This window comes from Ambystoma mexicanum, chromosome 12 (assembly GCF_040938575.1).
Source record: "Ambystoma mexicanum isolate Mex_15411 chromosome 12, UKY_AmexF1_1, whole genome shotgun sequence".
NCBI lineage: Eukaryota > Metazoa > Chordata > Amphibia > Caudata > Ambystomatidae > Ambystoma > Ambystoma mexicanum.
The window spans coordinates 1,113,749,224-1,114,037,581 of NC_090936.1; the positions used below are offsets into that span (position 1 = coordinate 1,113,749,224).

Genomic DNA, 288,358 nt, shown 5'->3' on the forward strand with positions numbered 1-288,358 from the left:
GGTTTACCCGTGCTGTCTTGCCTCCACAATCCGTCTGAGGGGTTTAAAGAACACCCTCGACACTTCCACAGATTTTTCTCCTCCTGAGGTGCCTCCCCCTGGAGCTCCATTAACTGAAACTGCCCCATATTACTATAGGCTTCTGGTGTGGCTTGCGCCACCCTCATACATTCATGGGTACGTGCCACATCCACGTCCATGATTGTTTCAGCTTTGGATGCCATGCGCCTGGCTTCCGTGTCCGCTTCATGGTGTCCACGTGACACAAAATCTGTCCCTTTGGTATGAGCGGTGCATTTTACGACCGCCATGCGCACTGGGAGCTGTAGTGCTTTTATCAGCCTTTCCAGTAAGGCCGCGTGCTGCACTGGCATGCCGTCCGCTCTGAGGTAGCCCCTCCTTTTCCAGCATGCCAGTCCTGCGTGCACTGTTGACGTCACATAGGCGGAGTCAGTGTACACTGTTACTTCCTGGTCTGCGTGATTCTCAATGGCGAGTATCAATGCCACTAGTTCTGCAGCCTGTGCAGAATAGTGAGATGGTATTCGTGCACTGACAAGTACTTGGAACTCTCCATTCGCCATGTGTTTGATCACGGCCACGCCTGTATACCTTTGCCCATCATCTTGGTCAATTCTTGATGACCCGTCAATAAAGACAATCTCTCCACTTGGCAGGGCATTTTCCTTGACCCTGGGGATCTCATCATAGTATTCTTCATAGTTTGCACAGTCATGCACAGGCTCTCCCTCTATGACTGGCTCAGCAATAAACATAGCAGGATTCACCGTTTTGCATCTCACTATTTTGATTGAGGGATTGGAGATAATCACCTCGTAGGCTGATGCTCTCTGAGAAGTCAGCATACCAGTTGGCTTCTCTAGCATGGCGAATAATGAGTGCTCAACATATAGGGTCATGGAGCACCCCATCACAATGGATGATGACTTCTCAATGGGGAACGCGGCGGCAGCTAAATTTTGTTCACACGGGAAATGGCCTTTCATGACCGGGTCTAAACTTCCACTGTAATATGCTAGGGGTTTATATCCCAGTGAGGTTCGCTGCGTGAGTACTGCCGTCATAAAATCGCCATCAATATGTGAAAACAGATAGAATTCCTCAGCATAATTAGGAATCCTGAGGACTGGGGCCTTACAAATTGCCCCCTTGAGTTCTGTAAACCCTTTCTCCGTCGCTTCATTCCATTCAATATCTTCTCTCGTCACCTGGGCCTTTTTAAGGGCCTGCAACAAGGGCTTGGTATACGAGCTGTAGTCAAAGATCCATGCTCTGATATAGTTGCATAGGCCTAGGAAGCTTTGCATTTGCTTTACTGTGCACGGCTTGGCCGTGTTCATGATAGCCTCAGCCACATTTTTCCCCTCATGTGAGATCAGTTGCCCTATGTACAACACCTCCTGTTGGCAGTATTGCAACTTGTCCTAGTCCACTTTGTACCCCTTCTCCACCAATATAGTCAATAGCTGGACAGAGTCGTGTCGGCATTGCTCTTCAGTGATGCTGCAGATTAGGATGTCATCTACATACTGCAAAATAACACTGTCCACTGCAATATTGCCTAGGTCCATTTGCAGGACTCTGTTGAAAATAGATGGAGACTCGCAATTCCCCTGTGGCAGCCTCGTACTTTTCAGGTGCATTTGTCTGAAAGTAAATGACGTCAGGTCTTGTGAGTCATGGTGTAATGGAATAGAGAAGAATGCATTCTTCAAATTGATCACCGTGAAGTATTTGGCTTCAGTGGGTATATCGCACAAAATTGTGGATGGATTAGGGACTAGATGGAACTCGGCTTCGACTATGTCGTTCAATGCTTCTAAATCCTGGATTAAATCCCAGGACCCCCCTTTAGATTTCTTGACAGGGTAAATTACCGTGTTGCATGGTGATTCCGATATCATCAGGATGCTCTGTTCCATCATGGCAGAGATTATCTTTGCAATCCCTTCATCTGCTTCCCTGGACATGGGATACTGTCGTGCCCGTGGCAGAATTGCTCCTGGTTTCAATTTAATTTTTACTTCTCCAGCCCCCTTCAGGAGACCTACATCATAGGGCCCTGTAGTCCATACTTTGGCCGGCACTAGGGCCATGTCGTTATCAAAGTATTCTGGGCGTACCAATGCTAACATTATTCTCTGTGGTACCTCCCGCTTGATCATTTTGACCCAAAATATGAGACTCACTTCCACCTGTGTCTCTTCTAGGTCAGGGTGTTCTTCGAACAGATCATCATCGGTGACGTCAGTCACTCGATACCCTTCTTCGATGGGGACAATCGCACACCAAGGTCACATCCTTCAACTAATACTACCTTTCCTCACACCGCGGCAGGTTGTATCATTAAGGGAAATACTTGTCCCTCCTCTTCGTGCATGGGTATTCTTGGCCTGAATAGAAACTCATCTGGGGTTCTCATAGTTTTGTCTGCGAAGCCTGGCAGTTACGCCATAAGCACTTGCATGCCATATGCGAACACTTCTGGTTCCAGTGGTATAGCTCTCATGGCTGCACGTCCAGAATATGCTCTGATCATTTTGCACACTTTTGAATAATGCATTCCTGGAGTGGAGCATACTATGCCATCCTCAGTGAACGAGATGGTCATATTCAACTTTGTCATTAAGTCACGACCCATGATATTCACCAGGGACTGACGAGAATACAATAAGGATACATTCATGTCGCACTCTCCCACTGAGACTGGGAGTGCATCAGTAAAGGGAACTCTGCTATGAGCTCCAGTAAAACTCTGGGTATCTATGGCTTCACCGGACAAGGAGAACCTTCCTTCACGTATGCACGAGCGCGTTGCACCCGTGTCAACTAAAAAGGAATATTCTTTCCCCCTATGGTGACATTTACCCTAGGTTCCCTGTTAGGGTCTGGTGTCACTGATAGGATAGAACACATCAGAGTTCCCTGTGAGCCGTCCTATTTCATATATAGGTTCGTTCCACTGTATACCTGTGGGTTTCCCCCACCGGAATTAGTGCCCTGTGCCACTTGCATCAGTGTCTGCTGGGGTTGTCCCTGTGGTACATTCCCCATGTTCTGTGGCTGGACCATTTGCTGTGCACCTTGCTGCAAGCCAATCGCCTGCTGCTGCACGATATAGTTTTGTGCACTGCTCTGTTGTGGGGTAGAAGGTTGATTCACCATGCCTGTCCCCAACCCTTGGTTGATCTGCCACATGCTTTGGCTTCTGCACATGCGCGATATGTGTCCTGTTACTCCACACAACCAACACACTGGTGGCGGTCGGACCATCTGGCATAGTCGGACTGGCAATTGGTGCGTTCTGGATACCATTTTGAACATTCTGTAAACCTCCTTGGTTACCTCTAAATCCTCCCTGATTGCTCTGCCATCCTCTTCCTCCAAATCCCCTTCCTCTCGGGTAATCTCCCGCGTTATCCTGATTGTTTTGTGGCGGGTGAGAGGCACGTGGTGCACTCGATTCAGCTAGACTTGTTAGCATGGCTCCCTCGAGAGCATACTTTGAGAGCTTCCTTTGCACTAGCTTTGCCTCCTCTCGCCTCTTTCTTCCGATTCTTTTCTTGCAACAGTCTACAATAATGGGCAATTGTCAACTGGATTTCGGCCCATGGTTTAGCTTCTATTCATACCAATTTTTTTAGCTGTTTTTGCACCGGTTCTGGTAACCCTTGGCACAATATATGATAGAATACAAGGATACATTTAATCCAAGACTCTTGTGTTTCGAGCACCAACGCGTCTTGAAAATTCTGGATATAAAGCAAAGGATCCTCTGACTCCTTCATTTTTCGAGTCATTATAGCTCCCATATCAGATGTGTCTGGATATAGCGTACGCAGCACTTTCCACACTGCTGCTCTACAGTTGTTAAATGGCACTCCGTCATGAGAGGTGTTAGTTATGGTTACCCTGGGGTATCCTGCCCTTTTCCACACGTCGTCTGCTCTTTCACCACGTATAGCAATTAGAAGACCCTTGATGTCCCCTATGGCTAGAGTGACACCCCCCGTCATTTTCTCTAGCTCATGTATCCACTTTACGGCTCCCGATGTCAGCATTGGAAGCTTATTTTTAAGAGTCTCGGTCCATGTGTGGCCATGGAATATATTGCGGTCTTGCTCCCCCCTTTTCTAACAGTGGGAATTGGAATGCGCAATCCTCCTTTTCCTTCTCTATACCTCCTCGGTCTCTTGCCTGGGCGGCGTTCCCGCCTTGCCTTCTAGCTGGCAATGCCCTTAACCTATCTGTATAGGCAGGTGCCGACACCCCCCTCTGACCGTGGGGTGTCTCTTCATGTCGGCTGGACCGTCCATCGGGCTTCGGTGTCCTATTTATGGACCCGCTAGCATCTGACCATCGTATCTCTCAGTTCCCTGGGAGTCGCTTTTCACACCGCCTCCCTTCATCACACGCCACTTCCTCCGCTTCCCCATCGGAGTCTGATTCCGAGTACTCCCAATTTACACAACTTCTCGCATCATCTTCGTTCTGCCCAACTTCTAGTCTATCTAGGAAACGTCCCCTACTCCCACTACTTTGGGTGACATCCTCAGTGTCATATAGCTGAGTGCTCTCTAAGCGCTCATCTTCCCTTCCCTCTTGGGAGATTTGTTCCAGTCCCATCTCATAAAATTTTGTCAATCGCTTCCCCGATGCTTCTGGTGTCGAAGTCATCATCAATATTTGTCCCACTTGTACCTGGTACCGCATTGCTTGCAGGAAAGAACTCTTCTATGTCTACAACACGATTGTGTTTTTTCACTTCCTGTTGCAAATATTCTAAATCTCGCACCCTTTGCCTGCATTTACGTTCTGCTTCCTCGTCCATTTCTCTTCGCTTCTTTGCTTCCTTTCTAGCCTTATCAACTACCCTCATCCGTTCATCTCTACATTCCTTTGTCCTTCTACTTTCCTCATCTTCTCACTTTTTTACCTTTCTTTCGTGCACTCTCTTCTCTTCCTCTAACCTTAGCATGTTCTGCCTGTACTTTTCATAGGCTGCATTTTGAGTGCGACTGAGCGGCATACTTTGCTCTTTGCGATATAGTTGTTCTCGCCTCAACCTATCCTTCTTTCTTGCCCTCTTGTTTCTTATGTGCACTTCCTTCTCCTTTTCCTTTCTTTGCACCTCATCAGACCGCTCACTCGGCCTTGCACCATCACTTACTTTTCCATCTAGCTTCAACAGTATCTTCCCTCCCATCCATTCATCCTTTATAAATGTTAACTCATCGGTTCCTTTCCGCTTCTTTCCCTCTCTCTATCGAGAGGTGCACTCGTTTGTGCCTGGTCCTTCCTTTCCACACCTCGCCTCTCTTTTTCCCATGGGACTGTGGAGGCAGAGTCAATTTCCTGTTCCTTCTCTTTCGTCTCGTCACTGCTACACGCAGGTGACTCATATGCAGGGTTGCTATAACCTGTGGCTGCCTTAAATTCTCTTAGTGGGTAAAGATCCTTCGACTTACTTCCCTCAACAACTGGTTCCAGCGGGACAGGTGGCGCGGTAGGCGTCTCACCCCCCTCCGTACATACATTTAATATCCAGTCTGCGGGGGATTCGTCTTCTTTTACTTGTTCAAAGATTTTCCAGAGCTCGAGAACAGCAAAGCGTTTTTCGAGCTTCTTCCCGCTATATGTGTCATGTAAGAAGGTGGTCATGTGCTGTAAAACAGCCTTAGACAATGATCCATTTTGGGGCCACGGCATAAACATTTTATTTGAGGTGCCCTTAACCCACTCCTGGCTATATTTCTTCAATTATGTTGCGTGCTTTGGCAACTGCTTGCACAAATGTGCAAGTGGGGTAACTTCTTCCATTCTTAATTTTGTCATCAACAATGTTCATACAGTTTTGCAACTTTACGCTATTATGAGCAAGCACCACATACGCGAGCTCCAATCCGATTTTCCCGCAAAATTTTATACCAACAGTTTTACTCAAAACATATCAATTCAGTGGCGATTCCCTCTCATTTACAGAATTGCGTAAAGCAAAAATACATTGCCATCAATTAATAACACAATAATTCTACATTCAGCATACACAGGACATATAGGACAGGCGCTCGACAGACTAGACGGACACCAGCTGGTCATACATATAACTGCCTTCTAATTATTACCACGTCATGGGATTTGAATGAACCCCATTCTTACGTCTTTAAACATAAGCGTAGCCTAATGTCCCCCTTCTGTGGGCTCTGGGTTCACGTTCCTTCTGACTACGCTTTAAAGCGCAGGAACAAGGCAAATTTTACAGTTTTCTCTTGGGTGCCCCCCCCCCAGTATTCCTTACAGTTTTTTTTTTCTCGGGTGCCCCTCCAGTATTCCTTACAGTTTTATTTTCTTGGGTCCCCCCCCGGTATTCCTTACAGTTTTTTCTCGGGTGCCCACCCGGTATTCCTTACAGTTTTTTCCTCGGGTGCCCCCCGGTATTCCTTACGGTTTTCAATTTCAGATGTCCCCCTAGTATTTTTTCCCAATTACTTCGGGTGCCGGGTTTTTACCCTCTATATCTCTACAGTCTTTCCTACTTTTAACTGTATTCGGGCCTCATTACACGGACGGCGGTAAGGGTTAACGGTCACCGTTAATGGTACCGGTGACCGTTAACCCTTACCGTCTTACTACGAGGTCCCTTTGTGGGTTGGAGACTTTAACGCCTGCTTTTTGCAGGCGTTAAAAACCAACCTGCAAAGGGACCAGGGTGCTAATTATGGTACCGCAATTTGCGGCACCGTAATTAGCGCCTTCCCCATTCCCATAGAGCCCTATGGGGCAAAAATGGGAATGGGGAAGGGCAATGGGGGAAAGGGGAATTACCGCCCCGCCAACCTTGGAATAGGGCGGTAATACCCCTTTCCACCAAGGCGGTGCCGGTATTTTACCGGCATGGACCAAGGTGCTAATAGCACCTTGGTCCTCCGCCTACTGTGTAATGAGGCCCTTCATCTTTTCCACCACCCTCCGTTACCTTTACCCTTCTTACTCTAAGGCCTATAAGACCTTTGCCAGGATAACGAGTTTCATTGTTTTTACTCACTGATCGCCTCTTTTCCTCTCTGGAACTTCAGGATCACCGCCCCTTCCTGTCACGCTCACCTGGTCTCCACGGGGGCGTGCTCATGTGCGTAGAGTGTTGTCTGTCCTGATGCTGCTCTGCTTGGCTGGTGATGCTAGCTTGCATCTCCCCTTAGTCCTTGACTCAGGAGATGTTAGCCTGCAAGCCGAAACAAGATATTAGCTACCGAAGGGAGCTGGTCAGTGGTTTCACCTCCTTCCGGTCTATCCTTCACTTCTTCTGGCTCACCTCTGTTTTTTAATGGGCGAGCTCTCCGTCCTGCACACTCTGGCAGGGGCGCGGTTCACAGTCTTTCCTGGATCGAGTTACGTCACTGATCCGAAGGAAGTTGCTGAAGTAGAAGGCCTGGGAGTAAGCAAGGAAGCCTCTATTCCAAAAACTGCTTGGAATGACTGCCTTTAAGTCTTTCTGTTCAAGATAACTAATGTCCGTTATTGTCTTACAGGTGCGGCGTTAAGTGACCTTCGGATGATGGATGACCCTCCTGACAATGATGCTCAGGATTCCTGCCGGTAAGTATTGCGCTGTGCTGGGCGCGCAAATGTTCGCCTCTGTAGCCTCCCTTTGCTATGTGCGACTAACCTGTCTGCCTTTTTCTGTTCAGCAGGTACGGCGCGTGTCCAGGAAGAAGAATAGAAGATCCGTGTAGCGGTGTCTAGCTGCGGCGCGCTGCTGAGTGAAGAGCTGTCCTATTAAGTTCCTGGAGCGGCCGATCAGGTGAGTAGCTACCCGAGAGGGTGCTTTTCGTTCTGTTCTGCAGATGCGGCGGTCATGGGAAAGCAGGAGATGAGATCTGGATGCACTGCAGGTAAGGCCATCGATGCTTAAATAACTCCTGTTATCCTCTGTTCGCAGGTGCCGATGGATGGAAGACTCTGGACGGGCGAGGCAGAAGGAAGCAAGAACTGATCTGACACGGTGAGCGTTACGCTGCAGGAGTGCAGAATAATGCAAAGCGTGTTCAGATTGTTGGGTGCGGTTTAAATAGTCTTGCAAGTAGTTCCAAGAAAATAGTCCTCTTCTCAGTATCCCTTCTCTCAGGTAAAGTAGGTCCAGGCCACACCCTGAACTGAATGGCTCAGCCTCTCAGAGCCAAGTTAATGGACCATGTAACTAACACCTCCATGAGCCTGGCGCCAGCGCGCCAGGACTGAGTCCAGGTGAGCCTGGCTGGGGCCTGATATGCCCCCAAGGGGGCCAAAGTCCGGGATGGCCCCACCAGTTTCAGGGGTTTGGGTGCCTGCACCATGACACTTCCTCTTCCTGCTTTTATGGTTTTCGTCCGATCTGCTGCCCGTGGGAATGAGAAGGGTTATGCTTGGAAAGGCGGGTTCCTTCAGACCCACTGCAGATTTTTTGGGAATAATTACACTATCATTGTCCACGGGGAGCTTCTCAGCCTACTCAGCCGGAATAGCGAAAGGACTTGTGTTGTAACCGAAGGCCCAGAGTTACTTCGTGCCGTCGGTCTAAAGGTGTCTTATACTATATCAATCGATAATCTATAATCGATGGCCGAAACATCCTCACGCTACCAAGTGTTGATGAGGAGAGGAAATTACTGACGGGCCCATTGGTCAGTACTCACCCTCGAAAACTAGTAATGCATGATAGCTGCACCATGTGAGGACAGAGTGCAGGATTCACATACTCCGGCAAGCTTCAATAATCAGGACTCAGTAAATTGGCAAAGGGAAGTCCCTTTAATGATACATGCATCAGCAGATGGAAATCTGCAGCATCACGAACACCTGCCTCACCCCGACTTCCCTGAACTTTAGTCAAACAGCCTCTTTTATGGGCAAAATCCGTCATCATTGACGTCTAATTCTACAAAAAATCATCATGCAATATAATTGGTTGAGAAAGGCAACTTAAGTATATCTGTATATGGAAATAACGCAATTGGATTGGATAACTCTTATCGGGTGGGCGTCTACGCCCATCCCTCTACAACACACGTGATTGACGTCACTACAAGAACAACGTCTCATTGGTTACAGTGTCTATAGGACCCTAGATTACATGGTCCCTTGTGATTGGGCAAGTTACACCCCTAAACATAAATCTCCATTTTAATTAGCAGCATGCAGAATGGACACCCATGTGCCTGGTGTCCCAAGTTTCACCCTTCCTCCCTTCCATCAATCAGTGTTTTAGGGCTATGGCCCTCATTACGACCCAGGCGGTAAGTTACCGCCTGGGTCGTACCCTTACCACCATGGCGTAAACTATGTTTACGCCATGGTGGTTGGCGGATTTACCGCCCCATTCCAAGGTGAGTGGGGCGGTAAATCCCCATTTCCCATTTTACCCTTCCCCATTCCCATTTTCGCCCCATAGGGCATAATGGGAATGGGGAAAGGCGATAATTAAGGCACCGTAAATTACGGTGCTGTAATTATCCCCAAGGTCCCTTTGCGGCATGGATTTTAACGGCTGCAAAAAAGCAGCCGTTAAAAGCCATCCCGCAAAGGGAACCTTGTAATCAGGCGTTAAGGGTCGGCGCCGTTTACGGCGCCGTAAACCCCTTAACGCCTGAGTCAGAATGAGGGCCCATGTGTCAATTAGTTGGCTGGGTATGGCCTTGGACTCTGTAGTCTCTTATCAGGAGAAGTTATGGCACCCTCGGGTTCTGGATGAAATCAGGCGGTGGTATATCTTTGCGCCTGTCTGGTCATGTGCTGGTCCACCGTGAATCTGCTTCAGTTTCCAACCTTTTGTGCATTTAATTCTGTGTGCGCTTGGCCACCTGCATGGGCCTCTCTTATCGTGACCTTCACGGTCGGGCTGGTATTCTCTGTAGTTGGTGTCTCGCGAGCTCATGCTCACCTCTCCTTCTCTGGTTGACCTCGATCTCCCCGGCATAAGCCTCTCTTTGTTGAGTTTCAATTCCACTCCTTCTCTGGTCTTTGCTGGGTTTCAAAACTCGGCCTGACAGGCCTTTGGCTGCCTGGGTACATTTCTGCTTTCACAAAATGGGGTCGCACGTGTACATTGTGCAGTATTGAGTTAGATATATGGTTGGCGCTTGCCGCTCTATTCTTCTACTGAGCATTGTAGGCAGTATCGATTTCTTAGCATCTTGCGTTTCAAGCTTATTTACACATATTTAACAGGGCGGTTGCTTCCATCTTGTCTCATGGCACCATTCTTTTACGTTTTAACAGTGTCCCTCCCCTGCATCCATTATAATTATCCTTGCAGTTACTAGTACTGGCATATGTGCTTTCACTAGCCAATTCTGTTTGTTCTCAGGGCTGCTCTGGCCCTTGGGTTATTTCCATTGGCCTTCCATTAAGGCTTTAGGAGTCTCCTCGTGGACTATGTGCAGGTATTCCTCACTTTGCATCAGCGGCTGGTACGGCGGTCTGATATGGTACCGTGCTGCCCAGGGTTGTTGTGTTATGGCTGCTTCAACCGGTACTGATCTCCTTATGTACACGGGGCAGAGTCCCAGTGCGGCTCTCTGTTGGTTCATTTGCTCCACATACGTCACGTACCTTGGCGAGTACCTTACTGGCAATTCGCAATGGGGGGCAGGGGTGCAGGTCATATCTGGGACCTCCTCTACACAAGATTTTGGGGTTTACTTCAGCAAAGCACTGCCTTTCCTTCTGTACTCCATTTTCACTTGTTGTGGAGCACAGTGACATGTGTCAGGAGTGAGATCTCTGTTCCACCACTGACAACATGCATGGCAGATTGGGTAGCCATCCTTTTGTGTTTTGCAAAGCGCAATTTTCAGAGGTTTTGGCACACACATGGGCTTTGCGGCCATTTTGATTCTGCATGGCAGAGCAAAAGTGGGTTAAGACATCCCACATACTGCAGTCCAAGCGGACAGTGCACGCTCATGACATGGAATAAGGATGGATGCCTGAAGGGAGTCATAACAATATGCGTCCCTAAGAGGCACTTTTTCAGACCAAGATGTCTAGGAATAGAAGACAATGTGAGAGTGGTCGATAAATCGCCCAGAGGGGGGAGTGTAGAGGAGGAGCCAAGTACCCCCACTCCACCTGCCCCACCTACATTACCTGAGAAGAACGAACCAAAGTATGTGATGTATACTACACCAATCAGAAAGCAGGAAGAAGAGCAACGACTCTGTGCAGTACCCATAAGAATACCCATACCGAAGAGAATATGAAGTGAAGTACCCATTGCGGAAACCATACCTACATCCAAGATAATATGATGGCCATTTGAACGCGATTACTGATGAAATAAAGAAACTGAATGACCAGGATGAATGGTGAAGTCATACGAGACTGAATCGACTCCATATAGAAGATAACCAGACCAGAGAGGCAGACTATTTATGAAGAACAAAGAAGTGCCAAGGATAAGTGACATCTTGGGATCAAGATAAAGAGACATATGCAATGAGCATGATAAAGATACTTAGTTAGTTTAAACATGTACAAATGTAATGAAATGCAAGCAGCAAAGCAATCATGAAGCTGGCCAAATGCTTATAGTAAATAGACCGCGGCAATCGCCAACATATACATATATACTGCATAGATACATATGGATTAAATAAAGAATTAATTTTCCACTACGTATACAGCAGTCTTGAACAACGAGGAAGGCCTCAATTCAGTGTCGCAGTTACAAAAGCAATTGAATTTAGCAGAATATATTTCAGCTAAGGAGTTGGATGAGCCAAGAGAGCCAAAGCCTTATCAGAACTAGAATTGGCTGACATTGGATATAATTAATGTGAAAGAACAGTCAAGAACGTCAAGTGAAAACCAAAGACGTCAGAGGACTATTAGAGAATAAAATCAAATACACAAAAAGGCTCAAATCGTGGTGTACAGTCACGTAATGGAAGAAAGTTGGACGCATGAGGAGATCACACCTATGAACGAAAGCCAGACAGTACCCATACTCCTTAAAAAATCCCAGAGAACAATACAAACTCAAGGCCAACTTCAGACACTAATTGACACTGAAGCATTGAGGTGATGATGGAGTGTACTTCTAATTGGTGGGAAGCTGGTATAGAGACAAGCTCACCCACACCTGGTTGTTCAGTCTGCTTGCTGCTCACGTAGGTGGAAATTTATTGATGGGGGTTAGTAGCCAACCAATTGTAGAGGACCACGTAGTTGGGGGTCCTATAGTTGTGTAGCCAATGGGAACTCGTACATTTAGAGACGTTCATAGTAGCCATTTTGAAGGGAGGGCTTAGTTGCCCCACCTGTTGTTGACTATCCAATTATTTCTCTCTGTTACTCTATACAGATATTACACCTATACTTAGTAGTTCACTTAGAGCCAATCCTGTTTCCAGATAGGTTTTAGAAGTTTGCCATGTAGGATGACGTTGGTAATGACGCAGGTCAGCACGTCAGCCATGACCAATTTAGGGTTTAAGAACCCAGCTTTTTAATGAAATGATTGAGAGTTGAGTATGAGTGATTGCTGATGTTCGTGGTACTGCCTGTTTTACTTACTTACATTAAAACACACAAACTTTTTGCCAAGCTATTTGTGTCATCTGAATTATTGATGTTTGATTACAATCTGCATCCCCATCCATCTCCAGGGTATTGCTACTCATCTTAAAGGGCTGGAAGTCTCCAGTTCAATTGCAATTGTATAATATATGACTGTTGGATTCCAAGAGAGGATTGGCCCATTCAGCAGCAGTACCGCCAAGATAAGACAACACAAAAGTTGCTTTTGTAGTGGAATCTGGGAACGATGCTGGGTGGCACAAGAAATGCAAAGTTCACTGATTTATGAAAGTGCGATAGGCTCTGGGGTCCCCAGTGAACCTCTCCGGTGGTGCCAAGGGGAATTGGGCAGACATTGGTACTGGCGTAGGCTCTTTTCTAGGTAATTGGTAAGTGGGTCCTGAAGCTCTGGCTCTCAAAAGCTCCTCGACAGCCCGAGATGAACGGCGTGACAGATGTTGTAATGAATCAATGCGATGGCGTAAAGCATCATGGGTGGATACCATGTCACTCTGGAGATCGGACACTATCTGCATAAGGGTAGTGAGAGTGTCAGATGCATCCATGGCTTCTGATTTTGTCAGTACTCACTCAGTATCCCAGATGATGAAGCAACTGGATTCCTGCAGGCCAGGTAGTCGTCGAACCTGGGCTAGTATTAGCCCAGGTCTCCTCTCATGAAGGAGATCTTCCTTTAGATTCTTCCTTTGCTGATTCCAAAATCACCAGACAAAAGGGAAAATCAAATGAAAGAGCGGGAGCAAACACTGCTCTAACCCAGGCTGCAAAGGAAAGAAACAAAATTAGACCAAATGATATATTACCAGTATGCACAACAGCATAACAGATATCAATATAACAGGCCCAGCCTACACAATATAGTTTGATCATGGATCAATCAGTGAGCAGGAAATGCTGGAACTTCACCCGATCCACCCTCTCTAAATAAGAGACAGGGAAGAAGGGCTACTTTAGTACCATGGACTAAGGGTGGTTGACTAATACAGAGGAGCTATAATGTAAGTATGTTACCAGTATGTTACCAGTATGGGACAGTAGTAGGACCAGAATTGGGGTTGTGGTATAGAGTAGGAGTATAATCCAGGGTAAACCAATGATAATGGAAACGATAGGTTAGTACAGGAACTACACCCGAGCACAACGAGGGACGCACTCGGTACAGGTTAGTGCACTGCTGTATTGTCCTGCAAGGTGTCCTATAGTGCACAATGCTGTTTTTAATGCTGTATGGATACCTTTAAGGTAAGTCCCCAAATCCTATCCTTGTTAAATGAATCCAGCTGGAAAGGAGTAGAAGCAGAACAGGAGAAGGTTGCTAGAAAGGAACCGGTAATGCACAGTTGTGTGTTACTTAAGCAGAATGTAACTGCGCTGAAAATAACGTGGAAGCAGATTTAGAATGTTCATTCTTCCAGCGGAGCGTAACCTCACTGAAATGGATGTAGGTATTGTATTTAAAATGTTCTTATAGCAAAACACAGGGAAGACAAGTGGAAAAAGGTAACAGGTAAGGTTGGTACGTCTTGTTTACAGTCATCCGTGAAGTGAATGCAGTCAGTTTAAGCATGCAGAGGTTTCGTTGATGAGCGGTCGCCTGAAATACTGAATCGGAAGGCAAAGGGAAGTCAGGAAACAAAGGAGGTTCAAGCTTTCAATGAGTCAGAATACTCACTGTATTGACTATAATCAGAAGCAGCGTTACATGGATTTCATGGGCTTTTAAATCCTATCAATGACGTAGGCGCTGCGTGATTGGGTACGTGTGTCACATGACAGCTAGCGAGCTGCCGCGTGGAATGCATCGGATTCAGATGTGGTTACATTGCACAGACCGACTATGTTGTTATGAATGTCTCCATGGCAACCTCCATTGTTGGAGAAATGGAGCCGCAATGTAACGGGCAGACAGAAACTCCTTCTTGATTTTTTTTTGATGGCAGGCTTTCTCAGAAGACTTGCGCCCCACTGGAACTGTAACATTTCTGCTGTTTTTACAAAAAGCATTATAGTTATGCATAAGCAACTTAATGCCCACATTCCTAATTTTACCCTTCACCAGTTTGCCAACTCTCAAATTCTGAGCATGTTTAGAGCAGCCAGGATCACCTTTTAGCTGTTCATTACAATCCCCTAAGTCGCAAGTGGATGAATTTTATTTCAACAAAATCACCTGGAAATTATCTAAAAATGAAACATACATGTAATCAGTGCAAATTGTGGTTTCTGGGAAAATGCAACAATTTTGATCATCCATTTAAACAAAGGGAATCTTCATCTGTTCAAATATGAGTTTCCCTTTCTCCAGGCCATTTGCCACTCTTAGCCAGCCTGTAGCTAAAGTTTTTTTTTATTAGCCTTGTTGTTGTTTAAATTCAGTGTTCAGCCTTGATTACAGCCCCTGCTTTCACACCTCCCCTCTACATTCCGGTCATGCACTGGCTAGAATATTTAGCCTGCACAGAACTGCCTTCAGAGACAGCAGGTCTAAGGAAACTTGGTTTTAAACCCCCTTCATGCAGGCCCCATTTTATTGCAGTTGTAAATAGTTCGGATGCAAACCAGGCTTTCAGTGGGGGAGTCCTATGTGAATTTTGCCCAGAGACACATCAATATTCCTTGGGTGAGAGGAACTCACATATTGCATTTTTTGACATCAGCCTTGGTTCTTTGACATACTGTATGTTTTACTGATCAGGGTGCACTTTGCTTTTGTGCTGAGAATACTGGGCTGTTTCTTTCAGCCATTAACAAAATATATTTTTAATTATCTGCTGTTCATTTTTCTTCTGAAAAGTGGGGTCAAAATTGTCACAGTGCACCATGTTTTGATGGTTGGCAGTTTCAGTGAAAATGCTACGATTATTTCGCAGCAAGTATTGTGATGTGCTTTTCCAATCTACACGTGGATTACATTTTTGTTTTAGCCTTATCTGGATTTTAACTGCAGAAAGAAACCCACATAGTCTGCCTAAATAGGACCCTTTGCAGTGTGCAGATTTATGAATGCTGGCAGGTCATTTCCCAAGTGGGCCCTTCAGTTCCGATGCTTTGGGACCTTTGATTACACCCCACAGTAATCAAAAGGAACGTATCCAAATGTTTATGCAGACAATGTAATCAAAGATAATGTGTCATGGAACCACCAGAGATGATCAGCTGGGGCATACTACTAATGAGGTAAATATACTTCAGGTGTGCAATGTAGTCGGTGATAGTCAGTCAACAAGGCATTATAAACTGTGTAGCATCACCCCTTCTATGTAATTATGTTGCAGGTATTTGCTTGAGACTAAGCTTGAAGGATTTATCACAACAGGATGCCCATATGTTCGAACAGAATGGTAGAGCCTAACAAAGTCCACGTTTAATGCCCAAAATATGTGTACTAATCACTGCAAGTACATTCCTCAAGAACCTGGCTTAGTCCCAAGAGTAACAATGTATGGCTCCAATTGTTCAGATTGGAGAAGGTAATGTTAATAATGCCATGAGTTGGACAAACAAATCATAATGTGAGGAACATCGGAGAACCTGAGGTATACATAGTAGTACATACATGGTTCAAAGACAATTCTAGGATGTTTCCTTATAATAGGATGTTCAGTCATGTGACATGTGTAGGCCTTAGTAGGACCAAAAGAGGGTCCATGACGCAGAAACCTTCACCAATATTATATACTAGCATCTGATTCCAATTCATAGAAATGATGCAAAGTGAAATTCTTCAGTCATCCCTAAAGGACTCAGGGATTCCATTTGGTGTATCCAATACATCTGTCTTTGTGGCAGTTCCTTTAGTATATCACCAACTCTTGGGAGTGTATGGACAACTTCTAATATCAACCATCTGATCTGGGATACATTATGATGATGCTCCTGGAAGTATCTATACAGTTGGGATTTGGTGTAATGTGTAGGGGTGCTGGATGTGTGTTCCGTCCACCTTTCCTTGGTTTTGCGAGTGGTCTGACCCACATACTATTTTCCACATGGACAGCAGATACCCTAGATGACATTGCATGTGTCGCATGTTGCAAACTGACACAATTTTAACTTTTTCCCGGAATGTGGATGTCTGATCAAGTCACGCTTAATTATATTGTGGCAATGTTGACAATTTAGGCAAGGGAAAGTCAGAGGATCACACAGTGTGCTAAAGTGGTGACGCTGAGATGCCAACCTAGGCAGTCCACACTTTACCGACCATGCCCCACCTATTGCCACACAGTCCTGCTGGGGTCCTACATGTCTAAAGGGACAATGGCCACAGCCAGAGGGCATGGCAAGTGGTCCCTGCAGAAGATGCAACATAACAAAACCCTTGCACTTCAGTGAAAACCGTTCATCAATGCAGAGTTAAGATGATCTGATCTATTGCCCATGAACTTCATGGGTGTGGGAAGTGACAGAGCCTCACCTCCACATGACTCAACTCATGAACACACACGTGACATCACAACAGGGATTACCAATGAGATAAAAAAAGTAACATCTTCGGTAAATCTGTGGATGGGAGGGCTTGCAAGGGGAGGATACTGCGTTAAGATGGTTGTACTTCCTACACCCCCTGAATTTCATGGGTTTTGTTGCAATACATCTCATCATTTTAACTATGTATTAAATACAGTTTTTTCAACACATTTATTTATTTATTTATTTTATATTATCTACGGGCACACACCATGCGTTCGACATTTCAATTGCACGCAAAGTTGTACAATCATCTGATAGAAGATCACTGCAAAGCCCCCTTCTGCACTTATGATTAATGATCCTACTTTTTTTTTTATTCCATTATAAAAAGAAATGAACAAATCAGGCGGAATTAGGACCTGGCCTTTTGCAGAGTGTCTGAAGCCGAATGTTCAGGTCGATGCCGTTAATTCCAGCCTGAAATTGACACACTAATTAAAGAACCGCCTGCTTAGTGCGGCCAGATTACAGCCCGCCCCCTTATCAGATCCCACCTTATATATTTTGCCAATTAAAAAAAAAAAAAAAGATGTCGCCCCCGCCACAGCTCCTGGAAGGAAAAGAGCAAATGGGGTGGGGGTGTCGACCCACGCCCCCCGACCCCCTCCCAAACACCCACACCATCAGCCATCACTTTCCCCATCTGAGCCATTGTGATGTATTAGATGCAATAAATTACCCACCGCAACAAAACATCGGGGGCTGCGAGGCAGATAAGCTGGGAGCGCGCGATAAGGGTTCATTATTCGGAGTCATTACGGAGCGCGCGCTGCCTGCGACTCCTGCCTTAATCAGACCCTGTGATCCGGGCTATGTGAGCAGCGCAGATAAGGAGCTGCTCGTTTATAATTCGCCCCCTCTGCCTAATATTTTCAAATAAAGTCAGAGGCAGGGAAATTGCTATATAAAGCGGGGGGTGGGGGAGGGCGGCGAGGCGCGCGGTGCAGCCAGGGCCTGGCACATGAAAAATGGGCTGCACGCGAGCGCCTGCTATGCACGGAGAGATTTCATTTAAGAAAAAAAGTGTCCACACCGACAATTTAATTTTGCATTTTATGGGGCATAATTGATAACGTGTGCCACGAGAAAGGAAGGCAGGCGCCCCCTCCTCCTTCCCCTTCAACAAGCAAAATGCAAACCCGTTGCACCCGCGACTCTGAACGTGTGTACCAATGAACATTTTACAACGCTCTATTGTTATATGTCACATCAACTGCGCTGTGAGTCAGACGAAGGACCCTTTGCCGCAACATGTCACTTTTATTTATTTGAAATGTGTATAGCGCTCCTAATCAGGGGCATCTGGGCGCTGTACTTGACATTGAAAGAGACTTGAGATTTACATGATTGCATAGTTGCACAGGTAAAGGTGCTATGGTTGTATTCATGCTAAGGCGCGTAACCTGCGCTTTTAGGCGCTGGGCATGACTTATGATATAACACAACAATTATGCAAAAGATGCCGTTACAATCTTGATCAATTGGTAGGCGCGAAAATAATCGCCTAGTCTAAATTGTTAAAAATGCTATTTAATCCTTGAAAATCTAGTCTTTGTCAAATGGCCGAATATATGTTAATGTTTTTTTGTTTTGGGGGGAGTGGGGGTTACGCTTTCAACTACACATTGGCACTGGGGTCCGGGTTGGCGCTCTGTCTAGTGAGCCAAGTGGCCAGTGCATGTTTCTGGCTTGCCTTGCTCCGCTGCGTCAGTCCTAGAGATGGCCACCCCGGTGCTGGGATGCCAGGCTGGCACTGGCACAACCCGTGCCTGGTGACACTGCGCCGACATCGGGCCACAGTCGCGCAGGGATGTGCGAACAAGCTCTTACTGCCGATTGGCTGAAACAGTTTATCTTATCCTCTTGGTCACAGAATACACTTAAAAGAGTGTGAATGAAATGTCCCAAGGAGCGGCCCACTTCCGGGTTTTGTAAACAAGGAGGCGATGCTCGTTCATGTCTCTATCTATCTATCTATCTATCTATCTATCTATCTATCTATCTATCTATCTATCTATCTATCTATCTTTCCATCCATCCATCCATCTATCTATCTATCCATCTATATCTATCTATCTATCTATCTATCTATCTATCTATCTATCTATCTATCTATCTATCTATCGATCTGTCTATCTATCTATCTATCTATCTATCTATCTATCTATCTATCTATCTATCTATCTATCTATCTATCTGTCTATCTATTGATCTATCTATCTATCTATCCATCTATCTATCTATCTATCTATCTATCTTTCCATCCATCCATCCATCTATCTATCTATCTATCTATCTATCTATCTATCTATCTATCTATCTATCTATCGATCTGTCTATCTATCTATCTGTCTATCTATTGATCTATCTATCTATCTATCTATCTATCTATCTATCTATCGATCGGTCTGTCTATCTATCAATCTATCTATCAATCTATCTATCTATCTATCTATCTATCTATCTATCTATCTTTCAATCTGTCTGTCTATCTGTCTGTCTATCTATCAATCGATCTATTTATCGATCTATTTATCTACCTATCTATCTATAAATCTATCTCTATATCTATCTATCTATCTATCTATCTATCTATCTATCTATCTATCTATCTATCTATCTGTCTGTCTGTCTGTCTGTCTGTCTATCTATCTATCTATCGATTGATCTATTTATCTATCTATCTATCTATCTATCTATCTATCTATCTATCGATCTGTCTATCTATCAATCGATCTATCTATCTATCTATCTATCTATCTATCTATCTATCTATCTATCTATCTATCTATCTATCTATCTATCTATCTATCTATCTATCTATCTATCTATCCAACCAATCGATCTATCTATCTATCTATCTATCTATCTATCTATCTATCTATCTATCTACCTATCTATCTATCTATCTATCTATCTATCTATCTATCGATCTGTCTGTCTATCTGTCTGTCTATCTATCAATCGATCTATTTATCTATCTATTTATCTACCTATCTATCTATAAATCTATCTCTATATCTATCTATCTATCTATCTATCTATCTATCTATCTATCTATCTATCTATCTATCTATCTATCGATCTGTCTGTCTATCTGTCTGTCTATCTATCAATCGATCTATTTATCTATCTATTTATCTACCTATCTATCTATAAATCTATCTCTATATCTATCTATCTATCTATCTATCTATCTATCTATCTATCTATCTATCTATTTATCTATCTATCTGTCTATCTATCAATTGATCTATTTATCTGTCTATCTATCTAGCTATCTATCGATCTGCCTGTCTATCTATCAATCGATCTATTTATCTATCTATCTATCTATCTATCTATCTATCTATCTATCTATCTATCTATCTATCTATCTATCTCGATATCTGCCTATCTGTCTATTTATCTATTTATCTGCCTATCTATCTATCAATCGATCTATGTATCTATCTATTTATCTGCTTATCTATTTATCTATCTTTCTTTATATCTATCTATCTATCTATCTATCTATCTATCTATCTATCTGCATATGTATGTACCTGTCTATCTATCAATCTATTTATATGTCTATATTGTATCTATTTATCTGTTAATATGTCGTATCAGTTTGTATTTCTAGCTATCCACAAGCCTATCTCTCTGTATGTCTGTCTGTCGTATTCTATTTATCTGCGCATATCTTCTATCTTTCGATCTCTCTCTGTATGGACCTAGTTACCCGCCTATTTATCACCTATGTATCTGGTTCTATTTGTATCTGTTTATAGTTCTGTCAATGTACCTGTCTACATTTACATTCCTTTGTCTGTATATCTATCTCTCACCTGTCTATCTTATATCTATGTACCTGTTCCTATTTTTATTTTTTTTATATTTCTATCGATCTAGCTAGCGCTCGTGTATCTTTGCATCGATCGTTCTATCTTTCTACTGATTTATGCATCTATCTCCCTTTGATCTATTTATCCGTTTATATGTGTATCTGTGTTTACTTCTATCCATCTTGTATTTATCTATTTGCCGATCTTTCTTTTTATCGTTCTGTTCATCGTTCTATGTATATACCTTTTATCTGCGTAGCTGTTTATATTTTTATCTGTGTGCACTTCTACCCACCCATCTTGTATTGATCTATTCACCGATCTTTCTGTCTTTCTATTTATCTGTGTATCTATGCGTCTGCGCAGTCATCTTTCTATGTCTAGAGTGTGTATGTGTTTCTCCTCACATACTTGCAAATAGGTCTAAAAGTGCACCTAGATGTGTAGCCCGAAAAATAGCGATACACAGATGGGTCGCCAGCTAGACAGCCACGTGGATAGCTAACGAGATGAAAAGCTCATTTAAATATGTATTCATTTATACTCATGTACCTGTGTGTGTGTTTATTTACATAGTATATACGTACTATCTGTATATGGGCGTTAGCGTTAAATACAACCATTCATTTGGGAACATATACTCAGTGCACACACACACATATATATATATGCGCGTATAAACACGCGTGTGTGTATAGGTAGCTGCTTCTATACAGCCTTGTATCTCTATATACCCGTACACACGCACACTACGTGCGCCCTCTCTTGTAGTGTGGGTTTCGGTATCTTTAATTCACCCGCCTCATTGGCTGGCGACCTTTCTAAATATAGAAATGGCGGCTCGCCTTCCCGAGTTCCCGGCTCTGACATTGGAGCTCCGCATCAGCACCCGACGTCAGCTGGAATTGGGCCCGGAACGTCTCGCACCCTGGTCAGTTTACACCCCTGCTTTATTGCTCCTCATTTTAATTGGATGGGGAGGGGCGTTGCTTCCCCGCGCCAGGTAAGGCTGGCAGGGGGTATTTCGCCCATACGATGGGATGACAGGCTGGCAGGCATTAATTAGAGGCAAGTGTGTGTGTGTGGGAGGGGTGGGGGGCGACTCGGCGAGGGTATGTTGGAGCCATTTCACTCACTCCAAACTGCGTTGTGTTATGAAAAGGCTTGTAAAATGGCCTCTACGAGGGAAGGGAGTCGCCGTCACGATGGGGATTGCACTAAAAACGGGTTTCGTCGGATGTTGGCCAGAAATCCCTCTTTTTTTTCCTGGTTGCGTGAGAATAGCACTCGTGTTTTGTATCATAGTGTTGCCCCTCTTGACACACACCCATCGTTCTAATTCGGGGGGCCCCGCTCCCTCGCCTCCACCTGCCTGCACAGCGTCTCGAAGGCTCTGCTGGCGCTTTATACAGCAGGCCCCTTTAAATAGCAACACCACCTTGGACAATGGGCGCAGGCCCGTCCCCGCTGAATGACCCGCGCTGATCCCGAGCCTCTGAAAGCTTCACAAAGAGGCGCGAGTCAGAATGTAGCTGTCACTTCTGAACGCAGCTGTCATTTCTACAAGGCTCCAGCCCGGTGGCCCCCGGTGGCCCCTGGTGGCCCCTGGTGGCCCCTGGCGGCCCCTGGCTTTGTTACCAAGCCGGGCCCTTCCTTGCCTTCGTTCGTGACGGGGCCGGCTCTCCAGGGTCCTAAATAACCCCTACTCAATGCAGCAGTATTCACCCATGGAGGGGGGAGAGGGGTGTCTGCTGCAGTGGCGTGTGTCTGTGGCGGTGTGCACGGTCTGTGTGCGGGCTGATGCGGGTGTTCTGTGCACCGAGTGACAGGAACCCTGTGCGGCTGCCGGCAGTGGGGTGCCACCGGGCAGTGCTGCAGTCCCACTCCTCCACCCTCCCTGCCCTGTGCCCTTGTGTGTTGCTTGCGTGATGCTGTTGCGGCCGCCACGGCGTTGGGTTGCGCTATTCTGAGCCGTGCGTTTTCAATAAACCGTTATGTGGAGATGTTGTTGAGCACCCCCTTGTACTGGAGAAACTCCTCCACGCCTCGACAAGGCGAGAATGTTCTTGTGTGGCCCCCGTTTTGCTCTCACGCGCCTGCTGGCGCCGGTCCGGCGGCAGTGAAGCGGTTCCCGGTGGAGCCTCCCGGCCACGGCGGTGCTCTGGTAGCGGTCTCCACGCCGCTGCGATGCGGGGTGGGTGTGTGGAAGGGGGGTCATTCCAGTAGACTAGGCTTGCCCACGCACGTAATCTATCCAGCTGTGTGTCGGTCTGCACATCTATCTATCGATTTATCTATAGATTTGTCTATCTCGCAGTCTGTCTGTCCAGCTATCACTTTATTTATTTATTTATGTATTGTTCACTTGTATAGCGCCCATACACAGAGAAGTGTTTCAAAGCGCTATCTATAATATGTATATCCATCACTCTATCCATATATCTATCTACATATATTTCGCTATCGATATGTCTATTACTATCTATTTTTCTATTGATCGATATCTACCTGTACCCCCCTGCTATCTATTTCCATGTATCTATATCATCGTCTATTTATCGACCCATATTTCACATTATCTGGATTTTATCTCTATAAATGAATGTATCGAAATGTTTGTAAACATTACCTAACTATGTATTTATCTATATATATATATACACACGCATTTAATGCAAAACATTGTCGTGATTGGCACTCTTAGAATAAAATGTGTACTTTAGCAAAGCCAATATAAACTATTGCGATATTATTTGTATTATTAGTATTAAGGTTATTGCTGTTATTATTTATTTATTTATTCATGTATGTATTTAGACATGTGTAGAGCGCACTCCACCCAAAGGCCTCCAGGCGTATTGGAAGTATTTATAAAAATGTCACCAAGAACAATAATCATCGTTTTGTCGTGATCGCTTTTTTATTCTTTACGCGCGTTATTTTTCATGTCGCGTGAACTCATCGGTTGCGGCTGTGGCGCGCCCCCGAGGACCCCTGCCCCTTCCCACGGACGAGGAGTTCATTTCTCAATTCTTATTTCTAAAATGGCAGCTCCTTGCAGCAATGGCGCTATTTGCGAGGGGTGCAAACGAACACGCGACATGACCATTGTACGTGGACCAAAGGGCGCGCGTTCCTGAACGCTCCGCGATTAATGTGCAATTCCACACGAGAAGCCCCCGACCCCCTTCCCATATGACTGTTAATTCAGATGAATTTCCCTGATTTACAACTCCCGGGGATGGAGTAAAGGGGGCATACGAGTGTGCTAGATACGGCAATACGCGCGTTATAGCGCCTTGTCGCTGCCTATATCTTAACGCGCCCCATGTCCGTACTCTGTGTACCATTGTGTGGGACTGGCTTGGCCTCGGTGCCAATCACCCATCACTCTCTTCCTCTACGCCCCCACCCCCTTCTCCCCAACCCGGAAGAGCTCCGGTCCACGCACATAGGTTGAGGAGGGCGAGGCGCTAGGCTGCCAGGGAGGTGGCGAATCACCAAAGCGCCGTGGGTTTCTCTCTGGAGCTCCAGCCCGCCATCGCCAGCCTCGCCAGCCAGTGCCGCAGCGAAAGAGAGGGGGGATATAGCAGCCTGGTGCCCATTCCAGCTCCCCAGGTTAGTGCAGACATGCCCATGTAATCGTGGCTTCCTCGAGCCCTCGATGTTCCCATTCCTATAATTAGACGGGGGGGGGGGGTGGGTGGGGGAGGTGCGGGGTTTAGTGTGTGTGGGGGTCGCCCTTCAAACTCCCATTTTGGGGACAGTTTTATTTTCAGATCCCCCCGCCCCCCTTCGTGGGCAGTTCTTCTGTTGCTAGGCGCGGTGCCACTTGGCCACGCACCTCAGCATCTTCGGGTAGAGACCCCCCTTTGAGGGGCCGTGTGCGCACAGACCAGGGCAGGTCGGTGCCAGCCTGGCGGCGCCTTGGCCTCAGAACGAAACCCTGCCAGCCTAGAAGAGCACGATTCCTCCACCACAGATGGCCAGCTCGGCGCCGAGAAGCCATTTTACAGGGCGCTGTGCCTTGCCACACCCCCACTGTATTTCATGCCTCACAGGCAGGGGTGGGCGCACACCGCACGTCACCCGATCTGACCTTCAGCATGGACGTTAACCCAGGCTGGGCGCCTTTACACTTGCCCACTTTCCCTCCCCTCACCCGCACACGTCCTCGGCCGGCTGCCAGGCATCACTTAACACACTGGTCGGCTTTAGACGCCCTCGCCTTGGCTCCGTTCTCAAGGGCTGACTTTCACTGTCTTTGAAAGGGCATTGAATGGACAGACGTGTGTGTGGTCACCACTCCTACGGCAGGTGTCTAGGCGCTAGACGACGCGCTGACCCTCGCGGCTCTGACATCGCAACATACCGCTCATCATATGGAGATGGGTGCGTCGGGGTGCGCGCGGAAAACAAGTGGGAGCCCTGTCAGCACTCAGATGGGATGTAAGCCGAGCGTGTGCACACAATTCAGACAGGGGGGACGCCTGGGACGCGCGGTCCAGATGCACACCCGAGGGCTGCTTGCAAAAGCAGCCACCGCGGCGATGGCTGACCTACTAACACACGGCTCCACATGCACCGACCGTGCAAATGGCACCTGTACATGCGTGTTATAGAATGCACGGTTCATGTGTGGGTGCAGAATACATCCACCGCTGCATCTGCCAATAATACATCTATCTATCTATCTATCTATCTATCTATCTATCTATCTATCTATCCATATCTATCTATCTATCTATCTATCTATCTATCTATCTATCCATATCTATCTATCTGTCTGTCTGTCTGTCTGTCTGTCTGTCCGTCCGTCCGTCCGTCCGTCCATCCATCCATCCATCCATCCATCCATCCATCCATCTATCTATCCCTGTGTTCGGTCCATCGATCTGTTCATATCTATCTATCTATCTATCTATCTATCTATCTATCTATCTATCTATCTATCCATCCATCCACCCATCTATCTATCTATCCCTGTGTTCGGTCCATCGATCTATTCATATCTATCCATCTATCTATCTATCTATCTATCTATTTATCTATCTATTCATATTTATCTAGCCATCCATCCCCGTGGTCTGTCTATCTGTCATGGTTTATCTAAATGTGTATCTATCTGTCTTTATCGGTCTATTCATTTGTATCTATAGATTAATATAATTATATCTATTTATCAATCTGTCAAACTATCAATCTATTCATATATCTATTCATATCTATGTATCTATCGATTTATTCATATCTATTTATCTATCGATCTTTTTTGTATCTGTCTATTGATCTATTAATTTCTATTTATAGATCGATCTAATCAAATCTATTTATCAATCTACAAATTGATCAATCGATAAATTAATATCTATCTGTCTATATCGATCTATTCATATCTATCGATCTATCTATCGGTCCATCGATCTATTCATATCTATCGGTCCAATAATCTAATTTCCATCGATCTCTTCATATCTATCAGTCTATCAATCTATTCATATTTATATATCGATCTATTGGTCCATCGATCTATTCATAGATATATATCGATCTATCGGTCCATCGATCTATCTATCAGTCCATCAATCTATTCATATCTATCGATCGATCTATTGGTCCATTGATCTATTCATATCTATCTATCTATCTATCTATCTATCTATCTATCTATCTATCTATCTATCTATCGGTCCATCGATCTATTCACTATTCATATCTATCTATCGATCTATCTATTGTCCATCAATCTATTCATATATATCTATCGATCTATCTATCGGTCCATTGATCTATTCATATCTATCTATCGATCTATCTATCGGTCCATCGATCTATTCACTATTCATATCTATCTATCGATCTATCTATTGTCCATCAATCTATTCATATATATCTTTCGATCTATCTATCGGTCCATTGATCTATTCACTATTCATATCTATCTATCGGTCCATCGATCTATTGATATCTATCGATCTATCTATCGTTCCATCGATCTATTAATATCTATCCAATGATGAAGAAGTTCTAGGCAGACAATTGCACCTGGAAGGATTATTCTTTTTAGAGGAAAGACACTCGCGTTCAAGTGCATCAAAGTGTTCATTCCCAATAGACAGTTCTGTATATATCCTCCTGCTTGCTAGTTGGCAGTGCAATGAAACTGCTACGCGTGTTTCGCCACTCACTGGTGGCTCCTCAGGAGCTTTTCTGGGAAGTTACTCCCATTCACGGTGTTCCAAGGTGTCGCTCACGAGGCTTTCTTCGTAAATCTTGGAATCAATGGTCGCATTTTTAAAAAGTAACAATATAAGTTATCTGTAAGTGTATTTAAATACTATGTTATGAGTGACAAAATAGATTATTAATAAAATGCAAACACTCACTAGGGTGTAACTGAATAATAGTCAAGTAGACTTGCTCTCAGCAGTGTCTAAAAGTGTACTAAAAAACAACAACCAAAAATACCATTATAATAATAATATAGTCAGGGAGGGTTACTCGTTTCACTTATAGTTCATTCAAAGTGAAGAGTTGGTCTACAACTGCTTATTGGTACATATAGATAGATACATGTATTACCTTAATAATGGCTATCACACTATCAATATCTATCTATCTATCTATCTATCTATCTATCTATCTATCTATCTATCTATCTATCTATCTATCTATCACTTTATCGGTCTATTTATTCATATATGTGGCCTATCATCTATCTGTCTATCACACTATATATCACACTATCTATCAATCACACTATCTATCCATATATGCGGTCTATTTTTTATATTTGAATTTTTTCATGTATTTATGTGTATAGGTGGTCTATCATCTATCTGCCTTTCTATCACTCTTTAAACCACTTTATCCATGTATCTAGCATTTTATCTTATTATCCGTCTAACTATTAATCAGTCAATCAATCACTCTACAACTCTATCGCTCTATTTTATGTATTAATATGTCGGTTTTTTTTTTTTGGTAAACGAGAACCCACACGGGCGTCCCCCCTCCCTTTCCCGAATGTATATACATGCACTGCTAGTCTCCAATTCCGAACACTATAGACGAACTGTCCGGAAGGTGTCGTGTCCGCGGACGTGTCCCCCTTCTGAGTCACTCGAACAAACAAACAAATACACGCACAATGGAAAAGCGTGGGACGTTCCGCTGTAACAACGCACCTATGTAGGCTCCGCATCTCACCTCCACGCCACAAAAGGAAGCTGCAGACGCAACGCACACACGGTGCCTTCTCCCGTGCGCTGGACCACGGCGGCCACGCCATTTTCTATTTAAGCATGATTTAAAAAAATGAAATAAAAGCGCACATTAAACGATTCATGAGCGCGTACCTACCCATGTATAGCTCCACGGAACTGTACATTTCACCGAGCATTTGTGCAATGCCTAGTGCTGCAATGTGTTGCTATATTGCATCGACAAAATAAACCCCGTATCGATGGTTTACCATCTCGGTGTTTCTTTCTTTCTCTTTCTTTCTCTCTCCCGCCTCTTCTTATTCTTACCCCACCCCTCCCTGTCCATATTTCTTCCTCTCTGCTTCTCTTTGTTACTCTCTCCCTATTCCTTATCCAGCTCTTGCTCCATTTCTCTCGCGCTCTCCCTCATTCCAATGCTCCGGTTCTGTCTCCCTCTCCGCATCTCTCTCTTATTCCATCTCTCTCTCCGTGTTTTCTCTTTCCCTCAGAGCTCGCTCTCTGTCTCCCTGCCCCCCCCCCCCCAACCTCCCCTACCTCCCCCCACACTCCCTCCTTCTTAATATCAGTCTTTTTTAAGGTGAACGCTCTCGTTTTCTCTCCTGTCTTTCCCGGGAACCCCGAGTAGAACTCCTGCGCGAAGAGAGCAGGAGTGGCGACGAGACCCACGGCGAGGATGGGGCGAATCGGATTGCCCGCGGGAGAGAGACATAGCCGCCCGGGAGTGTTCCTTCGAGGCCGCGGGTACTGGGCACGGCCGTGCCACGCCTGGCAGGGCCACAGTACACCTGCAGCCAAGGACGAACGGGGCTGGAAGGCAACCATGCTAAAAGTGCGTGCCTAGGGCCCGTTAAGGGTCCGTCCTACTTTGACCTCACACCAACTTCAGTTAATACTTATTTTTTTTTTAAAGATCCCTGAACATTCTTAAGTTTGATGTCAGATTACAATTCCACAGCCTAGAAGATACTGACGTATTTTATTTTATTTTATTTATTTATTTATTTATTTATTTATTTATTTATTTATTTATTTATTTATACCTAGCAGGTTAGATGAGGAGGCAAACTCTCGCCTGACTTTTGCACCCCCCCCCCTCACCCCCCCACGCCCACATGAAGGCGCTGACAATGGAGGTCATTGATAACATCATAAATAACAGCACGGTCTAGATCGCCGATGACGTCACGCAAGTCGTTGAAGACTGGCACTGTTGCAGGGAGCAAAGACACGCACAGGCCGTGCCCTTGTTCTGGTGCCCGCGGGGAGTAACACGCCCATAGGCCGGGTACTCAGGCAGAGAGAGAGAGACGTGTGCAGAGAGGCCCCTGCTCAAGGCAGAGCACGCAAAGGTTTTGGCCGCAGGCCATACCCTGTTGGTTGCTCCGCGAGGCCTAGCGCTCACGGGAATATTGGGCGCTACACTCACAGGCTATATTTGCCGTTGGCAGGTTCCATGCAATATCCGCACATTTTCCACAGGACGTGGCACTGTGGCGGGGGAACCGGGAGTGGTCCTGGGTCATTCCCGAGTGAAATTACACGCACGCACGCAATTAAATAAATAACGTCTTCTTTGGGCCCTTGTTTCGAATGTGATAGTTGACACCCCCTTGGAAACGCCTCCGGGGTTTGCTCCTCTGGGGGGGCGAGGGGGGGTTGGAACATTTTCTCGCCACTCACTAAATGTAAGCCCCCACGGACCCACGCTGAACCCATCCTGAGTCTCGCGTGAATCCGTCTCCCCCCCCCCCTATCACTCATCGCTAGAACATCTGAGCCAAAAGGCGTCGGCTGAGCGCCTGGAAAGCGCGATAAGGAAGATACGAGGCAACCGATACGGCGCGGTGGGATGCGGCCGGCGGGCAGGCGAGAAATCGAATTACTCCGCGCCCTTTGCATGTGTTAGTATGAGGAGTGGGGCGCGGGGGAGCCCGCAAACGGCGAATATGTCTCCCTTTGATATTAGGATATTAATAAACAAAGACGTCTTCTAGCGCCTATTACTATCGCGATAGATAGGGCGTCAAATATATATACGTATCTTTTTTGTGCAGCAATACGGCGCTTTCAGAAAAGGCGCTTCATTGGAGGCGCGGTACGAGGTGCTTTCGCCTCCACGTTTTTTCCCACATATTTCTTGCGCACTTCAAGAAAACAACCCGCCAGGAAGAAGCACATCCACGTTTCCAGTTCCGGGGAGAGGGGAGGGGGCGGGCAGGGTGCTGCACGTTTATAAACCGCTCTGGCAAAGCCCACGGCTGAAAGCCTCGGGCGAGCTGTCTTGGGACAGGACGCCCAGAATATGCCTTCAATATAAATAGCATTCCCGATTAATTTAAACGGCGCTCGAGGCTTTTCATTGGGTTATTTGCCTCTGCTTTGCTGTACCCCCTGCCGGCCGAGCAGTCAGGTTGCAAGACCCTCCCCCCACGCATGGGCGACTGTCTTACTATAACGGGCGCTACTGCCCTATATGAGCACCGCGCTAACACGTGAAATCGGCGGCAGAACGGAGGGACCGAATTACAAAAATGTTTTAACAGGGGGGGGCAGTCTTTGTAAACCAGGCCCTATGTGTGCTGGTGGGCACCACCCTGGCGCCTACGTGGAAGGTTACCAGTGCCAAATACCCCGTGTGGAATGAGGGCACTGGGCGGCCAGGGTGCTTGCTCATAAACAGTAGGAATTCAGCGCATTGAAAGAGTGCACGACTATAAGGACGAACACTAGTAAAGCGAGTAGGAGGCGTTGCAGCCTAGCCTGGCCTCCCTCGAGCTCGCTCACTGTTCGTTTGCAGGCAGAGACAGACATCTGTATTTTTAAGGCCTGATTCATGGAAAAGTCTGCATTTCTCCCGCAAGTCCCGCGCACCGATAAGGACATTGCACGAGCATGCAGGCAGAACAAAAAATGCAGAACAAAAAATGCGCGCCCGTGTATTCATGGAATTAACTGGGCAAAGTAACCATATTCGCAAGTCGCGGCTGGAACGCCTCAGACACGCCCACGCGCAAAGCCAAAACAGCCACATTCACCTACACTTGCAAGCTCCCATCCAGGCCGGCACCACAGCGCCACTGCGCGGTGTCCCCCGTAACTGTAAATGGCACCCCGTAACTGTAAATGGCAAACCCGAGGACATGCATAGAGTTTCCTGGCAAGCATTTTTTTTCTCAGTCTAACTGCGTGCAAACCCTCATAAACAGTCCCTGCACCCCGTTACTCAGCGTACGCGCACCTCTAAGTACGCTCAGAACCACGATTCCTCCACACAAGTCCATACGCCTGCTTCCGGGTGGCAGAGATTTCGAGGGCACTGTTTGGGTATATCGTGGGCATATGACAGGTGAGAGGTTGCACGGTCACATACATGAATACGCTTTGGCGTGCGCATTTGAGGGTGTGCTATGGGCTGCCTGCGACCCGTCCCTCGTAACGCCCAATTTCTGGCTTGTTCTTCCCCATTTTGTGTGTACCTTCCCGTATTCTGGCCGTAACGCAGGCCACGCCCACCCCCTGCCTGGAGTCTCGCTCCAGGCACTAGTCCGCCTGCAGAGCTGGTCCCGGAAAAAAAAGTCCTGCACAGACGGTTCCATGAATCGACGAGTGGTGTCTCGCATGCAGTTTGACGCGCAAGTTCCTGATTTCACACGCAAATAATTCCATGAATCGGGCCCTTAGTCTCCAGCTCTGTAGTTGCTAGTTGAAAACTCACTCCTTTTTAATAATAAAACGGTTCTTGTGTTCGTTTACAAAGCACGCAATGTACAAATGCAGCACGGGCAGGCCTATTGGCTTTGCTAGTGCGTGCTTTTAATGGAACAGACCACACACATTGCCGGTTTCCTTAGAATTTAACGCTCTCGGTCCTGGTTATTAGCGTAGGGTGACCAGATTTTTTTTTTAAAACCCGGACGCGCCATCGAAATAGAAGTAGGACTAAGGTAAATACATACAACTTTAGTCCTACTTCTATGTCGGCAGCCTGTTGCGGGGGGAGGGGTGTGCTAACATGCACACTCCTCTCATTGGAGGAGAGCGCCGGGGAGGGGAATGGGTGGACATGGGGGCGTGAAAAGCATTTCATGCCCCCATTAGCACAAAACAATTTGCACCGGGATCCGATTTTGGGATTTCGAAAATCGGAACCTGGGAAAAAAAAGGGACCATATCTGAAACCCTGGATGGGGTTTATAAAAGAAAAAAACTCCCGGGACCCCCGGACGTGGGGTGACTGTCCCGGGGAAACCCGGACGTCTGGTCACCCTAGATTAGCGGCCACTCAGAGCTTTCCACTTTCATTGACCGGGAAGAGGGGACTTTTCTCGGAATCAGGGACAGAGTAATTGGCACTAGGATCTCTAGGCGCTAACCTGGTGTACGGTGGACACTGGGCTCACTTCAGCACCTTCGAGTGACAGCTTGCGATTCAGATGAGTGTATGCTCATTGTGCATATACACATTTATACACACAGACACACACACACACACACACACACACACACACACACACACACACACACACACACACACACACACACACACACACACACACACACACACACACACACACACACACACACACACACACACACACACACACACACACACACACACACACACACACACACACACACACACACACACACACACACACACACACACACACACACACACACACACACACACACACACACACACACACACACACACACACACACACACACACACACACACACACACACACACACACACACACCCCCACGCCCGCCGCAACACACATATAGGAGTATGTGTATGTGCACATCCAGGATTTTGAATACATTGTGCAAATACAATGTTGTGGTGTTGGCTGCTGGGTGGTGCTGTTTTATATATATATATATATATATATATATATATATATATATATATATATATATATATATATATATATATATATATATTATAATATACACACGAATGTAAATACACTCTTCTGTAGCATTGATCATTGATGCTAAACGCACATATGCAGAACAACATCCTCGTGCATCCTGGCATCTGCTCAGCCCGCCTTCTTGCAAAGGGGAATAAGCTGGGGCTACAGATTCTATAACCCCCACGCACCCCCTTTCTTCCGCCCCGCCCGGACTCATCCCCGGCCAGAAGTTTTGGACGCAGGAAAGCGCTCCGTGGTCGGGCCCGGGCCGTGTCCCCTGGGTAACCCGGCCGGCTTCGCCCCCTGGCTGTTGACACAGCTACGGCGCCATAACACAGAAACAGCACACGCCCTCCATCCAATCCTGCAGTGCAAGGTTGGGTGGGGGGCTGCTTGCAATGTGTACGCGGTGAAACGGAAGATACTTCTACCATGTGTTTTGGAAAAATAGCAAGTACAAGACATGCTAAAATTAGTAGACACGGGAGCGCGTGCGCGCACACACACATATCCTTTAATAAAATAGCGACAGGTATTGCAATAACAGAACTTCAAAACGAACACAGAGGAGACACGCTCAGAACGTAAGATCATACACCTTTATAACACGATGCAATGACATGTATTGTCAAATAACGACGCAAGTTAAGTAAATACGCAATATAACACAACTTCATAGCACCATATCAATATATCATTATAACAAAGCATAACGGAAATTAAAAATTAATCCGAATGCTGATTCAACTAGAATGCTTATTCAGCAGTTTCCAAACACAAAAACAGGATCCGGTTCCTTACTGGTAATCTTCATTACTCCGAGTCCAGGTCCTCCTCGTCACAATCCTTAAGTTATAGAGCAGGGGACTGCAACCATTGCCACTTCAGAGGTTTTGGACTACATATCGCCTATGCTCCCCCAGCCTTATTCTCTCTGTATTCTACCCCCATGTTGTGCAGTGCTTAGTTACTTTCTAGCTACGTTGGCACTACATACCCCAAAACGTACATTTATCAATCTTTTTGAGCCTGTTTCGTAGTTGCTCAATGTGATGACAAGTCCCTAAAGTTAAACGGCACAGAGCCACCCTTATGCTTTAATAGTTTGCCCCTCAAAAGTCAGGCTGCAATCAAAACGGACGATGTTCACATTTCCATGGAAAACCCCCAACATCTACATATGATTCCAAGGCAAAGCTGAGAAAACGCCATCATTCAAAGGCATCCGGGACCTGTAAACTTTGGATCGCCAGGTGTTTTGGACTACAACTTCCATCAATCCTAGCCAGCAGAGTGAATGGTGAGGGTGCATGGGTGTTGAAGTACAACAGATCTGGAGAACCGCAGGTTGCAGGCCCTTGCTATAGAAGTTGCGTTGCCGAAGAATCATTCAGCAATGGGGGGACATATTGTGAATCATAAAGATGTCTTTGCTTTGATAAGTTAAGCGACATGCATACTACCCATCACCATTGCGATGCGAGAGGCACAGAGGTGGGCTGTGTGAGGTCGTGCTTATATCCGTCCTTTCAGGGTCTCTTTGGGGTGCAGAAGGCAATATATTGTTGCAGTGTTTGCTGTTCAACATAAAACTTTCCCTCAACTTAACCTTGTTTCCCAATTGGCCAAACTGTTTGAGTCAGAGCGAATCCCATTGGGCCAACCAGTGGAGTAACTTTGCTGAAAATGTTGTGTGTCTGTGGGATGGGGGGGTTGAGGGAGGGCATGACATCTAAAGGAAAGGACCCCTGCCAAATGAGTGGGGCAAAATGGAGTGCCACAAAAGTTGGGTCGACAAACCCCATTGTCCCCCGCCTAAAAGCTTGCCCATGGGGCCAACTAACAAAGGATGGGGTTTCATGTGTATACCGCTGCATGCATAATGCCGGCCCACTACTGGTCCAAATGTTCAACTAGTTGGGGTGTGTACAAAAATGGCTAGATCTTGACAGGTGAGAGAAGGCTTGAGCACCCATTGGCTCCTTCTATCCACAACTCCGATCAGATGTCTATCTAGGGTAGACCCTGTGTAGACACATCAAAGGTTTCCCCCACTGAGATTCATAACCACCCTTCCTGATTCCTCCGCCAAGGATCGGAGGTGATCTATATGCAGTTCCAATCCTACATGACCTAAGAAGTCCAGAGCAAATAGAATTGCATGACTGTAAATGCGGGAACCCCAAAGTAACAAGTGAGGGGGGGGCTCCCAGTATCACGAAAGGCCCAACTTATTACAGCCGACAGACCTTTCCTAACGCAACAAAACTCCCTCACCATCGCCAGAGCAATCATTGGATCTGGCCTTAACTACTGCAACACACTCCTACTAGGCACGTCAGAAAAGAACATCAAGGAACTACAAACAGTGCAAAACAATGCCCTCAGAGCAGCCACATGCATCGCCAGAAGAGATCATATCTCAGCCAAGAGGAAATCTGTCCATTGGCTTCCCGTTAAGGAGTGCATCCTCTTTAAGTCTCTCGCACTTACCACAAAATGTCTCCATGATACTGCACCACGGTACCTCTCTCAGAGATACTCAGCGCCCCCTCAAACAGACTTACCAGATCCAGCCACACCAACCGTCTTGCCATTCCAAAAAAGCCTCAAAGCCCAGGCAGGCGTGTCGAGCTTCCCAGTGTTAGCAGCCACCAACTCGAACCTGCTCCCTCCCACAGTTAGAAGCATTGAATCCCACACTTCCTTCACAAAAGCAATAAAACAAGACTATTTGTATAAACGCCTACCCAGGATCTCATGCTAGGCACCTGCTACTTGTAACCCGTGCATTGCCATGTACATGTTGTAACTAAGACACTTTCTTGAAACAGCGCCTTGATGCCTCCGGGGTGCTAAGCGCTATACAAATACAAAAGTAAATAATAAAAAAATAATTGGAAATGCATTTAGATTTGAACTGAGTTGTCCACTTTTTATCGTTCCCCCTTTTCCCCGGACCACTCTACCATATTTAGAAGGACCCCGAGGAGTTTGTAATGAGGGGCTAAGGTAGACATTACACCACACCCTGACTCTCATGAGTTTTCCCAAAGAAACTTTGAAATATATCTTGTTCAAGTTTGACCGCCCTGAAGAAAGTCTGTGAGCCGCTATCAGGACTGAAACATATCACAGAGTAATGGAACATAGAAAAATATCAGTGAGGACATGTAATGGAGAACGCATACATATGGTCATGTCAAATTATACCAACTAACGAGAACAATGGAGAGGAGGAAGAGATCGGGGGAGGGGCATAGGTTTTGGTGGGTAGGTTCCCCATCCGTGGAGAGGAGATAACCTTTAAGGGCATTTTGAAAAAAGAGACAGTCATCTTATTTTTGATATCAGGGTGTGAGAATTCCAATCATGAGGAGCAAGGAGAGAAGTGGCTCAGAATTGGGTGGTGGAACAGGTGAGGCAGAGGACAATGAGGTTGAGTATGGGTCTGAAGTATGGTTGAGTATGGGTCTGAAGCTTAGATGCAAGATGGGTGCAATGAGAGATTAGGTTGGACAGGCAGGTGGGTGATGGCAGATGAGTGGGGGTCTGGGCTGCAAGGTTTCAAATTATATTAAGGGGTAAGGAGTGGTAATAGAGATGCAGGAGAAGGCTGGTGCAGTAGTCAAATCGAGTACCATCAGGTAGATCAGACCTTTACTGGAGTGGTCTGTGGTGAGTGGTTAGATTTTGCATGTGTTAAATAGGTTCAACCTAGATGCAGGTGGTGTTATGACTTGATGGATTTTTTTGGTCACTATTAAAGATAACCGTAAGGATGCAGGCATGGGGAATGTGAAAGAACATCAGGGCACAAAGAGTGAGGAAAAGAAAGGAGGGATTATGCATGATGAGTTGGAAGGTAAATTACTTCAATCTTGGAGGAGTTGAACATAATACGGCAAGAGTCCTATAGAGTGGCAGTTTACAATATGACAGAGATATGAGAGGGCAGCGCAGTGCTAAAGGTGCGTAAGGAGTATAAGATCTGGTTGTCATCATGAACGAAGTGGTGGACACGTGTAGACTTGAAACCCGCCACTGTAAAAAGGAAAGGACCAGAAAACAAGGCTTGTCTGCCTATGCCCAAGACTATGGAGGCTCCTTCAATTCAGAAAATAACTCAAGACCCATCTCTTCAAGGAATCTCTCTGCCGCAACACCTCGGCCATCACATCACCACTCGCGCCACCTTACTTGCTAGACGCAGCCCACCCCTCTCCTCTCTGTCACCTGGTAGTGCTGTACCCCTCCGCTGTGCCCCTCTGTATTCCACTCTCACTGTATATCTGTTTTGTTCTCACCTCTGAAAAGCGCTATGTTATGCATTTGTACTGTTGTATACTTCTGTAAAGTGGTTCCATTATGTATCTGTATTGTTGCATACCTCTGTAAAATGATCCATTGCTTCTCAAAGCTAGGTCTGCGCTCAGTAAATACATTAATAATAATAACAATAATAATAATAATAATAATAATAATACTAATAATAATAATAAGAAGAAGAAGAAGAAGAAGAAGAAGAAGAAGAAGAAGAAGAAAGTGGGAGAAGCCAAAAGAGTAGACAAGTTTGTCCAGAGAGGACATGTAGAAGATAAAGAGAAGTGGGCAGCAGAGAGAACCTTGGGGAACTCCTATTGGAAGGCTGGCAGGATTGGAGGTATGGGGGTTCCTGGAGATAGTGAATGAGAATTTGGAAGGATTGGAACCAACTCAAGCAAGTTCAGTGTCTAGGTTTCCCCCAGATATACAGGATGAGGAGGATCGAAGGAGACGTGGCTGCTCAACAGTATCAAAGGCTGAAGAGAATGACAATGGTGGAGATTTTGGAGTGAAGGGCTGAAGTAAGAAAGTTGGATAGTTGGATATGTGGATCAGTGCTGATGTGGGGGAGTTACAGAAACCAGATTGGAGGGTCTCACTGAGATAGTTAACTTGGAATAGTGTGAGGAGAAGGAAGACCTGGTGACCTGTTAACATCAGAGGTTCAAAAACAGTATAGACCTCTACCTGGTATTTGCCAATAAAGAGACAACACAAAGTGGATTGTGATATGCCAAATGCAAGGTAACCCAGCTTTATTGGAAGTATGCAAAGCTGGGGAGAACACAAGATCAACAGCAAAGCTCTCTCACTCTCAAATTCTCTGTTTTGAACAGAAAACACAGTTTATATAATGCAGATGAGTCACTCTGATGTCATCATAATCACTGAGCTATGAAAAACTATCTCTACTGCTCATTGGTCCTAATTGCTGAGCTACATATAGTATCTATATGTCCCACCCTACTGAATGGGCAACTCTCTATCTAAGGTCCCACCCATGAAACATCCCATAAAAAGGTACAACCTCATCATGCATGAATATAATCGGGAAGCTCAAAATTACTGCTGCAGTGAAAGGACATATGCTTATCAGTTAACATGCGGTCACACTCTCCGTGAACTGGTTGCATGATGACATGTGCATGTAGATGGGAGTAGAGGACAAGCGTATCGCATTTGTTCTTAATTAAATAAAACAGCCCAGGTTATCTGCGCCATGATGTCTCTGAGTTCAAGGATTTTGTACTTGCCCAAATCCCAGTAACTCTGGCCCGCCATGTTCTTGCAACAGTAAATATAACTATTGTGAGGCATTATACTTCTACCATGTTAAGATTTCGTTTCAGCAATTATTTGTCTTTTTAGAGGCATCTGCGTTTCTCTGTCCTGCCTTGTTGAGACATTAATCTGTCAGCCACTCTGGAAATTTCCTCCACTTCATATAGTCTGCAGTGTTGCCGTAACTTGATTTACCTTAAAAGTGGAACGCTCACAATGGTATCTTGTTCCGTTATGTAAACCTCCCCTACAGTGTCCTCAGCCTTGACATTCCTTTGAGACAGCTATGTCCAGCCACCGCAGCATTTTTCCTGAATTAAATGTATTTGTTTCAAATAGCGTGCCTAGCTGTGAGGCCTCTCTTAAAGGAATAGTACGCTCAAAAATATTATTTCCTTAAAAGATGGGATATAATCCAAAACATACATTAAGCATATTTTTAATGAAAGTTCTTATGTAAACTTTTGAGCAAACGAGGCTCAAAGCGTTTACATGGGAGCATCCATTTTGCCATTTCAGGCAGCCTCCTCAGCTCACGTTAAGCTCTGCTCTGGCGGCACTAAACAAGCAGCAAAAGCCACCTACTGGGAGCTTTTGCTTACTGCAGCCAGAGCAGAGCTCAACATGAGCTGAGGAGGCTGCCTACACTTTCATTTTACGTTTTTGGTGCTCCCCAAGCCCAGGGAAGCACATAAAATGTAAAATGAAGGCAAAAAGCAAAGGCGCAGCAATTAGAAATACAACTTTGTTGCATTTGTGATTGCCGTGGTTGGAAAACCACGGAAATCATGAATACAAGAATGTTGTATTTCTGACTGCGGTGGCTTTCACCTGGAGTCTCCTGGGCTCCCCCAACCCGAGGAGCCCAGGAGACTCCATGCGAAAGCCGCCGCAATCAGACTAACAACATTGGTGTATTTGTAAATACTGCGCCATTTACAAATACAACAATATTGTATTTCTCACTGCGGTGGCTTTCGCTTGGAGTCTCCTAGGCTCCCCCGGTTTGGGGGAGCCCAGGAGACTCAAAGTGAAAGCCGCTGCAGGCAGAAACACTGCAGCATTTAGAAACACAACCGTGTTGTGTTTCTGCCTGCAGCGGCTTTCACTTTGAGTCTCCTGGGCTCCCCCAACCCATGGGAGCCCAGGAAACTCAAAGTGAAGGCCGCTGCAGGCAGAAATACAATGCGGTTGTATTTAAAAATGCTTCAGTTTTCTTTCTAAGTTTCTCGGGCTCCTCCGGCTCGGAGGAGTGAGAGAAACTTAGAAATAAAACCGCAGTGTTTTTAAATACAACGTTGTATTTATGTTTTCGGTAGCTTCAGCTTGGAGCACAGGGGACTCAAAGCTGAAGCCACTGCAAACATAAATACAACATTTTAAAAGCTGCAGTTTTCTTTCTAAGTTTTAGAAAACCGCAGCTTTTCTATTTGCATTGCTTATTTAAAAAAAGAAATAAGCACTTACTTAGATGCAGCTTTCCTGCCTGCATTCTCTGGTCTCCGGCACAAATGAAGCAAAATCCACCCAGTGGTAGCTTTTGTTTATTACAGCTGGCTGGCTTTTGCTTAATTAGTGCCGAGAGCGCAGCACAGGAGGCTCATCCATTTCACAAAATGGATGTCTCCTAGTGCTTCAAATTTTGAATTCGAGCTTCATTTGCTCAAAACTTTACATAGGGACTTTGTTTAAAAATATTTTATATATATATTTTTGATTATGGGCCATCTTTTTAGCCAATAACATTTTTGTGCACACTATTCCTTTAAAGCTACAACACTTAATTCTCTGCTGTGTTTGTGCAGTTTAAAATGGCAACTGCTTGTCACATTTCATTTCTTCTGCAGGACACGTTTGCTTTGCTATCTACCGATTTCCTGGTGCATGCCTGTCACATTATTTCCCTCCCTATGTGTACACAGCAAACTTATCTACCTACAATTCTCTGCCCTTCTTGTGTAGTGAGTCCCTATCTTGTGTACATGCTTTCCTGTCACCTAATCTATTCTATTTTAAAACACAGTAATTGTGCAAGCCAATCCCTTATCTGTTCCCTACTTGTGTAGCGCAAAATAACGATTCTCTGTGTAAGCTGCATTTCCAGGAGAATTTAAAGTGCAGTTTCAAATGTATCCTTTCTTATCTTATAATTTTGTTTCTTCTGAGGAAGGCAGGAGGGCAGAGCCTGAAAATGCTCTTTAGTCAATAATGGCCCCACCACCCTTGACTGGGTTGTTTAGCTCAGCAAAGTGATTCATGAGTTTGGTCAGTACAATGGCTGCCCAGAACGAGTATGGGTAGGTTGAATAAGGTGGAGAGGATGGAGGAAGGGATTGGTGCAAGAGCCCTAATTGTTTGTGAAGCAGATGGATCCATGTGGACACAAAATGGATTAGGTTTCAGAGGAATGGGAAAGAGTAGTGGTGCGAGTGATGGAGAAGGTGTGAGTGAGAGGAGAAAGGTCAGAGTATTCTAGAGCTTGGAGATCTCAGATGAGAGGTAGAAGGGAAAATCAATGGCAGGTAGACAAGAGGAGACAGAGTGAATGTTGGGGGCAGCATTGACTAGAGCAGGGGGTCTCCAGATGTTTTGGACTACAATTCCCATGATCCATCACCATTGTCTATGCTGGGGCTGATGGGAGTTGTAATCCAAAACATAGGAAAGTGAAAGGTTGCAGATCCCCGGGTGTAGTAGAAAGTTAGTGGGGAGTGATAAGAGAAAAGAGGTATGGGTAGTGAAACATTTGGATTTAGCTTCATTCAGTAGACAGTAAAGGGAGACAGCTTTGTATCAGTACAAGACTGAAATGGATCAATATATCTACTACCTCTTTAGACGAAGAAGCATGTTTGTGTCGAGACAGCCAATCTCAAAGGAAATCCAGAGCTAGGGGCTAAGGCTAGCAGGGAGGGATGCCAGTCTGTTAACAGTGTTCAAAGGGAGAGCTGAGAGCAGGTGTCAGCAATGGTTTGATTGATAATGGAGGCCTGGTTGCAAAGAGGGCTAAGAGTGAGCACCTATCTTCAAATAGGTAGGCGGACAGTGTACGAGGCATGACAGACAGTGCTCAGAAAGAGTTGTCAAACAGAGGAAGGATGAGGTGAGAGAGCATGGTGGTAGGTAGAATTCCAGGGATTTGCCAGGGACGTTGGTTAGTTACGATGATAAAATGACTACTGCTCTGCAGGCATACTTGAAGCACCTACTAAGCCCTGCACTACTACAAAACCAGCAGTGATCCCAAGTGTAAAGGCAAAACAGACCAGACAGGATGGGTATACCTTCTTTTGACTTTTCTGGAAATGTGGACTGAGGGCAGGCTATACTCTGTAAAGTGATAATAGTGGCAACCCAAACAGCAATAGTGCGAAGACTCCAAAATACAAGATTGTCCAATCAAGGTTCTATAAAAATACAGACTTTTAATTAAACAATTAAAATGCAAATAATGGTCTAGAAAATTGAAGCAAAAACCTGCTCCTTTAACAGAACACAGAACATTCAGAACTGATACAGAATAGCACTCTGTGTACTTGAGCAGGGATGACCAGGCAAGTAATTGTAGCAATGTCATTGTTCAAAGGACACATCTTTCAAGAATAAATAATTGAAAAGGGGGGTTTATAACTCAATATGATCCCATAAGTGGACCCCAGGGGCAGGACATCTTGACCGAAACCTGTTCTTGGTCTTAGGTGGTTTGAAAGCATCTAACTGGGCATCTAGATACTTTCCTTGCTGTCACATCGGGTCAGAGATGCATTGAGTCATGTTGACCGAGCAGCAAGTCGGCAGTGAGTTGGCTTTGAGTGGGGCTCTGTAAGGTTTGAGTCAGCATTGGAAACAATCTGCTTTGAAAGGTCCAACAGTTTCCAATTGGAAATCCAGTTGGTTCTGGATAATGTTACTGCTGAGTCGAGTTGGCATATGACATCATGGCTTCCTGCGGTTTGAGTCGGAGCGTGGTGAAGTTGTGTTGATGATTCAATATGGCGTTTGAAGATGTGGTGAGTTGAACTCTTCCACAGTGGTGTGCTGTAGCACCTTGAAGCATCTTTTGTGCTAGATGGAATTCCAATAATGGCCACAAACCAAATAATCAGACAGACCAAAGGAATATTGTCAAGTACTACTTTATTATCTATTGAATAAAGCAGGGTCAACTGGCAGACATTCGACTGATGCTTGCACACTCACAAACAAACTTGATTGCATGGAGGTCTTATACCCTAATATGCATCATCTATGATGTCATTCTATGTGGCAAAATACAAAACCTATCAAGAGAAGGGAGTGATGAAGGGAACAAATCTACTTATAGAACATACAATGATTAGTGCATCATTGGCTACCCCTTATCTATAGGGAATGCCTTAAACTACCTCTAAATAAGTATAGCACTGATTATAGCGTACAAAACAACAGTGGATTGACTTGTGCAAAATTGTGTGCTAGGTTGCCCCCCAACCCCACTGATTGGTTGGCATACTCTCCCAACTGTGGACTTTTGGCTCTTTAGCAGCACATACGTGAAATTAAACCTAGGTGTTTGAATCCCGTCAGACTACTCCCCATTTCCCCAATTAGTCCATCATCTCTCAATAGTAGGCCATCAGCTGATGTCTTCCATTTGTAGTTGGCCTTGTTGCTGCTCACTGTCCTGGAAAATTCAAGAGAGTGTTAGCACACCACTATATTAACTAAAGGCTCTAATTAATAATCAGACAGACTCCAGAAATATGGCAAAGTACTACTTTATTATCAATTGAATAAATCAGGGTCAACTGGAAGACATCAGACTGATGCTTGCACGCTCACAAACAAACTTGATTGCATGGAGGTCTTATCAAGATTATCAAGGGAAGGAATTGGTGAAGGGAACATGTCTACTTATAGAACATATAATGATTAGTGCATAATTGGCTACCCCTTATCTGTACTATAAGGCACGCCTTGAACTACCTCTAAATATGCATAGTACTGATTATAGCGGACAAAACAACAGTGGCTTTGTTTATGCAACATTGTGGGTTAGGTCGTCCCCCAGCCCCACTGATTGGTATCCCAACCTTGGACTTTTGGCTCTTTAGCAGCATGTACATGAAACGAAATCTAGGTGTTTGAATCCTTTCAGACTACTCACCATTTTCCCAATTAGTCCATCATCTCTCATCGGTAGGCTATCAGCCAAAGTCTTCTGTTTCAAGTTGAACTTGTTGCCTCTCACTGGCCTGGAACATTCAATGGAGTGTGAGCACACCAGTACCTTAACTTAAGGGTCTACTGAATAGTCTTTGTTTTTGACTTCTGAGTCACATGCGAAGAGACCACAAATGTGTCGATTTGAGCCTTTTATTTGCTGCTATTTGATTTAATTATGCAAGGTGCTATTGCTCCTCTTGGCCTCTAGAGACTTGCTCAATCTACCTCATGTGAACTTTGTATACTTTTAATTCACCAACATTTTGGCTCTCACAGATGTTTTCTTCTTCCTTCATCTATGAAGAATGTCCAACATTCAGAGTTTATTCATGTACTCCCTTTGTGCTCTGTGCTTATGCTTTGAAAATAGCATCATCGCCCTGCACCAACCTTGATTTATCATCAGCTCTGCACACGCAGCTGTTTTCATGCATCTCTTGATTCTTACATCTTCGGCCTGTTTCTGAGGTAGCTTGGTTATATTCAACTTGAGCCAGCGTCCATTTTCCTAATTTGGCCGACCTTGACACGTTATATATTCCTTTATAGCCAGCTTGTATACGTTGTCTTTCTAGCTTGCATTACTGCGTATTTACAGTTATTGGTCAGTAAGTTACTTTATCTTCTTTAGATCCATGATTACTTTAGCTTTAGGTACAAGTTTACAAATAAATACAAATAAAACTAAACTAAGTTACTCTTGGTGCTTCAGTTACATCTTTACTTAGTATTTTCATATCATTTCAGCATAGGTTCATATATCTTCTTTCTGATATCACTTTGTCCTCATCAGATTTCACTTTAATGTACATCCATAATGTTCATCGACATTGTGGCAGGCGACATCATTCCATATAGCATTCTTCCATGCAACATCCTTACACACTTTCAGTGCAAGGGTACATTCTGTACGGATGTCTGAGTGCATAATGTCTCTCATATACTCTATGATATGATACGATAGTTTATTTATATCGCGCCTATTCACAATGTGTTTCAAGGTGCTTCAAGGCAAGGGAGGGAACAAGGGGAAATACAATTACATTCTTACAGGGCATGAACAGTAAGGATGTGAAATTAACTATTGTACTCAGCCTGACGACATTTCAGATAGTGTAAGAGCTAAGATATAGATAAGCAAGGGAGGGGGAGAGTGGGAAGGAAATGGAAACAGACAGGCGACTACCGTACTAGGCCTGATGACATTTATGGTAGAGCTGGAGAAAAACAAAAGGTGAGGAAGTGGGGTGCAGAAAGGGAGGGGAGGAACAAAACAAGCGACGATCGTACTAGGCCTGACAACATTTCAAATAGTGCTGGAGGGTGGGGGACTAGCAAGGTGAGGGGGGCGGAGACAGACGAGTTTGCTATCATACTAGGTCCAGGGACAATTCTGAGTGCATAGAAGAAAGTTAAGAAAGTAAGGGGAGGAGGGCAGGAGATAGGAAAAGGGAGAAAGGGAGAGGAGCAGAGAACAGAGTAAGCAGTCAAAAAGAGTGGAGAAACAAGAGGGGAGAGTGAATACAATTGCTGAAGTCAGTAGTAACACATAATGTTGCAATCCAAGATACAAGATGAAGATGGGAACAGCATGATTCAGGGCCACCATGAGTACAAGATGCAAAGGAAGTCCAGCATGAGAGATGAGAAAGGGTAACGCACAGTGAATCAATGAAGTCCATAAAAGTCAAATCCAGCATTGGCCACAAGACAGTGATGGTGAAACCAGAATGTAGCAGGACAGACTCCTGCAGAAGTAGGCTGGAGAATCAAGCAAAACAGGCAACACATGTTTGTGAGAAGGGGGGCAGGCAGAGGGAGTAAACACACGTTGGTGCATGCTTTCCTGCTGTCTGAGCAGGAGTGCGGGCCATGGGTCCTCTTGGTCCGAACTGGTCCAAACAGGAATTGCCTGTTTCTTCGTTTGTCCTTCGCTTCGGACGCCCGGGCGAGAGACACCCTTGATCTAAGAGTTAAGACCAGGAAGGAAGAGGCAGGGCTAATAAGGTGGGTGGTGCTTAGGCCAGGAGACCAAGATCCACTTGCACCTGCTTCCCATCTGCAAAGGAAAAAAAGGCTGTAGGGCTCCTTAATTAGGGAAAAAGAGCGGCAACCAGGAAGACACCAGGTTGGTGTGGCTTGCTAAGTGGGGAAAAAGAGCAGCAACCATGAAGGCACCAGGTGGATGGGGCTTAGGCCAGGTGACCTAGGTCCACTTGCACCTGTCCCCAATCTGCAAAGGAAAAGAGGCTGGAGGGCTCCTTAAGTAGGGAAAACGTGCAGCAACCAGGAAGGCACCAGGTGGGTGGGCTTCGCTAAATCAGGAAAAAGAGTGGCAACCAGGAAGGCACCAGGTAGGAGGGGCTTAGGCCGGAGACCTAAATCCACTTGTACCTGCTCCCCATCTTCAGCATGGAAATAATGCAAGGGGTCCCCTTTATGGCTTATCTCTGACTGTTTCAATATGACGGCAGTGAGGGGGTGGCAAGTGACAAGATGTCGTCTAGCTGCTCCTCTACATTCCTCCCTCTGGTCGATTTATCAACCAAATTCTCTTCTTCCGTCATCTTTATCTCCTCTTCAACATTTTTCAGCTTCTTCTCTTAATCCTGCTTCTTTTTTGGGATCCAAATCTTTGTCTCCCCCTCAGGTGACCTGCATTATTTATATATTCATCCACACTCTAGGTCATACGACAGCACTCTCCATATGGTGAACAGTTTTTTCAACATCGTACATATTTTTTCCGATCCTTAGGGTAATGGAACTTGGTTCCTGGAGGTGCAAGGGTACTTTACTTTATGTTCCCATGGGTAATGGCTTCATTTTGCATCTGCTCACCAGAAACAGCATCAATGTCAATCATTATCCTTATCCCAGCAGCTTTTCTGGCTGTCTTTTGGCCCTGTCCCAAGATGATCCTTATAATACAAAGTCCTAGCAATATCAACACAAGTTTTGCTCTAAGTATTTTGAAAGCATTAGCCAGCCAAGGTGGAATCCATGCCAGTAGGAATGAAAACCAGTCATCTCCTGCTGTCTCTTCAGCTTCTTCTTCCATCTTTGTATGCAAAATCTTTAACATAGTTATTGCTTCTGTCAGGGTTCCATTCTCTTCACTATGGGATAGTATAAATGTACAGCAAGAAGGCCTGATCTTGGCACACATGCCTCCTTCCATTGCTTTAATTAAGTCCAGGACATACCTGTTCTTTATTTTCTCCAACTAGAACCAAGCCTCCATTCCCAAACATGTTGTTGCATTCTTCAACTGTCCACTGGTTGTACATGCTGCTAGATTACTGAGACATATTGCATCATGTGCATCCATCCCTTTGGCAATAAATGTTCTTGCTGCCTTCATGGCATACAGTATTAAGGAACATAAATATCAGCTTTAATCAGATGTTCTCTCTTCCACTTCCTTCATATACTGATACCATAGGTTACTTTTTAAATGAGACAAATTATCAAGATATTAATTTATGTCTTCTTGTTCTTCCTCAACATCCCTTTTAAGTTGACATAATCTCCTAGTTATATATTATATATATTATAGTTATTTACTTTAATATTCACATTTGTTATCTTTTTGCTTTTTAATCACTTCTATATCAAAAAGTGGAGTATTACTGGAACTATCACTGTCCAGACTATACAATTATTCTTTGGATCTTCCAAAAATTTGATAATATGTTTTCCTCTTCATATTAGGGCTGGATAAGTCTGCAACATGTAGAAAAAAAGAACAAATAGAAATGTGTACACTGGTATAATGATGGGTACTATAAATGATGGTTGATATTCTTCTTCTTTAAAGTCTGGACTCTTCTCAAATGGTCTCTTTAAGCCTGTATAAAAACAGTGTTTTAAGGTAGCTGCAAGTATTTTTCTCCTTATCAAACTTGCAAAACATGATCTTTAATTGGCTTTAAAAAATGTTTAATCCTAATCTATATTGCTTGTGTGCACTTCATCCTCCTTGTTCTCGTGTCTAGGCATCTGGCGAGTCTGCATGTGTGGAACTACTTCTGTTGCTTTGTTTCGATGGGCCAGCACATGCAAAACTACTTCTCTTGCTTCGCTGTAGGTAGTTGCAGGAGAGGTTGATGTTTCACCTTTATAAGGTTTGAAATCCTGTAGATGTAGCCACGCTCTTCACCCCTTCAGTTTGACCGTAGTAGGGCTAGCTTCCTCTAACTCAGGTGGCCCTTCAAAGTGGGGCATACACCAGGTGTGTATAAATGTGCACACTAGCACCTGGTCTCCTGTATACAATCTTGGAGGTTTCAGCAAATCTTCTGTTTCACGAGATTGATTGTTTTGCCACTTCTTTTCGACTCCTCCCTTCTGTTCTTGATTTGTTGAGACATGACAGAAACACTTGCAATCATTGTTGTTAGGTAATCGTGCATCTCGTCACCTGATGCCCTCGCTACACTGTGGGCATCAGCTCTTACCCCAGTTGGAGGAGTGAATGGGGTTCTCATACAGTGTGCAGTCATCAACGTATGAGGAGTAAGATGGTGATCTGAACTAGGCTGATTTTTCAGAGCATATAAAGCAAGGAGCAGGCAATGAAGCCATCCCTTTTCCAGAGTGATTTTAAAACTGGGTATGCGCTCCTATAACAATCTGTTTAAACTCTCACAGATGCCATTCAACTGTGGGAGATAAGTGGAGGAGAACTTGTGTTTTATACCTAACAGAAGTACCATCTGCTCAAAATGTTCATATACAAACTGCGGCCTATTGTCAGACAGCAAAACCTTGCACACCCCCCACCTGGGGAACACCTCACATACAAGGAACTTGGCAGTGCATGGGGCATCAGGGTATGTACATAGGCTTGCGTCTAGCCATCTAGAAAACGGACAAACTACAACAAGCATATATCTGTAACCATTGCAAATCTGTAGCATATCTACATAATATACATCCAGATGGTGAAATGGGCCATTGGGTCTAGGAATTGTTCCTCTTACTGTTCGCAAAGTGTGCCACGCAGTACATTTCTGGCACACTATGCAATTAACAATGAACTGTGCAACATGCTCCAGAAGATTGTGTGTGAACCACTTTTCAGCTCTTGAATCGTGTGTGCTGGGTAGTGAAGGTGCTCCAGCACCACTCTCAATAATGCTAAAGGCATAACTGGCTTTCCAGTGCTATCCTGCCTCCAAATTGCCTCAGTGGGGGATATGATATGATATGATGTGGCATTTATAATGCGCCCGTACACCCGTGTTTCTAGGCATGACAAGACAAGTGGGGGGAAACAAATGGAGGACAAAATAACGATCTTACTACATCTTGTGTCATTCGGATCACGCAAGAGCAGGGAAGGGGAGAAGTGCCAGGTGGTAGGTGAAGGGGAAAGTGCAGTTAACTCACAAGTGCAGCGAGCAGGTGGCTCATAAGTGCAGAGAGAAGGGACTGTACGGTTGCAGATACAGACCCTTAAGTGCTGGGGAGCCCGGAGGCAGTGAGAAGGCAACTGGTCATGCAGGAGCCTAAGCCCAAGTTCAGAGGGTGACCAAGTGACCAGTGTGCGGAGCAGTCAGTTGCACTAGCAGGGGAGAGGAAGAGAGATAGCAGAAGCAAAAGGAAGGTCTTGAGTTGCTTCTGGAACCAGATGTAGTTCTGCTCAAGTTTGAGAGAGTCAGGGAGGCTGTTCCAGAGGGAGGCCCCAGCCGAGGAGATAGATTTGCCCCCAACTCTCTGCTTGGAGAAGTGTCTGACCCTCAGAGAGTTGGAGGTGGATGAGCAGAAAGTTTGAGAAGAAAGATGTTTTGGAAGGGAAAGTTGGAGGTAGAGTGGTCCCAGGCTCCAGAAAGCCTTGTGGATGATGCAGAGGTCTTGAAGTTGATCCTTGCAACCATGGGGAGCCAGTGAAGAGATTTCAGAGCTGAAGAGATACAATCCCTGGGCTTGAGACCAAGGACAAGTCTCACAGTCCTGTTCTGGATACGTTGTGAAAGTCAAAGAGCAGAGACAGGAAGATTTAGAAAGAGGCTGTTGCAATAGTCCAGCCTATAGAGGACCAGAGCTCTGGATACAGTGAGCTTCTGGGGGGAAGGAGAGGAAAGGAAGAATACCTCTAAGAAGATGCAGCTGATAGTTTGACCTCTTAGAGACATCAGAGATGTGATGAGAGAAGGAGAGGGTGGTGTCGAAGATAACACCGAGGTCATAGCCTCACAGAAAGGAGCAGGAAGAGAGCCCAGAGTGGGTGGCCAGAGAGAGTGAGAGCAGAAAGGAGGGAGAGGGTATCCCAATGAGGAGGATATAAGTCTTACTGGCAATAAGGCAGAGACCCTTGGCAGCGCACCATTCCTGAATTGCGGCCAGGCAGTCTGGTATGAGAGAAGAAGCAGAGTTGGCAGAGGGGAGCATGAAAGAGCGCTGAGAGTCATCCACATAACATTGAAATTTGGAGCAGAAAGTAGAGATGCAATGAGCAAGAGGTGCCAGGTAGTGGTTGAAGAGACAAGGTGAGAGGTTATACCCCAGGGGAACACCACAAGTAGAGAAAGAGAAAGAAGAGAGGAAGGACTCCAGTTGGACCTGAGAGGGTCGGTGGGTGAGAAAGGAGGTCAACCAGGCCAGGGCCTGATCAGTAATACCGAGGTTGTTGCAGAGATGATTGAGCAGGATGGCATGGTTGACCATGTTAAAAGCAGAGGATATATCGAGGTGAATGAGGACAGACGGGAGACTAGAGTCAGAATTGGAGAGCAAGTCTTCACAGGTGTTCAGGAGAGCAGTTTCCGTGCTTCTGGCAGCTGTGAAGCCAGACTGGTGGTCATGGAGGCAACCACCAGATTCAGTATGTATATTAAGATGGGAGATGGCCAGCTTTTCAAAGTGTTTGCTCAGTGAAGGAGTGTTGGAGATCAGGCGATAGTTAGCCTGAGAGGAAGGATCACCCGAGGGCTTCTCTAGAAGGGGGTGCAGAAGAGAGTGCTTAAGGGGGAGGGGAAAGTTCCAGTGGCAAAGGAGTGATTACAGAAATTGGCCAAGGCTGGAGCATGGGTGTCGATGTGGTCCTTGATTGGATAAAGAATACCCCCGCCTTCTCCATAAATCCTGTTCTTCTTTTGGAGCTAGGCCTTGTAGTTCAATTAACCAGACAATAGACAGAATGTTAAAGCCCTCCTTTGCTAAAATGCATCATCCTGCCATGTGTTTAACATCTTCTTTCTCTAAACTCGATGTGGGTGGATAATTGGTAGCTTTTTTGGACTCTGCATCTGTGGCTTTGTTTCCGTAGGAAATTAAATCTGCTTGTTTGGAACATGCTAAGCATTTTACGACTACTACGGTTAATGGAAGACTCAATGCTTCTATAAGCCTATTTAATAGGGCTGCATGTTGCACTGGAGTGCTGTCTGCGTGGAGGAAGCCCCTCCTTTTCCAGCAAGACAACCCTGTGTGTACAGTAGATGTCACAGAGGCAGAGTCAGAGTACACCGCCACTTCCTCGTCCTGACAGCTGTGCAGCGCTTCAATGAGCACCATTAATTCTGCAGCCTGTGCTGAATAATTCAAAGACAACCTCACGATTGTTACAACCTTGGATTCACCTTCTCTATTCAGTTTCACTACTGCTGCTCCTGTATGCCTTTCCCAAATTGTTTGTTCAGTTGTCGAAGAACCATCAATAAAAACAACTTCCATCCTCCCGATGGCATTTTCTCTAGCTTGTGGATTTCTTTATAATTCTCAATATATGCTGTACATTCATGTACATAGTCATCCTCTCCTACTGGTTCTGCTATAAACGTTGCTGGATTCACAGTCAATGTACTGGTTTGTATCTATGTCCTAATGGCGTCTTCTGTGTAGGAACTGTTGTCATGACTTCTCCAATTGAATGGGAGAATAAATAAAACTCTTCATTGCAATCTGGGATCCCCAACACTGGGGCTGTACTGATTGCTTTTTTCAATTCTTCAAACCCTTCAGTCATCTCATCTGTCCATGTTATTATGCTTTCATCTACCTGCGCTTCTTTGAGTCCTTTAAAAGTGATCAAATGTATCTACTGTAATCAAAAACCCAAGCCCTGCAATAATTGCATACACCCAGAAAATGTTGCATTTCCCTCACTGTTTCAGGTGCTACTGTTTTCATGATTGCTTCTGCTCTCTAAGGTGTCACTTTTCTCCCTTTGTGAGAGATCAACTGTCCTATGTACATGACTTCTTCCTGCAATATTGTAATTTCTCCTTGTCTACCTTATATTCTTTCTCTGAGAGTATGGTCATAAGTTTAGCTGAGTCTTCTCTACACCTTTCCTCCATCTCGTTACACACCAAAATGTCACCCACATACTGAATTATTGCACTTTCGAGTTGGACATTACCCAAGTCCATCTGGAGGACTCTATTGAAGATCGAGGGGGACTCACAGGGCGCCTGGGGCAAATAAGTATGTTTCAGGCGTGTATTTCTATACGAAAATGATTTCAAATCTTGTGAGTCTTCATGAAGGAGAATCTAAAAGAATGCATTTTTGAAATTGACAACTGTGAAATATTTAGCCGTGGATGGGATATTACACAATATCATTCGCAGAATTTGGAACTAAAGGAAACTCAGCTTCAACTATATTGTTTAGGGGATGAAGGTCCTGAATAAATCTCCATGACCCCTCCTTTGACTTTTTCACAGGGTACACAGCCGTGTTACATGATTAGTCTGATGGCACCAATATGCCTTGCTTCATTAAAGCAGAAATGGTCTCATATATACCTTCATCCACCTCTCTGGACATGGGTTATTGTATTGCTGTCACGATGCCCGCTCCCGGGGAGCCGGCTCAGGCCCTGCGTCCCCGAAAGCGGACATCAAGTCCCCGGGGAAGGTCCCAGCAACCCCTTATAGGGGCCCTTTGGACAGCGTCCTGGCGCCTATGGCGCCAGGCTCATAGAAAACGTCAGTCCTGGCGCCATAGGCGCCAGGCTCATTATGAAAGTGTTTGGGTGCACTTACCTGATGCAGACCATGCTGCAGAACCCCGGCCTCCTTGAGGCCTGAAAGGAACTACTTTACCTGTGGGACTCATTTACCACCCGGACGTGGTCAGGGAAGGATACATACCTGATTGGAGGAAGGACACATTCTAGGAACTTCTTCCAAGGCTATTTAAGCCACACCCGATCAGCCACACGTGCTTCGCGTTGTTCTGCATCTAGCAGCTGGACGCTCACCGTGTCTGCTCCTGCATCTTGACTTCTGCCACACCTGCCAGCATCCTGAATCACCTGCAAAGGAAGGGAACAAGAGAACAGAAGAAGGAAAAGGCCTCACTTGCTAAATCTGCATCCCAGAGACATTTCGCCGACAATCCTGAAAAGGAAGACATTTATTTTTAAAAGCACATCGCATCGATCGCTGCAGCGTCGCATTCTACTCACCTTTACAGGGCGCCTCCATGTTCAGCAGCGACCATCTGGATTCGCAGTCGCGCCCCCCCGCCTAGGGAGAAAAAGACAAGAACAAAGGTGAGAGAAAGAAGGGAAAAGGGAAGCTAAAACTCCATGTCAAGACTTACCTGTTGGGTCATTCCCTTTTCATTTCGGGTCTGTGCCGCATCCAGGCATTTTCGGACCCCGGCTCCTAAGGGGAAAAAGACATCAGCGTTAATGAGTGAATGAAAAGACATTACCAAAACACTCATTAAAGACTTACCTGATTTCCACAAGGATTTCACCGCTCACCTCGGGTCGGTGCCTGTTCCCCGGCATTCTGTACCCCGGCCCCTATGGGGAAAAAGACACTAGCATTAGAACATTAATGCATGGACACAAGGGGAACCACTTATAGAAAAACTTACCTGGAAGCCAAGCAAGTTTGGTTCTCACCTATCCGAAAATCCAGTGACGTAACTGGATACCAACGCGCCCCTGCATCAGAAGCAGGATGGAGAGCTCGTCCTTCCAGACCCTAAGGTGAGACGCTACGGGGAAGCACAGAAGGGTTTTGAGGAGGATGAGAGGGGTAAGTGGGAGGCCGATTGCATTACCCCGCAGACAGTTAACCCCCTATTCTCACCTACAGAAGGATACTTCTGCGAGTCAGACAAGCCAGATCTGGGGCCCGGTCCAGTCCGTCTTCCGAACCCTGCGCATCACCTTAGACGAGGTCACAGCAGCGCGAACCAGGCCAGCGCCCCCATGTGAGTCAGGTGAGCATTAAAGAACGCGAAGCCTTCCTACAAATTCCCACCCAGGCGCTATGGAAACTTCTGAGACTGATCAGTTGGCCCAATTACTGGGGGAATTATGGGCCGAAGTACATGCCGCTCGTCAAGAGACTAATGCCCTCAAGAGGGAATTAATAATATCAAAGGAAAGAACTGATGACCTGGCCAGACAGCTTTTGCAAGGTCAAGCTGGACAAACTCCTCTACCCTGTTCCGGAGAGAACCCCGCTCCTGTGGTTCCCAGTAACCCTGTGCAGATTAATCTACCTGGAAACATGCCGCTGGCCCCACCTGAACGCTTTGCTGGGGACCCCAAACGATTCGCCGTATTCATGAATCAGTGTCGTTTTCACTTCCTATGCAGACCTGGGGCCTTCCCTAATGATCAGACCAAAGTAGCCTTTGTATTGTCATATCTCAGCGGCTGCGCTGCCGATTGGTCAGTTCCACTGGTTACTCAAGATGACCCGATCCTCCGTGATTTTCAAGGATATCAAGCAAGCATGGAAAGGTTATTTGCTCAACACTCTCAGGGGCAGGCTCTGGATGACGAACTTCTATCCCTGCGACAGGGCAATCAGGACCTTCTATCCTGTATTGCAACCTTTATAGACTAATTGTGGAAACGGGATGGCTAGAGGATAAAAGAGTCACGTTATTTTATCGAGGTCTACGCGGAGAACTTAAAGATGTCTTGGCCCAAGTTGTAAATCTGCCCCAAGAATGCACAGAATATATAGACTTAGTGGTCCAATTGGATCACAGACTTCAAAACAGAAAAACAGATCGGTCCAGGTTTGAGACCCGGGTGTTGGTCAAGACCCACGCTAACCCCAAGGGAGTTGATGTCTCTGAGCCTATGCAAATTGGAGGGGTTAAAGAACCCTTAACTCAAAAGGAACGTGAAAGGAGGCGGCAGTTAAAATTATGTCTTTATAGTGGGAACTCTGGACACTTTCTACGAGATTGCCCGGCAAAACCGCCCCGAAAAGCGGTAGGAGCCACTGATAAAAACCATGAAGACTCTGTTTTCGGGAAACGACTCAGCCCGACAAGCGTAGGGGTCTGCTTGCCGAGCTTGAAAACTAACTCTCAGACCTCGCATTTCATTATGCCAATGGTTCTCGTAGATCCAGAAAAGCCTAAGCGGTTGCATGCAATAAAGGCATACATCGATAGTGGGGCTATTGGAAACTATGTGGATCGTGAATTGGCCTCTAGGATTAACCTCCCTCTCCGTCCTAAAACCAGCAAAGATGTCATCACCACAGTTGATGGAACTGAAATTGCCTCTGGACCGGTAACACATTTCACTACTGGGGTGACTCTTATTGGTCCTGACGGCCATCGGGAGGCAGTTGTGTTTGATGTAATCAAGGCTCCACAGTTTCAGGTTATTCTTGGAATTCCTTGGGTAGAGACACATAATCCTCGAATTGATTGGCGAGCTAAGAGAATAACCTTCCCGGATTGTGCACAAACATGCTACCCAGAAAACCTGAAGATTAATCTAGCATCTGTAACCTCTGCCTCCATGCAATTACCTCCGGAATACCAGGACTTTCAGGACGTCTTCCAAAAGGAACAGGCCAACACGTTACCTCCTCACCGATCGTATGATTGCCAAATTGATCTGGTGCCCGGTGCACAACCCCCTTGTAGCAGGATTTATGCCCTTACCGAACCTGAGAACCTGCATTTGAGACAATATTTGGATCAATACCTCGCCAATGGTTTTATTCGCCCGTCAAAGTCCCCGGCATCCTCGGCTTTGTTCTTCGTGCCTAAAAAAGAAGGCGACCTTAGAACTTGTATCGATTGCCGCGCATTGAACCAGATAACGGTTAAAAACCGTTATCCTCTGCCTCTGATTCCTGAACTCCTTGACCAGGTGAAGGACGCTTGCATATACACCAAGTTAGATCTCCTGGGGGCATATCATCTGGTGCGAGTAAAAGAAGGCGACGAATGGAAAAGAAGCCTTCCGTACAAAATATGGATTATTCGAATACCAGGTAATGCCTTTCGGGTTGTGCAATGCGCCTGCTGCCTTCCAATTCTTCATGAATGATGTCCTTCGGGAACTCATCGATGTTTGTGTTGTCGTCTATATCGATGACATTCTAGTGTACTCCTCTTCGGAATCTGATCACAGAAAACACGTTAGGGCAGTTCTGGAAAAACTGCGCCAACACAAATTATTTGCTAAACTGGAGAAATGTGTTTTCCATACCACAGAAGTTGAGTTTCTCGGTTTCATCCTGACACCCAAAGGAGTCCGAATGGACTCAAGAAAAGTGGATGCCCTCCTCAAATGGCCATCACCTAGCTCTGTAAAAGGGGTTCAAAGCATGCTCGGCTTTGCCAATTTCTATCGCAGGTTTATCCTGGAATTTTCACGCATAGTACAACCCATTACTGCACTCTTGAGGAAAAATAAACGTTTTGAATGGTCTGAAGAAGCCGAGCAGGCCTTCCAGGATTTAAAAGCTAAGTTTACCTCCGCACCTATATTGAAACACCCACGTCCAGATCTCCCGTATGTCGTCGAAACTGACGCATCCAGCCTAGCCATGGGAGCAGTTCTGTCTCGAAGAGATCCTGAAACCAACCAACTGCATCCCGTAGCATTTTGGTCCAGAAAATTCCCGGCACCAGAGATTAATTACGCAATCACTGACAAAGAACTGTTAGCCATAAAGTCTGCTTTTAAAGCCTGGTGGCATTACCTACTTGGCGCTCGACATGCCATCACGGTGATCACTGATCACCGGAATTTACAGTATTTGAAAACCGCCAAGGCTCAGTCATCACGGCAGCTCCGATGGGCTTTGTTTTTCGCTGAATTTGATTTCGTGATTACCTATCGACCTGGCTGCAAGAACGGCAAAGCAGACGCCTTATCCCGAATTGGAATGGGAGAATCTGATACAAACTCAGAACCAGTACCAATAATTCCCGAACAGAGAATTCTAGGCATGACTTCGTTACAGACGCTTGAAGACATTCAAGTCAGAGTGAAACAACTCCTGGACCCTACAGTCCTACAGGATTGGATACAAAAGGGATCAGACTTTACCATAGATAATGGTTTACCTTATTACCAAGGACGCTTATTCCTGCCGCACAAGGATTTACACAAACTAGTTATTTCAGGTTATCATGATACATTAATAGAGGGATACCCCGGTATTGCCAAGACAATGGAAAAGGTGAAACGACAATTCTGGTGGCCCTCTTGGCGAAAAGATGTTAAATCTTTTGTGATGTCCTGTGGTGTTTGCGCCCAAAATAAAGGTCAAAAGAAAAGACCAGCCGGTCTCCTTCAACCTCTAGACATACCGCCAGCACCCTGGCACACCCTATCAATGGATTTTATTACGGACTTGCCTCCTTGTTCGGGATACAATACCATTCTGGTAATTGTGGATTTGTTTTCCAAAATGGCCCACTTCATTCCTTTGAAAGGTTTACCTTCAGCTTCTGTCCTAGCCAAAGAATTCCTCGAAAATATTGTTCGGCTACATGGATTCCCATCTATACTAATCTCTGGCCGGGGAAGCCAATTCATTTCCCACTTCTGGCGCAAATGTTGTCAAATGGCACAAATCAACGTAAGATTATCGACCAGTCACCACCCTCAGACCGATGGTCAGACCGAGAGGACAAATCAGACCCTTGAGCAGTACTTACGGTGTATGTTACAGCAATCTGAAAGCAACTGGAAAGACATTCTTTGGATAGCCGAATACGCATATAATAATTCGGTACACTCTGGAACTGGCCATAGTCCTTTTTATACCTTGTTTGGACATCACCCTCGAACCTCAAACCTCGACTCACCTCAGAACCTCGGAGTGCCCGCAGTAGAACATCTGCATTCTACCATTACCCGAGCCTTCAAAGAGGCAACCACGCATTTACAACAAGCCAAGAGAAAATACAAGGAGAATGCTGACCTACATCGGAGTGAAGCACCTCCGTATCAGATTGGGGATCAAGTGTGGTTAGCTACCAGACATTTACCGCTCAAAGGGCCTCGAACTTTTAACCCAAAATATCTGGGACCTTATTCTATTACGGCAATAATTAACCCAGTAGCGGTTAAACTTGATTTGCCAGCTAATATGCGAATTCACCGTGTTTTTCATGTGTCACTTCTGAAACCAGTGGTCCCCGGAACCCGACTACTCAAACCTCCAGAACCTATTTAAATAGATGGGGAACCCGAATTCGAAGTGAAGAACATTTTAGATTCAAAAATGTTTAGGTCAAAGCTTTTCTACCTAATTGATTGGAAGGGGTACGGACCTCAGGAGAGGTCGTGGGAACCCAGTGACCATGTGCATGCACCTCGATTAGTCAGGAAATTCCACCGACTCTTCCCAAACAAACCAAAACCCCCGGAGGGAACAACCTTGGGAAGGGCCTTGGGGGGGAGTGCTGTCACAATGCCCGCTCCCGGGGAGCCGGCTCAGGCCCTGCGTCCCCGAAAGCGGACATCAAGTCCCCGGGGAAGGTCCCAGCAACCCCTTATAGGGGCCTTTTGGACAGCGTCCTGGCGCCTATGGCGCCAGGCTCATAGAAAACGACAGTCCTGGCGCCATAGGCGCCAGGCTCGTTATGAAAGTGTTTGGGTGCACTTACCTGATGCAGACCATGCTGCAGAACCCCGGCCTCCTTGAGGCCTGAAAGGAACTACTTTACCTGTGGGACTCATTTACCACCCGGGCGTGGTCGGGGAAGGATACATACCTGATTGGAGGAAGGACACATTCTAGGAACTTCTTCCAAGGCTATTTAAACTGCACCCGATCAGCCACACGTGCTTCGCGTTGTTCTGCATCTAGCAGCTGGACGCTCACCGTGTCTGCTCCTGCATCTTGACTTCTGCCACACCTGCCAGCATCCTGAATCACCTGCAAAGGAAGGGAACAAGAGAACAGAAGAAGGAAAAGGCCTCACCTGCTAAATCTGCATCCCAGAGACATTTCGCCGACAATCCTGAAAAGGAAGACATTTATTTTTAAAAGCACATTGCATCGATCGCTGCAGCGCTGCATTCTACTCACCTTTACAGGGCGCCTCCATGTTCAGCAGCGACCATCCGGATTCGCAGTCGCGCCCCCCCACCTAGGGAGAAAAGGACAAGAACAAAGGTGAGAGAAAGAAGGGAAAAGGGAAGCTAAAACTCCATGTCAAGACTTACCTGTTGGGTCATTCCCTTTTCATTTCGGGTCCGTGCCGCATCTAGGCATTTTCGGGCCCCGGCCCCTAAGGGAAAAAGACATCAGCGTTAATGAGTGAATGAAAAGACATTACCAAAACACTCATTAAAGACTTACCTGATTTCCACAAGGATTTCACCGCTGACCTCGGATCGGTGCCTGTTCCCCGGCATTCTGTACCCCGGCCCCTATGGGGAAAAAGACACTAGCATTAGAACATTAATGCATGGACACAAGGGGAACCACTTATAGAAAAACTTACCTGGAAGCCAAGCAAGTTTGGTTCTCACCCATCCGAAAATCCAGTGACGTAACTGGATACCAACGCGCCCCTGCATCAGAAGCAGGATGGAGAGCTCGTCCTTCCAGACCCTAAGGTGAGATGCTACGGGGAAGCACAGAAGGGTTTTGAGGAGGTTGAGAGGGGTAAGTGGGAGGCCGATTGCACTACCCCGCAGACAGTTAACCCCCTATTCTCACCTACAGAAGGATACTTCTGCGAGTCAGACAAGCCAGATCTGGGGCCCGGTTCAGTCCGTCTTCTGAACCCTGCGCATCACCTTAGACGAGGTCACAGCAGCGCGAACCAGGCCAGCGCCCCCGTGGGAGTCAGGTGAGCGTTACAATTGCTTGTGGTAAAAGAGCTCCCGGTTTTAATTAAATTTTAACTGCACCTATACCTTTTAATAAACCCACATCATATGGGCTTGTGGTCCGTAAAATCTCTGGCACTTTCTCTAAGTCTTTCTGAAAAAATGGCTGTCTTCTTTTTACCAATGCCATTCTCTGTGGTATTTCTCTAATCTTCACTTTAATTCAATAAATGATACTTATAAAAAAATACTAGTTCATCATCAGGCTAGTCATCTCTAAACAATTCTTTGTCTGTCAAATCTGTCAATCTGTATGCTTCACCGAGGGCTATCACTGTCCGCCATCCCCTTTCTTCATCATCTGTCCAATGCAGCATCACCTTTTCTTTTCAGACCACTGCTGCTTCTAGTTCTAAGGGAATGATCTGCCCTTCCTCATCGTCCATGCGGATTTCTGGTCTAAACACAAAATCATTACGTATTATCAATATTTTACCTTCCAACCTGGGTAACCAGGATAATAAAATAGTCACTCTATACAAAAAAACTTCTGGATCTAAAGGTACTCCTTGTAATGCCTTCTGGCCTGTAAAGGCTAAATACTCTCCCACATTCACATAGTGTATCCCTGGAGTAGAGCACACTATTTCTTCATCAGTACAAGATATCATCATCTTAAGCTTCGTCAATAAGTCACGTCCCAATATGCTGAATGACGTCTTCCTAGAGTATAATAATGGCATTGACATGTCATGTTCGCCTATAGAAATTGGTAAATGTGTCACCCCAGAGAACCCTTGGACATTCATGACAGTACCTCACATTGGGTATTTTCCCTCACAGACACAGGAACAACTGGCTTCAGTGTCTACGAGAAACGAAAATGTCTTGCCCCCTGTTGTCACCTTGACCCTTGGTTCCTCTTGGGGGTCTGGTGTCACTGATAGTACTAAACACATCAAGTCACTCTGTGGGCTGTCCTATTTTGGATTCAAATTCATCCCCGTACCTCTGAAAGGATTTCCTCCTATCACAGTCACACTCCGCATTTTGGGTGCGAGTGCCTGTTATGTTCCTGGGGCCATGTTCCATTGTGGTACCATAGCCTGCTGTATGTGTGCTTGATGTGGTTCTGTTGCATGCCTCCTCTGATTCTGTATGTCCTAGCTATATGTCAAATTCTCCCACAATAACAACATTGTTGTGGCTGTCCACCATTAAATCCTCCTCTTCCTTGAGAGTTTTGAAATCCTCCTCATCCTACTACTCTAAGCCAATTCCCTCTTCCTCTTGACCTAAAATTGTACCCACTCTGACCTGTGGGATATTCTGTGTTATTCTGCTGCCCTGACTGTGTCTGCTGTGTTACCCCTCCTTCATTACCTGTCAATACCGCTCCCTCAATGGCTATTTTTGGACAACTTCTTCTGAACTAACTTTGCTTCCTCCTGCTTTCTGTTCTCAGCTTTCTTCTTATTTTGCTGCATTAATCAGCAGTGATGCATGTTTGTCAATTATATCTCTGGCCATGGCTTCGCTTCCATTCCCACCTGTTTTTCAATTGCTGTTTCACTGGCTCGGGCAGCCCCTGACACAAAATGTGGTAAAATATTGTTACTGTTTTATCCCAAGGTTCACAAGTCTCCTGCCACCATTTGTTCTGAATATCTTGAATAAAGGCACCAGGATCTTCATCCTCTCTGATCTTCCTATTCATAATCACACTCGTATCTGATGTATCGGGATATTGCATTCTGAGTGCTCGCCATACATCTGCTCTGCAATTATTAAATGGCTCTCCATCATGTGTCGTATTTTGTGCAGTCACACATGTGTATCTTGCTCATTTCCAAATATAATCAGCTCTCTCCACTAGGATAGCTGCTAGCAGCCATTTTATGTCACCTATAGCTAACATCATTCCTGATGTCATCCTCTCTAATGCATAAATCAATTTTCCCACACCAGAAGTTAAACTCAGCAATTTACACCTTACATTATCTTTATCCATCTGTGGCCACAGTATATATTGTGGTCGTCCTCCCCCCTTCTATAATAATGGGAATTGTGAAAATCCTGATTCATAATCATATTTACCTATTCTCCTAGTCTTCAAGAGAGAGCTAGCCTTGCCCAAGTTTTTCCTTCCTGGTATTGGTCTTAACCTGCTTAAATATGGCAGTATAAGTCCCCTGTACTATATGATCGTACTTGTGGTCGCTCAGTATATTGTGTTGGTTCTGGTGTCCTCTATTTAGGGCCTCTAAATCTGACCATTTTACCCCTTTTTCTGAACTCAATTCTTTTGAAAACCAACATTCGTCCTCTCCTTGCACCCTTTCATTCTCCTTACTCTCTTCGTCCAACATCATTATGCCCAAGCTCGTGTGACTATTGTCTCCATCAGCTTCGTCAAGAACTAATCTATTTAAAGACAATGTTCCATACTGGTCTGTTATGATGTCACCTGATCTTCCTTCAGTTCCCTTTAATAGGGATCCTTCTATATTCTCTTGGGTTTTGTACCTTCCTCTGTCCTTCATTTGCCTGTATAGATTTCCAAGCCTTTGCTCTATGTCTTCTGTATCCTGCCCACCAGCCCATGCTGATCGCGGCATTCCTTGCAGCTCCCTACGGGGCTGTTGTGACTCTCTCTCATCCTCCAGTCTTTCTCGTGCATTAATAGGCACTATGCTCCTATGGTATAAATATTGTACTTTGTCGACTTTTACTCCCCTATTCTCCTTCATTTCTTCTTCCCTTCTCCTCTTCTACCTCAATTCATCTTCCTCTCACCTTCGTTGTAACCTACATACTTTCATTCTTTGGATTTCTATCTCTTCTCATTTCTTCTCTCTTGTCTCTCCTTTTATTTCTTTCCTCATATCTTCTTTGTTCTGCCCTTCGCTTCCATTTTTTATCCCTCTCATCCTTGTATGCTCTTTCTTCTTCCTTCTCTTTCTTTTCCTGCTCTTCTCTCTCCTCTCTTTCTTGAACCCCATCAATGGCCTTATCATCTAACTTAAGCAATATTTGTCCTCTCATCCATTCATTCTGTACTATTGTCATTCCCTTAGCTTTATCTTGTATTTCTTTCTGTTTCCTTGCTTCTTCCTCTATCTCCATGTGTCTGTCTTGTCTCTCATCAAGCTGTCTACTTTCATCACAAGCTAATATATCTTTGCGTTCTCTGCTCTTGCGCTCTTATCCATTATACTCATTGCTGTGAGCGGAGGTGCATATGCTGGAGTAACATACGCAATCACTGGTTTTAATTCCTTTAAGGGATGAAGTCCATTCTCCTCTGTGTCTCCATTCTTCTCTTCAGGAGGGGAAAGGGGAGCCAAAGGCGCTTTATTCTCCCCTTTACACTGTCTGAGAATCCACTTCCTATAAGCTGGATCTTCTTTCTCACTTTGGCACATTTTCCAAAGCTCTAAAATGGCTAGTCTTTTCTGCAACTTTTCCCCCTATATGTTGCATGCACATATGTTGTCATATGCCCCAATACATCTTTTGACAGCAAACCCTCCTGAGGCCATGGCATGAGTGTCTTATTGGTTGTGCCTCTAACCCTTTCCGAATGATGTTTCCTTATCTTCGTTGTGTATCTCGGTAATGTCCTACATACATGTAAAAGAGGTATATCCCCCATTATGACAGATCGGTTTTGATTGTCAATATTTACCCATTGTTTTATTTGATTCTTTAGTTTATGAAATGTACCACACTGATCAATTGGTTCAGGCACCATCAATCACTGCTTATAGGCCCATTCAAGATATATTTTAACTGCTCACTTTTGTATTTTAAAAAGCTATGCAATGGTATTCTGTCTCCTACTTCATTTATACTTTCTACCAATTTGTATTATATCATTCTTGTATTATTAGAATGTTAAGAATCTCTTCTTTACTTATATATTACTTTACTTTGATTTTCCCTTCCTAATTAACATCAGTCTCTTGGTCAAAATGTTTCACCAATCTCTTTAATGTGTTACTATCGTTTTATATTCATTAGTCTAAACACAACAAAAGATTTATATGAACAGTTCTATAAACCCATATATCTGCACTTAAAATCTTTTTACTGAGTATCCATTCTCCATTTGATTCCATTTTGGAGTTTGATAGGCACTCATCTGTGGGTCTTGCCTCAGGGATCCTTACTATTCTTTACTTTAGTGCGTACCCTTCTGTCCCGTTGGAACCAGGAATCGAGGTATCTACTTCCCTTTATAATATCCCACCAAAAAATCCTGTTACTCACTTTTCTTTTTTACATGCATTATTTAAAACACAATCCCTCCCCTATTTTTGCTACGTTCATTGTTTTACTTACATCTGTGACTCAGTTTGAGTCCTCCGGCATCGACTTTCCCTCAACGGACCAAGTTGCCTTCCATCCAGAGGGCACCTGCGGGAGCCGGACAGGAATTTCATCAAAGAGGGACCAAATCTTCTTCACACGTGAATCTTCACACTGATCTCCACAGGAAACTCTGTGGTGTTCTAGCTAATGGCGGGAGTAGCCGAGCGTCAGCGGGTCTGGTTCTGGCCTAGGTCGACTACACCATAACCATCCACACTGCTACCAAAATGTGCTGTAGCAACTTGAAGCATCTTTTGTGCTAGATGGAATTACAATAATGATCTCAGACAAAATAATCAGACAGACTCCAGAAATATGGCAAAGTACTACTTTATTATCAATTGAATAAATCAGGGTCAACTGGAAGACATCAGACTGATGCTTGCACGCTCACAAACAAACTTGATTGCATGGAGGTCTTATCAAGATTATCAAGGGAAGGAATTGGTGAAGGGAACATGTCTACTTATAGAACATATAATGATTAGTGCATAATTGGCTACCCCTTATCTGTACTATAAGGCACGCCTTGAACTACCTCTAAATATGCATAGTACTGATTATAGCGGACAAAACAACAGTGGCTTTGTTTATGCAACATTGTGGGTTAGGTCGTCCCCCAGCCCCACTGATTGGTATCCCAACCTTGGACTTTTGGCTCTTTAGCAGCATGTACATGAAACGAAATCTAGGTGTTTGAATCCTTTCAGACTACTCACCATTTTCCCAATTAGTCCATCATCTCTCATCGGTAGGCTATCAGCCAAAGTCTTCTGTTTCAAGTTGAACTTGTTGCCTCTCACTGGCCTGGAACATTCAATGGAGTGTGAGCACACCAGTACCTTAACTTAAGGGTCTACTGAATAGTCTTTGTTTTTGACTTCTGAGTCACATGTGAAGAGACCATGAATGTGCCCATTTCAGTCTTTCATTTGCTGCTATTTGATTTAATTCTGCAAGGTGCTGTTGCTCCTCTTGACCTCTAGAGACTTGCTCGCTCTATCGCATATGAAATTAGTATGGTATTAAGTCACCAACAGTTTGGCTCTCACAGATGTTTTCATCTTCCTTCATCTATGAAGAATGTCCCACATTCAGAGCTTATCCATGTACTCCCTTTGTGCTCTGTGCTTATCCTTTGAAAATAGCACCTTCTCCCTGCGCCAACCTTGATTTATCGTCAGCTCTGCACATGCAGCTGTTTTCATGCGTCTCTTGATTCTTACAGCTTCGGCCTGTCTCTGAGGTAGCTCGGTTATATTCAACTTGAGCCAGTGCCCATTTTCCTAATATGACCATCCTTGCCACGTTATACATTCCTCTAAAGCAAGTTTCTATACATTGGCTTTCTACCTTGCGTTACTGCATTTACAGTTATTGGTGCAAAGTGGTGTCAAGGCAGTTCGAAGATGCAGGCGAGCAGTATGTGCAGTTCAGAGTGGCACAGGATTCCAGCTGCTCTTTAGATTTCGCGTTGCTAGGTGTCCCACGCCAGACAGCTTGGATGGCACCTACAGGGGATCATTCACCTCCAGTTTAGAGCCTGGTTCCAGTGTAGTTGGCAGAGGGGATGGGCCTTGGTCCAAGAACTGTCCCCTCCACTGTGCCCTGTGTATGGGGAGTGGACAGACCTCTCCTCTGCCTTGGATCTTTTCAATCTTCACCTCATTGTTGGAGGGCTGTGGAATGGACTGCATTCCCAATACAGGTCCAGGGAATACATCTTGTCTTCTTAAAAATCCACAGATGAATAAAGGAAGGAATGGGATATGCCTTCCTTATAAAGGCAAAAGGTCACTGGGTATTGGACAAAATCAAGCCTGGTGTAAGAGGTTAAATCCTTACTGCTTTGACAAATGACCCTTGCCTTTATTACATCATACCCAAAGAGCTTTGACCTGCAGGTAATGGAGGGGACAGGAAGAAAAAGAGCCAAACCAATAAAGCAAGATAGTGGAACCCCTTGTCAAGTTCACCTTTCACACTCTCGCTACTCTAAATCTGCCCCTTTTTTATGTTTGCTGACCTCAGAGGCCCTCTGTAGTGCAGCATGCTTGTGTGTGAGGCAGGCCTTATCCTACATGAGTGCCCAGTTGAAGCAGATTTCCCAGTAGATCTCCTGGTGATAGCAGAGGTGACCTGGCCTAGCAGATTGGGCTGAGCTGCTCCCATTGGTGGCAGTACCTGAATGATTTTCACATGGCTGGACCCCTTTTGCAATGGCACAGACGGGCTTAAATTTAGTGCTGTGAAAGGTGTCCCAGAGCGGTGCTAGTGGTTCAGATTTATTGAAAACCTCCACCCATTGTTTTTTTGGTTGTAGTTTTTATCTCCCTATGTGAGCGAGGGTATGCCAAGACGTGGGGTCCTTGTTCGCTGCATCATAGGGAACCAAGCTGCACCTCACTGAGGATGCCCAGCAGGGCTGAAACATGTCTGGGGTTGCTTGTGTTTCCGTGCAGAGGGGACCTAGACTAGTTGTTCGGGCTGGGCTGCTACCATTGGTGGCAGTACCTGGCTGATTTGCATATGGCTGGACACCGTTTGCAATAGTGCAGATGGGCTAAAAAATGGTGGTGTGAAAGGTTGCCCAGAGCAGTGCCAGTGTTTCAAATTTTATTCAAACCCCTCCACCCATCACTTTTTTGGTTGCTGAGGGACTAGGTTACATAGTAGCAGCCAGGCTAGCCATGATCACCTTTAACACTGATCTGGGCTCAAAGGATTGACACTGATAAGGTATCAAATTGGTTTGGCTTTAATCATTCTGTGCTCTTATTAATAACACAATAACCAGGTCTGGCTTATTCTTAGAAATGTGAATGAAAACAACAGGCACACCTGCTAGTTAGTGGAACCCACTATCACTCTTAGGAACCACCCCTATGGTTTGTTCAAAAATAATAAGAATCAAACGTCCACTTTATATTTATTTGTGATATCCCCAGTCGAATTTTGAATCTCCAGTTTATTCAAAACCCACATTGTTTTGCTTGTGGCTGATGAGCCATACATGTTTAGTTTCTAAGTGTAGACCACATTACTGCCACTAAATGTACATGTTTCGATCCAACATGGATCCTCTTCAGGTGGCTGTAAACCAATCGAAAAAAAGCACCAATCAACACAAAAACAGATTTAATGAATCATTATTACAATCTTACTCTCTAGATGCCAACATGGGCCGAATGTGCATGCAAAAACTTTGTCTATGTTTTCCAGCTGACAACCATCATTTGGAACTACCAACATGCTCGAACTAAACATGCATTTGTGACATCACTCCAACAGTGCATCTATGTTGTGACAGGAAAATGCACAGACAAATCAGCGTGCGTCTTGCTGCCCATGCCTGGGCATGTGAATCACACCTCCTGATGAAATGAACCTTCTGTGCACACCAATGCACCCCAAAAATGTAAATAAAATAAAAACACTGCTGCATGTCCTTAACCGCATGCGTCCCGTGCAACAGAAATATACTTCTCACTACATCTCAAATCGTTTAACAACCCATTGTGCCACTATATATTGCATAATAACTTGTGCAGCGTGTGACAGGGTTGTGCGCACGATAAACGTGCAAACCAAAATACGCCATGAAACACCACTTCTTCCATGTGCTTGCGTAACCCAGTTGCAAGCTGGAAATCTAAATCCCTGATCGTATAACCGTAGCGGTTTGTCCACGTGTCTACTCGTCACCTTGTGTGTCGTATACCAAGTCTGTGTCACATTTCCCGGCTTAACGCTGAGTCTTATTAGAAGTTTAAAGGCCAGTGACAACATTCACATGTCCCTTAACTGTGATACCTGGAATATGGCGGCCATTTTAGTGTGTAGTGCTACCCCATAACTTCCTATGGTGTTCAAAATGAAAACCAGGGTTTGACACAGCATTTAAATGAGTCCAACCTGCACATAATGCACTTGTGACAGATTCGTGCACTCGATACGATTGTAAAAAAGCGAAATGGATGAGATAGTGAACATGAATGATGGTGAAAAATCGCTGTGAATTAAGTGAACATAAAAAATAACCCTGTGTGCGTGTGATCTATTCATCCAGAATTCAAACCAAATAACTTGAACGCATGGTGTATTTCCCACTATGGCCTCCATAACTTCCTTCTAGACAATAAACTAAATAAGCAAATAAAATATGTATACAGAAATATGATTAACCAGACAATTATCAAGTGCTTAGCCCAAAACAAAACCTGTAATCTGAACAGAAAAGCAAAAAAAAGGAAGTCTGAACAACAAAAATGTGTAATGTTAATGACATACCCCATGTATAGATCTGATGAAGACTGTATGCAATGGGACAACACTTTTCCTTCAAAGAATATTGATTATTTTTGTTTGTTTTCATCTCTATCTGTTTTTGCAACATTTTGGGTCCCTGAGAAATGTCTGCAGTCAAAGCACCAGATAGAAACATGTTGGACATATAATATGATAACGTTAGGGTCATATTTAGAAATATTGCTATTTTTTTATTCGTTTTGCTTTTATTGTTGTTTATTGTTGATGCCATTAAGGGTTGTTGCAATGTGGTGAAGGTGTTTTAATTATTTCCTTTTATATATTATATGTTGCGCCATTGTCACTGTTATATACTGATTATGTGATTTATAAACTGTAACTCTGTTTTTGAGGGAGATGGTTAGAAACATTATATATGCAATTTAATTCTAATCTTAAAGCAATGTTAGTTTGTTTTCTAATTGGAAATAATGAAATTACATCTATATTTTTTGTTAAACAACTATTTTCTACTCTGAAGCAGTTTTCTGGACCTTACTTGTGTAGAGGTTGTTTGGGATTTCCAGTAAAAATAAGGTCTGTGTTCTCTTGGACTGGTGGTCTTGCAGTATATATGTTCATACTCATACACACCCTTCCCAATGCCAGCACCAACCCCTCCCCCAGCCCCCAGCTCCCGCAGGTCAAGTGGCCGCCTAGCGTCTTTCTGAGAAGTTTCACCTTTCCGCTATCCTTCCAAAGCCCTCTACACCGCAAAATCAGTAGACGGGACAACCAGTCTATGCAGCCCCGCAATGAAATGCACTGCTGCTACCTTCCCTGTGCGGTGCCACTGGACACCCCCTGCCTGTGTTAAGTGTCCCAGAAACCCCATCAAGGACCCCCTGTGGAATAAGTCTCCTAGCCCATGTTCCTTGCAAGAAACCTTGAATACGCCAAAGGATCTTGCATAAGAGGCCTTTATTCTGCTGGCCATAGAATCCATGATCAGCGGTGATAGGACGGGGCACCAAGTCTCCAGAGTGTCTCTGGAAATGGGGCCATCTTGTCCTCTGCCTGTGGTAGCCAGCGCCGGAATTCCTGCATCTTAAAACGAGACAAAGCATCAGCAGCGTTATTTTACACACTCGTGACATGCCTCGCCTAAAATGTTGTACCCCCGTAAACTCTGCAACACCAAATGCTTCAGCCACCACAGTACAATCAGGCATGTTGCCATTTGGTTCTTAATTGCTAATACCACTGACATGCTATCATACTAAAACACCACATGCTTTCCTCGCATGCCGTTCCACCAATCTGTCAGAGCCACAATTATTGGGAACAATTCCAAGAATGTCACAGTCCACGTTAGACCCCTGTCAAACCAGTCGGGGGTCAGCCTTGGCCACACCATTCTTTCCTGAGCATTGCCCCATAACCCCCGCTACCCGCTGCATCAGTGTACAGTCCAACCTGGGCGTTTGTATTCGCCTCTTCGGGCCAAAACTGAAACCCATTAAAATCGTACAGTAATGCATCCCAGGGGTCCTGAGATCCTCTTTGATTGACTTAGACAACCTACTGTGATGGTGTTTTTCAGTCAGTCCAGACATTGCCCCAGCAAGTGCCTGTGAGAAAGCCCTTCCGATGGGAATGATGCACAGTGCAAAGTTCAGTTGACCCACCACCCTCTGCAGCTGACCCAAAGTGACCTTCTTTCCCCGCGAGCACACGTACACCGAGTCCCTGAATTCCTGCACCTTTTCCTTTGGTAGGTGGCACACGCCCCATATCGAGTCACTTTGAATAGCCAAGAATGTAAGAGCGGTCACTAGTCCCTCTGTCTTGTCTACAGCCAGCAGCACCCCCAACTTCTCGGTTACTGCTTGGAATGCCCGCAGAGCGTCCAAGCATTGGCTTGTGTCAGCTTACCAATGAAAAAACAATCATTCAAGTAGTAGCCTCCCTGCACTGTTGCCTAGTGGGCCATTCCAGAAAGGTGCTGAAAGCCTCGAAGTACCTGCATGAGATCGAGCATCCCAGAGGCATGCATTTATTAAAGTAAAAAGAACCCCTTGTCTGGAACCCTAATAGACGTTTGCCGTCAGGGTGAAGTGGCAGCAGCCTGAACGCTGACTCAATATCAGATTAAGCTAGTAGCGGTGCATTCCCTAACGCATGCAGCTGTTTTAGTGACTCCGGGTGGTGGCATGACAATCCTACAAATGCAACAGAGATCATAACACGTGCATGCATGGTAAGCTACTTGAAGTCTGTTGCCTCTTTCTATGATTGTGAGCACTAATGAATAAAGGAAAGATTCAGAGTCCCCAATAGTGTTCAGAAGGCAGAAGCAGTATAAAAAGAAAGAAATCAGAAAATAAAAGTCTTCCTAAATGTCTGTGATTTGAACATACAATCCCATGCACCACTATTCGTATTGCAATACTTTACCGTCTATTGTAAAAAAAGGCCTCACTGGAAGCCAGAACTTAAACCAGAACTGTGCTGTGAAGTTGACCCAGCACATAGCCAAAACCTGCAACCTCTACCCTCACTCACCCTTGCATTTCCTCTTATGCACCACACCCAATTTGAACTACCAAGGAATATAGCACAATCTTGGCATAGCAACAGGGCCTATTCTGAACACATACCCAACCTTCTTATCCCACTACCTGCAGCAACCCAGAAAAATGCATACTCCACATATTATTAATCTCGATACCTTGACCAATAGCCTCCAGCTACACCCTCCAATCGCCGGGATCTGGATTTGGGCACTGCCCCCAGCTGAGCCTTGAGACATCACTGGGTTTAATTGATACTGTAACCATGTGACATACATTTATGGAAGCATTGTGATTGTATATATGCTACTCTTGGGGAACATATCATTTTGCTGTGTGTTTGATTAAGGGTATTGAGTCATTCTGCATTCCTCTGCACAGTGTCTTGCTCACAATGTCTACGCACATATTGAGTCAATTGTAGCCTTTTATTTGTCATGCCCAGCAGTGCTCCTCAGGATGGATTCTGATATGATATATTTTAATTGTATCGCGCTCATACACACGTGTTTCAAAGCGCGACAAGGCAAGGGAGGGGAAACATTCAAAATTCTATGGGGATAGGGAGTTTTGCCACAGCAGTATTCGTCGAAGTAGATTTCTCCAATTTTTTTTCAATTGATTTTGCCACAAATATATGCGGGGGTAGGTTTAGGAGTATAATTCATGTAGGACGGTTAAATCTTCCTGTAAAAAAGATCAATTCAACGAAATCTACTATGATGAAAAAGATGCAACCAGATTACATAGAGCTGATTCTATGCAAACACTCCCTCCCACCGCAGAGGCACGGCTTTCTGTTGGTGCCCAGAGGGTCTGCTGTGGGGCACGGGCTAGTTATTAGAGAGAGAACAACCCCATCAAGTTTCTGTGCACTTTATTTTAATAGGACCAAAACTGCACTCTCAAGCGGCTGCGCATGTGACACTTGATAAAACTACAGTAAATATAGCACGTGATATAATCTATATATATAAAAGTCAAAATGTGTTTGTTTGTGGCAGGATTTGTGGTGAAGCGTTGTTCCTTATACAATTCCACACCGTTTCACCAGTCTTCGCCAAATGTTGCATAGTTGTCCATTAGGACCCTCCGGGCATTACTGGATATTTATTTATTTATTTATTTTATTTATAAAGCACGGCCAGGCCCAGGGGCATACGGACAACCGACCCCGTTCCCTGGATTTCAGCAAAAGTCAAAATGGGTTTGTTTGTTTGTGGGTTTGTGGCAAAACGTTGGTCCTTATACAACTCCACACAGTTTCACCAATCTGCACCAAATTTTGCATAGTTACCTGTTAGGACCCGGCAGACATTACTGGCAAAGAATTTGGACACCCCATTCTGTTCCCTGGATTTCAGCAAAAGTCTTCTTAGGAATAGGAGTTCTATATCTGTGCAAAACAGTGCACCAAATTCTGATAACACTGCTCAGCCATAATGCTCCCACTCCAGAGCTCCCAGCTCCCCCTATACTCCCTATCCATGGCAGCCTCTCTACTACCCCCAATACACACATACAAGACAGGTGCCCACTTAGAAGATCTTCGGACCCAGAAGGGCTCAGATTGATTAGTGTTTACCTCTCACCTCACCTGCATTGGGAGGATCTCACCTGTTTGGATTCATCGCTGTCCCCTAGCCCAAATGACTCCCATAGACCTCAATGGGAGCAGGCTCTCGGCAGACCATCTTCACCCTCCAAAAGAATGATCTCCTCTGCTGACTTCAGTGGAATCACCCTCCGAAAACATCTTACCTGTCAGTGCCAGGCACCTTCAGAGAAGAGTACTAGCCTTCTAACCCTGGTGCCATGTGGGTACTGACCACCAGCCCACTGCCCGCATCTGTATTTGTCCTAATGTGTGTTTCCTGTGCCTTGCTTTGTCTTTGTCCATCCCTGCAGCCTCGCAGTGTGCTACTTCTTTGCCATCTTCTAGCTGTGTGCCACATGTGTGGCCTGCCCTGTCTTCTTCCATCCCTGTGCCCTCATTGTATACAGCTCCTTTGCCATCCTCTTCCAGCTGTGTGCAACACACTCTGCTATGCCATGTGCCCTGGTAATGCAGATAGAAGCCACAAGTGTGTGGCAGTGGAGAAGCAGGTCACTGGGGTCGGCCTCTTTGATCAAGCCACCTCAACAGGAAAATGGAACGTGGTCCTAGCGCGATTTTGCCCCATAAGTACAGAGGATAGTGGCATAAGGTCAGCCACACCGGTGAAGCTCTGAACCGAGCACAACCCAAAATAGAAAAATTACGTATACCACCCAACTCGCTCTACAAGACAAATATGACAAGCATACCGGCAACCGCACGGACGTGGTTTGAGAAGGCATGGGCTTATGATTGGCGGCACAGGTCAGGGAGGAGGATGCCCTCAACACAAAAAGAGAAGGCGCCAGTCAGAATGGTCACAGGCCCCACTTAAACGGACCTGGGCCTTTGGACTGTAATCAGTAACGCCGGACCAAAAGGGCATATCTCCTCCTGACCTCATGGTGCCTAAAAGCAGGCATCTGATTGTCGGTTCCATGTGTTAATATCCCGCAAAAATATTGCGATACAAAAATATCGCCATGTTTTTGTGGAGATATTGAGGCATGGACTCTGCGGGGGACACCCCCGCAACCACCGCATTATTTTTAAATGTGCAGAGGAAACCCTCGCAACCCTCGCTCCCACAAATTATCCCCCCCAAAAAATATTGCCTATGGCATCACAGACGACCATAAGGATAGTCCCAGGAAGATAGCTCAGCGGCAGCGTGCTCGACTTGGAAACAAAATGACACGGAGCAACACAAGTTCGATCCCTGGGTCCGCGCTTAGAAACCTCTGGGTATTAAGCGCGTTATAAATAACCTATCATATAATATCAGCGATATCTTTGGTGGGGATAATATGTAGGGATACCCTATTGTCTCAGTGTGATAATTGCAGCTGGTTACCAGTTGCCTTGTGCCTACTCAGCCTATGACTTCATCCAGCTCTTTGCCCTACCTTGGCCACAATATGCGAAACTTGTGAGCCTTCTTCTGATACCTCCCAGGTCCCGCCCTTCCTCTGTGCCATTTCCGTGCCGTGTTCCCGCTTCATCTTAGGTCTTAGCGTGGGCACTCAGCGCCTTGCCTTCCCCCCCCTTTATCCGTCCTTCCTTACCCCCCCCCCCTCTATTCCTAATCAGTCATACCATGCAAGCAGTAGAAAATTGACACGACACCAGTTTGTGTGGAAAGTTAACATGCCTCAGCAGCTTTATTTGCATAAAGTCTTGGAGTTATCTTACAGGCAATCCGTAATTCACCGTCACCGATACACTATTTCGAGTGCGGCTACCTAGGGCTTCCCCCTCCCCCTCCCCCCCCCCCTGATCGTCCTCGTCCGGTGGACGCCTCGGATCGAGCCCGGCCCTGACTATCCACCTCTCTCTACCCCGGCCGTTGTTTGCAGTGAATTTTTTGGTGTGCCCACCATTTCCCCCCGTGCCCATGTCTAGGTCTTGTTGCGGGTGCCCGACCCCCCGCACACTTGCCCCGTTTCCTGCTCGGGCTCTAGCTAAAACCGGCAGCCACGCGGTGCCTCGCTAACATCAGGTTCCTATACCGGCACCGTACTAGTGCCCTTACAATTTCCTATACCGGCACCGTACTAGTGCCCTTACAATTTCCTATACCGGCACCATACTAGTGCCCTTACAATTTCCTATACCGGCACCACCACAAGTGCCCTTACATTTTTCTATACCGGCACCACCACAAGTGCCCTTACAATTTATGTACGTATCCGTATTTGGGCCGGCACCGCCCTCCGATGCCGGCCCCCACTTTCTGCCTGCCTAGTTGGCCGTCGCTTGCGACGTCCATCTAACCTTTTCTTGCCTAACTCTGCTCAGCCCCCCCTACGCCTTCGCGTTGTTCCGGTTATTGGCATCCTAGTCTTACCCCCGTTATGCCAAACCCCCCCCCCCCCCCAGGTCTCCCTGCTGTGTCCCCGAGCCCCCCAGAAACATCGCAATTCCCTCTCACTCAAGGGACCCCCCCCTCCAACTGCAGCCTTAGCAGGTGTCCTCCCCCCCTTGGCTGGTGTCATATCTCTTCCAGATTCCCTGTCCCTCGTACTGTCTTCCTTTCCCAACTGTCTCCCCCATTCCCCTGGTCCCCTATGCTGCGCCCCCCCAGGCCCCCTCTTTCCTGTCCTTGCTGGCCCTCCTTGTCCGGACTCCCCCCGCCCCCGATGCTCCTACCTTTCTTCCTCCCTCCTCGAGCTCCTCCCTCTTGCCCCTCCCCCTCCGTGACGACTTACCCCTGCTGTAAATTTTTGTCCCGGTAGCATACCCCCCCGTATTCTCCTCTTGTTCCCCTCCAACCAGCTTCACTTGCTGCCCTCTTTTTAGTTTGTTGTTCGTTCCCTCCCCCCCCCCGCAATTTGGGTCTTGGAATTGCCTCCCAAGTCCCCTACATCCCTCCCCTTTTTTCCCAGGGCCTCCCCCAAGCCTATTGCTCTTGGGGCGCCGTGCATCTAAACTCTTGGCTGCTCGTTCCCCTGTGGGTCGGCTAGCAGTGCTTTGTAAAGGGATTGCAATGTAACTCCGCTGGGCGACCTGTAAAACAAAATTGAAAAATTATTCACATACTTTTTTGTCGGGAGGGTGGGTGGGAAAAAAGAACGCAGCTCCGGCAAGACGGGAAACCGAGGGAGGATGTGTGAATGCTCACACCAGCACGGGCTTTTATGCCCGGCTTCTCCCCGGTTTCCCGCCCTGCCCCGAAGCTTTCGCGCCCTGCCAGGGGGGGGCGGGCCCCTTTCCGTCATCATCCGCCCCCCCCGGCGCATTTCCCTTACGTGTGTGGGGGGAGGGGAAGGGCGGCCTGTACCGCCCCCACTAAGGGGCGGCGCTCGCCATGCTTGCTTCGCCGGCGCGTTCGCCCGCCGTAGCGTGGGCACTCAGCGCCTTGCCTTCCCCCCCCTTTATCCGTCCTTCCTTACCCCCCCCCCTCTATTCCTAATCAGTCATACCATGCAAGCAGTAGAAAATTGACACGACACCAGTTTGTGTGGAAAGTTAACATGCCTCAGCAGCTTTATTTGCATAAAGTCTTGGAGTTATCTTACAGGCAATCCGTAATTCACCGTCACCGATACACTATTTCGAGTGCGGCTACCTAGGGCTTCCCCCTCCCCCCCCCCCCCCCCCTGATCGTCCTCGTCCGGTGGACGCCTCGGATCGAGCCCGGCCCTGACTATCCACCTCTCTCTACCCCGGCCGTTGTTTGCAGTGAATTTTTTGGTGTGCCCACCATTTCCCCCCGTGCCCATGTCTAGGTCTTGTTGCGGGTGCCCGACCCCCCGCACACTTGCCCCGTTTCCTGCTCGGGCTCTAGCTAAAACCGGCAGCCACGCGGTGCCTCGCTAACATCAGGTTCCTATACCGGCACCGTACTAGTGCCCTTACAATTTCCTATACCGGCACCGTACTAGTGCCCTTACAATTTCCTATACCGGCACCATACTAGTGCCCTTACAATTTCCTATACCGGCACCACCACAAGTGCCCTTACATTTTTCTATACCGGCACCACCACAAGTGCCCTTACAATTTATGTACGTATCCGTATTTGGGCCGGCACCGCCCTCCGATGCCGGCCCCCACTTTCTGCCTGCCTAGTTGGCCGTCGCTTGCGACGTCCATCTAACCTTTTCTTGCCTAACTCTGCTCAGCCCCCCCTACGCCTTCGCGTTGTTCCGGTTATTGGCATCCTAGTCTTACCCCCGTTATGCCAAACCCCCCCCCCCCCCCCCCAGGTCTCCCTGCTGTGTCCCCGAGCCCCCCAGAAACATCGCAATTCCCTCTCACTCAAGGGACCCCCCCCTCCAACTGCAGCCTTAGCAGGTGTCCTCCCCCCCTTGGCTGGTGTCATATCTCTTCCAGATTCCCTGTCCCTCGTACTGTCTTCCTTTCCCAACTGTCTCCCCCATTCCCCTGGTCCCCTATGCTGCGCCCCCCCAGGCCCCCTCTTTCCTGTCCTTGCTGGCCCTCCTTGTCCGGACTCCCCCCGCCCCCGATGCTCCTACCTTTCTTCCTCCCTCCTCGAGCTCCTCCCTCTTGCCCCTCCCCCTCCGTGACGACTTACCCCTGCTGTAAATTTTTGTCCCGGTAGCATACCCCCCCGTATTCTCCTCTTGTTCCCCTCCAACCAGCTTCACTTGCTGCCCTCTTTTTAGTTTGTTGTTCGTTCCCTCCCCCCCCCGCAATTTGGGTCTTGGAATTGCCTCCCAAGTCCCCTACATCCCTCCCCTTTTTTCCCAGGGCCTCCCCCAAGCCTATTGCTCTTGGGGCGCCGTGCATCTAAACTCTTGGCTGCTCGTTCCCCTGTGGGTCGGCTAGCAGTGCTTTGTTTCAGGGATTGGCCTGTGATTCCTCCAAGACTCTCTGCTGGCTGCCGGCGGCAGAGAGTTCCCCCACACCCAGCTTGCTTCCACAGGGCACTCCCTGAATAATTTTTTTTTTTTTTTTTTTTTTTTTTTTTATATATAATTATTCCTCGTGGCCGTTGGTAACACGTAGTCCTGAACGGCGCATTTGGCTTCTGCACGGGGGGGTATTCTCAGCTGACCACCCTCCTTTACTCCCCTCGCACATTGATACGCCCCCCCCATCCCTGTTGCATGGCACCCCTCTAGTATCCCGTCATGTTTCGTTTTAGTAACCTCGTGGCCGGTGTTGGCGTATCTGAGGGCTGTGTGGCGAGTGGGAGTAATTGAGTCATTGGTTGTTCTGAGCGGTTGGGGGGCTGTTTTAGAATGGACCATTCTATGTGGAAGGGGGTGTGTTACCAGCTGGGCCTGGCGGAGACTCTGCAGCCTCCTGGGAGGCAGAGGGGCTGCCGGGGGTTGTAGTCTTGAAAGGCGAACTCTGGGAATTGTAGGTCCGTCTTCACCACGCGTTCGACGGGAGGGGACAGGTACTGTGTGAACCCACCCCTCTCGTCCCCACCTCTATCTAGGACCCCATGCAGAGTGAGAAGTGCGCCGAATTACCTGCCTCGAGCATCGATGAGGCCATGGCGCTCCCTGACGCACAGAAAGCCTTCGCGATGGCTCCAATGTAAACAGACAAGCCGTACAGCGGGCATAAAACAAAACATTACTTTGTGGCACCCGAGGCACAGTGGCCATCATATAAACCAAAAATTTCGACGGGCCATACGAAAAGGCGCATGGCCACGAGACTCCGCACCTTGCAATCGAACCCCGGTCTCCCGCATTACCAGTCCAAGCCCTTAACGCTTGCGCCACTGGCGGCTGCGCTAAACAAACGTAAAATTCACTCTAGATAAAGCAGCTTTCGTTAAAGCTGCTTTATTTAGTTTTTCCATGCTGTAAACATATCACGCCATAACAATGCCGTCGTGTAACAGCCCATTTCTTGAACAAACGCACTCGGCGGCCCCAAAGCACACAAGTAACCCGGCAGACAGCCCCAGTTCTGCTCCTCCCCACCACACAATCCACAAGGTGGTCGGGAGCAGAAGATTCAGCACTTGTTGTAGTGCAGGCTGCTTCCACTGCACAACCCCTTTTTGAAGCCTGCATACAGCCACTGCTGATGCTGACGTACAATTAAAAGAAAAGGAGATTGATCCCGTAAAATATTGTATTCCTCGGGTCCGCTCCAGCTGGCGCGGCGGCCAGCGAGCAGACCCTTCTCCCTTCCCCCCCCATACTTACCAAATCCACCGTCTTATAATCCTCCCTGGGCGGGATTCGGACGGTGCCCTCGCTCACTACCCAACAGTACCTGCGCACTAGCGTCGAGGCCACCGCACAATCCCCACCCAAACTTCTGCGTTATGAGGGCCTGCGCCACACCACCCCGAGAACTCTTACCCCCCACTATCGCCCCCCATGAACCCGTCCACACGAGACCCGCACAACCGGCCCGACGTTCGAGCGCTTACCTGCAATCCACCATGTGGCGACAAACGATCTCCGGGCAGCAACTTTCGCCAGCGACTCCCGAACTCCTCACTCTTCCACTGGAACCGCGAACTCCTCGCTCCTCCACCCGAACCGCGGGAAACCCAGACACCAAACAGCCGCTCGAACACAGAGAATAGAGCGAGCTAACGAAGAACGCAGCTCCGGCAAGACGGCCTGAAAGATCCAGTTGACACCACTTCCCTACCAGCAGTCCTAACAATGTCTATATATGCCCGCAATTTATGAACATATGCCCCAAGACGTTTGGACCCACTACCCTCCTAGCAGTCCTGTACATGTCTTCACCTATCCACGTGTGCCCATGCTAAGGCGAGGCGTTGGGCACAAGTCAATTTAACCAACACAATCCATAGTCTGGCCGCCCACTTCCAGGCAGGAATTGGCCCCAATCGAGGACGCATCTGTGTGTTTGCGAACATCAAGCCCCAGCGCCTTTCCGGGTGAATTCAACGCACAAACCAGAGTTGCGGGATACTCTGCACCGAAGAACTTCAAATCTCCCTAATGGTGTGCCCCCTTGCAAACTGGGGACTCCTTCCTAACCCATGTTGAGGATGGATACCCTCAGTGACTAGCCCCAACCTGAAACCCAGCGGAATACCACCAACGCCAACTTGAACCCGCTCTCTCACTGACCTCCCTTCAAAAACTTGTACTAACCCACCACTGCCCCCCCACACAGAATTTTTTTTTTTTTTTTTTTTTTTTTTCTTTTCCCTTATCTTCCTCCCCTTTATTTCTCATGCTCTCCACCCTCCTTCCCACGCGTTGACCCTCTTCCCTGCAATCCCCCCTCCTTCCCCCGCCGCCCTTCCTGCGCACGCTGCCGCTGGGACTGGGCTCCACAAGGCACCCACCCCTCCCAGGGAGGCCTGCGAAAAACCCACGACATGCACAACAGCACAATGCAGAGCGTCGTCCCTCGCCACCACAATGGCTCTCCCCCCCCGACAAGGCCGTGTCCGAGCGCGAGGGAGAAGTCCCCGCGGGCCCAGAAGTTAAGATTCAGTCTAAACCTTCCAGCCATCACCTTTGTTTTTGCTTCTAGACCCAGTTTCACTGGAAATTGGGCCTTCCGTCATAATAAACCAAAATGGCTGCGTAATTGATTGGAATAATGGCTTAACATAATTTTCTTCTGCAGAAGTTGGTGCTTTTCCGTAGTGCGGGGGGTAGCACTATTTAATAACAAGGAGTCTGGTTCCCCCGGTGACTTCTCGTTTAATGAAATCCATAACGCACAGGAATGCTGTCATCGTTTCAGGAGGGTACGAATACGGTACGGTACATAAGGTACATACGAATCAGACCGGGGCAACCCAAACCGCGCACACCCCCAAGCGCCGACATCGCCAAAACAACCTCTCCACCCTCCGAACCACCGCGCGCCACCCCCGCGAGGCACACGGAGGACGGCGGCCCCAGACACATCCCGCGGCAGCCACCCCCAAACACACTGCATCCCGCTCGCTGCCAGAAACACGGACCAAGGTAGAGACCGTGAAAAAACACTGAGAAGGCGGCTTAAACAGGAAGGCAATATGGCCGTCTTCCATAGGGGCATGGGGTAGTGAGTGAAAGCCAGTAGAGGCAATGAGGGAAGGGACTGGGATACGGCACACACCGTGAACCGGTTGGATCGGGGTAGAAGCAAAGTCGGTTTTTTAAAAGGCTGAAAAGCACAACTAAATGTTAGCAGATCCAGGAGGTGCTGCGGCTGCAGAGGGGATGGGGTAGCGAGGCTGGCGAACCCAGCGGATAAGAGGTCGCACCAGACCTAGTCACCGCGGGCTGCCATGAACAATAAGGAGTGAGGTTAGAGAGAGGGGGTTAGTAGATGGAGTAACTCTCTAAGCAGTAGTCGCACAACCTGCGTCAGCGCGTAACTCATCGCTCCGAGGTGATAATGTGTTCGCGCCCCAGCAAACGAGGAGCCCCCATGCCCCCCACTCGCAGACTTGCGTGATCTCGCCTGTCCCCGGGAATATTCAGGCGCGAACGAAAGCTGCAGACGCTTAAAACAACGGTATTGATTCTCCAAACAAAACTGCGCGAGTCACCCCTATGGGGCACACGGAGGACGGCGGCCCTATGGCAAATCAAACACATACTGCGGCCGCGGAGACTCCTTGAAATATGCATTCCCAAACATACTTGAAATTACGGGGCGCACCGTGAGTCCATAGATCCCCATAGTCATTATTGATATTAATTATCCGTTAGAAGAACGTGTTCTTTCTGGCACGGGGCGGGCTAGGAAGGGGGCACACGGGCACTTGCCAACCACACTGGCTGGACTCTGATACATATTACATCTTAGCATTTTCCCAATCCTATCACGTTATGTAGCATGCCCAAAGCACATATTTCGCAGCGATCGCGTAAACATAGTTCTGATATTTACAAAACTAGCCACCCCTGTGGTGCACACGGACGACGTTCAGAGGCCCACGCCCCGCGATATCATCGGCTCCCTAAGCGGAGCTGTACCCCTTCGAATGGATGCTCCTACCCCCCCCCCATCCGCCCGCGGCCCCCGTCGACCTCGACTCCCCCGTTTCCCCCCGACCCAACGAACATGTATCCCCCCTTCTGGGTGCCCGCGAATGCAAAAGGTGGAGTTTGTCCCGCCGCCGGGATCCGAACCTGCGTTAGACCAACGGAGCTGCTCCAAACAACCGAAAAGGAAGGAAGCCATCCCCCCTTCGTAAACAAAGAAACACCTAAGAGCCTCTGTTAAGAAGGGATAGTGCTCAGCAACTTGCTCAAAACCTGAACCTTTTGGAGAATTCCTGAAATATTAGATAAAACCACTTTCCCACCAGCAATCTTATGAACTGCCAATGCCTTCAAATGCCAAACTCACACACACCAAACCATCCACCCACACACACGATCACGGTGTGTGGGCTTGGAATACACGCGGCACGGCGGCTCCGCCATTTTTTCGTTCCCAAATGCATCGCCCTCGCCGCGGTGTGCCCCCCCCCACCTGTATGCCTTCCTCCTTGCAAACCCCCCCCCCCGCCCTACCCCAGCTCCTCATGGCCCCCACCGTGTGCATGATGTTATTGGGACTATAGTGGGGCTGTGAGCCTTCTGGGTGCCCACGGATGCAAAAGTTAGAATTAGTCCCGCCGCCGGGATTCGAACCTGCGTTAGCAGGCTCTAAACGGATGTCAACGCGAGCGCTCTGCTCGCTGTGCCACTCGACCAGCTCCTGCACATTCTGGCTCGCAGACCAGACCAAGGGAGCTATACCAACCAGAAATACTATGGGCTTTAAAATTGGACGCGGCGCGGCTCCTTCATAAAAGCGAGCCACCCATGAGAGGCACACGGACGGCCGGCGGCCCTGATGACCTCCCAGCAGTTCGGAGGCCATCGTATAAGAATTAAACGCGGCAAGACATAACAGGCACTATAATGCGGAACGGCATACCCTAACTATAGAAAATGCCCCCCTTCCCCCCCAGACCCGGGGCCGACATCGACCCCACTCGCTCCCCCCCACCTCCACAACGCCGCGAACCTATATCCCCAGTGCCTACCTCCAACGTTTGCTCCTGGAACCGACCGCTGCAGCACCGGGAACTTCCTCGAACTCGTACACTACCTCCTGTACCGACGCGATACCCGTACTCCTTCTGCCGACGCTAGAACGCCACCGTCACCACCTTCGACCCTGTCCCCGACCTCGCGACCACTGCAACGATGCGGATGGCTGCCTGATGCGGAACGAGCGCTGCTCCGACTGGCTGCCCACGACAAAAAAAGAACGCAGCTCCGGCAAGACGGGAAACCGAGGGAGGATGTGTGAATGCTCACACCAGCACGGGCTTTTATGCCCGGCTTCTCCCCGGTTTCCCGCCCTGCCCCGAAGCTTTCGCGCCCTGCCAGGGGGGGGCGGGCCCCTTTCCGTCATCATCCGCCCCCCCCGGCGCATTTCCCTTACGTGTGTGGGGGGAGGGGAAGGGCGGCCTGTACCGCCCCCACTAAGGGGCGGCGCTCGCCATGCCTGCTTCGCCGGCGCGTTCGCCCGCCGTTGCCGCCACTCTGTCTTGGTGGGACTTCTCACAGTGTGAATTCCTCCTGCCCAGTGTCTCTGCTCTCTGCAGTGAGGTTTTCCTGCCATGTGCCTCCCCACTGCCCTCCTCTGCCGCATTGCAGCCCAGGCCCACGCACATGCTGTGCTCCCTTCCTCGACACCTGCCCATGCCTTCTCACTTCCCTGTGCCGCTCTAAGCTTCCTCTTGCCTACCACCCTGTCATTAAGATATGGCGGGCCCACCTCCACCTTCCTTCGCATTGCTGCCCGTACCACTCCCTGCACCCCCGCGCCGGAACCTCATCCGTCCATGGCCGAGTATACAGGGCATCGGCTGGAAAAGGTGCACAACCTGCTGCGCTCAGTCTAAACTTCTAATCGAATGATATGGCTTCTCCTCAACTGCTTTCTACTCATTGCTCCAACAATGGCGCCTATTAGGCCAGGAGCTGTAAATCAAGGGCTTGTCGGGGGCTGGCGGGAGACTACAGCATGGTGCGGCAGGGAGGCCGACACTGAAGGCACGGGCAGCACAAATACGATTGTGGGGGGATGTGATAGACGGGCGGAGGGCAAGGGTGAAAGCAGAAGGCTTGCAGTCAGATAGCAATAGGATAAGAGGCTATATTGCAATTTACAGCGTTCCTCTCCTTGCTATTTATTTGATTGCCTCTCGAATTCTTTCTTTCTTTCTTTCTTTCTTTCTTTCTTTCTTTCTTTCTTTCTTTCTTTCTTTCTTTCTTTCTTTCTTTCTTTCTTTCTTTCTTTCTTTCTTTCTTCCTTCCCCTCCCACTTGCATCGCATCGTCAATATCTGCGTTTACCTGTTTTCTCTTTGTAGTTGTCTTCTTCTTTCTTTCTTTCTTTCTTTCTTTCTTTCTTTCTTTCTTTCTTTCTTTCTTTCTTTCTTTCTTTCTTTCTTTCTTTCTTTCTTTCTTTCTTTCTTTCTTTCTTTCTTTCCCTCCCACTGGCATCACCTCTTCAATCTCCGCCTTTACCTCTGTTTTCATTTTATACCTGCTTTCTTTAATGTTCATCATATTTTCTCCTCCATGGCCAAACATTGTGAATTCGCTTCCTTTCATACTCCCCGCTTTGCCGGATACTTTCTCCAAAGTTGCGACACTTTACTTAACGGCCCCTGTTAAATGGCTGCCCGCTGTGGCTTCTTCACGGGCACGGTTTACTTTTTAGGCAGAAGTGTGGCCATCGATCAAGCTCTTTCGGGACAGTAGAACGCGTTCGGTTTACTCTAATGCAAATATTTACTGCTTTACATAACGCCCAGGACCCCTCCCACCTTTCCTGCGTGCAGGACTCGTGTAAACATGGTTAAGAATAGCCCCCGGCTGCAGAGAGACAAGCTCGCAGCAGAGTGAGCTCCTGGCTGTCTCTCGTTTTCCCCACGCGGTCTCTCCTCTCGGGGCATCCCAGGTCCCAGGACCCTGTTTGCTTAACTAAGAAAATACCCCTCTGCTGCCTGCAGCCCCCTCCCTTCTCAGCCCCACACACTCGTCACCACGGACTCCTGGGCACAGTTCACATGCTCCCTTCCCGCCAAAAGCAGCGCCACTGCAAACAGTAGCACGCTGTCATGTTGACGTTCCCATAGTAACGCAGGGGCGGGAGGGAACGAGGAAGGGGAAGTGAGGTAACAGGGGGCGGGATCGGAGAGTTCGGGAAGGAATAAGAATAAAGAGGACGTGCGTTTGAAGCGCTCCGTGTCCTGCGTCTTTCTTTATAATTTGCAGGCCCGCTATGACAAGCAAGACCACCACAATGGCGATGAGGATGGGATCGGGGGCAGGGCAACGCTCCTAGGTGCCCGCAGCAGCCCACCCCCTCCGAACGCAGCAAAGAAGCTCGCAGTAGTGGGCCCGCCAGCTGGCGTAATCTACGCGCGGCCCGGGCCGCGGCGGTGAGAACACGCCCTCAGCGACGCGTCAGTGCCTCGGGCGAGGCCCAACATCCGCGCCCAACATCCACGCCCGGAGTAACCCTACGCGGCGATCAGCCGGGACACAACGCTCACGTGTCCCGCGCTCACGATGAGAAACGCAAGCTCAGGAAGCCCGCGAAAGGCCCCAGGCACGTGAATAGAGGAGGTAAGCCCTGCAGGCCATCTCGGAGCTCACAGGGCGCCGCGTGGAGTGCCAAAGGCCCCCCCCCCACTGGAGGAACTTGAGCTGGGTGCCCCCCCCTCTCTGCAGACGGTGCTCGTGCCCTGTGAGGCGGCCGTCCTACACCGACAGAAGGCGGGGCCACACCCTAGAAGAAAGGTCAGAACCAGCCCTCCCAAAGGCACGCCACACAGTTGAGGGCCGGAGGCGGCAACAGAAACCCCACCACCATGTCAGGACAAGACGATGGACAAGGGGGGCAGGCACAGGCGATCGCGCCCCCAGCACAGGGAACACCCGCACCAGACCATGTGCCCTACCAACTACCGGATACTTTGGCTGCCCAAATGCTGGGAGCATTTGATGTAACGGACACAAGTAACATGGGCCCTCGGTGGACCAAATGGATCCGACACTTCGACCTGTACATGGGAGCTACAGGCCCAGTCGCAGATGCACGACAGGTATGTCTGCTTAAACTAGCTGTAGGCCCTGCAACCCGAGACATAATCGATGAAATGTCACAAGACTCCATAGACTCGATCCAAGGCCTCAAAGAAGCATTAGCGTCATATTTTGCAACCCATACCAATGTAGATTACGAAAGACATCTATTTCATAGCATCAAGCAGATCAAGGGGAGTCCATGGATGCCTATGTGATGCGACTACGCACCAAGCTAAAGCACTGTGATTTTGCCAACTAATCAAATACCGAAGCACTAAGATGGCAAATCATCTCGGGGTGCGAATCACAGACTTTTCGACGGAAGCTGCTGCAGAAATCTCGCACGCTGGAGGAAATTCTAGCACTGGCGAGAGTAGAGAGAGCCATCGACTCCCAGGTCGAAAGTTTCGGCAACACCACCATAGGGGAGAACGTCAACAAACTGCAAATGGAAAGGAAACCCGAAGAACTCTTCTGTTATAAGTGTGGCTTCGAATATCCACATGAGGGTTCATGTCCAGCCATAGGCCAAAGGTGCACCTCGTGCGGCGAAGAGGGTCACTTCAAGGCGGTGTGCAGACTGTTCTGCGACAGAGGTAGAGACAGGCCCAGGGAAAACACCTCTCGCCCTAGAAGCAGACACGGAGGGTCCACAAGCAACAATCCAGTCCCCGCCACAGGGTCCAATCCAAATCAACTGGCAGGTGATCAGCGAGACAGAGAGTCCGGAGAAGACCGGTAAAGAAGAAGGGAAAGGAGAAGGCAAGCCATGCGCCCAAGAACGGACCGCCGGTCCTGCTGACACGTGCGATACCTGGTGGAACAGTCCCCCACAGATTCTGACCTCAGCTCATCAGGGAGCAATCAGAAGAGGAAAGCATATGTATACGCACTAGGGAACCCCACAGCAATCGCCCACAGCCCAACGCTCATCATCAAACTTCAAGAAAAGCCCACCGAATTTCTCATAGACACTGGGGCTACCGTCAATGTGGTAAGCGAAAAGATTTACAACGATCTCCCTCAAAAACTCAAATTACACCCGGCAACTGTGAACATATATGCATACGGGGCCAAGACACCCATGAAATGTTTGGGACAATTCAATGGCCTCTGCAGGTACAAAGGCCATGAAATGAAGGTACCCATACACGTACTAGCCACCGAGACAGACAGTGGTTGCGTCCTTAGCTTTAAGGCAGCCGCGGACATGGGCCTCATTCACATTTTGTACAACATCATGGTGCACAAATACATAGACCCTGTTGAAATGGTGAACAACCTATACCCCAAAATCTTCAAAGGGATAGGGAAGCTTCGCAACAGAAAAATACGGCTCCATGTGGACGATTCAATCCGCCCCGTAGCACAGCCATATCGAGGGATTCCAGTCAACATTAAAAAAAAAGTGGAGGATGAGCTCAAAAAGCTACTCGAAAAAGACATAATCGAGAGGGCCACTGGTCCCACAACATGGGTCTCACCGATTGTCCCAGTTCCCAAGAAAGGCTCGGATGCCATAAGACTATGTGTAGACATGCGATGCCCTAATTAGGCCATCAAAAGGGAAAGACACCCGGCACCAAGGATCACAGACATGATACATTTACTGAATGGAGCGAAAGAATTCTCCAAACTAGACCTCCAAAAGGGATACCATCAACTAGTCCTACACCCAGACAGCAGAAACATCACAACGTTCGTTACACATGTTGGTCTCTTCAGATACAAGAGACTAAGCTTTGGGGTGTTGTCGGCCGCAGAAACATTCCAGGCTGAGGTCCACAACGTTATAAAGCACATTCCGAACCGTCTAAATTATTCAGATGACATCCTGGTGTTCGGAACAGATGCTAACAAGCACAATGAGACCCTGATGCTGGTGTGCAAAGCGCTACATGATGCCAATCTCACGCTTAACAGAGAAAAATGCGAATTTCGGAAGAACACACTGAAATTCTTTGGACACATCTTCTCTGAAGCAGGCATGACCCCGGACCCGGACAAAGTGGCAGCACTTAACGACACGGCAGCCCCCGCCAATGTGTCAGAGCTTCGGTCATTCTTGGGTCTTGCCAGTTAGTGTAACCGATACATTCGAGATTTCGCGTCGGTCAGCGAGCCGCTCAGACAACTGACACATCAGGACACCAGGTTTGAGTGGACACAAGAGTGCCAAAAGGCGTTCGAACTAATAAGGGAAAGAGTAGCCAAAGCAGAAAACATGTCCTACTACGACCCAAGCAGACAGACGGAACTCACGGGCTGACGCCAGCCCTGTTGGACTGGGTGCTATATTGGCACAAAAGGACCCGAAAGACCCGTCGAGGAAACACGTAGTAGCCTACACCAGCCGCAGCCTATCCTCCACGGAAACAGCGTATTCTCAAGCGGAAAAGGAGGGACTTGCTGTCGTATGGGCGTGTGAACATTTCCATCTATTCCTTTATGGCAAACCCTTCCAAGTTGTCACCGACCATCAGGCACTCCTGTTCCTATATGGCAACCCGCAGGCCAAGATGCCCCCGCGAATCGCCCGATGGGGTCTGAGGCTTCAAGACTATGCATTCGAGATCGTTCACAGACCTTGGAAAGGTGAAAACCCGGCTGATTTTCTATCCAGGAGACGAAGAGGAGAAATTGTCCCAGAACCATCCGTGGCTGACAGATACTTACGATATCTTGTTCACCAGGCTGCCCCGGAGGGAATCAACATGGAAACACTAGCCAGGGAAACGGAAAATGATCCAGCTTGCCGCATCATTTGTGAAGGTCTGGAGTCAGGGCAGTGGCGAAGAGCAAAGGAAAAGGGGAGAGCTGCCGGCGGTAAGGTGCAGGAGGACGTGGAACGACTATTACAAGTAAAGGACGTACTCGCAGTATCAGAGGATCACATGATCCTAAAGGATTGCAAGTTATTCATTCCAGAAGCAATGAGTGCCAGAGTCGTGGAACTGGCACACGAGACACACAGAGGCATGGTTTCCACCAAACGCATGCTCCAGCAGAAGGTATGGTTTCCCCACATGGATGCGCTAGTAGAGGCTGCCCTGAGAACATGCCCCATTTGTTGCCTCATTACGCCAAACCGACACCCCGAACCACTAGTCATGTCGGAACTTCCCCAGAGAGTATGGGAAGCAGTGGCGGCGGACTTTTTCGGGCCTATTGAAGGAGGGAAGTACGTCCTGGCAGTAATGGATGAGTACTCATGGTATCCCGACGTAAGGATCATATCATCCACTGCAGCGCATCATGTCATCCCAGTTCTGGACCACATGTTCTCAGCCTACGGGGTACCACGAGTACTCAAGACGGACAACGGGGCCCCATTCTGTGGACATCAGTTTACTCAATTTGCAAACTACATGGGTTTCCACCACAAAAAGTTCACGCCACTATGGCCTCAGGCGAATGGAATGATAGAGCGATTCATGGCCAACTTGAAGACAGCCCTTCAAATCGCCCGTCTCACAGGCCAGCCATATGAGCAGGTGCTAAATCAATTGATGAGAGACTATAGAGGAACCCCTCACAGCACCACAGGAAGGACACCGGCCGAATTGATGTTTGGACGCAATACCCAGACACGCATCCCACAGGCAGAAGGCATGACACTATCACCCGCACTGGATCAAGAGGTGCGAGAAAGAGACGAAGCAGCGAAAGCTCGCATGAAAGAATACACTGATGCTCGCAGGCGAGCTCAGCCCTCCACGATTGGAGTCGGAGATGTAGTAGCGGTGCGACAACCGGCGACACACAAGCACACGGCCCCCTTTCGAGAAGAACCTTTACTTGTCACCCAGAAAAAGGGGTCTATGATCACAGCCCAGGGGTCCGAGGGATCCGTCACGAGAAACTCATCTCACTTCAAAGAACTTCCGCCCAGTGGAGCCAGGAGGCTAAGCGGCAGGGTGCAGATGCATCTAGACTATGAGTCGGACGACTCCTACCAGGTGGATCAGTGGGACTCGGAGGACGCCGAGCCGGAAAGAGAAAGCTCCAGTGCGGGGAGCAGACCTTCGCCCGGGCCGAGTCAGGCCCGTCCACAGAGGGTTGGGAACAGACCTCGTCGATGGATAGAGGAAATGGACTAAAATCCCACCGGACTCTCGCCCGTTGCGAGAAGACTGGTAACCGTTTAAAAAGGGGGGAGATGTCATGTTGACGTTCCCATAGTAACGCAGGGGCGGGAGGGAACGAGGAAGGGGAAGTGAGGTAACGGGGGGCGGGATCGGGGAGTTCGGGAAGGAATTACAATAAAGAGGACGTGTGTTTGAAGCGCTCCGTGTCCTGCGTCTTTCTTTATACTTTGCAGGCCCGCTATGACAAGCGAGACCACCACACACGCCCAGGTGCAGCTTGGTGTTATGCTAATTTCACTCATGTGTAGGGGTTGCGTCGCTGCAGCACCGTTTCTCATAAAGCATGACACACGCATGCCAACGGACGAACTCCAGGGGGGGTGTCACGTGTCTGTTGTTGTATATCGTCTTTGAGAAAGGTTGGCTTTGACAGCGATCAGGGGTCAAGTCCTAAAAATTAAAGTGGGGATCTCATCAACAAACGCAATGGGATGTGACGTCACCGGAAATAAGCATATCAAGGTGAAGCATGCACATTTCATTTGCATAACCACCCAAATTGCAAAGGCCGAAAGGCATTTGCCTTTCATAAAATCAACACACACAAAACCAAAAGAGGATATTTTATTCTAATAGTGTTTTTGAAAATGTTAAAAAGTCTCCATGTTTCAAACCCCAAGAGCCAATACAAGTGATTTCCCTGAAACTTGCAGCACCGAAATGGGACATTTCACCTTTTATTGCTTGTTATTTTTCATCAGGTTATATAGTGCAGTGTTGAAGTGTCCCGCCTGCAAACCAGACTGCTGCTCGATCCCCGAGGTCGTCTTTAATTCATGAAGTCAAAGAAAACATTCATGTTTCATTTCAGCTGGTGAGGGAGTGGGTCCACTCGCTGAAAAAAGTGGGTGGACTCCGTCCACCCGTGTGTACCTTCGACTTGAGCTCTGGCAGCGATGTAAAAGCATTTGTAGATTGTCCCACAGAAAAGGTTACTTGGTTTTCCTTTCTCTCAGCCGAGGGGGTTTCAACTAAAGTTATTCATTTAAATCCGTTCATGTACCACTTACTCTTCATGCCTGCGGACACACTGCCCAACATGGCAGAAACATTTGTTTGAGGTCACTGTTGGTACTCTTGTTCAGAAGAGAATTGCTTGGCATTTTGGCACTGGGCAGCCCTTCCAGATCTTCCCTAATGGGCACCATTCCATGGCTCTCAGTTGAGGGGCTTTCACACTTTTGGCAAATGTTGAAATGCTTGAGGTGTGAGCATACATTTGTAAGGGAATCCAGACATCAACTCTTTCTCTTTGTTCCTGCAGAGGGGCTACGCCTCATCGATTATGCTGAACATGGCAGGAACACGTGCCTCAGGTCGCTGTTGGTATTCTTGTTCAGAGGAGAATTGCCTGGCATTACAGTAATAATTGTCCTTGTACATCTGCCAGAGTGGGCATCACCCAATCGAAAGAGGCTATTTGGGCATGATCATTCTCTGTAGAGGGGCTTTCACAACTTTGGCAAATGTTGAAATGCCGGGGTTTCACCATAAGTTAGGAAGGGACATCTAGATGTGGACCCTTCACTCTTTGTGCCTGGAGAGACACTACGGCCCTCATTACGACCCTGGCGGAAAGCGACTGACCGGACCGCCACAGCGTAAATAGCGTTTCCGCCATTGCACGATGGAGCAAAGTGCGGCCCATTCCGACCCATCGGGCACGAGCACCACGCCATGGCGGAAGTGCAAAGTCCGCGATGGCGGAAATGACCCCAAAACGGCCCACACCGCCGCCGTACGGCGCCCTAGGTGCAATACCGCCACCCATCATAGCGGACACCGCAGTGAGCGCCAACCGGAAAGTACGGCGACCGTAAATATACGGAAACGGAAGTAAAAACATGGGCCCGGAACGGGAAACAACACCCCGTACACCTATAAAACCACTAAATACACACAACCACTAAAAACACCACCCTGAGACACATCCCAACCCGTCATCCACCCTAGTGAAACCAAGAAAAATGGGAAAAGTAGCGAAGAAAGCGTGCGACCGCAAGCGGCAGGTCCACTTCTCCCGTGAGGAACTCACCGTGCTAACAGAGACCCTCCAGGAGAATGCCGCCGCCGTCTTCTCCACGCAAATGACCAGGACGGCACTTGCGAACAAGAAGGCCATATGGGCCCTGGTGGCACAGCGGGTAAGTGCGGTGGGGACCGCACCCCGCAACCCACAGCAATGCAGGAAGCGGTGGGACGACCTGCGGATACGTGTCCGTAGCATACTTTCTGCCAACCGCAACATTGCCACAGCCACCGGGGGAGGGTCGGAATCACCCATCAAGCTGACCCCCTGGGAAGAAATCTGTGCCTCCACCATTGGAATGGAGAGCATAGAGGGAGTCGGAGGGATGGAGAAAGGAGTGCAGACATCCGGAGAATCAGGTAGGTGGCCCAAATAAAACAATGCCAAAACCACAATGTACAATCATGTGAAGTACCACGTGCCCACATAGTGCAACAGAAACACATGGCCAGGAGAACGTCCACACACATTGGCCTGATAGCGCACTTTAAAACCACAATAAATACATAAATAATTAAAAACCCAAAAAACACCCACTACACGTGCAGCAGGCACACCCTAACTGCAGGCTGCCAAACAACTGCACCCTCACTCCACACACAAATGAAAGCACCTCCAAGGCCCCGACCCAAATCACCCTCAGGTACCACCCCAATGCATGTGATACATTGCCATTCCAATTCCCACAGACCCATCAATAACGCTCGCCCTCCTTTACTCCACCACAGGGTCCGATCCAAACGACGAGCTCCAGGACACCCCTACCAGCACACCTGCAAAGAGGGCCAAGACCGACGGCCAAAGACCCTCCACCTCAGCTGCACGCATCAAGACACGGCAGCAGCACATATCAAGTGGCAGCACACAGGAGGGAACATCAACAGGCACCCCAGCAGCCAGCATGCCCACAACAGCACCACCACAGGTCCCCCCAATGGATGCCACAGAAGGTACTGCCTCTGGTGGCAGCAGCACCATAGGTGACACCCCATTAATGGCAGCATGCTCCGACACAGAAGACGGGGATGTCGAAGTCAGATCCATCTATGACCTGTCCCAATCCCCCTGTCTGTTCCATCCCGTACACCATGAGGATACCACGCAGGGGCACCCACAAGACGACGACTGGCCATCCCCCACAAGCCCTGTGGCAGGGCAACATGAGGCGAACAGCCCCTCTGTGACACCACCGCAAATGGCCATGGCCCAGCAGAGGCAACAGTCCCTCGACCAGTTAATCGTGCAACAGCAGCAACTGGCCACGCTCCTCAAGGACCATGCCGATGGATGTGGGGGCACTAAGGCAGACATAGAAACATCAACTGAGACACTTAGGGCACAAATCGAGAGTAGCACCGAGAGCCTGAGAGTCCAAATGGAGAGTAGCACCGAGAGCCTGAGAGTCCAAATGGAGAGTAGCACCGAGAGCCTGAGAGTCCAAATGGAGAGAAGCACCGAGAGCCTGAGGGGGGAACTGCATGCGACGTCCAAAGACGTATGTGCCGAACTTGCCGCAGTGCGCCGTGTGCTCACTGAGCTCTCACAAACCCTTAGGGACATGCATGGACGTGAGCAGGCAGAGACATCATCCGTTGCAAGTTCCGTCCAGGGCAGCCCCCAACGTAGATCTGGGAGGAACCTGCGCTCCACAGGCAGGGGTGCCCCTGATACCCGCAGAGGGGGCTTGCAATAGCGACTGCCCACTGACAATGAGCATCTTTGGACACTGGTGTTCGGGGGGGAGGTAGGAGGGTGGAGTGGGTGTGTTGGGCTCACTTGGGTGGCGGGTCGATAGGGTGTTCAACATGATATCACATATGCCATAAACAATGCACGATCAAACAATGAGATGTGTGGACAATGATCTTTGTGTACTAGGCCATCATAGGCGTACAGTCCTTTTTGTGCATGTACCAGACACACACAGTGCCACGAGTCCCGTGTCCATGTATCAGCCACCAGGCGTGAGTGCTAGAAGCATGCATCTATGAGATGCTGACGAATTTCACGGCCCTCCTGTGCCTCGCAGACTCCTTGAGGTGCTGCCACATCCCCACCCTCATCATGACCATCTTCAGGTGCTTGCAGTTCTGCGTCAGGGGGCATGGTTGTAGTCCTCCTCATGCTGGTCCCGTGGGTTCCGGACTGGTGTGAGGAGCCATCTCTTCAGTGGATATCCGGCATCACCTGTATGTGGACGATAAACGAATTATGTGGAATGCCATTGCTACGTACGCACCCCCCCCCCCTTCCTGCCAGGTCATTGCCGCATCACATACCCCACATCATCATGCATGAAATGAGACTCACCGAGTAGCCAGGATCTGTTCCCTGCGTGTCGCTCCATGTAGCGTGGTATTGTAGAGTTCCTCAAGACCATAGAATCATGGGTTGATCCAGGGAATCGGGCACAACAATGTGTAATGATCCTGTTGGAGTCACACACCATTTGTACATTCAGAGAATGAAATTGTTTACGGTTGCGGTACTGGGCCTCCATGGCATGTGGGACGACCAATTCCACATGGGTGCAGTCGATGGCACCAATGCAACCCGGTATGCCGGCAAGTGCATGGAATCCCACTTTTGTGTTGGTAATTTCCTGCTCCGAGCGTGGTAGAGAGATGTAGTCGTCTGCGTGCTGCAGGAGGGCATCGAGCACTTGCAATAGTGTCCGTGAGAACAGTGGCTGAGAAATGCCATGCAACTGTCCGACTGTGTGCTGGTAGGTGCCTGTGGCCAGGAAGTGGAGTACAGACACCACCTTCAGTAGGGGTGGGATGGCGGTTGGGCTATCTATCATGCTGACAAGGTCAGCCTGTGTCATGTCCACAATGGCGGCTATGGTGTCCCGGTCCAAACGGTAGAGGGTGTGGATCTGCTCAGCAGTGAGGTTGAACGGATGTGCTCGGAGGCGTGGGATTGCGGGCTGCCTGCGTGGTGGTAGTGGCTGTGCTGGCAGCCCTTGCTGGCCCTGCCTTGCCCTCCTCCTCCTCCTGCGTCTCCTCCGTGCGGCCGGTTGTAGTTGGTGTTCGTCTTCTTCTTGGAGTTGGAGTACTTGCAGTGCTATCAGGTCCCCCAGGGCCAACATCGCGAGTCCTGCCGGTAGCATTTCGGAGTGGTTGTGGGAGGAGACTGGGCGTGCAATTTATGTGTTTTCAGGCTGTATGGCCTCCACCTGTGGTGATTCATTCCACCTGTGCAAGCTGCTCTCCCCTTTGGGCGAGCACGTCCCGCACACAACGCTGCAATTCGAGGAATGGCATCTTGCTATTACAATCATGTATTAGTACCCGATGGCCGTGTAACATTGGTTGATATGTTCATTCGGCTATGGTCCCATTGTTTCACATGCATTCTTTGCAGTCGCGAACAGACTTGTGAAGGGTCAGTGGAACGTAGTACTCGAGTAACGGTGGGCCCTCATGCATCACTGTACCGAGTTGCACCGACGGGCGGGGCGTCCCATTTGTGGGTGAAGGCAGTTGCCATTTTCACACACAGCCGCACTAGATGGTTTAATTTGTGATTTCAAGCGGCCACAGATGCCTTTTCGACGTGATGTTGCAAATGAGAAATTCGAAGGGCGGCGCTTTCGGTCTTCAGCTAGCGGCGAGGAGATGCCCACAGGTCTGACTGCAAATATAACGTTCTATTGTTCAGTGTCCTTGGGACAGGGGCCATGGCGAGGATGCAATGATTGATATGAATAGTTTGGGATGCGCAATAGCGATGTGGACGATGAGGCCGGACGTTCCCAAATACATGTTACTTCACAACACTGGAATTACGGGCTGGGGCACAGTGGATTTTGCAGGCTGCATAACGCACAGACTCAATGGAATTCTCACATGTTATGTGAGTATGGTAACAGGCGTTCTCATTACGGGATGAGGGAATGATGAATGGATGCATGGGCAGATGATTTGATACGGTGTTTGCCATGTACAGGGCTTCTTAGAATCTGTCCGCCTCCCCTGCGCTATGTGATGCAGGGCTGCCATAGTGGGACCATCGTCTATCTGGCCTTGTTGAGCCCTCCCTGTCTCGACGCGCCTTCAGACACTTGTGTCCATGCACGTTACCAATCCCATCTGATGGATTCTGTTTTCACAGACGCATGCACAGGTACACTCGTTTGTGATGGTGTTTTCACCTCGATATGGATAGTTATGAGTCGCAAGTGGTTTTGGGGTGGTGATGATCCTTTGGAGTGGGCTTGCATGCATATGGCTGTGGATTTAGTGTGATCATTGAGGTGAGTTGTTCGGATGTAGTTCTGATGGCCATTCTATTCTTTTTCTTTTCTTTTGGTTGACAGGTATCTCCTCCCCTTTTGCCACTGCCATCTGTATGCCACTCCTGCAGATGGCTTTTACTCCCGACACCTGCTGCTTCGTGTTAATCAGTGGAGCAGCATTACGATCTTATGGGACGATCGCCAATGGGCCACATGCCCTTACGCAGTACTAGTGGCTCGGAGCAACATTTCGGCCTTTCAGCTGGACTAGTGCCTCCCTATTGGGACGGCCCTGCGGTTCTAGGCGCTTCCATGTTGCCTTTTCGTACGGAATGTAGCCCCTGTGTACCATGAGGGAACAGGGCGTCACACAGGAAGTAGCTGGTCATTTCTTGCGGATGCAGCCCACAATGGTGAAATGTGTTTTGGAGTTCATGGCCTAATGGCTGTATGGGCTTGGTGAATCTGTTGTGCATTAAATTTCTATTCTGATATGGGCCGTGTAGCGTTCTTCTTTGCAAGTGATGTGGCATATTCCTATTTGGGGAGCGATGTATTGTGAGGAGATCTGCATTGGGTTCCAGCTTCGGAGTATAGTTGCGTGGTACTGTGCTGGGCGCGTTTGCCTACGAAGCCCAGTGAGGTCAGGGGTGAGGGCTGCCAATATGACTGTTTGGATGATGTCATGCTCAGGGGCGGGGGATTAGGTTTTGTGTAACAGATGCCGGTCAGCCAGGTGGATTGTTGGAATGATGTGATTATCGGAATTATGCTGCCTGTGTTTGCGTGCGTTTCTTGGTGGGAGACTGAGGTCATGTCCATTGGTATAGCTTCTGTATTCGTGCCATCTGTGCCCTGCAGCTCCCATTGGCCCCTCTTGTGATTCTTTTGTTCGTTGGCATGCATGGGTGACTTGTACATTTCACTGGTTGCATTGTGACTTCGTTGCACCTACGGGGAGTTGTACTATGTGGCCAGGGAGCGGTGTACAGGCACTCAGTGGGGCCGTTTACGGTTGATTCGCGATGCCGTACTTCTCACCATGGCGGAATGGTACTTTCCGCCGTGCTTGTTGGCGTTAGGTACATGTCCGCTAGGGTCGGAATTCGCGTACCCTTGCGCCATGGTGCTAATTACGGTTTGGCATGGCGCGCGCGCGCGTACTTGGTGCAGTTAGCGTTGGCGTTCACTACGGTGTCGCTAATGGCATCGTACTTTACGGTGACGGGTCATAGTCGCACCGAGCGCTATTCGATGGCGGTGTTGCATTTCCGCCATCGTTTTTCGCTTTCCGCCAGGGTCGTAATGAGGGCCTACCTCTCAAGGATGATGCCCAACATGGCAGGAACACGTGTCTCAGGTCGCTGTTGCTGATCTTGTACAGAGGAGCATTGCCTGGCATTTCGGTGCAAATTGCCCTTGTACTTTTGATCCTTCTCAGTAGAGGGGCTTTCACACTTTTGGTAACTTTTGGGCAACAGAGTCACTCCCTGAAGGCCATGACAGTAGCCGGAGATTTTGATTGGAATCTTTGAGAAAAGGCAGTATTACTCTTGTGGATGGATGTGCAGGCCTTCTGTTTGTTCTTCATTTCTGGGTAAAAAACCCTTGTTTTTTAAAACAGAACCTTATCTTTTCTATGACACAAAGCAAGGTGTCTATTTCGAGGTTGGCTTCATGCCGAATTTCTTTCTTTTACTAAACCATTTCTGTGGCCTGTCTCTTTTTCTGGTGAATAAAAAGAGAGTACCTTTATTTACAGCTTCACCGAACTTAATATTGCATCCCATTGGGGCAGGTATATTTCTGAGGTCCTGGCTGTATTTCATTACTCAGGACATGTTGGCTAGTACCAAGCATCCGTTAACCTCCCCAACAAGATTGTGACTCCTTTTTCTTTCTTTTACGCCAGGCACATTTTTGTAGGTGGTTTTTTATACATATGTATTTGTACACCTTTACAGAATATTTAAACTCTCTCATTTGTCTCCTTTTCAGTTCTCTTCTGCATCTATAAACTCTCCTCCAGGTACAACTCTGTAATAATCTCTCTTCTATACTTCTTATTCTCTTCCCTTATGTATTTAAATGTTTACTCCGTATACCCTACATCATTCCAAGCCCTGTTTTTCTTCAAAATAGGTAATCAATATTTATTTATTTATTTATTTCATTTTGTTTTTCATTTTGCTCGAACTAAGTTTCTGGAAGAAATGGTGTGCTGTACATTGGTAGCGGGTACATGCACACATTACATGGCTATAGATGGGGAAAGGCCATACTGACATACCATGGCATCAGGCGTTATTTAACATTACAGTTAGTTGGGAGCAGATAACAGCGTGCGTGTGGGCTGCAGGAGTGGAACCAGCGGTGTACTAAGGACAACATTCTGAGGACTTGTATTTTTAAAATCGGTATTTAAAACCTGTCTTTTGCATTCACCAGAAGCCTAGACCTTGCCTCTTAAAAGCTCTGTTCTGTAGCTGCACTACTCCCATGTATCTTCTTTAAGAAATGTCTCTTTGGCAGCCCTTACACTCCCATTAGACACTGCTGTGCGTTCGTTTCCTTGCAATTCTTCAGCCACCCTCTCAAGACCTTAAGTTTTTTTTATATCCCTCAGCAATTAAGTCCACATTAGACCGTGTTTTGGACTAGCACTCTCATCAGCCATAGCCAGCATAGTCAATGGTAATGGATCATGGGATTCAAAGTCCAACATATCTGAGGATCTGCAGGTTGCAGACTCATGCTTATAACCTCGCAGGCAGTGCCTTTGCAAAGTCTTTCTTGTGCAGCCACTATGCAGCCCTCAGTGTTGATCACAAAGCCAACAGGTGCCACCTAAAACCACAGCCCAGAATACGATTAAATGACACCACAGACCCAACACAGGAGGAATCCACTGCCAGCAGCTCAGAACATGATTCAATGTCACCACAGACCCAACAGATGGAATCTGCAGGCACCAGTACATGATTCAATGACACCGCAGACCCAACAGATGGAATCTGCAGGCACCAGTACATGATTCAATGACACCGCAGACCCAATAGATGGAATCTGCAGCCGCCAGACCAGTACATGACTCAATGACACCACAGACCCAACAGATGGAATATGCAGCCACCAGACCAGTACATGACTCAATGACACCACAGACCCAACAGATGGAATCTGCAGCCACCAGACCAGTGCATGACTCAATGACACCACAGACCCGACATATGGAATCTGCAGCCACCAGACCAGTACAGGACTCAATGACACCACAGACCCGACAGATGGAATCTGCAGCCACCAGGCCAGTACATGACTCAATGACACCACAGACCCGACAGATGGAATCTGCAGCCACCAGACCAGTACATGACTCAATGACACCATACACCCAACAGATGGAATCTGCAGCCACCACACCAGTACACGACTCAATGACACCAGAGACCCATGAGAAGGAATCTGCAGCCACCAGACCAGTACATGACTCAATGACACCACAGACCCAACAGGAGGAATCTGCAGCCAGCCGCTCAGTACATGATTCATTGTCAACACTGACCCAACAGATGGAATCAGCAGCCACCAGACCAGTACACGACTCAATGACACCACAAACCCAACAGGAGGAATCCGCTGCGAGCAGCTCAGAACATGTCTCAATGACACCACAGACCCAACAGATGTAATCTGCAGCTGCCAGACCAGTACATGACTCAGTGACACCAAAGACCCAACAGATGTAATCTGCAGCCGCCAGACCAGTACCTAACTCAATGACACCACAGACCAAACAGATGGAATCTGCAGTCACCAGACCAGTACATGACTCAATGATACCACAGATCCAACAGATTGAATCTGCAGCTACCAGACCAATACATGACTCAATGACACCACAGACCCAACAGATGGAATCTGCAGCTAGCAGACCAGTACATGACTCAATGAAACCACAGACTCAACAGATGGAATCTGCAGCCACCAGACCAGTACAGGACTCAATGACACCACAGAGCCAACAGATGGAATCTGCAGCCACCAGACCAGTACATGACTCAATGACACCACAGACCCAACATATGGAATCTGCAGCCACCAGACCAGTACATAACTAAATGACAACACAGGTGGAATCCAACGTCATCAGTCTAGAACATAACTAAATCACACCAGACTCCAAACAGGGAAATCTACAGTTGTAAGCCCAGAAAACAACTCAATGACGCCACAGGCCATTAGATAGAATCTGCAGCCACCAGACTAGATCCCAAACCTAAAAGGTGAAATCCAAAGCCATCAGTCTAAATCATGACACGTGGAGACCACTCACTCAACAGGTGAAATCTGCAGTCAGAAGCCCAGAACGGGACTCAGTAACACCACAGACCCAAAAGGTGGCTGCCAAAACCATCCATGCAGAACATGACTCATTGGCACCACAGGAACTACAAGTGGTATCTGCAGCTATCAGTCCAGATCATGACTTAATGTCACCACAAACCTAACAGATGGAATCTTCAGCCACCAGACCAGAAGAAGACTCAATGTCCCTGCAGGCGCAACAGGTGGTGTCTAAGCCAGCAGGCAAGAATATAACTTAATACCACCACAGAATCCAAAGGTGGAATCTGCAGGCTTCAGCCCAGAACATGAATGAATGACACCACAAACCCAACAGCCAGCAGCTCAGAACAAGACTCCACAACATCCCAAACCCAACAAGTGAAATATGCATCCAACAGCCCAGATGAAGACTCAGTGACACCACAGACCCAACTGGTGGGATCTGCAAAGAGCAGCTCAGAACATCACGCAATCAGGCCACTGGCCCAATAATTGAAATCTGTAGCCACCACCCCAGAACATTAATCCATGACATCACATATCCAACAGGAGGAATCTGCAGCAATCAACACAGAACAGGACTCAATGACACCAAATACCCAACAGTTGGAATCTGCAGTCACCATCCAAGACCATGACTCAATGGCACCACAGACCCAACTGGGGGACTCTGCAGCCCCCAGCCCAGAACATGACTCAATGAGATGACATACCCAGTAGGAGGAACCTGCAGATATCGTCCAAGAACATTACTCAATGAGACGATAGGCTCAAATGGAAAAATCTGCAGCCAGCAGCCCAAAACATTACTCAATAAAAATACACACCCAATATGGGGCATGCAAAGTTATAACATCTGGAATATACACCGAAACACAAAGCATGTGGCACACAAGGCTATTAGCCCAGAATTGGCTACGGCAGAAGAGTTGAATAGCAAACATATCAAGTATCTACTTAGCTATATCCTTCCCCATCCAGTGCATGGGATTGAGAACTACCAGCCCAGAACAGGACATTATAGAGCCAGTGCTGGGTACTTAGAGTTATGGTTACCAATGGCACCCTACAGACCGAATTCAGGCAATCTGGAACCATCAGTGCTGATCACGATTCAACAGATACAAATCATATAATCTAGAACCCCATCGCAGAATATGATCGTGCAGGCCCAATGCATGTTCCTGGAGGTCCAGCACCCAATATGAATATACAGGCCCAGCGCATGCGATCTTGAGCACCCGGTGCAAAGTATGACTCTATAGGCCCACAAGGTGTCATCTGTACCCACAGCACATGTCTCCATAAGCCCACAGCATGTCATCTGGAACTCCCAGCACTGAATGTGGCTTTATAGGCGCCATACATGTGCAACATATGAAGGGTATAGCACTCGTATAGGCATTGCACATGCTACCTGACAAAATGAGTTAAGCTTCTTATTAGTACATAAAGGTGCTGTCATACATGTATCCATCACAGCACACTGTTACTTCAAGCAATTTTACAAAACAGGCAAATCTAGAACACATGTAATAAAACACTTAGGGCCTGATTCACAGAGGGTTTTATAATGGCACAATCCCATTGGAAAAACGCTCTGTGAATCAGGCCCTTAGTATTGGTGTGTGATTACTGATTCGAATCTGTCACAAATGAATCACACACCAATACTCCCTCCATTGTCTGCTTTCATTTGTTCACCTAACTTTGATCAGGAATGTCTGTTCCCATGCTTTAAACTGTATGTGTTGCACATACTTTTCTTCTCTGTTGAACACAGTAACAAAATAGAATTACTTTTGTCAGACTATGTACACACCTATAATATTGCCTCTAATCGAGCAATTTATAAGAGGGAGCTCCCTTGCTATATCACTGTCCCTCCTTATTCCCCAAAATCTTGAAAGATGTTTTGCCCTGCGTTGTGCTTTGTCATTGATGCACGGTAAAAAAAAATGCCATGTCACCGTAAGAAAGTAAATGCAGACTGGCACTCCTTATGTACATCAGTATAGCCTAGTAATACCACGTATATTGGCTTTTCTCTTGATGCCAAGTAAAAAAATGCCATGCCACATTAGGAAAGTATATGCAGACTGACACTAGAATTGCCAGTCTGCACATTTGTTCTTAATGTGGTATGGCATCAAGGGTAAAGCAAACACACGTGGTACTGCATGGCTAGACTGTCCTACATTAATTGTAGGCTAGTCTAGCCACGTAATAACACTTATCATGTGTGTGCTTTACCCATGATAAACAGTACCGTGCATCAAGGGTAAAGCAATCGTGATAAGTGAAGCGTTATCATGTGGCTATACTGGCCTACATCATATACAAACGAGAAAAAAATGGGACAAGTTCCCTAGTCAGGGGCATGCAGCACAGTCCCCCGTGCAAATAAAACACATTCGTGTACTGTGCGTCCTGCCACTCAGGAGAGGGGGGAGGTATTCCAATCGTGGCATCCACCACTGGATTTAACAAACCAAATATTTCGTGTCAAGGGTTTGCAGAACAGGGTATGATCCTACCAGATCTAATGGATGTCATCTATATCCAAAATCATGGGATATGATCCACCAGACATGTAGCACAGAACAATTTGATACAAACACCCCAAAAGCATGGACTTCAGCTCCGCCTGCACATAATACAATCTTGCAGTCCAAAAACATGGCTACACACGCTATTGGCACAGGATGTGATGCCACATATCAAAAGCATGGAGCTCAGAACAACCGGCAGAGTACCGATCCCACAGACATCCTGCATGCCGAAGCATGGCCACATGATGTGACAGAAGTGCCCCCAATTTGTGGATTAAAACTCAGCCAACACAGGATATCAGAGGGCAGGCCCAAAGCTCAGCATATAGAATAACCATCACAGTACAAGAACCCATAGATGCAGTGCACACCACCAAGAGTCACTGACATAAGAGATGATCATATGCACGTGCCATGCACAGGACCAAGATCAAACAGCACAGAACATATCATCCTGAACTTCTCTTCCGTATCTCTCCCCCTCCTTATATTCTGAGTTCTTTATTTTGGATCTGTTTGCACACAAGAGTTTGTCTATCAATCAACCCAGCCCCTTGCTTACGGCAAGTCTCCTGGGTAAGAGCGGGAGGCCTGGGGTGAACTGGCTTGGCAGCGAAAAATAGAGACTGCCAGTGTCCTGGGTAGCCCTGGCCCACGTAAAGCCCTGGATCCAATGCATGCCATTCAGTGCTCCTAGCATTAAATTATATATGAAGGACTCAATGCAAAGCATCCAAATAAAGTAGCTTCAGACATGTCCAGATTCCATAAACATGGAGCTCAGAGTTCACAGCACAGGAAGTGATCCCAAAGACCAGAAGATGGGAACCCAAAACTAACAGCACAGGATATTATGCTACAGACCTAATCACACAGGACATGGTTCCACAGCTCCAAAGCATGGAGTCAGTAGGTATGAGCACAGATATGATAACACAGACCAGAAGCATGGAGTCCAGAACTAATGGCACAATATATGATCCCACAGGCCAGAAGCACGGGACTCAGAACTAACAGAACAGGATACGATCCCACAGACCAGAAGCATGGAACTCAGAACTAACAGCATAGGAAATCATCCCACAGACCAGAAACATGAAACTCAGAACTAACAGCACAGGATATGATCCCACAGACCAGAAGCATGGAACTCGGAACTAACAGCACAGGAAATCATCCCACAGACCAGAAACATGAAACTCAGAACTAACAGCTCAGGATATGATCCCACAGACCAGAAGCGTGGAACTCAGAACTAACAGCACAGGATACGATCCCACAGACCAGAAGCATGGAACTCAGAACTAACAGCACAGGAAATCATCCCACAGACCAGAAACATGAAACTCAGAACTAACAGCTCAGGATATGATCCCACAGACCAGAAGCGTGGAACTCAGAACTAACAGTACAGGAAATCATCCCACAGACCAGAAACATGAAACTCAGAACTAACAGCTCAGGATATGATCCCACAGACCAGAAGCGTGGAACTCAGAACTAACAGCACAGGAAATCATCCCACAGACCAGAAACATGAAACTCAGAACTAACAGCACAGTATATGATCCCCAGAACGAAAGCATGGAGTACAGAACTAACTACACAGGATATGATCACAGAGACCCGAAGGATGGAACTCAGAACTAATGGAACCGGGTATGATGATCCCTCAGACCAGAGGCATGGAACTCAGACCAACCAGCACAGAATATGATCTGACAGATCTGACACATGGAACTCAGAATTAATAGCACAGGAAGTTATCCACAGACCAGAAGCATATATTCCAGCACTAACAGCACAGGATGTGATCGCAAAGACCAGAAGCATGGAGTCCAGAACGAATGGCACAGGATATGATACCGCAGGCCAGAAGGACGGAACTCGGAACCAACAGCACAGGATATGATCCTATAGACCAGAAACATGTAACTCAGATCTAACAGCACCGGACATGATCCCACAGACCAGAAGCATGTAACTTAGACCAACTAGCACAGGATATGATCCACAGAACGGAAGCATGGAGTCCAGAACTAACTACACAGGATATAATCACAGAGACCCGAAGGATGCAACTCAGAACTAATGGAACCGGGTATGATCCTGCAGACCAGAGGCATGGAACTCCAACCAATCAGCACAGAATATGATCTGACAGATCTGACACATGGAACTCAGAATTAACAACACAGGAAGTGATCCACAGACCAGAGGCATGTATCCCAGCACTAACAGCACAGGATGGGATTGCACAGACCTGAAGAATGAAGCTGCGAACTAACAGCACAGGCCATCATCCACAGACCAGAAACATGGAACTCAGATCTAACAGCACAGGGTAAGATCCTATAGACCAGAAGCATGGAACTCAGAACTAACATCACAGGATATGATCCCACAGACCAGAAGCATGTAACTTAGACCAACCAGCACAGGATATGATCTGACTGATCTGAAACATGGAACTCAAACATACAAGCACAGAATCCATTCCCACACACCAGAACCATGGAATTCATATCCACCCCATGAGATATGTATGACCCTACAGACCAGAAGCAATGTACTTGTTATTGATGTTGTTTTTCATAAGTGAGTCCTTTCAGCGTGAGTAGTTGTTGTGTGTGACAAATGGCCAGGAAGGCACACACAGAGATGTTGATGTGCATATTCAAGAGGTATTTTTAACAGAATGCAGGCAAATGCATGTCTGTATGGGGAGTCAAAGCAGCTTTAAAGTGTGGGTGAGCTACCTCAGTGCATACTTGACAACATGACACATTCCAATCTATAGGTGCTATCAAGTCCAGGTTTTTTCATTGCATTCTGGGGCATGTAGTTGGATTTTTCCCATTGTAAACCGCGTACTACAAGTCCCAGAATATAAAAGAAAAAACCAGGACTGGATAAGCACCTTGTTGGTGTGGTCTGGTATGCCGGAGGTTGGGGGTTTACTCAGAGCTTACCTTTTCAGTTCCCAGGGCCCAACAACCCTTTCCCCAGAACAAACAGAGAACTCAGCCAAGGGCAAGTTAGACTGTTGTTTATTAAAAAAACAGACAGGGATCATACAGGACATTAAAAAAAATCCAGAGTCACCACTCCCAAACCAGTGTCAAGCCTTTTTGTTGTAGAGTATCGTCACAACATGGGCCCTTCCCCGAAAAATCTATCCCACTTTCTGGTTGGGTGATCAAAGTGGTATGTCCTATAGATTGCCCCTGTGGATCTTAGTTGGCCCTCTTATGTCAGGTGGCTGGCCTTACATTGTTGCAGAGTTGAAGGCTTGCTCTCTGCCATCCACCCCTGGATTTCTGTCCCCTGATTGGCTGGAACTGGTCTCTCCATGCCTAGGACCCAACTCTGTTCTCAGCACTCTGTGCACCACATCAAGGTGATGAGAATGACTATGTGTTCCCAATGTATCTGTTAGCAGTACCACTTTGCCTGTGAGAGTGCGCTCCAAGTTGCAGTGTTGCTGACAAGTTCATGTTTCACATCATGTCTGTGGTGCTGAGAACTATTTGTCTTCCCACCGTGGGTCAACAGCCATTGTCTAGCTCGGCCACATTACGTGGTTGAGGACCATGAAATTGAGCTCTTTTGGGGATTTATTCCGTTATTCTGCAGATGGCCCCTTGTTGTTTTAAGTTTGGAATGTGCTGCTTGTCTCTGACTTTGGCTGTGAGCCCTGGCCTTCTTGTTCTGTGCAGCCTGGCTCTGCTTTCCCTCGTCTCTCATCTGGCGGCTTGTGGATGGAAGGCAGTGGCAAGGAGTAGGGAAAGAGAGAGAAAATCGGATTTAGAGTACAGCCCACCACCCCAGATGGGAAGTCAGCAAAGAAAGTGAAAACCTGTTTTTGGAGCAAAATAGCAGAATGGGATTTTGATTATTTCTCACAACTGCTATGGGACAGAATGAAAGGAAATTCATGTTGCTACACTTGAGGAGATAGGGAAGCTTAGAGACTACTAATCAGCACACCAGGGCAACATAGAAATAAAGTAGGAAAATCGGTTTTGGGGAGAAAGCAAATGCAAAATGAAAAATACAATGGCAAATGGAAATTCATTTTACACTGGATTTACAATAACAGGCAGCTCAGGGAAGGGGTATAGCTCAGAATAGGAAAATCGGTTTTCATTGGTATGGACAGAGACACATAACAGATGGACTTGTAGGCAAAGGTAATTGCTCTCATTGGGACTACGGCTTGGAGTTTTAATGGAACAGATGCAAATAGGAATTTGTGGGGTAATGCACACAATACATGGGCAAATTCGGTTTTCAGTTACAAGGAGACTAACAGGCCGATTCATGGAATAAATGTGCGCCGAAAATTCCGGCGCAGAGGGGCCTATACGTGCGCTGCGCCGAAAAATAGCGAAAAGCGCAGGGAAACCAGCGCACGTCGATTCATGGAAGTCCGTGCGTAAGAAAAGCATAGGACGTGCGCTGAAAAAGTGCGCGGCGCACGCCGGCGCACAGGTCAACCAACGGCGTGCGCCACGGCCACTGCGCTATCACTCCGAGCGCAGCGCACAGCTCTAAAGTAGGCGGAACACAGGGCGGGACACTCGGAATGGGGAATAAAATGGGGCACAACACTCGGAATGGGGAAGAATGTGGGTGGCACGGGGAAGTACAGGAGGCAAGTGCGCGGAACGCCCACACGCTCTCCGGCAACACGTATTCATGGATTCGAACAGGGCAAAACAGCGCTCGATCAAACCAGCGCACAAGCCCAAAAACGTACGCCACAAGTAAGCAGGCGGTAGCGTCCCGACGCACTCAACGAAAGTGCGCCAAAACCTGCGCCAACAAATACCACCCACATACAGCAATGGGCCATACCGTGACCCCAAAGGACTAATGATGTGCAAAGGTGTACGCCATTTACACGGACACCCACTGTTCAAAAATTCGCGCGTGTGTGTACAACGGGTTGCGCGAGAAGTCACTCGCGCGATTGCCCTGGGTACGTGTATCCCGGGGTGCGGGGAAGTCCCACACGCGATTGCCCTGGCCACGTCGATACCAGGGGTGCGTGTGAAGTTCCACACGCGAAAAAGCCAGGGTACGTCATTTACAGGGGTGCGCGGGAAGTTTCACACGCGAAAAGCTAGGCTACGGGAATTCCAGGGGTGCGCGTGAAATCCTACACGCGAAAAACTAGGGTACGTCATTTACAGGGGTGCGCGGGAAGTTTCACACGCGAAAAGCTAGGCTACGGGAATTCCAGGGGTGCGCGTGAAATCCTACACGCGAAAAACTAGGGTACGTCATTTACAGGGGTGCGCGGGAAGTCCCACACGCGATTACAGCAGGGTACGTGTATTTCAGGGGTGCGCGGGAAGTTCCACACGCGATTACAGCAGGGTACGTGTATTTCAGGGGTGCGCGGGAAGTTCCACACGCGAATAGCCTGGCCGCGTGTATTTCAGGGGTGCGCGGGAAGTTCCACACGCGAATAGGCTGGGCGCGTGTATTTCAGGGGTGCGCGGGAAGTTCCACACGCGAATAGCCTGGGCGCGTGTATTTCAGGGGTGCGCGGGAAGTTCCACACGCGAATAGCCTGGGCGCGTGTATTTCAGGGGTGCGCGGGAATTTCCACACGCGAATAGGCTGGGCGCGTGTATTTCAGGGGTGCGCGGGAATTTCCACACGCGAATAGGCTGGGCGCGTGTATTTCAGGGGTGCGCGGGAAGTTCCACACGCGAATAGCCTGGGCGCGTGTATTTCAGGGGTGCGCGGGAAGTTCCACACGCGAATAGCCTGGGCGCGTGTATTTCAGGGGTGCGCGGCAATTTCCACACGCGAATAGGCTGGGCGCGTGTATTTCAGGGGTGCGTGGGAATTTCCACACGCGAATAGGCTGGGCGCGTGTATTTCAGGGGTGCGCGGGAAGTTCCACACGCGAATAGCCTGGGCGCGTGTATTTCAGGGGTGCGCGGGAAGTTCCACACGCGAATAGCCTGGGCGCGTGTATTTCAGGGGTGCGCGGGAATTTCCACACGCGAATAGGCTGGGCGCGTGTATTTCAGGGGTGCGCGGGAATTATCACACGTGATTTGGCTTGGTACGTGTATTACAGGGGTGCGTGCGAAGTTACACACGCGATTAGGCTGGGTGGGTCCTGTCACCCTCGACGGCCCCTGCAGGCAGCCCACAAAACAGGGGACTACCCTGCACACCTGCTCATGTCTCCCACCACCTCCACCCCCCCAGTCACCAGGGGTACCCTCCACCAGGCCCCCACTCATGTCTCCCACCACCCCCACCCCCCCAGTCACCAGGGGCACCCTCCACCAGGCCCCCAACCATGTCTCCCACCACCCCCACCCCCCCAGTCACCAGGGGCACCCTCCACCAGGCCCCCAACCATGTCTCCCACCACCCCCACCCCCCACCATCCAGGGGCACCCTCCACCAGGCCCCCACTCATGTCTCCCACCACCCCCACCCCCCAGCAGTGCAGGGGCAGGCTCCACCAGGCCCCCACCCATGCCTCCCACCACCCCCACCCCCCCGCCACCAGGGGCACCCTCCACCAGGCCCCCACTCATGTCTCCCACCACCCCCACCCCCCACCATCCAGGGGCACCCTCCACCAGGCCCCCACTCATGTCACCCACCACCCCCACCCCCCCAGTCACCAGGGGCACCCTCCACCAGGCCCCCACTCATGTCTCCCACCACCCCCACCCCCCCAGTCACCAGGGGCACCCTCCACCAGGCCCCCACTCATGTCACCCACCACCCCCACCCCCCCAGTCACCAGGGGCAGCCTCCACCAGGCCCCCAACCATGTCTCCCACCACCCCCACCCCCCCAGTCACCAGGGGCACCCTCCACCAGGCCCCCAACCATGTCTCCCACCACCCCCACCCCCCCAGTCACCAGGGGCACCCTCCACCAGGCCCCCAACCATGTCTCCCACCACCCCCACCCCCCCAGTCACCAGGGGCACCCTCCACCAGGCCCCCACTCATGTCTCCCACCACCCCCACCCCCCAGCACTGTGGGGAACCTGCCAGCAGGCCCCCACACATGTCCCCCTGGCCCCAGGTCCTGACGATACACAATCATGGCAGTAATGGCCAGCATACCCAGCACAAACACCCAGGCAAGGATTGCATCCACCCACATAGTGAATGCAATCACATGACACAACCCCAATGCCAAGTATGCAAAAGAACACATGTCCGTCACACACACATACACAATGGGTGCAAGTGAATGTCAAAACCCATATCATGACATGTAACAAACCAATGAGAAAATAACACAAGTGTAAGAAAATATAAAAAATGTATTAAATACCAAAAATAAGTGAAATTTTCAAACATACAACGATGTGGCTAAGTAAATAAATGGTCCATGTCCGAGAACAAAAGTGATAAACAAAAAAACAAAGGAAAAAAAAATTAAAATGAATTTGTCCAAAGCAATATCATGTAATAGGAAATTAATGAAAAACCATTACGTCATGGTGAAAACAATAAGAAATTAAAAAAATGTATCTCCCAAAAAAACAAACTATATACAGGAATGTTCCAGGGTCCATGAGCCCAACACCAAAAATGAAACCTACCACTAACTAATGAAAAATATATGTACAAAAAAGTGGCCATTTTCCGAGCGGTCCAAAATAATAAAAATAAATAAAGGAAACCTAGCACTAACTAACTAAATAACTATATACAAAGGCAGCGGGCAAGTCCTGCGGCTCACTTGGTGATGTTGCTGGCCAGGGCATCATCGAACTCCATGTCGATGTCCTGGAGGCGGGACTCTGTCCTGGCCCCGAGGTCTCGCTGGGACAACCCCATGTCCACCTCAAACTCCCTGCGAGCTTCCTCGAGGCACTCAGCCCGCCTCAATGCCCGACGCATGGAGAACTCCGCCCTGACCATGGTGAGCCGCTCCTCTTCCGCCCGCTGCCGCTCCGCACCTATCCGCTGGCCAAACTCCTCCCACACGGAACACACCACCATCCCAGGGTTGCCCTGCCCTCCGGCCGATGCCTGCCCCTCGGATCTTGATGGCCCCGAGCCATGATGCCTCCCACGTCGAGCCCGCTGCTGCCTCCGACGCCACTGCCTCTGCCAGCACGACGGCATCCAGGCTGATGGAAACCACCGACGCCGTCGTGCACGTGCCCTGCCCGATGATGCAGGTGACATGGACATCCCCTCTACCTGCGGACGGGCCTGGGACGGGGCATCCCTGCTGGTGCATGGTGGTGCACTCACAGGGTCAGGGACAGTGACATGCACAGGCCCCTCCACGGTGACCTGTGCTGCCTCCTGCCCCTGGCCCTGGACTGCACCACTTGCACCAGCAGGGATGCTCCCACCAGGCCCCATGTGTGCACCAGTGTCGGCCTCCTCCTCCTCTGTGCAAACCACCAACCTGGATGGCTCCTCACCGTCTCCCGCCGTAGCAGGCCCCTGTGGGGGCTCACCCACCCCTTCCGCTGCAGCCGTGGGGGCATCCCCGCCGCCTTGCTCCACAGCGCCGTCTCCGCCCTCTTCTTCACTAGCCGCTGCGTAGAGGGAGACAAAGGACACAAGCATCAGGCTACTGTACAATGGTCCCCTAGACAGGAAGCAATAGCAGATGCGCACCACTGTCAAAGTACACTTCCATCATGTCCATCCACAACACATGGGTCAGTCCAGGCAAAACACACACAGTAACAGGCATGGTGCATGCCATGGACATTTCCATGCATGTCCAATGGACTCTAGAAACATTCAATGATATGTAACTCACATGCATCATGGCTCATGCATATCACATGCACACACTTCACCTCAGTCACATCCATCTGGCCCCAAACACACCGAACACAGGCGAAACAAGGGTAAGTTGGGTGCGTCACTGAATCTGTGCATTGTCACACACATGTGTCATGCATCCATGGCATGCACAAGTCACAGACACGCAGGTCAGGCACACAGACATGGCTACCATATATGTACCTGGCATCAGCACCCATCCTTCACCCCCATCCATGTCCACGTACAGAGACTGGCATGCTCTCATGTCCAAAATCTGCATAGGGCTCCCCATGCCGCATTTCAACACATGCAACAACCATGTGGGTCACACATCACTGGTCGCACATGCATTACCATGATGTCCCTGCACACATACATGCATACATGGCCCATGGCACACATACAGGCAAGTATCATAGAACCAGCACACCGCAACATGCCCTGTCTCACACAGTAATACTTGGACACATACCGCTCAACTCCAGACGGGCCTCCCTCTCAAGGACCTGGGCATGGAGCGCTGGGCGTACGCGTTCCAGGACCCTCTTCTGGATGGAACTCATGCGGCCCCGGCCCCCCTCCACGAGGCGCCGGGCCTTCACAAGGGTCCTGGACCTCAAGTCCTCCCAGCGCTTCTTGATCTTCTGGACGTTGCGGGTTGCCACCCCCTCCGCGTTGATGGCAACCACACAGTCGGCCCAGATCCTCTCCCGTCCTTCCTTGCTGGCGCGGGACGATCCAAAGAGGGCATCATACTGCCCCAGGACATGCTCCACCAGGACACCAACTTCGGTGGCAGTGAAGCTGGTGCCCCTCTGCCCATCTGGCCTGGGGTTGCCACTGGTGCCAGATGTGGAAGTGCCCGACATGGCAACCCCAGAGGCAGGTGTGGGTGGGCAACTGGGTCCTGGGGCTGGGCTGTGGAGCGATGTAATCCCAGTTGGGAGTCTTCAGTTCCAGCAGGGGTGGACACAGCAACTGGACCCCTGCAGATGGCTGATGTGCAGGCACCAAATGGCAGGGCACGGTGGCAGCAGGCAGGCAGGCAGGCAGGCAGCAGCAGATAGCACGTGGGAGGCTGCTCGGGGCACTGGGGGGCAGTAACTCGGCCTTCTGGGCAGGAGCGTGGTGTTCCGTGTGTTTTCGGGTGGCCAGCTTGATACGGAGTGATTTGGCACGTGAAAATCCTGCACGTCAGCGTGAAATCCGAGGAAAGGCCCTTAGCGCGTAAGCGCGTCAGCACGCATACGCGATTCTATTGGACCAGAGTCCCTCAGCGCGTAAGCGCGTCTGACGTGACCCGCACGGGTGTTCCCCACTCAGCACGTGATGACGGAACACACGTGGAAATACTGCACGTCAGAGTGTCATCGCGTGATTGGCCTATGTACGTGTATTTCATTGCGTGTAATTGGACAAAAGTGCGCGTACACGCGATTGGCCTATGTACGTGTATTTAATGGGTGCGCGGCCACTTACACACGCAAGTACGTCAGCGAACCTGTATCCCGTGGTGCGTGTGAATTTCCACACGCTATTGGACTGGGAACTGGATTCCAGGGGTGCGCGGGTCACACGCTCGCCTAGAACACGCGCAAAGCATAAAATTGCGGACTTTAACAATAACAAGCTCAGACGCCAGGATGAACATACCGTTCCTAGCAGCAGTGGCAGTGGGCTACCAAAGGAGGAGGAGGAGGATAGTCAGGGCCAGAATATTCACACCCAGAACCAGCCTTTTCGGGATGCCTGATGACCAGGTGCATGGGAGGTACAGGTTTCCACCACACATCATACTGGACCTGGTGAGTGAGTGGGAGGATGACCTCACATCACCCACCCTGTGCTCCCAAGCACTCAGCCCCCTGGAGAAGGTCCTCAATGTACTGCACTTCTTAGCCACTGGATCATTTCAGCGGACAAGTGCCATAGTGGGTGGGGTGTCACAGGCCACCCAGTCACGCTGCCTACACCAGGTCTTGAACATCATGACTGCACGCCCATCAGTCCGCAGGCACATATACCTGCCCAGAACACCTGCAGAAGGGCATGCTGCCGCCCTGGATTTTTACGGAGTGGCACGATTCCCCAAAGTGCTAGGTGCCATTGACTGCACCCATGTGGCTCTACGTCCCCCCAGGGCATCAGAGCACATCTATAGGAACCGCAAGCACTGGCATTCCATCAACGTGCAGGTAGTATGTAATGCCAAGGGAATCATCACCTCAGTATATGCCAACTATCCCGGGTCCACCCACGACAGCTTCATTTACCGAATGTCCACCCTATGCCGGGACATAGATGCTGGGCGGCATGGCGATACATGGCTGCTTGGTGAGTATGTATTCCACTGCACATGCATGCATGTTGGATACTGAGCAAGGTCACAACCCCACCAATGATACCAATCACCACCTCCACAGGGGACAGTGCCTACCCTCTCAGCCCCCACATGATGACGCCAATTCGGAACCCCACCACGCCACCCCAGGTAAGATATAACACAGCCCACATTACAACCAGGGGCATAGTGGAGCGCACATTCGGAGTGCTAAAGTCACGCTTTCGCTCCCTTGACCGTTCTGGCGGGCAGCTGTTATACGCTCCCCCAGTAGTGTGCAGGATCATAGTGGCAGCATGTGTCCTGCACAACGTTGCAACACGCCGGGGCCTGGCCGTGGACATGGTGGTGGCCCCACATCCCCAACCACATGCACAGCCGCTGCGCATGGGAGGGGAAAGGGCACGGGGGGAGGCAGCCCGTACACAGCTAGTGGCTAATTACTTCACATAGAAATCACACCCCTGTGGAGTGCACACTGCCCTGGCACATTCCATCTGACAATCAATGATGACTCAACCTGACACTGATCCTGAATGTCTGGAGAATGAACCGGGAATACCATGTCAGCCTGAGATTGTTCACCTGGAAGTGTCACAATGTGTGCATCCCTACCCACACAGACACCACCAATGCAGTTTTGTGAAGTTACACATTGAAGCAGCTAAAATGAATACCCACTTGCAAAATGCAACAAGAGGACAGTGCCATGTCAGCCAACCCAACCCCAGCACCGCCACACGGCACACCGTGCCATGTCATGCTAATTGCAGGTAAACAAAGTAATCCCCACAACATGACATCAGTCTCACTATGTACAGTGGCACTATTAGAAACCTGCAACACCTGAAATGCTCACAGCAATGCCGGACCAACAACATACTTGAGCACGTAGTACCATTAACATGACATCACAAATGTTACATATTAGTAGTCTCACCACCTGGAAATGCCTGCACTCCCACCACTACCAACTGTGCAGTGTTGTCGCCATGTAGAGTTGTAGGTGCACTGCTGCCAACATGGTCCCCATCTCCAGACTAGAGGTCCTTGTGTGGACATGAGGAAGGGACCTGCAAATTGGGAGGTAGACACAGAAGAAGAGTTACACATCAATGCAACATGCAGTGTACAACACAACAGCAATATGCACTATGAATGTATACACAGTATTGACTACAGACTGGCCACACAGCTCATGGGAGTCCAACGTCACTGTGTAATTCACTGTCACTTGGGCACACCCTTTGCAAGCCCATGGAAACGGGAAGCAGGAGGGGTGTGTGTGACTCAAACCCAAGCATCTGAACCAAATACATTACAAGCCTGCATGTGCCCAGCCACAATGCAGCGTATGCCCACAGGAACCACGGAAGCCAACAGATCGAAGCCAACAGATCGAAGCCAACAGATCGAAGCCAACAGATCGAAGCCAACAGATTGTCCCAAAAGAATTGGGAATAAAAGAAATCAAAATGAAAATAAAAATAAGAAACAATCAAAAATGGCCATTGATGGGCCCGGGGGGGTTGGGGAGGCCACCCAGGAGGTCCGAGGACAGGATGCACACCAGAACCCACCTGCGTGGATCCTGGGAAGATAAAACACCTCCATGGGCTCATGGCCCACACGGCTACCCTATTGTGGGAGTATCACTGCTGTCGCTATTATCACCCTGTGCAGCTGCATCCGGAGGTGGTTGCACTATGGGAGGCAGCCCACGCAAGGCCCTAGTCTGCTCCTCCATGGCTGCAAGCATGCGGGTGTGGTAGGTCTGGTTCTGGAGGATGAGTGTGCGGAGGTCCCCATGCAACAACTCACGGGATGCCCGGACCTCCGCCCTCGTTGCCTGCATCTCAGCTGAGAGCGTACGGGTGAGACGCTCCAGCTGCTGTTCTGTCCTTTGGTGTGTTGAAGCCTCAAGCTCAACAAGAGTCGTCCTGAGGTGAAGGAGCTCCTGCCTCAGGGCTTCCCTGTGGCCCTGGGACTCAATGGAGATGGCCTCCTGCAGAGTCGCCAGTGCCGCCCGCCTGTCCCTGTCGGACCCCAACATGTCCTCCCTGTGTGACTGGCAGATGGAGTCGGTTGCCTGCTCTAGTCGCTCCATCAGCCTTTCTGGGGGGACAATGGAAGTGGCCACCCTATCCATGGCCTGAGCCATCATCTCGGATGATGCAGCCTGTTGGGTAGCCATACCGTAAATGGATTACTCCCATGCGGTATTGCCGGGTGGCGTACGGCCACCACGTCGGCGGGCACCACACCTGTCTGGGGCAAGGCGAACTGCGCCTTGCTGTGCCGGCACTGCCTGAGGCTGCAGGACTGCATTCCCCCTCTGATCTGCTGGCCCAGGAACAGGATCAGATGTCGCGGAGTGTGACCCTGCATCCGTAACCACCGAAGGCGTAGCTGCCAACACTGACATCCCCATGGAGGGTACTGACCCTGGTGCAGGTGGGTGAGACAGAACAGAATCCCTCCCTGGAACACTCACCTGCGACGGCACGTAGGTCTCATCCGAATCAACACCTGAGTACAGCTCGGGGGAGGTGCAGCCAGAGACACCCCTTGAGAGCACGACCTGCAGCACTTGTGGGTTCTCCCCCACCACCACACCACGTCCCTCACTGGTGGTTGGTCGGCCCTGGGACACCTCCTGGGTCTGCACCATCTCCACAACCCCAGCAGTATCAGGTGTGTCTTCCCCTGCAAAGACATGAAAACAAAGAAATGGAAACAGGCATTAGCACCATGGCACACATTGAGGGCTGAGAAGCAAGAGAACCAGTACTTGATTGACACATGTCCCACATGACTAAAACCCTCCCATGCATGCACCCTCACTGCGTATGAAGTGCAGGCAAATGGCACACACTGATGACACCAAGATGGAAGATGAACAAATTTTCTGCATGCTGCCTGGCAGTGGCATCACACATTGGCCTGTGATTGGCAGGTGAAACACACATGCCATCACACAGATGGCATGTACCATTGCTATTGAGTGAAGATGGAGAGGAGGGCAGCACCTATTCATTCAGTCCAGTTCCCGTATGTAATAGCTTTTCTAATTCTAACAGGTCAGATTTTTCACCTGGAGCTGCCAGTCTGAAATGGTCAAATTGCACAGGGACATGTGTGTACAAATGATATCCAGGTAACAAAGTCACTCCACTTTACCATACCCATGTCAGACATGTGACTAGTGGACAGCGACATGCCTAGTGAAAATGGTGGAATGCAAACAAACTGACTGAATGAACAGTGAAAAAGAAGCAAATATGTTGTGTCAAGGTGACACTTCAAGGGCAACTGGCGTGCAGTTGTGCTAGATGTCTACTGTTGGCAGAAGGGATACTGCTATGGCCAAATGCAGCTGCGCAGGAAGGATTGCATGAAGCACATGGCTGACCCATACGACTCAGGCGCACACACTCTCACCTGGCACCCGAACAGAAGCCCTCACACACACACCATGCACATGGATGACACACACATGCATGTGCACTCACCGGACAATGCCTCGTAATCAGCCAGATCTCCCACGCCTTGGATCTGTTCCTCCGTGACGTAGGTCCCAGCGACTGACTCATGTGGAGTGAGTTCCATGTCTACTACTGGAGACCCACCTCCAGTCACTAGAGTTGCGGCATGACTTGAGGCCAGCTTACTCTTTGCCCTGCGCTTTAGGTCATTCCAGCGCTTATAGCAATCATTGGCTGTGCGCCTCACGATTCCAAGGGCACTTACGATGTCCGCAACGGTCTGCCAGTGTGCCTGGCGTTGTGCAGGTGTGGTCTTGGATCCTGCAACAATGACCATCTCGTTGTCATGTGCGGACACATACTCGACAAGTGCATTCAGTTCGTCATCCGTGAAGCTGGGCTTCCTGGACGGGCCGGACTGTGTAGCCGTGTCTGGGGCATCAGCCAGTGCGGGACGAGCACTCTTCCTCTTCCGCTTGGAAGGTGGTGGTGATCCTGAGTGTCCTGCGCCGCTCTGGACACTAGGGGCAGGGGCCCTGGTGGACTCTGTATCAGGAGTGTGGGATTGCACACTCAGCATGGGAGTTGGTGCAGGCATTGGCTCTAGTGTGATGGTGTCAGGGGGAATGTCAGCAGCATGGACTAGGACCGACACTGTCCTGGCTGGGTGTGTGAGGGCTGGGGTGGATGGAGCCGCAGCTGCCCCTGCAGCCTCTCCGCCCTGCCTCCTTGGTGCAGCAGATGACCTTGCTGCCCCAGATCCACGTGGCATGATGGCATCAACGTGCACCAGCGCACGTGTCGTAGCCCTGCTGACCTGGAAGTCAGCCATGGAGTCAGCCAGGTCTGGTGCCACAATGGGCTGGTCCAACAAGGGCTGAGCATGGATGGTGTCAGCCACTTCAGCCTCAACGGGGGGGGGGGATTATGGGTGCCCTTGACTGGTCCTCCACACATGGGGGGACAGGCTCACCCTGCAAGTAACGACCACGTCCCCTACCGGATCCACCACGGCCACCACTTGTGGCTCTTCCACCTTTGCCACCCTTACGGAATCCTCGCCTCCCAGCCATGGCACTGATATTAATGTGCGTATGGGAGTGGCTGTAGACAATTGTCCTGGGCAATTGGGGGTCAAAGGGGTTGGGTACCAGATGGTAATTGTACCCTAGTGCTCTAGCACGGCTGATTGTAACCCCTGGGGAAAGATGACGGGTCACGCACAGGAGGCCCAAAAAAGGGAGATGACGTGCACGCAACCCCTCCTAGACCACGTGTGCAGAAAGAAAAACCTGCACTACGCTGTGGCACCCAGTAACACAAGAATGAACGTATGCGTGTCACACGCAGCCTAGAATGACCTCTGAAGGGGTAGGCTACACACGGGGCAAGCACAGAAGTTGGATACGTGCGTGACTCACCGTCTGCCAGGTAAAAGAGCGTGAAAAATGAGCGCGTTTGGCTGGCTAAACCCCCGCCAAAAGAAGATGTGTACGCTGTCTGAGAAGACAGGACAACAGTAGAAGGGGACACTGTTTGAGGGAACAGGCCCAGGTAAACCAGTAAAAGAGAAAAAAGAGAAAAAGCTGTCAGAGGTAACAGGGAATACGAACTGGAAACGCCGTGAAGTAAATCGCGTGTGAAAGGACAAGAAGTACAGAATTCACCCACTCGCTCTCCACGAAAAGCACGTACAAGGAAATGGTGTTCTACATGTACCTTATATACAGGCCCACACGTACAGCGTCACTTACGCGGCGTGTACGTTCACCAATCACACGCTTTGTCACTCCTGCGTGTAGATCCATTTTCACCAATCACACGCTTTGTCACTTCTGCGTGTAGATCCATTTTCACCAATCACACGCTTTGTCACTTCTACGTGTAGATCCATTTTCACCAATCACACGCTTTGACACTGGGACGTGTCACGCAACAATTTCCTGCACGTGCAGGTGACTATAGGCGCGCATATGCTGTTGACGGGTTTACGCGCTAAGGGCCTTTGCTGACGTGTGGGATTTCACTCCCTATCAGGCTGTCCACGCGTTCACACACGAGAGACCACGCTCCTGGCCAGTAGGCCAAATTACTGCCCCCCAGAGCCCTGAGCACGCTCCCACCTGCCATCTGCTGCTGCCTGACTGCCTGCTGGCCACGTGCCCCACAGTGCTGGTGGGTGGGGGTGTTGGGAGACATGGGTGGGGGCCTGGTGGAGGGTGCCCCTGCACTGGTGGGGGTGTTGGGAGACATGGGTGGGGGCCTGGTGGAGGGTGCCCCTGCACTGGTGGGGGTGGTGGGAGACATGGGTGGGGGCGTGGTGGAGGCTGCCCCTGCACTGCTGGGGGTTGGGGGTGGTGGGAGGCATGGGTGGGGGCCTGGTGGAGGCTGCCCCTGCACTGCTGGGGGTTGGGGGTGGTGGGAGACATGGGTGGGGGCCTGGTGGAGGCTGCCCCTGGTGGCGGGGGGGTGGGGGTGGTTGTAGACATGGGTGGGGGCGTGGTGGAGGCTGCCCCTGCACTGCTGGGGGTTGGGGGTGGTAGGAGGCATGGGTGGGGGCCTGGTGGAGGCTGCCCCTGCACTGCTGGGGGTTAGGGGTGGTGGGAGGCATGGGTGGGGGCCGGGTGGAGGCTGCCCATGCACTGCTGGGGGGTGGGGGTGCAGGGGGACATGAGCAGGTGTGCAGGGTAGTCCCCTGTTTTGTAGGCTGCCTGCAGGGGCCGTGGAGGGTGTACAGGGAACACCTGTGAGGACCCACCCAGCCTAATCGCGTGTGACTTCCCACGCACCCCTGTAATACACGTACCCAGCCAAATCGCGTGTGATGATTCCCACGCACCCCTGTAATACACGTACCCAGCCAATTCGCGTGTGATAATTCCTGCGCACCCCTGTAATACACGTACCCTGGCTAATCTCGTGTTGAACTTCCCGCATACCCCTGTAATACACGTACCCTGGCCAATCGCATGTTAAACTTCCCGCGTACCCCTGTAATACACGTACCCTGGCTAATCGCGTGTTAAACTTCCCGCGTACCCCTGTAATACACGTACCCTGGCTAATCGCATGTTAAACTTCCCGCATACCCCTGTAATACACGTACCCTGGCTAATCGCGTGTTAAACTTCCCGCGTACCCCTGTAATACACGTACCCTGGCTAATCGCATGTTAAACTTACCGCATACCCCTGTAATACACGTACCCTGGCTAATCGCGTGTTAAACTTCCCGCGTACCCCTGTAATACACGTACCCTGGCTAATCGCATGTTAAACTTCCCGCATACCCCTGTAATACACGTACCCTGGCTAATCGCGTGTTAAACTTCCCGCGTACCCCTGTAATACACGTACCCTGGCTAATCGCATGTTAAACTTACCGCATACCCCTGTAATACACGTACCCTGGCTAATCGCGTGTTATACTTCCCGCGTACCCCTGTAATACACGTACCCTGGCTAATCGCGTGTATAACTTCACGCGTACCCCTGATATGCACGTTACCCGCTTTGCGTTCCTTGTTTGGCAGCCCTGTAAACTGGTCCATGGTTAGCGCAGCCCTTAGCGATGATTTAGCGATTTTGATGGCTTTTCCTTGCGCGAGGGCGTTCTTGGGGGCGTTACTGGCGCTGCTGCAGGGTCGCTGCGATACTCTGCGCCACGGCTGGTTTGGGAGCCTAAAATCCATGAATACGCTGTGCGCCGGATTCGGTTTTGGCGCACGCGGCTGGCGCAGACTATCGCACGCGCACGCTGTGCGCCAGCCGCGTGCGCTACTTGTGCGCTGAATTCTATGAATTACCCTGATAGTTTCTCCTATGGGAAGGTGACTGAATTACACTAGCAATGCGGGGCTTTCAATTGGGTTTTCAATAGCTGTTCAATGGGTGAAATTCTACAAAAAGGAAGGGCTTATGCAATTTAGAGCTGGGGTTATTTGCTACTTACAAAGTAAGCCTTGGTTTGGGATTCTGGAAAGCCAGCTGGATCTCAGGACACTCTGGACAGCTAGGCAAGGGGTCTGATCACTGCACTCTGCCTTGTTTGGGATTCTGGACAGCCAACTGGACCTCAGGACACTCTGGACAGCTAGGCAAGGGGTCTGGTCACTTCGCTCTCAAAGATGGTATGGTTCAGCTGCCTCCTCTCCGTCCTCCTTATCCTGTCTCCCCAGATTTCTTTGTGTGTCCCCTGATTTAGTACAGTCCTCCTTATATAGCGCAAATGATATCACTCAATTTACAATCTAGGGGCAGTACTCTATAATTACCCCTACCACTCGGATAGGACAGTTTACCATTCTTCTCTCCTCCCCCTGGCATGATTGGTTCAAGGGAAGAGTGTATCATCTGTCTGTTTGCATGTATTACTCTTCTTTGTTCTCTTGACCACTTTTTGACAAAACCCAGTTATGTCTCATAACTTCATATTTCTACTAGCCCCTGACATATGCATTAGATATGCGGTTTGAGTGGGTCATTGCGAATTAGGTAAGCCAATCACCAACTCCGTACGAGGTAGCATGGCCCTTTGGCACATTTTGTCATTTTCATAAAATGTATAACAGTTATGACTCTGCAAATGATCAGGCATGTTCCTAATTTCACTTTCCATCAAATCTCATAATTGTCACATCTTCCGAGCAGCCAGAAAATAGTCTCAACTGGCCATGTCAGTCCCAAAAGTCCTAGGAAAATGCACTTCAGCCCTTAAAAACAGGTTGGAAACTTTATAAAAACATAGCATAAAAAGAAATTATTTCTCATTCTAATTGCTACAAAAATGCCTAAAAATTGAATCAGTCCTTTAATGTCAACTGGGAACATCTGTCCCCCTCTGTCGGAGGGGCTCTTTATCCCCCACAGCCAGTGACCAGAGATTTTTATCACCCCCTTTGAAGTTGTCGGTTGGTTCTTGGTAGTGGGCGCAGGAGGAACTCACACCTCCCAGTCAAGTTTTTAGCCACACTTGCTTTCCTTGAAATCCCTAAGCCCCTGCCTTTAAGTCTGGCAGAGCAAGGAATTATAACGCATTCAGTACATCACATATCATTGCAGGCTGATTCACTGTTAGGTGTGACTTTCAGTGGAAAGCAGGCCTTTCAATTGAGATGTTTCCTGCCTGAGCCCAAAAACTGGTTATTTCCGGTGTTATGAGCCTCTTCCAAGTTGATTGAAGTCTTGTGGGTGGAAACATAATGTACATTGCTTAGTCAACCCCCCCCCCCACTCACAACATATTTCCCTGCCATTTCTGTGCGAGCTGAGCTATCCTTTCATAGTGGATTTTTAAAGTCATTTTTCTTTTTCACACTTGTGCAAGCCTTTTTTTTGTTTGCAGTGTTTCAAGGGCTGCTGTTCAAATGAAATGGAAAGCAAAAGCCATGTCGGGTTGTAATGTTGAAATCCTTGCCCCTCATGTGAATTAACAGTAAAACAATGGCAGTTTTTGGATGTAGTGCATAACTTTTTGTCATTCAGATGAAACACAAGCAACACAGGGCCGTTTTTGGATGCAGTGGATAACTTTTTGTCATTCAGGTGAAATAAAAGCAACACAGGGCCGTTTTAGGGATACAGAGCCTAACTTTATATCATTCAGGTGAAACAAAAGCAACGCAGGGCCGTTTTTGGGATGCAGTGCATAACTTTATGCCATTCAGGTGAAACAAAAGCAACGCTGGGCCGTTTTTGAATGCAGTGCATAACTTCATGTCATTCACGTGAAATAAAACAACACAGCGCTGTTTTTGAACGCAGTGCATAACTTCTTGTCATTCAGGTGAAATAAAACAATTCATGGCCTTTTTTGGGTTGCAGTATCCAATGCTTGCCACACATGTGATAGGGATAACAAAGCACAGCCGTTTTTGGTGACAGGGTTTAAATGCGATATTTCAGGTGGAGGGGATTTCTGTTTAGGGCCTCAAATGCACCCCACACTGCAATCCCAACTAACCCAACCAAGCCACCAATAAGGAGCCCTCTTCCCCTTATAAAGGGTGTGGCTTACCTGCTTACCTCCAGTTTTATTTCTGCTACTTCACAGTATGGATCCAGGGAGCCTGCTGGGCTGGTCACTACATGGTAAGGAGGTTGCCAGGAGATCTGACCCCACTGCTGGGCTTACAGGGATACTTTCTGAAGGAGCGCTGGTTCCTCTGGGTAAGATGACCCCCCACTCGGTATCCAAGCAGAGCCAATGACAGAGGGGGCAGGGAGGGGCACCACCTACTAAGGGGGCTAAGGCTTACTGGGTCATTTCTGTTCTCCTGGGGAGTGGCATCAAGAGAAGGTTCTGGACCCCGCCGACCACAGGTTGGTGCAGGTAGTCGAGGCTGTCAAATGGGGAAGGAGGAGAACACTGGTGCAGTCAAGGATGACACTCAGGGAAATTCCAGAACAGGTGATGGTCCCTGGGCCATATGATCTGGGACTAATGGGGGCCACCATGACAGAGGAACTGGAACATCCCAAAGATTGGGTTCAATATGGAGAACATCTGGTTGCTGGAATTCCAGCGGGATGATCATATTGCTTTTAAAGTGTAAAAATATTTGGCCAATTGTAAGGTGGTGAATGAAGCTCTTCTCAACTCTTGGTCAGAAGCGATGAGTGTGAGTAGGTGGGATGCATTATGTAGGAATGTAAATTTAACATCATTGAACCGTGCAGAAACGGGGGGGGCAGGTCAAAATCCGAAATAGTGTGTACTGGACTCCTGTCAAGCGCCATAGAAGGGGAATGTTCCAATCAGAGGCCCGTGGGAGATGCAGACACAGAGTGGGTTCATTTCACTTGAACATATGATTTGGGAATGCAGCCGATTGAGCTTGTTCTGGAATGAAGTGACTGTGACAATGAACGAAGTCCTGATGCTTGACGTAGATTTAGATTTTTTGATTATTTTCATGGGTGAAGATGAACTAATTGTGGATCTGTCATACCCACACAGGTCTTGGTTCTCCAGGGCATCATTATCGGCAAAGGAAATAGCACTGCAGAACTGGAAGAGTGAGAGAGTCCCCTCAAGTTCTGTTTGATTGGAGGGTCTATGTAAAATGCCTTTAACAGAAAGGGAGATTATATTTAAAAATAAGAAATGTAACCTTCATGAAGAGATTTGGGGATGATTTCTGGAAATGTAAATAGTTGAATTGTTCTCCTTGTTGTTTCAGACCTGTGTGGGAGGGGGATTGTGTATGTATGTGAAATTGCCTGTGATTGCTGTTTGCATTTTCTGTTTTTAATAAAAATGTGAATATAACAACAAAACAAAACAAACATGGAGACCATTGGGTGGATCATTCCCCTGATCACCCCGGGGGATTGGCTGGCATCTCTAGAACTCTTGGATGCATACCTTCATGTTTGCATCCACACACTTGACTTCAAGTATTTGAGGTTTGCCGTGTGCCAGAGCCACTATCAGTTCTCAGGTCCTATCATTCAAGTTTTTCTCCACACCGAGAGTATTCACAAAGATCTTGGCCTCGCTGGTTGATCTCTTACACCTGAAGGGACTACATCTGTACCCTCACCTCGATGTCTAGGTCGTCCAGTGGCATCCTGCCTGGAGGTCAAAGGGGCAGTACACAGGACTTGTGAGATACCAACAGACTTTGGCTTCCTTATCAACACAAAGAAGTCGCAGCCTGTCGCAACCCAGTGATTGCAGTTCATATGTGCCTTATTCCTAACAGAAAGAGGAAGGGTGGGCCTCCCGGAGGATCAGGCTCAGCAGTTCCAGATCGCTCTATGACTCCTCTACCAGAGACCTCTGACCTTGGCTTGGCAGTTGATGCAACTATAGAGCATGATGGCATCGACAGTTTTTGTGACTCCACAGGCTTCTGGAATCTCAACACTCCCATTGTGGTCAAAATTGATACATATCTAAACAAGCTCCAGGGAAAATTTTGGAAATCCATGCTTGGGCTGCCTCACTATTTGCCTAATGCGATTATGAGGCATGAACTTGGGCTCAATTCGTTGGCCTCGCGAATTAATTGGAGAATGCTATCCAACTTTACGAAAATGCTTTTTCCTCCCTCAAATTCTCTCTATGAGGATTTTTCAACTATGCTTGCTAATACTCAGCCCGTATCTATTCGTCAATTTAAACATCGCATGCTTAAATTACTTGACAAGATTAATATGCAGCCTGAGGACTTCAAATGGCAGGTGGGAAATGGAAAGCAAAAGCCATGTCGGGTTGTAATGTTGAAATCCTTGCCCCTCATGTGAATTAACAGTAAAACAATGGCAGTTTTTGGATGTAGTGCATAACTTTTTGTCATTCAGATGAAACACAAGCAACACAGGGCCGTTTTTGGATGCAGTGCATAACTTTTTGTCATTCAGGTGAAATAAAAGCAACACAGGGCCGTTTTAGGGATACAGAGCCTAACTTTATATCATTCAGGTGAAACAAAAGCAACGCAGGGCCGTTTTTGGGATGCAGTGCATAACTTTATGCCATTCAGGTGAAACAAAAGCAACGCTGGGCCGTTTTTGAATGCAGTGCATAACTTCATGTCATTCACGTGAAATAAAACAACACAGCGCTGTTTTTGAACGCAGTGCATAACTTCTTGTCATTCAGGTGAAATAAAACAATTCATGGCCTTTTTTGGGTTGCAGTATCCAATGCTTGCCACACATGTGACAGGGATAACAAAGCACAGCCGTTTTTGGTGACAGGGTTTAAATGCGATATTTCAGGTGGAGGGGATTTCTGTTTAGGACCTCAAATGCACCCCACACTGCAATCCCAACTAACCCAACCAAGCCACCAATAAGGAGCCCTCTTCCCCTTATAAAGGGTGTGGCTTACCTGCTTACCTCCAGTTTTATTTCTGCTACTTCACAGTATGGATCCAGGGAGCCTGCTGGGCTGGTCACTACATGGTAAGGAGGTTGCCAGGAGATCTGACCCCACTGCTGGGCTTACAGGGATACTTTCTGAAGGAGCGCTGGTTCCTCTGGGTAAGATGACCCCCCACTCGGTATCCAAGCAGAGCCAATGACCGAGGGGGCAGGGAGGGGCACCACCTACTAAGGGGGCTAAGGCTTACTGGGTCATTTCTGTTCTCCTGGGGAGTGGCATGAAGAGAAGGTTCTGGACCCCGCCGACCACAGGTTGGTGCAGGTAGTCGAGGCTGTCAAATGGGGAAGGAGGAGAACACTGGTGCAGTCAAGGATGACACTCAGGGAAATTCCAGAACAGGTGATGGTCCCTGGGCCATATGATCTGGGACTAATGGGGGCCACCATGACAGAGGAACTGGAACATCCCAAAGATTGGGTTCAATATGGAGAACATCTGGTTGATGGAATTCCAGCGGGATGATCATATTGCTTTTAAAGTGTAAAAACATTTGGCCAATTGTAAGGTGGTGAATGAAGCTCTTCTCAACTCTTGGTCAGAAGCGATGAGTGTGAGTAGGTGGGATGCATTATGTAGGAATGTAAATTTAACATCATTGAACCGTGCAGAAACGGGGGGGGGCAGGTCAAAATCCGAAATAGTGTGTACTGGACTCCTGTCAAGCGCCATAGAAGGGGAATGTTCCAATCAGAGGCCCGTGGGAGATGCAGACACAGAGTGGGTTCATTTCACTTGAACATATGATTTGGGAATGCAGCCGATTGAGCTTGTTCTGGAATGAAGTGACTGTGACAATGAACGAAGTCCTGATGCTTGACGTAGATTTAGATTGTTTGATTATTTTCATGGGTGAAGATGAACTAATTGTGGATCTGTCATACCCACACAGGTCTTGGTTCTCCAGGGCATCATTATCGGCAAAGTAAATAGCACTGCAGAACTGGAAGAGTGAGAGAGTCCCCTCAAGTTCTGTTTGATTGGAGGGTCTATGTAAAATGCCTTTAACAGAAAGGGAGATTCTATTTAAAAATAAGAAATGTAACCTTCATGAAGAGATTTGGGGATGATTTCTGGAAATGTAAATAGTTGAATTGTTCTCCTTGTTGTTTCAGACCTGTGTGGGAGGGGGATTGTGTATGTATGTGAAATTGCCTGTGATTGCTGTTTGCATTTTCTTTTTTTAATAAAAATGTGAATATAACAACAAAACAAAAAAAATATGGAGACCATTGGGTGGATCATTCCCCTGATCACCCCGGGGGATTGGCTGGCATCTCTAGAACTCTTGGATGCATACCTTCATGTTTGCATCCACACACTTGACTTCAAGTATTTGAGGTTTGCCGTGTGCCAGAGACATTATCAGTTCTCAGGTCCTATCATTCAAGTTTTTCTCCACACCGAGAGTATTCACAAAGATCTTGGCCTCGCTGGTTGATCTCTTACACCTGAAGGGACTACATCTGTACCCTCACCTCGATGTCTAGGTCGTCCAGTGGCATCCTGCCTGGAGGTCAAAGGGGCAGTACACAGGACTTGTGAGATACCAACAGACTTTGGCTTCCTTATCAACACAAAGAAGTCGCAGCCTGTCGCAACCCAGTGATTGCAGTTCATATGTGCCTTATTCCTAACAGAAAGAGGAAGGGTGGGCCTCCCGGAGGATCAGGCTCAGCAGTTCCAGATCGCTCTATGACTCCTCTACCAGAGACCTCTGACCTTGGCTTGGCAGTTGATGCAACTATAGAGCATGATGGCATCGACAGTTTTTGTGACTCCACAGGCTTCTGGAATCTCAACACTCCCATTGTGGTCAAAATTGATACATATCTAAAAAAGCTCCAGGGAAAATTTTGGAAATCCATGCTTGGGCTGCCTCACTATTTGCCTAATGCGATTATGAGGCATGAACTTGGGCTCAATTCGTTGGCCTCGCGAATTAATTGGAGAATGCTATCCAACTTTACGAAAATGCTTTTTCCTCCCTCAAATTCTCTCTATGAGGATTTTTCAACTATGCTTGCTAATACTCAGCCCGTATCTATTCGTCAATTTAAACATCGCATGCTTAAATTACTTGACAAGATTAATATGCAGCCTGAGGACTTCAAATGGCAGGTGGGACTTGCTAAAAAAAAGACATTTCTCAAATGATTGGGCTGCTAATGCGGACCTAATTTCTTCTTATGGTTCTGTTTAAGAATATTCGAAATTTAGGCACACTCAAAATCCCCGTCTCTCATATTTGACTTTATTTCCGTGCAATAAATCTCGTAACATCTATATGAGATTCTGTTTGGATTTACTTCATACTAAGACAAAACATTGGTTTAACAATGAAAATCTGAGTTGTGAGATGACATGTCGATTTTGTAGTGATGCTAATGAAACTACAAAACATCTCTTCCTCTTCTGTCCATATTTTGAGGTAATCAGTCTGCTTACGTTGAAAGATTTTGAGAATGCAAACACTGTTTTAGCCAGAAATTTCATATGGATGGGATGCATGTGGGGCAGGAGTAATGCTATTATTTTGGCATCTGTGCATTTTGTACGTCATATCAAAGCAGAACTAGAAGTTCAGAGGGAACTCACTGAATCCCGAATTATTATTACCTGAACATCGTTTCGAACACTTTTGTCACATATGGATTGCATCCTTTGAGTTGAAGATGGTACATTGAGGCACGCCAGCTGTTTGTCATTTTCAGATATTTACTCTAATATTCTGTTAGGAATGTTGATCATTTTATTTGTTTCAATGCTGATTGACAATGTGTATTAGTTATCATTTTTTCACACATCAGTGAAGGACAAAAGGTGTCTAGATTTTCATTTAGGAAATATTGTTTTAGCTTTTTGTTTTTTTATATATGAGAACAGAATTGTTATGATTTAAATAGGTATTACGTCAATTGTTTGGTTAGTTTAATCTGATTTTGTAACAATTTGTAAAGGTGTGTATGCATCAAAAACTAATTTTAATTTACACAAAAGAAAAACACACTCCCATTGTGGTCCCGGGACAACTGTTGGACAATCCCAGGAGGTGGCTGATCCCATCAAACCTTCAAGACGCATCACCTTGGACACCCGACCTCCCCCCACCGCCACTCATCCTGAAGTATGCTGGGAGCAATGTTGGGCCAGAATGCTGCCTAGGGTGGCTGGTCCAAATTAATTTGGCCCATGTCCTCCAAATACATAGAGCAAAGAGCAACATTGCAGGCGCTGCAGTGCTTCTCCCCTCTGGTCCAGGGATCCCTGGTCCTCATCAGGACAAGACAACACATCAGCACTGGCCTACCAAGCCTCTGGTGGCACTGGACCAGGTGATAGGTCTCTGGGCAGAGAACAACTTGCTGGATCTGAGGGCAACCTACGTCTGGGGTATAGACAACTGCCAGGTCAGATCTCTTGAGCTGTTCAGAATGGTGACTCTCCAGAACTCCCAGCTTCCCTGTTTCTGTTCCCAATTTTCGGCTCAGGGAGCATGGGGGATGGATGCCCTATCAGTGACATGGTCCCATGTGCTAGCGTGTGCCGGACCTACGTGATCGATGTGCACCCCGTAATTTCACATCCAAAAATGTCGAATACGAAAATGGAGGCGCGCAGTGATCACTTTGATCAAACTTTCCTGCATCCCCTCTACCAGCTACTCGTTTACCCCTAGATACGCGCGCGCGGTGCACTTGCCTTCTTTCCCTTCCCTTGTCTCTGCCCTCTCTTTACAATGTCAGTTCCCACTCCCAATAGTGGGTGGGAACTGCTGCCGCAGGGTCCTCTTTTTTCCGTTTTAGCTCTGTTTTAACTTTATTGTTCTCTGCTTCCATCTAATGGAAGCGGGGTACACTCCCGCAAATCCCGAACCCATTATGCCATTCATGGGTTCGGTATAATGGGTTTTCAGAATTCAGAAGTAAAAGCACATTCGGCGTATCAACACCACATGTGCCTTCCCTCGACCCTACTTCTGTCCAGAGCAGTCGGCAAGATGAGGAAGGAAAAGAAATGGGCGATGCTGGCAGCCCCTCTCTGGCCCAGGCATTCCTTGGTCCCCATCCGATCCAATTGGCCCCGGCTCTCCGGTTGTTGCTACCCTGTGTCCCTCCACCAATGAAGGGTCCTGGGGTTCTCCCCAGAAGAACAGCTGAGATTGGGGATGCTGACTCTTGAAAGAGAGGGACGAAGATGCCAGGGTCTACGGGACATAGTGGCCGCCTCGTTGCAGGCATCTAGGAACCAGCCACTCTGCAGTCTTACGCCCACCGCTGGGCATCCTTCTGCAGGTGGTGCAAGAAGCTGGATCTTCTCCCGCTGGAGCATGGGGTGGCAGAAATGTCTTTCTCCGGGATGGTTTTGACATGAGAATGTCACCCTCTTCCCTGAGGGTGCAGTGGCCAGCCATTCGGGCCTCTGGGGCCCCATGGGGGCGTTGTCCTCTGCGAAACCAGTAGTGGCTCGAGTACTGAAAAGCTTTTCTCTGTCCTGTCCCAGAGTGAGGCCCATGACACTAACCTGGGACTTGCCCTTTGTCCTAAAGGCCCTCCAGGGGTCTCCCTTTGAGCCCCTGAATCAGGCAGACCTGCAGTCCCTATTCTATAAGACTTCATTTCTGGTAGCCAAGACTCTGGGTAAGGCTCTCGTAACAAGGACTAATGTCTGGCAGAGGGACTCCCAGGACCCCCCTTGTTATTTGCAAATTTTAGCCATGACCACAGCCAGATGCTTAGGAAAACTGAGTGCAGTCCTGTGATCAGTCCCCTATCTAGTCATCTTCCCCTCGGCTATTCTGTTGTGCTGTGAACCGGTCTTCTGCCCACAAAGTAGTCTTGGCGTTCAATTTATCACAGGAGATTATCATCCCGTCCCTACCTGAAGGTCTCTCATGCGATGATAGGCGGGGACGTGGAGGTCTAAACGTGTGCCAGGTCCTCCTTGCATACCTGGTGAGAACAGCAGAAGTGTGAATGTTTGCTGATCACCTATGGGGCCTCTGGTAGATGCTTGCGGATATATCCTGAGACTACCAGAAGATGGCTCAGGTACACCATCGCCTGTGCTGTGCTCATAGTTGATGCAGGACACAGTGCCCTGCCATGCTCAACAAGAGGAATGGCAGACTCCTGGGCAGAGGCTAAGGGGTCCTCCATCATTGATATACCTGGGCATCCCGCCTCCCTTTGTTAAACACTACAGGCTTTTCCTTCCAGGTCAGAAGGATCAATGTTTGGGGCACGCGGTCCACTGCCCAGCATCTGGATGATTTTGTGACTGTCATTAAAATCACATTGTTGCGGGCATGATTTGAAGTGTCTTTGTTTGTTCAGTGCCTGCGCTTTACAGTTGATTTTTGTATACTTGAGTAAGTACTGGGATGAGGAAGAGGGATGTTGAGGTAATGGTTGGATTACTTACTGGTAATCTTCTTTACTCCTAGTCCTATTCTTCTTTGACCCTGTAATGGCTCATGCCCCCTCTACCAGGGCTGGGCAGTGTTGAGCTTGTAGGTATATATTAGGAAGGGTGGTAAACCAGGCCCTTTGAAGGGCACGGGAGGGCTCCCTATTGGTGGCTTTGTTAGGATTGCTACTGAGAAGGGCAAGCTCTTCAAGGCTGAGTACTGGGACGAGGAAGAGTAGGACTAGAAGTAAGGAAGATTACCGGTAAGTAATCCGAGCATTACAATCTGCCATAGTCCATAAATAATGAATGAACACACATTCATACTAATACAAGCATTAGCCCTGCCTATCTCCCAACCTGCTTCTGCAAACGTTGTCCCGCTTTCCTGCCCTCTTACTTCATCCTGGCTCATGCTGTACTTCCCAGCAGAATATGGTGGGATAACCCAGGGACGGGACACAATGTGCATTGGACAAATATTTGCTGCTTTGAAAGTACTACAGTGGTGTTTTGATGCAGTACAAAAGCATAGTAACATAACAAAAGTGTTGACGTAGCTTTACAGGCCCCAGTGCATGGCATCTAGAGGCACAGGTGCAGAGATAACTACATGCTCCAGTGCATGAAATCTAAACTCATAAGTGCAGCTATAACACACCCAATACCAATGCATTGCAACTAACTGCACAACTGCAGGTAGAACTGCCAGTTGCAGTGCATGGCATCTACAGCCACAAGCAATGCTATAACTCTCACAGCACATTGTACTTACACCCACACGTGCAGATATTACTCCCAGCCCCAATGCATTTTACTTAAGACCACAAGTGCAGATATAACAATACCAGTCCCGGTGCATGGTACTTAAACCCACAAGTGCAGATACAACACTAGCAGTCCCGGTGCATTGTACGTAAACCCACAAGTGCAGATACAACACTACGAGACCCAATGCATTATACTTTAATACACAAGTGCAGATATAACACTACCAGCCCCAGCGCATTATACTTAAATCCACCAGTAAAGATATAAGACTACACTCCCCAGTGCATTATGCTTAAATACACAAGTTCTGATATAACACTACTTACCCCAGTACATTATACTTAAATGCACAAGTGCAGATATAAGACTACCAGCCAGTGCATTATACTTAAATTCACAAGTGCAGATATAACCCTGCAGGCCCCAATGCATTATACTTTAATATGCAAGTGCAGATATAACACTGCAAGCCCCCATACATTATTCTTTAATATGCAAGTGCAGATGCATCACTGCAATCCCCAGTGTATTATACTTAAATATTCATGTGCAAATATAACACTGCATGCCCCGTTGCATTATACTTAAATATGCACGTGCAGATATAACACTGCAAGCCTCAGAGCACTACATTTAAATACTCATGTGCAGATATAACACTGCAAGTCCCATTGCATTATACTTAAATATCCAAGTGCAGATATAACAGTGCAGGTCTTGGTGCATTATACTTAAATGTGCAAGTGCAGATATAACACTGCAAGCCCCAGACCACTAAACTGAAATACTCATGTACAGATATAACACTGCAAATCCCATTGCACTATACTTCAATACCCATGTGCAGATATAACACTGCATGCCCCATTGCATTCTACTTAAATATTCAAGTGCAGATATAACACTGCAAGCCCTAATGCATTATCCTTTAATATGCAAGTACAGATATAACACTGTAAGCCCCAGTGCATTATACTTAAATATGCAAGTGCAGATATAACACTGTAAATCCAGGTGCATTATACTTAAATATGCACGTGAAGATATAACATTGCAAGCCCCCGAGCACTACATTTTAATACTCATGTGCAGATATAACACTGCAAGCTCCAGTGTATTTTACTTAAATACTCAAGTGCAGATATAACCCTGCAAGCCCCAATGCATTATACTTGAATATGCAAGTGCAGATATAACACTGCAATCCCAAGTGCATTATACTTAAATATGCGCGGATATAACACTGCAAATCCCATTGCACTATGCTTCAATACCCATGTACAGATAGAACACTGCAAGCCCCAATGCATTATACTTTAATATGCAAGTGCAGATACAAACTGCAATCCCCTGTGTACTATACTTAAATAGTCATGTGCAAATATAACACTGCATGTCCCGTTGCATTATACTTAAATATGCACGTGCAGATATAACACTGCAAGCCTCAGAGCACTACATTTAAATACTCATGTGCAGACATAACACTGCAAGTCCCATTGCACTATACTTCAATATGCAAGTGCAGATATGACACTGCAAGCCCTAGTGTATTATACTTAAATATGCAAGTGCAGATATAACACTGCAAGCCCCAGAGAACTACATTTGAATACTCAAGTGCAGATATAACAATGCAGGTCCCATTGCACTATACTTCAATACCCAATTGCAGATATAACACTGCAAGCCCCAATGCATTATACTTCAATATGCAAGTGCAGATATGACACTGCAAACCCTAGTGTATTATACTTAAATATGCAAGTGCAGATATAACACTGCAAGCCCCAGAGAACTACATTTGAATACTCAAGTGCAGATATAACAATGCAGGTCCCATTGCACTATACTTCAATACCCAAGTGCAGATATAACACTGCAAACCCCAGGGCGTTCTACTTTAATATGCAAGTGCAGATATAACACTGCAAGCCCCGGTGCATTATACTTTAATATGCAAGTGCAGATATAACACTGCAAGCCTCGGTGCATTTTACTTAAAAACTCAAGTGCAGATATAACACTGCAAGCCCCGGTGCATTATGCTTAAATACGCAAGTGCCGATACATAAACTCGCAGCCCTAGTGCATTCCATCTGCAGGGCAAGTGCTGATATACTGTAGCTCCGCCGTCGTCTCCAGTGGCAAGTCCACAATATCCCACTTCTGCCCGGACCCACGTACACGACCAAGGCCACGCTAGGTGACGCCCAGGAGAGCGATGTCGTAATGTGTGGGTAAGGCGCAAACTGCAGAGCGTTCATTTGACGTTAAAAAGTGCCCGCCTCCTCTCCACCTGTGCCCCGTCTCTGCCATCGTGTAGCTACTTCACCGTGGAATTTCCTCCCCCGAGAAGCTGGGATCCTGGGCAAAGCACCGCCCGTTCGCTTGTCTCGTGTCTCCGCCTGCAGTAGAAGCTTTGGGGTTCGTGTACGAGAACGTGTGCGGCCCCTCTTTAAGAATTTCATGGGTGGGGTCTCTGTGCGTTGTCTGCCTAGAACATTCGTGTATAAGCCTAGAACATTCGTGTATAAGCCTTCAGTCTGAGCCACTGGCGACCCCACGTTCATTCTGCCGGGTCGTTTTTTTCCCCTTTTTATTCTTATTTTATTTATTTATTTACCAATTATAGAGCGCGCTACAGCCCACAGGCATCGAGCCGCTAAATGTTAGGTACATAATTTGGTCTAAAAACTAAAAAAGGCAGCGAATTAAATTGTGCACGTGAAGACCTTGCAAATATAAAAATAACGGAGTCCGCAAACATACCGTAACTTCTTGCCTCCAAGCGCAGGTGAGAGGGGACTCGATGGCAGACGACTGCTTTATTTCAATGCATGCAACTTTAGAAGACGCGCGTTGTGAATGGGTGGGGGTGGGGAGACCAGGGGAAACACTGTGGGCAAGTGGGCTATCAAGTTAAACATTGTGAGGCGCTCGGTGTACTCGCCACACTATTTTTCTCTCAGTATTTCGACACTTCTCTGTGCACATTAACAAAGGCGTGACGAGTAGCAGAGCACTGGCCGGAGGTTTAGTCCAACGGCTGAATTATATGTTCCCAATTGCGCAGTAATTCCGGCTTCCCCGCTTGGCTGAAACGCGTGACCCTGGACACACCAGGGCCTGGTTGGCAAAGCGCATTGGAATGGGGTTTCCGCCAAGGATAAATCAGGCCCACCGCGTCGTCTCCGGGTTCCCCCCTTCTCCTTTCAGCCCTAAATTCCCGCAAGCATCCGGAAGCGGCCCTAAGTGCCGACACAATGCCCGCTGTTACCCCCAGCCCGTGTTGAGCTCTTTTTATTAAAGTACGGAAGTTATACATACCAGAGTGTTTTCATTCGCAACTTCAAAATGAGAGGGACGCAAACCCACATATAGTATCAATTTAATGCCAATGCGCTGAGAACGAGAGAGAGTGTGTGAGAGATAACGCCAAGGAGTGTGATGGTCAGACTGCACAAAATAGCGTATGAATCGGAAAGCAAAGAGATGACACATACACCCGGGGGTCGGGGTGGGGGGTGGGAATAGTGTTTAGTAGATTTCAAGAAACACCACTGCTTCACATGTTGCCTAGGAAACAGCAAGGGAAATAACCCGTATAGGGATATACACCTACATTAACCACGGATAAAGTAAAGGATTATGCAGAAAGCAACGCAGAACAGGGAAGAAAAAGAAAGAAAGAAAGAAAGAAAGAAAGAAAGAAAGAAAGAAAGAAAGAAAGAAAGAAAGAATTACGAGAGTAAGAGAAATAAAGAAAGAAGGAAACAATGAAAGAAAGATACCTAATGAAAGAAAGAAAAAAGAAAGAAAGAGAGAAAGAAAGCAAGAAAGAAATTAAGAGAGTAACAGAAATAAAGAAAGAAGGAAACAATGAAAGAAAGATACCTAATGAAAGAACGATACATAATGAAAGAAAGAAAAAAGAAAGAAAGAAAGAAAGAAAGAAAGAAAGAAAGAAAGAAAGAAAAAAGAAAGAAAGAAAGAAAGAAAGAAAGAAAGAAGAGAGAAAGAAAGGAAAGTATATTTAATGCACGCGGTTTATTATTTCTAAATATTCCATTTTACCTGTGTTCCTTGGCTACATTGCTGTTAGGTTTATGTAACTGAGGGTCTAACTGGTTTGCATGTTGTTTCTACCATACACGCCCCCCACCCCCATCTATTTTTTAAGCGAAAGCGAACCTCTCTTAAAAAGACAGCCCTTGTTCTTCAACTTTTCGCCACCAGGGGCTGCAGCAGAGTCAGTAAACTCATTAGGGGGCGTGGCCGACTGTCCGAGCCAGTTCAGCCGAACCAAGTGACTCCCACAGCCCGGGGGGGCGGGCGCATGATTCCTGCTACCTGATTGGCTCAACTGGGCCAATCAGACTCCGTGATCCCTCTGGGCTGTGGGTGGGTTCTGAGGGCTGCTCATCCATCACTGTCAAAGACAAGCAGCAAAGGCAAGAAAGTTGAGCGTTCTGTGAATGGACGGGATTTTTACTTACGCCTTATCCGGTGGGGTCAGCCCCTCGCACAGTCTGAGCAACAGGGAGGCGGGCATGCGTCTGATGGAGAACAGGGCCCCCCCAACCGAAAACGCGCCCATAGCAGAGCTTGCTCCGTGCAGTGCAGGAGGCTGATGACATTTGCAGCTTCAGGGCACCCGCGTGCAGCCAGGCTCCGGCCCTGCGTGGGGTCGGGGGCTTCTGCCGAACCCCGCCACAGGAAGGGGGTTCAGATAATTGGGAACGCAGGGCGCTCTGCTTCAAACCAAACACACACTTCCGCCCTCCGTGTCTCGAAACCTTATGAAATCGTGTCTCAAAATACAAAAAAAAGCTAGCTCCTCCTTCCAACGTTTCCCACTACAGTGTTCTAAAGGCTGTGATTGATGGGTGCGAGAGGGGGCTGTGCTGGCAGTTCCAATGTAATGCTTTCTCTAGCAAGGGTTGCACAAATCGAATAGGGGTGGCAGTAGGCTGTGATGGGCGGGGTCCAGCTGGTTGACTGGGTTCGTTTAGTTTTAAAGCCAGGTGTATTTGTCATTTCCAATCCTGGCTTCCCTTGCAGCTGCGCCTTGTGATATTAGCCAAAGAAACCTGTGCCCCAGGTACACAGTGCATGCTCAAAGTTGTGACTTCTTCGAGAAGGGTGGGATTTGTCTTTGCTTGATCGGCCTGTCTGGAGTAGACGGGAGTTAGACCTGGTTTACAAAGTGTTTTTCAACAGGATGCGTTTCCTTGTACAAACGGCCATGTCAGGTACACATGCAGGGTCGACCTTATGGGAGCGTGGGACGGTCGACTGCCCGTGGCGCCACGCCCCCCCAGGGCCCCATTAGCCCCTGCCATGCCAGCTCGGGGAGTCTTTCAAGGGCTCCCCAGAGCTGGCGTAGGTGGAGAAGGCACGCTATTGCTATTAAATGCGCCTGCCACAGCAGGCGCATTTAATGACAATAGGGTGCTCAGCACCCTATTGTTATTAAATGCGCCCCTCTGCCGTGGGCGCTTTTAATAACAAAAGGCGCCATTAGCCCTACACCACTCCAGCTCAGGGGAGTCTTTCAAGAGCTCCACCGAGCTGGCATAGTGGCAGAAGGCGTGGCAGGCGCATCATTGTTATTAAATGCGCCCACAGCGGCAGAGCGCATTTAACAACAATAGGGTTCTAATGAACCCTATTCATATCATTACCTCCTCAACGGAGCGAGGAGGGTAAAAGAAAAAAAGCGGCACATCCTGCCCCGCCCCCTGCGCCCTGCCCCCTGTTGACCAGAGGTGCACGGGGGAAGGAGGGACGCCAATTCGGCCAGGGTGTTGCTGCCCCAAAGGCCGGCCCTAGGCACATGCCCTGGCTTTTAAACCTGCACAGGCTGGAATGTGTGTACAGAGCACCCTTCCCATGTCCCCATATTTGCCATGTGAAATTTTCCTTTACAAGTAGGGTGGCATTCATCCGGAGGGATTCACTCCAGATTGCCATGAAATGGACTCACCAAGAAATGACATTGATAACATTACCACGTTAATGTCAATATCAAAATCGTCTTCTCTAGTAAACAGTACTGTTATAAATATGGCAATATCATCGAAAATAATAACGCCTCATGGCGGGACGTCATATCTCTATGATGCAGCGGTGCGCGGCTTCCGCTAACACACAGTGTCAATCTGGGCGAACAAATCACACGTAAGCCCTTGCTCTGCTCATTTTGGGGGTCTTGGACACTATTGTTTGTCTGTTGACGATTGAATGTTCAATTTTTTTGTTGTGTTAATATCATTTTTGACAGTAAACACGCTTAGGCTCTGCGCTGACTTTGCACAGTCCTTCTTCCTTACCTGGCTGCCCCCTCTGTTCCTCCTCTCATCTCTACCTCACCTGCACCTCCTGTTCCCTGACTTCCCTTCCTTTCAAATTCCTTTGAATCTATGTGATCACTGTGCATCTTTTACTGCAAATCGCAAAATGTTGATTCTATTTCTTGTACCTCATTTTACCACATATAAATGCGGGGGGGAGACCCCCATACTCCCCATGCCACCCATTTATTATCAACTTAACCCATCCCCCACATATATATGCAATCTAAATTTTTCAGATTCGCAGTGATGGTCTGCAAAATTTTGTACTAATACCCTTCCTTCAGCCGGTAAGATAGCTCAGTGTGTTGAACACTCCCTGGTGAGATCTGTGCATGAGGTACAGGTTGCAGGTTCAAAACGGACAAGACCATGCCAGCCCTTCATCCTTCTGAGGTTGATAAATCAGTACTTCTGAGGTCGATAAATGAGTACAAACTTTGGTTGAGTAATATTAGTTGTGTTTAAACATGGTCTGTGTGCTGTGCTTTGGTGAAAGTGCTATATACATTAACACATATGATTCCTCATCTTCACATCTGGCTACCCTCTAAGTCAGTTCCCTCTGCCTAACTTCTCGCTACCTCTTTTCCCTCACCACCATACCTAGTTCACATGAACTCTTTTCTCCCCCTGTCTCCTGATTCCAGCTCGCACTGAAACCCTAATGATCTTCCACCACCCACCCCCCTCGCACCCAGTCTCCTCTCTGCATCACCCAGCCTCTGAGCCACCTCCACTGTAAATTTCATCCCATGTGTCTCCAGGCCTTGCTTCCCCCTCCAACCCGTCCTGCCTCCCCGAACCACCCTTTCACTTCCTTATACTTCCTTATACCCCAATGTATACCCATCCATCTACCTCCACTAGCTGCCCATTAACCCCCTTAGCCTCGCTCCTACCCTTTCTCTCCCACGCCTGCTCTCTGATGCTCAAAGACTCTCCTCTACCCCATCACCGACTCACCAGCCTCCCCTGTATCTCCTCTTTAAACACATCCCTACATGCCATCTACTGACTCACCAGCCTCCCCTGTACCTCCTCTCTACCTCCCATCACGACTCACCCAGTCTGCCTTCTACCTCCTCTCTAAACACCTCTCTACATGCATCTACTGACTATTAGCCTCCCCTGTACCTCCTCTCTACCTCCCATTACGACTCACCCAGTCTGTCTTCTACCTCCTCTCTAAACACCTCTCTGCCGCTGCCCATCCTGACTCAAACAGCCTGCCCTCTACCTCCTCTTTAAACACCTACCTCCCACCCCCTGATTCAACTAGCCTTTCCTCAACCCTCTCTCTAAGCGCAACTCTACCTCCCATCCCCCGACTCACCCAGTCTCCCCTCTAAATACCTATCTCCCGTCCCCGACTCACCCAGCCTCCCCTCTACCTCCTCTTTAAATACCTCTCTACCTCCCATCCCCTGGCTCACCCAGGCTTGCTTCTACGTCTTCTTAAAATACCTCTCTGCTCCCATCCCCGTCTCATCCAGCCTCCCCTCTACCTCCTCTCTAAACACATCTCTACCTCCCAACCTCGACTCCCCCAGCCTCTCCGACCTACTCTCTCAACACCTCCCTTCCTCCTATCCCCCGGCTCACCCAACCTATCTATGCCTCACCTAGCCTTACAGCCCCTGCCTCTGCGCCTTCCATCCTTACACCCTTCCTGCTCTCTGCATATTCTCCCAAACACTCTACAGTCCTGAACCCCCTCGTTCCCTCCACCTCGCCTCTCCCCCTGTATTTGCCTCCAGTCCGTCTACCTCTACCTGCCTCTCCCGCTCCCTCCCTCTTTACCTAGTTCCTTCCCCTTGCCCATCTCCGCCCTCCCTCTGGCCCCTCCCCCACTAGCCCCGCCCCCCCATCTCCGGGCCCGCCCCCTCCCGGCCCGATGACAGCCGACCCTCTTTAAGTTGCGTCGCGCCACAGCTGTCTGCGAGCACTGAGCCTGCTGGCGCCATCCCGCTGCCTGCAGAAAGAATGCCTTCAGTGTAACAAAAAAAAAAAAACAAAAAAAAAAAAACAGCGAGAGAGAGAAAAGGAGGGGAACTCAAAACACACAGTCCCCTGCGCCCAGAGCCACTGCTGTCACACGAGCCCAGCAGCAGAGCCCAGGGACAGAGCCTAGCAGGTCAGTGCACCCCCAGCTCCGGCTCCTGCTGCGGCCCCAGGTGCGGGCGCCCGGGCAAGCGCTCGCACGCACACGGCACGCCGCCCCCTTCTTTCGCTTTTCCTCATTCTGCGGCTTTAATTTAAAGGCAACTTTTTGTTCTGCAATCTGCAAAAAGCACGCTTGCACACCCCGATTCATCCATCATTTCTGTGCGCCATTTCTTTTAATGTACTTTTATTTCAACTTTAAAGAAAGTTGCTTCCCTGCGGTGCTGTGACCGTCACTAAAAGTTGTGTTTCCGTTTCTTCTAGAGAGCGCCCCGAGGAAGAGGACTCTTTGGATTTTGTTTCGCTTTCTTTGGACAAGTGTGTTTTTCTTTTTTGGGGGGGCGGTGTGCCAGCATTTTGCCGAAGCTTTCTGCACCACAGCCGTTGTGTCCAAATGATGGAGGTGACGACGGACCAGCCCCGGTGGATGAGCCACCACCATCACCCCGGGGTGCAGCACCCGGACTCGCACCACCCCGGTCTGGGGCATTCTTACATGGACCCATCTCAGTACGGGCTGCCCGAGGAGGTGGACGTCCTCTTCAACATCGACGGGCAGGGGAACCACGTCCCGTCCTACTACGGGAACTCGGTGCGGGCCGCCGTGCAGAGGTACCCGCCGGCCCATCACGGTAAGTGCCGGGGAGCAGGGGTGCGCACGGGTAAATGGGCGCTGCACATGCTCTGTCGTTACGATAGACACATTACACCCAGTCATAGGTATGGTATAGTATTGTTTATTCATATAGCGCCTATACACAGGCAAGTGTTTCAAAGCGCTCATATAGAAGTTTGCCATCACATTTTAAATTAAGCGCTCTGGCAGCTAGCTCCATTTTGGCGACCTCTTGGCGCTATAATGCTGTCAACAAATTAGCCGGGAAAATTACACATTTTAGAGGGTATGCATATGCAAACTGGGGTGGGTATCGGGTGGGGGGATCCTTTGCCAGCACCGGCGCATATGTATGGGGCGGTCGGTGCATATCCCACTAAAATGTGGGAAGAGTGATTGGCCCTGCATCTTACACCGCGCAGCTTTGACTCTGAAATCCCGGACAGGTTTTGCCGGTTCTGGCTCTAAGGACGCTGAACACAATGACTCGGCTTAAGCGGGGGTACGGTCCCTGCAAATCGTGCGTGGTGGCCCGTTAAAGCCCTGGCTGATATTACGGGGCGCGAGGGGGGGGGGGGCAGGCGACGTGGAAATTATGCCATATTTTAGCGGGACTCCCACTGCATCAAAACCCTACCGCTTCCTTATGCATCGCACCTTCTGGGGGGGCGGGGGGGGCTGAAAGTATAGGACGGACGGTGCTAGCACAGCCCCGCGCGCCTCACTCCCTCTTAGCTACTAGTGTGCTTTCTGCCATATCTTACAATACGAAGCGGGGCGGCGTGCTACGCTCCTGCCAAACACGGCACTACTCTGACACTAAGGTGTGTGGACGGGTACCATTGGCAAAACTGCCTGGCAGCTGTCGAGGGACCATTGTGCCTGCCCCCTCAGCAAGATTTCACAACCAGTTCAGGGGCGCCCGCATGCCAGCCTCGCAGCGCTTCAGAGGACGGTCCGTGGACTTGATGGGAATGGGGTTGGGGGGGGGGGGGTTACGGCTGATATTTCGCTGGAAAGCTTGTCGAGCGTCGCCCCCCGCTTAACATGCACACCATGGCATTGCAAACACCAGCTTGTATAACGCCCTTGCAAAACCTGGCGCACACATTGGCCTGATTTACAACGCGTCTTCCAATAGCAAATCCCGATTCAAAAACGCTTTGTAAATCAGGCCCAATTGTCTGCACACGCCACTTCAAAATCTGATGGTGGGAGGGGGGGTCGGAAGCAATCTGGGGCTATTTGTGGACTCGGCCTGCGCACGCTGCGGGTGTTGGGGATGCCCCCGGAGAGCCGCGGGTCTTCTGTGTGGGCTCTGGAGGTTTCAGGCGGATATTGGCGTGGGTTGTGGGCCCGGCTCCCGCTTAGCTCTAAAATAAACCCGCAACGCTTAGCAGCTATTGGTGGTGGGGTGTCTATGTGGGGGCGCAGGATGGCCCTGCAGACATCACCAGCACGATAGCCAGGGAGACATACACACTCTTCCTTCCACACGTGTGTGCTTATGTGTGCTGGCGTTTCAAATCTCGAGTTGGAAAACGATCTTCGCAAGTCGATTGTTACAGCGCTAAGAAGTTTAAAGAGCGCGACATGAAGCGCTGCATATAAACATTAGGTTACTTGGACAATATCTTTGGCAAAACTGTAACATTATGTGAAACCTTTCCCCTAACTGTGTGAAGAGTAGGGGGTGCCTGGGATAAAAGGAATCTGACATTAAGCTGCCCGGTGGGACTGGCAAATGGGGCAACACAGGAGAGCCCTTTGGAACCAGGTCTCAACAAAATGATGCCCTCAGTTTTCACCTGAGGGCCTGCAGAAGGCGTACGATATTTGAACCCATGTCCCACTGAATGATTTCAGATAAGAATGGCCCCATGTCTGATATTATAATCGCGTTTTGTACCCCTCGGCCCCATGTCTGATACTGTAATGGCGTGTTGTACCCTTCGTTGCAAACGCTGCGTTTCCATGCTCTTTACAGTCGTGTTGCCTCGGTCATTAACAGACATCGTTAATCCCTCTGGCCCAGAAATATAGACAGACAGATCTCGACCACAGAAGAACAGGCAGACACAACTCTACCTGAGTGTTCAGCATTGAAGGACAGGCAGACAGAGCTCTGCCTGGGCCTTTACACTAACGGGCAGACAGACAGAGCTCTGCTCGGGTCTTTAACACTGTCGTGCAGACAGACAGAGCTCTACCCGGGTTTTTAGCACTGAAGGACAGGCAGACAGAGCTCTGCCTGGGTCTTTACACTAACGGGCAGACAGACAGAGCTCTGCCCGGGTCTTTAACACTATCATACAGACAGCGCCCTACCCGGGTTTTTTTTTAGCAGTGAAGGGCAGACAGGGGGCGCAAGATGGCCCTGCAGACATCACCAGCACGAAAGCCAGGGGACATAATCTCGAATTGGAAAACGATCTTCGCAAGTCGATTGTTACAGCGCCAAGAAGTTTAAGGAGCGCGACATGAAGCGCTGTATATAAATATTAGGTTACTTGGACAATATCTTTGGCAAAACTGTAAGATTATGTGAAACCTTTCCCTTAACTGTGTCAAGAGTGGGGGGGGGGGGGGTGCCTGGGATAAAATGAATCTTATCTGGCTCTATCTGGCTCTTTAACATCGACGGACAGACAGACAGAGTCCTACCCGGGTCTTTAGCATCGAAGGAAATACAGACAGAAATGTCGGCCGCCGTTTAACATTGGAGGGTACACAGGGCTCTGTCCGTGTCTTTAAAGGCGAAGGACAGACACACCTGAGCCATCAACGCGGACAAACAGGCATCTGATGGGTCTTTAACACTGGAGGGCCGGCAGACTGAGCTTAACCTCGGCCTTTAGCAGAAAGGGACAGACCGACAGACCTAGGTCTTTCCACTGAAGGCCAGAGCTGCCTCTCCCTCTGCCTTGAACGTTGAAGGACAGTCAGTGCAATCTCTCTGCCTCTGCCAAAGAGAGAGTTCCGCTTTGCAATATAACCTCATTCCCCCTCAAGACATCAGTGAGCATTCACAAAGTTCTTCCAGTGGCATAACAGGAGAGTAAAGACTTTGTAACAGAGAAAGGCAGACCGTGCTCGTCCAAAGGGGGGAGGGTGCGGACGGCTTGTCAAATTAAACCCACGCAGCTCAAGCGTCTGGCGCAGGCCCCAGCATTGCTGGGATTCGAGGGGGGCTCGGGTTAATGTTCAGAAACACCCTGGCCTAGTGGAAGGGTTTAAAAGGCAGCCGTGTATTGCAGGACCCAGCCTGTAGCAGCCACATGTCGGTTTGCAAAGGCTTTTGAAATCGGCACATACATGTTTCGATTGTCGCGAGAGTACAGGGCTGGGGACTTTTCAAAAAGACGCGGTGGGCGATCTGCTTGCGTGGGCTCCAAACGGGATTTAGAGGAACGTGTGAGAACAGCACGTTTATTATGTACGATTTCACGGTAAATCGACACAGTGGGCAGTCGACCTAAACATGAAGGCATGCGCGCGCATTTCTCCTTCACCTTACTAAGCAGATATGTATGTACACACACATTCGCGCGCGTGCACCTATAGGCGTACGGGGTCTGGTATTGTTTAGCGAAGCCCCTCTAGGCGCACTGAAAAAAACGACTGTTTCTTATATCATTATTTGGTTATGTTGCAAATGCCCCGCTTTACTGCGTTCCCACATGTCCTATTTCTTCACCATCAATAAAAAGGGGGGGCGGGGGGGGGGGCGCTATAATTTCCATGCGTACATATGATTTCCATGGGTCTCACCCCCCTCCCCGCCCCCCAGCCTCTGCCCACATGGCACCATTTGGCATCCGCTTGGCAGGCAATGCACGCCTTTTCTCCCGATGTATGAACGCATCGCATTTATTGGCGAGGAGGGGAGTTTAGTGGTTTGAGGAGATGCGCGCACACACACACGCCGCTCCTCTTTTCATTTCCAGCTCGGCCTCACTGATGCGGAGCGCCTTATCTTATCTCCGGGTCAGAGGTCGCCTTGCATTTCCCCGATGCGCTGCCTTTGAAGGCCGCTTAGAACCGTGGCACAGAAGGTTTCCCTTTACAGCGCGTGGGCTCCAGGAAACAGTAATACCAATAAATACAGGGGGGCGGGGGGCTATGTGACAGCTTTCGCTGATGACTCTTGGGGGGCGGGCGGGCGAGCCCCCTCCCCGCCGCAACAGGGTGTATTTGCGACCTACCTGCAAACCCGCCACGCGCTAACGTGCAAACACAGGCACTTCTCGAGTCCGCCGTCATCAGCTGAGAGTGGAAATGCCGCGGATATCTGCGCCCCCCCCCCCAGCCCGTCCCGATGCCCCCCACCACTTCCTGAAGAGGGTTGTTACACCGCGGTGCCGCCGTCCTGTTTATAACCCACCGCTCTCTTGCTGCGCATTGCAGGACATGGCGCTTTCCGTGCTCTGCGGGGAGGCCGCGCACGTGCGCTGGTGCACAGGACCTGGTTCACACGCGATGCATTGGAAAACGGTCTGTGAATCAGGCCCACGCTGGCGGGAATTTTTCACCTCGCTTAGATAATTTAGATTTTATTTTGGGAGTGTTGTTTACACCCCCCCGCCCCCTTTACTCCAATATCTGTTTCGCAATCCCGTTCGGTAGCCCTTTTGCAAAAGCACCACATTTTCCTCTTAAAACGGCCAGCGCTTTTGCCATCTATGACTGCATTAACATGACAACACACACATTGCGCCAAATCGAGGTTTTTAACTACAGGCCCTTTCATGGCGATGAACATCAAAACCTGGCATATCATTTGTGGCGTCTATTTTTTTAAATAAAAATATAAATTGCAACGCCAGATAGTTTCTGCCAGCAAATCAACGCGGCGATACTAAAATAATCGCATATCGCCAAAGGCGCATGATATGTCCAGCCACGCAGCCCGTCTTCAGTGTTTGACATCTCCCTTTCTTTCCCCTGTGGCATCGTTTTTCATCACACACGTTGGCACTTTATGCATGTGCACGTCGGCGTTTGCACACTTTTCCCCCCCGTTTCCTTTTGGTATTTATGAGGAATTTACGAGGCGGCCGAGGTCACGCACGAGCCAATCGCCCAAGAGACGCTTCTTGTGGACGTAAAGTGAATTCAACGAGACGAGGAAATTGGACAACAAAAAAAAATAACACGTACATTGGTGCGCAAGCGTGCACGCGTCTGTTTTCATTCAACGCTTTCTTTTGTGAAGGGTGGTGTCAAAATAAACACTTTTATTGGCCCTCGCAAATATTATATGCTAGACGCATTATTGAAATATACATGCATCTTTCGGCTCCCTTGCAGAACCCCCCCCCCCATGTTATGAGAAGTTGACTTGCACAGCGCACTATTACGATTTGATGGGTCTCCAGGCGCTCACGTGGCTCCGTAAGACAGAGGGCGGGGTGGGTTAGTAAGGGAAGAGGGATACGGTAATTAGACACTAATCTGAATTGGCTAAACACTGAAGTTTATGTCACCTATCCTGGCAGGTATACGATTGAACCCATAGTTGCTGGGGGTGGGTGAGGGGTTTGGGGGCAGCGGGGAAATAGCTCAGTAACTTGCTGCATCTGCTGCCACAGTATGCGTTAAAAGTGTCCTGTCACCGGCTCGTGGGGCGGCTCACGTTTCGCCCTGCCGAGGAGAACACATTGAATGCAGTTGGCCTGTCGTTATCGCAAAAAGAAAGCCCAAACACCATTAAAAAACAGAAGTTCCCTTTGAAATCGTTCTAGTTCATGCATTTGGTGTTTTGAATAATCTGCAATGCAAGCATGTTTGTTTACAAAGCTAATGTCTGTCTGTTGCCTCTTCCAGGGAGTCAGGTTTGCCGCCCTCCTCTGCTTCATGGATCCATCCCCTGGCTTGATGGGGGTAAGAGCCTTGGGGGCCATCACAACGCATCCCCTTGGAACCTGAGCCCTTTCTCCAAGACTTCCATCCACCACGGCTCCCCGGGATCGCTCTCCGTCTACCCACCTACCTCGTCTTCATCGCTGTCAGGAGGCCACTCCAGTCCTCACTTGTTCACCTTCCCCCCCACGCCGCCCAAAGATGTGTCCCCTGACCCCTCGCTCTCTGTCCCAGGCTCGGGCCTCTCCCGGGGCCAGGAGGAGAAGGACTGCATTAAGTACCAGGTGTCGCTGGCGGAGAGCATGAAGCTGGAGTCTTCGCACCCGAGAAGCAGCATGGCGCAGCTCGGGGGTGCCTCGTCGCACCACTCCATCGGCAGCTACCCCTCAATGTCCTACGTCCCAGAGTACGGCTCAGGCCTCTTCCCACCCAGCAGCCTCCTGGGTGGCTCTCCAAATGGATTCGGCTGCAAGTCAAGACCCAAGACACGCTCAAGTACAGGTAGGAATCTTGGCATTTTTATGAGGGCTGGAGGGGGACCGGAAAGGGCTGGTGGCTATATGTGACTCAGTTGATAACGCAGTAAGGTGCCCACTAACATAAGATGATTGGTGATAGGAACTCAAGAAAGTAAATTCTGGAACTCAAGTGACTAAGTCATAGGAATCCAAGATGATCCTGGGTGGTAGGAATACATAACACAGGGCAGTACCACCCAAGATCCTGGGTGGCAGGAAGCCAAGACACTGCAGAGTACCACTCAAGATCCTGGGTCGGAGGAATCCAAGACACTGTGGAGTACCACTCAAGATCCTGGATGGCAGGAAGCCAAGACACTGCAGAGTACCACCCAAGATCCTGGGTGGTAGGAATAACACTGGGGATTGCAACCAAGATCATGGGTGATCCAAATTCAAAATACTAGTCAGTACCACCCAAGATCCTGTATGATAGGAATCCAAGACAGTGCTTGATTGAAACCTAAAGTGTTGCGCAATAGGAATCCATGCAGCTGGGAGACTAAAACTCAAGATCCTGGGGGATATGAATACATTACATTGGGGGGGGACTACCACCCAAGATCCTGGGTGATATGAATCCATGACACTGGGCACTACCACCCAAGATCCTGGGCGATATGAATCCATCACACTGGGGACAACCACCCAAGATCCTGGGGTATATGAATCCATGACACTGGGGACTACCACCCACAATCCACGTCGATATGAATCCATGACACTGGAGACTACCACCCAAGAACCTGGGCGATATGAATACATGACATTGGGGACTACCACCCAAGATCCTGGGTGAAATTAATCATTAACACTGGGGACTACCACCCAAGATCCTGGGAGATATAAATCCATCACACTGGGGACAACCACCCAAGATCCTGGGGTATATGAATCCATGACACTGGGGACTACCAATAAGAACACAAAAGGCTAGGAAATGGCGTCCGAATACTCTAGGTCATAACATTGAATAATAAGTTTGCAACAATCAGGGTTACCGGACGCTGAAGGGCTTGCCAATGAGTGCCCATAAGACTGGGGAATCGAAACCTCTGACCATTTTTTGCATAGTATAAACCCAGTGTACCAAGCAATGCAAACCCAATAGGCTGGCTTGTGAGAACCAACAGACTGGGCCCAAGGTACCCAAAAATGGAGTAAAACGATTCCAAGATAGTGTCCAGGCCAATGCAGGTCTCCGATATGTATAGCGGGCATGTGATAAATGGAGATAGCTTACTATTATTGCAGGCAGTCTCATAATTAAAGGTACCCTCCTATTAATGTAAAGATCCTCTTATAAATGCACAGACCCCTGTGTGTGCAGAGGTCCTATTATAAATGGTGAGGCCCCGTGATCATTTTGGAGGGCCCTTCATAAATGTGGGCACCCTAATATACATTTCTGGCCCCCCAGTCAATTTATGGACCCTCCTGTAAATCTAGAGGCCTTCAAATGGATGTCCGAGCACCTCTTGTAAATGCAAATGCCCTCCTTTAAATGTAGAGGCCCTTTTATAAATGCACAGGCCATCCTATACATTTAGAGGGTCCCTTATTAATACAGAAATGACAGGTCCAGCAATAAATTCAGAGAGCCTCCTATAAATGCCGGGGCCCTCCTTTTAATGTAGAGGCCCCCTACACATTTAGAGGCCAACACATAACATTACAGAAGCCCTTTCATACATATAGAGAGGCCCTCCACAAATGTAGACACCTTGTCGTAAATGCAGAGGCCCACCTATGCATTTTCAGGCCATCTTATTAATATAGGGGTCTGATTATAAATGAGCTGCCCGTCAATACAAGGCACAGTCCTATCCATCTAAATGCCTGTCTATTAATGTGGAGGCCGAAAACGTAAATGCAGAAGCCCTCCAATGAGCATAGGAACGTTCACTTAAATGGAGAGGTTCCTCTATACATTTAACCCCTTAAGTGCCAAGGACGAGTATGCTCGTCCTTTTTGCATAGACTTGCATAATAGCTTGGCACTTAATTAAGGGCCCTCTTATAAAGGTTGAGGCCCTCCTATATATGTAGGTGCCCGTCTATGAAAACTGAGGCCTTCATGCAAATGGTAGGCCTCCATATTCATTTAAAGGTTCTCATACAAATCTAGACCACCTCATACAAATATAGAGGTCAACCTAGAAGCAGGGGACGTTTATATTGATGGAAAGTGGCGATCGCCTAACACCGGCCCGCACATGCTTAATCCACTCCATGTTTTGAAGATGCCCGCACGAAACATGCTTGAACCAGGTGAATCTAAATGCAAGAAATTTAAATGTTCATTGTTAGTCTTGGGAACCTGCTGTGGTTGGGGCTCCATTGACCGGATCTGGAAATCCCTAATTTGGAGCACTTTTTGTATATCCGGGCGAACATTGCATTTTGCCGTATACTTTCTGGATCCCCAACGAAGGCCTGGATCTAAAAAAATAGAATTAGGTGTACCCAAAAATGCAAAGACCCTAAACTCTATACATGTGTTGGATAATGTTTGGAGTGCCCTTTTGTACAGGAAGAGGAGTTCCTGTTAGTTCCCTTATGTCTTTTCCCTACTAGCATGTTTTGGTCAAATGGGAGGAGACTGTATTTATGGGTCATTTCTGAGGGAACGCGCCACATACTTTCATACCTGCAGGGATCGAAATTAAGAGTGGATAAGCGGGAGCAAAAAGCAGCTCCTGGGCATCCGGCATTAAACCGTGACCAGGAGCTACCTCTGGAGACCGAGGAGCATGGGTGTCATTTTAGGGGGGACAGGGGTGTTTGTCCCCCCCAACTTTCATGGCACACCATTTTGTCCCCCTTCATTTGGCTAAGGCACCTTTTCTTCAGATGTCATGTCCCCCCCAACATTTTCAGTAAAGTTACTCCACAGCCGAGGAGCTGGTACATAGTGTTCCAAAAATCTACCTTCTATATAAGATGCAAACATATCATTTTGTCCATTATTTATGAACCCTGATGCTTTTGTCGTCGTAGAGTTGTGTCCTAATGTTTATAGATTTACATAGGTGTGCTTGTTCAGCATCAGTTGGCCTGGGGAGCTGAAAGTAGCTCCTGGTAGATGTTGGTGTAGAGCTAACCAGGCTCTTCTAGGCTACACGCAAGGAGCTCAATAGCTCCCAGCTCCCCTCAATTTCGACCCCTGTGTTCCTGGAGGTGTGGAATCCTAAATGCTTTAGCTCAGTGGAAGAGAGATCTGGTGGCTTACGGGGCCTGTCCCTTGAGTGGGAAGGGGTCAATCCTGCCTTCTAAGCGTGCTTAGCCTGCCCTGGTCCTTCCAGCGGGCAGTACCCGAGTGCGCCCGTCCCCAGCTCGGGAGACTGCGGGTCACCCAGGGTGAAAGGCAAGCACTGGCCGCGACCTTGAGCACCTGGCCGAATTCAAACTCTTTTCACAGTTTAAACCTAGAGCTTTCATGTATTAACGTAAATGCTGGCTGTTTTGGCGGCCCAGTGCATGCAATCAAGTTAGGCAGCAATATCCATGCGGCCAGTGTCGGCCTTGGTAGACGGTGGATTCAATCCCAGAACATTCCCTAGTTGGAAACTTTAAAATAATGATAAGTAGGCAGGTTTACACATAATTATCTACCGATCCTTCAGTCGTTGGATGAATTTAGCTATGATCAATGAATCTATATGCATATATTTCTCTAATGACCCATGACACTATAATTTGGTCTATAGAGTCTATAGTACTGAAATCACTACACTTGCTCCCAGTGACTGCGAGGATCAAGTTCAAAACCCCTCTGCATTGTCCACAAGGCGTTCTGGGGCCTTGGGCCAAAATAACTTCAACTCTCTCTTCCTAAATATCTCCCTTCTCGAGCTCTTCGCTCATCCGCCTCCAACTCCCTCAGGGTCAGCCGCTTCTCCAAACAATGAGTTGGGGGCAGATCTCTCTCCGCTGCAGGGGCCTCCCTCTGGAACAGCCTTCCTGCCTCCCTGAAACTTGAGGAGAACCATCTCTGGTTCCGGAAGCACCTCAAAACCTTCATCTTCGCACCCGCTTTCTCTCCCCCTCTCCCCTTCTAAAGTTACTGAAACTGCACTGAATCTGCAACTGGGACACTCACCGTTCTTGGTCCTTGGCCCAGCCACTCTCCCCTGCACTGCCTCCCTGGCACCCCCTGCACTGCGGGACTGTGTCTGTATCCCTACAGCCCCCCTTCCCAGCACTTGTCTGCACTTACCTCGCACTTGCCACTAGCTGGCCCTTGTTATTTATCCTGTATGCTATTAACCCTGTACTGCACTTTCCCCTCTCCCTTCCCCCCCTGCACTTTTCCCTTCCCTTCTACCCTTGCACTTGCGCGATCTGAATGACACCTGGCCTAGTAGGATCGTTGTCTGTTCTCCCCGTGTTCCCCCCCTGCCTCGTCGCGCCTCGAAACACTTGTGTATAGCCGCGTAACAAATGCCATATCCTGTCTGTCTGTCTGTCTGTCTGTCTGTCTATGTAGTCTATCTAGCTATCAATCGATCAATTCATCTATTTTGCTATATATCTGCTGATTGGTCAATCTATAGTATCTATTGATCGATGAATCTATCTATCTTTACTGCATCTGTGCATTTTGCACACATGGGCAGGAGAGCTAACTTTTGATATTCCTGTGGTGGGGGTGAGGCGATGGCGGGGGGTGGGGGTTGCTGGGGTCCAGATTGGGAGGAAGCGCCATTGAAGGTACAGGGACTTTCAGCACAGATGGCTTTTCCCGGGGGTGGCCAGGCCCAGTCTACGGGAGGTCCACGTTCCTTTGAATCCGAGTGGTGGCCCTCCATGCTGCCCCGTTGCCGCAGTGCGCGGTGCTGGGAGGCTGCAGGACAGCAGCAGGCTGCCCGGACTAGGTCGGGGTCCCTGGGCCGGGGGCTGCTGCAGGGTGACTGTCTGTCTGAGCCGGGACGGCCTCGATTAAGTTGATATGTTCGAGTTAATCCAATTATGTTCAGACTGCTGCACGCCACAGTGGCTTTGCTTACCCAGCGCCAGGGAGTTTAATAGAGTCCGGATGCGGTGAGAGAGAGAGAGAGAGAGAGAGAGAGTGAGAGAGTGAGAGAGAGAGACAGGCAGAGACAGCGACTGGGAGTGAGAGAGGCAGAGAGAGGCACGATTAGAGATGGGGAAAGAGGGAGAGTTGGAGATGGAGAGAGTTTGAGAGAGAGTAAACGTGAGACAGCGATTGGTTTCAGAGAGAGAGACAGGGAACGACAGCGATGGAGAGAGAGAGAGGCGAGATTAGAGATGGGGGAGAGAGAGACACACAGGCAGAGACAGCGACTGGGAGTGAGAGAGGCACAGAGAGAGGCACCATTGGAGATGGGGTGAGATGGAGAGTTGGAGATGGAGAGAGAGTTTGGGAGAGAGTGAAAGAGAGATCACGATTGGTTTCAGAGAGAGAGACAGGGAACGACAGCGATGGAGAGTGAGACAGATAGAAGCAGAGTTACAGACGAGGAGAGGGGGAAAGAGATAGCTTGAGAGAGAGGAAAGAGACCGCTATATGTCAAACATATATATAGAGAGAGAGAGAGAGAGAGAGAGAGAGGGTGAGAGGCCGAGCCCCTGACCTGTACGGTATCCATTGCTTAGAGGTGAGGGGAGAGTTGTGGGGGGGTGATACAGAGAGGTGACGCAGTGAAACACAGGCGTGATAAGAGGCGCCGATGAGAAGCGGGCGGAATGGGGTGTATGAGAGGGCTGGAGAGTGGAGACAGCAGTATTTCCGGGTGCCCTTGGGGGCGAGAGGAAGCCTGGCATAGAAGCAGAGAGTTGGGGAGATGGGCAAGTGAGGTCCGGAGAAGAGGCGAGAAAGAGAGGCATGGGGTGTGGGGCGAGGCAGCAGCGAAGTGGCGAGGACGGGAAACGGTGTGTGGTGCAGAGGAAGAAAAGCAGGCAAGCGAGGTGAGGGTGACCCTAACAGGCAGAGCCGGTAACGCAATGAGATATGGGGGCTGCTAGCTAGATGCGCCCGGTGTGGGCTGGGGGGAGTAGGCGTCGAGGGCCGGAGCTGGCCAGGCCGTCCCGCGCTCAGCGTGACACTTCCACGCGTCTTCTAGAGCGCCCCTTGTGAATGAGCAGGCCCGATCTACACACCAACCCCATGATCAGAGCCCCCAGGGGACAGCGACTTGAAGCACTGCCCCTCCGAGCGTCCCAGGACTCCGAGCGTCCCAGGACTCGAGCCTGCACGCCCCCCCCCCCCATCCCCTCACACACCTCCTGCAGAGGTGGCGGGCCCTGCTTCCGGGCTAGTGTGCGCGGTCTGTGCGGGCGCAGAGTGCTGCTGACTGGGCAGTGTATGCTCTGTGATGCCAAGGTCAGGCAGACCCGTCCTTTGGGGAAACTGCCTGTACTAACACCAGGAGCTGCTAGACACCATGGCAAGAGAAGCGTTCCTATATACGGGCGCTGGGATTTAGGAAAACCGCCTTTCCTGCAGCGGTCTCTGGGCCCACGAGCTTGGCTACATCTGATCATTTAAACCGGGCTACTTGGAAAAAATCCATTTTCCAATTAATTAGAACATATGCAGATGAAACCCACAGGCATTGGCGCACATTGAACATGCTATCATGTCAGACACATGCAAGCCTTTAGACCACAGGGGGGAATTGATTGAGATTAATAAAAGGCGCGCTTCTGTAAATCTCACGCCTATGCATGCTTTCCAAGCAGAACAGCGTGTACAGTGTATGGTGAACCGCGTGCCCCCAGGGTTTGGACATTGTGTGGCGAGTAACTTCTGGAAAGGGGAAGAAATCGTTTATTTTAATACCATGCCCCTTTTTCATTGTGTTTCATATGATATGATATTTATAACACGCTTAATACCCAGAGGTTTCCATGGCGAGCACGTTGCCCCTGAGCTATCCTGCCGAAATCTTAAGAAAGCGGATATTTTGTCACAAAAATAGATAAAATAAATGTTGTCATTAAGACACGTCCTAAGCTCTACCCTTAACAAAATTAGCATAATATTACGATAATAATAATCAGAATATTAAAATATTAGTACTAATAATTCTGTATTATTATTTTCGCTTTCTTCGTTATCGCGGCTTAGCTTTGCTCTAAGGAGAGCAGTGACATACATTCATAGTAAAACAGCCCAGTCAAGCTTTCGGAGACACGTGCATGATTGAAGTCGTGGCCTCGTGGCTGCGCCAGGCTGGGTTCGGGGTCCTGCAGTGGGTAGAGGGGGTAGGCGGCTGCGTACTTTTAGTTCTGCATTTCTTTTCTGTCTTTTGAGCGGCGGAAAATAGGTCATTTTTTTAGAGAAGCCTTTACTGATCTGTCTGCGAGGAGCTGCGGTCTATAGAAAAAAAAGAGGGTCTGCTGTCAGCAGCTCCAAGCAGCCAGGCCTGCTGCCCCTCCCCTGCACGTGTCCTGCTCGGAAGGGGCACCCCCTCAGCCCAGGGGCGCCGCTCTGCTCGAGGAATATGAAAGCCCGGGGACGCCCCCACGCGCGTTCCCCCCGCCAGAGCTGCACGCGGGACGCAAGACAATATTACCCATTCAATATCGTCCATCAGCCCCGTGTGGCTGATCGACGATATTTAATCATTTATTTTATTAATAATATTAGTGATAATAATAATTTTAGAGAGGCATTACTGGCACTCATTTTGTTAAAGCCGATGTAAAAAATAAATATTCCCAACGACACAAGGAGATGGCATATGGTGTGTGGTAGCACGCTGGAGACTATTTCGCCTCAACCCCACCCAGCCCCCCTTCTGGGATAGTTCCAGTGACGCAATGGGTAGGCCTCTTGAGGTAAGCCCCCAAGTCTCTGGTCAGCACTCAGCTGGCCTCAAGTGGGTGTTTAACGATTGGGGAGGCCCCTGCAGTTCACACAGCGGCGCAGAAGGCCCGTGTGTGCAGACGGCCACCTTTCCACTCCTGGCTGCGGGTGCTCAGGGGTTCAAACACTCCTGTTTTTCTTTCTTTCTTTCTTTCTTTCTTTCTTTCTTTCTTTCTTTCTTTCTTTCTTTCTTTCTTTCTTTCTTTCTTTCTTTCTTTCTTTCTTTCTTTCTTTCTTTCTTTCTTTCTTTCTTCTCTCTTCCTCTTTCTTTCTTTTTCTTTCTTTTATCCCTTTTCTCCATCGTTCTTACTTTTTCTTTCTTTCATTGTTTCGTTTTTCTTTCTCTCGCTCTCTCTCACTTTTTCCTCTCACCCTCTCTTTTTTACTCGCTCTCCGAGAGGCGCCTGGTGTTCACGGCTACGAAAGTCACAGGTCTGCGGTCACTGCCACCAACACTCGGAGTGAAGCGCGAGGATGCCAACAGCTCAGCCACGCCTCGCTGATGCCAACATATTCGATTAAAAAAACACACACACTTGAATTTCAAATGTCAACACATTTCTAAATTGTGACTCCTCGTCTCCCCGGAGAACGCATATAATTCCCTCTAATAAAACGCGTGGTTTGCGAGACGTACCCCTGTTTTCTGCTATTCGGATAACACGCTGCTCACGCCTTGCATAGTTTTATTTTTTTTGTAGGGAGTGGGGCGCGGAAGGGTGGAAACAGGAGTGTGCTTATACCCCCTCTGGCTTTCAGGTGGGGGAGGGGTGCAGGTTCCCTTAAGGGTTATACTGTCTTTCGGCTTAGGCCACACTGATCCCCTGATTTGCCGCACTGCAGTCATCGTGCAAAGAAACCACAGGGGAAGAAACACTGAGGCCAAATTAACCTAGTAACCGTGGCACGCTATTGACTGTTTTTCTCACCTAACGCCCAGGGCCGGGTTAGGCCCGGGCGACCTGGGCGTTTGCCACATGAGCCACCGCCACGCCAGCTTGGGGTAGTCATTCAAGGACTCCCTGAGTTGACGTGGTGGTAAAGGTCCCCCTTTTCAAAGATGCTAGCACGGGAGCGGGACGCATTTCCTTTCAATAGGTCGCTGGTGCTAAACCAGCATCAGCGCCCTATCGAAGGTATGAACTCCTCCCTTCAGCACGGGAGCGGGGAGTTAATCACTTAGGATGGGCGCCGCTGCTAGGCCTCCCTTTTATGTCACACGTCTCTGCATTCCTGTAAGACACTTGCACTGCTACTTTCCAGTTATACATTTCGAAATACATACAAGTGCCAGAACGCAAAGAGGGAACACCGGTATTAGCATATTCAACAGCCTATATAGTTCACAGGGGGCAATGGGAGAGCGGTGTACATTCTCCTACTACACTCCAAAAGAGCATGTGCTAAAGTCACCTGCGTGTAGTCATTGTTCGACACTTGCCTGCGTCTTGCAGAAATGCGAGATGAGATAAACTCTGAACTGCTATTACTACTACTAATAATAGTAAGGATAATCCTCTTAATGTCTCTACAGTTACACTTCACATTTGAGTCTGTGGGGGGCACTGACACCACTCGCCATTTGACACTTCCGGTCGCCGAGTCTGTGGGGGACAGCGACACAACTCTCAATTTGACACTTCCGGTCCGTGAGTCTGTGGGGGGGCAGCGACACAACTCGCCATTTGACACTTCCGGTCGTCGAGTCTGTGGGAGGCAGCGACACAACTCGCTATAGCGACACAACTCGCCATTTGACACTTCCAGTCGGTGAGTCTATGAGGGGCAGCGACACAACTCGCGATTTTACACTTCTGGTCGTCGAGTCTGTGTGGGGCAGGGGCACAACTCGCCATTTGACACATCCGGTCGTCGAGTCTGTGTGGGGCAGGTGCACAACTCGCCATAGCGATACAGCTCGTCATTTGACACTTCCGGTCGGTGAGTCTATGGGGGCAGGGACACAACTCTCTATTTGACACTTCCGGTCGTCGAGTGTGTGCGGGGCAGCGACACAACTCGCCTTAGCGACACAACTCGCCATTTGACACTTCCGGTCGTCGAGTCTGTAGGGGACAGCGACACATCTCGCCATTTGACACTTCCGGTCGGCCTGCCCACTTCGCCAGTGACTTACCGCCCGCTGCCAGTGAAGGGTTGTGGTAGTGTCTCTACTGGAAACCCTAATGGTGACTGACGTTTGTCAAAGCAATTCCAAACTCATCGTCCTAGCAGCGAGCGAGGTGCCAAGCAAGGGCTGAGCTCGCTGGCCTCACTGGAAACTTAAGATGGGACTGTGCCAGCTACCCGAAGACCTGAGGGCATTTCTTGGAAGTGTCACTTACAAAGGCCCGGTACTAATTAAAAACAAAAAAAATAGTAATTGAACTGCGCTGCTCTCTGCAATCGAATTAAACCATTAATTGCCCTGCCTTAATTGGCTTCCAATGTGCAAAGGAAACACTGCCTGGCCGAAGAAGTGATGCCAACAAAGCACCCATGCATAGTGATGGTAGGAACTTACCCCCACAGTCAAGTGCAGTTACTAAAAAATGTGCCACCTACTTTTTGATTAATTAACCTAGTAGTATTCGGGGGCACTGCCCGGTTAAGTTCTCAGAATGGAACCCTTTGCCATCTTGCTGCAGAATGAGCAGGAGGGCATCAGTTTTGCGACCACATACCTCACTTAATCTGTCAGCAGAGGCCACAGGCAAGTGCCCTGAAAAAGAATAATAATACTTTGTTTATTATATAGCGCTTTAATCTAAAGCGCTTTACATAGGACATATTTGTATACATTACTAGGTATGAAAGGCTGAGGTAGCCTTTCCAAAGAAATATTTAAAGTGCACAATTTGGTGCCAGAGTAACCGTGCCAGTAACCTCGTTCCAGGAAATGAACCTGGCGCCCGGATGTACGCGAGGATGCTGGGTAGCATATCAGGGCGGTGTGCTCATGCGCGGGCCACTGGCTCCCAGCATGCCATCTTTAGGAACCCAAGGATCTGCCTGCCTGCCAGATAGTAACTCTCTGTGACACTTAACACTTCTCAAGCCAGGCGGGTACCATGCCAGCCAATTTTGCCATTTGGTGCCACTCCCAAAACAACAACCCTAAATAATAGGGCACAATTACATTCGACGCAGGAGTCCTTCCAAAAAACCACCTCCCAGCAAAAGATCCTGGTGCCAGTTCAGATGTAAAGGTGCCAGCCTGTTGGGAACTCTGCTAGCTAGGCAGGTATGTAGATGCCAAGACTGGCAGCTTGCTCATGAGCGGTTTCTAGGGAAACATCATGCCACCTGGTTTTCAGAATCTCAGGCCCTGCCTTCATGCCAGCAGGCAACCCTCTGTGGCATTTATACCTTGCCCGCTTGGCGGATGGCTCATAAGGCGTCACTCTTGAAACAACACGCCTACAATAGCAGAATACAATTCCCTCCTAGCGAGATTTTCCCCAAGAACTATACCCGCGCGAAAAGATCCCGTTGCCAGCTCATGGGAAGTAGGTGCTATGGTTTCTTAGTGAGCAGGGCATTCACTTTTCCATTGGGTTTCCCACACACAGCGATGCGAAACACGAACCCTTTGACACACTCTCTGTCACACCTTCAGAGTACAAAGGCACTCTACTGGGCAACCTGAACACCCTGGCACTTTAAACGCACCCGACAGCCTGCAATAGCACTCGCAGCTAAATCGATGTCTCTCTTGCGCCCATCTCCAATGGAAGGAGTCTGGTGGCAGGCTAAATTATTGGGGCGGTATTACAGAAACTTTGCACTGGTGCAAATCCAATGAGCAGCGGGACCCATATTTTACACTAGTGCAAATAACATTCTTTCAATGCATTTTGTTCACCAGTGTAAACTAGAACTAGGGCAAACATTGCTGTCGTGTAAAAATGCACTGCAATAGGACAGCGTTTGCACTAGTGCGTCTCCAGATGTTTTGGACTCCAACTCCCATGATCTCCCACCATTGTCAGTGTTGGCTGGGGCTGATGGGAGTTGTAGTCCAAAACATCTGGAGAGCCAAAAGGTTGCAGACCCCCGCCCTAGTGCTAATTGCACTTGCACTGCTGTAACAATTCTGTAACACCACCTTTGGGCCTGATTTACTAAAGCATTGTCCCATGGGGAAAAAAAAAAACATTGGAAAAGGCTTTGCAAATCAGGCCCCGGGTGTCGAACTGGCCCAAGGAGACACTGCACTGTTGTTAAAGAGTCGTGAGTATGGGGATCTTGTTTGAGCTGCGGGTGCAGCCACGAGACTTCATTGGCTTTTGTCCCACCTCTGCACCCAAAGGAGGGGGGCGTCCTGCTGGCATCATACACAAAACACCTCTTTCTTACCTAAGGTGCGCTCACAGCACTATGCCAGAATATTAGATAATGCAATATAGATGGTGCCATGACATAGTTCACCCAACATCGCAAGAATTCTCTAAAATACACTTGGTCACACTCTTGCCAAGATCTCCCTCTCTCTCTCTTTGTGTATATATAAGTAGGAAAGTCCATTTGAGCCAAGAGAAACCTTCCACAACGCCCCCTGGTAGCCATCGCTGCAAGTTCATCTCCAGTTCTGAGCAACAATGGACTTTCTTACTGACACGCTTCAGGTGAAAGGTTTTAAACCCTCCATAACTTTCTTGATATATATATATAACAATCAGCTGATTGAAAGAATTGTGTATTTATGAATTGATTTGTAAAAGTTCATTTTAGAAATGAAATTAAAAAAAATACATATATTATATAAAAACACACCAAAAAGAAAGTGACAAAAACGACAAAAGAAGACAAGTGTAGCTCGACCGGAAGCAGATAGAGGTGCAGTGGGAAACACTGCTTACACAGCAAGCATAGTAAATAAAAAGACCCTGGTTCGTTTTTTCCTTTATGAAATCATTTTTAGATAATACAGATCGCATTATCTAACTAGCAAAATTTGAGGCCAATTCACTTGCTCAATTTTTTGCACAAGAGCAAACTTTGAATAATCTGGCCCCTGATTTCCAACGGAATGCACTGTGATCTCTGGCAGATTTGCACCTTTTCCCCTCTACTCTTTGGGCCTGATTTAAAAAGAATTTCTCAATGGGATTGCACCATTAGCTCCCGTTTCTGTGAATCAGGCTCTTTGTCGCCCCTCACAGATGCCAGGCACAAGGGAAACCCCAATGCTGCAGGACCCGTAGCAGCACTCCGGTTCTCTGAATAGAAATGCCCATGCTTGGCATGAAAGCCTATACATTTGTTTTGTTTTCCACCTGAAAGGTAGGCATTTTAAAACGCAAATGCAATTACTGATAGCACACTGACCCAGCCTCAAACTATGTTAATCAGTCAGCCAACGCATAGCGAGGTGTTGGGAAGGTGCATTACACTTTGGTATAACTGAAGGGACAGGACCCGATTCATAAGTGTTTATTTAATACGGTTTTCCCATAGGAAAATGCTTTTGCAAATCAGGCCCACGGTCTGCAGGTCTTTTTCTCATGCAACCCGCCCCTTCCGGGAAACATTGGAAACACCTTTTGAGAATCGGGTACTTAAATGATGAGGAGGGCACAGATTGAGGGTATATGTAGGTGGAATAGATCTGCCCACTTTTTCAGAGAATGGAGGCAGCCGCTCTTGACGTTTTTGGGTCCGGCAGTCAAATGATGGTGGTGTGTTCCCTTTATTTGAATTAATGGTTTAGTGCGTAGTCAGACGCTTTGTACTGAAGCGTCATCCAAACCCAGCTTGTCAGGGTCCCTTTCTTTAAACGTACCCGCTAGACCTCATGAACGTGTGACTGAAACACCTGTGAAATCTCTCAAGTAGGGATTTGACTTCGTTGGGAATATTTGAATAAAGATCCTGGGTTTCAAACAGTGTGCACCTTTTATTACTTTGCCTGCCACCTTGTCGGAAAACCTCCTCTCGGTTTATTTTTTCGGTGGTTGATGATTAATTTCTCGAAAGTCAAACGAGCACTTGCCCAGTTCACTTTCTTCGATTAGAAAGGCCAATTGTATGACCTTTGCGTCTTTCACTGTAAGGCATGATTCACATCCTGTGACGTCACTTCCCATGACATATGTTATTGTTAGGGTATATATTGAGCACAGGCTAAGCTTCCGGAAGCAACAGAGCTTTTAACAAGTAATAGGGGGGAATACACGAGGATGGAAAGAGATTGAGAAGGGAGCCAGGACCAAACAACGGGGGAGGGGAAGGATGATTCATTTGGCAGCAAGGGATCTACAAGCAGCCAGACGAAGAAACGGGAGGAAATGTTATGCGATGTTAATGAGTTCCCCCATATTCTTTTTTTTTTTTATAGGAATTGCGTCCTGATAATGAGAACTACAAGGCCAAATTGTGAGGGTCAATGTGACCCTCACAATCGGCACTTCAGTGCATTGTCACACCCTGCCCCCTTGAGTACCAAAATATAGAGCTGCGCTTGGGCCAAGTCGTCTGCAATGTGATCTTGGGAGGATAGCTCAGGGGCAACGTGCTCGGTTTTGGAAGCAAGATGACACGGAGCAACACAGGTTTGATCCCCGGGTTCGCGCTTAGAAAACTCTGGCTATTAAGCGCGTTATAAATAACCTATCATATCTCATATCGTATCATGTAAAGGCGTACCATCCTCATTGCAGCGGCCCTCACCCAATATGGCTGCCCGACGGGAGCATGACTTAATGTAACAATACCGTCCAGGAAGCATTTGGCTTGAAAAATAGCTCTGTTGAAAAAACATCTTCCTCCGAAACACATCGCATCACTAAACCATTAGTGAATGTTGAACCCCAGAGGCAATGCAGGGGGGTTCACTACCTCTGCCCCAAGCCCGGGAAAACAGGAACACATCATGATCCAACATCCCAAAAGCAAACCCAACATTACTTTAATAATAAACGGGGCAGACATCAAAAGGGAGCAAACGATGACATTAAAGATAAGAGAAAGTATTACAAAAATACAGCAAAAGCAATGTAAAAAAAAGAAAATGTTCATAGGGAAGACATTGAGAAGTAACAATAAGGAAAGGTCCATGTATTTCACAAACGATCATATAAAACCAGAGGCTGGTCAATTTCAACACACGCCATCTTTATTGGATAAGGAAAATCGGAGAAAGAGCCATAGCTGGCCTATTGCGCCTCGAAACACACTGAGTATAGGCGCATTATAAATACCCAATACATTTGATTAGTTACTATTGTTATGGTATTGAGCGCTGACCTAGCTCTGAGAAGCGACAGAGCGCTTTACAGAGGTATGCACCACTAGAGATACACACCAGTGCGCTTTTCAGAGGTTACAACAGAACAGATATACGGCCCGGGGAGGGGTACAGCTGTACCGGGTGGTGGAGATGAGAGGGGCGGGGGACGGACAGCGTCTAGCGGGTCAGGTGGTGCAGGGGGCCACGTGATGACCCAGGTAGGCATGTAACATATGCATAAAGCAGAAGATGTCCTTAATTGTGTGGACCTGGTCCCCATGCACGTTCCTTGTGAACATCCTGATCATAGGAGCCTGTGGGAAAAAGCCAGGAGGAAAACATTTCCAAGAAAAATATCGATGTGGCAATAATTCTGTAACCCCCAGAGCAAAGTATCCCCAGCCCAGATGGTGTTAAAGACAAGCACTCAGCACTTAGCCCAACTTTGTTAAGGCTGGGGCTATGATGGTGCATTTACTCAGTGGGCATACCGCTTGATTGCAATTACGCTGACAGATATTCCATCTGCTATGCGGAATCGCCCAGATTAAAAAAATAAAATAAACGTATTGTAGCTCTCGTAAGTGGATTCTGCCATGAAAGCCAAATCTGCCTAACAGTCCCACTTGCAGACCGTGCTCTGTGCTTTACACACGGGTGTGGGTGGCTTTGCACCCAGCTGGGCGGCCATTGGGTACATCATTGAACTTACCAACATTCACATAGCAGACCCCCCTGTGTATCTGCTGCTGAGAATGAGTCATTGGAAGGCCAGCAGCATGCGATTATGATTGGTCATTTATAACGCGCTTAATACCTGGAGGTCGAACCTGTGTTACTCCGCATCGTCTCGCTTCCAAGGCGAGCGCGTTGCCCCTGAGCTATCCTCCCGAGACGGTGTGTGGCTGCGATGGTGCCAAACCGGTTTGTTCATTAAAAAGTTTAAATAATTTGGATGTCGATATTATTGCTGGAAATATTGCTGCTGGCAATGAATGTATAGGAGATTTTTTCAAGGAAGAAATGGAACACCTGTCTTGTTTTATTCACTGAATTATGAGCCACGCCCCTGCTTTCTGGTTTGAATTTTGTGACAAAATGATGGGCCTGATTTGCAAAGCCTTTTTCAATGTGGTTTCCCCATTCAAAAGTGCTTTTGTAAATCAGGCCCTATATGTCCTTATTAGAACTATGTTATGATATGTAAAACGGTGTCTTTTTTTGTACTAATGAACATTATTGGAGGCAAGCAGAGGAGAAATAATGAAACCAAATGGGTCTGCTGGATTATAAAATAATTAATTTTGAACATTGTAAAGTGCCTTGGTAAGACGTAAAAAAAATCTTCTGTAACCACCAGCGCCAGGGTGAGGCGGTGCTGCTTGGTCGGTGGTGTCTGGGGTGAGCTATGTGTTGTTTTCAGAGGGCTCTGAGCGTGTGGACAGTGGGGTGACATCCAGACCCCTATTGCGGAAGGCAGTAGAAGAATCAAAAGACCACAACTGAATTAGTCATTTTTTTGTAGCTTTTAAAATGTCCTAATGAGGTTGGGAACTTTATGTAAAGGGGAAAATGCCTATGCGTACGTGCCTTCCAATTCTGTATCCTGTGTTAAAATATCGTCTGCAAAAATATAGGCTACCTATGACCTTAAATGACCTATCAAAAAATGTATATCAAATATGCCAACTGTCCATTTGTCCAAATCCCATATGTACACCTCCTGGCAATGCTGGCATCCACTCCACACTCCTTTGAAAGTGGGTTGCAGCACCCCCCCCCCCAACCTCTCTACCAAATAATAGAGGTCGTTCCCAACTTTGTAAGTTCCATTTTGATTCTATTTCCTGTATGTCAGTAGGTTTTAGTATTTAATATTTTTGCAGTTGATATTTTCACCAGCAGCCCTACCGGGCATTGTAGCAAATACAAAAAAACTGGAACATACCACCAGGCCAAGGGAGAGGTGGTTGGTGTCCAGTCTGTGGTCCCTAAAGTGAACTATGTGCCCTCTTGTTTTCAGAAGGCAGGGAGTGTGTAAACTGCGGGGCCACGTCCACGCCCCTGTGGAGGAGAGACGGCACGGGGCACTACCTGTGTAACGCCTGTGGCCTCTACCACAAAATGAACGGCCAGAACCGGCCCCTCATCAAGCCCAAGCGGAGGCTGGTAAGTAGCGCATCTCTGACCCAACACACCAACGCTTTTTTCTTTCTTTCTTTAATTTCCTCAGCTCAGGAAGGGAAGCCTTCTCCCGGGATTTGGCAGCCCAGTCAAAAGACTTGTTATAGCCAACCGAGGAAGTGTTTACAAGTAAGATCCCCATAGACACTGTCGGTTCCATAATGCACGTTTCTATCAATGTGCCTGCCTGATACGGTTACAGAAGCATCACACTTTTAATTTTCCATTTTCATATGAAGGGAAGACGGGGGGAGGGGAATAGCTTAAAATTGTTTGGTGGAAATATGGGAGGAGGGCGTGGGGGACCTAAGAAAACCCCAGTGATTATTAATGTGTTAGCAAACTTAACCAGAGGTGGCTTATTGAAAGAAAACCATCCCCCCTTTAGCTATACTCCCTGTTGCAAACAGGATTTCATACCATCTTTGTGGGTTCCAAGTTCCATAGGTGCCCTCTGAGTACCCATAGTTTTGAACAAGGACATCCCCAGTTCCTGAAATATGAATTCTAGGACTTCGTGCAAAACTGCAACTTGTGGCTTATTTCATTTCTGTAGTAACAAAGTCAATGTTTACACGAGGCCGGATTTGTTTCCTTTACAGTTGCAAATATGTTTAAATATGCAGGGAGAAAGGGGGGCTTTCATTGGTCTTTCAGGATGTGTTGCTGTTTATCTTGTTAAAGTTTAAAAATAAATAAATATACATGCGTTGTAGAATGAATGCTACCGTGGTCCTTTCATGTCACCGAAAGGTACTCGTGTCAAAATATAGCTCCAATGCCGTAAATCGAAGCATTTGGGAAGGTTCCTGCAACCTTTCCGTAGTACTGGAGGGCCAAAAAAAGCAATGTCGACCTCTAGCTGCTGCTTTTAATACTCAAATGTTTGAAAAAAAAAGAGCTACCCTGTCTGTAGAAATCCGTAATTTACAGGATTGACATTATTCCAGTGAATTCGGGGTATTGAAAAGACTGGGGTTTGTGCAATGACAATAGTCATGTGGTTCTGTCATTTCAACGAAAAAAGTGCGTCGTTGTAATTTACTTTTTTGTACATTACTTCAAATTTTACTTCGATTTTTGTGTGTGGGGGATACCCCCCTCTCCCTTTTTAACCTACAAAAATTCGAAGTACTTTACAGTGAAGTAATTTACTTTGTGTAAACAACGGGAGACCTCGTCAAGCATGAAGAGCAAGAGATACATCGACACATCAATAGATTTAAAGATTCATCGATCAGTCCTTACATAGGTGTATTCATTGATCCGTTGATTAATAGATAAAAAGATGAATCCATCAATAAATAGCTAAATAAATTTACAGTAGATAGATAAATTCATCGATCAGCAGATAGATTGACTTACGATCATTGACTTTGATAGATAAGTCTTCTGGAAGGAACATCGTTAGAAGAATTGACGCTTTCAACAGCCAGCATGTAGGAAAAATTCAAAAAGTGCATTTGCGAGTCACGATTCACTAAAGAGTATATTTCACAGAGGGAACCACCTCAGTTTGCTCTTATGTGCAAAAGGTCCCCCCTGTGCTATATATATATGTATATATATATATAATTGGTTATTTATAATGTGTTTAATACCCAGAGGTTTCTAAGCGTAGACCCAGGGCTCGAACTTGGGATGCTCCGCATCGTCTTGCTTCTAAGGTGGGCACGTTGCCCCTGAGCTATCCTCCCGACATAACATATCCAACTAATATATCACGTAGTGAAAAAGTGAAGAGAAAAACATAGGCAAAATCGCACTTACTATCTGCAAGGAAAAGTGGAAAAGCCTAAAGCGGTTAATGAGGGTGGAAGGCATTCAAAAGGACACCCTATGAAATCCACTGGCTTTTATTAGGTGCTAATTTCAGGAAAGTTCCATAGGAGTCCACTTCATTAAATCCACACTGGTGGCAGGGCGGCCATATTGGTCAAGCGTAGAAAGAAACAGAGGCGTTCCTCACCACCGCCCGACAAACAGAGGACATGAGGAGGATTGTAAAAAGTGGCCGAAACAGGGTCTAATTCAAGGAACGTTTAGCGCGGTGCGAAGTGACCTTGCACTGCCAGCAAACACCCCGATTCAAAGAGCAGTGCAAAGTGTATTTTTGCAGTGCAAAGTGACTTTGCACCACGTTTCAGCCAACGCAAAGTCTCTCTGCACTGCAGAAATACACTTTGCACCGCTCTGTGAATCAGCGCGTTCGTGTCGGCAGTACAAAGTCCGCGCTAAAAATTCCCTGAATCGGGCCCACAGTGTTTTCTGCCGCTTTTCACACACCGCTTCCCTTTAAAAAGGACGTCCTTTCAGTCTTTCTAGCACTCCCAGTGAGGGCAGAACTGGGCAGTGCCCTCACTCACCACCATCTCCGAGGCAGGACTCGCCCCGGTGCCTTCATCGCTAATGAGTTCACTGTCTTTCGCGCCCTCGTTAGCGAAAGGAAAGGTCTTGCCAGGAGGGAAGTTCTTTCATGGCTCCGCCGTTGGCTTCTCTATCCTGCTTTCCCCTCTTAATGGGAAAGGCCAACTTCCTAGGAAATATCTGCCGGAAATCGGAGCAGTGCAGATAAGGAAGAGGGAGAAACCCTGCCCCTCACCAGCCCTAACATTAAGCGCCCTGGCATGCCAGGCTGACGGTAGTTGGTCGGGGGAAACCATTCACTGGCAGGGGCGCACAGACTGAAACCAATCAGCGTTAAAACGTATCCTGAGCTACTGTAAACACCCGAGCCTTTTATCACTCCATGGAGCTCCAGGGAAACTTAAACGCGACCTCCAGCACTTACTGCCAACGTGGATATGCACTACCAGTCTAGCCAGTGGGACTTTCAAAATCACATATTGTTTGCACGCTTCACTTGCTTCTCCCCGACCCCCCCATAGCATGTATGAAAGCCGGGGAAGATAGCTCAGTTGGCTAATGCATCAGCAACATGGTGCTGTCCAATCCCCAGGTCACAGGCTAGCTCACCAGCACGTACACCCCAACAATGTTACTAAAGTATGCAAGCAATTGAGCTGAGCAATGATATTTACAGCGCATGGAAGCTGCAGGGCTGGCAGTAAGCACTGTGGTGTGGGGTGGTTTCCCGCATATAGCACATCATAGGTAGGGCGACCAGATTTTTAAAAAAAGAAACCCGGATGGGCCACCGAAATAAAGGTAGGACTAAGGTAAATACACATACAACTTTAGTCCTACTTCTATGTCGCTGGCCTGTTGCGGGGGGCGTGAAAGGGGTGTGCTAACATGCACACTCGTCACATTGGAGGAGAGCGCCGGGGAGGGCAAGAGGTAGGAAATGGCGGCGTGAAAAACATTTCACGCCCCCATTCGCACAAAATGATTTGCGCCGGATCCCAATTTTGGGATTTCGAAATCGGGTCCTGGCAAAAAAAAGGGACCATGAACAAAACCCCGGACAGGGTTTATAAAAGAAAAACACTCCCGGGACCCCCGGACGTCGGGTGATTTCCCCGGACTGTCCCGGGAAACCCAGATGTCTGGTCACCCTAATCATAGGGAATTGGCCACCTCTCAGCGCTGTATGATGAAAAGGGGCCATCTTGAAGGCAAACCAGGGACCACTTGGAGAAACCTTTCATTATTTAGGCCCGGCTGGACCCCTATCAGGGCCGTCTCCCATAGCTTGGCGTTGTATTTTCTGCGGTTTCCAAGCTTCTCAAATCCTTGCACACCCTTCATGGTTTCAGCTCGACAACAGATTGTACTCCAGGACTTTTGGCAAAAAGCCTGGAAGATATAGCTGTAGATATGTGCTGGCGCAGGTATCAATTACCTGTGAGCGCCCTGACGCCTCCGGGCTGAGCGCGCTATACAAATGACTAAATAAATAAATAAATAAATGAACATATCCGCGTATTTAGGATGCGTGGGAAATGAGCAGTGCTTTCAAATACGCCACATGAATGGCTTGCCTTTAAACGCTATCTGCATATTTTACGCCACTGGTTCATTGCCCTTTCAAGCAATTAATACCCAGGTGGATAGCCAATAACGTGGCGCCTTGGCCTTCTAGCCATCTCTTTGCTTTATGTAAGACCCTCCCCCATCCCCCGTATCGTAGGAGAGGGTGATGAAGCAGAGACATGAGGATAGGGTGACCAGATTAAAAAAGTAATAAACCAGGGCAGGGCAACTAACATAAAAGTAGGACTAACTCTTGAAAGTGGCTGCCAAGGCACTATAATAATTGCTTATTTATAACACGCTTAATACCCAGAGGTTTCTAAGCACGTACCTGGGGATCGAAATGGTGTTGCTCTGTATCGTCGTATTTCCAAGGCGAGTGCGCGGCCCCTGAGCTATCCTCCCGAGATGACACTTCAGTAGCGGTTGGAGGAGAGGGGGGGTTTAAGTGTTATTGTTCAAATAAAGACATATTCTAAAGAATGTATCACTAATTTATTACAAAGTAACACTATCTTAAGTTGTAACATGCAGCATTTTTTCTATGCGAGCTGCGCCTGCCGGCTATGAAGACCTACCACCAAAAACCGGACCACTGCAGTTTCCAAAGGGAACGTAAACTTGCAAAGGGGGGCTGAGCTCCAGATTCCAGGACAGTACCGGCAAAACCGGGACGTCTGGCCACCCTACATGAGGCTAAGAAAAGGGGACTGAAAGTTAAGACCCGGAAAGGCAGGCAACATACTAGTGAATTATACAGAATAAAGTACTCCCAGTGGGCACCAAGCAAAGAATGTAAAAACGTGACAGAGCTGTTTTGCTGCATGCAGACTTATGCATCGTGTGTTGAAGGGCAGCCCCTGCTATATTTGACAGACTCTGCAAGCATAAAAGCAATAGCATGCCTAATATTGAAGATACTATAGCAGATACAATCAGGAACAGTTATAGCTATAACAATGCCAAAAACAACATTAAGAATGATGATACCAGCATACTAAAAATGCAATAATTAGAAAGTAATTATCTAATTGGGATGATGCTAAAATAATGATAGCAACATAAATAGCACACATGTTAATAATAACATTAGTGATCATAATTATAACAATGAGAGTTCTTTGTTTCATCTTCTAGTCCCAGTTTTGTTTTGTATACGTGACTGTTCTTTTCCTTTTCCCAGTCTGCAGCTAGAAGGGCGGGCACATCGTGCGCCAACTGCCAGACGACGACTACAACCTTGTGGAGGAGGAATGCCAACGGGGACCCTGTCTGCAACGCCTGTGGGCTCTACTACAAACTGCACAATGTAAGTGTAATTCCACCCCTCGGCCAGCAGGGGCAGCAGAGAGGAGTGCCAGGAGATTGGTGGATTGAGCAATGGTCAAAGTGTACAAAAAGAAGTAGTGGAACTATGTTCCGCGCTGCTCTGTCCCCGCTCCCCACAAATCCCATCACCACGCCCCCTTGCACGCGCAATGCAAAGCCCCAAACAAATGCACCTGCTGTTTATGGGAACGTTCAGTGTAGTGCACTGCAGTGCAAGTGCCAACTTCTTCCTAGATTTTAAAAAAAGAAAAAACTATTCCGGAACAGTTTCTTTTTAAAATAAAAGTATAGGAGCAGTAAAACGTAATTTAAAGACGTAGAGGAGGACCGCTCCCGCCCACTTCAAATGGGCTTGAGCCTATTTGGTGGCCTGAGTCCAGTTCTATGTAAAAGCAGTTTGGTAGCCTGTATCAATTTCTTTAGCAAACGGAGGTTGGTGGCCTGACTCCATCTGTATGACAAAAAAAGATCTGTGAATTCAGTACAGCTTTAGTTCAAAGGAGGGCGGTAGACTCAGTTCAGTTGCTATTGGCTTGAATTGCCCCCCATGAAACCCTTCTGCTCACTTTGTCACTCAATAGCATACTGTTTGAGAGCCCTCTGTACAATGACACTTAGGACCTCTTTACAAGTTTGGCGGCAAAATGCTCAAACTTAAATACTGTTACCCCGTGCAGGGAGCCTGCAGTATTGGCAAGGGTCTCCATGATTAAGGGCCTGATTCACAGAACGATGTCCTATGTGGTTGCGTCATTATAAAACGCTTGACTTAATCAGGCCCTTAGAGTTGCGCGCAACCCTCAGTTATTCCCCATTTGGCATCCCATTGGGCTCTATTGGAGAAATGTGGTATTATCACACTGGAGTAATACCGTATGCGGTAATGCTTTTGTCTTGAGGTAGTTACCGCTGCACCAAATCTGGCAGCTTGCAGGAGTTCTGGTTACAAAACTTGTAATTTGGTGGAGTGGTAACCATCCTTTTTCCAGGCATACCGGACCACCACACGCATAAAGATGCGGTACGCATGCGCGGCCCACCCACGCCACAAGCTCAGGGGATGTTGATAGAGCTCCACTGGGGAAGTGGTGTGTGAGAGTGCAGGCTGCATGTGCACCCACACATTCATGCGTGCTATCACACGCAGAACACTGCTACCTGAAATGACAGTGCTTCGGTGCCTGGAAGCGCTGCTAAAGAGCTTGCAGCACTTTATAAATCCCCATTAAATAAAAAGAAATCTGCAAAATAGGCCCCTCACTTACAATATACTCAGAAAATGTTAAGAAACTAATGGCACTTAGGATCAATATTTGGCGGGTAGGCATGCAACTTTTCCCATCACTAAATAACACCTGCGTTCCATCATGTCCTTTTTGTGTGGCTATCTAAGCACTTTTATTAAATGACAAAGTCAAGGCGACTTAGAATTAATTTAAATGCACATATTTTATTTAGAAAACAGTCTCTTATTAATAAACGAGGTGCCCCACCTCTCCAGGGTCAACATTATACAATCTATTGATGGAACCTGTTTGATTACTTGTGGGGGGCGGAATCACAATCGAACATCCATGAACTGGAAAGATCCCGACTCGTTTCGGGAGGATAGGTCAGGGGAACCGCGCTCGTCTTGGAAGCAAGACGACGTGGAGCAACACAGGTTCGATTCCTGGTCCGTGCTTAGAAATCTCTGGGTAACGAGCGTGTTATAAATAACCAATTACAATAAACTTGATGTTTAACTCACTCTCTACAAAGGGTCAGACTGGGTATAGGGAAGATGCACTGGGTAAAAGGGTAAACGATTGAAGCACGCACCCACGCTTGTTTTGTGGGTCACTGCTGGCAAGGATGATAGCTTGGTGCACTCGTCAGCTAATGGTTTCGACCAATATGGCACACATTAACCCAAAAAGTCCTCTTCGGGCTCGACCCGCCAGACTTTTCCATGAATTGGAAATCGCAAACGTGAGCCACTTTTCTTTCGTTCCCTGTCCTATTTCTTTGCCCCAGTCTGACCCTACATATGTATGCACTTAACGGGGGAGTCTTAAGGCGAAAGGTAGGGTATCTTTATGATATCAAAAGTGAATGGTGATGGCTGGAAGGTTTTCAATTAATCTTTCAATTCTTGTCTGTTCAGACTACGGTCTGCCAAAGGGCCCTTCACCCCACTGTGCTTCGAAGCCATAACATTGGCAGCAAGGTGCTATACAAATATCAAGTAACATAACATATAACCCAGTATATCTGCCCCTTGGCTACCCTTTACATTGAAGCACTTCAGGGATTTCCCTACACGGGGCCTCTATTACTGCCCCAGAATCTATCTGCAAGGAGTGCACCCAAATTATCTAGGAAGGAAATAAAGAATACAAAAATAAAGAAACTAAACAATTGACTAAAAAATAAAGACGTAAAAATAAAGTCAACAAATATGTACTGGCCATTCTTTTATCCCAGGCAGCCATTTTGCCTCCCAACCCTATAATGGTTCTGAAGCAGGCTAGTTTGATTTTGGCACCTGCATGTTACGCTGGAAGTCTGCCCCAGTGGGCAGCGCAGACATTTCAAAGATGTTGTTGCTCTTGAATAGAATGATTTTCTTGTGCACATATCCAGCGATCTTACAAAAAAGAATGGACCCATACATTTTCCACAGGAGATGTCTAAACTAATATAATTGGAATAGGGCGAGAAAAGCACAGGACTTAAATGCGTAGCTCATAGTACGTTTTAAGTTTTTGTAAAAGGATTTGTCAAACTTTGGCTTACAAGATGCACAACATATTCTTTAAAATATTGCGCCTAAATCTCACAATGGTAGAGGAATTTACCATAAGAGATTACATTATGTGTGTTCCTGAGCTGCCATTTTGCTGCTTTCCAATGAGTCTGTAACCTTCCATTGGCTTTTAATTTATGTAGGAGTGCACACACACACAAACACACTACACTGGTAATGACTGAAGTCAGTTTCCCATGTCAGTTTCCCATGTATGTTGCTTTCATCAACAAAAAGTTGTAGACATAATTCCTGTCACCTCTTCCAATGTTTGCCAGGCTTCCATTCTGTAAAGTACCATGCCATTGGATAGATTAATCGTGCTGCTTTATAATAAATAATGGGTGGGCACGGGCAATGAATAAACAGTGGGCATAATGCTGGGTGGGCACTTGCACTTTGTAATCTGCAGTGCGAGAAGCAAAAAAAAATAATGGATTTTTGTTTAGATTAACAGACCCTTGACTATGAAGAAAGAAGGCATCCAGACGAGAAACCGAAAAATGTCTAGCAAGTCGAAGAAATGCAAAAAGATCCACGATGGACTCGACGACTACCCCAAGAACAGCTCCTTTAGCCCGGCTGCCCTCTCGAGACACATGTCGTCGCTGAGCCACATCTCACCCTTCAGCCACTCCGGTCACATGCTCAGCACACCTACGCCCATGCACCCCTCCTCCAGTCTCTCTTTTGGACCTCACCATCCTTCCAGTATGGTCACCGCCATGGGATAGGACCTCGGGCGCATGCCAGTGGTTCATGGCGTTGGATTGACATGATCAGAAACGTCTCCCAAGACCTTCAGTTATACTTGCATTTTCGCAGGAGCGGCATCATACTAACTTTCCCCATGGACCACTCATTCTAAGACTGATGCAAAGGTGGCCATTTTCTCGTCTACGAAAGGAACTCACTATGATGTCTGTGTATCGTCATCTGCCGGAGCCAGATCCCATTGTGTGAATAAGCAATTCAGACTCCTATTCCCTTTTTCCCAGGGTCTCTAGTGCTGTGAAAAGAATGCTGAACTTTGCATATAACTATTACATTGTAAGAAATACTGTACATCACATCAAGACTTTATTGCCTGTTGGGCAGCTGTTCAGGGCGGCTTCTTGGACTACCAGGAGAGGTTACAAGCAACGGAGCGTGTCAAGTATAGGCGGGACTGGAGAAGAGAAAGGTTCTACCCAAGTGGCGGGCTAGCCCCGGAGTTCTGTCGTCCATCGTGAGAGGAAGTTGTTTAATGCATTAAAAGTTGTAAACTTTGTCATTCATCCAGGTTACAGGCCTCTCCGGAGGAAGTACTATCGGTCCCAGGCAAGCAGTGTTACGCTGCCGATATTGCTGCGCGGAGCCGCGCCAGGCCTTGACAGCATTGTGAACAAGTTCCTGTAATTGTCGTTCGTATGTATAATTCAATGCACCAAATTAACGAAGCTGTAGATTTATTTCATCCTATATTATACAGACTGAATGGTTGTACAAATTTATTTACTGCTAGTGTAAAGAACTGCTTTTTTTGTTTTCATAATATTTTCCCCACCTCTTTGAGAATAAACGAGATTAAATTCTGTTGAGCTCATGTGTGGTTTTGGTTTCAAAGGGCTTCTTCTTTCACATGTCCTATAACGACATTCCCTGCCAGATGATCAGCTTCCACTATTTAATTCAGTCACAGTAAGTCTTATTAACAGCAGCTATATCCATCTTGAAGAAAGAGAGAGGTTAACATATTTCTTAGTACTTATTGTTTTCAAATTCACCTTCATGATTTCAATGTTCTGGAATAGTTGTGACAGAAGATTTTAACATCATCGATTAAATGCTATTTCCTTAAAAGCCAAGTGCGCTTTGAGGGATATTGTGGTAGGGTGATGCTCAGTTACCCACTGAATGATAACATCGTGGGATTTTAGCAGGATAGCTATAATGAATAGGTGGGGGAAAAATGTACATTTAAAAATTTCAATGGCCATTCATTTTGAATTTATTTGCCATTCCCAATACCTTACTGGATTCTTGTATTCGTTGGGCCGATGTTCACATCTGTAATTAAAAGACGACGCACCCAAGCTGCGGCCTTGGCTGGTTGGACCCATGCACGAGGGAGCAGTGACTGAAAATATTTTAATCCTATCCAAGCACTGTCAGCGCCCTGTAGCACTCCTCCCAGTTGGCTTAGCAGTAGCTGCTACTCGCCACATTATATACATACGGAGAGTGGCTCACGTGGGGCATTCCTCCAGGAATGCTCTGTACTTCCAGACATTTCACAGCGCACTCAGCATCACTGCAGTGCCCTGGTATCGCAAATGATAACCGCCCAATCTTTAGGAATGTTTGTGCCTTATGAATCTGACATCCCTCCAAATTTGAGACAGAGTTTGGTCACTAACTAGCAAGAAGAGTACATATCTACACAGCAGGAATTAATTACACAATCAAGCTTTTATAAATTCTGCCCTTGTAACTATCCACAGTGATACAGGTTTTCAATAAAATGGCACTAAACATCTTTTCTTTCTCAATAACTATTTCAATTTTTCTTAAGTGGGTATGGATGGTTGCACACAATCTGTAGAATAAGCCCAAAACCTTTTATGATGTTATTTAAACATAGCTGTGGATTAGCAAAAGCATAATAGAGGGTCCAAAGTATGTTACATTAGCAATCTACATCTAGAGGTGCCAAGATATGTCATATTAGCAAGACCAGACTAGAAGATCCAAGATTTGCTATATTAGAAAGACCCGTCTAGAGCAGTAGTGGAAAATCTGCACCGTCCAGATGTTTTGACCCACAAGACCCATCATCCCTAGCCAGTACTGTCAATGCTGAGGTATCCTGTGAGTTGTAGGACAAAACATCTGGATGGCTGCATGTTGGCCACCACTGGTCCAGAGGATCCAATATATTTCATCTTGGCAAGATCAAACTAGACCACACAAGATAAGTCAAATTATCAAGACAAGGCTTAGTGCATAGGTGGGAAACCTGCGGCCATCCAGATGTTTTCGCTCATGACTCCCATGGGCTCCGGCCAGCATAATCAATAGTGAGGGATCATGGGATTCAAAGACCAAAGCGTCTGGTGCCAGATTATCAAAGCGTTGCACTTGCACAAATTAATTTACCACCAATTTTGCTGCTTAGATAATACAAAATGGAGCAAACAGGTTTACGCCAATCAGTATTATCTAAAAATGTTTTCACCTGGGTACAATTGGAGTAGGCTGTTTTATCTAATATGTTTGCTGCTTAGCATGAAATGTATTGTAGTGAACAACTTTTGTTGTATGAACTGGAGCAAACATAGTGCAAAAACAGTCACATTCTTTTTTTCCCTAGTGCAAAAGCTTTTAGATAATATGGATTATGACAAAATCTTTTTGCTCCATTTTGTATTATCAAAGAATGAACACACTTTCTAGCACCAGTGCAAATGTTAGATAATCTGGTCCCTGGATGGCTGCAGGTTGCCAACCACTGGTTTAAAGGACTCAAGACATGTCGCATTAGCAAGATCAGTGGAGAGGCCCAACGATGACATCATTTTATGAAGACTGGACTAGATATACGAAGATATCTCATATTAGCAAAACCTATTTAGGGTATGCAAGATATATTATATTAGCAAGATCAGTCTTGCACTCCGAGCATATGTCATTACCAAAAACAGCTTATAGGATACCAGAAACAGCATATTAGCAAGACAAGTCCAGATGATCCAAGATATGTCGTATCAGCAAGACCAGTCCTGAGCACCCAAGATACATTATATTAGGAAGACCAGACTAGAGCTCCAGCCAGTATAATCAATAGGGAGGGAGCATGGGTGTCAAATACCAAAACATCTGGATGGCCATACACTTCTTGCCATTGGTTTAGAGGACATTGGGTGCTCAAGATTGGTCTTGTTAATATGGCATGTCTTGGGTCCCATAGATCCAACATATGTCCTAGTAGAAAGACCAGTGTAGACAACCCAATGTATATCATATTAAAAAGACTAGACTAGAAGACCCAAGATTTGTTTGATTTTCAAGACCAATCTAGAAGACTCAAGGTATATTGTGTCACCTGAACAAAATTAATTGGAAAAGCACGGAATTTCTTTAATCACATTTTTTGATGCCCATTATTTTGAAATAAATAGATAGCGAGTTGGGTTATGGAATACATTAAAGTGGGGGTATGAGCAGCTGAGGGGGTCACCCCCCTGCATTAAACTTCGAAAAACCTCAAAAAAGAGCGTTATTTTCAGAAATTCGATAAAAAAAATCTGTGTTTTCAGCCTTGTTTTCTTTTACGTTATTTTAATGTAGATGCAGATATATCATATTGGAAAGACAAGTCTAAGGGAACCAAGATATGTGATATTTGCAAGACCTGCCCAGAGGACCTAATTAAGCTATGTGAAATGACCAAGCTGCGAGATGTTAAAGTTGCCACACCTGGTTCTCTTGGGTTTTTAAGTGTGTGTCTAAAATAGACCCCTCCACCACTTGTCAGGAGAGAAGTTCTTTTTTAGTTGAACACACAGTTTAGGCCTAGAAGCTTTAGCATATACTTGATGTTTGCTCACTTTTGAGTTTCGTTTACACGATGCCTATGCTATTATTGGTTGGATGTTGGAGGCGTTTTCGCTGTTGTTTAGTGAACAGTTAGAAGTGGAACCTTTAATCAGCTTGGATAATTTCTTTCACCCTTACAAGGAAGAACTTTTTAGCATGAACGGAGCTCCTACTCCCTCCTTTCCTCAAACACCTCCCAGCACGTACCTCCTGCCTCCCACAGACTCACAGCATGGTTTACGTGCTGATTTCATCACATGGTCTGCCATCCCTAAGCACATAGAAGTGGTGGGCAAAGGATTAAAAGAAACGGAATGGTTGCTATGTACATCTCAAGAGGACCTGGCAGAGAGCACAGACCGCTTAGGAAGGCTGCAAAGGGTTCCATTATTGCACATTTACTATTGTACCTTACCAAGGAAATGTTTTCCACAGAAACTGCAAATGCAAGGAAAGGTCTACGCCTCGATGCAAGGAATGTGTCGGCCATCTTGGAACTGTTTATGAAATGTTTTGTGTCTGACAAGGAATCAGGTAGACCACTTGAAATGGAGAGTGTAATCATTTGTAATGCCTGCTCTAAGATATTTGACTCATTAACATTATGAAAATACTAATTGGAAAGGATATCAATGTGAAAGATTGTGAAGTCTTTACTAATTTTTCAGATTATTTTTGTTTCATGAAAACAAGATAGTTTAGTCGCGACCATCTGCTGTGGCTTCAATTGTACTGATTGAGACATTTTGTACATAAGTCTGGAAATCTTTGTTCAACATGGTGGGCAGCAAAGGTGGACACACTTTTTGCATATATGCAGCCATGTGTATGGACCTCATGTGTTCACCCAGGCATGGTAAGACAATGGGCTTCATTATAAGTAATAATAATAATTTGGCACTTATATAGCGCTACAAACCCTCAGGTATCTGTGTGCTGCTTATTATTACCCACGGTGTGTGTGGTGCTCATTTATCGATCTTGGAAGGATGAAAGGCTGAGTTCAGCCCTGGCCGGGATTCGAACCTGCGTTAGCAGGCTCTGCACGGATGTCAAAGCGAGCGCTCTACTCGTTGTGTCACTTGACCGGCTAGTGCTACTGGTAGTGCTACCGGTGCTGTTGTTACCTCGCCGCAACATTACTGGTCAGACCAGACGTGCAGAGCGGCACCCGCTAGCAGAACAGGATGGTAGCAACGGTCCCGTTATTAACGGGACCGTTGTTGCCATCCTCCCCATTCCCATTGAGCCCCGTTGGGGCTCGAATGGGAATGGGGACGAACCGGGTCCGGCTCCCGCGAATGGGAATTACCGGGCCCGCAAAGATCAGAATGGCCTGATAATTCATGGCTACCTCCAAACCCGTAATGAGGCCCAATGTTCTGCTAATGTTAATCTTCTTATGTCCATTCTGTCTTCAGGATCTGCAGCTTTTGTGACTCAAGCCCTGTTTGTGCTTTTGTTTGTTTGTATAGAAAACATATGTGGCCTTGCAACCATTTTGAGTATTTGTGGAGGGATTTATATTTCTTTCTTTATTTAATTTATTTACATTTATAAAGTGCACAGAATGGCCCTTGGGCATCATGGCGCTGTTACAGAATGCTTACTTGGTTCCGAGAGGAGTACAGAGTAGTGAACAAAAGGAGATAAAAAGTGGTTTATAGGTTACAGAGAGAGTTACAGGTTACATGGTGGGGGTGTTCCATGGTTACAGTGGAACTCGCTCTTGGTGTTTTAAGCAGTGGGGCAGACTTCAATACGGGGGGAACAGAGACAATACATTACACTTATAATGACAGTAGAATTGTGTATGGCATGATGGGTCCGTGGTTACATGCCTCAACAAGCCCTTCTAACAATGCACTAGCTACAGTTGCCAAAGAATGCAGTGTTCTAGTGCAAATGTATTAGTTGAAGAGTCTAGTCTTCAGCGCTTTGCAGAAGTTGGTGTTTGAGGCTTCGTTTCTGAATGATGTGGGCAAGGCATTCCAATTTTTGGGTGCTAGATGTTGGAAGCTGGCGCCTCCTGCTTTAGCTCTTTTGAAAGTGGGGACGTAGATCTGGTTGGAGTGGTGCTGTCGAATGGGCCTGGAGGACGTGACAGGAATAATTCTGTCGGCTAAGTAGGGGGGCAGTGCGATAGAGGCACTTGCGTGTGATGGCCATTGTTTTGAATAGAATGCGCTCTTTTATTGGTAGCCACTGGACGTCTCTTCTCGCCTTTGAGAGATGTATGCACAAGTATCATGAGCAGTAGAACATTTTTTGTGTTATCTTAACTCCTGTCACATTAAGGAAATAGCTGTCTAAAAAGATCTGGTTTAATTGCAATTATTCAGCTGCTCCTTGTATGAATTCTTGTCAAATGAATATGATTTAGAACAACCTATCCTACCTGCAAATGCATGTGTCTGAGACACAGTGGGCAAATAGCAGCAACCAGGTAGCGTGTGGTGTAAAAGAAGTGCGCTTTCAGTCACTTGATTTCTAAATCCAATGGAGTTTCCTTTGCTTCTTGGTGCTATTTGTGTGGGTGAACAGGAGAAAGGTTGTAGAGTTAAAGCCCTCCTAGGTTCCTATGCCTCACCACTGTCCTCTCTGATCTCCAGTCCATTCCCAGTGGGTGATTTCTTGATGAGCTATAGTGTCGCCACCTGGCCTGATGAGCAGGCAGTGGTCCTTCATTGTAAGTGCATGGCACAATTAGCAACAATAAACCTACATACACATCAATTATACACTTTAATAATTTACACACTGCCTTTTACATATAGGAGACCTACACAATAACTTCATTGAACATCTTTGATTCAAGCTGCAGGTATCATTGTCTCAGTCTTGAGTAACCATTACGTCTAAGGATGTTCTCGAGGTCTGACCTCCATCGCACCTTCGCCAGCATTGTCATCACAAATCATGTGCTTAGTGTCACTCACTGATGGTGGTCTACTCACTGTGTCCTTTTATGCTTCTGAGTTCCAAACTCATTAACCTGGGAAGCTCTGAGGGAGCTTGGTTTTACCCAGGATGCTTACCCACTGAAGGAGTTTGTCATGGGTTCAGCTCACTTCCAACCTTGTTCTAAGCAATCCTGACTTTTTGTAAAGAATACACGAGCTATGATTCAGTGCTCTACCAGAGAAACAATGCTAGCCTGCCTTATAAGCCAGTGCAGGGTCTGTCACACTCAGTTCCCAGTTGTGGAATTTAGTGGGATGACCTACAGAAAATATTCAGAAGAGATCCGCATCAATTGCAGAAAGCTTTGGGATAAATTAACCAAATAACCATAATATAACCATAATATAAATATACTGTGTTCAAAGACTGAACTAGCCTGAAGTCAAATACAATGGAAAAACGCAGTACACTCAGTCCATATAGTATATAACATGCATTACATTAATCATGTCAGTTAAACAGGCTTAGAAATCGCTGAGACATAAAGTGCAAAGGATGCAATAATGTGCATCATATCATTAACAAAAACATAATAATAACAAATTAATGTTGATAAATCAGCCAAGTGAGAAAAAGACACAATTTCCAACATGGTTTAATATGGACCCTGCATTTGTATGCCTGAACTGCATTATTAATATAACATGGCCTGTTACAGGTCCCAAAGAAATCTTCACACAATCTCTATAATGTAAAATATGTCTACTAGCTGATACGGGAATTGTTAAGTCTTCCGAATGAGTCTACCGGCCAATTATACTATTAAGACTCTATCCAGCTGCAAGTATGGGCACATAGTCTTCCTCAGGACAAATAGGCTGAAACCAATTGCAAAAAGATGAAGAAAAAGTACATTTTATATGAGTGTTGGATTTTCCACTGTACTGTAATGATTTCTCTAATTAATGTACCCATCTGTGCATTAACCCCAGAGGTCTTTAGAGGTGTATGCTTCTGACGTTAAAAGGAAGTAAGGGTAGTGTTATACACAAGAGTTAAACCATGGCAATAATTGTCAAAACCAATGAGATCAATAGAAAGATAATCTAAATAATTTATTAAAAATCTTGTCTTGTACAAATGTAATTATATCTTCCTAGCTTGTAAATGCATGCAAAGGATATCCACAATAGACTGTCAAGGGAATAGACCTCAACAACAATTGTACGTAGAGAAAGATATATACGTGGACACACCTTCTGCATTTCATCACCTGGACCAGGGTTATATGACTTCTTTGTAAAATTTGCAGAAAGTTCTTTAAAAAACAAAAAAAACAAAAGAATGATGCAATCTTATTGATGTCTCCTATTGCGGTCCTGAAAGAAAAAAGCAAGGAATAAGTATGCAAGAAAGAATTCTCTAATGAGAAACAAGCATTCATCTAATTTTAAAAGGTAACTATTTAATTACCTCCTATGACTGCAGGGTCTCTAGGGACGAGCACGGAGGACGTAGACCGCATCGCTGTCCATAGTTGCCGTTCTGCAGAGATGAAAAAACAAAGCAGTCAAAAGCTCTGTGTGTGACTGAACGGTTACGACAACAACACTGTTTCAAATGCGGCGCGCAGAAGGTTACCTGCTGCTGAGGATCAACACACCACCCAACGTGATTGCGTCCTGGAGACCGTTAATGTTGGAGGACTGAAGAAACGTTCATCGCTTGTGGAGCAGGCCATCATGCATACATAAGGCCAATTGCAGCCGTAAAAACCACTAGACCATTAGTGTTCAATAAGTCCCAATGCTTATTATCTTAAACTGGACAACATCCTAGAGGAGTCACTGGTGTGAAAACTGCCTTGTAACAGTTTAAACACAAAAAAAAGAGGATGACCCAAGTTTCAATTTGTGCAGGGGTACAACGGGTCAGCATAAACATGCAATTTGTCGAAAACAAGGAACCCAACTTAATAAAGGGGCAACAAACATATTTCTTAAAAACAAACAACAGCGACAAGTCAAACACATTCAAAACACAATATCTGGAATAAGATAATAATTTATTCTCATAAATACAAAGAGTCATCAATTCATACAAGGAACAGCAGACAACATTGCCATCTGACAAAAGAATCTAGAAGACTCAATTGTCCTCAACCAAAAAGTACATAATAAATGTTCAGAAACCACGCCTAGTGAACCAGTCATCAAACAATATGCCAAGAACGAAGCATATCTCTTATCAATATAGAAAAATATTAATTCTTCCATGTGCACTACTCTAAAGATAGAGTAAGTGCATACAGTATACATCAATTAACCCATATTACACATTGTAATACAAAAAGACACCTAGTGACCCATCAAAACAATTTGGTCACATTATGTGCAAAATCCTCACTGTTGAAGTAATTTTGTTTCAGAGGAAAGACAACTTAATTTTCGACTACAGATGCCAAAGCAAACCGGTTCAGCCTTCATCAGGGCTTATAGTTCATGTCTTCTGGTGTTTCATACGTACCAGGCGGATTGATATAAATAAAGAATTTGAAAGATTAGCCATGCTAGTCCATCTGTTATAAATATTTGTACTTAGTTATAACATTAAATAAAAATATGGATCCATCATTAATGAAGACTTCAAAGGTATTTAGATAAATACCTTTGTAAGCCATGCACTGAATTTACAACACGCTCAGAACAGACCTAACCGTATAGTGGTGCAGCTGGTATTTCTTGCTTAAAGCAGCTAGCACAGAGTGTATTCATAAGCATATTCTAAAGAGAGATGGAACTATAGTCACAACCCAATAACCAGATTTTATTTAAACAAAAAAGTTTTTAGGGCCTTCCGAAATCTAAGCAGAGAGTCTAAATTACACATTTCCCTAGGTAGGCTATTCCATAATCTGGGACCATACACCGAGAATCTTCTATCCCCTCTAGATACAAATGTAGATGAGGGGATGGTTAACAGTGCTTGGTCACTTGAGCGTAAACATCTGTATGGTTGGTAGTACCGAAACATGTCCTTAAGATAATCCGTTGCCATATTATTCAAACATTTGAAAATCAGACAGGCTGTTTTGAACTTTATGCGGTCTTCAACTGATAACCAATGGAGTTGACGACGGAAGAAGGAGACATGAGCAGTCTTCTTTAGCCCGTAAATCAACCTGACTGCTGCATTCTGCGCTCTTTGCAGTCTGCTCATTTGTTTTTTTGCAATGCCCACCAATTGACTATTGCAGTAGTCTAAGTGGGCATTCGTAAGCGCTCCCACTACCTGTGCATAATCTTCCTGTGGAGTATAGGGAAGTGTTTGCCGTAGGAGCCGCAAAGAATAGAAAATAGCTTTCACCTTGGCTCCAACCTGGCTTTCGCTACCCAAATTATCTTGCCAGATGCAGCCAAGGTTTTTAACTTTCGTAGAGAATGTAAGTTCCACTCCTAATAGCTTAGGAAGAGGTTGAGTTTTTATTGTGGTCATGAGATGCTCAGGACCAAACAGAATAAATTCTGTCTTGGAAGAATTCAGTTGCAGTTGATTGGAAGCCACCCATTCACTGATTTCCTGAAGGCATTCACCAATCTTGATAATAGTTTCTCTAACCTTATCGAATGTAATGAAAATCCGAGTGTCTTCAGCATAAGACTGGAAACTAATTCCATGACGTCTCAGAATTTCCATAACCAATAGAAGGTACAAGTTGAAAAGGAGTGGCGACGGTGAAGAGCCCTGTTGGACCCCACAGTCCACCATACTAGGGACTGAGGTAAAGGCACCCAGTTTAACACACTTTTGACGCCCCTCCATGAATGACCTGAACCCTCGAATGGCGTGCTCTGAGACTTTTCCAATCGTCCTCAATCTTTCCAGGAGGATCTCATGGTTGACCATTTCAAAGGCAGCTGACAAGTCAAGCATCACTAAAAGTGAGAGCTTGCCCTGATGAGCCACCTTCAACAACTCATCATAGGCTAACGATAACGCTGTCTCCGTGGAACCCCGACTGTAAGGGATCCAAAAGTGATTCCTCCTCAAGAAATGTAGTTGAATAGTCACCACCTTCTACAGTATTTTCCCTGGCCAGGGGATGCCCGCAATGGGGCGATAATTTTGGAGAACCAGAGGGTCCAAACTCGATTTCTTTCAAAAGAGGTGTCAATGTAGTGTGTTCAAGCATTGAAGGCACTGCTCCGTGATCTAATGATTTATTAATAAATAGAGTAACAAAAGGCGCTATTTCCATCGCCATGCGTTTGGCTACTACCGCTGGCAAGGGGAACACGCAGTCATTAGTTGGCTTCAAATTCATCATCAGTACACAAACCTCTTCAACTGTGACATGGTGAAAAATAAACTGATTTCGTGGAGAAAAAACCTGATCATATTCCTTCATGTCATCATCAAGATTTAATTGTTCTGAAGAAAAAGGGATAGGATCCAGGGCTGCAATATTATTCTTAATTGCAGCAATTGTCTCCACAAACAAATGAATAAAAGCATTAGCCTGTGCCAATGATAAGGAAATGGAAAGGTCACTACTACTTGGGTTTTGGAATTTAGAGATAATTGAAAGAATTTCTCTTGAGTGATAACCTGCATCATTCGTTTCGCTTCAAAAATAGCTTTATTTTATAAAGCAAAAGTGCCCCTTTGGCTTTAATACTATTTTCTTCAGAAGAATGCCTTTGCCAAGTTCGGCCGGTCAGGCTAACTTGCTTGCCTAGAGGAATCAAATTGTGAGTGAACCAAGGTTTAGAAATCCTCTTTCGCATGGGTTTTTTAGGTGCCTCTCTAGAACAAATTGCTTCCATTACTTTAGTTCCAATAACGAAGAATTCTTCACTAGGCAATGTATTATCGATCTCTGAAAGTGCATTCATCACTTCCTGTGCCAATAAATTATCTAAATCTTTATGACGTCAAGAGAGTATCCCAGTAGCCTCTGTATGACGTGGAGTATTCATTGATTTGGCCATTAATGCGTATAGTTGCAGCGAATGGTCTGACCAATAAATTGGTATATTATTCAGAAGCACAATACAGCTACCCCTTACTATTATCAAATCAAGACATTGACCCTTATTATGAGTAGGTGATATGCCTAAAGGGCTGAGGCCATGGTTATCGATGATGTCCCAAAGTTCTGTAGAGCCTGGGTGACTTCCATCATCCAGCCATAAATAACAATCCCCCAGTAATACAACCTCTGCCTGTTTGCTTTCGACTGTAGCTAAAAAATGGTCCAGACTTTCCAGAAATTCCTTAAAGGCACCCAGAGGTCTGTAACCTAAAATTACGTCAACAGCTGATTGAGGAGATAGCTCAAACATAAATTGCCCCACTTCGGTAAACAGCGAAAGACAAGAAATCCAGTTGTATTCCAGTTAGTCATACACAAATCCCAGTACTTTGGACCATTGTGCCATTAGTGTGAGCTGTGCTGCATCTCAGGTTTCTGTTGGGCCTGTAGAGTGTGAGTTTGTGTTGCAGATATTGTGGTCTTGTGTTGTACAGTGCTCAGTGGGTGATGCCCATTGCCTTGAAGGTTGATCGTTGCCCTATCGGCAGCCAGTGAAGGACATGGAGGGTGGGTGTGATTGGTTCTCTGGGGCGTAGGGCAAGAAGGAGGCATGCTGCAGTTTTTTGTACCCATTGAAGCTTTCTAAGGTGTAATGCATGGGCCCCCACGCATACAGAGTTATCATATTCTAAGCGTGAGAATAGGGTATCTATGATTGGAACAACTCTGTGTGGGAAGGCCAGATAGGGGAAGATACATCAGAGAATGCTGAGTGTAGGTAGCATGATTTTGCCACTGAGTTGATGTGGTGTGACAATGTCAGGTCTGAGGCCATAGTGCATCCAAGGTTTTTAACTTTGTTGGCCGTGGTTGGCCGATGAGCCTAGTGAGTGCGGGATTGGGGTGGGTTAGGGGAAGAGGGTGGTTGGCAGTCATCCAGTGGTCTATTTCCGGGAGGCATGATTTCAAGTTCGGGGAGGTGACGTAAGGGCCCTTTGGGATATTGAAGACAATTTGGGTGTCATCTGCATAGTCGTAGTAAGATAGACTGTGAGAGTGGATGAGAGTGGGCAGGGGACTCAGGTAGAGGTTAAAGAGCAGGGCGGGGGAAGAGGCGCACTGTGGCACTCCGTGTGTAATATGGTGTGGAGTCAAGGAGAGGGGAGGCATGTGCATTATTTGGGATCTGTTGGAGAGGAAGGAGGAAATCCACTTTAACGCTGCATCCCTGATGCTGAGAGTGTGGAGTCTGTCCATGAGGGTGAGGTGGTCAATGGTGTCAGAGGCTGCTGAGAGGCCAAGAGTCTGAGGCTCTTTTGAGATCATCCCAGATGGAGACTAGGCATGTTTCAGTTCCTTTTAGGGGTCTGAAGCCGGATTGGGCGGGGTTGAGGAGGTGGTCAGTTTCTGTAAAAAGGCATATCTGGGTGTAGGCTGTTCGGTCAATTAGTTTAACTATGAATCGTTGTTTTAGATAGGTCTGTAGTTCATCATCAGAAAGGGGTTGAGGGGGGAATTCTTGAGTAGGGTTTGATGTACAAGGTCTTGAATTCTGCTGGGAAAGTCCCTGGGGCAAGAGATGAGTTAATAATGGATCTTGCGATGTTGCCAGCACAGGTTGAAGATAGTATTTATTTAAGAAGAGAATGAGGACAGGGGTCTCCAGGGGATCCTGAGGGGCACCTGCTGGATAGTAGCATTAAAAATTCAGCGTGGGAGATAGGAGAGAAGGAAGAGAAAAGTGAGTGGGTGGAGGGCAGTTCTGAAAACCCGGTCGTGGATGCTGTGGGGTGGTTTGTGAGCTATGCTATTTTAGTGACAATGGCAGGGTTTCTTTCAAGGGCTATGTTGTGGGAAGCGGTCTGAGAGGGAGTCACAGGTTCTGGAGCAAAAAGCATTAAGCCACAAAAAAGTCACATGCGTCCTCTGACCCTCATTTCTGTTACCAAGCTTTGCAAGCAAGCAGGATGTTACGTCTCATTACAACTCTGCACACATACATTTTAGTGATTGCTGAGGGGCATTACCGAAGCAACACAGAATCACACACACCTCTAAATTTAAGTACTGAACTAGTCTCATTTTTTTCCTTTTGATGGAAAAGGTAAAGACCAATACTACACTCTCCTAGTGATGGGGTGTGCACTTCTTTTCTTCAAACATCCTTCCACACAACTCTCCTAGGCATGGGGTGGGCACTTCATTTCTTCAAACATCCTTCCACACAACTCTCCTAGGGATGGGGTGTGCACCTCTTTTCTTCCTACATCCTTCTACACAACTCTCCTAGGCATGGGGTGGGCACTTCTTTTCTTCTTACACCCTTCTATACAACTCTCCTAGTGATGGGATGTGTTATGTTTTATTATGTTAGCTAGTTTTGTAAAGCGCTCGTTCACCCAGGGGCATCTTGGCACTCGAGACATCTGGCACAGCTAGTTCATGTGCAGTTTGGAAGAGTAATGTCTTCCGGAGATGTATACATTCCAGATGATTGGAAGTGCATCTAAGATCGATGGATCTTAGATGCACTTCCACAGAGCTTCCACAGAGAATGCATGGCCTCCCACTCTGGAAAGGCGGAACCTAGGGACTAAGCACCCTCTACCAGAGTAAAGAGCTCGACATGGAAGGTAGGGGGGAATTTATAGTGGAGATAGTCCTCCCCCTGAATATAGTAGGCCTGATGGACTAAGCAGAGAGCTTTAAATTCCACACATCTGTCCACTGGGAGCCAGTGGAGAGAACGCAGAACAGGAGGGATATGGGCACCATATGGTGTGTTGGTGGCCACATGGGCTGCTAGATTCTGCAACACCTGCAACTGATGGATAAGCCTCACTGGTTGAGCCCGAAACAGGGTGTTAAAATAATCTATTCGGCTCAAAACCAGTGAGGCCATTGCCAGGGGTTGCAAGTGTCAAGGTAAGAATGGTAAGACCTTGCGCAGAATCCTAAGGTGGAAGTAGACAGCCTTGAAGACTGCACCAACCTGAGGGGCCATAGAAAGTGTTAAAGAAAGAATCACTTCTTTATTCCTAACATTCGCCACTGGAAGAAGAAAGTTAAGAAGTGCAGCAGGCCAGAAAGATGGAGTCCAGAGAGCGGGATAAGTAGGAGAGCCCACCACCAGGACCTCCGTCTTGTCCCCATTCAACCTCAGCCAATAGTTGCCCATCCGTCCACCGCGGCTGTCATGCACTGACTCAGGTATGATGACACCTCGGCCTGGTTAAGATCTAAGCAGAGCAGGATCTGCGTGTCATCGGCGTATGAGTATCACAGGAGGAGTGGATGAGGCAAACAAGAGGCTGAATGTAGATGTTAAAAAGCATAAGGGAAAAGGCAGAGCCCTGAGGAACCCCACAAGACAGAGGGCATAATTACGACACTGGCGCTAAGTGTTTAACGGCGCCGTAAAAGTCTGCGGCGCCGTTAAACACTTAGCGCCTTACTACGAGGTCCATTTGCGGGACCCGACCTTAACGGCTGGTCTACACCAGCCGTTAAAGTAGGGACCCGCAAAGGGACATTGGTGCTAAGTACGGTACCGCAATTTGCGGTACCGTACTTAGCGCCGTCCCCATTCCCATAGAGCCATATGGGGCAAAAATGGGAATGGGGAAGGGCCATGGTTCAATGCGGAATTACCGCCCCGCCAACCTTGGAATGGGCTGGTAATTCCCCATTGAACCATGGCGGACCCGTTACAACACCGGCACCAACCATGGTGCTAATAGCGCCATGGTTTAGCGCTGGTGTTGTAATGAGGCCCAGAGAGTGGGGCAGAGAAGAAAAGGGAGGAGGAGAAAGTGATTGGCCCCTAACAGCCAGGAAAGAGGAAAACCAGGCCAGAAAAGACCTAGAGAGACGCACCAAGGCCAGGTGGGACAGCAGGAGCGGGTGGTCGAAAGGGTCAAATGCCACTCAAAGATCTAATAGTATCAGTACACCCACTCCTCCGCCGTCCATCATAGCTCAAGGTTTTAGTTTACATTTTTAGGGTTAGAAGGTTTGAGTCACGCAAAAAAGGGAATGACGAGAGTCTCGTTTTTCTCCCCCTTTTTATGATTTTTGTGTAGGACTTTGGTCTGTTTAAGGAACGATACATATGAGAATTGTGACCGTTTGGTGCATTAATGACTGCATCAGATGACAAGTGTATCACTCCCTTTTTAAAGTTTTGATAGGGCTCTTTAGTTGTTGGGGCTTTCTCTCTACAATTTTCTTTCAGGCAGGTGTTGTGCCAGCAGCTACAGGGTATAATTCCTCCTACAGGGCTGGCATAGTTCTTCATGATCCCTGTCAGTCCAACATTGAAAACATGTTTGTGATAAGCCTCATCACTATTAAAAGTATATTCTCAAGGTAAGGAGGACGTCTCTTGACGAGGCCCCTCAAGGGCACATGTATGTGACCCCAATACAGTTCTCCCAGCATCTCAGTGACCTGTGCATGCTGTGCTGTCTACACATTGTCCAAATACCTTTTCCATAGACCTATGAAACGTACATACATACTGCACGTGAACATGCAAGGCTCGGGCCTCATTATAAGTATGGTGGTAAGGTAACAACGGTGCCGGTAGCGTTACCGGCACCGTTGCTACCGTACCACCATACTACGAGCTGTGCTCGCGGACGCCTGTCAGCCCGTCAGGTCTGCCCTGGTGGGCAGAGCGGCACCTATGGGGCTCAAAAGGGAATGGGGATGTACCGGTTCCAACACCCATGAAAGGGCAATTACCGGGTCCGGCTGGGCTGGAATAACCCGGTAATTGCCCATTCACGGGTGCCGGACCCAGTTGACTCCCACTGCTTCAGCTGTTTTACTTGAGAATCATGGGCACTGGTGATTATCTGGCAAATTGAAGGTCTACAATATTTCAGCTGCTCCTTAATCAATTAAACAATCAGTCTTTTAATTTAAAGCTTTTTTATTGGGGAATAGTGAGATAACACGCACAAATCATTATAATGCAACAACATCCATCGATCAGCAGCCTTTGGTCCAGTATATCAAAGCGTTGTGATGCAGCGTAACACACACTTGGAGAAACAATGGGTGCAATTCATCATCACAATCCGTTAGGCTCAAAATTGGCACAATTGTGACGTGCATACCAGCAATTGGACTGGAAAGCTACAAATCCTCGCACATGCAATTCATAAGAATTCCTGAATTTATAGAGCCATACGAATATATAAAATATATAGAATTCAACACATGGCCGTAATTCAGGCATAATCTCTAATTAACTTGATCATAAATTAAGATATTAATCCTGCGGCCCATCGCCATGCCTGAAGCTGAACACTGGAGTAAATGAACCCAATCCTTACCACGCAGAGTATTAATTACTTGGGTAACATATAGTTCTATTAAACTGTGACAGAGTCAACACAATATAAACTCTTATGAGAGATACTCCGGGCTTTAAGTTAGCCAGGGCTAGCAGGAGCTCAGCCTAGCAGCGTTCCAGGTCATTTCAACGAAATACATTACTTTTGTGGTCATTTACTTTGTGGAAATCACTTCGAACTTTTTTGTATGGGGGGTTTCCCTCTGATCCCCTTTCCCCATCACTACCACCCCTACGCCAAACGCCTCCCCATCCCCTTTTACCTCTTAACCCACAAGTACATATATAAATTCGTAAGTAATTTCCACAAAGTAAATTATCACGAAGTAATTTACTTTGTGAAAACAACAGGAGACCCCTAGCAGATCCCAGAAATTGCTTTCTGCTAGGGTTCCACGACACGACTTTGCCAGCCCGATTTCTTTGGCCATAAAAGTCAATGGCCCTCATTACGACCCTGGCGGAAAGCGACTGACCGGAGCGCCACAGCGTAAATAGCGTTTCCGCCATTGCACGAAGGAGCAAAGTGCGGCCCATTCCGACCCATCGGGCACGAGCACCACGGCATGGCGGAAGTGCAAAGTACGCGATGGCGGAAATGACCCCAAAACGGCCCACACCGCCGCCGTACGGCGCCCCAGGTGCAATACCGCCACCCCTCTTAGCGGTCACCGCAGTGTGCGCCTACCGGAAAGTACGGTGGCCGGAAATATACGGAAACGGAAGTTAAAACATGGGCCCGGAACGGGAAACATCCCGGCGTACACCTATAAATACACCAAAACCACACAACCACTAAAATCACTACCCTGAAACACACCCCAACCCGTCAACCACCCTAGCGAAACCAAGAATAATGGGAAAAGCAGCGAAGAAAGCGTGCGACCGCAAGCGGCAGGTCCACTTCTCCCGTGAGGAACTCACCGTGCTAACAGAGACCCTCCAGGAGAATGCTGCCGTCGTCTTCTGCACGCAAATGACCAGGACGGCACTTGCAAACAAGAAGGCCATATGGGCTCTGGTGGCACAGCGGGTAAGTGCGGTGGGGACCGCACCCCGCACCCCACAGCAATGCCGCAAGCGATGGGACGACCTGCGGATACGCGTCCGTAGCATACTCTCTGCCAACCGCAACATTGCCACAGCCACCGGGGGAGGTCCTGAATCACCCATCAAGTTGACCCCCTGGGAAGAAATCTGTGCCTCCACCATCGGAATGGAGAGCATAGAGGGAGTCGGAGGGATGGAGAAAGGAGTGCAGACATCCGAAGATTCAGGTAGGTGGGCCAGATAAAACAATGCCAAATCCACACAGTCCATCCATGTGAAGTACCATGCGTCCACATAGTGCAACAGAAACACATGTCCAGGAGAACGTCCACACACATCGGCCTGATAGCGCACGTTAAAACCCACAATAAATACATAAATAATTAAAAACCCCTAATACACGCACTACACGTGCAGCAGGCACACCCTAACTGCAGGCTGCCAAACAACTGCACCCTCACTCCACACACAAATCAAAGCACCTCCAAGGGCCCGGCCCAAATCACCCTCAGGTACCACCCCAATGCTTGTGACACAATGCAATTCCAAATCCCACAGACCCACCAATAACCCTCGCCCTCCTCTACTCCACCACAGGGTCCGATCCAAACGACGAGCTACAGGACACCCCTACCAGCACACCTGCAAAGAGGGCCAAGACCAACGGCCAGAGACCCTCCACCTCAGCTGCACGCATCAAGACACGGCAGCAGCACAAATCAGGTGGCAGCACAGAGGAGGGAACATCAACAGGCACCCCAGCAGCCAGCATGCCCACAACACCACCACCACAGGTCCCCCCAATGGATGCCACAGAAGGCACTGCCTCCGGTGGCAGCAGCACCATAGGTGACACCCCATTGATGGCAGCATGCTCCGACACAGAAAACGGGGATGCCGAAGTCAGATCCATCCATGACCTGTCCCAATCCCCCTGTCTGTCCCATCCCGTACAACATGAGGATACCACGCAGGGGCACCCACAAGACGACGACTGGACATCCCCCACAAGCCCTGTGGCAATGCAACATGAGGACAACAGCCCCTCTGTGACACCCCCGCAAATGGCCTTGGCCCAGCAGAGGCAACAGTCCCTCGACCAGTTGATCGAACAACAGCAGCAACTGGCCACGCTCCTCAAGGACCATGCTGATGAATGTGGGGGCACTAAGGCAGACATAGAAACATCAACTGAGACACTTAGGGCACAAATCGAGAGTAGCACCGAGAGCCTGAGAGTCCAAATGGAGAGAAGCACCGAGAGCCTCAGGGGGGAACTGCATGCGACGGCCAAGGACGTATGTGCCGAACTTGCCGCAGTGCGCCGTGTGCTCACTGAGCTCTCGCAAACCCTTAGGGACATGCATGGACGTGAGCAGGCAGACACATCATCCGTTGCAAGCTCCGTCCAGGGCAGCCCCCAACGTAGATCTGGAAGGAACCTGCGCTCCACAGGCAGGGGTGCCCCTGATACCCGCAGAGGGGGCTTGCAATAGCGACAGCCCACTGACAATGAGCATCTTTGGACACTGGTGTTCGGGGGGTAGGTAGGGGGGTGGAGGGGGTGTGTTGGGCTCACTTGGGTGGCGGGTCGATAGGGTGTTCAACATGACATCACATATGCCATAAAAAGTGCATGATCAACCAATGAGAGGTGTGGACATTGATCTTTGTGTACTAGGCCATCATAGGCGTACAGTCCATATTGCGCTTGTCCCAGACACACGCAGTGCCACGAGTCCCGTGTCCATGTATCAGCCACCAGGCGTGAGTGCTAGAAGCATACATCAATGAGATGCTGACGAATGTCACGGGCCTCCGGTGCCTCGCAGACTCCATGAGGTGCTGCCACATCCCCACCCTCATCATGACCATCATCAGGTGCTTGCAGTTCTGCGTCAGGGGGCATGGGCACATTTCTACGTACGCACATGTTGTGGAGCATGACACATGCCATCACCATCTTTGCAACCTTCTCATGGCGGTACAGGAGTGCCCCGCCAGACCTGCTGAGGCAGCGGAAACGGCCCTTCAGTAGGCCGAATGCCTGTTCTATGACTACACGGGTACGTGAGTGGGCATGGTTGTAGTCCTCCTCATGCTGGTCCCGTGGGTTCCGGACTGGTGTGAGGAGCCATCTCTTCAGTGGATATCCAGCATCACCTGTATGTGGACGAGAAACGTATGATGTGGAATGCCATTGATACGTACGCACACCCCCCCCCCCTTCCTGCCAGGTCATTGCCAATTCACATACCCCACATCATCATGCATGTAATGAGACTCACCGAGTAGCCAGGATCTGTTCCCTGCGTGTCGCTCCATGTAGCGTGGTATTGTAGAGTTCCTCAAGACCATAGAATCATGGGTTGATCCAGGGAATCGGGCACAACAATGTGTAATGATCCTGTTGGAGTCACACACCATTTGTACATTCAGGGAATGAAATTGTTTTCGGTTGCGGTACTGGGCCTCCATGGCATGTGGGACGACCAATTCCACATGGGTGCAGTCGATGGCACCAATGCAACCCGGTATGCCGGCAAGTGCATGGAATCCCACTTTCGTGTTTGTAATTTCCTGCTCCGAGCGTGGTAGGGAGATGTAGTCGTCTGCGTGCTGCAGGAGGGCATCGAGCACTTGCAATAGTGTCCGTGAGAACAGTGGCTGAGAAATGCCATGCAACTGTCCGACTGTGTGCTGGTAGGTGCCTGTGGCCAGGAAGTGTAGTACAGACACCACCTTCAGTAGGGGTGGGATGGCGGTTGGGCTATCTATCATGCTGACAAGGTCAGCCTGTGTCATGTCCACAATGGCGGCTATGGTGTCACGGTCCAAACGGTAGAGGGTGTGGATCTGCTCATAAGTGAGGTTGAACGGATGTGCTCGGAGGCGTGGGATTGCGGGCTGCCTGCGTGGTGGTAGTGGCTGTGCTGGTGGGCCTTGCTGGCCCTGCCTTGCCCTCCTCCTCCTCCTGCGTCTCCTCCGTGCGGCCGGTTGTAGTTGGTGTTCGTCTTCCTCTTGGAGTTGGAGCACTTGCAGTGCTATCAGGTCCCCCAGGGCCAACATCGCGAGTCCTGCCGGTAGCATTTCGGTGTGGTTGTGGGAGGAGACTGGCTGTGCAATTCATGTGTTTTCAGGCTGTATGGCCTCCACCTGTGGTGATTCATTCCACCTGTGCAAACTGCCCTCCCCTTTGGCCGGCACGTCACGCGCACAACGCTGCAAATCGGGGAATGGTATCTTGCTATTGCTATCATGTATTTGTACCCGATGGGCGTGTTGGATTGGTTGTTATGTTCATTCGGCTATGGTCCCATTGTTTCCCATTCTATCTGTGCAGTCGCGAACAGACTTGTGAAGGGTCAGTGGAACGTAGTACTCGAGTTACGGTGGGCCCTCATGCATCACTGTACCGAGTTGCAACGACGGGCGGGGCGTCCCATTCGTGGGTGAAGGCAGTTGCCATTTTCACACACAGCCGCACTCGATGGAATAATTTGTGATTTCAAACGGCCACAGATGCCTTTTCGACGTGATGTTGCAAATGAGGAATTCGAAGGGCGGCGCTTTCGGTTATCAGCTGGCGGCGAGGAGATGCCCACAGGTCTGACTGCAAATATAACGTTCTATTGTTCAATGTCCTTGAGACAGGGCCCATGGCGAGGGAGCAATGATTGATATGAATAGTTTGGGATGCGCATTAGCTACGTGGGCGATGAGGCCGGCCGTTCCCAAATACATGTTACTTCACAACACTGGAATTACGGGCTGGGGCACTGTGGATTTTGCAGGCTGCATAACGCACAGACTCAATGGATGTTTCTAATGTCATGTGAGTAATTATTCAGGCGTTTTGATCCCGGGATGAGGGAATGATGAATGGATGCATGGGCAGGTGATTTGATACAGAGTTTGCCATGTACAGGGCTTCTTGGGATCTATCCGCCTCCCCTACGCTATGTGATGCAGGCCTGCCATAGTGGGACCATCGTCTATCTGGCCTTGTTGAGCCCTCCCTGTCTCGAGGCGCCCTCAGACACTTGTGTCCATGCACGTTGACATTCCCATCTGATGGATTCTGTTTTGACAGACGCATGCACAGGTACACTCGTTTGTGATGGTGTTTGCACCTCGATATAGATGGTTATGAGTCGCAAGTGGTTTTGGGGTGGTGATGATCCTTTTGAGTGGGCTAGCATGCATGTGGCTGTGGATTTCGTGTGATCATTGAAGTGAGTTGTTCGAATGTAGTTCTGATGGCCATTCTGTTCTTTTTCTTTTCTTTTGGTTGACAGGTATCTCCTCCCCTTTTGCCACTGCCATCTGTATGCCACGCCTGCAGATGGATTTTACTCCCGACACCTGCTGCTTCGTGTTAATCGGTGGAGCAGCATTACGATCTTATGGGACGATCGCCAATGGCCCACATGCCCTTACGCAGTACTGGTGTCTCGGAGCAACATTTCGGCCTTTCAGCTGGACTAGTGCCTCCCCATTGGGACAGCCCTGCGGTTCTGTGCGCTTCCATGTTGCCTTTTCGTACGTGAATGTGGCTCTGTGTACCATGGGGGTACAGGGCGACACACAAGTAGTGGCTGGTCATTTCTTGCGGATGCAGCCCACAATGGTGATTAGTGTTCTGGAGTTCATGGCCTGATGGCTGTATGGGCTTGGTGTCTTTGATGTGCATAAATTGCTATTCTGATTTGGACCGTGTAGCGTTTTTCTTTGCAAGTGATGTGGCATATGCCTATTTGGGGGGCGATGTATTGTGAGGAGATCTGCATTGGGTTCCAGCTTCGGGGTTTAGTTGCGTGGTACTGTACTGGGCGCGTTTGCCTACTGAGCCCGTGAGGTCAGGGATGGGGGATGCCTATATGACAGTTTGAATGTTGTCATGCTCAGGGGCGGGGGATTGGGTTTTGTGTAACAGATGCCGGTCAGCCAGGTGGACTGGTGGAATGATGTGATTTTCGGAATGTTGCTGGGCACAGGTGCCTGTGTTTGCGTGCGTTTCTTGGTGGGGGACTGCGGTCATGTCCATTGGGATGGCTTCTGTATTCGTGCCATCTGTGCCCTGCAGCTCCCATTGGCCCCTCTTGTGTTTCTTTTGTTCGTTGGCATGCATGGGTGCTTTGTGCATTTCAATGGTTGCATTGTGACTTCATTGCACCTACCGGGAGTTGTACTTTGTGGGCAGGGAGCGGTGTACAGGCACTCAGTGGGGCCGTTTACGGTTGATTCGCGATGCCGTACTTCTCGCCATGGCGGAATGGTACATTCCGCCATGCCTGATGGCGTTAGGTACATGTCCGCTAGGGTCGGAATTGGCGTACCGTTGCACCATGGTGGTGTTTGCGGTTTGGCATGGCGCGCGCGCGCGTGCTTGGTGCAGTTAGCGTTGGCGTTCACTACGCTGTCGCTAATGGCTTCGTACTTTGCGGTGACGGGTCATAGTCGCACCGAGCGCTATTCGATGGCGGTATTGCATTTCCGCCATTGTTTTTCGATTTCCGCCAGGGTCGTAATGAGGGCCAATGCAATTATCATGAGTGACAATACTGAGCTTCCTCCAGTAGTTGTCACTATGAGCCATATTAAGAATCACATGATCAGTTAAAGACATTTGGAATTAGCCTGTATGTATTCTAGCAGGGAAGGGATATACTAATACAGAGACTACATTGCTTGATGTTTGCAACATATATCAAAGTTTTGTCAAGGGAATGTTTTAATACAATGAATACACATAAAGGATTTAGAAAATGCAAAGTGCATTGACCTATTTTGGTTTGAAATCAATTTTATATTAGAACATCTTAATTGTAATCATTTTTTTAATTGAATGTTTCTAATATTTGAACTAGATTCTTCTCTCTTTCGTGCCTGGTACGAAAACTTGAATACGTCTGTTAGTCCACTCCTCCAGAGCTTCTTTAGCTACTTGGGATTCTGAGGCTGCTCCAGACACTTCCTAGGGCCTAACCCCAATTATTGCTTGGCAACGTGTTAGAACACACCCTCAACTTCTTATTCCACTTACCACACTGACAACACTGATGCATTATGCTTCCTGATTCATGCGGATGTCTGCAGGAGCAACCAAATTGACCCAGCAGCAAGTTGGCTGGCTGACTCGGATGCCACAATGATCCCCAGAAATAAATCGAACAAAGGTCATCGCCAGCAATTAAGGCTGGCAACAAGATGCAGCTGCATAATGCCTCCGAAGCAGGGGTCAAGTCCTAAAAATTAAAGTGGGGGGACTCATTAACAAACGTGATGGGATGTGACGTTGCCAGAAATTAGCATATCAAGATGAAATATGCACATTTCATTAAATTGGCTTTACACAACCACCCAAATTGCACAGGACGAATGGCATTTGTCTTTCATAAAATCAACACACACACAAAACTGAGAGAATATTTTCTTTTAATAGTGTTTTTTGAAAACATTAAAAGGTGTGCATGTTTTATACTTTCTCTGGAACATGCAGAACCGAAATGGGTCATTTCACCTTTAGTTGTTTGTTATTTCTCATCAGGTTATATAGTGCAGTGGTGAAGTGTCTTGGGAGGATAGCTCAGCAGCATCGTGCTCGCCTTAACAGCAAGACGACATGCTAGTCACATATGCTATTCCACTGACACATGTATGATACTATTGGAAGGTCTCTGCACTTTGTGTATGAAGATTGTAGCTCAGCCGCTGTTAGAACATCAGTCTTTCTTGCTAAGGTACTCTTACCTAGGGATTCTGCACATAATCGCCCTTGGAAAACATTGATCTGCAAATATAGTATGTGTGTTTTACCTGGTGATGATATGCATTGTGTACCATCTATATGTCTAAGAATGGAGGAGACATGCTTCCATTCAAATAACAAGTCATAAAGCGAGCCCAGAGAACTCAAGACAAGACCAGCAGCCGTCATCTACTGCTAGGCCTACCTTATAGGTTCAGAATAGAGTGTAAAAGGCTCTATGATAAAGGAACTATATGGATTGGGTGATTGAGCAGACCCTGAGGTCGTGTAGATCCTAGACAAAATGGCATGCCAGCTAGATGCATCTAGCATGATCACCAGTCCCTGCTCTCAAGCCTTTTGATTGCTGAGAGAAGCTCTGTCGGTTCTAATGGATTTGTGGATATCTGATGCTTTGCAGCCTAAGCATGCAAGTCTAGTCTCTGCCTCCTGTTGGTGTAATAAACTTGTAGGATATGGATTTTGGTGTATCGAGCCAACACCTTACCACTGTTACATGCAATGAGCAAATGGCCCTCCTGGTAGGCCATATGTGCCCACTAGTCCCATAACAATGTTGACACATTCGCCCAAGAACACCCAGCTAAAATACACTAAAATGCCCCTATTATGCCATGTCTTCCAAAGTATTGGTCTACCAGCCACTTTACCTTTCCTGATGAATCATATGACATCTAAGGCAGGGAATATTGGGAACCCACTTATTTGTCATCTTTTCCTGTAGACAATGATCAATCTGTGTCGCAATGGGCGAGGATTCCGATTTGTTTCTGGTGTGTATAGAGACTTGTAATATTGAGCAAAAGCATGCGCAATCTCTTGGTTCAACCTAACCATGGTGCTGGCCTGCATCTTAATAGCTAAATCAAGTTCCTTTTTTGCATAACCTTTAAGCATTTTGTAAAAAGCCTACTTGTTTCATTAGCTTCTCTTTAATGTTCATATTTCACCCGCATTACCCTGATGTCTGCCTGCCTAGTGGCAAGTGTATTATCCTACATTTTCTACTTATCATTTTAAGGTAATCTTCTTCCAAACCTTTAGCCACCTTCAATTTATCATCACCTTCCTGGACCTTTAATGTATTCCTGTGTGCAACGTTATAAATGATTTCTCCTCCCAGGGATGCCTTGAGAGCATCCCACGATCCAGCGTAAGTGGTGTCAGCGTCATCATTGAAAGTGAAACACTGCACTGTGACTGAGCGAACCATTGTAAGAAACTCTGCAGTCCATCAGCAAATTATTAAACCTCCATAGTATCCAGTCAATGCCTTGAATACAAAGCATTGAATGACAAAAGCATTGAAAAAAATGCATTGAAAAAAATGCATCGAGAAAAAAGCATCAAATGCATTTTTTTCAAAGTTAAAGGTTTTATTTTAATTGTAATGGGTTTAAGGGGTAAAAAAAACAGGGGTTAGGAGACCCTCTGAAAAAAATAAATACATTCGATGCTTTTTTTTCGTTGCTTTTTCTTAGATGCTAAGGCATTCGATGCTATCACTATAAACCATCCTCCATATACGTGATCTGAGATTACTACAGGTTATACCTTAGAACGAATGATTTTGAGAAGGAGCTCTTTGGACATACACATGTAATTAGTGAGCAAATGAGTGTGATGCAGGTGTCTGAAGAATGTATATTTACTTACACTGAGTAGCATAAACTGCCTGGTGTCACAGGGTTCAATTTACAACCCTCGCTAAGACTCTGCATGCAATGGTGTAGTGAGGGCCCCCCACATCACCTGCGGTGGGGCCAGGGAAATGATTTATTTCTGAAGTTCATGTCCATGCATAATTATTTTGTTTGTGTGCTTACGAACGTCCGGTTGCCTGTCTGCTCGGTGGAGCGTGGAGCCGGAGGCCAGCAGGAAAGGAGTCCCTTGATAGCCGGGCGACTGTAAACAGGTACGAAAATAAATAAGTGGGTGTGTGTCTGTGTGCTGCTGCATAAAGCAGGCGGACCCCAGATCTTCAGCATTTGCGCCAGCATGAAAATCTGTGCCGGCACAAATACTGGCGGATTTGTATAGCAGAGAGGAAGGGAGGTGGTGAAAATGGAAGTTGCGTTCTGCCCCTCTTCTCCGCCATACAAACGATTGAAAATGAGCCGGAGCATGAATGAATGGCATGAAATCCTTATGCAAGGCTTTTATGCCTTTCATTTACGTTACGTGCTCATTGAACATGAGCTTCATCGTGTCAGAAGATAATTTCTTGTATGAAATGCAGCTTCACCTGAATTTTAGGTTTCCTCTTCAAAACCCTCATTTCAAAAATTTCAAAAATGAATATTGCATACATGAAGATGGCAAACTACAAAGGGAAGCAAGGGCGTGGGTGTTTGCGCCTACTTGGGTGCTCCAACAGTCTTTCCTCACTGGATCTGCTGAAGAGCTGTAAACCCCACCCACTCCTGGATATCACCGGTGATCCTGCCCATGAGGGAATAAGCCTGCTGGGTAGCAAGGGCGTGGGTGTTTGCACCTGCTTGGGTGCTCCAACAGTATTTCCTCACTGGATCTGCTGCAGAGCTGTAAGCCCGCCCACTCCTGGATATCACCCGTGGTCCTGATTGCGAGGGAGTAAGCACGCGGGGAAGCAAGGTCGTGGGTGTTTGCACCCGCTTGGGTGCCCCAATAGTCTTTCCTCACTGGATCTGCTGCTGTGCTGTAAGCCCCGCTCACTCCTGGATATCACCGGTGGTCCTGCCACGAGGGAGTAAGCCTACAGGGAAGCAAGGGCGTGGGTGTTTGCACCTGTTTGGGTGTTCGCAACCTGCTCCGTGGAGCCTTGGGCTGGAAGGACCTATCTAACAGTACAGAGGTGAGAGAGCATTTGTGACTGGGCATTCGTCAGGGGGGGGAGCTTTCGCACCTCGAAGGACTAGTTTGGAACAGTCATGAAATTGTTGGGGTAGCGGCAATAATCACAGTGTCAGCGATAGTGTCTGCCAATGCTACCATTGAGTTGAAAGGGACAACAACTGCCTGCAATAAAGGACACAGCGGAGCATCTATCCCCTTTTAGCACCCTCTTTCTCTGCAAGTCCGCTCTCTTGTCCAACTGGTAAGTCTATCCAGAGCCTAAAACAAAACGCAAGTTTAAGGTGGTAAGAAGAAATGGGGCAGGTTGGCAAGTGCCCGGGGACAGAGGTTGAGGCAGAGGAGGCGGTGGTGGAGGCCAGTCAATGGATCTCGACTCCGCGGGCTCTGGTTTCAGCTGTCGATGTTGACGTTTGGACTTTTGCCCTTTGGGGGGAGTAATCAGGTAGACTATCTGCGAGATTTCTAGCAATACCCTCATTTACAAGAGGGAGGTTCATCCCAAAACAAATGAGCCTATCCAATACAAATGAGCCTCTCTTTAATGGCCGCTCGGCATCCTGCAGCAACTCCAGATGCCTGATTGCCTGACTTCCTGACTCCGGACCACTTTCTGCAATCCGATTGGCCAGCAGAATGTATTTCTGCACCAATCAACAACCGGCAGGCGAAGCCGGCCCACATTCAGGAAGGCCCACGAAAGAAGGCCGACTTCCTGTCCCTAGCCTTGGCACAGCATCACACGGCTTGGGTGGAGCAGGAGCTCCCCAATACTGCTGCTCGGGTGGAGCAGGAGCTCCCCAATACTGCGGATACAGTGCCCTCACGGCCACGAATGCTTTCACATTTACAAGGTACGAGCTCTGTTCGTATGATGTGCTCAGTTGCAGCGCGCACGCTGAGAGGAGCCCGCATGCATGATCCCTCCAATTAAGCTGCAGCCACCATATGATCCAGGCTGTGGCAGTTAATGCCCTGTTGTCCCGCGCCGCCATTGCCCCACACGAGGAGCACCCTCTCTTTAATGGCCGCTCGGCATCCTGCAGCAACTCCAGATGCCTGATTGCCTGACTTCCTGACTCCAGACCACTTTCTGCAATCCGATTGGCCAGCAGAACTTATTTCTGCACCAATCAACAACCGGCAGGCAAAGCCGGCCCACATTCAGGAAGGCCCACGAAAGAAGGCCGACTTCCTGTCCCTAGCCTTGGCACAGCATCACACGGCTTGGGTGGAGCAGGAGCTCCCCAATACTGCTGCTTGGGTGGAGCAGGAGCTCCCCAATACTGTGGATACAGTGCCCTCACAGCCACGAATGCTTTCACATTTACAAGGTACGAGCTCTGTTCGTATGATGTGCTCAGTTGCAGCGCGCACGCTGAGAGGAGCCCGCGTGCATGATCCCTCCAATTAAGCTGCAGCCACCATATGATCCAGGCTGTGGCAGTTAATGCCCTGTTGCCCCGCGCCGCCATTGCCCCACACGAGGAGCACCCTCTCTTTAATGGCCGCTCGGCATCCTGCAGCAACTCCAGATGCCTGATTGCCTGACTTCCTGACTCCGGACCACTTTCTGCAATCCGATTGGCCAGCAGAACTTATTTCTGCACCAATCAACAACCGGCAGGCAAAGCCGGGCCACATTCAGGAAGGCCCACAAAAGAAGGCTGACTTCCTGTCCCTAGCCTTGGCACCGCATCACACGGCGTGGGTGGAGCAGGAGCTCCCCAATACTGCTGCTTGGGTGGAGCAGGAGCTCCCCAATACTGCGGATGCGGTGCCCTCACGGCCACGAATGCTTTCACATTTACAAGGTACGAGCTCTGTTGGTATGATGTGCCCAGTTGCAGCACTCACGCTGAGAGGAGCCCGCGTACATGATCCCTCCAATTAAGCTGTAGCCACCATATGATCCAGGCTGTGGCAGTTAATGCCCCGGTGCCCCGCGCCGCCATTGCCCCACATGAGGAGCCCCCTCTCTTTAATGGCCGCTCAGCATCCTGCAGCAACTCCAGAGGCCTGATTGCCTGACTTCCTGACTCCGGACCACTTTCTGCAATCCGATTGGCCAGCAGAACGTATTTCTGCACCAATCAACAACCGCCAGGCAAAGCCGGTCCACATTCAGGAAGGCCCACGAAAGAAGGCTGAATTCCTGTCTCTAGCCTCGGCACAGCATCACACGGCTTGGGTGAAGCAGGAGCTCCCCAATACTGCTGCTTGGGTTGAGCAGGAGCTCCCCAATACTACTGATGCAGTGCCCTCATGGCCACGAATGCTTTCACATTTACAAGGTACGAGCTCTGTTCGTATGATGTGCCCAGTTGCAGCGCGCACGCTGAGAGGAGCCTGCATGCATGATCCCTCCAATTAAGCTGTAGCCACCATATGATCCAGGCTGGGACAGTTAATGCCCCGGTGCCCCGTGCCGCCATTGCCCCACACGAGGAGCCCCCTCTTTTCAATGGCCGCTCGGCATCCTGCAGCAACTCCAGATGCCTGATTGCCTGACTTCCTGACTCCGGACCAGTTTCTGCAATCCGATTGGTAAGCAGAACGTATTTCTGCACCAATCAACAACCGGCAGACGAAGCCGGCCCACATTCAGGTAGGCCCACTAAAGAAGGCTGACTTCCTGTCCCTAGCCTGTCCATGCCTGACCAGCCGTCAGCCAGAAACCCTGCAAGTCGCCCATGAACATCTTGTGCTCACCCGGTGTGGCGCACACAAGGTATATTATTCCCCGACAGTCGAGCGCTTTCACCCCCACAGCCCCCACGACCGCGCCTAAGTACATTGCACCCTTCCCTGATTCAATGTGTATCCGGCTGTTAGCAGCTACTGCAGACTCGTAGTTGACGGCCCCCATTGTTTAATGTTTCTATGTGCATCACATTGTATCATGTTTCACCCTGCTAGTACAAATTCAGATTTAAATATCTCATAGCTTACCTATGTACTGTTAGCACAGGTGCATAGCCTACCTATGTTCATCCCGCTATTGCTTAATTATCTTTGCCTGTATGCGCAAACTCACTTTTACTATGCTCTCTCTCTTTAGTAGTGATCGGTTACTATCCCTACTTGCACGGCGACCTTAAGAACTGAGCTGACTCTATGTAACTATATCTGCCACCTCTCTCCCCTAGCCCAATGTGATTCTGAAAACATAGGTGAACCCTCTACCAACGGCACCCTTATACATAGGTATATTCATACCCAGTACTAACTTTATATCTAGGTGAATCCTGCCTGCACATGCATTTTAGCCATATTTTTGAATTTTGAATCTAGGTGTACCTTGTTTGCACATGCACTTTAGCCATATTTTTTAATTTTGAATCTATGCGCACCCTGTTTGCACATGCATTTCAGCTCTACTGTTGAATTCTGAACCTAGGTGTACCCTGGTTGCACATGCATTTTAGCCATATTTTCGAATTTTGAATCTATGCGCACCCTGTTTGCACATGCATTTCAGCCCTACTGTTGAATTCTGAACCTAGGTGTACCCTGCTTGCACATGCATTTTAGCCCTAATGTTGAATTTGAACCTAGGTGTAACTTGTTGCACATGCATTTTTTCCCTAAGCTGAATCCTAAATCTTGGTGAACTTGCTTGCTCATGCATTCTTAGCACAGACTTTAACCTGCTTCCAGCGTGCCTGCTTTAGCAATGAGTGCTTAAGTTGCCCACACTAGCCCACCACTATGTATCTACCACTACTTTACACAGTTCTACCTAGAACCATCCTCCACCTGATTATCTCTTATAACATGAACCTAGGTCAACCGCAAAATCAGCCACCTCTTGGTAACGTACCCCCGGATCTAGCTAACATGCCCATTAAATCATGCAGCCTCCAACAGCGGAACTTTAGACTCTGCGCTAGACTCCCAAGAATTTATGACCCACTAGCAAATAGCCAACCTGCCACTATTCACAATACGCACACTCTGCTTACCACCAACACCCCTTTACATACCTTCAACACTGGCCAACACCGACTACAACTCAACAGTCGACTCTTTAGAGACGCCCCTTCTAAATGCCAACACAAAGCCCAACCGCCCTCTGACCCACCCGCCCTTTCTGGAATAAAAGGCGTCCTATTAAACGCCCGCTCTATGGTAGCCCATGCCACCGAAATAGCAGACACAATCCAAAATGAGAAATTGGACTTCCTGGCCATCACGGAATCCTGGCTCCATCCTGCAGCAGGACCAGCCATTATGCTAGCCACCCCTGACAACTACACTCTTATACGCACGGATCATACTACGTCTAGAGGTGGCGGCCTGGCTATAATTGTCAAAAACAACCTAACCATTAGACTCTCCTCATCCCACAAAACCAACTCATGTGAATCCCTCACAGCTAAACTCACTATTGCTAATAATCAAACCATCATCATCCACCTGATATATCGCCCACCAGGCCCCTTACGCTCCTTCGAGGAAGATCTCACAAACCTTTTATCTGATAATCTAAAGAATTCCACTCAAAGCCTCATTCTAGATGACTTCAGCCTTGGTTTTAATGACCCAGGTGACCCCAATGCCCTACAAATCAGCAACACCCTGGAGGAACTAGGATTCACCCAAAAGATCACAGCTCCCACACACATCAAAGGAAGAACCCTCGATTGGATTGCCGAACACAACTGCCCAATCACTATCACATCTATAATGCCTCAGCTATGGTCCGACCACCACATGGTATCCTTTACCTTAGAAGCTACCACACCTATGAACAACAGTACCCTAGCCCCCACTGCACCCACTAGAAACAAAAAAAATATCACCCCTGAAAATCTCATCCCCCTCATTCTCCTCACCTTAAATTCCCTCTCAGATCAGTCTGACCCAGCCTCTATGGTAGAAATGTACAATGAAGTGATGCTTGCCTCTCTGAACACTATCGCACCACTAAAAATCAGGAAGAGCAAACCCCACCAACACCTAAATACCTGGTTCACACCCCTATTGAAAGACATCAGACAAAAGAAACGACTAAAAAAACCTAAAAACCTGGAGATTAGACCCCTCGGATACCAACAAAAACAACCTTAAGAAAATAGCCTCGCTCTACAAAAAAGAAATCATCTTAGCGAAACAAACTTCCTACAACACTCGTATCACTCAAGCCAAATCCAACATAAAAGAACTGTTCGCCACCCTGAAGGAGTAGAATCCCCCACCCAAGTTCCCGATTCCTGCCTTAAGGACAAGAACTGGTGCACAGGCATCCAAAACGCCCTTGCCAACAAGATATCCATGCTTCAAGCGAAGATCAATAACAAAAAAGCGTCCGTAACTGCCCAAATACTGTTAACAGAGGCCCCCCATCCAAGGCCACCACAAACCCACTACCGACTCAGAAACCGCTGGACACCCCCTCCTTCCACTTTCACAAAGTCTCCACCAAAGAAGTCGAGAAAGTCATCCTCACCCTCAAACCTTCTAATTACCAGGGTGACAGATGTTCAGCCCAAATTATAAAAGACGCCGCCCGCGAACCTTCACCTTCCATTACTAAACTTACAAACGCTTCTTTCACTTCAGACACCATACCCAGTAACCTGAAACATTCCTGGGTCCTCCCCCTCCTCAAAAAGCAAACTTTGGACCCTTCCACTCCAACTAACTACCGCCCTATAACTACTGTGCCGTTCCTATTGAAAATCCTAGACAAAGTGGCCTACCAACAAATTCAACACCACCTGGAACTAAACCACCTCCGAGGAGTCCGACAGTCCGGCTTCAGACCACAGCACGGCACTGAGACTGCACTCCTAGACCTTAAGGCATAAATAGACACACTAAGAGATAATGGCACAACCTCACTCTTACTACTACTTGACCTGTCTGCCGCATTCGATCTGGTAGACCATGCAATACTATGCAATCATCTGGTCACGGCAGCCTGCTTCTCCCAGGAAGCAGTCGCATGGATCCAGCCTTTCCTAGATAACAGGACAATATGAGTCTTCTCTCCCCTAGCAGCCGCTTACCCCGCACCCATTACTTGCGGTGTACCCCAAGGATCTTGTGTATCGGCCACCCTTCATAAAATTTTCACAAAGCCCCTTTTCGATGATCTAGATGGTCTTGGTATCACCTAAACCAACTATGCAGACGATACTCAGATCCTCATCCCGTTGACGGGAGATTATGACAAGGATTTGGCCTTTGTGAACAGAGACTACCTCATCATCCAGGCATGGATGGCCGCTCACGGTCTATGCCTGAATGATGACAAAACCAAACTCCTCATTGTAGGCACCTCTTCCAACATCAAAAAACTGGGCACCAAATACGACTCCTTCATAATCGATAACAACACCATCACTGTAGCAAAAGTAGTTAAAACCCTCGGTTTTTATATAGACTCCACGCTTACCTTTGGCAAACAAGTGAATTCCATGGCCTCAGCCACCTCTTACACCTGCAAGCTAATTAGAGCAGCCAAGCCCTTCCTTTCACCTAATAACTGCGTCACTATTGCAAGAGCACTAATCCTGTCGAAACTAGATTACTGCAACGCCCTCTACATAGGCAGTAATCAATACATCACCTCCAAAATTCAAACATTGCAAAATAACGCCCTGAGAGCCGCCCTAAACTTCCCGAAAAATGCCCACATATCAGACCTTAGGAGATCCACCAACTGGCTCTCTACTAAAGAGAAAATCCGCCTCAAAACAGCCTCCCTCACACATAATTGCCTTAACCAGGCAGCCCCACAATACCTGATAGATAGATTCACCAGACAGACAGCCTCGCGCCCCTTACGAAAAGCCAATTCTAACCTATTGCTAGTACCCAGATTTAAACGTACTAAATCTGGCGGGAGCAGCTTCGCTGTCAAAGCGGCACAACTGTGGAAATCCCTTCTAATTGATCTAAGGGAAGATCTCCCATACCAGTAATTCAGATCCAAACTTGTCCAATGGCTAAAAGACCATGATGTTTAACCTCACGCTCATGGCACTTGGGATCTCATGTATATTCTGTATATTTGCTCTGTTCCATTTATCTGTCCCATCTGCATTTTTGTAAATTTACTGTACATACTTCTATGATTCTTTGACATTACATGTCTGCAGCACTGTAACCATAAGCTGTATTTCATGATTATCTGCAACATGTAACCAAGTTGAACAACCCTCTTTCTGCCCTTGCGCCCGAATACCCTCGGGTCTGGTTGCAAAATATAAATAAATAAATAAACAAACAAACAAACAAATACCCAGGATCTAACCCTTCCACCATCATGACCACCGGGGGAACCTTCCCAGGCACGTATCAAGACGAACTTGTGTCCAATATTAGCCTGCCCACTACTGCAAGGATACCAGTCTGTATGGACACCGATGTTACCTTGGAAACACTGGGCGTTCGATCTGAGAAGTTGGCCCTAAGCATAGTCAAACCCCTTGGAGATAGCGACCCACTGGATGCCCCTCTGGCTCCCTCTGTGCTCTCTGGCATGCCCTCCCGGAACTACATGCCTGGCCCATGGTCTCTGGCTGGCATAGGGCCCCAAAGTTGCTCACTACTCGCCTACTTTTGTACCCCCCGCTTTAAACCTAATGGACTTGGCTATCGATAGAACCAGTGAGGAAAAGTCCTCTCTTAGTTCCACCAGCAGCACGTGGAGCGAGACTATGGCAGCTGCGCACTCGGGAGCCAGCTCCTTTCTCCGCCTAACCCCCCCTGTGGGCTCCTAAGCTTTCCATCCAAGGGAACCCGCCTACTTTACATCCACCACATATAGAGCACAATATTTGCCAAGGCTGTTCCTGTGAACGTGTCCTTTCTGAACTGGCATTCCTAAAAAAGCTGCTATTACACTTGATTGAGGCTCAGGGGAAAGGAGGAGGGTTCGATAGTGTACTCTGGGGGACCCCTTGGGTATTTCCATCATTGCTGAGGGTCCACATTCTTCGTGCCCCTTCCCGAGCTCCGCCCAGGGTGTCCCCAATGATTGTATACTGTCAAGGCAGCCTCAGCCTCAGGCTGACCAGTTCTTAAAATCAAACCCACCCAGAGAGCTCCCCAATGCCTCTACCTTGGGCCCAAGACCCTCATTCTGGTGGATCCTGCCTCTGGCAATCTGAGTACCAAGAGCACGAGTGAGAGGGCAATCAGTGTACGCAGCCATCGCTATAGGGGGCATTCGCCTAAACATCATGTTCACGGGGCCTTCACAGGGTACCCAAATTGCCCCCCGACAGGGGAGAACCGAGGGATGCCCTTTTGAATAAATTCCTGCATTGACTTCATTCTGTTGGGGAGTGCACCTTTGTGACCAAGGATGCCATGGTGGGGTGCCTTGACTACCGATAAATCCGTAGATTCCGTTAAATTGGTCTTTAGGGATGAACGAATGGCCAGGTATGTTTTGGGAAAAGATGTGAGCAGTATGGTCAGCCCCCCAGAAGTGGGATTGTAGCCAGTCCGTTCCCCATTCCTGGAACAGTGGGACCTGCTGGACACCACCTTAGTAATAATCTTCTAACTGGGGCAAATCTTACCCCTCTGGGCCTTCGGCGATCTGGGAGTTAAAGTGGTACTGGGCTGGTGGCACTGAGATTAGAGAACTGCCCAATGTTCCCAACTAAGGTTTTGTCCCTTTTTCTTTATTTTATCTCTCTGTATTGATGCAACAGTGCATTTAGAAATGTGTTTTGCTAGGTTGTACTTTGATGGCCTAAAGGCTGAACAAAGTTATTTTGCCAATGTAATGTTTAAAAATATAATAATTACTGAGGGAACCATTTCATTTTCAAATACGATATCAATAATTTCGGGAAATGTGATATTTGTGTTATTTTGTGTTATCTGTACTCCATGAAAGATTTTTTTTAATTTATAATTCCTTTTTGTAATACAGATTTCCAGTTTGGGTCCAATCCATTGTTTTTTCAAGTTCATGCCTACCAATAACACTGACATGTTTTGCTCTAACATCCTAAACCCACCAGTCCAGTGACTAAGTTCTCACACCATTGTGATCTTTCAGTTCTTGGGCTCTCCTGCCCAGATAAACCACATACCCAAGTCACACTGCCAAACCACATAGAATCATTCTGCCACTTAGGACTCAGGTATTTTCAGCCTGCGCTTTACAACAATCAAAGGTTTTGCCCTGTAGTTTTCTACTAAGAACCCACACCTCTTCCTTTTCCTTCCAGAGCCGCACACACAGCAAAGAAGTCAGGACGGCAGAGGTTCTCCATACAAGACAACTTTGTATTACATTGCATTGCATGACACAAGAATAGGCAAAAACAAAAGAAAGTAGAACTGCTACCATCAAGGCTACTACCCAATTCTTGTCAGTGAGTGAAGCAAAAAATGGAGATCGGGGAGCCTGATTGGATTTTGCTAAGGGAATGAATCCCTAGATTCGTAACCCAAGAGTTTGTCCAGAAAGAAGAAAGATCGAATAAGGAGACTCACACGTGTCAAAAGTTGTGAACGTAAAAAGTTTGTATTGAAACAAAACTCAAAGGAACACATTTGGAAACAATATATATGAGACAAATTTGTAAGGGTTGTAAACATAGAAGGTTTAAGTCAAAGAAAAAAACAACATCAAGGAAATACATTTAAAGAAACAAAGTGTCAGAGACAAATTTCAGTAATCTAGACAATGAGTAACTAAGTATACATTTAAAGAAACAATGTGTCAGAGACAAATTTCAATAATCTAAACAATGAATAACTAAGTAACAATATGCGAAAATAAATTTCAATAATCTAGACAACTAATGGTTCTAGATTTAGGCCATGCTCCATGTGTGGTGCATGTAAGAGTCAAAAAAGGTTGGTGGGACCTGTAAGTATCTAGGTCCTGGAGTTGCTTCTATTCATGGAAGCATCTCATCTTGCAGGTGCCAACGTGACAGGGGGAACTTGGTCAGTTTATAAAGTCCAATTGCTGGCCTGTGAATGTCTGTTCAGTAGATATTGGTCTAACATGTAATTCAATACAGCCCCCTTGCACATGGTACACGTTTCGGCGGGAGAGTTGTCCCATTAGGAAAAACTTCTGAGGGACACATTCTGTTCTACATGAACCGCCTTCATCAGGGCAAATAGAAGGCCCCTGTAGCAAGAGAATAAAGATAAAAAACAAAAGAAGAAAAGAAAAAATCAATATAAATATCCTTGTGTGTCAAGACCCTAATTCTTTCTGGACATAACTGGGTCATAATCGTAGCAAACAATGTTAATTATGTACTAAATCGAGTGTTCGATTACATGACACAAGAATAGGGGCTGGGGCGGTTGTTAATGATATGATATGGCATTTATAACACGCCTATACACAAGTGTTTGAAGGCACGACGAGGCAAGGGCGGGGAACAGAGGGAGGACAGAGACACCGATCTTACTAGGCCAGGTGATTTTGAGATTACGCACTTACAGGAGAATGACCCATAGATAAAGCCACTCCCGCAGTAGATGGTGGAATGGTCATAGAGTAATAGAGATTTCCATTTTGGGTCCTTTCTTTTCCATCAACATTTGCCAAAGGCTGCAATCTGCAACAGATTTCAACCAGTGTTTCCCCTTATTCCCTTCACAGCATTTGCAGAGTTCTCCCACAACTCTTCCTACCACGCACATGGGATTTGATCATGAGAAATTATGACAAATAGTTTCTTGAAGTCCTACAGCCTATAACAAGATCTGCCTTCCAATATCCCCCAAAGTATTAGGAGTTAATCCCCCCAGGTGTGCCAGGCACATTATTATTGATTCATTTGTTAAATTATAGGCTTTAATGGGGGTTATCGTTTATAACATTACACGAATATTTTTACATTTAGGATAGTCTTCTATGCCTTCCTCAAGAATTGATGTGTTCATTGACAATGGCCAGCTTGCCAATTTGACTAAATATTTACTTTCATCTGCTTGCTCCAGCTTCATACATTTAAGAAACCAGACTCCCTTTTCCCCAAAGACCAAACAACGAAAGCTACATTTTTGTAGATGCTTCACAAAGCTGTATTGACAATCGAAAGATCAATTACATCTGTATATTCGTTAATTAGGTTCAGCAAGCACCACTGGTTAATGCCTGTTTATGTTGGCATATTTGTTTTATGGGAGCCATCAAAATAATTTTGCATGCATAAACAGGCATGTCAGTATTCAATGCAATTAATAAAGAACACGAATCTTGACAAATAGCCATTTCATGCAATTTCCACACTATGGGCCTCATTACCAGGTTGCTGCCAACCCGGTAACACAGTTTCCACCGTCTGACTTCTTGGTACCACCGGGACATACAAGTCCTGGTGGCCCGGGAAGTCAGGCGGCGGAAAATGTTAGTCCCCATTCCCGTGGAATCTCATAGGACTCCACGGGAATGGGGACTCGGAAGCACTGGCACCGTTGGTAACGGTGCCAGTGCTTAGGTGAAAACTTTGCTTTCAGAAACTCTGCGAAACTCAGTTCAGACCTGCCGGGCGCAGAGCCCCCGGAAAGCAGAGTTGTAGTCTGCTGATCTGGAAAGGGTGTCGGGACGTTGCTACCGGCACCCTTATTTCCGGACCGGCAGGCTTGTAATGAGGCCCTATGTATCCTGTTCAAAGCGACCTGGAAATCCACAAAGTATCAATCTACAGTCTGGCAGAAATCAGCATGGTTATCTGGAAGAAGCTGCTTCATTTTGTGCCAAACCTTCTATTGAGACGACAGCCATTTTGCAAGCTGTTTCACTTTTTCCATTCTTAACATGGGTTTAGGTTTTCTCCCTATCCAAGATGGTGGCCTCAGACACTTTTTAATATGAAGGTAGGAGCAAAGGAACCTGTAAAAGAGTTGCACGTTTAGTACACATTATATACGCCATCAGGGCCAGAGGTGTTGGAATACATGATTAAAATACCTTATTAAAAGTAGTATGAATAGCATGTTATTTCAGAGAAATATTTATTGTAACTATTATTTCTTCGTGATTACAGACTTATAGGGACTTGACGGACATGAGGCTTATGTTTAACTGTATATGAGAAACTCTTTTTTGTAATTTAACAGAATAACATATTCTTCAGTATATATATGTATATGTATTTCTGACGGCCATTTCACGATCTATAATTTGCCTCGTTACACATGTGAACTGTTTTCATAGCGTTCGTAGCACCAAGTCCGGATCCATATTATGTAGTGTTTTAGATAAAGCTGTAACACGCTATCTCAGAAGGGAAATAATGTCTGCAGAGGAATGCAGACATTTCATGACACGTTGGATTAACTCCCTTATCTTCCCATCGTGTATATTTTACTTAAAAGGTGTTTTGAATAATGTTCCCCTTCAAATAAACTTTGAAACAATACAAAATGTAGGAGCATGCCTTGATAATGGGGGCTAATAATGGTATATTCACTAAGAGAAGGATCCTTTTGGAATTGTACTGCTAAAGGAGGCCAAATAAACACGTGTAAACGGTTTATGGACGTGTTAATGCCTCCTTTGCCACACTAGACAATATACATGTTCTTATCGGGTAGATCAGAGGCAGGGATGGAAATGTATGATCCTGCCATCCCCATCCACTCACCTTGATTAATATGGCAGCATCGCCACCTGCGTGACATATATGAAGCTGATTACTATGGAATCGACCAGCTTTATGCAACTGCTTGAGCTGGCGGATGCTAAGGTAGTAAATATTATTTGTTTAGTTTAGAGCCATTACAAACAATAGGTGTTCAAGCACTGGCGCGGTGTACCATGGTGTTATCAAAGGAAATTACTCCATGCTAATTTACTTCGACTAAATCAGTTTGTAAAACAATCTATGTTTTTAAGAGTTTGGGCTGTAGGGGTGGGTTGAGGAATTGGTGTGAAGGTGAGGTAAAGGGGTAAGGTAACGCCGTTTAAAAAAAAATGAAAATAAATGTATGTGATTTTGTCAAAGTAAATTACCACTGAGTAATTTGCTTCGATAAAACCACTTAGATCCAATTAACCAATGGAACAGCACTGAATACACTACATATTAAAATTGAAACCTTCATGAATCCATCATGTCTAGAATGTTGGCCTTCCTAAATCTCGTACCTTCATTTTCTTTGAAATTCATCTTGCACTGGTGGGATGTGTTCTCCCTTAGTGAGTCTGAAGAGTAGTATCGCTGGGAATTAGACCATTACTGTGCTACCATCACTGCGACTTACGGAATGTTTGACATTTCTTTTTTATTTTGACCACCTTTACACCACATATATATATGTGCGGGTTGTAATGGTATATAATGCAAGTAGGGGTGCTGCAGGGGTCTCCCCCCGCATATATATGTGGAGTAAAAGTGGTCAAAATAATAAAATAAAGCCATCAATTTCGGGGTTGCAGTGATGGGGTTTCACAGTAATCGTATAGATTCGTATTGCTGCTGTGTTCTGTATCCGCAGTAGTTTTTTGATAAGGTATTCCGGCATTCCGAGATAGATGCTGTTGGTGTAGTCTACCCTTGACATGACAAGAGAAATTACGGCAAGTGTTCTCTCTCAGAAGGTGAAGAAGGGAAGTATCTGCTTGATTTTGTGTAGGTGGAAATGAGCATTTATTTACTACTGCGCTGACTTGCGGTTCGAGTGTTAAGTCATTGTCCATTAATATTCCGAGATTGTTGACCACTTGGGGGTTTTCCAATTCAGTACGTGTAGGATAGACCCAACATTTTTTCGATAAACAAAAACTACAAGAAAATCAGTAAAAAGTGCACCGTTTGCAAGAGAAACAACGTTTTCTTACATGCAAATACGGACAGGAGTGTCAGTCAGTCCCTTAAAACTGAGAACTGACACCACGCTCGACACACCGATTTTGAGTTACATCTTTTATAGTGGAAAACCATAAATTAACATAAACAAAACATGTCAGATACAACATAATCCAACGTTCCCCATTGGCTACCACCTATATATAAATCGAAACATCCCCTATAGTTCATTACCCTGCATTAAAGATGCTATTTCAGCACCAGATAGGGGGTGCACCTACCACCTTCAAAAGTAAGCACAGGGGGACAGGGTACTCTCTAGAGGGAAAACACGGGAACACAAACAAACTGTAGTCACACCATGAAAGAAGACCATGTGGGGAAACACGGGGTAGGAATTAATTGTGTGCACTATTGGCCCAAGGGACCTCTCTATGAATAGCTCGCACCTGCACAATCTGAATGAGACAAGGTCTCGTAAGATTGTTTTTCTTCCCTCCCTTGTCTTGTTGCGCCTTGAAACACTTGTGTACAGGCGCGTTATAAATGACTTATCATATCAAGTCATATGATAGCACCAGACGGGGAAAAAATAATCCAGGAAAACACATTCAACAGGGATGCCCCTAGGATGGGCCCTGTCCCGTAAGCCCTGCTCTAAACACATGACCACCACCCCGCGGGCCAGGGAGGAGGAAGATAGAGCTCAAGCTGCACATCAAAAGCAAGACTGATGCAGCTAAAATAACACTGGGTGATGTAATGACAGGACAGCAAGCCAATCATGCGGGCACTCAAGGGTAGAGGGAAAGTAGTTTAAGCAAGAGAACCGTTCACATGGCCACAAGTGCCAATCGGCAGGTGGATATGGGAAGGGGAAACTGGACAGAGCGGGGTTCCTGGGAGGTCCAATCAAAAGATATGTTTCTATGTCTTTGGGAGGTGGCCAGCCTCCAGCCTATCCACTACAAAGTTTGTGAAGGCCGATATCTAGCCAAGTATCGTGTGAATGTCTCCCTTCCCACCAGAAGCAAGGTGTTTCGTGTTCTTTCCTCAATGGTGCTGTCCAGTGGGCGAATAATAAAGTTCTTGCGGTCAGCTCAACTGTTATTTTACTAATTGGAAACTGTTCCTAGGAGGGCTGAGAATCGATGTGGCTCTACATGGGAAGGCGACGAGTTGGGATATTTTTGATCTGTTAGCTCTAAGGATATGTTGTAGCTTAGCCAATGAGTTTCTTGGGAACGGTAGAAAATATGAAGATTCAAGCTGTAACTGTGTCTAATGTTTGACCATTGTATTCGTAGTATAAAACTAATGTTCACCGTATGCTCAGCTCTCATCAATTCGTTTCAGTACACTGTTCTGTGCTCATCCAGCTGTAATAAACTGTGTTGTTTTTTGCCCTGTTTGTGCTCCCTTTTTGATTACAATTTTTAAATGGTGGGATCGGTGGACCCCTGAATACAACCCCATTGGTCGTGCATATCTAAATACAACCCCTTACAAGATGACCTAATCGTACAGTCAGCAGAAAACACTGTGATGTGACTGGTCCACTATTTTCGGGTACTTTGTTGCAACAATGGACTCTCCTTATTAGTCAAGGTAACTTTGGCCAACTCGTGATGTACATACCCTCGACAGGACCCAAGCAGGCAGCGAATGCGAACAACAAGGTCACCCTGCCTGGTGGTAATAACATGGTATCATACTCTACAAAATGTACTGAAATAATCTATAGGCAAACCTAACATGGCAAATTTGCAAGCACATTTAGGGCTTGATTCATGGAGAGGTGCGCAGAAATCCTGCAAGGGCCACATGCCGAGAAGTACACTACGCGAAACAGCACTGCAGAATAAAATATGCGTGCCCTGCATATTCATGGAATTCACTGCGCAAAGAAACCGTGTTCGTAAGTCGTGTGTGGAACACCCCCAACACGCCCACACACAAAGCAAAACAGCCAGAACAGCTACCTTTTTGTGTTCCCCTGAGTGCGAATGCACGCATCCTTCAAACAGTGTTTGGGGTCCCCCACAAGCAGGCCTGCACAGGGTCCCATGTAACTGTTGCCGGCACCCCAACAACATGCGTATGAAAAATCGCAACTCAGTCTAAATTCGAAAAATCGGCATGGGAATCCTCTACACTGCTTATGCGCACTCCTAAGTTAGAGCGGAACCCTAGTTGCATACACACACAGCCCTAAATCAGACATGCAAACACACCTCAGCGCTGCGAATCCTATGCACAAGTGTACTTACGTTGGCCCTAGGGTGGCGTAGTCATCGTGGGATTTGCGTGGCCATTCCTATGCCGAGAAGCTGCATGGGTGTTTCCATGAATACGTATCGTTTGGCACAAATGTGGGCGTGCGAGGGACTGCTTGCGGGCCGTCCCTCGTAACGCCCACTTTTTCACATCTTTTTCCACATTTTCTGAGTTCCGCCCCCCTCCCAGCCCTCGCCGGCTCGCACGGAAGTTCCGGGCCTGCGCAAGCTCCAAGCAAGTCTCAAGAAAGTCCTGCACAGCCAGTTCCATTAATCAATGAACGCAGATTTGCGTGCAATTTGGTAAAAGTTCCCTATTTCCAGCACACATTATTCCACGAATCTGGCCCTCAGGGAAAGCACTATGGCCACTGGAAAAATACACTTTGCAACGCTCTGTGAATCAGGGTGTTTGTTGGTACTGCAAAGTCACTTTCCACCAGTGCAAAGTGCCTTTGCTCCGTGCTGAATGTGCCATGAATCAGGCCCATTGTGTTTCCCACTTATTTTGATGATAATAAAACAATCTGCAGAAAAACATTTTGCTTGTGAAAACTCTGCAATCGAGTTTTCCACACATTCCGCTGGCAAAAAAATACTGCAAATTAATTTGGTGTTGGAAGTCTTACCAAACGTAGTGAAAATAAATCACTTACAGCGTCCATCTGTTTTACTCTGAAATATTCTAAGAAATTAACTTTTGGCATGGTATTTGTTCTGCTTTTTCCCTAGGGACATAATTGAAAACTACATTAGTAATGGCACAAATTCATGGTATGAAGCAAGATAAACTTCACTCAAATTTATCACTGAAATGTAAACCTCACTCACCACTAATTTGGATTTCCAAATAGACGTTGTGGTAATGTTGCAGTGTTGAAACCTTTCTTTTCCATATCTCGCACAGTCAAAGGACGTTGCTAATAAATCCAAAATTACAAGACATGGTTACTCCCCATTCTGAAATCCCACAGGACTTCAAAGAGAAGTGGACACCTTCTGCAGGTTAAAATACTGCTACCACTATTACCACTTATTTTGTGGTGGCAATACTTCCACTCACAACACGAGTTATTCTTATCTATGGGCCTCATTACAATTGTGCCAGTCTGGAAACAACGGGTCTGGTGTGCCTACCGGCACCGTTGTTTCTGAACCAGCACACTACAATTCTGCGGGTGGGAGTTGTCTCACTTGCCAGGGTCAGACCTGCCGGGCGGGACGGCACCCGCTTGCAGAGTTCTCACGGGAGCACTGGCACCGTTGTTACCCGTGCCGGTGCTCCTGTGTCCGATTCCCATGGAGTCTGGGAATGGGGACTAACAAAATTACTGGCGCCGGACTTCCTGGCCACTGGACTCGGAATAACCCGGTGGCACCGGGAAGTCAGGAACTGGTATTTTTTTACGGGTCCATCGGCAACCCGCCGGTAGCACCGGCAGGGTTACCGCCGTACCCGTAATGATTGTCCATATGTGTTTTCAAACCCATAACCAGGCAAAGTGGGAAAACAGGCGGTAACGGTATTACCTTTTTTTTCACCACTACCGCAGACAGTGTACTGCATTCCTAGGAGTTAGTATATAGTCATGTTCACAACAAATAATACAATCCCAGAACTCAGTCCCATACAGTTGGTGCAATCTGCAAAAGGCTTTGCATTAGCTTGAATAGACTAGCCTTGATTACAGCTAAACTATACTTTAAAATTACATTTACGTTTCTACCACCAAGCATTTCAGCTTGTGCTACTACTAAACATTCCTCTCCGCTAATCGACATTTTCTACTTGCTCGGTACATTCCGTTCTATTGCTTTTCTTCCTGGTGACTTCCATGTGCATAGAATTATCATTTTGGTTGTAATTGCATGTATGTTTAGAAATCTTTCTGTGCACAGTGCAATACATCTTGGGCCAGATTACATAAGCTTTGCACTGATGCAAGTGTAATGTTTGCACGGTATTAGCACTAGGGCGAAGTTTGCCCTATTTTTAAAAACACTGGGACAAATTAGAAAACGATTGCACCATGACAAGTGCAGTTTGGCATGTTATAAGCCCTTGGGCACAATTTGCCCATGGGCAAAAAAGATACATTTTCACTGCATTCTTGCAACTGGGCAAAGTTTGCCCTAATGCTAATCTGGAATGGCATAGGGCAAACTTTGCCCTAGTGAAAAAAACGCATGGAAAATGTTTCTTTTTTACACTATGGCAATTTTTGCCCTAGTGCTTATAACATGCCACCTACACTTGTCATGGTGCAATAGTTTTCTAATATGTCCTAGTGTTTTGAAAAATAAGGCAAACTTTGGCCTAGTGCTAATACTATGCAGCCTTGAACTTGCACCGGTGCATTGTTTCTGTAATCTGGCCCCGGAGTCCTCTTATTAAGATGAAGTCAACGCAGAAAGTATAGAGCTCATACCTCACATTCTGACTTGCGCATCAGCCTAAACTCATTCACTTTTCTTATTATTTGCACAACCCCATGGGCTAATAGCCTTATAGACCCCATGAGGGGTCATGATTGAATGCAGCGATAATAACCCTTCTCAAACTTATAGCCCTCGGTTCCGACTTGTGCAATAACTCGGAGGAAGGTCACAATCGCACAATCACGATCCCTCCCTTGGTCTTTGCATAGACTTGCATAATAGCCTGGCAGTTAAGGGGTTAAGGCTTAAACAGAAATCACTCCATAGATATTGATCTTCTTTTAATAACCAAAGACACTTTGGCATTTGGCATTTGGCCCACACAGCTTATTCTTTTGTTTGATCTACAAAGTGTAACACCCTGTTCTAGCAAATAAGGGGATCTCAATTCACTGAGTTGCCTTTGCCAATCAGGAATAACTCAGGAACTAGTTGGAGAAGGTATTAGACTCTTCACAGGTAATTGAGAGTGTGGTTTTAACACCACCATACTCCCGCCAATGATGGCCTCTGTTTGTCTCCCATCCAAGTATGGCAGGGAACTTGTAGGTTACGACCATTGCGCTGCAAGAGCAGAACATCTGCGTATGTTACGATGATGGCGGCGTGTCCTATGGCAGACTTTCTAACATCAAGGATGGTCCGCCTGTCTTCACCAGTGGAAATTATGTCAAACACCTTTTAGCATTGGTCTGACTGCTGGCGGAAGTGGCATCAAACACATTCTGGCATTGGTCTGACCCAGGGGCGCCGAGTATGCGGGTGCTCTCTGGCCTGGGTGAAAGCCGCAAACATTTGTAACTAAGCCCTCCCCTCTACGCCTTCATATTGGTGGATGGTCCTGGAGGGGAGGGTCTAGGGGCTACTAGAAGCTTCTGTTGTTTTGCTTCCGGTTCGGAATAGAACGTTCAGGAAGCAGCATCAGGTAAGCGTTTTTGTTTTCCTTTTTCTTCAGCAGTTTTGTCCTCTTTTTCCTTATCCCCGATCATCGTTATTTAATTTCCCGAACACCCTCTTTCCCTTCTTCTACGTCTGTGCCTCTGTTTCTAAAAATAGTTTTGGGTTGGGTATACTTCTACATCTGTGCACCCGTCGGGTGCACAGATGTAGAAGTACACTCGACCCAAAACGATGTTTAGAACTGAAGGCACAGATGCAAAGAAAGAGGCTCTTGCTTTGCACCTGTCCCTCAATTTCTGAAAATCGTTTTGGGTTGGATGTATTTGTACATCTGTGCACCCCTCTTGCATTGCATCTGTGCCTCCATCAGTTTTGGGTTGGGTGTACTTCTACATCTGTGCACCCCTCTTGGCAAGAGGTACATTCAACACAAAACAATTTTAAAAATGGAGGCACAGATGCAAAGCCAGAGGGGTGCACAGAAATGTAGGTAACATTGTTTTGAGTTGGCTGTACTTCTACATATGTGCACCCCTCTTGGCAATAGGTGTGCACAGATTTAGAAGTACACCCAACCCAAAATGGATGGAGAGAGGGGCATGGACTAGGAGGAGCACTGTGCAACACTCCCACTTCCAGGTACTGGATGGCCCGGGCACGGGGCCCTCGGAAGCCAGATCTTCTGTATCGTAGAGTGAGTGGTCAGACACCTGAATGCATCTACACCCATTAAGCCTTAAATATCTTCCAGATGGAATCCAATAGCGCTTTATTCACTTTACCAGGCATGCACGGAATAGGTCTTTGAAAAAGGGTCAAGGGTATAGCGGCATAATCTAGAGCTTCAGAGTCTAGATCACTGGACACAGAGAGGGCATGGACTGCGAAAGGCTCTCCGACCTCCCAGGATATGCTCCTCCACGTAGGACATGGCTCTGGCATTTAGACCCTATAAGAATGGCTTTTCTGTGTGGCAGAGTGCCCACCTTTCCTTGAGAAGGGGTCAGGTTACACACATTTTATGGCTTAAATATCCTCCAAATGGATCATAATAGTGATTTCCAAACACACAGAGTTAGCATTCCCTAGGTTTGTTTGGATGGCCCTAGTTGGCCAAGAGGTGAAATGTAGCTCCTGGAAGCTGTTGGTGCAAAGCCCACCAGGCTCTATTTGGCTACAGGAATGACCTGAATAGCTCCCTGCATTTTCTATCCTATACCAGTGCACAGGATGGGGTACATTGCCCCTGTGAGGGGTACATTTGGCATCCGTTTATGTGTCTGCGTGAGTGGCCCCGTATGACGGTTGCTTACTCAACATTTGTCCGATTTAGGGGGAGCTATCTCAAGCAGAAGAGTAAGCCTTCAGTTTATAGGCCAGCGTTTCCTTGGTACTGAATGCCCTATTTAATCCTGATCTGGACACCAAGGTTCTGTCGAGGATAGCCATTGGCAAGCAGCCATCTAGGGACAGGGCTTCCGTTGATCTGGTGCCTCCATGATTTGGTGCCTCCATGTATGAAATCTTCCAACCCATACACTCCACTCTAGCACATTCAGAATGCCCCGAGCCTTAAAGTTCCCAGTGGAACATGAGCTAGCTGGCTGACAGCCACCAATTCATATTGTCCCTAGGATAGCCTTGGCTAACAAAGGTTCCTGCTCCAGTGCCAGCATTCAACAAACAGTAAACATCCCCAAAACCAAGACCAGCTCCATGAAAGAGTCTACCTAGATGTTTGGCAGGGTCTGTGTTGCTCTGGGTCATCTTGCTCCCAAGGTGAGCACGTTGCCCCTGAACTATCCACAGGATTTGCATCCACATTACAAGGTAATGACGTTTTAAACTATACAGGCCTGCTGTTGGAAGTGTGCAAGGGGCCACCATATCTGCTTAGAAGATATGCATGGTGGAGCCACAGGCTGCCAACACTTCAACTCCACCTTTCTTTATGTTCAAAACTTTGGTCAGCAATCACTATTTTGTAGCGTATCACAATTTAAAAATCTCAGTGCGCAGCCTGAAGGTCCTGGAAAGTGTGAAAATGGCAGATGGTGTGCAATGAAAAACTCAATATTATAGCATAACAGGAGATTGCAGAGTGGGGGGCAGTACTCTGGATGGCCCAAGCAACTTCAGTAGCTGGGAGCAACAGGGGAGAAAATGTAATGTTGGTGCTACCACAGTTAGTCCACTACACTAGAATCTCTGGTGCACTGAGTGGCTGGTGAGACTGTCTGCCTGTCAAATCAAGTGATACAAGACTAGGGGAGGGTAGGTGTAGCAATAATGCAATTTTATGTGACAGTATTGGAGCCACTAGCAGAGGAGCACCAGGGTACACCAATTTGTCCCTACACTTATTAAAACTGTCCTATTGTAAGGGTGTACACGTAATCACTTCTAAGCACTCCAATTTTTGCAGTTGAAGTCAGGATGAGATTACATTATTTTCCCAGGATCACACACTAAACAGCAAAGCAGGGATTTTAACCCACTCTGCAATTTGGGCATAGCCACCTTCTTCCACGCTTTACTTGGAACAAATATTTAAGATTTGGGTATCAAGACCTACAATAATACCGTCCTAAAGTCTTTTTACTTCTTGTTTTCCCTTGCACTGGGAACTTTTTTTGGTGTTGGTACTCCTCCTTGCAGCTGTACCTTCTGTTTAACGATCATTTAGTTCTCCCATCCTAGTCGTGTTGCTCTGTCTTTTGACGACTGCTCCAACCTGGATGATTATAGAGGGGTGGAGTAGAGGCAGTGTTGGCACACTGGAATGCAGGAGGCTTGCATCTCCTTCTTACCTGACATGCTAGCCAATGTTTCCACTATTCTGCACCCCCCTTGCACCAAGTTGGCGACTACGTGCAAATGCGGTCATATAACTGCCGGTGATGTCACTTCCTATATTTGGGCACCCCCCAGGAAATTCATAAGTCGGCTCCCTTGGTCTGACCGCCAGCAAAAGTGACGTCAAACACCTGCTGGTCTCAGTCCGACTGGGGTTGGAAGTCATGCAACCAATAACCACCGCAAGAGTTCTACAACAACATCTAAGAGGCCATCCAAAAGGCTCAAGTGACTATTGATCAACTTCTGTAACCCATTCAAGAAGCAAGTCTCGTGCAAGAGCCCCATGTCACAGACACAGAACTGCAGTATTTCATTTAAAGCATGATACCAGTGGAGGCATGACTCCTAGGTGCTTAGATGTCAGTATCCAGTGGCAGCGAACTGTGGAAATGTGGACAACACTGTTGAATGCTGTAAAGTTGAGTTCACTGTGCCATGTGAGAAAGAGGACCTACGTAAGAGGGTCGACAGTCTAAAGCACACCATGTGAATGAAAATATTGAAAGGACAAGACACAAAGGACAGCATGTTTGAGCAGGGAACAAGGCCCATAGCATGGTCCACCTGGGAGTAAATTGTACTCCCACTGATAAAGCTGCAAAGTATCAATGACCTAGAGGAGGGACATGACACATGTGAGACACCAACAAATCCAGATAAAATGCTACACTGTACAAAAATCATTTAATCAAGTACATATTTATTTATTTATTTATTTATTTATTATTATTTATTATTTATATGGTGCTTATACAACAAGACAGTGGGCCTCATTATAACGTTGGCGGACACGGTATGAACAGTGGCGGTAAGGCACCGGCACCGTTCATACCGTGTCGCTGAATTACAAGTTATGCACGCGGGTGCCTGATAGCTCGCCACGTCTTACCTGGTGGGTTTTGCGGCACCCGCGAGCATAACTTGTAATTGCGCTGGCACCGTTATTAACGTTGCCGGCGCATCCATGCTCCCCATCCCCATTCTGCCCTACGGGGCAGAATGGGGATCGGGAGTCCGGCATTACCGCCACCCGCAAATGGGCAATTACCGGCCCAATCAACTCGTAATGGGCCGGTTGTTGCCCAATCGCGGGTGGCGGTGCCTGTAGCGAGCATGGCGGTAGCAGTGCCCGCCATGCTTGTAATTAGGCCCAGTGGTTCAAAGTACGACAAGGCAAAGGGCAGGGGACAAGGGAGAAAAATAAAAAATGAAAACAACAATGAAAAAATAAGAATAAAACAGACAACAGCGATCCTACTAGGCCTTGTGACATTCAGAACGTGCAAGTGCAGAGAGAAGAAGGGGTGGGAGGTGGGGAAGTAAGTACTAAAGGACCCCCAACGGGGCAGAGGAGTAAGTGCTATAGCGCCCCCTGAGGGGGGTGTCAGATGTGTCTATTGGGGAGGTAAGTGGTAAGACCATGGGCAGAGGCATCCCAGGCATCGCAAGCCAAGGGGGAGTCAACACCCATCAAGTGAATGCAGGGCTGAGACATCCACCCAGCAAGTGCAGGACAGAGGGTAGTGCAGGGGGCATGGGAGTGGAAGCTGGTGGCAAATGGGCAATGGTCAGGTCCCTATTGGGCTCTTGAGGGACCGGGACACAAATCTCAGTGGCTGTGGGGATGGTTAGGACGGGAGTGAGAGAGAGAAGGAGGAGGACAAGAGAAAGGTCTTGAGTTGTTTGCAGACCTTGAGGTGATCCGGTTCAATACACAGATGGAGAGGGAGACTGTTCCAGAGGAGGGAGCCATCCGAAGAGAGATATGCCCCCTTTTGACCAGCAGAGAATTATAGCAAGAAGATTGAAGGGGTCTGGAGGGAGAGTATTTAGTGAGAGAGAGCTGCAGGTAGTGTGGTCCGGATGATGCATAGGATCTTGAGTTTGATCCTTGCAGCAACCAGGAGCCAGTGGAGAGATTTTAGGGCTGGATAGATACAGTCCCTAGGCTTGAGGCCAAGGATAAGTCTTGCAGCCCTATTCTGGATTAGTTGAAGAGGGTGGAGGGAAGAAAGAGGTAGGTTGAAAAAGAGGCTGTTGCAATAATCCAGCCCGGAGAGGACCAGAGCTCTAGTGAAATTGAGCTTCTGGGGGCAGGTGAGGAAATTCACATGCGCAGGTTTGATGCCTTAACACCTGATACACAGGCACATACCAACCAATGAATTCCCCACACTGACCACAAAGTCACCTGCAAATGAGTCCACAATGGACAGAATACCACTCCTGCAACTCATCACATGGGTACACAGATGTCCACAGTACACATCAGGACATTGCGACTCATGACATATCAGTGTTGACATTAAATACTTGCAGTGCAGGAACTATGGCATTGTTGCACAAGTCACACTGTCCAGCTTTCTGCAACACCCAAAAGATGTGTGATATTAACATCACACATTCTCAAAAACGCTGATCACCTCTGGTGTCCTCCAAGCAGGCAACACTTCACAGAAATCTGCTGGCCGATGCTACGCATACACTTGACAAACAGCATATAAAGAGTACAAAGAAGAAGCAAACTGCAACATGAAGCCACACTGCCACATAGCATGGTCACAGACAGCGGTAGATTGCCAGACACATAGGGGTATTTGCCCACAAAGCAGAAAACACTGGAGGTACCACATGGGCAACATAAATAGCTCCCAGACAGATGTCAGATGCCACCCCATAGATGAGGGCAGTGGTGCAGGATGAAGAGGTGCCAAGAGCAGACCTTGAGGCAGAGGACCCTGTAGAGGCAGGAGAATCTAATCAGGACAGTAAGGTGTCCATCATTAATTTGATGAGTAGACCGACAATTGCCCCAACACACCACACCATATATGCCAACTCCTAAGCACAACCACCTTCAGAGGACAGTGCTGATAGACCAGATCAAACACACATGTTGCTTGTGGGACAAGGTGAGCTCATCCAAGAGGCCGCACAGCAGACTGAGACAGCGGAACAAGAGCTGCACGTACCAAAGAGGCTCTTCCAACAGCTCCAGCAGCACATTCAGATCCTCACACATCAGACAGTCATCAGTGAAGGAATCACTGGACCGACATACAGCAGCTCTCATGGCCCTCCATGAACAGTCAAGGAAGGACCCCATGCAGGCCACCAAAATTGGGAAGAGGCTCTGTCGGTTGTTGGCCTCTCGTAGCCGAGCATGCACCAAGGCATGGTCTGCTTATGAAGGCCACCGTGGAGGCCACCAATAGGGTGCAGGAGCATCTGATATCTGTGCTGGACTGCCAGGACAAAGCATGCCAATGGGCACTTATGCAGCTTCTGCAAGCACATTCATCCACATCTCACATGTCCAGCAGAACAGCTCAGGAGACATCCCTGCCCTTGACCGAAAACGGCTCCTCTTTCACAACACCAGAGAGTGCTTCTGGAAGGCATGGAACCACCAGCAAGGAGAAGACACAATAAGTGAGTTCATCAATGGAATTGCCATGAGCTTGTGCAATTGTGCATTTCACACAGACATTGAGGCTTGGCACGTGTGATGCCCAGAGTTTGCTACTAGCCCTATGAGCCCCTGTCGGAAAACTGTGAAGGCACGCCGGGATGCTGCACGTGATGCAACACTTTTGCTACCGAGGTGCTGATCCCCTGTTAGACAGTTGTGTAGGCATCCCACAATGCTACAACTGATGCAACGTGTATGGGGGATTGCCACCATCAAAGTTTTTTGATGTGGATAGAGAACATCACTGGAGGACCCCATGCTCCTTCAATAGGTACACACCCTTTCATTGGAACATTGATTTGGATTTTTCTGATGTCCACATATATTGCTACTAATGGCCACATGACATGAAGTATTACACACTTGTCCACATACTGGGCATGAAAAAGTAGGGATGGGCACCACTTGTAGTGATTGCCCACTTAACATTTTTTGATGAGGGATAATGGTTGTGTGCGATGCTGGTGTCCCATATTAAGCACATGTAGAAGTAGTCATGAATGAATGCCTGTTCCATGGCTGTGTGTGGGGGGATTCCTCCTCTGCTGTGTCCTCTGTGTTGTCATCTTTATTCTTAGTATTTGTGTCTTCATCCTGTGGTCATGACACATGTCAATTTTGTGTAAGGTGCAGCCCAGCAGATTGATGATGCACACCCTAGCTGGTGCATACAAGAGTGGGCCTTCTTTTGCAGTGCAGATGGCACCATGGGTTCTTCTTCATTGCAAAGACATGTTCTATGACGTGTGCTTGGATGTAGTGGTGGTGTCCTGCAGTTTGTGGACTGTGCACAGTGGTATGAAGCCATAGTCTGCCCGAATAGGTGGCATCAGCTGTGGGAACAGGGAGGCAAACATTGCATTTGTTAGTACGCCTGTGGCCTCATTAATTTGTGCAGACAGTTACCAATCATCCACCTTCTCCTATGGCTCATACTTTGCATCAGCCATGTCACACAATTGTTCTGCATTGCATTGATGCCATGTGTCTATCCTGGGAACTTGGCACAGAAATGTGCTCAAACCATGTGTGTATTACGCGGCCTGCAAGTTGATCCTGTTCTGTGGAACCCTTTTTGATTCTGAAACATGCATGTTCATGCCTTGGAGGGTATGAAGGCAGCATGTTCCATCAATCACACCTACGGCATTGGGTAGGCCTACCTGTAGTAATATATATATGGCGCTTTATAATATTTATAGCACTTTAGAGTATATAGCGCTTCAATAAATGTGATGGCATTTTGTTACCAGCAATAATGTGGCACAAACTGTGAATATATATTTTGAGAATATTGTATGTGTATATAATTCTTATTGATCATTGGATATTGATTAATTTGTTTGACTGATTATATGATCTAGTGTTTAAATATTGCAAATGTATGTTTTTAAAAAAATAAAAAAAATAGTATCTTATATTTTATACTATTCTGATGAAATGTATAACTGAATGTCTTTAATATTCATGTAATGTGAAAAGTTTACTTGTAAACTGAAACACATTAAATAAATAATAACATATAGCCATTTTTATGTTGCCAGTATAACATGTGAATAGGTTGCTGGTGGCATGCAAGGTACAGGATTCATAATGCAGCAAAAGCTCAATGTGAAACTGCAAAGAGTAAAAGTGCACCATTTTATTTCTTCTCTGGAATACCTCATGCATAGAAGACTACATTATTGAACATTATTTATATAACTGACTGACTTAATTAACAATTACTAATCACTAATGCTAACTCCTTAACATTATAATGTAGTCCCATGTACAAAATGAGGTGAAAATACATATTCTGAAATTTGTTTTTCAAATGTGCACTGGTATTTTTTTTCTTCTTTCTCTTTCTGTATTTGCAGAAAGCAGAAAGTATGCGCGAAAGGAAATAGTAATTGAAACAGTTGCTCAGTGAGCAAAGATCCCATTGTGTAAAAGTGAAGGATGATGCTGCCTTTTAACCTGATTGAAGGAAAGTGTCTGCAGATATATCACGTAGGCAAAGTGGGTAGGTGCAGAGCTCTGCTGAGGGGAAAACTGACAGAGAGAAGTTAGTTCATGTTGGCTGGGCTCCGAAGACAGAAGTTCTTGGTGTCATTAAGCACTGGCTTGGAAGTTTCGCCATGCATTCCAGACACCAAGATTACAGAGACAGCTCATGCTGACTGGGCCTGTTCTTCTGAGGGGAGCAAGGACAAGGTTGTGTGGGAGAGAGCCACAAATACTTTCGGTAAGCAGACATAGTTTAAGTGAGGTCACTGTGTGCTGTTGTACGAATGAGTGATCTAAAAATGTCATTAAAAATGTCATGTAGGCAGAGTAGCAAATGAAAGCATTTTAATTCGTCATTTTCATAATGCTAAAAGTAATGCCTATTTTTAAAAAAGGCCTATTTGCTCTGTATCTGTTTTTTCTCTTCTTCTTCTTTTATACAGATAATGGTGAAATGCACATGGTGAGATTTTTATTGTGAAGTGTATTTGTTTGCAATACAAACAATATATAAAAGCAGATTGTTTGGAGTTTTTTATTGTATTGGGAATTGCGTATGTAGACACGGGGGAGATTCAGTTTCTTTGGTAATACGTGTGTCAATTTGCCCATGTAGATAGAATAACAAACAGAATAAGCAGTAATAAAATAAGTGTGTGTGTGTCCTCCTTGCATGTTGTTTGGGGGATTCTGATATAATATATAGATTACTGGGGGTCTATGGACCAGTAATGATGCCTACGGGTGCATAGATCACTGGTGTGGATAAACCCGTGATACCGGCCACAGGCTGTAGGTGGCACTCTATATAAAAGTGTTGGGTCCCCTTGTGTGTATAGATCCAAGACCCTCTATAGGTCACTTGGAGGTATTCTAATAAAAAGGAAGGTTGTGTTTATGATGGGGTTATAATGTAGGGAAGGAAACTATACTCACCACTAAATAACCTATTACTACAAAATACCACCAGTAGTATACATTCCTAGATTTTCCAATATAATATAATAAGGTATGGTCACTAGAATGATATGAGGCCCAACCCAATCTAAGTGCAAGGGTAAGTATTACCAAACTAACGCTCCTCTTTTAGCGGTAAGAAAATACCACCAAACCCCAAATTTACACAAAATATCCTACATGCATGGTGCGCTGGCCGGGAAAGTGGCTATAGAGCTCCTACTGGGCATGACAAGTGTGTCTCACACTACCATACATGCATTAGAGGGAACCTATTTAATGATAGCAGTGTGACACTAAAAGGGAATTTTAGAATGTCTCAAATGGAGGCCACATTCCCAGAGCTAGGGCAATATCTGGAGGCAAAGCTATATGCACATGGGACATGGTCATCAAATAACGCCACAGAATGGCATGACCGCATCTATGGTGAAGTACAGAGAGAATCATTAGACAACATTTTTGCAGAAGACAGTATAATTCAGGTCTGCCTTTTGAGACTACTAAATGCAGCTGATAAACATTCAGAGAAAGATTGTCTGATACGGCTATGTGCCAAGACATGGTTTATCCTAAATAGATCGCTGCGAATGCAAGAAAATGATGCCAAGCTGATTGGCAGGTTAAAAGCTGATCTGGATGGAGCAAGTGAAAAAGAGAAATGTTAAGAGCAGAATTGGAGGTATGTCAAAAAGACATGCAGTCAACATATAGGGATCGTGACACTCAATTGTCTCAAAGCAAGAAGCAGTTTGAGGATAGTGAACAAGAATTGAAACACTTGAAAGCGTTGGTAGACCATATTAGACAAGGCAAAGATGAGGTTGTTTTGGAAATGCAGGTTTTGCAAAAAGAACATTTTGAGAAAGAAAGTGATCTCCAAAATATTGAACAGGAAATGGTTAAAATGTTTCAAGAAAGAGACAGGAGAAACAAAGAATTCAGTGAATGCCAAATGCAAATGGGCGATATGCAAGAGATAATTAATAAGATGGGTGATGTAAACAATTATTTGCAAAAGGAGGCAGATAGGCTCCTTAGAAAGTGTAGGGATTTGGAACAGCAAATATGATAAACGGCAGAGCACCACATTCAATGGAGTTGAGGTGAATCCCATTTCTATCCAGAGAACTAGTGCCCCTGTGATTGGGCCAGTGACTGAACTTGGTTGTAGCGCTCTTGGGGGATTTGATACACCCATTGGGGGCCGCCACCAATCCCATACACCTGAACCCAGGGTTGAATCACAAAGTAGTGCAATTCCATGCATAACAACGAGTAGCCCCATAAAAATAATGAAATCAATCAAAGCTCTGATTAAACCATTTAAAAAAGGAGGGGAGTGCTGTATAGAGGACCACTTAGAAGCGTTACATGATCTATTCAAAGCCCTCCAGATACCTAAGGAGCAATACAGGCAATATTTTCACTTACCTCTGGATGCCCCAACGGTCTGTATTATTAGAGGGTTAAATGAACAGCAAAACATGACATGGGCAGAGTTTGAAAAAGAGATTAGACGTCATTTTTCTCCTTTCCAATCATTGCAAGAGGCAGAAAAGGTTGCACACACAATTACGGCTGGGCCTAACACGTCACCACGTCAGTTTTTGCAAGACTTAAAAAGAGCTTTTTCTTGCTTTGATGTATCTTTTGACCCCAATTCCAATGAGTTTAAAACTGCCTACTTCTATGTGCTACAGAAAGACATCATAACACAGTCCGTGAATTTGACTGTGACAAGTCCCTTGAATGGATTGTACACCAAAGTACAAAACTATATGAAGTACTCTATTGTCCGGGTAGAGAAAATGATAAAGTGAAAGACACTAGATCTAAAGAACCCTCAGCAACAGTGATGGAGATCAGGTCAGCCAAAATGTCCCTTGAGTCTGCTCAAAGTCCAGATAAAAAAATAATTTGGCACCTAAACAAAGGGGTAATCAACAGAGATTGTCACTCTCTACACCACTGTTTCAAACACATGATCCTAGTAATAGGGAGAACTACATTAGTCCTAGATACCTAGGTGACAGACCCCAGGCAGGATATTGACCTGATATGCCAGGTATGAACAACAATCAGAGACAAAGTCAGGATCAACGAAATAATGGTCCCTACCAGACATTGGGGACATAGAGTAGATTTGACCCTAACACCATGATATATGGTAATCAGGATAGACCCCGATATGTGGATCGATTTACTGAAAATGGGAATCAACATAGGGGCCAGTACTCACAAAATGAGGGACAGGACATGAGGCAGAATATGAATTATGCTCCACGTCAATACAATGAATCACAACCAACAGGGGACTACAACCAAAGGATGGGTGCACACCGCTCCCCTCCACACATGAATCAAGAGTTCAGAAGCAATCCCAACAGAAATCATTCTCCTGAGAGACATCAGAATATATTCAATCGGGGAAAATAACCAATATCGACCTAGGCCACAGAGAGAGGATTCTAGAGAAATTGAAAAATTCCAGTGTCTCGAGGCCCAAGTGAAAATGTTGGCTGAGCAAATAGGAAAGCTGTATACAGCACACACATAGTCATCAAAGGAGGGGACAAAAGGTCATAGCATTGACTGGGTAGTTTCTGACAAGTGACTAAGTATTAATGATACCTGCAATGCTAAGAAAACAGATTGCCCTGATGAAATTTTGCATAATGATTCAGAGATGCCTAATGATTTAAAAATGAAAGTATCGGTAAATGAACATGTGACTGAAAGTGCAAATACATCTAAAAAAGAAGTTTGGTTTAATCTGGAACTAAATCAAACAGAAGAAATTTGCATAAGTGAAAAAGAAAAATGTGAATCTCCAAAAGAACAAAGGGACATATTTAAGAAAGACAACTCATGCATGGGGAATACAAGTGAGCAGGGAGTAAGTGGGGATGCTAGAACCCTTTCCCTGGACCATGAAAACACTAACAAACACAGGCAGAAAGAATAGATATTCAAAAGGAGGGTGCAGATCAATCACCTGAAAAGTTCTTTGAGCCACAGATTTTTGAAGAAGTTAAAAAGACTGGTACCATACCAAATAACCACAAATGCACAGAATTAGAAAATGGCAAATTACCAAGTGATGTTTTTACACATGTTCAGTTGGAGAACCGTAGTGTGACCTCTGATTACCCCCGGATGGATGGGCTAGCAGTGGCCACACTCCAAAAGACCTCTGAATGTGGCTAAATGAATAAAGTCTCTCACGCAGAAATGGACAGAAAGGAGAGAAAAATGTCTTTCAATTTAACAATGTGCTTAGCCAAAAGTGAAAAAGGCCTGAGAAAGGTGAGTCCTGAAATTAGTAAGAATTCACACTTTTTATGTGTATTAGAGGAAGTTGAAGACAGGTATTATGCTCCCATCAGTGTGGAAGAGAAATGCAATACATTTGCGATGATTGACACCGGTGCACAGGCCACAATTATGTCCAAAGAATTGGTAAAAAGTATCAATGAAGGGAGATCCCCACAGAATCAGATCACAGTGAGGAAAAGTGAAGGTCCAGTGCATAATTTTAACGGTGAGGAGGTGTCTATTATAGGTGTTACCAAAGTTAACATAAAAATAGGAAAACACAGAATGAAACAGGAGGTATTGATCACATCTATTTGTGATATTCCATTTCTAATGGGGACAGATTGCTTGAAAAGATTGTCTCCTCTCAGAGATGGGGTGAATGGAGTACTGTGGTCCTTAACCAAAAAACCATTGAGACCTAAGAAAATTAAATCACAAAACAGCAGTGTAAATGAATGCCATACTGTTGCCAAAACGAATTATGCAGTGGAGGTATACCTCCAGAATAGCTGTATACCTAGCGTTACTGTCATTTTGATGCATCAAGATAAAATGTAAAGTGGAAAGGAAAAACAATCTGTGCAGATTTATTTAGACCCTAGGAAAAAATGGCAAACTGAAATAGATGAACACACATTGTGCTTCTATTTAAAAGAGAAGAAATGCAAACAGAAAACTACTCTTAAAACAGACACAGAAAAACACATTACCACTCTTGCTGAAATACACATGGAATATGAGCAACCATGGGTTCACATTGGTATAAATGAGCATTCTAAAGTGATAAAAGCCACTTTAACGCCTGAAAAGGAAAGGAGCTTTATTAATGAGAAATTACTACAGAAAATAATGGAGAGGGAGGCGATCCCAAATTTTAAAAACCAATATGTCCCTGGTTTGGACAGTCCAGACTTTGAAAACCGAATTGCAGGCAGATGCATGCTAAAGCTTAATATTGGGGAGAAAACAACTTACCATAATGTGTGGATAGTGAGTGGAACACAAAATGACTTTTACATGGGCAATGATCTCATGCACAGAATGTGTATGGTGTTAGATTTCCTTTACCAAAAAATATGGTCACGGTTAGGTGGGCCTGCACCTGAATTTGAAGACAAAAGAAAGGCTTATCATTGCACACAACTGGTCCCATATGCAATTGAATTACAGTTGAGGAAAGATACTACTATTCCTGCATTCAGCAAGCAGGTTGCAATAACGCTACAGTGCAAGAATGGACAGCAAATGAAAGATGCTGATGCATTTGTGTGATTAAATTATTACATGAAGCAACAAGGCCTGGATTATGAATACACTCCATTGATAGATGTTGGAGAAGGATCTGTCAAGATTATGGTGAATAATAAAGGACATCAGGATATTCATTTCGAGGAAAATTCTTCTTTAGGAATGGCCATACAAAAATCCCATTATACTGCAGATTTCAATAACATGGTAATTGGAAATATCCCTGAAAGGTTTGTAGATGCAGGGGGTGTATTGCCAGAATATCTGAATTCTCAGCCCAAAGGGATCTTTAAAATTCAATCTGTGTACCCTTATGATTCAAATGAGACATTGTGCAGTCACCAAGAGGATTATATAGTATTTGACTTAAATGAAATTAGCACATTGAAGTGGAAGCTGATAAGCCAAAATATTTAAAAGTTGCAACTTTACAGAGAGACACAGCCACACAGTTGGAAGAAAACACAGAGATCCCTCCACCGGAGGGTTTCCCAGAATTTTCAAAAATGGTAGAGGAGTAGATTCTGTTGGCAGATGCATGTGATAACGATGAAGATAAAAATGAATTGAGAAAAATATTTATGGAATGTAAAGATGTCTTTGCTAAAGATGCATATGATTGCAGCCAAACTAATTTACATGTTGCCACATTACCGGAAGGGTGTAGTAGAAATCCAGTGTTGTTTTGCCAATATAGAGTCACTGGCAGAAATAATTAAAAACTTGGAGTCTCGGGGAATTATCAGGCCCATTCATAGCACATCCAACATTCCTATTTTGGGTGTGTTAAAGCCAAATGTTCAATGGCGTCTGTGTGCAGATTTGAGAGAATTAAATAAAAGAATGCCAGTGTCCAGATGGCCACTGCCATTCATTGATCATGGCCTTGCTCAGGTGCATAGCTCAAAGGTGTTTACTACATTAGATCTCACATCTGGATATTGGTGTGTTCCAATGGCAGAGGATATTCAGAGTTTGTTTTCATTTTCATTTGATAAGACCCAATACGCTTGGGTTAGAACACCATTCGGGTACGTCAATAGTGGGAATGAATTTGCCATATTTTTGAGAAAGGCTATGCCTGATGCAGCGGAAAGAGGAACTATAGTTTATGTGGATGATTTCCTGATAAAAAATGAAAGCTTAAAAAGCCATTTTGATGAAATTAGACATGTTCTTGGCCAATTGCAAAAGGCGGGTGCCAAAGTATCTTTACAGAAAGCACAATGTTGCAAGAAAAAGGTGAATTTTCTAGGCCATGAAGTGACTGAACATGGACTGAACACACAAAAGAAAAAGGTAGAGGCCATACAGAAATTAAAAGACCCTAGAAGTGTGAAAGGTTTAAAAAGTTTATTAGGAATGACTGGATATAACAGGAAGTTTATTGAAAATGATGCTGTAATTACTCATTGACTAAACTACTGAAGCTGAATACACCGTGGAAATGGGAAAAAGAGCAATCTGAGTCAGTGGCTGAATTAAAGGAATGTCTTATAAAGGCACCATGTTTAGCATACCCCATAAAGAACAGGGATTTCTTTATAGAAATAGGTTTCTCTGAACATTGTATGTCAGCAGTGTTATCTCAAAACATGATTTGAATCAAAGAACCATTGCTCATGCAAGTAAGGCATTTTCTCAAGTTGAAATTAAATTCAGTGAATGTGAAAAGGGCCTTTTGACCACTGTGTGGGCGTTACAGCATTTCCGCCCCATTGTTCAGGGAGAAAACGTAATCATTGAGACAAATCATCAACCATTGCAGTTTTTAGAAAGTAAAAGGATTAGGTCAGACAACCTAGCACAGTCCTGAATTACTTCATGGACATTGGCATTGCAAGGCTTTCCTGTAGAAGTGAGGTATGGCCAAAATAAAAAGAGCCCAGTTGCTCAAGGATTGGCAGATTTACATGACTGTGCAGCTGAATATGTACCAAATGAAGTAGAAGTGGAATCTAGTTTACAGGAGTTTGAACAATCACCACACAAAGCTTTTGATGAAAAGATATGCAAGTGTACTGGAGGACAGAGCAGCTTCTGAATGGGCCCATGAGATTCAGAGCATGCCCTCCGGCACCTTAAAACGAGATAGATGCACCTGAGGCCGATGAGGTGCAGGATACTCTTGCTTGTTCTAATGCCTACACAACTTTTGCCAAAGTGCTGAGTCTTTTCCTTCACTCACCGCTCGGATGGTTCCTTTCTGGATCTTTGGGATCACCTGCCCCTCCGTTGCTGCCTCTCCGGTCTTTTCGTACGATCGGCTGCCCGTAGGAATGAGAAAGGTTATTCTCTGTAAGGCAGGTTCCTTCAGACCCACTGCAGATTTTATGGACTTACACTATCATTGTCCATGGGAAGCTTCTCAGTCTACTCAGTCAAATGTCGACGGACTTGTGATATTGCTGAAAACCTAGAGTTACTTCGTGCCGTCGGTCAATAGGTGTCTTATCACTAGTTAATCAATACTCGATTGTCAGTAAACCATCCTCGTCGCTACCAAGTGTACTGGAGGACGGAGCGGCCTCTGAACGGGCCCATGAGATTCAGAGCATGCCCTCCGGCACCTTAAAACAAGATAGCTGCACCTGAGGAGGATGAGGTGCAAGATACTCTTACTCTGACACCAATCAATAAGGACAAGTCAACGGTTTGGCAAAGGGAAGTCCGTTTAATCACAAGTACAAAAAACCGGGAAACCAGTGGTAATCATCAGTGATGCGATCACCTGTCTCGCTTCAACTCCCAACTTTTTCATGCAATCAGTAACTTTTATAGCAAATTCTCGTCATCATTGAGGTGTAAAACTCCGAAGTTTGACATGCAATTCTATTGGTTGGAAAAGGTAACTTAAGTATAGGTGCTATTTCTGTATATGGTAACAATGCGTGAGGATTGGATAACTCTTATCGGGTGGGCGTCTATGCCCATCCCTCTACATCACTCATGATAGACGTCACTATAACTAAGACGTCTAATTGACTCTACAAGCTATAGGACCCTAGATTATTTGGTCCATTGTGATTGGGTGGGTTACACCCCTAAGCATAAATCTCCACTTTAATTAGCAGCATGCAGAATGGACACCCAGGTGCCTTGTGCCACAAGATTCACCCTGCCTCCCTTCCATCAATCAGTACTTTAGGGCTATGTGTCAATTAGTTGGCTAAGGATGGCCTCGAAACTGTAGCTTCTTATCAAGAAAAGTTATGGCTTCCTGGGGTTCTGGGTGACATCATACGTTGGTGCCTCTTTGTGCTTGGCTGGTCACGTGTCTATTCAGCGTGAATCTACTTCATTTTCCTTCTTTTCGTGTATTTGATTCTTTGTTCAGCCTCTCCACCTGCCAGGGGCCTCCTTATCTCGACCTTCACTGGCTGGCTTCAATGCTCTTAAGTTTTGATTCTTCGGAGTTGCAGCTCTCATCCCTTCCTTGGAGTTGACCTCCAATTCCCAAGCATGAGCTACATCTTGCTGAGTTTCAATTCTGCTCTTCCCTTCTGGCTTTAGCTGGAATATAATTCTCAGCCTTGTTGGCTCCTTGCAGCCTGGGCTTAGTTCTGCTTTTCCAAAATGGAGTCGCACTTGTATAGTGTGCTTTGTTGAGGTAGACATATAGTTGGTGCTTGCCACTCTATTCTTCTACTAAGCATTGCAAGCAGTACCGTTTCCTTGGCTTGCGTTCCAAACCTATTTACATGCATTTAGTTAGTTGCATATTTTCATCTCACTTCATGGCTACGTTTCTTTATATCGACATTGTTTCTTCTTACACATCCATTACATTTCTCTCGGGTGTCCTCCGGGTAACCACTGTTTTCTCTCGGGTGTCCTCCCGGTAACCACCTTTTCTCTAATATACTCGAGTCATTATTCCCCTATATATACAGTCGTCTCTACTTCTGACTATTTTATTTTCCACCACCCCCGTAACCTTTTCCCTTACTTGTTCTAATGCCTATGCAACTTTTGTCAAAGTGCTGAGTCTTTTCGTTCACTCACCGCTCGCATGGTTCCTCTCTGGATCTTTGGGATCACCTGTCAATAGGTTTCTTATCAATAGTTAATCAATACTCGATGGTCAGTAAACCATCCTCTGCTACCAAGTGTACTGGAGGACGGAGCAGCCTCTGAACGGGCCTATGAGATTCAGAGCATGCCCTCCGGCACCTTAAAATGAGATAGCTGCACCTGAGGAGGATGAGGTGCAGGATAATCTTACTTGTTCTAATGCCTACACAACTTTTGCCAAAGTGCTGAGTCTTTTCGTTCACTCACCGCTCGCATGGTTCCTCTCTGGATCTTCCGCATTACCTGCCCCTCCGTTGCTGCCTCTCTGGTCTTTTCGTCCGATCGGCTGCCCGTAGGAATGAGAAGGGTTATGCTCTTTAAGGCAGGTTCCTTCAGACCCACTGCAGATTTTATGGACTTACACTATCATTGTCCACGGGAAGCTTCTCAGTCTACTCAGCCGAATGGCGACGGACTTGTGATATTGCCGAAAACCTAGAGTTACTTCGTGCTGTCGGTCAATAGGTGTCTTATCAATAGTTAATGAATATTCAATGGTCAGTAAACCATCCTCTGCTACCAAGTGTACTGGTGGACGGAGCGGCCACTGAACGGGCCCATGAGATTCACAGCACGCCCTCCGGCACCTTAAAACGAGATAGCTGCACCTGAGGAGGATGAGGTGCAGGATACTCTTAGTCTGGCACCATTCAATAAGGACAAGTCAACGGTTTGGCAAAGGGAAGTCTGTTTAATGACAAGTACAAAAAAACAGGGAAACAAATGGTAATCATCAGTGATGCGATCGCCTGTCTCGCTTCAACTCCCAACTTCTTCATGCAATCAGTAACTTTTATAGCGAATTCTCGTCATCATTGACGTGTAATACTCCTAAATTTGACATGCATTTCTATTGGTTGGAAAAGGTAACTTAAGTATAGGTACTATATCTGTATATGGTAACAATGCGTGAGGATTGGATAACTGTTATCGGGTGGGCGTCTATGCCAATCCCTCTACATCACTCATGATAGTTGTCAATATAACTATGACGTCTAATTGGCTCTTCAAGCTATAGGACCCTAGATTATTTGGTCCATTGTGAATGGGTGAGTTACACCCCTAAGCATACATCTCCACTTTAATTAGCAGCATGTAGAATGGACACCCAGGTGCCTTGTGCCCCAAGATTCACCCTGCCTCCCTTCCATCAATCAGTAATTTAGGGCTATGTGTCAATTAGTTGGCTAAGGATGGCCTCGAAACTGTAGCTTCTTATCAAGAAAAGTTATGGCATCCTCGGGTTCTCTGTGACATCAGACGTTGGTGCCGCTTTGTGCTTGGCTGGTCACGTGTCTGTTCACCGTGAATTTACTTCATTCTCCTTCTTTTCGTGTATTCAGCCTCGCCACCTGCCAGGGGCCTCCTTATCTCGACCTTCACTGGCTGGCTTCAATGCTCTTAAGTTTTGATTCTTCGGAGTTGCAGCTCTCCTCCCTTCCTTGGAGTTGACCTCCAATTCCCAAGCATGAGCTACATCTTGCTGAGTTTCAATTCTGCTCTTCCCTTCTGGCTTTAGCTGGAATATAATTCTCAGCCTTGTTGGCTCCTTGCAGCCTGGGCTTAGTTCTGCTTTTCCAAAATGGAGTCGCACTTGTATAGTGTGCTTTGTTGAGGTAGACATATAGTTGGTGCTTGCCACTCTATTCTTCTACTAAGCATTGCAAGCAGTACCGTTTCCTTGGCTTGCGTTCCAAACCTATTTACATGCATTTAGTTAGTTGCATATTTTCATCTCACTTCATGGCTACGTTTCTTTATATCGACATTGTTTCTTCTTACACATCCATTACATTTCTCTCGGGTGTCCTCCGGGTAACCACTGTTTTCTCTCGGGTGTCCTCCCGGTAACCACCTTTTCTCTAATATACTCGAGTCATTATTCCCCTATATATACAGTCGTCTCTACTTCTGACTATTTTATTTTCCACCACCCCCGTAACCTTTTCCCTTACTTGTTCTAATGCCTATGCAACTTTTGTCAAAGTGCTGAGTCTTTTCGTTCACTCACCGCTCGCATGGTTCCTCTCTGGATCTTTGGGATCACCTGTCAATAGGTTTCTTATCAATAGTTAATCAATACTCGATGGTCAGTAAACCATCCTCTGCTACCAAGTGTACTGGAGGACGGAGCAGCCTCTGAACGGGCCTATGAGATTCAGAGCATGCCCTCCGGCACCTTAAAATGAGATAGCTGCACCTGAGGAGGATGAGGTGCAGGATAATCTTACTTGTTCTAATGCCTACACAACTTTTGCCAAAGTGCTGAGTCTTTTCGTTCACTCACCGCTCGCATGGTTCCTCTCTGGATCTTCCACATTACCTGCCCCTCCGTTGCTGCCTCTCTGGTCTTTTCGTCCGATCGGCTGCCCGTAGGAATGAGAAGGGTTATGCTCTTTAAGGCAGGTTCCTTCAGACCCACTGCAGATTTTATGGACTTACACTATCATTGTCCACGGGAAGCTTCTCAGTCTACTCAGCCGAATGGCGACGGACTTGTGATATTGCTGAAAACCTAGAGTTACTTCGTGCTGTCGGTCAATAGGTGTCTTATCAATAGTTAATGAATATTCAATGGTCAGTAAACCATCCTCTGCTACCAAGTGTACTGGTGGACGGAGCGGCCACTGAACGGGCCCATGAGATTCACAGCACGCCCTCCGGCACCTTAAAACGAGATAGCTGCACCTGAGGAGGATGAGGTGCAGGATACTCTTAGTCTGGCACCATTCAATAAGGACAAGTCAACGGTTTGGCAAAGGGAAGTCTGTTTAATGACAAGTACAAAAAAACAGGGAAACAAATGGTAATCATCAGTGATGCGATCACCTGTCTCGCTTCAACTCCCAACTTCTTCATGCAATCAGTAACTTTTATAGCGAATTCTCGTCATCATTGACGTGTAATACTCCTAAATTTGACATGCATTTCTATTGGTTGGAAAAGGTAACTTAAGTATAGGTACTATATCTGTATATGGTAACAATGCGTGAGGATTGGATAACTGTTATCGGGTGGGCGTCTATGCCAATCCCTCTACATCACTCATGATAGTTGTCAATATAACTATGACGTCTAATTGGCTCTTCAAGCTATAGGACCCTAGATTATTTGGTCCATTGTGAATGGGTGAGTTACACCCCTAAGCATACATCTCCACTTTAATTAGCAGCATGTAGAATGGACACCCAGGTGCCTTGTGCCCCAAGATTCACCCTGCCTCCCTTCCATCAATCAGTAATTTAGGGCTATGTGTCAATTAGTTGGCTAAGGATGGCCTCGAAACTGTAGCTTCTTATCAAGAAAAGTTATGGCATCCTCGGGTTCTCTGTGACATCAGACGTTGGTGCCGCTTTGTGCTTGGCTGGTCACGTGTCTGTTCACCGTGAATTTACTTCATTCTCCTTCTTTTCGTGTATTCAGCCTCGCCACCTGCCAGGGGCCTCCTTATCTCGACCTTCACTGGCTGGCTTCAATGCTCTTAAGTTTTGATTCTTCGGAGTTGCAGCTCTCCTCCCTTCCTTGGAGTTGACCTCCAATTCCCAAGCATGAGCTACATCTTGCTGAGTTTCAATTCTGCTCTTCCCTTCTGGCTTTAGCTGGAATATAATTCTCAGCCTTGTTGGCTCCTTGCAGCCTGGGCTTAGTTCTGCTTTTCCAAAATGGAGTCGCACTTGTATAGTGTGCTTTGTTGAGGTAGACATATAGTTGGTGCTTGCCACTCTATTCTTCTACTAAGCATTGCAAGCAGTACCGTTTCCTTGGCTTGCGTTCCAAACCTATTTACATGCATTTAGTTAGTTGCATATTTTCATCTCACTTCATGGCTACGTTTCTTTATATCGACATTGTTTCTTCTTACACATCCATTACATTTTTATTCTTTACATTTCGCCCTTGTGTGTCAGTTTCATTCGTCGTTTATGTTCATTTGTACGTCTGTCTGGGTTCTCTTGTTGTCACCATTTGCCCTCCATTAAGGCTCTTTGGGTCTCTTCAGGGACAGTTTGTAAGTAGTCTTCATTTCGTGTCAGCTGCTGGTACGGTTGTCTCAGTGGGTACCAAGCTGTTCATGGCTGTTTGGTTATAGGCACTTCAACAGGTATTGCATTTCTGATGGGCACTCGGTATAAAGTTGGGCACTGAGCCTAAAATTGCTCTCTGTTGGTTCATATGTTCTTCTTACGTCACATATCTTGGCGCGTATGTTCCTGGTACCTCAAAATAGGGGCTGGGGTGCAGGCCATGTCTGGGACCTCCTCTACACTCCCCCTCTAGTCTTTTCATCAACCACTTCTGCATTCTCCTTTGGGTTTGTCTTATCTGACTCTTCTGCTTCTTGTTCATCATCTTCTAGGTTTGTGCACGATGGTGTGAATTGCATCTTTGGAGTCCATATTTTTATCACTCCTTTCAAACTTCCTGCTGTCTTTACATGTTTGTCTTTATTCCAGGTTATGAGCTGACATTGTCCATTTGGGCTGCAAGAGCTCCACTTTCCTTTGTACCTTTGTCATTTTCCGGGATACACCAACTTTGTTCCTTCTGCTGCAAATTCGCTAGCCCTCACACACTCTCTAATTTCTTCATCAGTTAGGTCTCTGGGCTTCCATACTGGTTTGACATTGACCATGATCTTCATTCCAATGGCTTTGTTCGCAGTCTCTGGCATTGTGTGGCAATTATCTTGAAAAACACAAAATCCTAGCAGTATCATCATTAGCAGGGCTCCCAAAATTTTGAATATGTCTGCCATCCATTGTGGGAGCCATAGAAATAGTGTTCCAAACCAGCTGTCATCATCAACTTTGTTGGTTTCATTGATCATCTGGTTCTGCAGGTTTGTCAGCATACTTATGGCTTCTGTTAGGGTTCCATTTTCTTCATCATGCGAAGGTATAAACATGCAACACGATTCTCCAATTTTTGCGCAAACACCTCCATCCATCGCAGTGATCATGTCGAGTACATATCTGTTCTGGAGGGTCATCAATCGGATTGCTCTTAATTCTTCTTTGATTGCGTTGAATCCTTTTATGGTGGTGTTGATGGTCTGCAATAACTCACATCTGGTTATCTGCAACCATTTCGCATTTACTCCAACTTGGATGTGTGGCAAGAGTATTGTTCGGAATACTGATGAGGTGAGGTGAAACAGCCTGTGTTCATATGGTATTGCATAGAATTATTCTTCTGATTTGCCAGAAAAGTAATTCTCTCTCTTTGTTCAGGATACCAGTTTCACAGACCTCCTCTTCCTCATGTGAGAGTCTGCCTTTGGGAAGCTGTCAATACTCAGGTCACTTTTTGGGATCACTAGTGCAGGAACGTGGACGTTCACTATCATGCATATGCCTCCCCAGTTTTTCGGCAACCTTATGTATGCTTTGGTTCCACACGCCCAGTAATGATCCATAATTACTGCGGTTCCGTGAGTCATACCTGGAGCTTCAAAGACGCGGCCGCAGTTCTGATTTTCTCCCATCTTCCTCATGCCATTGTTTCTAAAGCACAATTTTGGGCTTTCCAGTGCACTATCTGCAGGGGTCCACCTCTGTCTTCAACCCATGTTAGTAACTTCACCAACTTTGGCCATAGCGGTTTGCACAGTTTTTGTGAGTTTTCTATTGCTTCCTTGCAGGCTCCAAGGACCATCCATGCTCGGCATATCACTACTCCTTCTTCCCATCTGTTTGGAGAAAGCACTGTTCCCCAAATCTGCATCAGGCCTCTATTTTTCCAAATTTGAGCTTCTCTTGGGGTTTTCCCTTGGACGTTCAGTCTTGGGTTTATCTCCCATCTTGTTCCTGCTCCTTGCGCTTCTGGCTTTGCATACCTGATCATGTGATTCCTGGTATGGGCTCTGTTGATTGTCTTAATGTCCTGGACATAGTCATCTTCATCTGAGTATGCTGTTTCTGTTGCCCATATCAGTGAAGCATCTCTTCCCATGAACTGTCCTCTAGTGTTGCACAAGGCTACTTGTGACAAACAGTGCACTGTCGGGACGTCGATTTCTACAGCCACAAAGATCTTGGATTTTCCCATGTTGTATGGTAGAAGTGCACACACGTAGCATTCCCCTTCCGATTTTCTTCTTCCGACCTCTTTCATGTGGTGGTACCAAATGTTATTTCCTATATGTGCTGTGCTGTCCAGGTAATAGTGTAGCTCATTGCTATCTTCGTGTGACCTTCTCTTGATTCTTAGTATCTTTTTGTAGTTGGTTATAACTATGTCTCTAAATGCGTCTGTGTGACTTTTCCCTGCCGGAGGATTCTCGGACATGCTTGTCGGTGAAGCAGGTTTCCTTGTTTGAGGTTCTGCAGCCATTGACACTTGCCCTTGTTTGTGTTCATTCAGTGTGTGTATGAGCGTTTCGTGGTCAGTACTGTATTTTCATTCATTCCGTGCTGACTCTGTCTCCAGCTTTTTTCTTCATTCGTTACCTCATGTGTGTGTGAATTACTGCCAATTATCTTCAATTTTAATTCGTTTGCCTTACCATCAGATTTTCTTGGAACCAGAATGACTATATAGGGTATGGGTGCTTTCGTGGGATTCATGTGTAAATTATCTGGTGAGTGCACTGAGATTGGAACGCTTCGTGTACAGATAAAAAAATGCAGTTCTGATTGTCAATGACAGAAAGGCAATGAAAATCACTATACAAATGCACATAACCGTGCAGTATGACAATTTGCAGCATTTTCTTCCAGGAAAGAGGGGGCACCCCTCTGTTTGAGGGAAGATCAAGTTACTGTTTTGGGCCCCCATTTCAATCATAGTAGCTTGATAAAGGTTCGTACATTTCACTTACTCCATTATTGTCTCTCAGAAAGGTTGTAACATAAAGTGTCTTGTGCTTCATAAGTTTCCCCCTCTTGCGCGTGACAATTGTCTGGGATTACAGGATGCAGTTCCCTTGCTAGACTATGGGAAAAGATTAGACTAACATCTTTGGTGAGATACGTTCATTATGCATATTTAAAATAGGTCAATTCCCAGTCCACCCCCCGGATTTGCTTCAGTCCTGAAGACATGTTGGATACTGTTCAATGCGAAGAATGGAAAGATGGCAGTCAATCAAAATCAAAGTAAAAAATAAAATAAAAAATAAAAAATAAAAATAAGACAATAAGGCGGTGAAGTTCTCATCTCGACTCTCTCGATCTGTCCCTTGGCGGAAAGATGAAGAACTCTGTCTTTGCCTCCTGGATCTGTCCCTCAGTGGAAAGATGAAGAACTGTGTCTTTGCCTCCTGGATCTGTCCCACGGCGGAAAGTTTCACTGGAATCTCTGTAGGTACTCTCGTTGAAAGTTGTACAGTTCCACTTGGAGCATGATTCCATGGAGGAGTGTCCCCATATGTGCTGTATTAGCTGGATCTCTGAGGAAGGTGATGACGTCAATCTTGGCAGGTCTCCCTAACATTTCTGGATAGTCAGTGACTAGACGGAATAGGACATTGTGAGACAGTCGGCTGTCCTCGGGTGACAGGGATATTTTTCCTGTTTTGCTGGGTTCAGGATCACAGGTCTTTCTTTTGACGTGAACAGTCTTTACACTTTCCTGCTACGTGGATTGCGACCACGTAGTTGAGCCTGGTCCACAGTTGGTTCAAATGTTCAGTGTTTCGTGGGTCTCTAATGTAGGTGATTGTGTCTGTGGTTCTCCCGACGACTCCTGGGCATTCCTCTATGATACGAAAGAAAAGCGTGTACATGAGTTCATCAAGGATCACTTGTGGTGGAAGCATTTGTGTCCTTATCACCGTACTCGGGCAGTACAATGAAGGCTTCCGCAATGACAGTCAGTAGTTGCAGGATGACTTTCTTGTTGGCAGGATCTTGAATAAAGTCTGTGACGCTGGATACTCTCCCTACAAGTGATGGATATGTCTCTGGTACCAACTGGAAACAGGACAGCACATCCCGTGTGGTATTTCTGCTGGGGGATACCGTAGGTTCTGTAAACAAAATCTTGGTGCTGGTTGCTTCTGGTTATTGTGTTAAGTTCTAAATGAACAGTCTTTGTTTATAGTCTATCAGAGTATTGTCTTCCAATAATGCTTAAGTATGGTTTGATTCAGAGTTCGTATTATCAGTATGTTGTGGCTTAGATTCACAATTCTCTTCTTCACCCGGCAACTGTAATGCACAGAGTGTTTGTTATGTCCTTATGCCCCTTTCCTTGGAGGAACTGTCCAGTTTTAAGCCACAACTTGCTAAGGGGTTCCTTTTGTCTTGGCTTTTGCTGCTCATGCGTCCTTCTTCCTTGTCATGGATCTTGTCTGCACATGCTGAGGTTCTTCCCCGTTGTCTGTGATTTCTTCGTGGTGGGGTGCAGCTAGAGGGATCTCACCAATATAGGATTTGATGTCATTAAGGAAGATCCATGCTTGCCTGCCGTGCAGTTTGACGGCTGACCGAGTGCAGTCCTCTACGATTAAAGGGCCGTTGAATCTTGGCTCGTCCCACTTTTTTCTTGTGTGGTTCTTTACCAACACGACTTCACCAGGGAAGATGATTGGTGCACATAGACCTTGAACTGTGTCTGTTTCAGCACCTCCTGATGTACCTTGTGCTGTGCTGCACCCTTTTGGTTGTTGCTGTACTTGGTCTGAAACGATAAGAAGGCTCGATGTCATGCAGTTCAGGTGCTCCGACAATTCGGTTCCCAGGACCTCTCGGGTTAACTGGGCATCACATCTAGCTCTATTTTAGGGGGTAAGAGTGTTACTCATGCTTCTTCCTGTGACTATCTCGTGTGACGTAAGATGATGGTAGGAGTCTGGTTGGTTCCGAAGAGCGTACAATGCCATTGGAAGGCAGTGCAACCATCCCCTTTTTAGAGTAAGCTTCAACTTGGCTATCCTTTCCTTTAACAAGCCGTTGAGCCTCTCACATATACTATTTCCCTCCGGATGATACGCCAACGAGAACTTGTGCTTTATACCAAGCAGCAAGCTGATCTGTTCAAAGAGTGCGTTAACAAAATGAGCCCCGTTATCTGATCTCATCACCTCACACACCCCCCATCTAGGGGACACTTCCCTCACCAGGAATTTGGCATCACATGCTGAGTCTGGGTGTGTACAGGGACCTGCTTCTATCCATCTAGATAATGGACACACCACTACAATTAAGTACCTGTACCCGTTACACACTTGAATCATGTCGACATAATCGATATGTAAATACTGAAAAGGCCCATTTGGCGCCAGGATGACTCCTCTCACTACTTTTAATGTGTGCCCAGTGGTGAATTTCTGGCAGATTATGCAGTTCACCATAAAGAATGCAACATGCTCCGCTAAATTCGGTATAAACCAGTCTCCTGCGAGTGTTGCAGCAAGATTTTCTTTTGACATGTGGATTGGGTAATGCAATTGCTCCAATGCTATTTTTAGTAGGGCTACAGGCATTACTGGTTTACCAGTGCTGCCTTGCTGCCACAACCCATCTGAGGGGTTTAAATAACACCCTCAACGCTTCCACAGGTTCTTTTCGTCCTGTGGTGCCTCCCCTTGAAGCTCTATCAGTTGCGTCTGCCCCATATTACTATAGGCTTCTCGTGTGGCTCGAGCTACCATCATTCGTTCATGGGTGCGTGCCACTTCTACTTCCATGATCGTTTCACTCTTGGTTGCCATACATTTGGCTTCTGCGTCTGCCGCATGATTTCTGCGTGACACAACATCTGACCCGTGGGTATGGGCTGCGCATTTCACGACCGCTATGCCCACTGGGAGCTGTAGTGACTTTATCAGCCTGTCCAATAAGGCTGCGTGCTGCACTGGTGTGCCGTCTGCTCGGAGGTAGCCCCTCCTTTTCCAGTGCGCAAGGCCTGCGTGCACTGTGGACGTCACATAGGTGGAGTCACTGTACACCGTTACTTCCTGGTCCTCATGATTCTCAATGGCGAGCATCAACGCCAGTAGTTCTCCACCCTGTCCTGAATAATGAGATGGTATTCGTGCACCGACGATTACTCAAAATTCTCTGTTTGCTATGTGTTTCATTACAGCAACGCCTGTGTATCTTTGTCCATCTTCTTGGTCAATTCCTTAAGAACCGTCAATGAAAACGATCTCACCATCTGCCAGGGCATTTTCTTTCACCCTGGGGATTTCGTCATAGAATTCTTCATAGTTTGCACAGTCATGTATCGGCTCTCCTTCAGTGACTGGCTCAGCTATGAATGTGGCTGGGTTTACGGTTTTGCATCGAAATATTTTGATCGATGGATTAGATATAATCACTTCATAGGCGGAAGCCCTCTGTGATGTCAATGTGCCCTTTGGTTTCTCTAGAATGGCGAATAAGGAGTGCTCGACGTATAACGTCATGGAACAGCCCATTACAATGGTTGTTGCCTTCTCTATGACGAACGGTGTGGCAGCTAAACTTTGTTCACATGGGAACTGGCCTCTCATGACTGGGTCCAGATTTACACTGTAATACACCAGGGGCTTGTACCCCAATGAGGTTTTTTGGGCGAGCAATGCCGTCATAAAGGTGCCATCTGTGTGCGAGAACAGAGTAGAATTCCTCTGCATAATTAGGAATTCCGAGAACTGGAGCCGTACAAATCGCTTTCCTAAGTTCTGTAAACCCTTTGTCCATTGCCTCGGCGGTCCATTCAATTTTTTCCTTTGTTGCCTGGGCCTTCTTTAGGGCCTAGAGTAAGGGCTTGGTATACAAGCTGTAGTCGAAAACCCATGCTCTAACATAATTGCACAGGCCTAGGAAGCTCTGCATTTGCTTTATCGTGAGTGGCTTAGCCGTATTCATGATAGCTTCTGGGGTCACCTTTTTTCCTTCACGCGAAATTAACTGGCCTATGTACAGCATCTCTTGTTGACAGTATTGTAGCTTTTCCTTGTCAACTTTATATCCTTTCTCGGCCAGTGTAGTCAAAAGCTGGATAGAGTCATGCCTGCGTTGCTCTTCAGTGGTGCTGTAGATCAGAATGCCATCCACATACTGCAAAACAACACTGTCTACTGCAATATTGCTTAGGTCCATTTGCAGGACTCTATTGAAGATAGACGGGGATTCGGAATACCCCTGTGGCAACCTCATGCTTTTCAGTCGCATTTGTCTGACAGTAAATGACGTCAGATCTTGTGAATCACGGTGCAACAGGATTGAGAAAAAGGCCTTTTTCAAGTCAATCACCGTGAAATATTTTGCTTCGATCGGTATGTTACACAGGATCGTAGATGGATTAGAGACTAGAGGGAACTCGGCTTCGACAATATTGTTTAGTGCTCTTAAATCTTGGACCAAATGCCAAGACCCACCTTTTGATTTCATGACAGGGTAAATCACTGTATTGCAAGGTGATTCTGACGTCACTAGGATGCTCTGATCCATCATGGTGGAAATTGTCTTTGCGATCCCTTCCTCTGCTTCTCTGGACATGGGATATTGTCGCCCTCTTGGTAAAATTGCTCCTGGTTTCAGTTGAATCTTCACTTCTCCCGCCCCTTTCAGGAGGCCTACGTCATAGGGTCCTGTAGTCCATACAAGGAGACAGGCACCTGGGACATGTCTTCATCAAAGTATGTGGGACGGATCAGCGCTAACATCATTCTCTGTGGCACTTTTTGTTTGATCATATTGACCCAAAATATGAGACTTACTTCCACCCTTGTCCCCTCTAAGTCAGGGTGTTCTTTGAACAAATCATCATCAGTGACATCAGTCACTCGCACACCATTGTCTGCCTTCGTCGTGGAACCCTTCGACCCATGCTACTTTCCCTCGTACTGCTGGAATATGTATCGTTAAGGGTAATACTCGTCCCTCTTCCTCATGAATGGGTATTCTCGGTCTGAATAGAAACTCATCAGGGGTTCTCATGGTCCTATCTTCGAGACCTGGCAAACCTGCCATAAGCATGCGCATGCCATATGCAAAGATTTCTGGTTCTACCGGTATAGCTCTCATAGCTATGCGTCCGGAGTATGCTCTGATCATTTCGCACACGTTAGAATAATGCATTCCTGGAGTGGAGCATACTATGCCCTCCTCCGTGAAGGATATTGTCATATTCAATTTTGTCATTAAGTCTCAACCCAAAATGTTCACTGGGGTCTGACGTGAATATAATAATGGCACATTCATCTCGCACTCTCATACAGAGACTGGGAGTGCGTCTGTAAAGGGTACTCTACTGTTGAGCTCCTGTAAAACTCTGAGTATGTATGGCCTGGCCAGACAAGGAAAACTTGCCTTCTCGTATGCATGAGCGTGTTGCACCCATGTCGACTAAGTAGGAATATTCTTTTCCCCCTGTGATGACATTCACCCTAGGTTCCCTGTTAGGGTCTGGTGTCACTAATAGGATAGAACACATCAGAGTTCCCAGTGAGCTGTCCTAGTTCATATATAAGTTTGGTCCACTGTATATATGTGGATTTTCTTCATTTCCAGGGTTGCCTCCCCTTCCGGAGTCTGTGCCCTGTGACACATGCAGTGGTGCCTGTTCGGGTTGCCCTTGTGGCAGATTCCCCATGTTTGAGGTTTGAACCCCTTGTTTCGCACCTTGCTGCAATCCTGGTGCTTGCTGCTGTACTGTGTGATTTTGTGCACCGCCCTGTTGTGGGATTGCAGGCGGATTCACTGTGCTTGCTCCCATTCCTTGACCATTTTGCCACGTGCCTTGGCTTCTGCACGCACGTGCCACATGTCCTGTTATTCCACACAGCAAACTCACTGGCGGTGGTCGGGCTATCTGTCCATTTGACATATCTGGACTGCCCATCTGTACGTTTTGAAAGTCTCCTTTATTATTCTGGAAACCTCCCTGATGACTTTGAAACACTCCCTGATTACTCTGCCATCCTCTTCCTCTAAATCCGCTTCCCCTCAGGTAAAATCCTGCGTTAACCTCGTTGTTCTGCGGCGGGTTAGTCGCCTGTTGTACGTTCGATTCAGCTTGGCTCATCAGCATGGCTCCTTCAAGAGCATATTTTGATAATTTCTTTTGCACCAGCTTCGCTTCCTCGCCCTTACGAGTTGCCTCCTTTTTCCAATTCTTTTCTTGCAACAGTCTACAGTAATGTGCAAAGGTCAACTGTATTTCTGCCCACAGTTTAGCTTCTACTCCTACCAATTTCTTGAGCTGTTTCTGCACCGGTTCTGGCAACCCATGGCACAGTATACGGTAGAATACAGGGATAGATTTTCTCCAAGATTCATGCACTTTGAGCACCCACGTGTCTTGAAAAATCTGGATATAAATCAACGGGTCTTCTGACTCGTTCATTTTCCGAGTCATTATAGCTCCCATATCAGAAGTGTCTTGGTACAGCACTCGTAACGCTTTCCACACTGCGGTTCTACAGTTATTAAATGGTGCTCCATCATGGGTAGTGTTAATTATGGTTACACCAGGGTATCCTGCTCGTTTCCACACATCGTCTGCTCTCTCACCAAGTATGGCAATCAGAGACCCTTAATATCCCCTATAGCTAACGTGACGCCCCCTGTAATTTTTTCTAACTCGTGTATCCACTTCTCGGCTCCCGATATCAACATTGTAAGCTTGTTTTTAAGGTTCTCTCGATCCATGTGTGGCCATAGAATATATTGTGGTCTTGCACCCCCTTTTTCTAGTAGCGGAAATTGGAATGCACTGTCTTCCTTCTCTTTCCCCATGGCTCTCCTGTCTACCGCTGGGGTAACATTCCCGCATTGCCGTCTACCTGGCAATGTCCTCAATCTGTCTACATAGGTGGGTGCTGACACCCCCCCTGACCGTGGGATGTTCTCACAATTCAGTCAGGCTGCGTGGCAGACTCTGATGTCCTGGGTGTGGACTCGCTAGCGTCTGACCATCATACCCCTTTATCCCTTGAGGGCTGCTTTTCGCGCCGTCTCCCATCTTCATTAGTTTCGTCCTCCATTTCCCCTCCGGAGTCGGACATTGATAGTTCCGAATTTACACAACTTCTTGCATCTTCGTCGTTCCTACTAATTTCTAGCTTGTCCAGGGACAATCACCCGCTCCCACTACTTCGGATGACATCCTCTGTATCATATAACTGAGTGCTCTCCAAGCACTCGTCTTCCCTTTCCCCGTGGGATATTAGTTCCAACCCCATTTCATCATATTTTTTATCGATTGTTTCCCCGATGCTTCTGTTGTTGAAGTCCTCTTCGATATCCACCCTACTCGAGCCTGGTACTGAGTCGTACGCAGGAAAGAATTCTTCGATATCTTCCCATTCTACAACAGGATTAGGATTTTTAACTTCCCGCTTCAAATATTCGAGATCACGTGCCCTCTGTCTATGCTTACGTTCCGTATCATCAGCAACTTCCTTGCGCTTCCTCGCCTCTTCTCTGCCCTTATCTTCTTCCCTTCTGCTTTCTTTTCTGTGTTCATTTGCCCTTCTAGCTTCCTCATCTTCTCGCCTCTTTATTCTTCTTTCATGTACTCTTTGCTCTTCTTCCAACCTTTGCAGGTGCTGCCTGTATTTGTCATAGGCTGCGCACTGCTTGCGACTGAGCAGCTTTCCTTGCTCTTCGCGATATAGCTGTTCTCGCCTCAGCCTATCTTTCCTCTTCATTCTTTACTCCCTTACTTCCCTTTCCTTCTGTTTCTCCCTTCTCTGTGCCTCATCAGACTTCCCTCTCGATCTCACATCAACACTTCCTTTACCATCGAGTTTCAACAATATCTGTCCTCCCATCCATTCGTCTTTTGCGAATGCTATGTCATCAGTTCTGTCTTCACTTCCTTTCCACTTATTCCCGTCTCCCTCTTTATCGAGAGGTGCACTACTCTGTGCCTGATCCTTCCTTTCCTCATTGTGTCGCTCCTTGTCCCTCGGCACTGTGGAGATAATAATTTTATCCTGACCCTTTCTTTCTTCACTACTGTATGTAGGTGACTCATATTCGGGGTTACTATACCCCATAGCTGCCTTGAGCTCTCTTAGCGGGTAGAGTCCCTCTGACTTGCTCCCCTCAATCTCTGGCTCAGGCGGGGCTGGTGGCGCGGTAGGCGTCTCACCCCCTTCCGTGCATACATATAATATCCAGTCTGCGGGAGGTTTTTGGCTATTCGAACATATTCCAAAGTTCCAGAACAGCAAGGCGTTTCTCTAGTTTCTTGCCTGTATATCTGGCACGTAGATAAGTCGTCATATGCTGTAAGACTGCTTTAGATAAGGACCCATTCTGTAGCCACGGCATAAACATCTTGTGGGCGGTACCCTTAACCCACTCAGTGCTGTATTTTCTGAGCTTGGGTGCATGTTTAGGCAACTGCTCACATAAGTGGGCGAGTGGTGTAATATCCTCCATGCTTGAATTCTATTTCCAACAATATTTTCATGCGATTTCAAACTTCCAACAGTATGAGCAAGCACCAAATGCGCAAGCTCCAATCCAATCTTTTCCGCCAGAATTCTATATCATCAATTTACTTAAGAACATCAATCTACGTGCGGTTCCCTCTTATTTACAGAATCGCGTAAAATCCAAACTTCATTTCAAACAATCAATGATACAGTTCTTTACATTTGACATATAACAGAACACGCATGACAGACACTTGCAAGACCGGACAGACACCAGCTGGACACATGTATCTCTGCCTTGTAATCAATTCCACGACATGGAGTTTAAATTAACCCCTTTTGCGATGTCTTTGATCGTCTCAGTAGCCTATTGTCCCCTATTATGTGGGCTCTGAGTTCACGTTTCTTCTGACCGCTATATTAAAGCGCAGAAACAAGGTGAATCCTCTTACTTTTTTATCTCAGGTGTCCTTCCTGGTATTCTCTGCTTTTTCTCTCGGGTGCCCTCCCGGTAACCACTGTTTTTCTCTCGGGTGTCCTTCAGGTAACCCCTTTTTCTCTCGGGTGTCCTCCGGGTAACCACTGTTTTCTCTCGGGTGTCCTCCCGGTAACCACCTTTTCTCTAATATACTCGAGTCATTATTCCCCTATATATATACAGTCTTCTCTACTTCTGACTATTTTATTTTCCACCACCCCCCGTAACCTTTTCCCTTACTTGTTCTAATGCCTATGCAACTTTTGTCAAAGTGCTGAGTCTTTTCGTTCACTCACCGCTCGCATGGTTCCTCTCTGGATCTTTGGGATCACCTGTCAATAGGTGTCTTATCAATAGTTAATCAATACTCGATGGTCAGTAAACCATCCTCTGCTACCAAGTGTACTGGTGGACGGAGCGGCCACTGAACGGGCCCATGAGATTCACAGCACGCCCTCCGGCACCTTAAAACGAGATAGCTGCACCTGAGGAGGATGAGGTGCAGGATACTCTTAGTCTGGCACCATTCAATAAGGACAAGTCAACGGTTTGGCAAAGGGAAGTCTGTTTAATGACAAGTACAAAAAAACAGGGAAACAAATGGTAATCATCAGTGATGCGATCGCCTGTCTCGCTTCAACTCCCAACTTCTTCATGCAATCAGTAACTTTTATAGCGAATTCTCGTCATCATTGACGTGTAATACTCCCAAATTTGACATGCATTTCTATTGGTTGGAAAAGGTAACTTAAGTATAGGTGCTATATCTGTATATGGTAACAATGCGTGAGGATTGGATAACTGTTATCGGGTGGGCGTCTATGCCAATCCCTCTCCATCACTCATGATAGTTGTCAATATAACTATGACGTCTAATTGGCTCTTCAAGCTATAGGACCCTAGATTATTTGGTCCATTGTGAATGGGTGAGTTACACCCCTAAGCATACATCGCCACTTTAATTAGCAGCATGTAGAATGGACACCCAGGTGCCTTGTGCCCCAAGATTCACCCTGCCTCCCTTCCATCAATCAGTAATTTAGGGCTATGTGTCAATTAGTTGGCTAAGGATGGCCTCGAAACTGTAGCTTCTTATCAAGAAAAGTTATGGCATCCTCGGGTTCTCTGTGACATCAGACGTTGGTGCCGCTTTGTGCATGGCTGGTCACGTGTCTGTTCACCGTGAATCTACTTCATTCTCCTTCTTTTCGTGTATTCAGCCTCGCCACCTGCCAGGGGCCTCCTTATCTCGACCTTCACTGGCTGGCTTCAATGCTCTTAAGTTTTGATTCTTCGGAGTTGCCGCTCTCCTCCCTTCCTTGGAGTTGACCTCGAATTCCCAAGCATGAGCTACTTCTTACTGAGTTTCGATTCCGCTCTTCCCTTCTGGCTTTAGCTGGAATATATTTCTCGGCCTTGTTGGCCCCTTGCAGCCTGGGCTTAGATCTGCTTTTACAAAATGGAGTCACGCTTGTATAGTGTGCTTGGTAGACATATAGTTGGCGCTTGCCGCTCTATTCTTCTACGAAGCATTGCAAGAAGTACTGTTTCCTTGGCTTCTTGCATTCCAAGCCTATTTACATGCATTTAGTTAGTTGCATATTTTCATCTCACTTCATGGCTACGTTTCTTTACATCGACATTGTTTCTTCTTACATGTCCATTACATCGTTATTCTTTACATTTCGCCCTTGTGTGTCAGTTTTCATTCGTCGTTTATGTTCATTTGTACGTCTGTCTGGGTTCTCTTGCTGTCACCATTTGCCCTCCATTATGGCTCTTTGGGTCTCTTCAGGGACAGTTTGGAAGTAGTCTTCATTTCGTGTCACCTGCTGGTACGGTTGTCTTAGTGGGTACAGAGCTGCCCATGGCTGTCTGGTTATAGGCATTTCGACAGATATTGCATTTCTGATGGGCACTGGGTATAGGCCTAAAATTGCTCTCTGTTGGTTCATCTATTTTTTGTATGTCACATGCCTTGGCGAGTATGTTCCTGGTACCTCGAAATGGGGGGCTGGGGTTCAGGCCATGTCTGGGACCTCCTCTACACAAGGATTTGCCAACTGTATATGTTGACGGTTGTGCTTTTCACATTGAAAATGACAGCAATAAACAATTGGTATCAGGAATAGGAAATGTCTGGTTGAAATGTGAAGGCATTCCCAATATAGGGATGAGAATTGGGTCGAGGAGTAGTCAGGTAGCGGAATTGGCAGCCATTTATAAAGCAATCACTACTGCAGTTCATAATAAATTTAGTGAAATTGTTCTGGTAACTGATTCTGATTATGTACGAAATAGCTTTGTGGAATATTTGCCTGGCTGGAACGCAAGAGGCATGATTACCTACAATAAAAAGCCCCTCAAACATGGAAAAATGATACAGGCTATAGACAAATTAGTGTCAGAGAATGATTTAACAATATACTGGAGGAAAATTCGTGGGCATTTAAAAACTCCAGGAGAAGATAAGGAGGGAAATGAAAAAGTAGATCATTTGGCCAAAATTGGGGCTGTGATGGGAGAGTTGCTACCTATTGAACACTTACTTGGTGAAATACAGATTGATGCAGTTACACACTCTAAGGCTCCAAAAGAGGTAGAACAACCAGTAGTGCAATGGAGTTATGATACACCAGATCAACACCTGATTAAGGCACACAAAGATGATCCAATTTTGGGAATCTATTATAATCATTTGATAGACCCTGAACAAAATCCTTTAACTGAAAATGATTGTGTGGGGAAAAGAAGAGTTGAGGGTGCTATTGAAGAATAAAAAACGAATCAGACGACAGGATGGACTCATGATTAGGGAATCCATAACAGGACAAATACAGTGGGTGGTACCCCTTTCATTCAGAGGGCTAATGCTACACTATGTACATGATGCAATAACTGCAGGCCACAGAGGTTCACAAAAAACATTGGAGATACTGAAAGATTATGCTTACTGGCCACATATGTCCCAAGATGTAGAATTATATACTAGGGGGTGTCCAGTATGTGCCCAATTTAAACCCGCTTCACCAATGCATAGGGCCCCACTGATGAAAAGGGGCTTGACCCTTCCATGGTTAGATTTGCAAATAGACTATGTAGGGCCTGTAAAAAGTTCGAGCAGGGGGGACAATTATTTTTTTTATTTTTTTTTAATTTGATTTAGTTGAAAGAACAACTTTACAAATATTTTTATACAAAAACAAGAAAACATAAGAGTGGAAAGAAAGAAAAAACAAAATTCACTTTTTGACAATTAAAACAATTGTTAACAATATTATTAAAAAAAGATAGAAGCTCCTACCTAGTTGTCATCACACTATTTAAGAGAGTGATTTTTAAGAGAGCAATATTTAAGAGAGCAATAAGTCATATCATTTATCTGCGATATGCATCATAATAGTTATCTATATATTTCTTACATACATATATGAGAGATGTTGAAGAACTTATAACACATTTCCACAGATAGATTAAACCTTATTTTTGTCACTAGTTTGTTTTCACTTTGTGAATAATAAGACCTTTTTGCTCATCTGGAAAAGCTACATCAAGGATATAAATTGTTGCAATTCTCACAGACAACTTGACAGAGTTAAAAATTACCGCCCAAATTTCAGCATGTGAGCGATCACAATAATTTAAATTCACAAATTTAGCAGGTTTGACACGGTGGGAATCGAATGCTTTACATTTCATAATTATATGTTGTAAAGTTTCTATAGTAGATGTGTCACTACAAAACCGGCAATAGCCTAATTCTTTTTTGATCAGGCCTCGTCTTAACAAAATTTCATTAACCGGCCATAGGTTAAAATGTAGTCTTAGAATTTTCATTCTTAGTCCCGGAGATGGACATTTAACCAAATAATCAGCCATTATACGTAGATGTTTGTGACCAAAAAGGGGCCTAATAAAATCCTTAAGTTTAAGGCATTTCTCTTGAGTCATTAGCCAATCCATTTGATGGAATTTAACCTTAGCTCGATTAGGATTTGTTATCAGAAGATCAATTGAGATATCTGCCTCTGCTAAAGCATTTATAGTATGTGTTCTCCATTGCAGCGGAAAAGTGTGATTTGAGGATATCAGATAGTCAGCCAAAACAGTGAGGCTATTTCTCATAGATACTCCCATAATGCATTTTCTGAACAGAGTACACATTTTCCAAGTTACTTCGGCCTGGATTGAAATCAGTCCAAGTTCAAATCTAAGCAGCATGTTAGGTGTGCTTTTAGGCAAGTTTAGCACTGTTTTCCAAAATTTTGCTTCTACTCGATCCCAAATAATTCAGATTTAGGTAAGAGAGATTCCAACCCATATGTAATAACAGGTATGATTTTTTGCTGGTAAAATGACATTAGAGGGGCACACGTGAATTTCCCAAATTTTGCGTGAACAATTCTTGCCTGCGAAGTAAGCATCAATAATTTGGATCGCAATGTTGTTTCAAGCGGTTTATCAGATGTTACATCATTAAAATTCATCCCCAGGTATTTATAATCTGAGACCACTTCAAATTTATGGTTGGAAATGGTCCAAAGAAATTTATTTTGCAAAGTTGTTTTGGGTTTGCCCAGAATGATGATTTGCGTTTTATTTTGATTCACAATAAGATTATTTCGTGAAGCATATTGATCAAGTACATCCAACAAAGTTCGTAGACCAGAAGGAGTCTGAGAGATTAAAACTAAATCGTCAGCATAGAGGAGCCATGCTATTACCTGTCTCCCTAATTTTGATGAGTCAGAATGAACTGAGGCAAAAGAGTCCGCTATATCCAATAGGAACATATTAAACAGTGTTGATGCCAAAATACACCCGTGCTTTAAACCTCTCGCTGTGGGTATTATTTTAGATAATAAACCTTCCACATTAAACTTAATCTGTACAGAGGTATCTGAGTGGAGGAGACCCACAATTTTTATCAAGGATTTAGGACAATCATATTTTACCAATTTTCTGATGAGTAGATCTCAGTCTACTGAGTCAAAAGCCATGCGAAAATCAATAAAAGCAACATATAAGGGTTGTTTTCGCATTGCATATGACATCTCTAATGGATTCAAAATAGTGAGGTTTATTGAGGTCCCTAGTCCTGAGACAAAACCTGATTGGAAAGGATCTCTATGCTGATTTGTGAGTGACCAGGCATTCAAATCACATAGGACCAGTCTGTAGAAAATGTTCCCAAGTACATCCAACCGGGCAATTGGACGATAACTCATAGGGTTTTGTCTGTTTCCTTTTTTATGAATCGGTACACTGATCGAATGTGTCCATGATTTTGGAAATTTTTGATAGCGAATGATTAGGCGAAATAGTGTGTATAGAATGGAAGTCCACACATCGACATTTTCCTTTAATACCTGGGGCTCGGGACATGCTAATTTTGTTGATGAGATCTCGAATATCATCTTCATCGAACTCAAGATCAAACTCAGAGTATAGCATGTCCAGGGTTTCAGGAGTAGAAGGCGCAGCATATAAGTTTGTGAAATGAGATACCCAATCGTTCTCTGATACACCATTTACTTGAGAGGCGAGTTGAGGTGCCGCCGTAACTGAGTTAAGTAATTACCAAATTTGGGCCGTGTTCTTTCTTAGTACTTGATTTAGCATTGATTCACTGTTCTTTTGATAATTAGTGATCTTATGCTCCCGCATCCAATTTCTGTACGCAGTTTTGATGGGTCCCAATGCTAAAACCTTAGCTGCCACAGGTAGATATTGGGTTTGTCTCTTCTGTTTGCGAAACATTGCTTTTCTTAAGCGAACTGAATTATCACATGATTGAATTGTTTCCCATGAGACTTCTGTTTTGTGGCATATAGTTGCATTAAATGGTACGGTCCCAAATCGTGTGTGTTATCAGATTTGGAGTCAGCATTCTCATACATTTTTAGATGATCATGATAATGTATTAATGATTGTTCAGACCATTTCAGCCGATTTAGGGAATTATTGATATTAACTAACCCCTTACAAGTTTGTCTTGGCAAAACTGGGGCAAGATTTAGCATAACTTTGCATGTGAGTGGATGATGGTCACTGAGCTCAGAGGTTTTGACTGCAAAATCGATTATATGATCAAAAAGACTCCTAGAGACAAATATATAATCAATAATAGCAGTGTGAAATCAAAAATCAAAGTGTGAAAGTATGAAGCCCAAATCAAATAGAATCTCCCGCGCAGCCCATATGACGTTATGTATAATCAAAGAGCCAGTCCACACAAGGGCCACACTAAGATCATTTTTGTTTTGGAATTCAATTTGGTCAATATCTTGCAACTTAATATCTCTGAGCATTACTGTGTCAGTAAATAAGATGAGAATACTCTGTCGATTCATGATGTATTGACGGTCCTGACGACACGATAAAAGCAAGGCATATCTTGTCTCAATTTTAGATTGTGCCTTTTTTGGTATCATTTTCATCTGCTTTTCAGGCACAACATTAGATGGTACAAATGCATTATCTGACCAACCTGTGTTTTTGTACATTTTTTATTATAATCATTTTTTGTTTGAGGCGATGTAATCTTTGATTTCGAATTTAACAACCGCAGGTGAGCAATAGACTCCTTTATTTCCTCCAGATCGTTTTGTCTGACGTTGCTATTATTTAAGGGGTATTGTGCCGAGTTGTGAACAAACGAGAGCTCAGATTCAGCAAAGGATACTCGTTTAAGAGCAGGCTTCTTAATTTCTATACTCAGCGTCACTGCTAACGACGTCGAAGTGTTAGCAAAAGTACTTTTAGCAGGTCCATTAGCTGTAATAGGGAATTTAGGAGGTTCAAATCTTCGACTATCCAGATAGCGGTCAATCTCTCGTCTTAAGTTTTGCCTTGATAAAAGTATGTCGTCAGGAACTTCAATCTTACTGTTTGCCATTGAATGTGATAGAATTGGGATACTAGTTTCACTGATATCCTGAGATATTGAGTGTTGAGGAGAATGATGGCCTTCAGCAAGTTTTATCAGCTCATCAAGGGGAGGGTGATCTGTGATCACTCGAGGGGACTGGCAAGACTCTAGGTGTTTATTTTTTCTCAGCTTACTTAAGGCATCATACTTCTTTGCTATGATACCCGACGCCACCTGAGTTCTGCTGTTTGCGCATGTTAAATTATTGATAAATTGTTTTGTTGATGAAGATAGTACCATCTTTGCAGTTTTGACATTTTTTGGTTTTTTTTGGGGTGTCAGTTTTTTTGATTTTGGTTTTAGTCCCGCTGTATTATTAGCAGCTCTAACGTCAAAGACAGAGTACGTAGATTTGTCAGTTAGGGTCAACCTCGTTGGTTTTTGTACCGGAATCGTTTGAGAAGGATACTGCACAGAGACATTTGTCTTCGCCGGTATGGAGCTATCTGTGATAATTCCATCTACAAATGGAACATATTTATAAGCTTTAGAGGGTTGCGTAACAGTTGGGTCTAAGTGATTATCTTTGGACTCTGATCTGATTTCCACAGTCTGGTACATTGTATCTTTATTTGTTTGTGTGTATGCATCTATGCAGCCCAAAGTTTTTCTCACCGTTTCAGGTTGCTTTTTTATCAATAAAAAACATTATTCTTTTTTGGAGCTCAAGACCATGACTGCATTTTTTATTAGAGTCATCTCGAAAACATGCAAGTTCAGTACTGAGTTTTACTACCTCAGACTTAAGCAAATCAACATTTTCTGTTAATCCTCTAAGTGTGCCATCAGTAGATTCAAATAATTTGGCAAGTGACATAAGTGCTATATTCATAACCTCAAGAGTCAAATTCGAGGATTTGGAGGTATCAGTCAGTTTTGGGGATGGGACATGTAGAACATCATGAGTCCTGCGGGGAGTCAGAGGGATAAATGATATATCTACTGCTGATGTACTACAATTGGATCGCTGAAACATGTTGGGAGATTGCGAGAGATTAGACCCTTCTAAGCTAGCTGAAAAGCAGGAGTTAATTGAATCCAAATCAATTATAGCCTCTTCCGCATTTTCATCCACTGGGATGGCTAAATGCGGTACTCCAGACAGGGCATTTTTCAAAAGCATGCTATCAGACATAGAAGCCGACATTTTTTCATTATCAGTCATTTGAGAGAGATTAGTCACAACATGGGCTACAGAAACTTCTGTTTGTACATTACGGTGAGTGACACATGCATCATTTATAGGAGTTACTAAGGGTTCTTTGAACGGAAGCATACCTGCTGAATCAGCATTTCTCATAGTTCCAAAGCCATATTTCCGAATGTCCGCATTGTTCACATTTATAGCTTTTTGTTATTCAGCACTTTGGATTTATGCCAAAATTTCACTGAATTGGCGTTGAGCACATGGTAGACGCTGCCACATCTGTGGGGATATCTTCGTGGAAAGGCTGGGACTCGGACATTATTCATTGTCTTATATTGTCCGGCATAGCCATTGTCAGCCGGAAATGACCGTTAGAGAGTGTGGACATAACCTCAGATAAGCCCTTATGATCGGCCACGTTGATCAGCAAATCACTCAACACTTAAGTTGTTTACAATAAACACCAATGACAAGGATCCATGACTGACTATATGCCGCGGTCCCGCGGAGCCCCGGAAGCCGCGGCGAAGCGGCAAAGCGGGACTCCACGGGACTCGCTTCGGTGCGCGCACGCGATGTGCGCGGCTCCTTCCTTTTATGGGCCCGTCTCCAGTGACAAGCCACAGAGCCTAAACAGATACAATATTGAACATATATAAGTGGCAAGCTAGATTAGAAACAACAAAGTCCGGTCATCTTGATGGTAAAATCACCTAATGGTAAATGCAGTCCAGAGGAGTGAAATGTTGTGCAATCTGCAACAGTCTCTAGTACCAGAGGTAGAGTAACGCGGCAAAGCGGGACTCCACGGGACTCGCTTCGGTGCACGCACAGGGTGCGCGCAGCTCCTTCCTTTTATGGGCCCGCCTCCAGTGACAAGCCACAGAGCCTTATGGTAAATGCAGTCCAGAGGAGTAAGATGTTGTGCAATGTGCAACAGTCTCTAGTAGCAGAGGCAGAGTAATGCGGCAAAGCGGGACTCCACAGGAAAATTATATTTTGAGTGTGGTTTGTCTGATGTCAAAATGGGACAGGAGCTACATTACTGGTAAATCATATATTTTCAAGGTTTGGGTTACCACAAAGAATAGAATCAGATAGAGGAAGTCATTTTACAAGCACGTTAATGAGTAAGGTGTGGCAGATACTGGGGGTGAAAAGAAAACTGCATATTGCATACAGACCCGCCTCTTCAGGGGGTGTTGAACGTTGCAACAGGTCTGTTGTGGATATATTAAAGAAGTTTGTAGCAGAAGCAGGTTCCAGTTGGGATTTACGTTTACCTCTGGTTTCGATGGCAATCAGATCAACTCCTGCCAAAGCAAAAGGTATCAGTCTTCATGAGGTATTGACAGGTAGGAAAATGGTGTTGCCACAACATTTGTTATGCAGGACACATGAACAGACAATTGTAAGCGCATCTACAGTTCATGAATATATGGAAGAACTGAGGAAGCATTTACAACATGCATTTGCTTTTGTGCAGCAGAATTTGGAAAGGGCTGCTGACAGTGCAAAATCATATCATGATAAAAAGACATCTGTGAAAGAGTATAGTGTAGGGGATCAGGTATATAAATTTCATTTTGGAAAGGGTAAACAGAAAAATTCTAAATTTCTGGCGGCCTGGCAGGGGCCATTTCAAATTATACATAAGGTGTCTCCAGTGGTATATAAAATATTAAGAACAGAGGGTGAAACGGTAACAGAGCAATTTGTTCATGTTAACCAAATTAAGCCCTGTCATCCTAAACATGAAGTCAGGAGGCTTGAGCAAGTAGAAACAGCTCAAGTGCCCTGAATACATGAAAGAAAAACACATAGTACCCTTCATAATATCCAATACCAGAGAAATAAAAATGGATGTAATTCTTGTTGTGAAATAGATGTAAATAAAATACCATAGGTGGTAAATATTGACAAAGGGGGCTGAAGCAGATGGTATTATTTTATTACAAGGTTGAAATATGTTTAATGTATAATGATGTTTTGTGTATATGTTTGTTTTCTCTTTAACATGTGCTTAATTTCAGAAACTAGAAGAAAAAGGGCGAAATGTTTTGGACTATATATTTTATTTTGGTAAAAAGGGTGAAATTGGTATTGTGCTACATACTTAATCTACCTCTTTTCTATTTGATTTAGAACAATTAATGTATGTTTTGAGGTAGGAGGTCACAGGACCGGAGGACATGGGAGATGATGGAGTCATGGAGTCCACGGGATGAAGATCAAGTAATTCCTCCGGATGGAGGTGAAGACAAAGTAACCGGGACGCCAAAAGAGATGATTCCTATGGAAAGCATCCAAGAGTTCCAGGATGAAATAATGCACCAGATTAACCAGATAATGCAAAGTTGATGGTCGGGACGTCTCAGAGGTGGACATCATTAATGGAACAATGTTGAACTGAACCTTCAGCGTTGTGGGTGCATTATTTCTGATGCACCCTGGAAGTATGGGGGATAGAGTCCCACAACTTTATTGTTTTATTTAATTATTTTAATTAGTTATGTTAATTCTTTTTTAAATTATTTTATTTTATTATTTTGTTATTGAACTTAAAATGTTTGTTTCACAATTAAACAAAGACATTGGACATTGGACTATGGACACTTCAGTTGGAAAGAAAAGTGTACAATATTTTATAAGAACCTATGGACCCACTTGAGATGGATTTTGCTTTTATGGTTATTAAGCAGTGATTTATTATGAAAATTTGAATATTCATTTTATTGAGCTGCTATGATGGAAAGAAAAAGAGAAGCACAAGTTGAGTTCTCTCCAATTGTGGATTTGAGTATTGCCAAATTGTCGGAAAAAGGAGGGATATGTAGTTATATATGTAGTGCTTTATAATATTTATAGCGCTTTAGAGTATATAGCGCTTCAATAAATGTGATGGCATTTTGTTGCCAGCAATAATGTGGCACACACAAATAGCCATTTTTATGTTGCCAGTATAACATGTGAATAGGTTGCTGGTGGCACGCAAGGTACAGGATTCATAATGCAGCAAAAGCTCAATGTGAAACTGCAAAGAGTAAAAGTGCACCCTTTTTTTCTTCTCTGGAATACCTCATGCATAGATGACTACATTATTGAACATTATTTATATAACTGACTGACTTACTTAACAATTACTAATCACTAATGCTAACTCCTTAACATTATAATGTAGTCCCATGTACAACATGAGGTGAAAATACATATTCTGAAATTCGTTTTTCAAATGTGCACTGGCATTTTTTTCTTCTTCTTTCTCTTTCTGTGTTTGCAGAAAGCAGAAAGTATGCAGAAAGGAAATAATAATTGAAACAGTTGCTCAGTGAGCAAAGATACCATTATGTAAAAGTGAAGGGTGATGCTGCCTTTTAACCTGATTGGAGGAAAGTGTCTGCAGATATATCACTTAGGCAAAGTGGGTAGGTGCAGAGCTCTGCTGAGGGGAAAACTGACAGAGAGAAGATAGTTTGTGTTGGCTGGGCTCCCAAGACAGAAGTTCTTGGTGTCATTAAGCACTGGCTTGGAAGTTTTGCCGTGCATTCCAGACACCAAGATTACAGAGACAGTTCATGCTGACTGGGCCTGTTCTTCTGAGGGGAGCAAGGACAAGGTCATGTGGGAGAGAGCCACAAATACTTTTGGTAAGTAGACATAGTTTAAGTGAGGTCACCGTGTGCTGTTGTACGAATGAGCGATCTAAAAATGTCATGTAGGCAGAGTAGCAAATGAAATCCCCTGCATTTTAATTCGTCATGTTCATAATGCTAAAAAGTAATTCCTATTTTAAAAAAGGCCTATTTGCTCTGTATCTGTTGTTTTTCTTCTCTTCTTTTTTTATACAGATAATGGTGAAATGCACATGGTAAGATTTTTGTTGTGAATTCTATTTGTTTGCAATACAAACAATATATAAAATCAGATTGTGTGGAGCTTTTTTTTATTGCATTGGGGATTGCGTATATGGACACGGGGGAGATTCAGTTTCTTTGGTAATATATTTGTCAATTTGCCCATGTAGATAGAATAACAAACATAATAAGCAGTAATAAAATAAGTGGGTGTGTGTATGTGTGTGTCCTCCTTGCATGTTGTTTGGGGGATTCTGATATAATATATAGATTACTGGGGGTCTATGAACCAGTAATGATGCTTACGGGCGCCTAGATCACTGGTGTAGATAAGCCTGTGATACCGGCCACAGGCTGTAGGTGGCACTCTATATAAGTGTTGGATCCCCTTGTGTGTATAGGTTGAAGGCCCTCTATAGGTCACTAGGAGGTATTCTAATAAAAAGGAAGGTTGTGTTTATGATGGGGTATATTGTAAGGAAGGAAACTATGCTCACCACTAAATAACCTATTACCACAAAATACCACCAGTAATATATATTACTAGATTCTCCAATATAATATAATAAGGTATGGTCACTAGAATGATATGAGGCCAAACCCAATCTAAATGCAAGGATAAGTATTACCAAACTACCACTCATCTTTTAGCGGTAAGAAAATACCACCAAACCCCAAATTTACACAAAATATCCTACATACCACACTATACAATTCAGACTTGATATTACTGATGGTGGTGGCATCTGTTGGGAATTTGAAGTGATCAAAGACATGTCAGATGATGACATCCAGCACCTGTGCAAGAATGCTACTGAATGCTGGTTTGGAGATGCCAGCAACAAGCCCCACAAGTCTGGAAACACCCACTAGCACAACAGTAAAAAACACTCATCACTTTCAGTATTGGTTGAATGGCTGTTACAATGTTGGTCTGTACCTCAAGGTCTGCAGCTAGGCATCTGTCAGGTCCATAATGGTCCATTGGTCGAGTCAATGGATGGGAAGCATGTGTTCTGGTGACCCCACCTGGAGATATGCCCCCGGATGATAAGCATAGGGTCTTAGCACGTCTATGATTTGGCCAGTTGAGGGGAATTTTATTTATTTATTGGATATTTGTAAGGTGCCTACACAAAAAATGTTGTTTCAAGGTGCCCAAGACAAAACAGGGGGAAGGGGAGTGGGACAAGGGAGAAAGAAAGATAAAATAACAGTTCTACTTAACTTGTGACATTTGGATCCTGCAAGTGTAGAACAAGAAGTGTGAGGGGTGGAGAGGGTTGTAGGCCGGGAGCAAAAATGAGTGCTAAGGTGGGAAGGGAAAAAGGTGATGAGGCAAAGTGCAAGTGCAAAGGGGAGGCCAGAGGGAAAGTGCCAGGGAATGTAGGTAAGTGCAGGGAAGGGGGCCTGGAACCCTGTAGTACTCAGAGGGACCCAGGCAGCCAGTCAATGAGGCAGAAGAAGGTGTTAGCAGGGTAGAGGGAGAATGAAGTAGGAGGAGAAAAGGAGGGTCTTGAGGTGCTTCCAGAACTTAAGGAGATCCGGTTCAAGCTGGAGAGGGTCAGGGAGACCATTGCAGAGGGAGGCTCCAGTGGAGTAGAGACATCTACCCCTCACTCTTTGCTTAGAGAAGCGTCTGATTCGCAGAGAGTTGGACCTTGCAGATGGGTAGGGCTCTAACAGGGAGGTATTTAGGGAGAGAGAGCTGGTTGTAGCAGGGTCCCAGGCCCCAGAAAGCCTTGTGGATTATTCAGAGGGTCTTGAATTTGATCCTAGCAGCAACTGGGAGCCAATGGAGAGAAATTAGAACTGGAAAGATGCGGTCCCTGGGCTTGAAGCCAAGAATAAGTCTTGCAGTCCTAGTCTGGATTATTTGAAGGCAGACAAAAGGAGAGAGAAGGAAGATTGAGAAAGAGAATGTTACAGTAGTCAAGCTTAGAGAGGACCAGAGCTCTGGAGACATTGAGTTTCTGGGGGAATGTGAGGAAAGGGAGAATACCTTTGAGGAGGTGCAGCAGATAGTGGGCCTTCTTGGCAGGGTCCGCAATGTGAGGAGAGAGAGGAATCAAAGATGACACCAAGGTTTTTTGCCTCAGTTGAGGGGAGGGCACCCTTAGAGCGTGGCCAGAGGGAGGAACGGAAGATGGGAGCTGGGGTCCCAATGAAAAGGATCTTTAGTCTTACTGGCATTAAGGCAGAGATAATTGGCAGCACACTATGACTGAATAGTAGTCAGACAGTCAGGCATGTGAGAGGAGGAAGAGGAGGAAGAGGAGGGACGCTTGAAGGAGACCTGTGTGTTATCTGCATACCACTGGAAGTGAGTAGAGAAGGAAGAGATCAAGTGGGCCATAGGAGCAAGGTAGATGTTGAAAAGCCACGGCGAGAGGATAGAGCCTTGAGGGACGCCAAGGTGGAGACTGTGATAGGGGAGAGAAAAGGGTTAGGTTGAATCTGGGATGGCCGGTTAGAGAGGAAGGAGGTCAACCAGTCCAGCGCCAGGCACGTCATGCCCACGGTGTCACAAAGCCGATTTATCAGGATGGTATAATCGCCCGTGTCTAAGGCAGAGGAAAGATCTAGGAGGATAAGACCGGATGGAGAGTTAGAGTCAAGATTAGAGAGCAAGTCATTGTGTTCAGTAGAGAAGTTTCTGTGCCTCTGGAAGCTCTGAAGCCAGACTGGTGGTCGTGGAGACAACCAACAGATTCAGTGTGTTGGGTCAGTTGGGAGATGGCAAGCCTCTCCAGGAGATTGCCCAGTAAGGGTGTGGTGGAGATAGGGTGATAGTTGGCAGGGCAGGAGTGATGAGAAGAGGGCTTTCTAGGGAGAGGATGCACATGGGAGTGCTTGAGGGGAAGACGGAAGGAGCCGATGGAAAAGGAGTGGTTACAGAAATCAGCCAGGGAAGGTGCAAGGGAGGCAATGTTGTCCTTGATAGTTCTGGAGGAGCAGGGGAGCACCTGTTTTGAATGAGACTTTCATAGACAGGACTAGTCTCAAGACCTCTTCCGGTGCTATAGGATGAGAAGGAGGAGGGAAGGGCCAGAGGAGTCAAGGTAGGAATGACAGATGGGGAGGGTTGAAGGAGGAAGGAAGACAAGAGTGAGGACAGAATGTCCCGAGTTTTGGAAAGAAAGTGGGAGGCCAGAGAGTACAGTTTGCCAGAGTTGTTAGTGGCACTGGAGATGCAGGCTTAGATGTGATCCTTCTTCTTTGAGAGAATGGAGAGTCTTTTTTGCCTTTGGAGCAGGCGACAGGCTAGTGTGTAAGAGGATCTGTTTGATACCTCCCACCTCCGTTCAGCAGCTCTGCACATGAGTTTCAGAGTGGCTAGGTCAGAGTCATACCAGGTGTTGGACTTGGAGGCAGGCTTCATGCGGATCCTCATGACAGAGGCTAGGATCTCCAGGGTGTTGGTGATAGAAAGGGGAAGATTAGCAAGGGCAGAGTCAGTGTGGGGGTCCGTGGTAGGAGTGGAAAGGGGAATGAAGGTGGCAGCAACTGACACCCGCTTCATCGGTCAAATGACGGAGAAGGAGACAGGCAGTGCAGGCAGAGGCTTAGCAGGAGTATCAAAGAGATTGAGATGAGAAGACAGGAGGCAATGCATGTCAATATCCTGTGCTATGTGCGCACATGCATGTACTTTGAATACTCCTATAGCATACCCATTTGTCGCATGTTACAAGTATCTTGGCCGTGTAGCACAGCAATGCCATGGTGTACGGCACACGCATTGGTGAATTGTTGATGATGCTACCCCATTGGGGTACTGTACACATTTCTTGACCATGCATGGTGTAAAGAACATACATGTATGAATTGTTGGTGATGTGTGATGGCTTTCTTGTTATTCTTCATGAGGCATACCCAGTTTCCAGTCCTACCAGGTCACTCCATGGGCAGATGGGACCCCACACATATAATATCCTATGCAAGACTCACATAACATGAGGTTCACTGTCGTCAGCGTGTGTGTGGGTGTGGCTGTGCAATCGCCATCTTGCTCTGGTGAATGGGCAGGCACGCTATCCTGATTGTCTTTACTGGTGCAGCACCAGTGTTCCATTACTCTGGTAGTTCGATTGGCTGGTTGGAGTTGTTTCTGTCGGCGTATGAAGCACCACATTCCCCAAACTCATTAACGGCAGAACCACAGCGTTCTCTGTTCCTGGCGTTTTCTGATGGTTTTTCTGCTGGAATATATGTTATTATTGGCGCACTCTGAATCAGTTCCTTAAATAAATGATGTCTCCATGCTTGCACACCCGTATGTCCCTGCTGTGTGATGGACCTCGTTCATGACATGTGGATCGTTATGGGAGCCTGATTGATTAGCTCTATCCAACAAACCATTACACTGTTCAATGGTTAAAGGCTGAAAAGCATTACGCTCACTTGGGTAAATTATATTATCCCAGTAACATAGAAGAGCATCACTGTTAAGGGAAGGATATTTTAGAATTACGTGTAGCTAATATTTTCGATTTTATTGAAAAAGCAATTGGCCATCTCATTATATAGCTGTTAAGAAGGGTTCATTTCAGAATCAGTGACATTGGAGGACTCAGGTTCTTTGAGTAGTTTAAATATTTTCTTGGAGGAATTGTTAAATGAGAACATCCTTTTGGTGGAGATTTTATTTGAGCTTTTGACATATTTCTTTTGTATTGACACATTTTTTGTATTAGGCTAGCAAAACGAGAGGATGCTTTTGAAGTGAGTTATTTGCATTCCACTTGGCATACTGTTAGTTTAAGGTAGTTAAGTAAAGGAAAGGGGCCAGGCAAGACTTCAGGTATGTAGAAAAGGAGTACTTAAGCAGACATCTGGTAAGAGGCACTGCATTTCACACCCACCAGATCATTCAACACCTAGTTATTGGTTCCAGTCAGCTGCAGAGCTCACACTCAATCACCACACACACACACACACACACACAAGCACCAATGCATGCATGCATGCACACACACACACGCATGCATGTATGCACGCACACAGACACACTCACACATGCACACATGCATTCACGCATGCGTACACACACACATGCATACACACGCACACACACACACACATGTTCACATAAACATACACATGCGCATACACACCCACACACACACATTTACACACACACACACATGTATACACACACACAGACACACACACAGGCACGCATACATTCACACATGCACACACACACACATACACACACCCACACACCCACACACACACTCACATAAACATACAGATGGGCATACACACCCACATTTACACACACACACACACACACACACACACACACGCACGCGCACGCGCACACACACACACACACACACACACACACACACACACACACTCACACACACTCACACACTCACATAAACATACAGATGGGCATACACACCCACATTTACAAACACACACACACACACACACACACACACACACACACACACACTCACACACACACACACTCACATAAACATACAGATTTGTACTTTGCATTCTTATAGTCCGTTTTCCTTCACAAATTGTATGTTTGCTTGATGCAAAGAGGGATTCTTATTCAATTCCGGCGGAAGTGGCCATTTGGTGTGCTTGCTTTACTTCTGCTGTGTGTGCTTTCCTTCTGCTGCGCACACCACAGTGCGGCTTGTCGGCTCTGGTACACTGTGTTATGCTTACCTTGTCCCTTTTGCTCTTTTCCTCACTCTGTGTTGATCCAGTTGCTGTAGCCATGGTGTTTTGAGTTTTCTGGTTCTGGTGGACGCTGCTGGTGTGAATTCTGGTGTTCACTGGTGATGTCTCTCCCAGCAACGTCCATGTGCGCGGAAGCACGTAGACACAAGGATCTGTGAGCCCACTTAAAATGAAGGTACCTACTGGTGTAGGCAGGAGACATGTTGCATTTGTCTTGCAGTAGATTATAGGTTTTGGCCATATTAGGCAGAGGGAACGTTGAATTTGGTATGCACTTCTTTTGATCTTAACTTGTGTTTGCTGTCCGAGCCTAACAAGTGGTACGTCTTGTTGAAGCAGGTATGGCTACTGTGAGTCTTCACGATGTAATATGCTCTGCTGTTTGTACATGGGTGAATAAATCTGCCCTGTTGAAGCCTGTAAACCCATCTATGCCCTCATCACCTAGAGGGAACCAGCTCCTGGAGGTGATAGCACAAAGTTCCAGGAGAAAGCAGTGTCCGAATGACTGGAAAGGAGGTGATAAAGAGACAACCTGGAGGTGTGCTGCAGGAGAGCCAGTCTCGCCAAACCTTAGTGCTGATCAGCCTATTGGTAATTGTGATAGCCCTAACAAATCGGATTTGGTGCCACCTGTGTATCAACGTTGCTGGAAGAGGATTCAGATACTGTGGGAGAAGCTTATCGGCCAATAGGTAACCTTTCATGAGTGTGTCAGCAGGTTCTACAGTGGGGTCGGTGTTTACTGAGGTTTGTTCACCTTCAATTCAGGAAATGCCAGAAGGCGATCCAAATGATTCTGTCAATTGGCTGTGCCTCAAGGAACACATTGCTGCCAAGCTTAATCAGTCCAAGAACACCAAAACCTGCGGTCTCTCCTTTCTATTTAACCACTCTAGAAGGGCATGGAATGGGGTCAATCAACAATCAACAAAAGCGAGGACCCTTGAAAAACATTTCTGTATTGAATCAGTAAAGGAATGTATTCATTTCAGGATAGTACAGTAATGCACTAAACAAGACAACTTGTGCAAAGTCTTCTAATGGCCACCAATTTTAACACTGAATATAATAATGAAAAAAGATGATAAATCAACCCATTAACACATATATGTCCACGGTTGCACACTTCCAATACCCCAAAAGAGGTCAGGGCGCCCCTCTGCAAGAAAGAACACTGCATGATAACCTGTTCTGTGGGAATGTACCCAGTCAGAGTCCGCAGCCACATGTTTTAGCTCACTGTACCTTTCACAAAGGAGGAATATCCATTTGCATATCAGTCTTTGCCCGCCCACTTGAGCAGTCCAGCACAGAAATGCTTGGCAATCCTCCTTTGAACAAGAGTACCAACACCAACCCCAGACACGTGTTTCGGCTTAGTTGGGCCTCATCAGGGAGGTTGAGCTGTGCCTCTCTGAGCCAAGTGAGGAAGGGGTCCACATCTGGATAATCCTAGGTAACTTAGGGTGACCAACCCTAACTTCATTTTACATTCAAAAAGAGGTCAGGTTGCCCCTCTTCGAGAAAGAGCACTCACTGGAAGCCACACTTCCAATACCCAATTCACTCTCCAACACCAACCACATACACACCTCATTCTCTCATCAGTCACATACTTACATATTCAGCTTCAAAATATTTTTTTTGCTAATCATAGAACTATTCAAAAACCATTCGTTTTTGCAAATAAATAAATTAGTTATCAAAAATATATATATTGCACAGTGATCAATCTTGGCTGGCATTCGCTTTCTTTTCGTGTAGCTAAATGCTCAATGAATAACTGCCCCCGATGTACAGTGCATTGAGTAGAAACTGAAGTCAAACTGGTAAAGCACCAATCAGAAAAAAGCGAAAGGATTGGCTAACTCGAGTTTCGGCTAGGTTAATATTGTTTCATCGAGACCTCCGCCTTCATCAGGGCCACCATACTCAATTCCATACAAGAATTATTTCTGTCAAAGAGAAGGAAAAGGATGACATTGTAAGGGCACATGAAAATGAAGTAAAAAAAGGACAAGACAAGTAACCACCAACTTTATGTCCTGATGTTCAAAGCTATACATCCTAAAGCTCATACATCCCAGTACATGCAAGTGAATTTCCACATACTCTGTCCTTAAGTAAATTGCATGAACACATTACCATTGTCTCAAGCCATTCCTCAGGTCCCGCCAGCACACCCCTGTCAGTGTAAGCATGCCATCGACTGACCCACTCAGTCGTTACTAGGAGAGGATTGGGTCTCCAGCCTCCACCAATGCACATTTGTAGATGCCCACTGTGCATCCCAAGTCAACCCCAAAAAAAGGCGTGCAAATTCTATCTCTCTGCAACTTTGTTGTTTCCAATTCAGTACATTCAAAGGGGGATTCGCTGTTGGCGACCAGTGAGCTAATGCTCAGTGCAGGGGTACTGACGCTCCTGCCAACCTGTGTATAAATCAAGCAAAAAATCTTAGCTGTAGGTGGGCTGCCAAAGAAAAGCTGTAGTGCTCTGGTGTCTCCTATGTAGTGGGAGTTTAAAAATGATGTCACCTACCACACATGGACTGGGGGTATTACATATATTTCCACTTCTGGTATCTCTGTGAAGCCTTTTTATTGCTTGTTGACAAATCTATTGGCATTAAGTTTGAATCTCGAGCCTGTTGGCATGCTCATCCATGTCATTCGTCGGGCGAATCTTGCTCACTAAAATAAACGAGATACAGATGCAAATGGTGAGTTTAAACGGCAAGCCCGGGTATTAAGCCAAGTAATTCATGGAGCAGATCATGCTCATTAAAATATAGTCAGACATAAACAAGATTGCCGAGATTTAGCGGCAAAAGACTGAGTCGTCAAAACTACATTGACTACCCTTGCATTGTGCATCTCATGTCCCCTCTACTTGGACTGACGCCACAGAGTGGGGTAGCGGCTGCTCCCTCTCTCTTACCTGAAAAGTCTATTGGGGAAGTAGCATGACTGGTGGCGAAGTCATATGCTGCTGTTGTTCCGGTTGTGCGCGTTTTCACTTTCTCTGGGTCCTTACTGTGTCTGGGTAGATATGTAGTGGGCCGTCCTAAAAGGGAGTTGGGTGTCCTGTATGTACTAAGTGCACAAGGCTTGACCCGAACTAGTAGGCTGACAAAACCCTGGATCAGCGGATGGTCACTGAACTGGAGGGATTTTATGTTTCTATCCAACAGCAACCCTTATAGAGGAAGTGTCCCGCATCTTACATCATGTGAAAATCCAATGTGTCTAACAAAACAATGTGCTGAAATAAATCCAGCCATCTTGAACTGAAATTGGGTGTCCTGCATTCACTAAGTCCACAAGCATAGGTCCAATTGAGTCAGCCAGAAAAGTCTTAGACCAACCCAAAATCCACAATCACTTGCTGGAACAAATTGTTCCTTTCTACATCAGCAATCACCAGTGACCCTTGCAGAGGATGTGCCCCACATTTTCCATTGTGTGAAAGCATGGTGAGTTAGACCACAAAGTGTGCCGCTATATCCTAATTGTTGTATGCAGCTGGCCAGTGTCCCACATTTGTTGTAGGACCACAGCCTCGTCAGCAATGTGACAATGGTGAAGGACCCTATGTTTCCTAATGTCTTCCCAGCCAATGGACAGACAAGGAGGCATCTGGTAACATGTGGCTTGTACTCCCCCCCCCAGCCACCTATACACAGCTCTCTTGCTCCTAGATGAGAAATACTTCTCTTCTTAAACATAAAGAAACAGATGTATAATGCCCTGTCTAGCTGTATTAGGTGATCATTGCAGACCATTGTATTCTGTCGTTCAGCCCTATCTTACGTCTCTTTAAATGATAAATCCACTTCTGTTACAGCATGAGCAATCAATTTTCTATTGGAGGCCCATGGACATCAGGTGGAAGCTGATCTAGCACAAACCAGGTTAAATCGTCTGGTCCATGGCCTTTCTCAATAAAATGTTGAACCAACGGTGCTGTTAAAGTATGATTAAGGATCGTGCTCCGGTGTTCTGAAATTCTTACTGATACCTTTCTGTTAGGCATGCCTATGCACAATAGGTTACAATGACATTTATCCCATAAATCACATTTTTGATATTGCAGTTAGAAAATGTGTTCAAGGTCCATGAAAATGTACTATGGACAAAGGTCCTCATTGTCACTGTCACTGTACATGATGTGAAATTGTCACATTGATGATGTCCCGTCAGTGGTGCCATGTCTGCTCTTAATGCTGATGGGATCGTGTTCTGTCCTTGCATTGGCCGTGGACCACTAAAACTGGCATGTACACTTTTATCTTTGAGATTCTTGCCTTGCTTTAGTGCAAAGAGAGTTAGATTACTGCTACACCCTGTGCTGATGACCAAGGGCCAGTGATTCCTCACCAGTTTCTTGATACTAATAGTGTGTCTTGAAAACCTCATCACACACGGCCCTGTCTTCTGTCTCGTCTCATGGCCGTGATGTCAACAATGAGTCCCTGTTTGCAAATCTGTCTCTCTTTGCCCCATGTTTAATTGCTTTCCATGGATAGCCAGTGTCTCTAAGCTTCGATGCCAATACATTAGCCTGCTCAGTATAGTCCTCTGTCAATATACAATTACGTTTAGATCTAAGAAATTGGCCTATTGGTAGGTTATCCTATAATGCTTGGGGATGTTGGATTGTATAGTACAATAGTGAGTTCATATCTGTTATTTTCTAAAAAGCTTAGTATACAATTCCCCATCGTGTGGCTGATCAGCAAATCCAGAAATGATAACCCTTGTCTAGAATTGTTGCATGTAAAACCCAGGTTCGGGTTACGTCCATTGAGCCATGTGACAAATTTGCTGTGGTATTCTGCAGGCCCTGTCCAAATGAAAAAGATGTCATCAATGAATCTTTGCCACTATCGAATGCTCCCACCATATGGGTTGTTCGACCATATGTGGTTCTCTTCAAAATCTGCCATGTATATATTGGCTAGGCTCGGGGCAAAAAATGCCCCCATTGCCGTTCCTTTCCTTTGCAAGAAAACTTGTTGTTCAAACCAGAAGAAGTTTTTACATAGGATTAGTTGTATCATTGATATGATGAAGGATATAGGCACAGACTTGGGCTCCGGTCTCACAACCAATCTCTCACTTATGATTCTGATGACCTCGTCTTGGGTATATTAGTATACAGCGATGTTATGTCTAACATCACCATAATCTGCGAGGCGTTATCAAATGTTGTACCCTCTAAGCTGTTCATTGTGTCTTTAATATATGATCCTGATTCCTTTGCCAAAGTTTGTAGAAACCTGTCCACGTATTTTCCTGCTGGTTCCAAAATGGATCCACACCGACTTACAAAAGCTTGATCAGTCCATCAATCTTCATGAATTCTGACTATGGCTTGAGTCGGCAGAAGGGGCCGATAGGAAGATCCCCCAAGGGACAGTACTGGGTATTAATAGTAGGGAGGTTGAAAAGACTTGAGCAAGACAGCATGTGCCTCTGTGTCTTCAAGTCGTACCATCGACATTGCCATGAATGGAGATTGCTTAGTTCATCCTGTTCAGTTCGATCTATGTTCCCTGTGCCCTGTCTGCCCAAAACTAAAAGCCCACATTCCTTGGAACTTGTGTGTTGAAGATTTGCACATGCCAGAAATCATGGATAAAAACTCTAGAAGGCGTGCGTTGAACAAAAGGAACATTTATATTACTGACGTTGAAAAACAAGTGAGGAAGGAACCCAGTCAGGTCCTGAGAAATAAAGTCCTGGCTTAGCTACACAAAAAACTTGGGTCTGGATGTATTAGATGTTATGATCTGAAGGTCTGCCATAGATTTCAGGTGGAGGAATGGTGCTTCTCAAACAACAGGTACTGTATAGTGTTAGGCTTCGGCGAAAGCAATCTCCCCCACTTCTTGAGCAATTCTAGAAATCTATGTTGAAACCTGCTGTTGATGCTGCTGAGGTATGGTCTATTAGATTAGGACTTAATGCATTTGCTAATGGTTTATAATATGTTTCTTTTTATTTCCAATTTTTCTATGTTATTTGTTTTTGTCTTGTTTGTTTGTTTGATTTGTAGTAGCGCCTGTTTGCCCATAGGCCTAAGGTGCTATGTAAATGTCCAAATAAATGCATAAATAAATAAATACATAAATAAATAAAGTAGTAAGAATTAGTTCACTCGAGACCCAGACTGTACAGCTTCCAGATTGGAAGCCGTACTGCTATACTTCTCACAAAAAATGAGTTTCCACAGCCATGCATAATTATTCATTGCATAGCGTGGTTGTCCCCGGTTAATAAAACAAACACCAGTAACCCCCCCCTCAAGTTCATTTTTCACGACCCATTGGGCCTCATTATGAGTACAGCGGTGCAGTAAAAATGATGGGAATGCAGCAGTAATTCTATTATTGCTGCATTAACACCGAATTATCGCACAGACGAACTACAAGTTTGGTGGTACAGAGGTCGCTATACCTCCAACTAAAACGTCCTAAAACATTCTCCCTACTGGCACAAATCTAGGGAATTACTGCCCGCGATAATTCAGCTGAAATCCCCATGGAGTCCTATGGACTCCAAGAATAGGTATTTCCACCACCCTTAGTCCCACGGTAAATCCACATGACCAAGTGGCAGTAAAGGTAGTTCCGCTTGGTTGTATTTTAGCATATTTACTGCCGGCATACTGCCAAACTCATAATGAGGCTCATTGTGTTTTATTTATGAACATGAATTAGGGAAAAGTTGTGGCTATGAGTCAGTCTACTCCGGTTAATGCAGATGATGCTCCCTATTCAAGGACCATGGTACTGTATGATTGTTGGGTGTTCTCGATAGGATTTTAGCAAGAATAACAGGTGATCAGGGGTACTTGATACCAACAATGGGTTTCATTTTTGATAAAAGAGCTCACACCTCTAACTGTACTTTTGCGATCTAGCAGCCATGGCTTTTTTTGTAGATGAAAATAAGCCATCGTATTAGGTATTTACTTTTGGTTTAATCTCTTCACTGTCACTCTCTCTCATTCTTCGGGTCAATCTCACCCATTAAAAGTGCAGGGACCTTTACCATATTGAAGGGGCCCCTGCGGGACCCTCGAATGTGGAAACAAGGCACAGTCACCACACACGAATAGATACGCCAAACACGAGGTTCTGTTCCCATAATCTAGGGTTTATTGCAATACAAATAGTTCCAATTGGCCAAGTGGTCCCACGCCCCATGACGTGTGTCTAACAGACCTCGGGGAACGCAAGCAAACAAGAGTCGTACATCAGTTACATATATACAAAAGGAGCACCTTACAATCAGCAATGACACAATTGATGCCGCCCCCAATTCATTTCCCTTTGAATTAGAGGCAATGATTGACCATCATGACAAATATGACACTTCAGACCACCATATTTAGTAACAGGTTGCAATCTCCATTTTTAGAGACACCATTCTTTGTTTGCGAGAACACAGCCTTTCTGTTTTTCATAGGCAAGCTGTGTGTAGTAGACTGGCACATACCAGGCCTCCCTATCTCTAAGTTTCGATTCTCGCTCTAGAAGTCAGCCCGCTCTCCGGGGCCTCACTGGGCTCAGAAAGGGGGGCCGTAAAGAACATAATTCAACTCTTTAAATGCTAGTTTCGTACATTGGTATTCTTTCAGGAGACTCGCTGGCATTCGTGTACTGATTATATGCCTTGCTCCCTGTCTTCAAGGATACGTGAGGGAGGGAATTGGGCATTGCTGTCTGGCTCTCCAGTGTAATCTTTTAACATGTTTCTTAGCCTTGGACCATTGAAGCGAAATAATATCTACAGCAAAGCAGTTTTACATGAGGCAAAGTGGCAACGTTAGAGAGAGCAGAGAGAGAAAACAAAATGGCGATTCTGGTCATCTTAAAATGGCTTCACTCTAGTTAAACTAATAGCTACGTGATAACCAATGACTAATGAATATATATTCTTACACTGTAAATGAGGCGGTTGGTCTTCGGCCAACCAATTATCATTCATTTCCGGACCCTCAAGGGGTGCTTAGTTTTTCTGGACTGACAAACCCTCCTCTTGGCCGTAAGCCAAACGTCTCATCCATCATACATTGCATCCTCCTCCGACCAAGTATTTGGATTAGATTCGGAATCTGATTCAACTTCGGACTCATGTACACTTGTTGTCTCCTCGTTATTAATAATATCAATTGCCATGAATTCTTTAATGGTTTCAGATTCGTTACTATGGCGAGTGCTTAGTTTAGTAATGTTCTTTTGTTTCATCATTTGTACACACTCTTCGCTAATTTCAGTACATATTATGGGGAGACAATGTATGCAACAACAACATGTCACGAATATTCCTAGGATTGCTACTAGGATTGCAAATAGTTTCCATCCCCAGGATCGCAACACTTCCCAGAAATAGGAGCTTATGTATTCAGCATGTATGCCACTCCTCCTCTCTTCTCTAGTTAAGCTATCCCCCATGTCTGGGGGTGTACAGGGCTGGTAACATCCCTCCAGGCCAAACCTTTGTAGCCCCTAGTGAAGCGAAGCCCATTACCTGCCCTGTACACCCCCGGGTAAGAGGGTGATTGCTATTGGCGCCCAGGGTCTCTGTCCGGTGTATGAATATTGTTTATGTTTTATTTGCCAGGATATGGGCTTTGTCCATATTGCTCAAACCCAATCATCTGTCAACAAAAAGAAAAAGAAAGATGGCTGCCACCATAGACCCTTTTGTATGTCTATGGTGGATTGCTGACAGACAGTGTGGAGTGCGGTAGCCAGAGCAGAAATCACCGGTCTAGCAGGTGAGTGGATGAGGAGGGAGAGAGGCAGGGTGGGTGTGGGATGTCATGGGGGCTTAGAAGTGAGGAGTGCGGTTCACGGGAGGGAACAGGAAGGGGCCAGGGGCCAATATCAAAAAGGAGATGGCAGCACCTGGAGGAGCTCCTCGGGTGGCAGATGGAATGTGGGCGGACATTTGCAGTTTTCTGCACGTGTTTCTAGCAACCTGATTGGTTAAGCGCTTTTCCCCGAGTGAAAATATTCTATTATTCACTACTGGTTCCCAATAACTACTGCCTTCTATAATTTCACATGCTAGTCATTATCTTTATCTCAATTACAATTTATTATACAGTTATTGTTATTTGAACATGTATAAACCTACAGGATTCCCAGCAGTGTCTTGCTGCTGTTTCTCATTGTGTCCTTGTACACCTTTGCAATCGCTCTGTATGTTTCCTTGCCCGACTCTTGCATATGGACATTTTCTGAAGCATAATGTGGCAAAATATTTGTTATTTTGTCTTTGCATTACTCTCTTTTCACACCATGCTCTTCTTTGCCTTCTCCACTATCCCTTTTGCCTACTGGTGACTTCTATCTTAACTATTTTTACATTTTTTATTGTACATATGGTTTTTACAACTTTTACACATTTATAAAATATTAAAGTTAAACAACATAATCATTCTTAATATATATACAATTAATTCATACAAAAATGTTATTCATACAGACATAAGATTCATACAAAGAGACCATTTAGTTCATAGCACTATGCATAAGGCCCTTTTTCTCATGATACATATAAGATCAATCATAAACCTTTTCCCCTAATACCGGTTGGATCAATATTAAAATCTTAACCAGTGCTATCATAATTAAAGTGTATTCTTCCCCGCATCAATTTTTCCTGCAACCTCTCACCAGTGATTTTATTGGGATCCTCTGATTTTCTTTGGGATGCTGTCAATCTCCAAGTCAGAGTACCCACACAGGTAACAAACCTGTGGTGGAGGATTCACTGCAAGAAACAACATAATACAATTTACATCCTCTTTCCAGAGGTGATAGGCCTCTTATCGGCCCCCACCGCTCCAGTGGCCCCAGCAGGTTGAACCAAAAATGCAAAAAAGTAAGATTCCGAAACTTGACTAAATATGATGGTAGGCTCGACAGCCGCCTGTGCAATATGCCAAAGTTGGGGTATAGTTCGTATTTTATGATTTTGTCCTGGTCCATTGTCCATTACGTAATTTTGAAATTATTTATAGGTTTTACATGGGTTGGGCTTACTATTTTACCAGCGTGGCATATCCATTTCCCATCTCCATCACACATTCTCCATTGAGTTGGGTATTGGGCATCATACATGTTATTTGACCAATACATTCCTCTTCATCAGTAATTGAGAGAAGAAATGAAGAACTAGTTGGTTGGGATTTGTCTTAAGAATCAAGGTTTTGGTGAAGGACTGCAATAGCTGGTTTGGCTTCTGAAGTTGATGTGGAGCTGGGGACTGATTAAAGATATGTAACAACGGGGCACATTTCGCTATCCCATACTCTACTCGCTGTGAAGAGAGGGGGTGCTATGTAGGCTATTGGGCAGTTATCTGAAGTAAATGTTTCATTCAAACAAAAAACGTTCCTAAAATGGCCACCCAGGAGCTGAAAGATGGGGATCCATGTGGAACCCTCTTACATTTCGATGGCAGTCCGGGAGGCTGGAGTGGCGGTTGCGCTGCTGCGAAAAGAATAATATGAGTGGGATAGGGTGTGGGGAGTAGAGGGAACAGTGACTGGAGGGGAGGAAAGGGTGGTGTGAAGATGGCGGGGCAGGGGAGCATCCATCAGGTTGCTTGTAATGCAGGCTTGTATCGTGGGATTTAGCCCCCGATCCAAGTACCCTGATTGGCTGGCACCGCCGCCACGAGGGACCAACTTAAAATAGTGTTCAGAGAGTTATGTGATTTATTGATTATATCCACATGATATTTCTGGTTATACTAAGGCTGATTTATAAGACTCATAGGTTATGGGTAGAGTGTGTTTTTCAATTCAGTATATCAATTTTCCGCCATTACTTTAAATGTTGTATTATGCTGTTTTCAGCATTTTTAGTATTTTGATTTCAGTTTTCTTTATGGTATTTTTAGAGACAAGGGATTCAGTTTTGGAACATTGTCATTTATTTAAATTCATTTGTATGCCATGGAAATATTGATTATATCGGTCACTAACAAAAAGTACCCATTCTACGAACGGGTTCTGTTGACAGACATGACATCATTCTCATTAATTGTTCAAAATCAATGATCCGGGAGGTCGCTGCTTTGATTCACTTATTGCTTGATGTGCTTTGCATTCTGAAGATAACTGCACTGAGAATGGGCGTGTGCGGCTGGCTGACATGCCCCGGAGCAGACGTGTAGAAGAGGGGAGAGTCTGCATGCTGTAGCATAATGGGACCTACTGAGCGGTCTCCACACCTGTCGCCTCACCCTGGCATGGTGCGGTTCATTGTGGCGCATTGGGGTACAAATGTCACAGAAACCGTGCATTCTAGGGTTGAGGACCGGCTCTTCTACTGCCACATCAATGTTTTGCCGATTTCAGGAAACCAGCTCATGTGTGAAGGTGCTGAAATCTGGGAAAAGGGGTGGGGTGTCTAAATGTCATGTAACCAGTAATGTCCGGAGGGTTCTAGAAGGTAACTATGCAATGTTTGGTGCAGATTGGTGAAACAGTGTGGAATTGTAAAAGGAACAAGGCTTTGCCAAGCCACAAACCCACACAAACATTTTGACTTTTTCTGAATTCCAGGGAACGGGGTGGGGTGTCCAAATGTCATATTGTACGGAGGGTCCTAACAGGTAACTTTGCACACTTTGGTGCAAATTGGTGAAACGTTGTGGAATTGTATGAGGAACAATGCTTCACCATGTCACAAACAAACCCACACATGTTCACTTTTATAAATATACATTAGTCCAATTTTCAGGCTAGTATTGGAAGAAAATGTTAGAAGTACACAATCCATGAACGCCGAACATGTAGCATATCAAGAATTTAAGATGTTTACATTTTAAATTAAGGCTTACAAATGAATGTTGCAGGCCCAATTGAGATGCTGAAGAGCAGGTATGAGAAAGATATTTCGTTTGTGCTTAGAAAATGGTAGGTGATTTTTACTGCATGAAGTTGCGCAACGTTCTTTTGAGGTATGGAATCAGTGCTGCTTAATATCACCCAAGTAATCAATTTTGTGATCAAGGCTCAGTTACTGTTCTTTTTGGTTAAGAAGGAACAGTAGAAAGCTCAGTTGGTGATGTTGGTCAAGATTCTTGATGTGATATGATAGGTTATGTATAACGTGCATAATACCCAGAGGTTTCTAAGCGCGGTCCCAGGGATCGAACCTGTGTTGCTCCATGTTGTCTTGCTTCCAAGCCGAGCACGTTGCCGCTGAGCTATCCTCCCAAGATATTGAGATTTGCTGCAATATTAGTATTCCATCAGTGGACAGGTTTTAGATGCAGTTAAGGTGGGGGGGGGTTGTATATTTATATATATTTGTATATAATGTTGGGCTTTATATGGTGTATACCTAGTGGTGTAGCAATGGAGCGCTGTACAACAAGGGCAGTCTGGAATAACTTACAATAATATAAATACAATTAGTAGGATCGAGTATTGCGGGTACAATTGCCAGGGGATACAGATGGGACACATGTGTCAGGAAAGGTCCCCCCCAGTCTTGATGAATTTGCTGGTGGATACAGAGCTGTTCTCCCAAGGAAGCTATAATCATGCGGGTTTCACGCAATCTGTCTTCCTTAAACACACGTTGGAGCCCCTGGGTTGGCACCATTAATTCCCTCAATAGCCTTTTCTGCCATGGACTTCTGGCTTGTCGGCAGTGCCTTAGAAATCAGTCTCAGTTGTAAGAATATGATAAGGGTAACCAGAATTTGTATATGTTGTTGATTAATCTGAAACAGCTCTGAAACTTTAGTAAAAAAAGTACAACTAGGAATGGCTAATGATGTATCTGGAAGACATGGGACCAAAATGAGTAAAGGATGAAGTGTGTGGGGCGAGTCTGCGCCAGATACCGCTGTAAGCATATGGAGAGAATATTTTGAAAAGGACCTGTTTACTAGTTGATGTTGATGTTTGATGTGATCCATTTTCTTTTGTTAAGTGTAGCTGGAACTTAGTCCATACTAAGGGAGAATAGCTCAGGGGCAACGTGCTCGCCTTGGAAGCAAGACGACAGGTAGCAGCACAGGTTCAATCCCTGGGTCCTCGCTTAGAAACCTCTAGGTATTAAGCGTATTACAAATAACCAATCAAATCAAATTCTATCGGCCGGATTTGCATAAGTGTTTTATAATGGTGCAATCCCATAGGAAAGTGTTCTGTGAATCAGGCCAATTTGTCTCAAAGAGTCGTTGAAAAATTGTGACCAAAGACTCATAATAACCCATAATTAGATGTAAAAAAAAAACATATGCTTCAGAAGAGGTTACCACATATCTGTCTGTGTTCCCAAATTAAACTAAAAACTAAGCATGTGTTATATTATGTTATTGTACCAGTATTAGGACACTTAGCTACACAACAGTGGAATACATTGTGCAGCTTAATAGATACTTGGTGCCCACACACTAATGTTCAAGTGTTTGATGAACCTTCACTCAGAGGGGGCAGGGGCTGGCCACCCCTCTATCATGTAATCAGTGTTGCTGCACTTGATATTGAGCTGGCCACATCTGCAGACTTGGCTCTGTCTGAAAAACAGATTGGTAAAATGCTTGCAGATACAAACATAACAGGTGTATTTGTAGAGTGCACGTTGACCCCCAGAGTGGTATCTTGGCGCTATTGACAGATAACATATTTTTATTGTTAGGCAAATTAATGGGGTCCATTTTATCAACCCTGGAAGGATGAAGGGATGAGCGGACCTGCGGGTTTCGAACCTGTGACCATGAGCTCAAACAAAGGCCCCTGCAGTTGTTGCATTAGTCCACTGAGCCACAGACCCAGCAAAGCAGGGTTGGTTTGCATGGGGTAGGGAATTTGAAGTAGGATTACAAGGGTGTATTATCTGTCTGTTTATTGAATAGTCAGAGTTACTTTCAGCTCCAGTTCAACTTCAGAACAAAACTGATGACAGTATACAACCAATCGAAAAGCATTGATTCAGATGTAAATATACGATTTGGACTGAAGGGAAAAATGGTGGTGGAAAGATGCCTTGGGAAAAGAACGGGGCCCTACCCAAGCTGCCTTTTGTAACCTTGAAATTGTATGCAAATGTAACTAAGAAACAGAAAATTCTTGTAATGCGTCCAGATACCCCTGGGTCGGGAGCGCTTTATAAATAAATAAACAAACAAACAAACAAACAAACAACCATGTTCAGCATGATGAATGCCCAAAACAGACTCCTAATCGAATTGACGAAGACTCAAACAATGAATTCAAGATGCTTAGGACATATGAAGGATGGTGTTGATAGTGCTCTCTTGCTAAGAATAAGATTGGAAAATAGTAACACTTGAAATAATCCTGACTTACTCCTGGAAAGATAAGTTCGATTCAGGAGTAAATCAAAGTTACTACTGGTGACCTCTTTGTGTATTCAATAGTGTCTCTCTCTGGAAATTACTCAGCATTTCTCTTGAGGACTTGCTTGTGTGCCAGCCCCCATGTGCCTATGTTTCAGTGGTGCACCACTTTTTATAGTTGCCCGTCAATGAAAATGAGCATATCTGCTTGCGCCTTGGCCCTGCTAGGCCGCTATTGACATGAAGCTAGATTGAGGGTGTGCGGGGCATTATTTGGGAATGACCATGGGGAATGGGGAATTATTTAGTTCTTTCCCACACTACTTTCAATAGATGTTTTCTCTTTTATCCACACATTGCTAAAACATTGTTTGATGATATTTAACCAAACTACACAACTAGCACTAATATTTTACAACTATCTTCTAGTCAGTTACTCACTTGAGCTAAACCTATTTTACTTAACTCATTTTTGATTCTTATATTGCACACTCAATCAATTTAATCATCTTATGTATCGCCCGCCTCAACTTCCACACCAGGGGTCCAGATACGACTCAGAGGAAATTCATCCACTACCAGCCAATTAGAAGATTCCGAAACAGCAACCATAGCTTTAGTGGCAGTGCCACATGTTTACTGGACAAAAATATCCTCCTTCTGATTTATACATACCAACCTCTGGCGCTCATTTGCTAGGCATCTGTGCACAGGGTTAGACCCCTATGCTCCAGAAAATCCCTCAAAACCTGGTATTGACAAAACTTCCTCTGACATACTTGAACATCACCCTCACAGACCAGACCAAATACAAGCATGTTGGACAACTCTCAAACACGATCACCCTGAAAACAACCCCCACCCCCTTGAAAACAACCTGACAAACTAACACACCTCCAGGACAGACACCTGACAACAAAGAGGAGCCTCAGAAACATGATCCAAAATGAATGGTGTGGGTGAATGAAAGGAACAAGAACCTTGACACAACTAAGAGGGGAGCCCCTCTGGGGTAATCTCATCAACACATGGCATAAACCTGTGCATAAGACCTCAGTCAATAAACTCCAGGGATAAGAATCATGGGGGTTGGTCTCCCCTGCTCTTTCCTTAAAAAAGAACCTGGACCAAGATGACCAACAACAGGCTGGAATGCCGACCATTCAGTCTAGCAGGAAGGTCCCACCACATGAGTCTTAAGTCATCCCAACCCTCCCCAGC

At 46.5% G+C, this 288,358-nt stretch overlaps 1 protein-coding gene across 5 annotated transcripts; it reads left to right on the plus strand.

Annotated features, from left to right (window-relative positions):
• The first annotated feature begins 24,383 nt into the window (after positions 1 to 24,383).
• GATA3 (GATA binding protein 3) lies at positions 24,384 to 175,106 on the plus strand. Of its 5 annotated transcripts, none has more exons than XM_069629682.1 (6): positions 24,384 to 24,515; positions 141,493 to 141,860; positions 147,671 to 148,207; positions 165,313 to 165,458; positions 170,593 to 170,718; positions 173,976 to 175,106. In XM_069629682.1, the coding sequence occupies exons 2-6, from the start codon at positions 141,623 to 141,625 to the stop codon at positions 174,258 to 174,260; spliced, it is 1,332 nt and encodes a 443-aa protein (XP_069485783.1). In that variant the 5' UTR covers positions 24,384 to 24,515; positions 141,493 to 141,622; the 3' UTR covers positions 174,261 to 175,106. The 5 variants fall into 5 exon arrangements, with proteins under 5 accessions (XP_069485783.1, XP_069485786.1, XP_069485785.1 ...); XM_069629685.1 differs by lacking the exon at positions 24,384 to 24,515 and adding an exon at positions 140,995 to 141,199 and having other exon boundaries at positions 173,984 to 174,170; XM_069629684.1 differs by lacking the exons at positions 24,384 to 24,515; positions 165,313 to 165,458 and adding exons at positions 140,996 to 141,199; positions 165,523 to 165,602.
• The last annotated feature ends 113,252 nt before the right edge of the window (positions 175,107 to 288,358 follow it).

Excerpts from the sequence above, each read along its gene's own strand:
- GATA3 (XM_069629682.1), top strand. The coding sequence starts at position 141,623 with ATGATGGAGGTGACGACGGACCAGCCCCGGTGGATGAGCCACCACCAT. Across the intron at positions 148,208-165,312 it reads CAAGACACGCTCAAGTACAG|AAGGCAGGGAGTGTGTAAAC; the intron begins GTAGGAATCTTG and ends TCTTGTTTTCAG. Across the intron at positions 170,719-173,975 it reads TCTACTACAAACTGCACAAT|ATTAACAGACCCTTGACTAT; the intron begins GTAAGTGTAATT and ends ATTTTTGTTTAG.